The sequence below is a fragment of the Choloepus didactylus genome, chromosome 1 (genome assembly GCF_015220235.1).
Source record: "Choloepus didactylus isolate mChoDid1 chromosome 1, mChoDid1.pri, whole genome shotgun sequence".
NCBI lineage: Eukaryota > Metazoa > Chordata > Mammalia > Pilosa > Megalonychidae > Choloepus > Choloepus didactylus.
The window spans coordinates 247,516,255-247,774,222 of record NC_051307.1 but is presented as its reverse complement, the minus strand read 5'-3'; the positions used below and the strand labels follow the sequence as shown (position 1 = coordinate 247,774,222).

Genomic DNA, 257,968 nt, shown 5'->3' with positions numbered 1-257,968 from the left:
AATGTAATGATCTAGCAGCTGTCACCCTGGGACTGGGCATAATTACCTAGCAGGGTACTGATAGAAATGACTGATCACTGAAGAAGACTTGAACTAGCAGAGGAAAGATGGGCAAAAAGTAGGGGGGAAACTAGGAGAGGATTAGTGTTTATGAAAGCCAGGAAAGGAAAAAATTTCAAGAAGGTCGAATTCAAGTGGAGCCAATATAGCTGGTTGGATCATGATTAGATGCCCTCAGTAAGACATCCAATTTAGAGATATTGGGAAGCTTTTTAAATGTGCATTTTAAATTGAAACACGTTACTTATAGTAATGTGGAGATTGCTGGTGACCTTGACAAGCAGTTTCAATGGAGTGTGGTTAAGGGTGGAAGCCAGATTGGAGTGTGAGGAGAATAAATAGGAGGTGATAAAGTACAAAGTGTATATATAGAAAATTCTTGAAATGGGACAGGTGAAAAAGTGTACAGTTTCAAGGGAAAGCTTTTTCATTGCTATCTAATTACTTTAGGATTCTGAACAATTAATTTTATATTAATGCAATGGAATTTATTAATGGATTAATCTGAAAGATAATAAATAAAATGCAAAAAGATATGATACCAATTGTAAAATTTTGAAATATGCTGATACTGCATACTGTTTATCTGTATGTATATGTATATACATATGTATATATATGTGTGTATGTATATGTTGGATGTTTAAGATAGTATAAAATGTGTGCTTCCGTATGTGTTGTTTTTTAATAGCTTTATTTAGTTGTCATTCATACACCATATGATTTAAAGTATATACTGCAATGTTTTTAGTATATTCACAGAGTTGTGCAATCATTACCATCAATTTTAGAACATTTTCGTTATTCCCCATTAGCAATCATTCTCCTTTCCCTACACCCTCTTCCCCAAGGCACCCACCAATTTACTTTTTTGGAGTTGTTTCCACTTTTTGGCTATTATGAATAATGTATCTCATGATACATAAATATATTTTACTGCTTTGTTGAGGTTATAACCCACATACCATGCAATTCACCTATTTTAAGTGTACAATTAAGTGGTTTTTAGTACGTTCACAGAGTTGTGCAACCATTACCAAAATCAATTTTAGAATATTGTGCAGCTCATCACCCCCAAATAAACTGTACCCATTAGCAGTTACTCCCTATTTCTCTCTAGCCCCTTTACCTCCCCACCCCCAGTCCTAGGCAACCAGCCCTTAATTTATTTTCTGTCTTATGAATTTGCATATTCTGGACATTTCATATAGTATGTGGTCTTCTGTGACAGACTTCTTTCACTTGCTGTAATGTCTTTGAGGTTCATCCTTGTTGCAGCAGCTATCAGTACTTCCTTTCTTTTTATTGCCAATTAATATTCCATTGTTTGGATACACCACATTTTGTCATCTAGTCACCAATTGGTGGGCCTTTAGATTTTTCCACATTTTGACTATTAGAAATAATGTTCCTATTCTGTTCAGGTCTTCGCATGGGCATATGTTTCAATTCCCTTGTTTATATACCTAGGGGTAGTTGCTGGGTCATACGGTAGCTCTGTTTAACCTTTTAAAGAACTGCCAGACTGTTTTCCAATGTGGCTGCACTATTCTACATTCCCCCCAGTAGTGCATGAGGGCTTGGATTTCAGTACGTGTGCTTGTTATCCATCTTTTTTATTCTAGCCATCCTAGTGGGTGTGAAGTGGTATTGCATTGTGGGGTTTTGTTTTTGTTTTTGTTTTGAGAGGAAAAGCTATTTTGTTTTTAAATTAGGACTAACTTTAAGGCCTTAAATTCACATCACATACATTTTTCACACTGTTGCAGTTTGCTGAAACAGATGTTATGCAAAATACCAGAAATGGATTGGCTTTTATAAATTGGCAGTTACAAATTTACAGTTCTATGGCCATAAAAGTGTCCAAACTAAGGCATCAACAAGAGGATACCTTCACTGAAGAATGGCCAATGGCGTCTGGAACACCTCGGTCAGCTGGGAAAGCATGTAGTTGGCATCTGCTGGTCCTTTACTCCCGGGACCAAAATGCCATTCTTCAAAATGTCTCTGGGCTTCTGTAACTCTTAGCTTCTCTCTCTCAGCCTCTGTGTATCCTTGCTTATTCTTCCAGGGTATTTCTCTCTAAGCATCTGAGGGTCCTCTCTTAGATTCTCCAGGGCAAACTTTGGGCTTCATCTCTTAGCTTAGCATCTCCAAACATTTTACTGTCTGCATTTCTAGGTGTCTGGGTCTGTGTTGGCCCCTGAGCTCTCTTAAGGACTCCAGTAAACTAATCAAGACCCACCTTGAATGGGCAGGGTCACACCTCCATGGAAATAATCTAATCAAAAAGGTCTCACCCACAGTTAGGTGGGTCACATCTCCATGGAAACAACCTAATCAAAAGGTCCTACCCTCAATAAGTCTGTATCCATAAGATTGGATTAAAAGAACAAGGGTTCTGGGTTGTAATATGATAGTTTCAGGTATTTACTGCCAGCTATTCCAATTCATTAAAACCTAAAAAGGGTTATCTATATTGTGTGTAAAGAGCACCCACCAGAGTGATCTCTGCTCCTTTTGGAATCTCTCAGCCACTGAAACTTATTTCATTTCATTTCACATCTCCATTTTGGTCAAGAAGATGTCCTCCATCCCACGATGCCGGGTCTAGATTCCTCCCCGGGAGTCATATTCCACGTTGCCAGGGAGATTTACTCCCCTGGGTGTCAGATCCCACGTAGTGGGAAGGGCAGTGATTTCACCTGCCAAGTTGGCTTAGCTAGAGAGAGAGGGCCACATCTGAGCAACAAAGAGGCATTCGGGAGGAGGCTCTTAGGCACAATTATAGGCAGGCCTAGCCTCTCCTTTGCAATGACAGTCTTTCCAAGGGCAAGTCCCATGATAGAGGGCTCGGCACCATCAAACCACCAGTCCCCAATGTCTGAGCACATCAGCAGCTACTGAGATGAGGAAGCTCAACACCCCTGCAATCTCCCCCAGCTCCTCAGGGGAGCTCTGCATATTTTTTTCATTTTTTTTTTAATTAACTATTAACTATATCAAAAAAATTTTTTTTAAATAAAGACATACGATTAAAAAAATTTTTTTTCAAACAAACCAAAACAAGGGAATAAGAAAAAGACAACTAACCTAAAATAACTACTTTACTTCCAACATGTTCCTACTCTACCCCAAGAAAATATACAGACTATAACCCAGCAAAGGAATAAGAAAGACTGATAACCTAAGATAGCAACATTTCTGTGAACTTGTTCCCTACCATACCCACCAGAAATTATCAAACCATAGTCATTCCTGGGCATTCTCAGAATGTTAAATTTACCCACAGTAACTTATCTGTTCTTATTAGGTTATCGTTCCCCTTTCACTAATTACTCTCTATTGCTAGGACCCCTACATTCTACATTATAAACCATTTATTTTACATTTTTCAATGTTCACATTAGTGGTAGCATATAATATTTCTCTTTTTGTGCCTGGCTTATTTCACTCAGCAATATGTCTTCAAGGTTCATCCGCGTTGTCATGTTTCACGACATTGTTCCTACTGCTGCATAGTATTCCATTGTGTGTATATACCACATTTTGTTTTTCCACTCGTCTGTTGAAGGACATTTGAGTTGTTTCCATCTCTTGGCAATTGTGAATAATGCTGCTATGAACATTGGTGTGCAGATATCTGTTCGTGTCACTGCTTTCAGATCTTCCAGTATATACCGAGAAGTGCAATTGCTGGATCAAAGGGTAACTCTATATCTGCAAATGAAGAACTTTGCCTCATTTTACTCCAATGTTTTCATCCCATTTCCTTTATCATGCTTTATTTCATTGCCCCCTATAGTAGAATATTCAATATGTGTGGTGATTAAGTGCATTCTTTTCTTGTTCTTTACTTAAATGGGAATGCTTCTACTGTTTCATTATTAAATATGATGATTGCTGCAGATTTCTGGAAGATACCCTTTATTGGGTTAAGGAAGTTTCTTCTGTTGCTCCTAGCTTGTTTCTAATGTTCTTACTCGTTCTTTTTAACAAGAATATATATTAAGTTTTATTACATCATTCATTCATTCATTCCATGCTTTTTGGGGGATGTTCTGAGAAAATTTTGGTTTCTTATTCTTTTAATGCAGAGAACTAAATTAGTGAATTTTTCTAATACTGAACTAATCTTGCATCCATACTTGATAGTTATATGTTAATGTTTTAATATATCACTGTAATCAACTTGCTTGTATTTTCTTTATGAAAGTAGCATCTGTGTTGAGTGGGACTGGCTTAGATTTGTTTATTTACTTATATTAGAGAAGTTGTAGGTTTACAGAAAAATCATGCCGATAGTACCCTATACCCCCTGCACACATGCAATTTTCCCTATTATTAACATTTTGCATTAGTGTGGTACCTTTATTACAATCGATGAAACAATATTATTATAATTATGTTATTAACGATTGTCCATAGTTTGCCTTAGGGTTGACTGTTGGTGTTGTACAGTTCTATGGGGTTTTTAAATTTTTTATTCTTTTAACATATATCCAACATAAAATTTCTCTTATTTTTCTTTCAATTATACAATTCAGTGGCAATAATTACATTCACAATGTTGCACCAACATCACCACCATCTATTACCAAAACTTTTCTATCACCCCAAACAGAAATTCCATACCAATTAACCATGTACTCCTCATTCCCTACTCTCACCCAGCCCCTGTTAATCTGTATTCTACTTTCTGACTATGAGTTTGCATATTCTAATTATTGTGGTATCATAGAATATTTATCCTTTTGTGTCTGGTTTATTTCATTCAACATGATAAGCATCAGAACTTCATTCCTTTTATGGCTGATTAATATTCCATTGTATGCATATTTCACATTTTGCTTATCCATTCATCTGTTGAGGGACAATTCAGTTGCCTCCATCTTTTGACATTTTTGAATAACACCATGAACACTGATGTGCAAGTATCTGTTTGAGTCCCTGATTTCAATTCTCTTGGGTATATAGTAAGAAGTTGGGTTGCTAGGTCATATGGTAATTCTGTTCTTAACTTTCTGAGGAACCACCAAACTTCCACAGTGGTTGCACCATTTTACATTCCCAACAGTGCACAAATATTCCTATTTCTCCATATCCTCTCCAACACTTATTTTCCAATTTTTAATAGTAGCCACTCTAGTGGGTATGAAATGGTTTCTTGTGGTTTGGTTTTGATTTGCATTTCCCTAATGAATAATGATGTTGAGCATCGTTTCATGTGCCATTTGTATATCTTCTTTGGAAAAGTGGCTGTATTAGTTAGGGTTCTCTAGGGAAACAGAATCAACAAGAGATATCTATAAATATAAGATTTATAAAAGTGTCTCATGCAACTGTGGGTATGCACAAGTCGAAATTCTGTAGGGCAGGCAGCTAACTGGAAACTCCAATGAAGATGTTTGATGAACTCCTCAGGCAGTGAACTGGCAACTCCAGTGAAGATGTTTGATGAACTCCTCAGGCAGCGAACTGGCAACTTCAATGAACTTCTCAGGAAACACTTCACTGGTCAGCCAAAGAAGAAGTGAAGGTACTCTATCTGTCTCACTTGAAAGTCTTCAACTGATTGGATTAAATCCAGCTGATCACATTCTCTCATTGTGGAAGACACACCTTTAGTTGATGTAATCAGTCACAGCTGAAGCCAATTGACTGATGATTTAATAAACCAGCCTTCTGGTTTACTGACCAGCCACAAATGTCCTTGCAGTAATGGTTAGGTCAGTGCTTGCTTGACCAGACAGCTGGGTACCATCACCTGGCCAAGATGACACACGAACCTAACCATCACAGTGGCTATTTAAGTCTTTTGCTCTTTTTTTAACTGGATTGAATTATAGGATTTCTTTATATATTAAACCCTTATTGGATATGTAGTTTCCGAAAATTTCTCCCATTCTGTAGGCCCCATGCACAAGATATGACGAAGCCCTCTGAAAGTCTCACTTATCTATTTTTACTTTGTGTTGCTTGAGCTTTTGGTATAAAATCTAAGAAACCATTGCTTAACACAAGTTACTGAAGATGCTTCCCTATGCTTTCTTCTTAGAGTTTTATAGTTTTGGTTCTCATCTTTAGGCCTTTGATCCATTTTGAGTTAATATTTGTATATGGTGTGATGTGGGGGCCCACCTTCATTCTTTTGCATATGGGTATCCAGTTTTTGCAGAACAATTTATTGATGAGACTGTTTTTCACTACTGAGTGACTTGGCATACTTGTCAAACATCAGTTGACCATAGATTTCTGAACTCTCAATTTGATTCCATTGGTCTATATTTCTGTCCTTATGCCAATACCATGTTCCTCTGGTACTGTAGCTTCACAAATAAGTTTTAAAATTAGGAAGTTGAGTCCTCTAACTTTGTTCTTCTTTCACAAGATATATTTTGGATTTCTGGGGCCCTTTACCCTTCTATATGAATTTGATGATTGGCTTTTCCCTTTCTGCAAAGAAGGCTCTTGGAATTTGATTGGGATTGTGCTGAATCTTTAAATCGCTTTGGGTAGAATTGATGTCTTAACAGTATTTCTTCCAATTATGAACATGAAATGCCCTTCCATTTATTTAAGTCTTCTTTGATTTCTTTCAACAATGTTTTGTAGTTTTCCACATACAAGTCCTTTAAACCTTGGCTGAATTTACTCCTAGATATCTGACTTTTTTAGTTGTTATTGTAAATGGAATTTTTTTCTTAATTTCTTCTTCAAATTGTTCAATACTATTGTATAGAAACACCACTGATTTTTGTGTATATATCTTGTGCCCTGTTCCTTTGCTGAAGGTTTTTTTTCCACTTGTGTTATTCTTAGCTATTTGGTATCAGGATAATACTAGCCTCAAAAGTGAATTAGGGACAGACTTCTGGGAAGATGATTAGGAGTTGCCAGGCACACTTCTCTCCCAGAAAACAGCAAGGGACAGGCAGAAACTATCCAGAAAAACAGTTCTAGGGCTCCAGAGATCAGGGGTATACTGTGCAGCAATCAGTAGCGTGTGGGACAAAGAGACAGAGAAACTGCAGTGACAGATTTTGAGAAACTCCCTCAGCCCTGGCTCTGAGTACCTACCCCCCACTCGAGGAAAACAGCTTTGGGTTGTCCAGTCTGTCTGGCAGAAAGCTGCAGGCTCAGAGGGCTGCAGGTCCACTTTCCCAAGACCTGCAGTCCAGCAATGTTCCATCTTCTGTCCAGCAAATTTAGACTGCCAGGTCTCATGGTTTCAACCTGTCCAGCTAGGTGCTTCATGCCATTATTTCGACCCATGCCAGGAAGCCAGCAGAGAGCTAAGAAGAGCTTGCCTTCAGAGGGCTGAGGTGAATAGGTTGCCAAAGAGCACTCTCTGCTGGGCAGGTCAGGAAAATGCACCCTTGGGAAGTGGAATTAAAGGCTTTTTGGTGTCTACCTGACCCTCTCCTCAGGGCCCTTTGGAACTGGTGTATGCCCCCTTAGTGGGTCCCTGGCCCTGCTTGGTAATACTGACAAACCAAGTGACAAAGAACAGCATTAACACAAAGCCAATCAACAACAATATCATATATGAGAGAGAATATGACTGTCAGAGTTAACACATAAAGATAATTCTATGCCCAGATATCAGCAAAAAATTACAAGCCATACAGAGAAACAGGAATATATGGCCCAGTAAAAGGAGCAAATTAAAAAGTTGGTGGAGATACAGAATTTGGAATGAATCAAAGATTTTCAAACAAATCTCCTAAATCTATGCGAGGAGATGGCTAAAGAGATAAAGGATATAAAGATGATATTGGGTAAGCATGAAGAAGAATTTGAAATCATGAAAAGAAAAACAACATGTTATGGCAATAAAGTCATAGAGGTGAAATTTAAAATACACTAGAGGCATACAACAGTAGATTTGAAGACAAGAATAAAGGATCAGCAAGCTAGAATACAGACCATCTCTATTCAAACAGACAAAACAACAGATAAAGAAAATAATGGAAAAAAAAAAACTGAGTGGGGGGTCTCAGGGAATTGCTTGACAACATGAAGCACACAAACATATGTGTCATCAGTTTTCCAGAAGGAGAAGAGAAGGGAAAAGGGGCAGAAAGAATATTTGAGGAAATAATGATTGAAAATTTCCCAACTCTAATGAAAGATATAGATATCCATGTCCAAGATGCTCAATGTACTCCAAACCAAATAAATCTGAATAGACCTCCCCCAAGACACAAACTTAATCAGAATGTCAATTGCCAAAGATAAAGAGAGAATTCTGAAAGCAACAAGAGAAAAGGGATTCATCACATGCTAGGGAGGCCCAGTAAGATTAAGTTCTGATTCCTCATCAGAAACTATGGAGATGAGAAGGCAATGGTATGACATATTTAAGACATTGAAAGATCAGGCAAAACTGTCCTTCAAAAATGAGGAAGAGTTTAAGACATTCAAAAATGGACAGAAACTGAGAGGGTCTGTTAACAAGAGATCTTCCCTAAAAGAAATACTAAATGGAACCCTGCAGGTTGAAAGAAAAAGACAGGATAGAGAAGCTTGGGGGAGAGTTTAGAAATGAAGATTATCATTTAGTTACCTTTAACTAAAAGGGTAAAAAGAGAGACAAAGACAAGATATGACAAGTAAAAGCCAAAGGATAAAATGGTTGAAATAAGTGCTGCCTTTAAAAGTAATAACATTGAATGTTAATGGATTAAACTCCTCAATCAAAAGATATAGACTGTAGAATGGATAAAAAATGTGAGCCATCTATATGCTGTCTACAAGAAACCCACCTTAGACCCAAGGATACAAATAGGTTGAAAATGAAAGGCTGGAAAAAATTTTCCACACAAACAGTATATATATTAAAAAAAGCTGGGGTAGCTATACTAATATTGGGCAAAATAGAATTTAAATGCAAAGCTGTTATAAAAGACAAAGAAGGACATTATATATTAATAAAAGGGGCAAACCAACCAAGAAGAAGTAACAATCATAAATATATATGCACCTAATCAAGGTGCCGAAAAATACATGTGGCAAACTGGCAAAACTGAAGGGAGAAACAGACATCTCTACAATTATAGTTGAAGACTTCAATACACCACTCACATCAATAGATAGAACATCTAGACAAAGAATGATTGAGGAAAAAGATAACTTGAAAATTTGATAAATGAACTAGACCTAACAGACCTATATAAAACTATCCACCCCCTAAATGGCAAGATACACATTCTTGTCAAGTGTGCATGGGTCATTCTCCAGGATAGACCACATGTTGGGTCAAAAAATAGGTCTCAATAAATTTTAAAAGATTGAAATTATACAAAGCACTTCCTCTGATCATAATGGAAAGAAGCTGGAAATCCATAACAGGTGCAGGACTGGAAAGTTCACAAATTTATGAAGGTTAAACAACACACTCTTAAACAATCAATGGGTTAAAGAAGAAATTGCAAGAGATATCAGTAAATAGCTCAAGACAAATAAAAACAGAAACACAACATAACAAAACTTATGGGATGCAGTGACAGCAGAGCTGAGAGGGAAATTTATAAATGTAAATGCCTACTTTAAAAAGGAAGAAAGAGGTTAAATCAAAGGTCTAACTACACATCTGGAGGGAGTAGAAAAAGAAATGCAAACTAATCCCAAAGCAAAGAGAAGGAAAGAAATAGCAAAGATTAGAGCAAAAATAAATGAAATTGAGAACAAAAAAAAAAAATAGAGAAAATCAACAAAACCGAAAATCAATTATTTGAGAAGACTAAAAAAATTGAAAAACCCTTAACTAGACTGACAAGAAAAGGGGGGTGGGGAGAAGATGCAAGAAATACAATCAGAAATGAGAGGGGGTTATTACCACTGACCCCACGGAAACAAAAACAATCATACGAGCATACTATGAACAACTGTATGCCAATAAACCAGACGACTTAGATGAAATGGACAATTTTCTAGCAACACGAAAAACCTACACTGACTCTAGAAGAAATAGAAGACCTCAACCAATCATAAGTAAAGAAATTGAGACAGTCATCAAAAATCCCCCCAAAAAGAAAACCCAGGACCAGATGGCTTCACAGGAGAATTCTACCAATAATTCAAAGAAGAATTAATACCACCCCCCTCAAATGCTTCCAAAAAATTGAAGAGGAGGGAATGCTACCTAACTCATTCTATGAAGCCAACATCACCTAATATCAAATGTGCTGGTTTGGATCTATTATGTCCCCCAGAAAAGCAGTGTTCTTTAATGCAATCTTGTGGGTCCACACTTATTAGTCTTTTGAATAGGGTGGAAATTTTTGATTGAATGTTTCCATGGAGATGTGACCCATCCAACTGTAGGTGAGACCTTTTGATTAGATCATTTCCATGGAGGTGTGACCCCTGCCCATTCCAGGTGGGTCTTAATTAGATCACTGGAATCCTTTAAGAAAGCTCATGGAGAGAAGGAACTCAGAGAAGCTGAAAGAGACACTCTGGAGAGAACCTAAGATATGTAATCCAGAGTCTGCCCCTGGGAGAAGCTAAGAGCCGACACAGACCCAGATGCTTGGAGATGCTGGGAGATGCAGACAGAAGGATGTTTGGAGATGCTAAGAAATGAAGCCCAGAGTTTGCCCCAGAGAAGCTAAGAGAGGACTTCCAGATACTTAGAGAGAAATGTCCCAGGAGAACCAAGCAGAGAGCTGAGAGAAGCTAAGAAAGACAGAAGCCCAGAGCCATTTTGGAGAAAGCCATTTTAAAACCAGAATCTGGGAGCAAAGGACCAGCAGATGCCAGCCACATGCCTTCCCAGCTGACAGAGGTGTTCTGGGAGCCACTGGCCTTCCTTCAGTGAAGGTATCCTTATTATGTACACCTTTATGGCCTTAGAACTGTAAATTTCTAACCTAATAAATCCCCTTTATAAATGCCAATCCATTTCTGGTATTTTGCATTATGGAAGCATTAGCAAACCAGAATACCATGATAAAGGGCATATATGAAATACCCATAGCTAACGTTGTACTGAATGTTGAAAGACTGAAAGCTCTCCCATTGAGATCAGAAGCAAGACAAGGAAGCCCACTATCACCACTGTTCTTCAACACTGTGCTAGAAGTTCTAGCTAGTGCAATTAGGTAAGAAAAAGAAATAGAAGGCATCCAAATTGGAAAGGAAGAAGTAAAACTTTCACTATTTGCAGACAATATGATCATATATCTAGAAAGTCCTGAAAATTCTGCAACAAAATTACTAGAGCTAATAAACGAGTTCAGCAAAGTGGCAAGTAACAAGAGTAATACGCAAAAATCAGTAGTGTTTCTACACCAGTAATGAGCAATCCCAGGAGGAAATCAGGAGAAAAATTCCATTTACAATAACATCTAAAAGAAAAAATTTATACGGATAAACTTAAGCAAGGATATATAAAGGACCTCTATTCAGAAAACTACAAAACATTGCTAAAGGAAATCAAAGACCTGTATAAATGGAAGGACATTGTGTTCGTGAATTGGAAGACTACATATTGTTAAGATGTAAAGTCTACCCAAATTGGTTTACAGATTCAACACAATCCCAAACAAAATTCCAATAGCCTACATTGCAGAATTGGAAAAGCCAATTATCAAATTTATTTGGAAGGATTAAAGGGTCTGAATAGTCAAAAACATTTTGAAAAAGAACGAATTTGGAGGACTCTCACTACCTGACTTTAAAGCATATTACAAAGCTACAGCAGTAAAAACAGCAAGGGACTGGCCAAAAGACAGACATTGACCAATGGAATAGAATTGAGAGCTCAGGAATAGACCCTTAGAACTATGGTCAATTGATTTTTGACAAGGCTGCCAAGTCCACCCAATTGGGTCAGAGCAGTCTCTTCAACAAAGTGTGCTGGGAGAACTGGATATCCATATCAAAAGAATGAAAAAGGACCCCTATCTCACACCTTATACAAAAATTAGCTCAAAATGGATCAAAGACCTAAATACAAAAGCCAGAACCAAAACTCCTAGAAGAAAAGGTAGGGAAGCATCTTCAAGATCTTGTGGTAGGAGGTGGTTTCTTAGTCCTTACACCCAACGCACTAGCAATGAAAGAAAAAATAAATGGGACCTCCTCAAAATTGAAAGCTTTTGTGATTCAAAGGACTTTGTCAAGTGGGTGAAAAGCAGCCTACTCAATGGGAGACTGTATTAGGAAACCACATAGCTGATAAGGGTTTAATATCCAGGATATAGAAAGAGATCCTACAACTCAATGACAAAAAGACAAACAATGAAATTAAAAACTGGCGAAAGACTTAAATAGACATTTTTCCAAAGAGGATATATACAATGGCTAAAAAGCACATTGAAAAGATGTTCAACATCACTAGCTATTAGGGAAATGAAATCAAAACTACAATGAGATATTTCATACCTACTAGAATGGCCACTATTAAAAAAAACAGAAAACTACAAGTGTTGGAGAGGATGTGGAGAAACGGGAACACTTACTCACTGTTGATGGGAATGTACAATGATATAGCTTATCTGGAAGACAGTTTGTTTCCTCAGGAAGCTAAATATAGAACTGCCATATGATCTGGCAATCCCACTTCTAGGTATATACTCAGAAGAACTGAAGGTAGGGATGTGAATAGACATTTGCACACCAATATTCGAGGTGGCATTATTCACAGTTGTCAAAAGATGGAAACAACCAAAGTGTCCATCAACCGAAGAATGGATAAACAAAATGTGGCACATACAACAGAATATTATTCAGTCATAAAAAGTAATGAAGAACTGACACATGACAACATGGATGAAGCTTGAGGACCTTATGTTGAATGAAATAAGTCAGATATAAAAGGATAAATATTGTATGATCTCACTAATATGAACTAATTATACTAATATGAACTAAATATAATGAGCAAACTAATAGTGTTAATATCTAGAATATAGGTCATCAGAAGACGGAATGAGGGCAGAGAATGGGATGCTAATGCTTAATGTGTAATAAGTTTTTTGTAAATGTTTGGAAATGGATAAAAGTTATGGTAGCACTTTAGAGTGAGTGTAATTAACAGTGATGAAAAGTGGGTTGTGATTGTGATTGAAAGAGAAAGTTGATATTTGTGTGTGTCAATAGAAGGAAAGCTAGAGGATGAAACATGAGACTGTATAACATAGTGAACCCTCTTGGGGACGATGAGTGTGATCAATAGTACGAATATAAGAATGTTCTTTCATGAATTAGAACAAACGTATGATATTATTACAAGGTGTTAATAATAGAGTGGTTTATAGGTAAAAATATACCTAAAACAAATTCTGTGGTTTGTAATGAATAGTAATATATGAATATTCATCCATCAATTGCTAAAAAAAACCATTATGCTAAGTGAAAGAAACCAGCACAAAGTACTTCATATTGTTTGATTCCATTTCTATAAAACGTTAATATATATAAATTTATAGAGATGAAAAAAAAGTGTTCACTCTGACAGAAATAGATAAGTGGTTATGTAGAGCTCGACAAGGACAGAGGGATTGAGAAAGATGGGGTTTTTCTTTTTGAAGTAATGAAAATGTTCTAAAATTGATGGTGGTGATGAATGCACAACTCTGTGAACGTACTGAAAGCCATTGAATGTATCCTTTGTATGGATTGTATGGTATGTGAATATATCTCAATAAAATACCTTTTTGAAAAAAGTAAATTGGGAAGCTTTTTAACTTTGCTATAAAACAGTTCATGTGTTGAAGTTTTGATGGAACACACTCATCCCAAATGGTCTTTTTTAAAGGGCATATTTTGTCTTTTTAACTGTCTTTTCATTTTCCCCATGTTGTTTAGCTTTTCTACTTATTAAATCAATTTCAGTAAGTTGATATTGATATTGATACTGATATTCAGTAATTTTTTAATTCAGTTTTATTGAGATATATTCACATACCATACAATCATCCATAGTGTACAGTCAACTGTTCCCAGTACCATCATATTAGTTGTGCATTCATCACCACATTTTTGAACATTTTCCTTATACCAGAAAGAATCAGAGTAAGAATAAAAAATAAAAATAAAAAAGAACACCCAAATCATCGCCCCCATCCCCACCCTATTTTTCATTCAATTTTTGTCCCCATTTTTCTACTCATCCATCGATACAATGGATAAAGGGAGTGAAATCCACAAGGTTTTCACAATCACCCTGTCACCCTTGTAAGCTACATTGTTACACAATCGTCTTCAAGAGTCAAGGCTACTGAGTTGGAGTTTGGTAGTTTCAGGTATTTACTTCTAGCCATTCCAATACATCAAAACTTAAAAAGTGTTATCTACATGGTGCGTAAGAATGCCCACCAGAGTGACCTCTCAACTCCCTTTGAAATCTCTCAGCCACTGAAGCTTTATTTCATTTCATTTTGCATCCCTCTTTGGTCAAGAAGATGTTCTCAATCCCATGATGCCAGGTCCAGATACATCCCCTGAAGTCATATCCTGCATTTCCAGGGAGATTTACACCCCTGGGAGTCAGGTCCCACGTAGGGGGGGAGGGCAGTGAATTCACCTGCCGAGGTGGCTTAGCTGAAGAGGGAGAGGGCCACATCTGAGCAACAAAGAGGCACTCAGGGGGAGACTCTTAGGCACAATTTTAAGCAGGTTTAGCCTCTCCTTTGCAGTAACAAGCTTCATAGGGGCAAGCCCCAAGACAGAGGGCTCAGCATGTCAACCCATCAGTCTTCAGTGTTTGTGAGAACATCAGCAACAATCCAGGTGAGGAAGTCCAACACCTCTACATCCTCCCCCAGCTCCTCAGGGGGGCCCTGGATATTCAGTAATTTTTATTAATAAATTATGTCATGTTGCATATAATTTTTAAATATCATTCATAGGTTTGTCTCCCTTTTCATTCCTAATGGTATTTATGTCTTTCTTTTTTTTTTTTTTTTTTTGATCAGACTTGCCAGAGGTTTGACTACTTTATTCATCTTTTCCAATAACAGGTTTGTTTATTAATCAGTTCTATTGTTAACAATAGAAATTTACTGATTCATTAATTTTGTGGGTTTTTTAAAGCTTCTTAAATTGAATGCTTACTTCATTTGCTTTTAATCTGTCTTATTCTTTAATAAATAGATTTGCAGCTATAAAATTTCCTCTGTGGACTCTTGGCTGCATCCCATGGATTTTGATATGTGGTGTTTTCACATTGTCATTAATTTCTAAATAGATTAACCTTTATATTGTGATTTACTCTTTAGCCCCAAATTATTTAAATAGGTCTACATTTTGGGTTGTGGTTTTCTCCATCAATTAAATCTCATTTGCTTTTTATCTTTTAAATCTACCAGTTGGTCCTTTCTTATTTTCCAGTGCTGTTTTGGATTTATGTACTTGTACATATTTTTTCTATCAATTCTAGGAACCAGTAACAGGAGGGGAAAGCAGGCACATATATTCAGTGTGCCAGAAATACAACCTCATCTCCCCTGGGTGTTTTTATTTATTTTCAATGTGGGACATTCTCGATCATGTTTGTATCTAATGAGAAGACACAGAATGACACTGTACTGAAGAAAAGAGATGCCCTAAGATGGAAGTACTTAAAGAGGAGACAAATGTGATGATGAGCCCAAGTGGAGGCAATTGGCCTGTGATAAAGAAAGGGCGCTCCCTTTATTATAAGAAGAGAGGATACAGATGATGCGTCTCACCCAATGTTCCTCTTTTCCGAGCTGGACACCCTCAGTTAATGGTTGTTTTTCATGACATCTTGTTTGGTTTTCTCCTCTGTTACTTGATCCTTCATTAAAAAATGGTAACTATACAAACATAATGTTGATGAAGTCCAAACAGCACCATTCACTCCCTTTGATTTGGACACTATGCTCATTTTAGGTCGAAAATTGCTTTGCTTACATTTTATAGCAATTACTTCATGCTATTGTTTCCTCTTTATGGATTTACTTTTCATGTAACCTGTTATAAACTAGGTCTACCCCAAATTGTACTTGTATAGAGACTAGCAGCAAAAACCCACAGTCAATACTACCCAAATTGTGAGTCACTAAGTTCTGTTAATTCTGTCTCTTGAGTTTTCTCTCAAATTTAACCTCACCGCTACTCTTGCCCTCCTTTATCTATCATCAAGACTAATGTAACTGGTCTTTTTGCTTATTTCTTCTTTCTCTAGCCCTTCCTCCCTGTTGGCCCATAGAATCATCTGTTTAAAATACAGACCCAATCATGTCATGATTCCCAAATAAGAATTGAATTTCTTATAGGATAAAGTTCAAACTTATTATGGCAATCAAGATCCTTTACTACAGGGTCTTCACCTACCTTTCTGTATACTTTACTTTTTAGCTTTTGATTATCATACATATTCATTACCAGGAGCACATTTTAAAATACGGATTTACCCTAATGTAGATGGGAAAACTTTTCTTGCTTCTAGAAATTATAGTATAATCAATTCTAAACTTCAGACAGAACAAAAATACCCATAACTAACTGTGCCACAACTAACATAATGCCATGTTTTTTGATGCAATGTCGTGGGGCGGACGTATTAGTGTTGATTAGTGATTGAGTGTTTCCATGGAGATGTTACCCACCCAACTGTGACTGACGCTTTTGATTAGGGTGTGACTTCTTGATTGAATGTTTCCATGGAAATGTTGCCCTGCCCATTCCGGGTGGGTCTTGATTAGTTCACTGGAGTCCTACAAGAAGAGCTCACAAACAGAGGGACCTCAGAGCAGCTGAGAGTGACATTTTTAAAGAGGAGCTGCAGCTGAGAGAGGAAAAAAAAGCCCCAAAAGCAACCTTTTGGAGATCACCATTTTGAAACATAACTTGGGAGCAAGCAGATGCCAGCCACATGCCTTCCCAGCTAACAGAGGTTTTCCGGGTGCCAATGGCCTTTCTCCAGTGAAGTTGCCCTATTCTTGATACCTTACCTTGGACGCTTTATGGCCTTAGGACTGTAACTTTGTGATCAAATAAACCCCCTTTATAAAAGCCAATCCATTTCTGGTAATTTGCATAACAGCAGCATTAGCAAACCGGAACAGTAACATACCCATAATATCATCAAATAAAATGGGTTATGAAGTTTAAATTGACCCCAGGTTAAGTAAAGTGATGTAGTTCTGTGAATTATATAACAATGTTGTTCCTTAAGAATTTAAATTTTGTTACTGCTTTTCATTACGTTCTTAGACCAGTCACTTTTTCCTTGTCCTTGGGTTTCTCATTTACAATATAAGGACCTACTACTTTGTACAGATTAACTCCAAATTCATTAAGGCATTTAGCTAATAAGCCAACTGTCTTTTTTTAAATTCAATTTTCTTGAGATATATTCACAAACCCTACAATCATTCACAGTGTACAATCAATTTGTTCACAGTAACATTATATAGTTGTGCATTCATCACCAAAATCAATTTTTGAACATTTTCATTATCATAAAAAAGAATAGTAATAGAAATTAAAGTAAAAAAGAACACCCAAAACATCCCATACCCCCTATCCCTCCCTATTATTCATTTACATTTTGTACTCATTTTTCTACTCATCTGTCCATACACTGGATAAAGGGAGTAGGAGCCACAAGGTTTTCTACAATCACATGGTCACACTGTATAAGCTATATAGCTATACACTCATCTTCAAGAATCAAGGCTACTGGGTTTCAGTTCAATAGTTTCAAATATTTCCTTCTAGCTATTCCAATACACTAAAACTAAAAAGGGATATCTATATAATGCATAAGAATAACCTCCAGAATGACCTCTCAGCTCCATTTGAAATCTCTCAGCCACTGAAACTTCACTTTGTTTCCTTTTACTTTGCCCTTTTGGTCCAAGAAGCCTATCTCAATCCCACAATGCCAGGGCCAAGTTCATCCTGAGTCATGTCCCATGTTGCCAGGGAGATTTACACCCCCAGGAGTTATGTCCCAAGTAGTGGGGAGGGCAATGAGTTTACCTGCAGAGTTGGCTTACAGAGAGAGGCCACATCTGAGCAACAAAAGAGGTTCTCTGGGGATGATTGTTAGGCACAATTATAAGTAGGCTTAGCCTCTCATTGCAGTAACAAGCTTCATAAGGGCAAGCCCCAAGATCGAGGTCTCGGCCTTCTAAATTGATAGTCCCTAATTCTTGTGAGAATATCAGTAATTCCCCAGGTGGGGAAGTTTAATATTTCCACATTTTCCCCAGTCCCTCAGGGGCTTTGCAAATACATTTTCTTCTCTGCCCAAATTACTCTGGAATGTATCAGGGTTTCACACTAACCTGTACAAACCAACCAGATTTCACTCCCTAATCAAAGTTCAGTGTAATTATGGTGTTTGAATAAACTGACCATACAAGTTAAATTATATAGTGTGCTACAAAAAATATAGATTTTGCACCTAATAAACATCTCTTCCTTTGGTCTCACACAGAAGTTGAAATTTTACAAACACCATCAATATCATCCTTTACCCTTCAGTCTGATTTACCTTAGTCCTAACCAACTCCATTTCATTCATATCTCTAATTGAAGTCTGATCTCTTTTCTCAGCCTCTTTAACATTTGCTGTATGGGGTAATGCTGACATTCATAGCTGCCAAACTCTGGCTCTGAGTCTCAGGTGTCACACAGATACCCAAAGTTCTAGGGACCAACCAGGTTATACACAAAAAGCTCAGCAGTCACCTGTCTTTTTAACTGTTTTCTGCTTGTCCCTTCTTCCCTTTTCCCCTTCCTAATCATGAAACTTGTTATTCCCCTAAGTATGATAGGCCATTCACTATTATACTGTGCTACTTCTTTCTCATGTAAGAACATGAACCTCCTTTTGTAGGTTCTATTTCTTCTCTAATGCCATTCCCAACTCCTATTTCTCCTTAGTATTTAGCCCTGGAAGAGTTTTTTGAGATCATCTACAAAATCCAGTGATTTACTCCTAGATACAGGGGTCAAGGTATATTTTGAAAAATCATAATCAATAAAATCAATGTGCATTTTAAAGAAGTATTTCCCCAATATAATACATATTACAAGTATACAAAATTATGGTTGCTGGAGATATATAAGATGCACTGATTCTAAAAGCATAAGAGCTTTTCTCTGTTTCTCAAAGAGGAAGAGTTCCTTACCAACTCAGGAATCACTGACCCATTTTTGTCTGCCTGGAATGCTCTCTCCCAAACCCAACCTCCTACCCAACACCCATTCATTCCTTCAGGTTTCAACTTAAATGCCATTTCTTCAGGAAGGCATATATAAAAGTCCCCTTCTATACTATCTCATAGCCCTTTGTCTTGACAGAACTTACTACAATTGTAATTCTATGATTACATATGAGTTAATTTTTTTGAACGTCTGTCTCCTCCATTTGGCTAACTACGGGGGCGGAATGTGCCTGTTCTATTTACTATCATAGTGCTTGGCCCTGGAATGAATTTTATTTACCCAAACGAGTAAAGTTTAGCTTGCCAAAAAGGGACACAGATTAGAAAAGTTAAGAAACCCTGTGCTAATAATCCAAAGCCCTCATAGCAGATAACTGGGGCCCAGCGTGAGAAGAGATTTGCTCAAGACCTCCTAGCCAATGAAAGTAAATATTTGAACTCCATGTCCTGGCTCTAAGCCCAACTGTTTACTCCCTCTTGGCCCGGGACCCTTGCCTCATCATTCTCTTATCTTGGCAATCAAGGCTCATCCAACTCTAGCACCTATGTCAGAGAGCCTTTTCCTGACCCCACTCCTCTCCTGGGGCTCTCCGTTCAACCCCGGTGGATGATAACCCGTAACCTCCACATTGTCAACTCCAGCGGTCACTTCTCCGTCCCCTTCTCGTCAGTATCGTTTGATACAACTGACCACTCGGTGCTTCTCGGTGGGCGCTCAGGAATGTTTGTGGATCCGTGAACAGGTGACTCCCCAAGCACGCCCGCCACGATCGCAGCTCCCCTCGGTGGGCAGAGGGCCGGGGGCCGCCATCGAGGATGCCACGAGCCGCCTGTCAGCGATAAGGCGCGAGGTGCGAGGCCCAGGGGTCCCCCCGCGCTCTTCGCGGCCCCGCCCAGCGCAGGTCTCTCGCGGCGCTGATTGGCCGGTCGGGCACGCGGGGGACGAGGCAGAGGGGAGGCTGCCCGCGCGCCCGCCTCGTTGCCGCGGGGGCGCGCCCGCGGCACGCGGCCGGGCGAGGCCGGCTGTGAGTGACGGGCGCTCAAACCAATGGGGCGCCGTGCGCGCCGCCGCCGCCGCGCGCGCGGTTCCTGACGCCGACCCCAGCGCCGCGCCGCTGCGGCTGCGGGCGGCGAAGGCTGCACCATGGGTCGACTGTCGCGGGCCGCGGGACTCGTGCCGCTGCTGCCAGCGCTGCTGCTGCTGCTGGCCGGGGGTGAGTGCGCGCGGCCGGGGCCGAGGCCCGGGCCCGGGCGGGCCTGCGGGGCGCGCGGGCCGGAGCCTGGCAGCCCTCAGCCCCCCGCCGTCACGCGCGCAGCCCGGGGGTGTGACTGGCGTGTGGCGAGGGGTGTGAGGGGACGCGCCGCGGCGGGCTCGGCGGGGCCGGGCGGGGCGGTGGTGGCGGCTGCTGGACAGCTCCCGCGTGGCCGCCACACAAAGGGGTGAGGCGCGGCGCGGGGGCGTGTGTCACCGCTGGGCCCCCTGCGGGTCGTCCCCGATGCGCGCGCGCACACACACACACGCACGCACACACACACACACACACACCGAGACAGGACAGTGAGGACAGACGTGCCACCGTGTGTGCCTCGGGGTGTGAAGGAGGCGACTCAAGGGGTGCGGTTTGAGCCCCCAGGCCTCGGGGCTGCATGTCTGTGCGTGTGTGCGCTTGTCACGGCTGGCATCCCCTGGCGCCCGTCCCTGACATACACACAGGCACGAGAGTGGGGGTGTGACAGACTATGCCTTGGTGTGTGAAGACGACAATCTGAAGGTGGCTTCTGTTTCTGTAGGCGTGGCACAGAGGTCGTTGTGTATTTGTGTGTGCTTGGTGTGTGTGTGTGTGTGAGGTCGGGGTGTGTGTGTGTGAGTGAGAGAGAGAAACAGATGCTACCACTAGCTCTCCTGGGTCCTCTGGTCTTCCCGTTCCCACACACATGCATACACACACACACACAGATGCGGGAGAGTGAGGGTGTAGGTGTAATTGTGTGTGAATTTGGGAGAGATGTCAGTGAATGGCTCCCATCCTCATAGGTGCTGCACAAGGTTGTAGGTGTGTGTGCACCTGCATGTTTGAGAGAACCTGCTAGAAGGCTCCCATTCAGCCACCACACCAGGGTAAAGGTATGGGGGGAGGAGGGGAGCGTGCATGTGCATTAGGAGAGAAAGGGAAGCAAGTGTGCAGGGGAGAAGAACGGTCCCTGCCGGCTAGCTTCTTTTTGATGGCCATGGAAGGCTGGAGAGACAGCATTTGTAAAGGTCCTATGTGGCAGCTACACCAGAGAGAGGAATGAGGCTGACTGGTGGAGAGCAAACCTGTCACAGTGCCTGACACAAAGTTCATGGGGGAGTGGATGTTTACACATATGTGTTGTTACTGGAAAGGGGTGTTTGCATCCATGTGTGATTGTGAATGTGAAACCTAGACTGTGTTGGCCACTTTATTTGGAGCTGACAAAAAAAAAAAAGGTATAATGGGAATGGCAGTGAGAAAGTCTGTGTAGTGACAGGGACACACTGCAGCTGACATGCAAGATATGTGTGTGTGACAGAGAACTCCTGGATAAGTTGTTTCCATTCAGCAGCTGTATGAGGGCATTGGGATGTAGTTTGGGGAATGTGGGGCAAATGTGAAAAGGATGTGTCTGTGAGAGAGAAAGAGACCCCTCGAACCACTTCTGGCAGACGCAGAAATTAGGTGGGGGAGTGCTATGTGTGTGTGTGTGCAAGGTTGTGACAAACTGTGAGACAGGTCTCATGTGAGTACCACTACAAAAATTGGGCCAGGGAGAAGGGTTGTCTGCAAGGATGTGTCAAATAAGGATATGGCTAAACAGCTTCTGTATGTTGGTGACACAGCAGTGGGGAGAGTGTGTGTTTAAGGTATAATTGGTGATGCTGGAGAGAAATGCTAGAATGTGTGTGCATGCGCTTGTGCCCATTAGATAGCCTTGGGTAGCTTATAATGGACACACAGGAGCATAACATACATGCGTGTGTACACTTGAGTATATATGAGATGCTGGTTTCTAAGCAGTTCCCATGCAGTTAACCATAAAGACAGGTGCACATTGTGTGCAGATGTATGTGAGTGAAAGACATTTTCTAAAGGCCAACCGTATGGTCTCCATATGAGGGGGAGAAGCAGTCTTTGCTTGATGGTGGCCATGAGATGCTACAGGGGGCATCATTACAGGACTCATCGTGACAAATCCCTGGGAAAATGGCCAGTAGGGAAAGGGCCACTCATACTTCTCATACTTCATGTCCTGGGAAGGCTTGCTTCAGTGAGGGTTCATTTTCTCAACTGTCAGTGCAAGGATGAAGAAAGGATTTAGGTGGTGTGGACAGAAACAGTGTCCATCAGGGTTTGTCTCAGACACACACACACCTATCTATATCCTTGCATGCCTTAAATCCTCTTTGGAAGAAGGTGTGGTCCAACAAATAAATTAAATATTGATTGGTCTCCTTTTTCTTTGTGTTACAGCCACACCACGGCTGGCCAGGAAAGTCTGGGCTATACCTGCCCATATCCTTATGTGGCTAGCCCTGGGTTACTGTCAGCAGCTCCACTCCCTTGTACTCTCTCTCCCTCCTTCTTCTCTCCCATACACAGTCTTTAGGCCACACATTTATTACCCTGGTGCTTGGACAGCAGGTGTGTGTCTAGCAGTATGTCTCTTTCTCATATACCTTTGTATAAAATCCTTACAGTGACCCTCAGACACATAGTGACACATACACATAAGTGAAAAAGTTTGTGTGTAGAAGGGTGATAGTGCTAGACAATTCCTGTTACAGCTGACACTCAGGGGTATGGGGGCTGAGTGAGAGATACTGTACCAGTGTCTGGCAAGGCTTAGGGGGATCTGGATGTCAAAGCTGCAGATTAGGGGTGGGGTAAAGGTGTAGGTGACCCTGGAGATCAGAAAATGGGGCTTGGATGGGGCGCAGACTGCAGGATCTAATTTGGAAAAGTGAGATAAAACTTGGGGTTGCTGGGGGCTTGGTCTTTTCACCTCCTGAGATTTAAGCCTGCTTCATCTGCCTCTTTCTCTGAGTTTGTTTGGGGCAGATTTTCAATTATTTGAGGCTGACCCCCCAATCCCTTTCATGTACCTTTTTTTTCCTCTTCCCCTCTCTGTTGGGGGTGATGAATTAACAGAAAATTATAGGTGCTAGGAGAAAAAAAGGAAAATCAATCCCACAAAGAGTATAATTCTGAAATTTTAAGTCAGGTGGGATCTCAATTAAGGCAGATTAATTATTAGGTGTGTAAAAGTAATTATACATAGAATGGTTAGGTCTAAGCTGCTGTTGTGATGTAATCTTATGGTGGGTAAGTTTGAAAAGAAATAACCTCTCTTATTACCTAAATAATTACCCGCTGCCAAGGCCTTTGAAAATATCAAGGTCTATGTAAAGACAAAATAATCATCATAGGGAAAAATAACTTCAAGAAAATGGAACTGTTTACTGGAGAACACCAGCTTCTGTTTAGGAATGAAAAAGCCAGGAAAATACCATATTCCTTTTTTCACAGACATCTTTTCACTAAGGGTTGTCCAAATCTTTGTTAGCTCCTGCCAGACCCTTGGCTAAGGAAGACCCTGGGGAGAAGGAGAGGTGTTAGAGGGAGACTGGACTTCTCCATTTCACAGGTGGAGAAAGAGAGATGCAGAGAATGGAATAACTAACCTGACTCATGGACCTGGGAGGGAATAAGACCCAACAAATTCATCAGGCCACAGTCCTCTGCAGAGAGAGAAAATGTATTTTATCCCCTAGAGGTGAGAAATAAACAGGCCTCCCCCAGGGAGAAGCAGTTTTCTCAAAATCCAAGCCATCCTAGAGAGCCGGACCACGGTCTCGATGGCAGCAACTTCTCTCCTGCCGTGCCACAGTTCAGCTCTGAGACAGTTTTGAGGTTTTGAAGAGGCAATGCATGTTTCATCTTTCATTGGTTTTGCGGAGGCTGAAAGAGCAAGAATTGTTAAAATCATTTGGCTGTTTTCTAAAAAGGTTGAAGTAATAGGTCTCTCCCCACATGCCTGCTGGAAACTGGTGTGTATGGATAAATATCTTCACCTCGGGTCTCTCAAGGATGAGCTGCTCAGGTGCCCTGGGAACCTAGACATGATTTCTTGTTTAATTATTACAAACATCTCAAGTTCCATTGACTTTTTTCTAACTGTAATGTGTGCTTTTTTTGAGATTCAATCTTCTTGTATTTGTTTCCTTGCCAACCTCATCCCCCCAACCTTGGAGTTACCTCTTCTGCAAAAACGTAGGGCTGTTATATTAGCTGGTATCTTGTATGAAAGATAGATTACATTTTTCCAAAGACTGTAACTTCCTTGAGGGCAGAGGCTGTATCTTGTTCAACTTTGTATCTCCTAGCACCCTGCTTGGGCACGGAATAGGACCTCAGTAGTGACCCTATTTTTCAGTCTATCTGAAAGTCGAATACAAATTTTGCCTTCAATAAGACAGCTCAGCCTATTTAAGACCAAAGTTTGATTCTAACTGGCTTGGTGTTATTGGTTTGACAGTTTTATAAGACTGATTATTTAAAAATTAGAAAATAAATATTAAATAAATGTATTTTATAGATGAAATAGTTCAAACGTAGGATCCATACAGAAATATATACAAAGGGGATTCTTGGTGGTGAAAATGTTGGGAGCTGCTTTACTGACCAAGTCTTTTGCAAGAGGAGAGATTCCTGCACTCTGAACCATTCTATGATTTGGATTTACTCTTGTTAACCCTGAGCAGAGTGCTAGAACAAAAGAGGTGTTTTTTAGTCTTCAACTCTGGCTTCTTTCCTTGGTCCTTAAATCCCATGAAATATATAAGTTATCTTGGATTATCTTCCTTTATTTGTCCTTTGGAGGAAGGGTACCTAGCCCAGCAAATAATAGCTTTCCTTTCTTCAGGGAGCATATGAAGGGTGCTTATGAAGGGAGAAACCAGCTGATAACAGTTCTTCCATTAACTGGTTGTTTGACCTTGATCCCACAAGGCTTTAGTTATTTCGTCTATAAAACAAGAGAGTTGGACCAGATAATTTATTCATTTCTTTATTCAAGCATTTATTGTCTGTTGTATATCAGAGACAAGGTAACATCATGGCTTCTTGCATGCTCTTGGCCTTAGCATTACCAGATTGACTCAGACACAGGCTCACCTTGACTAAATTTTCACCACTTGGTGAGGGAGGTCCATTATAATCTAATGAGAAAAGTATAGTCACAGTAATTTGTTCAGAAGGTTGTGGTAATAGAGAGGAATGGTATCTAGCTCAGACTAGGGATCAGGGAAAGCTGCTCAGAGAATTTGAGGCTGGAGGCAGGAGTAAGAGTTAGGCGGGCAGGTAGTGGGATGGGAAAAAGATGGGGAGGAGTGAGTGTTCCAAGCAGAGGGACTAGCATGCTCAAAGATCCAGAAGGAAAAAGATGTTGTCATGTTCTGGAAGTTGCTAGTAGTTCAGTTTGTGAGAAGCATAGAATATAAGAGAGGACTAATGGGGTAATGGCTGAGAGTGCAGAGGAAGTAACAGGCTAGTGTCAGTTTAGGAAGGGCCTTCTTTGCCATGTTAAAGGATCTGGCCTGTATCGTCTTGGTGATGAGAAACCAGCAAAGGAACTAAGCAGGGGAATGACAAAACCAGATCAGCAGTTTGGAAAGATTTCTCTGAGCTTTGTTACTCCATGTGGGCCTGTGGAGCCACTGAATCCAGATCTCCAAATGATGCATACACACATTAAAGCCTGGGAAGCACTGCTCCAGAGGTCAGTGTGGAGGAGTGATGGATGCAAGGAGAAATTAGGGGATCCTAAAAAAGCCCTACTGTTCTTCCAGCTGTAAAATACTATGAATACTGTGATACTGCTGAAGGCCTCCCACGAATCTACGCACTTCTGTTCCTGTGCTCATCCCTACTCCTTTGCTTTTACTGTGAAAAGTAGGGCATTTAGGCAATGTGCTCCTCACTGTCTACCCTAGAGAATAAGAAAGTAAACAGACATTTCTGAGTGCCAGTCTGAGCTTTCCTACTGTCAGTGTCATTTCTTCCTCAGGCCTCAGTCTTCTGTTATACTGTGTCATGAGCATGGTCAGTAGAGGACTGTAAGTAATTTTGTTAGTGCATCACCTTTTAGAGATCTCACACCCTGCCCTCCTTCTCCTGTGTCCCAAGAGAGTTATAATTAGTATACTATACCATAATTACTTGTTTTCTTTCCTGTTTCTTTACTACAAACTGAACTTTTTGGGGGCAGTGACCATATCTTTCTTATTTTTGTATCTACATGGTCTTGCATCATACTTGGTCCAAATAAAGCAGTCACTAAAGACCTTTTGGTTGAATGAATGAATGAGCAAATGAATGAATGAGTGGGATTTAACCATTTAAATTCCATTTATAATTTTTCTCTGTGTATCAGTTGGCCATTTCTTTGTAACAAATCACCCCACAATTTATTGGGTTAAAATAGCGGTTCTCACCTGGATCAGAATCATCAGCATCACCTGGGTACTTATAGAACTACAGATTCTTGGGCTCCACCAGAGACCAACTTGATTCAAAACTCTAGAATTTCAGTTTGTGTTTTAACCAGCCCTTCAGGTGATTTTGATGCCAGCTTAAGTTTCAAAAGCACTGGCTTAAAACAACAACCATTTCTTTAGCTCATGATTTTGTGGGTTGGCAATGTAGGCTGGCGTCAGCTGGACTCCCTTCCTGTGGTCAGTTATTGGTCAACTTTGCTTATCTCGGATGGGCTTTCTCACATATTGAGGGCTACAGCTGGGACGACTGAGCTAACTTGGCTCTGTTCTATGTGGTCTCTCATTCTCTAGCAGGCTAGCCCGGGCTACCGTGGACAGAAGTTCTGAGAGAATAGAAACATTCAAGGCCTTCTGAGGCTTGGAAATGGCAACCTCATCACTTCTTGCATGTTCTTGGCCATAGTAACTCACAAAAGTAGCCCAGATTTAAGGTGTGGGGAATTAGACTTCATCTGTTGTTGGGAGTCACATTGCAAAGGATGTGGATTATTGGAGGTTATTAATTGGGACCATTAATGACAATCAATCTACCACAGTGCCTCAGGGAAGAACCTTAAGAAGGTAGTCTTTCTGTGTTAAGATGCATCACCTTGTCGCTTTCCCATCCATTAAGAGATGAATATTTTTCTTCCTCATAAAATGTCAAGGTTAGAAATATACCAACAAGAGTTGCTCTCAGGGTCCTCTCTGTGACAGGAAAGGGTATTTGAGTGGAAGGGGGGTGAGTCATAGGAAGGCCTGAGCTACACAGAATCCAAAATCCTTATTTCATCCTTTCCCAGGAACTAAAGGGATCTCCAAGAGAAGTAGACCCCAAATTGGCTTTCTCTGGCTTCTAAATACCTTTGGCTCTAAGAAACCACAACATATGAAGTTCCTGTTTTCCTGTTTGAGTCAGTGACACAGATACGGGTGTCAGTAGCATGGTTTCAGCTCAGTGGTCTACCTGGAAGCAAAATCTTTGACCTTGGATGTGGTGTCTAGGAGCACACTTACCAGAAAGCTTTCTTTGTGGTAGGCAGCTGTGAGCAGCCCCTCTGATCCAGTGACTGCTCCAGGGAATTGTCAGCATAGCAGTTGTGTCATATCAATATCACTTGATTCTATCTTCTCAGGATCACAGGGTGCTCTTCCTTTAGCTTATGACTTGACTTTCTAAAGTTCAAAGTTTGTCCTGTGAATTATCTTCTTGATCTCAGCACTTCCTGGAAAGAGAGACAAAGATGAAGGATTGTCAGCCCTGTTTTACAGATGGAAAAGCTGGTACACAGAGAACTTAAGAGACTTAGTTTCAGAGACTCTCAGAGTTGCAGGTGACCATCGTAATAACCCAGCTTCTGGTTAAACCCTTTGAGGCTCTGATATCAGCCTGCCTATGTATGTTTCCACCCATTCGCCCTAGTTTTTCCTTTGATGCAACATAGAATAACTCTAATCTTTATTATTCATACTGGCCTCTTATTTTAATGTGTTTGAAGACACTGGTCATTGTCTGTCTTAGAGATACTCTTTCCAAGTCTTCCCCAGTTCTTTGTTTTTTTATATGGTATAATAATACTTATATTTGTGATATAGTCTACAGTTTGTGAAGCTCTTTGTAGAGCAGTTTACACACTTGGCACAGAGATTCCTTGGTGTTGTACTCCTCACTCTGTGAGGGCTGTAGAAATTATTGTCCTTGTTTTACCAATGAGGAAACTGAGGTGGGTGGAAGTTAAGTAACTTTCCCAGAGTCACTTGGCTGGAGAAGCCAGAATATAAACCTACTTTCCTGGCCCCAAGTTCTTTCCACTAGAGTATCCTTTTCTCTCTGACCTCAAGACCTATTTGTTTTCTTTTGGAAACTTTTTAGTTTGCGTAAGTTGTCTTTCACTCTATCCCAGAATGTTGCCCTTAGGATTGGATATAGTATTCTTGTTCCAACCAGTGCATGGTTTGTAAAAACTGTCACACCTGGTATACTCACTATATTTCTGATAGAACAGTCTGAATGCTCTCATTTTTTCATTGTGTAGGCTCCTCCCAAGCGTATGTCCTACTACTTCAAAAGATGATTGTAAAGACTAAAAATCAGGTAATGTGTATAAAGCATTTAGCCCATGGCACCAGTAATTGTTAGCTCTTATTTTTATTTATAAACATCACCAAACATTTCCATGAACTACTGTCAAATCAAGTCACGTTCAGGTCAGGGGTAGAACAGGTAAGAGACTCCTGAAATTCTGAGGTGAATCTGACATTACTTTGTGGCTCCTTAGACCTTGATTTCCAGCATCATTTAATGTTAGTCTTGGAAAAGAATTTGGAGGTCATGTCCTCCAACTTTCTCATTTTTCAGCTGAGGAGACTGAGACCCAGGAGGATTAAGCCACTTTCCAGAAGACCTATAACAAGTTAGTAACGGTCATCTAATTAAGTCATTAAGATAGTAATTAAGTTTTGAAACTGGCAATTAGGGCTATATTCCTGTAATCAGATAATGAAAGTGAGAGAGGAGGAATAAAGGTCACCTTTAATTGTTGTTTGCTTGTCTATTTGTTTGTCCTGATAAATTAGAAGAGAGGATCCAAGATTCTAACCAAATAAGCCAAATTACCAGTGACCTCACATGCACATGGTTTTTGAAAGAATGTGTTCAGATGCCCTATAGCTGAAATAGAGATATGTTCTTAATACAGTTCATCACACTTAAACATAGGATAAAAGCTAGGGAATAAGGTCTGCACAGGAAGCTAGGTCCTTCAAAGCAGGGACCCCGTCTTCACTTGTGTTTGTATTCTCAGCACTTGCACAGTTGCTGGCAAATAATGGGTATTCAGTAGATGCTTTCTGAGTGAGTCACTGGCCAGTGGAATGCTGATTCCATTCGTTCCTCACTCTCTTCTGTCTGTCTCCCCAAGCCGCTGCCACAGGAAAGGCTATGCAGTTTGGCCTTTTTGAAATGAAAAGGACATCTCAGAATCTCCTTGCAGCCTCTGGGTGTTTAAGAGTGACCATCAAAGCCCCAAAAACACCCTTTGGTCCTCTGTTGTTGGAGAGATGGCTTAACCGGGTGCCTTTCCAATCCCCAGTCCTTGCCCTCTCCTGCCTCTTCTAACCTTTGGGCTTTTATTTCTGTGCAGGAGTGTCCCTGGGTGCATGTATGGCTGGGTCTGAGGAGCCTGGCCCAGAGGGCCTCACTTCCACCTCTCTGCTGGACCTTCTGCTGCCCACTGGCCTGGAACCCCTGGACTCAGAGGAGCCCAGTGAGGCCATGGGCTTAGGAGCTGGCCTAGGAGCCCCTGGCTCAGGCTTCCCCAGTGAGGAGAGTGAGGAGTCCCGGATTCTGCAGCCACCGCAGTACTTCTGGGAAGAGGAGGAGGAGCTGAATGACTCCAGCCTGGACCTGGGACCCACTGCAGGTAGCCCTTGCCCATCTTACATAAGGAGTATGTGTTAATTGCCAGCAGAGCATGAGACAGTCTAGGCAGAATGCCAAGTGACCATTTCTTTGACTGGAATCACTCCTCTCTCCTTAGTTTTTTACCATGCTGCTGTCCCCCTGCATATCAAAGCCAAGGTTCTGAGTATCTGTTAGCCCCAAAGGCCCTTTTCTCTTTAAATTAACTGCTATTTAGTGAACACTTACTCTGTACTCATATGATTAAATATAATCCTTGTAGCCTGTGAGGTAAGTAATAATGGCCCCATTTTAAACACGAGAAAACCGAAGTTTTTAGAGAGGTTAAAAACTTACCTGAGATCATACAGCTGTTAGGATGTTCAGTCATGATGCAAACCTAGGTCTTTCCAAGGCCTAGGGTTTTTTCCCCTGTGGTGCTATACTGTCTCTACTGAAGGTTCCCAAGAGGTAGGCTGATTCTGTGTCCCCCCATGGGTCTACATGATCCGCAAGCAAGGTTTTCTAATTGCCCTTCCCTCACTTATGCGCCAGAGCTGGTTTCTGGGTTTACAGAGTGTGGCTGCCTCGACAGCTAATGGACATCTGTGTCCCAAAGGAAGTTTGAGGCCCGAAGTCTGGGACTCAGAGCTGGAATGCTGCAGCCATGGGGCTGGTTACAGATGAATCAGAGTATGCTGGCAGTGCGTCTAGCCACAGCGGCTGTGCAAATGGTCTTGGCTAGCAGGATCCCAGTTTTCAGTGCTGGGCTGTTGAATTGGTGTGTGTGTGTATGGTGGTGGTGGAGGGAGGGTTTGCATAATTTCTCTGTAATTTTTCTTTTTAAAATTATATTATTTATTGGCTCTATTTTTTTCTAATTACAAAAATAATACATGACTGTAGAAAATCTGAAAAATACAAAAACAATACAAAGAAGAAAATAAAAACCACCTAAAATCTCACAACTAAAATATAATTATTATTAACATTTTGAGGTATATCCTAGTCATTTTTATATGCAAAGGGCATACTGTTTTCATTAAAGTATTTCATTAATATATTTCCATGTCGCTAAATATTCTTTAATAACCTTATTTTTAGCAATGACATAGTATTTCATAATGTGGATCATCATATGTATTAAGCCAGTTTCCTATTGTTGAATATTTAGGTTGTTTCCAGTTTTAATGCTGCTAACAAATATCCTTACACATTTTTGTACTTTTCTGATTGTTTCCTTAGGATAAATTTCTAGCAGAAAATTGCTACATCAAAAGCTGTATCAGTCAGCATCCTATGTGGAAACAGAAGACACATCCAATTAGAATAATTTATTTATAAGAAGGCTTTATTTATAAAGCAACTAATTTCCAAAGGCACGCGCAGGTCCGGGTGAACCTCAAGGGAATTCAGGGCTAGCTGCAGCTGAGCTCTTACCATCCCTGGACCTCTCACCCTCCCAAGGCCCACAGAGACAGAGGAGGGAACGAGTAAAGGAACCTGCAAGTATAGAGAGTGGTGTAGAACAGGCTCCCAGAGAGGAAGGAAACCAGGGAATAAATGCCACAGCAGCATTCATTAATATATCTATCCTCTCAGCATTGAAAAGAAATGCCACTTTTATCTTTCATTGGATAATTTTATGTACTTGTGTGCTTTTCTGGGCTTTTCCTTTTGTCTAGACTGTTGGAATTCTAGTCTAAGATAAGCACTCAGAGGGCTGAGGTCAAGAAAAAAATAGTCATGTGCCTAGGACCTTCCTTAGGATCACAGTGGAATGGCCCCAGCTTTTATTAGCTTAGATTTGTATCCCCCTCTGCCCCAGATTCATTTCCCTTTCCTTTCTCTCACTTCTTTTCTCTTCGTCTCCCACTGGCTTCTCTAGATCTTGTTAAAATAAAAATAGCTATTATTCATTGAGTGCAAGCTATGTAATTTGCAGACATTATATCTAACTATCACCCCAACCCCACAAGGTAGGTCTGTTTTCCCATCCTCGCTATACACAACTGAATGATTGTGAAGTGGGGGCACTGAGTGTCATACATGGCCAAGGGGCAAGAGGTGAAAGAAGGTGCCAGGAAGGACAGCTGCTTTTGTCCCCTCATTGCTCCTCTTCTGATTGGTCTCCTTGCCCCCCAAGGCCCTTACCTTTCCTCAGGTCAGTTGTATTCTCCATGCTATCCCCAATATGATCTTTTGGAAAAAACAAAACAAACAAAAAAATACTGATGCTACCTATTCTCTTCTTAAAAAAACAAAATAAAACTTTAATGGATTCCCAGTACCCACAGAATAAAGGCTAAACTTCTTAGTCTAGCGGAAAAGTCTCTTGACAATCTGATCCTAGCCTCCCCCTCTACACCCCCCACTGCTCCCCAACCCTGGCCTTATCTCCTACCCCTTTCCAACATGCATCTGAATAGCTTATTAGCTGATTGTCTTCCCTGCTTGGCACAGGAAGTAACTCACAGGGAAGTTAAGTGCTTTGCCCAAGGTTGCACAGCTTGTGTCTGATGGAGCTGGATCTAGAATTAAATGTCTCCTCACTAACAGTGGCTCTGGCCTATTCCATAAATCTGTGATGTCTTTACTCCTGTTCTTCCTTCCATCTGCCTGGAATGCTCTTCTGTATCCCCACTACCCAGTGAACTTATATTTATCCTTCATGACCTTGCTCTAAAAGTATAGCCTCTGAGAGGGCTTCTGCACCTTGGCCAAATGAGCAGGACCACCGCAGATGGTTATGCTGGTGATTCCTGCCCAGGAGTGCCTAGGGGCAGGCGAGTAGGGCTGAGGTCTAAATTGTGTTCCATTCCCCACTGTGGGCTGGGTGGAAGGTTGCCTTTGTGTAATTCATCTGCCTAGAGGGGACATCTCTAATGCTAGCAGTGGCCCTGAAATCAAGCTGGTAATTCCTGCTTCTCTTCTCTCCCAGCACTTCAATTAGACTATTATGACTTGACAGGGACAAGAAAACATTTAACGTATTAGGCTGACAATGAATAGGTTAATTTGTCTAGGGAGGCAGGCCAAAAAACACAGTTGTGGGTTACTTTTCATTGCTGCCTTCTGCCTCCACTTCCTAAAGTTCAGAGGCTCCCACCTAGTGGTTCTCTAGAGGGAGGTTGGTCCCTCTTGGGGTTTGCTCCTCAGATTGGATGGTATCAGAAGGAACTTGCTTGGGTGAGGAGTGTGTCTAAAGATGAGTGACTGTATTAAGTGCCATCCTAATATAGCCATTAGGGACATTAGCAACTTCATGCAGTAGTTTGGACAACTGCTGAAATCCATGCTGCAGACTGGTGCTTTCCCTGATCAGGGCCCTTTTAATAATTATAATGTCTACTCATATATTGAGCACTGTTTTTGTTTCCTTGGCTGCTCAAGAAAATGCTGTGCAATGGGTTGGCTTAAACAGTGGGAATTTATTGACTCATGGTCTGAAGCTGGGGAAAAGTCCACATCAAGGCGTCATCAAGGCAAGGCTTTCTCTCCGAAGACTGGTGTTCTGGGGCTGGTTGCTGGTGATCCTTGGTCCTTAGCTTGTCTCATGGCAAAGCACATGGTGGCATCTCCTGTTCTGTCTCTTTTCTTCCAGGTTTCACTGATGTTCAGCTTCTGGCTACTCCATCCATGGCTTTCTCTGTGTATGAATTTCATTCTGCTTTTAAAGGACTCCAATAATGGAATTAAGATCCATCCTGATTGAGGTGGGCCACTTTACAATGGGTTCACACCCACAGGAATGGATCAAATATTTTTAATCATATTTTTTATTGTGGAATATAACATAAATACATATAAGTGATAACTTTCCAAGTACAATTTAACAAGTACAGAGCAAATTTCAAAGAATGTTATGGGTTACAGTTCCATAGTTTCAGTTATTTCCTTACTGTGAGATATAACATATATGCAAAAAGGTAATAACTTTCAAAGTATGATTTAATAAGTAGTTATATAGGAAATTTCCAAAAATGCATTACAATTTAACAAGTAGCAATTGAGCAAATTTCAAAGAATGCTATGGGTTATAGTTCCACCATTTCAGTTCTTTCCTTCTAGCTATTCTAGTACCCTAGCAACTAAGAAAAAGAAAATTATATAGAATTCAATATTCATAATCCTTTGTTAAATCCCATCTGTCTGTTGCTACCCCTTCCTCTAGTTTAATCACTTTCCCAGTCTTCAGGGATGTCTAAGCAGTGACCATCCTAACTTGGTCATGTTGAAAAGGGGTGTTGACATTATGGGAAATGGGGACGCATCTGGTTGACGTTCTTGAAGAGGCTATTGCCTCTGGGTTTGGGGACTTAACTGGCATAGGGAGTTCTCTGGAGGTTTTAAGTTTCTGAAGAACAAACATAGTGACTGAAACTTTTATAGATCTCAGATAGGGACCTGGGTATTCTTTAGGGTTTGGGGGACTACTGTGGACTTGGGCTTATCATACTGTGGCCATTTGGCATACCTACCTGAAGTTTGCTTAGGAGTAACCTCCATGATAACCTCTAGACTTTATTTGAATTCTCTTAGCCTCTGAAACCTTATTTTTTTTACCTTTCTTTTCCCCCTTTTGGTCAAAAAGGCATTCTCAACCCCTCGATGCCAGGGTCAGGCTCATTCCCAGAATCTGTGTCCCACGTTGTCAGGGAGACTCATTCATCTGGGGGGTCCTGTCCCATGTTGGGGAGAGGGTGATGAATTTATTTGCAGAGTTGGGCTTAGAGAAAGTCCACATTTGAGCAACAAAAGAGGTTCTCTGGAGATAACTCCTAGGCATAATTATAGGTGGGCTTAGCCTCCCCTTCACAACCATAAGTTTCACAAGAGCAAGCCTCAAGATTGAGGGTTTGACTTATAAAGTAAGGGGTTCCTAAGTTCACATTGCATATGTTATGTCTACAATAATCCATCCATATCTCACATTATCATCACTAGTAGTACAGTCCTCATCAGTCTCCTATTTAAGCAATTCTCATGACCCAAAACATCTTGTAGCTCCTGTCACCCCTCAAGTATTTGTTCCTAGTATTTGTGTAATACTAGTAAGGTATTCATATTAATTATAGTCCCTAGTATGCAATATGTAGATTTTTCCCATATATCCTTCTGTTGTCAACTCTCTGCACTAGTGTCATACCTTAGGATTATATCATGCAAGCACCTATCTAAATTTGTGGTGATGATCTGTGGGAAACATGCCTTTAAACAACTCTTTGCAATCCTATTTGTCTTCAATACAGCTCTGATATTTATAATCCCATTAACAAACAATCATTACCCCATCCATTACCACACCTTTGAATTCACCATCATTAATATATCTGAATGTTTTAGATAATCATTCCCCCTCACCAGCTACTGTCTATCACTAGGTTCCCAATATTCTACATTATAAGACACTGATTTTATATTGTTCAGATAGTTCACAGAAGTGGTAACATACAATATCTCTCCTTTTGTGTCTGACTCATTTACTCAGCATTGTATCTTCAAGGTTCACCCATGTTGTCATATGTTCAGGACCTTGTTCCTTATTACTGCTGCATAGTATTCCATAGTATGTATATACCACATTTTGCTTATCCACTTGTCTGTTGGAGGACACTTGGATTGTTTCCATCTCTTGGCAATTGTGAACAATGCTGCTGTGAACATAGTATACAAATGTCTGTTCGTCTCACTGGTTTCAGATCAGAATTCTGAATATACACCGAGAAGTAGAATTGCCAGATCATAGGGCAATTCGATATCTAATTTTCTGAGAAACTGCTGAACTGTCTTTCTTAGTAGCTGTATCATTATACAGTCCCACCAGCAATGAATAAGAGTTCAAATTTCTCCACATCTTCTCCAGCATTTGTTTTCTGTTTGTTTAATGGTAGCCATTCTTCAATAAGAATGGCTACCATTTAAAGGAGAGATATGTATGTTAAAAGGAGAGATACCACATCTGTGAACTATCCAAACAATGTAAAATCGGTGTCTTATAATGTAGAATATTGGAAACCTAGTGATAGACAGTAGCTGGTGAAGGGGAATGATTATCTAATATGTTCAGATATGTTATTGATGGTGAATTCAAAGGTATGGTAATGGATAGGGTAATGATTGTTTGTTAATGAGATTATAAATATCAGATGGTATCTCATTGTGGTTTTGGTTTGCATTTCTCTAATAGCTAGTGAAGATGAACATTGTTTCATGTGTTTTTTTAGCCATTGTATTTCCTCTTCAGAAAAATGCCTTTTCATATCTTTTGCCCATTTTATATTTGGGCTGTTGTACTATTTTCTTTGAGTTGTAGGATTTCTTTATATATGCAAGATATCAGTCTCTTTTCAGATGCATGGTTTCCAAAATTTTTCTCCCATTGAGTTGGCTGCCTCTTCACCTTTTTGACAAATCCCTTTGAGGTACAGAAGCTTTTGATTTTGAGGAGTTCCCATTTATGTATTTTTTTTTCCATTCCTTGTGCTTTGGATGTAAGGTCTAAGAAGCGACCTCCTAATACTAGGTTTTGAAGATGTTTCCTTACATTATCTTCTAGTAGTTTTATGATACAGTGTCTTATATTGAAGTCTTTGATCCACCTTGAGTTAATTTTTGTATAGGGTGTGAGGTAGGGGTCCTTTTTCATTCTTTTTGTTATAGCTATCCAGTTCTCCCAACCCCATTTGTTGAAGAGACTGTTCTGTCTCAGTTCAGTGGATTGGGGACCTTATTAGAAATCAGTCAGCCATATATCTTGGGGTTTGTCTCCAATTTCTCAATTCGATTCCATTGATCAATTTATCTATCTTTATGCCAATACATGCTGTTTTGACTACTATAGCTTTATAGTGGGCTTCAAAGCCTGGAAGTGTAAGTCCTCCCACTTAATTCCTTTTTAGGATGTTTTTGGCAATTCGAGGCCCCTTTCCCTTCCAAATAAATTTGATAACTAGCTTTTCCAAGTCTGCAAAGTAGGTTGTTGGAATTTTGATTGGAATGCATTGAATCTGTAGATGAGTTTGGGTAGAAATGACCTCTTAACAATGTTTAGTCTTCCTATTTATGAGCATGGAATATTTTTCCACCTATTTAGGACCTTTTTTATTTCTTTTAGTAAAATTTTGTAATTTTCTGTGTAGAGGTCTTTTATGTCCTTTTTTAAGTTTATTCCTAGGTACTTGATTTTTTTTAGTTGCTATTGTGAATGGAATTTTTTTTTATTGCCTCTTCAGTTAGTGTATAGGAACATTACCAACTTATGTGCATTAGTCTTGTGTCCTGCCACTCTGTTGAATTTATTAGCTCAAGTTGCTTTGTGGTTGAATTCTCAGGATTTTTCAAATATAAGATCGTATCATCTGCAAATAATTACAGTTTTACTTCTTCCTTTCCAGTGTGGTACATTTTATATCTTTGTCTTGACGAATTGCTCTGGCTAGAACTTCTAGCACAATGTTGAATAATAGAGGTGGCAGTAAGCTTCCTTGTCTCATTCCCGATCTTAGGGGGAAGACTTTCAGCCTCTCACTGTTGAGTTTTATATTGGCTGTGGGTTTTTCATATATTCCCTTTATTATATTGAGGAAGGTTCCTGCAATTCCTACTTTTTGAAGTATTTTTATCAAAAAAAGGATGTTGAATTTTATCAGATGCTTTTTCAGCATCTATCGAGATGATCATTTGACTTTTTCCCTTTTGATTTGTTAATGTGTTGAACTACATTAATTGATTTTCTTATGTTGAACCACCCTTGCATGCCAGGAATGAACACTACTTGGTTATGGTGTATAATTCTTTTAATGTGCCTTTGGATACGATTTGCAAGTATTTTGTTTAGGATTTTTGCATCTGTATTCATTAGGGAGATTGGCCTATGGTTTTCCTTTTTTGTAGTGTCTTTATCTGGTTTTGGTATCAGAGTGACATTAGCTTCATAAAATGAGTTAGGTAATGTTCCTTTTTCTTCTATTTTTTGAAAGAGTTTGAGCAGGAATGGTGTCAATTCTTTTTGGAAAAATTCTCCTGTGAAGCCATCTGGCCCTGGGCTTTTATTTGTAGGTAAATTTTTGGTGACTGATTGGATCTCTTTGCTTGTGATTGTTTTTTTTTGAGGTCTTCTATTTCTTCTTGGGTCAGTCCGGGTTGTTCATGTGTTTCCAGGAAATTGTCCTTTTCCTCTAAATTGTCTAGCGTGTTGGCATACAGTTGTTCACAGTATCCTCTTATGATTTTTTTTTTTTTATTTCTTTGGGATCTGTAGTGATTATCCTCTTCTAATTTCTGATTCTGTTTATTTGGGTCTTCTCTCTTTTTGACTTTGTCAGTCTAGCTAAGGATCTGTCAATCTTGTTGATCTTCTCAAAGAACCAACTTTTGTTTTTTTTTTTAATTCTATTGTTTGTTGTTGTTGTTGTTCTCCAGCTCATTTATTTCTGCTTTAATCTTTGTTATTTCTTTTCGTCTACTTGCTTAGGGTTAGTTTGCTGATCATTCTCTAGCCTCTTCAGTTGTTCAGTTAGGTCTTTGGTTTTAGATCTTTCTTGTTTTTTGATATATATATTTAGAGCTATAAATTTCCCTCTCAGCATCAACTTCATTGCACCACATAGGTTTTGATATGTTGTGTTCTCATTTTCATTCATTGCTAGATATTTACCTATTTCTCTTGCAATTTCTTCTTTGACCCACTTGTTGTTTAGGAGTGTGTTGTTTAACCTCCATATATTTGTGAAAGATCTGGTTTTTTGGGTGGTTACTGATTTCTAGTTGCATTCCATTATGGTCGGAGAATGTGCTTTGAATAATTTCAGTCTTTTAAAATTTATTAAGACTTGTTTTGTGCCCCAGCATATGATCTATCCTGGAGAACATTCCATGGGCACTAGAGTAGAATGTATATCCTTGTACTTTGGGATATAACAATCTATATATTGTCTGTTGCATCTATTCATTTATCATATTGTTTAGGTTCTCAATTTCTTTATTGGTTGTCTGTCTAGTTGTTCTATCTATAGAAGAGAGTGGTGTGTTGAAATCTCCCTCTATTATTGTAGATGTGTCTATTGCTCGTTTCAGTTTAGACAATGTTTGCCTCGTACTTTGGAGCTCCTTGATTGGGTACGTAAACATTTGTGATTGTTATTTCCTCTTGGTGAATTGTCCCTTTTATTAATATGTGGTGTCCTCCTTTGTCTCTTATGACATCTTTGCATTTAAAGTCTGTTTTGTCTGGTATTAGTATAACTCCCCCTGCTTTCTTTTGGTTGCAGCTTTGTGTAGAATATTTTTTTCCATCCTTGCGCTTTCAGTCTCTTTGTGTCGTACTAGACCCTGAGTCTCTGGTAAACAGCGTATCGATGGATCATACTTTTAAATCAATTCTACTAGTCTGTGTCTTTTAATTGGAGAGTTTAACCCATTCACATTCAAAGTTATTATTGAGAAGGGAGTTCTTGAACCAGTCATCGTATCCTTTGGTTTTTAGTAGTCAGATCTATTTTGTCCCTCTCTTTCATTTTTTTTCCTATTATGTTACTCTTACTAATACTCTGTGGTTCTGTGCCCTTCTGCAGACCTCTCTCTCTTCTTTTTTTCTCAGCTGGTAGAGCTCCCTTTAGTATTTCTTGCAGGGTAGGTCTCTTGTTAACAAATTCTCTCAGCATTTGTTTTTCTTTGAAAATTTTAAACTTTCCCTCAATTTTTAAGGAGAGCTTTGCTGGAAACAGAATTCTTGGCTGGCAATTTTTCTCTTTCAGGATCTTAAGTATGTCGTACCATTGCCTTCTCGCTTCCATGGTGCCTGCTGAGTGGCCAGTACTTAGTCTTATGTGGTTTCCCTTTATGTGGTGAATCGCTTCTCTCTTGCTGCTTTCAGGACTTTCTCCTTCTCTTCAGCATTTGACAATCTGATCAGTATATGTCTTGGAGTGGGTTTATTTGGATTGATTCTATTTGGAGTTCATTGGGCATCTTTGATTTGCATATTTATGTTGTTTAGAAGGGTTGGGAAGTTTTCCCCAATTATGTCTTGAAACTCTCTTCCTAGCCCTTTACTCTTCTCTGATCCTTCTGGGACACCAGTGATCCTTATGTATGTTCACTTCTTGTTGTCTATTATTTCTCTGAGATCCATTTCAAATTTTTTTATTTTTTTAACCCTTTGTTCTTTTATGCGTTCACATTCAGTTGCCTTTTCTTTTAGTTCACTTATCCTCTCTTATGCCTCTTCAAATCTGCTATTGTGTGTCTCTAGTATATTTTTAATTTGATCAGCAGTATCTTTTATTTCCATAAGATCTGCTATTTTTTAATTTTCTTTTTCAAATTCTTCTTTATGCTCTTCTAGAGTCTTCTTGATGTGCTTTATGTCTTTAGCCATCTTGTTGAAGTTGTTTTGGAGATTTGTGTGTTCTTTAATTAATTCCTCCAAATTTTGTAACTCTTCTAGCTTTTTAATTTGTTTATTTGGCTTGTCCATGTCTTCTAGATTCTTCAAGTGCTTTATGATGCTCTGTTAGCTTCGGGGCATTTGCTTGCCTTGGTAAGTTTATTTTTGGAAATGCAGGGTTATTTGAGCATTTATATATAATTTGGCAGAGCTACAGCTTGCTGGAGTGCAGTTTCCCTACCCTACCAGGAGGTGGAGCTGTTGAACCACCTTTTACTCTCTAGCCTGTCTTCCCTGAACTTCTCCTATGCACTGGGTGGGGTCCAAACTGGGTGGGGATCCAATCAGTGTACCAGCTCACTGTGTACACTGGGGACTGCCTGCCCTTGGGGCCGTGATGTGGGCCCTGTACAGTTCGGCAAGGAATCCACTCAAGGGCACCCTCCAGCACAGACATGCCCTGTTCCCTTTCTGCCGGGTGCCTCCATACGGCGTCCTCTCCTATCCCCACTCCTTGGTGGTACACACCCCAGACTTCCGTTGGGGGAAAGTAAATGCTGCCTCCCCAGTTCTCTCACAGGCTCTGGAGGATCACCTCCCTGGCTAACTGCCAAGGTGGGTGCACCAGAGTGGAGAGCCGCTGCTCACTCCCTTGCCCGATGGCTGTTTTGCTGCTGCCAGCCCTGGGAGGCAGACCCAGCCAAACAAACTCACCCTATCCCTCAAGCCACAGTCTCTCCCTGTTTGTTCTTTCCCCCCTGATGTCCCCACCATGATACTATAGGGGTCCCTCTGTGGCTGGTCACACCCCAAAACCACAGACCCAGGCATCCTCCAGCGCTTCTCTAGTTTCATTCACGGAGGAGAAGACTGCTCCATCTCACCCACTCCACCATCTTCCCGGAAGTTTCAAATTTAAGAACATGCTTTTCTGGGGTACATACAGCTTCAAACTACCACATACACCTACCTAGTATGCACCAGGTGCCATGTTAGATGTTTTAGTGTATTATCTCATTTAATCTTCATAGAAACTTTTCAAGTAAATATAATAATTCCCACTTGACCAATGAACAAACAAAAGCTTAGGGAGTTTAGCTAATTGCCCAGCGAATACATTTAAGAACCATGATTCAAACCCAGGTTGTCTTACTCCAAAGGCTTGGCTTTTTCTATTATGTTGCCTCTCAGCTTAATGTTTTTACTAGAGACTAACAATAATGTCTTATATCATCTATAGTACTTTTCTGCATTTTTTCTTAGTTTTCTCTATGATTAGCTCACTTGAACTTCACAACAAGTCTGTGAGGTTAGCAAGGCAGCAATTATTTGTTTGACAAATGGTGAAACTGAGGCTAAGGGAGGTTAAGTATTTTGCCCAAGGTCACACAGCTTGTGCGTGGCAGAGCTGGGTCCAGCATCAATGTCTCCTGCCCAGTGATGCCTCTGGGCCTCGGCTCTTGCCATGGAAGTACATTGATGGATGCACTGGAAGGGAAACCAGTACATTTTCCTTTATAGGAGGTTGAATCTTTTTTTTTTTTTTTTTAACTTTTTGTTTTGAAATGATTTCAAACTTACAGGGCAGTTGCAACAACAATACAAACCTCATACAGAGAACTCCAACATTCCACCCCCCACCCGACCCCAAGATACCCACATGCACCAACTTTTAATGTTTTGCCACACTGGCCATATCATTATATCTTTCCATCTATCGATCTATGTATTTTCTATCTAAACATTTGAGAGTAGATCATATGCATCATGCTCTTTTCACTTATTATTTCCTCGTACATTTCCTAGGAACCAGGATGTTCACTTATGTAACCACCTTAAATACAGTTATAAAGTTCAAGAAACTTAATAAAAGCTTGACATAAAGCTTCCAGTCTATCTTCCAATTTTTTTCATATATCCCAATAATGTCAAGGTCAAGCTTTTTTAAAGGAGAGCTTCATTCTCCTGTCCCTATGTACAGAAAGTAGAAGTAGCATTTCATTATAACTAGTTCTTTTTATAAATCTCATTTCTGGTTAGTTGGGTCAAAAAGAAATAGAGCTGATGCTTTTCTTCTCCTTCTGTGGCAATGAACCTCAGGGGTCCAAAGGAAAACAGGGTGGTTTGAGTTTCTGCTTGGCCAATAATGAGTAGTGCGATCCTGAGCGAGTTACTTTTCTTTTCTTGGCTTCTTTCTCTCTTCATCTATAAAATGAGGCCATGGGAAAAATAGATTAAAGTCTTTTCCAGCTTAAAAATATTTTGATTATATGACATTTCAAATGAAAAACGTGGCCTCAACAAAGTAGGGAAGAAGAAACAGAATGTGAATTGCCATTCCGTCAGCTGGCATCAAGCTAAGTGGTGCCATTACCCTCCACTCTTTCATTTTCCAAGCTCCTTAATAAAATTTTTTTTCTGCATACAGTTGTAATTTTCCCAGGGAAAAAGCAAATTAAAGTGTTCTGTAAGAAAAGAGATAACTTCTTGGGATTGGAAAGTTATAGACACCCCCCCCCCCCAAACAGGCTCAAATAGACCAATGAAAATTAAGGGGAATTTATCACCTCAATAAATGAAAGGTCCAGGATAGATTGCGAGCTCTAGGGACGGCTGGATCCAGGTGTTCAAACGTGTCAGAAACGTGCTCTATCTTGCTCTGCTTTCCCTTGTGTTGGATTTATTGTTGCTGTGTGATGTCATGGGACTCTAGTTTCATAAGCCTTTCAGCTTTGCAACTGTAGCAGAAAGAGAGCTTTGCTTTCTCAGTACTTCCATGTAAAGTCGAAGAATGAGGGCTCATTCGTCAGGTTTGGGTCATGAGCCCATCTCTGACCCAATCACCAAGGGCAATGCAGATGCAATTCTCAGATTTTCCAGGACTGGGTCTTGAAGCCAGAGGGTAGGGCCCCAGTGTCCTGGACAAAGAAGAGGGGAGGAGTGTCCCCTAAAGGAGAATTGAGGGGCTATTAAAGACAAAGAGGGATGAGATGATGCATGGGCATAAACAACAGGGCACTTGAGTAAGGAACAGGTAACTATATTTAACTCATTCATAAAGTGCTTATAATTTATAGATCATTTTCACATGAATATTTTTATCTCTCAGCAACCCAGTGAGATCTGTAAAAGCAGGTATGATTCTTACCTCTGTTTTATAGCTGAGGAACCTGGCTTAGAAAGGTTTACAGGTTTAAGTTCCACGTTAATAAGCAGCAGAGTTGTATCTCAAATCTGAGATTTCTTCTTTAAGATCTGGAGCTCCTTATCCACAGGAAATCATTTCTTAGAGAACTTTATTATTGCCTGCAATGAATTTTGGAGAAACCAGATCATCAAAGCAGGCATCCGCTGGGATCTGGAAATTGTTTCCACACAGTGAATACTTGTTGAGATTTTATCTTTTATAGAATAATTTGACCATATGAGTCACTCCACACATATCAGCCACGTTCATTAATAGCTATGGATTGGTGATACCCAGAGAACCTGCTGAGAGAAGCATTTGAGAGAATACTTTCACCTGGACACTTAAAAAAAAAAAGGCTCCATAATTTTTGTTTTATGCTAGTAATAAATATCATTGTATGAAAATGAGAAAATGCAAATAAGTTTAAAGAAGAAAATAAAAACCACTTATGACTGGTATCCTATTACCAGAGTTAACAAATGCTAACACTTTAGGTGTATATCTTTCTGGACTTTTTTCCCACATGGGAAATATAAAAAATACGCTTTTATAATAAATGGAATTATAGTGTACATATCTTGCCATTTCACTTAGCAACATCTTTCCAAGCCAGTAAATACACATCTACAGCAGCAGTTATAGGCTGAAATGGCATTCCATTATATGGATGGGCCGTCATTTATTTACTCACTCCTGCTGTGTAAAAGCTGGATTGTTTTCAGTCTTTCCTTGTATGAATTGTGCTATGATGGAAATCCCTAGAACCAAATCATTCTGAGCATCCTTAATTGTTTCCTTAGGATACATTTCTAGAAGTAAAATTGTAGGTTCAGAATGTTTGCTTTTAAAGCTTTTCATTTGTATAGCCCTCTGGAAATGTACCAGTTTCCATTCCCATCAGAAATGGATTGTGTGCCTGTTTTCTGCACCCAATACTGGGTATTATCTTTAAATATACGTATTTGCCAAGTTAATAGTCCAAACAATTTGGTATCTTTTTGTTTAATTTACATTTTTTTGACAACTGAGGTTGACCATTAAAACATAGGTTTTAATTATACTGAAAGTTTCCTCTGTTAAACGTTTTTTAAATTACAAATGTATTTTAAATTTTGTGGGTGTCAGTTGAATAACTGGCTTGACAGTTGCCCTCGGGACAATTTTCAATGATTTGACATTAATTTGAAGAGACATTTAAAGTGTTCTTTTAAGGTCACTGGTCCTGATGTCTGATTTAATTCCACGTCCTGAACAGAGGAACTGGTAGTTCATTAATATTTCAGCTGTTGCTGAAGGACGTCCGTGAGATGCCTATTCTGAAAGGCAGACGTAAAGCCCGGTGTGACCTTGACAAATTAGGGAATTGTAGGAGGAAAAAATGCAACATGATATATTTAGGTTACAAAAGCTAGCACCATAGTGAAAAAAAAAAAAAAAAAAAAGCCTGGAGAACCTAAGTTGTCTGGAGAAAGGACTGGAACTTTATCAAAGTGACTTCCAGCTGTATCTGAGCCCAGTATCGCATCACTGTGGTGAGAAATCAGCTTAATTAATACTGTGAAAAATTACAATGATGTTACATGAGTCAAGAAATCTTACTTTACATTTTACATTAGTTAGCCTCTAGTTAGTGAATCTTGTTCAGTTCTCAACAATGCAGTCAGCAAATATTTATTGCTTACCTACTCTGTTGATTTTGTAACCACTCTTAAAACTGTGGCAAATCCAGAGTTCCATTATAATAATATCTCACCACAAATACACCTACTGTGGGCTGGGTTGTTTGGACTACTCAGAGGTGTGTAAGACATATATATATATAGTGAGCTTTAAGAGATTAACTCCCCTTAGGGAACAAAGAGTGCCTTCTTTGGGCTAGGTGCTTCACATTCATTATTCCATTTCATCTTTGTCACAGCCAAGGGAGACAGGTATTAATTAGCCTCACATCACAGAGGGGTTCTTTCCCAAGGCAAGTGGGGACCCAGATTTCCAACCCATTCCCATAGAGCTCTGAAGTTTGGCCTTGGGCTCTTAACGCCGACCACGCCAGTGATTCCAGCCCAGCTGTAAAGAGAGCAATAGTAGTCACAGAGAAGCAGATGCACTGGGGAGAGGTGATGGTACTGCTTGTTAGTTTACTTCTCTCCTATCTCAAGCAAAGTCTTGGCATTAGACTAAATGATCAGGAAGTGTCTTGAAACTACACTGACCTAAGAGATTTACTACTTTTCAACTGTGACCAGTCTAGCTTTACAACTTATGACAAGTGTCTTTCCGAGCTTCTGGACGATGTTTCCTCATGAGGAAGATGGGCTCTTTGGTCTCTCAGGACCCATATCTGTTGTAATGTCTTGAGTCTGTGGAGTTTGGAAACCTGATTTTTCTCCGTGTTCTCCAGAAGAGGTAGTTTGCATTTATAGCCACCAGGGGGTACTGCAGTTTCACAGTGCTATTCCTCAGTTTTTCAAGGAGGAAAGAGTCCCAATTCTCTAGGGCTTGAATGTACAGTGAGGGGACTGCGCTAGATGTCTTCTCAGTTTCCTCACAGTTTAGACATTCTTAAGCTCGTGCCTCTGAAGGGCCTGAGCTGGGGAGGATTTTTGTATCTCTTTAGTGCCCCAGCTCTTTTGCTGCCTTCCTGGGGACAGGAACAGACTTCCATAGAGCCAACCCTTTACTTGGCTTTAATGCTAGCTCTAATGTGTCTCCTGGACATCTCTGCTTATTCACATGTATGAAGATGTCCAGATATGGAGCTTATGTGTGGGTGGGCTGGGGGCCTTTGGAAAGCTCTGCAGGTAAGTCTCAGTCCCAGGCAGGCTTTCAGGGTTTAGCCCCAAACTAAGGGAGCTGCTTTGAGGAACCCTACTGGTCTGATTCCAGATATAGACCAACTTCCTCATATGGCATATAAAAACTGAAGCCAGTTTTTATACCTATGCTTTTTACCAACGCATTAGTATACCAACGCTTATATAAGTAAGGTGGTGGCTAAGTCTTCTGACTCCCTGGTCCTGTCACCAACAGCCTAGCTGATGTTAATAGCCATCTTAGTGGAGGATGGAAGCAGTTTAGGGAATTATGTCCCAAGATAGGCTCTCTTTGGAGGTGTAAAGACCCCAACTTTTGGAAAGAGCACCAGTTTGTGTACAGGGACTGTTTTGGTCACCTTGCCTTCTTGGGGACTCCTGCACCCTAACAGGATTCCATCCAGTGAGTGCGTTGCCATTTACCATGTTCCTGCCACCTGATCTATTGGCTACCTCACGTGCTTCTTGAGGGTTTCTGATGCACTTTTCCTTGCAACTCCCCCATTTCCATTAATGGCACATCTACTCCCACAGTCAGCCAGAGTGTTAACTCCCTCTCATTGGTCAAGATGATGCTGCCTCAGTGTCCTCTCTTGAATCTGTTCTTCTTTCATCACTTCCATTGTCTTTACCCTCACTGAATTCTCCTAAACCATTACAACGAGCCTCTTCTTTTCTCTGCTTATTTCATTCATTCCCTCCTTCATCTAATCCTTGCACATTGCTGTCAGATTAGTCTTCTAATAATACAATCTAGAATATCATGATTGTAAGAGATTTTATTGCATTTCCCAACCACCCATCTGACTCTGTTATGTAGCATTCCTGTCAAGCGGTCATCCAGCACATTTCAGTTATATTTTTATGTATTCCGTTTCTATTTTGAACCCATCTGGCTCTTATAAAGTTCTTACTTACATTGAAGAAAATATTTTTTATTCTTTTTTGCACTTGCTTTATGAGTGCAGTTGCATCTAGATTCTCTCTGAGGCTGATATTAAGAAATTTTTCTTTTGTATACTAGATCACTTCTTTTCTCAGAGGTCACTTGCCTTGCTTATTCACTCTCATGCTTTTTCATGAGGCTGGCTTTCCTCAAATATCTGGTGCATCTTGATTGTTCTTTCATGTTTATACAGGTAATATTAAATTGATCAGTATTGAAGGTTTCCCCAGCAGTTGTCATGGTCACTGTCCATCAGCAAATCTCTTCTCTTGTCATGACTGACTGTTTAGTGTGGGTAGTAGGTAGGCTTCAAACAGGATATGTGCAGGGGACAGAGGAGGGAAGGATCTAAGTTATTAAGCCTTTGCTACTCAAAGAGAATATAATTAACAAGAGTAGTATAGGTAGAATATCCTAATTTTATTCCTCTAAATATTAGAGTGGGCATTCAATGATCACTGAGATCATAGCTTCCAAATCATACTTTCTATTAGAGAAAATCCATTTTTATTTTTGCAACCATTCTTTTCAGAACCTTCTGGATTCTTATTTTAATTTAGACTGATTGCTTTCTAGGCCTGCTATGTAGATTCTATCCTGAGTTTATTTTGATAACATTCCAGGGTTAGTACCAGTGTGTTTCTTGATTTCTCATGCCTTCCTTCTTGTATTTCTTGGAGAAATTCCTTAAATAATACTCTCAGAATCTCTGGGTAGTAAATCTTTTAAGTCTTTGCATGTATTACAGTGTCTTTATTTTGTAATCATACTTGAGTGACAGTTGAGTTGGATATCAAATTCTAGGTTCATGTTTCAAATTTCTGTGTTCCATGACCTTCAAAATAAGTTTCCCTCAGAAGCTTGAATGTGGTTTTAAATTTTCTTCTTGCAGTTTAGGGTTACTAATTAGAAGCTTGATGATAATTAGATAACCTGTTTCTTGTTCCTTTGTAGGTAACCTTTTCTTTCTCAAAGAGCTTTTAGGATCTTCTCTTGCTCCTTAGAATTCTGAAATGTCATGAGAATGTGCCTAGGTGTGAGCTTTTTATCATTTACCTTGATGCTGTCAATATGAAGATTCATGATAGTCCTGGGAAATTTTCTTCTTTGGTTATTTAATTTTCTCCATTTTATTGGTTCTCTGTTCCTGGAAATCATATTAGATAGATCTTACATCTCCTGCCTTGGTCATTTATCTTTTAACATTTCTCTCTTATCTTTTGCTCTAGAGGATTTTTTTAAGAAACTTATGTTTGAAAAACTGTCAAGCTTATGGGACAGTTAAAAAAAATATAAACCCCATACAGAGAGCTCCAACATACCCCTATGCCTGCAGGTATAAAGAGCTATTGATTTTAACATTTTGCCACATTTGCCATTATCATTCTATCTCTCTACAACCGTATCCATCCATCCATCTGTCTGTCCATCAATCCATCCATCTGTCCATAGCCTATCTATTAATCCATTTTCTGAACGCTTGAGTGTGGGTTGTACACATCATGCACTTAATATTGCCATGTACATTTCCTAAGAACAAGAATATTCCCTTATGTAACCATCTTAAGTGCAATTATCAAATTCAAGAAATTTAACATTGATTTATAGCTTAAGTCTGTATTCCAGTTTTTTCATATGTCCCCAAAATACCCTTTTGGACTTTTTCTCCACTGTTAGATCCTGTCCAGGATCCTGTATTGCATTTAATTGTCATTATCTCTTTAGTTGCTCATTCTTTTCTCTTTTTAATTGTGGAAACATATTCAACCTAAACTTTCCCATCTCAGTTATTCACAAGCATACCATTCAGTGGGGTGACTTATGTTTATACCATTGCTGTACCCTCACCACCTTCTATTACTAAAAATTTTCCATCTTTCCAAACAGAAACACCCATCATGCATTTTCTGTTCCTTATGAGTTTGCATATTCTCTGATATTTTCTTTGTAATTGCCATGGGGCCTAAATTAAACATCCTATCTGTAACACTCTCATTTACTTGGATCTGTCTTAACATCAATAGTATACACTAACTGTCTTCCCATACCTGTCCACACCTTTACCTTTTTGTAGTGCTTGTCACAAATTGCAAGTTTATACATTATGAGCCCCAAACCACTGTTTTGTTTTGTTTTTTTTTACATTTTATGCATTTGCCTCTTAGATCCTGGAAGAAGTAAAAAATGGAGTTACAAACTAAAAATACAATAGTACTGATGGTTATATTTACCCATGTAGTTTCCCTCACTAGCAATCTTTATTTCTTCATGCAACTTTGATCTTTTGTTGATTATCCTTTCCTTTCAACCTGCAGAACGCTCTTTAGCATCTCCTGTAGGGCTGGTCTAATGAGGATGAACTCTCTCAGCCTTATCTGGGAATGTCTTAATCTCTCCCTCATTTTTGAGAGACAAATATAGAATTCTTGGTTGACAGTTTTTCACTTTCAGCACTTTAAATATATCATCCCATTGCTTTCTTGCCTCCATGGTTTCTAAGGAGAAATTGGCATGAAATCTTATTGTGGCTCCCTTATACGTGACACATTGCTTCTCTCTTGTGAATTTCAGAATCCTCTCTTTGTCTTTGGCCTTCAACGGTTTGATTATGATATGTCTTGGTGTGGGTGCATTTGGGTTTATCCTGTTTCGAGTTCATTGAGCATCTTTGATGTGTATGTTCATGTTTTTTGTTAAATTTGGGAAGTTCCCAGTCATTATTTCTTTGAATCATCTCTTTGCTCCTTTCTTTCTCCTTCTGGTACTCCCACAATACATATATTGGTACACTTGATGGTGTCCCACAGGTTCCTCAGGCTCAGTTCAGTTTTCTTCATTCTTTCTTCTGTTTCACTGGCTGGATGATTTCAGTAGTCTTATATTCAAGTTAACTGATGCTTTCTTCTGTCAGTTTCAATCTGTTGTTGAACCTCTCTAGGGAATTTTAAATTTCTTTTTCCATGGACTTCAGCTTCATTTTGGTTCTTTTTCATAATCTCCATCTCTCTATCAATAGTTTCTTTGTGTTCATTTGTTGTTTTCCTGATTTCCTTTAGTTCTTTGCCCGTGTTTTCCTTTAGCTCTTCAAACATATTTAGGATAATTTTTCAAAGCCTTTGTCTGGTATGTCCCAGGTTTGGTCTTCCTCACTGATGGTTTCTAATGCTTCAAACTGCTCCTTTGTCTGGGCCATCACTTCCTGTTTCTTTGTACATTTTGTAATCTTTTGTTGAAACTTGGATATTTTCCTATTTTAATGTGTTATTACTGGAATTTAGACTCTGAAGTGTCTGTTCCTTAAAACTTGTATCCAGATCATGTTATGAGAGAGCTTTTATTGAATGTCAGGAGCTAACAACAACAACAGCATCAACAAAAGAAACAAAGGGGGAAAAAAACAGAAAACACCTGTGCACATGCTCTCCTTCAAGCCTTATCCATACAGCGAATTTAGAGAATAGCTCGAGGCCAAAGTGTAGGAGCCTCCCAGATAATTTCTGCACATGAATCTGGTCTTGGGTACATGCAGGTGGCCCTAGGTACTCCCCAGTTTACACGGATATGAATGTCCCCTCATTCCTAGGAAACAGTTTCCTCATGTCTGGTCACTACAGCCAGCAATCCCTTGTCTCTGGCAGTCATTTGACTGTTCTCCCACAGCCTTCTGTAGGAGAGCTCTGTGAACCACCGTCTACATGCAGTACAAATTCTGGGGCAGTGAGTCCCCCAGGCCATTAGCAGACAGATTGGCCAGGACACATGCTCCCAGTTTGTGCACAAGTGAACCTGCTCCCCCCGGAACCAGGACCAGTGATCTGCACTGGGAACACGGCCAGCTCTATATCAAACCTGGTGAGGGGATGGCGGAGGCGTCAGCCAGGGCACCATGAAAGCCCACTGCTTTTTTTTAAAAACGTAATTTTATTGAGATATATTCACACACCATACAATCTATCCAAAGTAATACAATCAGTGACTCACAGTATCATCACATATTTGTGTATTCATCACCATGATCTAAAAATGATCACTTGCATTACTCCAGAGAAAGAAATGAAAAGAGAAGACCCCCAAAACATCCCATACCCCTTACCCCTCCCTCTTATTGATCACTAGTTTTGCCCTCTACCCAATTTTAAAACTTACAATAGTTATAGGTTAGCTAAAACAGTGTAGTATTGTCAGAGATAGATATATAGATCAGTGGAACAGAACAAAACATCCATAAGTAGAGCCACACAAACATAGGCAACTCACCTTTTTTTTTGCTAAATAGTTATATAATCATTATCAAAGATCAAGGCTATTGGATTACAGTTCAAGAACTTCAGGTATTTCCTTCTGGCTCTTCTAAAATGCTAGACACTCAAAATAAATATAATATTGATATTTCTAATGAGTCAGTATTGGCAGTCATTTGTTAAATCCAAATTTCTCAGTTAAACCTCTTCCCTCTCGTTTGATGTTTCTTTCAATCTTTGGGGATACCTGAGCAATGACCACTTTAACTTCTTCGTGTTGGAAAGGAGTGTTGACCTTACAGGGTAGAGGCATGGAACTGGTTGATTTTCGTGGAGAGACTGGTACCTCTGGGTTTTGGGGCTTATCTGGCATAGGATCAATCTGGGGGCCTTAAGTTTCTGGAAAAATAAACTTACTAAGAAAAACTTTATTTATAGAGACTTAGATAGAGCCCAGTATACTCCCTAGGGTTTTCAGGAATACTGTTGGTTGGGGCTTGGCATACTGTCCCACCATTTTTAAGTAGCCTTTTCTGGCACTTGCCCTATTACTGCCATTGTTTACCTGTTTTCTGGACCTTTGAGAAAAATGTTTCCACAAGTTGTTGCTGGTGGTTCAAAGGTTCTAAGTAGCGAGAGAGCCCTGAAGCGTCTCACTCTGCCATGATCTAGGTGGGCTATGCATTGGTGGCTTTTCGTTGACTTTTTCTTCCATTTATTTTATTGAATTTTAAAATGTCAGCAATTTGATATTTGTATTGTAGTAAAATATACATATTGTAAAATTTACCTAAAATTTAGTGCATTTACAATTTTAGCTCCAGAACATTTTCATCACCTCAAAAAGAAATCCCATACCTGTTAAGCAACTATTCCCCATTATTCCCTACAGCCCCTGGCAACCACTAATCTGCTTCTGTCTCTATGGATTTGCTTCCTCTGGATAGTTCTTGTAAAGTGGACCACACAGTATATGGCCTTTCGTGTCTGACTTCGTTCACTTAGCATGATGTTTTCAAAGTTCATTCACATTTTAGCATGTATCAGAACTTCACTCCTTTATATTACTGAATAATATTCTGTTGTATAGATAGACAACTTTTGTGTATCCATTCACCAGTGGATGGACACTTGGGTTGTTTCCACCTTTTAGCTGTTGTGAATAATGCCCCTGTGAACATTCATGTACATGATTTTTAACAATAGCATTGTAATTTCCAAGAACTTTTTCTTTTAAAAATATTGCTCTGTTAGTAGCCTGTTCTTAATTTTGGGGATACAATGTCTCCTTGAATCAATCTAAGAATACTAATTAGAATTTTAAAAATCATCTTTTGTTTCCTGAATTTTAAATGTTCCATGTCCTTGCTGATTCCACAGTTAACCTCCTCCTTAGCTCTGCTGGAAAGAGAGCTTCCCGTCTCCACTGCTAACTTCTCTTGTGTTTATTTTGACCTAGGGGTTATCTGTTCCTACAATCTCATCTGCTTTCAATTTTCCCAGAAACTTCTCTAAATTATTTTCGCTGTCATTTTGACAGTAAAAAAAAAATCTGTCATTTGACAGAAATTTTTGGAGGGTGGGAGATAAATGAGTAGGTCCCATTTTACTATCTTGCACTATTCCCGCATTTCTAAAGAGCATGTTAAAACCAACACTGATAACTGTTATTTTGAAGCAAAATGTCAGCCAAAAAAGTTACCATCTATATATAGCTTCTGATATTTTGAATGTATTTCCAAAAAAACTGGTCTTTGATTTTCCTCTGTAGTTATTCTGAAGAGGCAGTGGCCTAGGGATCATAGAATAGCCAGAAAATGGCCTGATCTCCAGGATATCTCCTAATTTCTCTGCTTCAAACTATAATTCCCAGGAGTGACAGAGAGAATCAGTATCTCCTCTGCCACTGCCACCAGTGACCCTTTAAGCCCTGGAAGACTCTAGAAATCTCTGGGCTCAATCCCTGGCCTCTCTCTATCTCTTCTTGCATTTTTCATTTCCCCTCAGGGCCTAAACTACAGAAAAAGGGCACAGTTTAGGGACAATGGTAATAATCTATGCATTTTACCTAATCCTGTGATAAGAGGATTCCCTGACCTCCTTTGGGAATTTGCCAAGAAAACCCCTGTGACAACCATTAGAAAAGGAGTAAAAGTTATAAAAAAGTAATTTACAAGAGAAAAGTAAAATGAATAACCTGTAAGCATATGAAATATGTAATAATTAGAGAAATAAAAATTATATTGATATATCAGTTTTTACTCATGGAATTGAGAAATTTAAAAAGAATAGAAACCGCTTGGTATTGGTGAGGGCATAGGAAAACAGGTGTTCGTGTTACTGCTGATGGAAGTAGCCCATCTTGCTGATGGCAAGAAGGGGATCTTAATGCCCACCAGTATGGGATTTGATTTAATTTTGTAACATTTATACAGTGAAATACTACATACATAATAAAAAGAGAAGCATGTCTATCTATGTACTAACCATTGGAAAGTGAAAATTATTATATTGTTGAATGAATTAATGCCATTGTAGTTTAAAAAAATCTATATGAATCAAAACACATACATACAAAATACAAATACATTATAAAAACAGTGGAGAAGATATACATCAAGCAGTTAACAATGGCTAACTTTGGAGGGTGAGATTATACAAAACTTTTACCTTCTACTTTATACATTCTGGCATTCATTGAATCTTAGTGACTATTTGTATGATTTGTTATCATAAAGGAAATAATGAGTAGCCTGACTGTGTTCCTCCACAGTCTGGCCCCTCCTCCTCTACAGCCTTATTTCCCACTCCTTTCCACCCTGACCAGTAGCCCAGCCACTCCACTGTTGGTTGTGAGCATCTTATGTTTTTTTGTATTATCTGCTCAGTAAATCCTGAGTCAATCAATGAATGATGAAACTAATGAATGAAATTTTCATCTCTGTCCTTAGACTATGTTTTTCCAGACTTAACTGAGAAGTCAGGTCCCATAGAAGATACAAGCCAGGCTCAAGATGTGCCAAGCCTCCCCTCTCCCCTGCCCAAGATGAATCTGGTTGAGCCTCCCTGGCATATGCCTCCTGAAGAGAAGGAAGACACAGAAGAAGAGGAAGAGGAGAGGGAGAAGGAGGATGTAGAGAAGGTGGAGGAGGAGGAGGAGGAGGAGGAAGAGGAGGAGCTGCTCCCTGTGAATGGATCCCAAGAAGAAGCCAAAACTCAAGTCCACGACTTTTCTCCCACTAGCAGCAGCCAACCTCCAGGGCCCACAAAACACAGGCCTGACGATTCTGGGGATCAGGCCTCCTCAGGTCTGGAGGTGGAAAGTAGCGTAGAGCCCAGCTCATCACTGCTCTCAGTCACCCCAAATACAGTGACCCTAGGGGATCAGGACTTCACCAGCCAGGAGGAAGGGGCCACGATGCTGCCAGCAGCAGGATTTGGGGTCGAGTTTGAGGCTCCTCAGGAAGTGGATGAGGATGCCACTGTGGGAGCAGCTGGGTTGGCTGGCAAACAAGGCGAGGTGCCATCCTCAGCATCATTCCCTCAAACAGAAGCTCCGAGTGGGGCCGAAACCCTAGATGAAGATCACCTTGACTCGAGAACCTCAGCCTCTTTCCCACTGGCCCCCCAAGACACGGAACTGACACCTTCCTCTGCTATCTTGGGGCAAGAAGACCTCACCCAGCAGCCCCAGGAAGGGCAGGCAGCTGAAGCCCAATCTAGAATACCCTGGGATTCTACTCAGGTAAAATGAAGCCATCAGTCCGCCCCTTTCTGCCTGGAGCCCAGCCATAGCAGGGCTGGCGCAGCGTGGTGAGAGGATCTGCTGGACGGAGAAGAGTTCTCACCAAGAGAACTTTGCGGGATCTCCACCTCATGGCCCAGGAATGGGTGTTCTCACCACTCTAACATGCAAAGACCCTTTGAACAGCTTGGTGCCCCTAGCCAGGTTTTCATTTGTTCATGTGCTCCTGCTGCCACCCTAGGCCTCCCCACTGCTTATGACAGCTCCTGAGAGTTGGTGCCTGACCCATGCTCCTTCCCATCCCTATCTCTACTCCCACCACCAAAAGTGCAGTTGCTCTCTGCTCTCCTCATCCCACCCTCACCCCAAGCAGTGCTCATACCCACAGACAACCAGAAGGAATGGGGTCCCAAGTTGTCACCCTCTGTGTCTGGCTCACGGGTATGTTTTCATTTGGCTACAAAATAGTAAACAAATGTTACCATTTAGACTTTAGACAGGGAAAGCATTCTGCGGTCTGGCCCCTTTGACTCAGTTCCTCACTTCCTTTGGATCATGCCTGATGTCCTCTCATTTAAGACGGTCTTTGCTTGGTCCCTGAAGACATTCGGGTTGTTGACCTTTGGTTAGATCCTTGGAATGTCACTTCCTAGAGGTTGCCAGCTCCCACCTAGTTATAACAAACCTACACCCCGGCCTTTACCTTCTAGCTTCTCAGAAGGTTTCCACCCCATGCTCCCTGCTTGATACCTTTCCTTAGGCCTTTGTAATCCCCCTTCTGTTTGTTTCATTGTACAGGTGATCTGCAAAGACTGGAGCAACCTGGCTGGAAAAAACTATATCATTCTGAACATGACAGAGAACATAGACTGTGTGAGTGCAGAGCCCAGCTGGGGACCACAAGGAAAGGCCAGAGGCAGGCAGAGTGGGGGCAAAGGGAGGGCTCTTGGGGAATGGGGAGTGAGGCCAAGGACAGTTGGATGGGATGGAAGGCTTAGCAGCAAGAGGCAGCCTAACCCATGATATGAAGCAGCATCCACCAATATAAATTTCTAAGGATGCTTTTGTTTGTTCCCCCTCCCTTTTATAATTTAAAGGAATAATTTTGTTCATGTCTGCAATGTCTTATCTCTGAGGACATTGAAATCATTTTTTTTAAAGTTGTTTTCTCCCTGTGTTTTCCTCCAGGTTGCTTTTCCGTTTGTTTTGGTCTCAGTTTTTCATAGACATGCTTTCTTTAAATGTCTGATGCTGTCTATCGTATGTATTTAAGGAGAGCTATCAAAAAGGCTGGTTGGGAGCTTTGAGCTTGCTGGTGGGGCTTGTTAACTGTGGCTTTTCAGAAGAGTAATCTGGCTGGACTGTTTCATTTGGAAATCTCTAATGTCAGCTTCTTTAGGGCTTTCCTCCTGGGGTGATTAGATTCTTTGATAAAGGGACTTAAATCCTACTGGGAGTGTAAAGGGCCTATTGCTAGTGAGCTGGGAGCCAAGGTGGAGGAAGAGGGCTGGGTTTCATAGTAAATACATATACATAAATACAATTATAAATATTCATTTGCTCCTCCTGTGTGCAGCATGAACCCCTTCCCACAGTTGTACCTGGTATCCTCTAGTTCAGAGACCCTCCTTTTATCCTCTTTGAAAAATAAATTCTCAGTCTTAAGCGATATTTGTTAGCTGTGTGGTGTTGGGGAGAGGATCTAGGTATCCAGCTGCTCTTAAACAGACTTTCAACCAGTTTTCCTGGTTTTTAGTGCCATTTACATCCCCTCTTCTAAGGGTAACAGTAATACTTATTCCAGAGCATTTTGGGAGTTCAGTAGTATAAATCTAGTTGCTTCTCAGCTTTCTTCATTGTTGGCTTAGGGTTCAGCTCTTTGGGGATTGCTAAATCAGAAGATTCCTACTCATCCATCTGCTTCCAGCATCCAATTTTTGTTGCTCTTGTTTCCTCTTCTGGTTTTGTTTTTGTCTTTGTGGTTTAAGACCTTAAAAAAATTACTTATTCTTGCTTTAGTGGGTTTGCGGGAGAAGTGAAAGTACCTGCATGGATATCTAAAAGTGGTCAGTGAGGTGGTTGTGTTTTTTTAGTATCATTATAAACTTATGGATTTTAACATCATTGATCCATTGCAGTTATGATTCTTATTGACACTCAAATACCCCATTTTCAGTGAGCGCAAGCCTCTTCATATTGGCTTCTGAAGACTTTTGACCAACCTATTAGTGTTTGATTATTCCCTTGCTTCCTGATCTAACAAGACTTTCCGGGTTCATCTTGTATAGTCCTTTTCCCTGACATGGAGTGAACATTTTTCCAAGGAGCCCTAGTTCCTTTTCTTGGAAAATGGCACAATATAGGCACTTGGGACCCTTAAATTTTTTGTGTGCATTCTTGAACAATAAAATCTAAAGTTAATATCTCTCGTCTCTTTCCAAACAACACATAGATGTCAAAATGCTTTTATTCTCCTTTCCCTGTTTTTGTCTTCTTTTATTTTTACTTAATATTTGACGTCTACCTAATTAGGCATTATTATTAATTATCAATGCTTATTTAGCTTCATCAGCATATTTATTAGTTTCTTTGCTCTCACTTCTCACATCTGCTTCCTTTCTTCTAGGTTTAACTTCCTTCTCCCTGAAATAGTCCTTTGGTGGCTCTTTATGCAAGGATCTCTAAGCTTTTACTTATCTAAAACATGTCTAATTTTCTCACATTCTTTTCTTTTCTCACTTTCTTTTAATTTTGGTATAACTTCAAACTTACAGAAAGAATAGGACAAAACTCCCACATACCATCTTCCCCCATTTGAGAGTAAGTTGAAGGCATCATTCCCCTTTACCCCTACCCTAAATACATTAATGTCTGTTTCCTCCAAACAAGAATATTCTTTTACATAACTGTGGACAATTATCAAAAATCAGGAGATTAACAGTGATAGAAAGCTATTATCTAATCTATAGTCCTTAATTAAATTTCACCAGTCATCCTGATAATGTCTTTTATAGATGTTTTTCTCCTGGTCTAGGATATAATCCAGGATCATGCATTGCATTTAGTTGTCATGTCCATTTGGTTTCCTTTAATCTGGGACAGATTAAAGTCTTTGTCTTTAATGACCTTACCTTATTAAAGAGTACAGGCCATATATTTTGTAGACTGTTCCTCAGTTTGGGTTTGTGTGATGTTTTCTCCTGATTGGATTTAGGCTACATGTTTTCGGCAGTAATACCACTTAAGTGATGCTGTGGTTTGCTCGGGACATCACATCAGAAGGCGCGTAATGTTGGTTTGTCATGTTAAAAAGTGATGCTAACTCTGATCACTTGCTTATGGTGGGATCTTCCATCTTTTCCACAGAAATATTCCCATTTTCCCATTGTCATTAATGCTTTAAGAAACTGTGTATCTTGTCCCTCATCAAACTTTTACTCATTAGTTTTAGCATCCTTTGATCATTCTTGCTTGAATCAGTTATTGTTAGGATGGTTGCAAAATGGTGATTTTCTAACTCTGTCATTCCTTCTATATTTATTATTTGGAATTCTACTGAAAGAGCTTTTCCTCTGTATGCATGTATATGTGGATTAGTATGGATTCATAGGTTATTTCATTAAATGGCTTAAAATCCATAACTGTCATTATTTATTTTGAAGCACCATTTATCCCAGATTTTAGCCAGTGGGAACCCTTTTTAAACTGACTTTTGTGTTCTTTTAACGTAGTCCCGTAAATTTTTTTAACATATCAAGAACAAATTTATTCAATAAAGATTTACTTGGGACATAAAAGAGACCATTAAACAATGCCGCATATCGTTATCTACAAATTCACTTTAAATTTTATAGCAAAATACATTATGGGGGAGAAGAGTAGCCTACATTTCCCAGCAAACTAAACATAATCACTTTTCCCCTGCTCTTTTTTCCAGCTACCTGTCTTCTTGTAGGATTGAATATAGTGATCTTAGACAATTTTATGGTTTAGAAGAGCTAAGCATCTTCAATGCCTTGATTTCTTCTAGTTCTTTTTCTTCGTTGGTATGCTGTTTTCATCCTGCTTTGGATTTTTGGTAGATGTTTCCTCAGAAGTATATCTTTTTTAAGAACCTTGAGTTATTCTTGGCTTTGATTTCATGTCATTCTGGTTGTGGCTTAGCCTTTTGAGCAAAGTTTTACCTTTTGATAAAAGAGTATTTTCCAAGTGTTTACTTTGTCTTCTTTTTGAACTTGACTTCTGCTGTTTTTCAGTTTTCCTTCAGCATTTGAACCAGTTGGTTTCTCTTATTTACTATAGAAAACAATGGATCCTTGAAGTTCAGTCTCAGTTGTCTGATTTAGACTTCTAGATCTCAGACGTGTAGTCCTTGGATGCACAGTTTTATTTTTAAGGATTCATTTGGGAAAAATCTGAGCAGTTTTCTTTCTCATCCTTTCTTTGATTCAACAACTCTGTAGCCTCAAAGGATTAGCTCCTTGTAGCTCTGTGTCAGCTTTGTTTCTGTTTCTAGGTCTTGCTGTCCCAATCCTTTGCACTGGCACATTCTTTCAGGATTTCCACTAAAGGACTGTCAGCATTTTTCTCCTCCTTGTTCTGGAGAAATTCTCTGTGCTGCACTTGGCAAAGGATCAGATCCTTGCATCTCTATAGCAAGGATTCTTTTACCTTCAAGAACTTAAAAACAATACCTCTTAATTTACTACTACTCTATCTTTCTGCTTCCTCTCCTGGATTTTCCTTGCAAGCTTCTTTCCCGTTTCCTCTTTGTGTATTACCTATGATATGTTGGGTGAAATAGGAAAAGCAGGTGAATCTCCATTGCTCTTTCTAGATCTTGAGAACCACATTCCTGGAACTGTAGCTCTGTCCGACAAGACTTTCCATGAAGTATTGTCAGTTCTTTTCTCCTTATCTTTTCTTGAAGAAGTGTTTTTTGCATTGCCCCATCATTTTTTTAATGCACATTCTTACTTTTGGGCCCAACAAGAAGTTCCAGGCTATCTTGTACTTTCCCTTCCCCAAGCCTGGAATTTACCAGCTCTCTAAGGAGCCCTTTTAATGAGGAAAATATTTGGTTCCTCTTGATGAGGAAAATATTTGGAAACCGAGTTCTGGGCTCCAGGTTTACTCGTGGCCACTTGGGGTATCATTGCTTCTAGGCCCTTTTAGAGGAAGAACTGAGAGATATATATCTGTATTTCTCTCTCTTTAAAAATGTCCATATAGATACATAACACCTGTACATGTATACACACATATGTTTTTTTTTTTAATCATCATTTTATTGAGATATATTCACATACCACGCAGTCATACAAAACAAATTGTACTTTCGATTGTTTACAGTACCATTACATAGTTGTACATTCATCACCTAAATCAATCCCTGACACCTTCATTAGCACACACACAAAAATAACAAGAATAATAATTAGAGTGAAAAAGAGCAATTGAAGTAAAAAAGAACACTGGGTACCTTTGTCTGTTTGTTTCCTTCCCCTGTTTTTCTACTCATCCATCCATAAACTAGACAAAGTGGAGTGTGGTCCTTATAGCTTTCCCAATCCCATTGTCACCCCTAATAAGCTACATTTTTATACAACTGTCTTCGAGATTCATGGGTTCTGGGTTGTAGTTTGATAGTTTCAGGTATCCACCACCAGCTACCCCAATTCTTTAGAACCTGAAAAGGGTTCTCTAAAGTGTGCGTAAGAGTGCCCACCAGAGTGACCTCTCGGCTCCTTTTGGAATCTCTCTGCCACTGAAGCTTATTTCATTTCCTTTCACATCCCCCTTTTGGTCAAGAAGATGTTCTCCGTCCCACGATGCCAGGTCTACATTCCTCCCCGGGAGTCATATTCCACGTTGCCAGGGAGATTCACTTCCCTGGGTGTCCGATCCCACGTAGGGGGGAGGGCAGTGATTTCACCTTTCAAGTTGGCTTAGCCAGAGAGAGAGGGCCACATCTGAGCAACAAAGAGGCATTCAGGAGGAGACTCTTAGGCACAAATACAGAGAGGCCTAGCCTCTCCTTTGCAGCAACCGTCTTCCCAAGGGTAAAACTTATGGTAGAGGGCTCAACCCATCAAATCACCAGTCCCCTATGTCTGTGGTCATGTTAGCAACCATGGAGGTGGGGTAGGCGAATACCCCTGCATTCTCCACAGGCTCCTCAAGGGGGCACTACATCTTTTTTTTTTTTTTCCTTGTTTGTCTTTTTTCTTTTTTTTTTTTTTTTTAACTTTCCCTTCTTTTTTAAATCAACTGTATGAAAAAAAAGTTAAGAAGAAAACAAACATACAATAAAAGAACATTTCAAAGAGACCATAACAAGGGAGTAAGAAAAAGACAACTAACCTAAGATAACTGCTTTACTTCCAACATGTTCCTACTTTACCCCAAGAAAGTTACATAATATAGCAACATTTCAGTGAACTTGTTCCTACTACATCCATCAGAAATTAACAGACCATAGTCATTTCTGGGCATCCCCAGAACGTTAAATAGCTTATCTGTTCTTCTTGGATTATTGTTCCCCCTTCCTTAATTGCTCTCTACTGCTAGTTCCCCTACATTCTACATTATAAACCATTTGTTTTACATTTTTCAAAGTTCACATTAGTGGTAGCATATAATATTTCTCTTTTTGTGCCTGGCTTATTTCGCTCAGCATTATGTCTTCAAGGTTCATCCATGTTGTCATATGTTTTACCAGATCGTTCCTTCTTACTGCCGCGTAGTATTCCATCGTGTGTATATACCACATTTTATTTATCCACTCATCTGTTGAAGGACATTTGGGTTGTTTCCATCTCTTGGCAATTGTGAATAATGCTGCTATGAACATTGGCGTGCAGATATCTGTTCGTGTCACTGCTTTCCGATCTTCCGGGTATATACCGAGAAGTGCAATCGCTGGATCGAATGGTAGCTCTATATCTAGTTTTCTAAGGAACTGCCAGACTGACTTCCAGAGTGGCTGAACCATTATACAGTCCCACCAACAATGAATAAGAGTTCCAATTTCTCCACATCCCCTCCAGCATTTGTAGTTTCCTGTTTGTTTAATGGCAGCCATTCTAACCGGTGTTAGATGGTATCTCATTGTGGTCTTAATTTGCATCTCTCTAATAGCTAGTGAAGCTGAACATTTTTTCATGTGTTTCTTGGCCATTTGTATTTCCTCTTCAGAGAACTGTCTTTTCATATCTTTTGCCCATTTTATAATTGGGCTGTCTGTACTATTGTCATTGAGTTGTAGGATTTCTTTATATATGCAAGATATCAGTCTTTTGTCAGATACATGGTTTCCAAAAATTTTTTCCCATTGAGTTGGCTGCGTCTTTACCTTTTTGAGAAATTCCTTTGAGGTGCAGAAACTTCTAGGCTTGAGGAGTTCCCATTTATCTATTTTCTCTTTTGTTGCTTGTGCTTTGGGTGTAAAGTCTAGGAAGTGGCCTCCTAATACAAGGTCTTGAAGATGTTTTCCTACATTATCTTCTAGGAGTTTAATGGTACTTTCTTTTATATTGAGATCTTTGGTCCATTTTGAGTTAATTTTTGTGTAGGGGGTGAGGTAGGGATCCTCTTTCATTCTTTTGGATATGGATATCCAACTCTCCCAGCCCCATTTGTTGAAAAGACCATTATGGCTCAGTTCGGTGACTTTGGGGGCCATAGATCTGAGGGTCTATCTCTGAATTCTCAATTCGATTCCATTGATCTATATGTCTATGTTTGTGCCAGTACCATGCTGTTTTGGCAACTGTGGCTTTATAATAAGCTTCAAAGTCAGGGAGTGTAAGTCCTCCCACTTCGTTTTTTTTTTTTAGAGTGTCTTTGGCAATTCGAGGCATCTTCCCTTTCCAAATAAATTTGATAACTAGCTTTTCCAAGTCTGCAAAGTAGGTTGTTGGAATTTTGATTGGGATTGCATTGAATCTGTAGATGAGTTTGGGTAGAATTGACATCTTAATGACATTTAGCCTTCCTATCCATGAACATGGAATATTTTTCCATCTTTTAAGGTCCCCTTCTATTTCTTTTAGTAGAGTTATGTAGTTTTCTTTGTATAGGTCTTTTACATCTTTGGTTAAGTTTATTCCTAGGTACTTGATTTTTTTAGTTGCTATTGAAAATGGTATCTTTTTCTTGAGTGTCTCTTCAGTTTGTTCATTTCTAGCATATAGAAACATTACTGACTTATGTGCATTAATCTTGTATCCCGCTACTTTGCTAAATTTGTTTATTAGCTCTAGTAGGTGTATCGTTGATTTCTCAGGGTTTTCTAGATATAAGATCATATCATCTGCAAACAATGACAGTTTTACTTCTTCTTTTCCAATTTGGATGCCTTTTATTTCTTTGTCTTGCCGGATTGCCCTGGCTAGCACTTCCAGCACAATGTTGAATAACAGTGGTGACAGCGGGCATCCTTGTCTTGTTCCTGATCTTAGAGGGAAGGCTTTCAGTCTCTCACCATTGAGTACTATGCTGGCTGTGGGTTTTTGATATATGCTCTTTATCATGTTGAGGAAGTTTCCTTCAATTCCTACCTTTTGAAGTGTTTTTATCAAAAAGGGATGTTGGATTTTGTCAAATGCTTTTTCAGCATCTATTGAGATGATCAATTGATTTTTCCCTTTCGAGTTTTTAATGTGTTGTAATACATTGATTGTTTTTCTTATGTTGAACCATCCTTGCATGCCTGGAATGAACCCCACTTGGTCATGGTGTATGATTTTTTTAATGTGTCTTTGGATTCGATTTGCAAGTATTTTGTTGAGGATTTTTGCATCTATATTCATTAGGGAGATTGGCCAGTAGTTTTCCTTTTTTGTAGCATCTTTGCCTGGTTTTGGTATTAGATTGATGTTAGCTTCATAAAATGAGTTAGGTAGTGTTCCATTTTTTTCAATGTTTTGAAAGAGTTTGAGTAAGATTGGTGTCAGTTCTTTCTGGAAAGTTTGGTAGAATTCCCCTGTGAAGCCATCTGGCCCTGGGCATTTATTTGTGGGAAGATTTTTGATGACTGATTGGATCTCTTTGCTTGTGATGGGTTGGTTGAGGTCTTCTATTTCTTCTCTGGTCAGTCTAGGTTGTTCATATGTTTCCAGGAAATTGTCCATTTCTTCTACATTATCCAGTTTGTTGCCATACAGTTGTTCATAATATCCTCTTATAATTTTTTTAATTTCTTCAGGGTCTGCAGTTATGTCACCTTTTTCATTCATTATTTTGTTTATATGGGTCTTCTCTCTTTTTGATTTTGTCAGTCTAGCTAGGGGCTTGTCAATCTTGTTGATCTTCTCAAAGAACCAACTTTTGGTGATATTTATCCTCTCTATTGTTTTTTTGTTCTCTATGTCATTTATTTCTGCTTTAATCCTTGTTATTTCTTTTCTTGTACTTGGTTTAGGATTGGTTTGCTGTTCATTTTCTAGCTTCTTCAGTTGATCCATTAGATCTTTGATTTTGGCTCTTTCTTCCTTTTTAATATATGCGTTTAGTGCTATAAATTTCCCCCTTAGCACTGCTTTTGCTGCATCCCATAGGTTTTGGTATGTTGTGTTCTCATTTTCATTCGTCTCTATATATTTAGCAATTTCTCTTGCTATTTCTTCTTTAACCCACTGATTGTTTAGGAGTGTGTTGTTTAACCTCCAGGTATTTGTGAATTTTCTAAGTCTCTGATGGTTATTGACTTCTAATTGTATTCCATTGTGGTCAGAGAATGTGCTTTGAATAATTTCAATCTTTTTAAATTTATTGAGGCTTGTTTTATGTCCCAGCATATGATCTATTCTGGAGAAAGTTCCGTGAGCACTAGAAAAGTATGTGTATCCTGGTGATTTGGGATGTAATGTCCTGTAGATGTCTGTTAAATCTAATTCATTTATCAGATTGTTTAGGTTTTCAATTTCCTTATTGGTCTTCTGTCTGGTTGATCTATCTATAGGAGAGAGTGATGTGTTGAAGTCTCCCACAATTATTGTGGAAACATCAATTGCTTCCTTTAGTTTTGCCAGTGTTTCTCTCATGTATTTTGTGGCACCTTGATTGGGTGCATAGACATTTACGATTGTTATTTCTTCTTGCTGAATTGCCCCTTTTATTAGTATGTAGTGGCCTTCTTTGTCTCTCAAAACATCCCTGCATTTGAAGTCTATTTTATCTGAGATTAATATTGCTACACCTGCTTTCTTTTGGCTGTAGCTTGCATGAAATATTTTTTTCCATCCTTTCACTTTCAGTTTCTTTGTGTCCCTGTGTCTAAGATGAGTCTCTTGTATGCAACATATTGATGGTTCATTTTTTTTGATCCATTCTGCGAATCTATATCTTTTAATTGGGGAGTTTAATCCATTTACATTCAACGTTAAAACCGTGAAGGCATTTCTTGAATCGGCCATCTTATCCTTTGGATTATGTTTACCATATTTTTCCCTCTCTCTATTAATATCCTTTATTGTACCCATACCGAATCTCTTTAGTACTGAACCTTTCTCCAAGTCTCTCTGTCCTGTCTTTGTTTCTCTGTCTGTAGGGCTCCCTTTTGTATCTCCAGTAGGGCAGGTCTCTTGTTAGCAAATTCTCTCAGCATTTCTTTGTCTGTGAAAAATTTAAGCTCTCCCTCAAATTTGAAGGAGAGCTTTGCTGGATAAAGTATTCTTGGCTGGAAATTCCTCTCACTCAGAATTTTAAATATATCGTGCCACTGCCTTCTTGCCTCCATGGTGGCTGCTGAGTAGTCACTACTTAGTCTTATGCTGTTTCCTTTGTATGTGGTGAATTGCTTTTCTCTTGCTGCTTTCAGAACTTGCTCCTTCTCTTCTATGTTTGACAGTGTGATCAGTATATGTCTCGGAGTGGGTTTTTTTGGATTTATTCTATTTGGAGTTCTCTGAGCATTTATGATTTGTGTATTTATGTTGTTTAGAAGATTTGGGAAGTTTTCCCCAACAATTTCTTTGAATACTCTTCCTAGACCTTTACCCTTTTCTTCCCCTTCTGGGACACCAATGAGTCTTATATTCGGACGTTTCATATTATCTATCATATCCCTGAGGTCCATTTCGAGTTTTTCAATTTTTTTCCCCATTCTTTCTTTTATGCTTTCATTTTCCATTCTGTCATCTTCCAGGTCACTGATTCGTTGTTCAACTTCCTCTAGTCTTGTACTATGAGTGTCCAGAATCTTTTTAATTTGGTCAACAGTTTCTTTAATTTCCATAAGATCATCCATTTTTTTATTTAGTCTTGCAATGTCTTCTTTATGCTCTTCTAGGGTCTTCTTGATTTCCTTCATATCCCGTACTATGGTCTCATTGTTCATCTTTAGTTCTTTGAGTAGCTGCTCTAGGTGCTGTGTCTCTTCTGGTCTTTTGATTTGGGTGCTTGGGGTTGGGTTATCCATATCGTCTGGTTTTTTTCATATGCTTTATAATTTTCTGTTGTTTTTGGCCTCGTGGCATTTGTTGAACTTGATAGGGTTCTTTTAGGGTTTGTAGACCTATTGAAGTCCTTATCTCTAATTTATCAGATCTACAGCTTCGTGGAGTACACTTTCTCTAACTAACCAGCAGGTTGCGTCCACGAGCCACCTGTTCTCCACAAGCCAGCTCTCCCCTGCTTAGCCTTTTTGGTGAGTGGGGGAGTGAGTCTTGTGGGGCCCAATTGGTGTACCAAGCTTGCGTGTGTAGTTGGTGTTGCCTGCCCTGTATGTGGGGCGTGTTTCTGGGCAGTCGGGGAGGGGGGGGTGGCCCTAACAATCAAATCTCCCTGATGATCCTAGAGTTTTAAAGCTGCTGCAATAGTCTAATCCTTCAGTTCAGTCCTGCCACAGTTTGTCTCTGCCACTGACCCACAAGTCTTTGGTATTGGCGTATGGCTCCTGAGACTTGCAAGTGGGCCCCTCTTCCAGGCTGTGCACCCCGGGTCCTCTGTTGAGGGATGACTGTGCTATGTCACAGGTGAGTGCCGTCCCCCCAGGGCAGTTCTGGGCTGCTGGGCTGTGTAGGGAGGCTCCCAGTCTGCTCAAATGATGGCTGTATGGGGCTTTGTTAATTCACACTGCTCCACCTTCCCAGCTCTGGGACATTCAGCTGAGGTTGCAGGGAAGGCTAATGTCCACGCCCAGTTTTGTGGTGTGTGCCTGTTATTTGAAGCACTTCCGTCACACTGGGTTGTCTGTGGCAGCTCTGGGCTATGGGGCTGGCGATGGGCAGGAGTGTTTCCTGTCCACCAGGATGGTGGCTGTGAGCAGACACCCCCCTTTTCTTGGGAAGTTGTGTTGTTTAGTGAATTTTCTCAGCCACTGGATTATTGCCTTTTGTCTCAGAGCTCTCTTAGTTCTGCTCTTGACTTGACGTGCCCAAATTGCAATTCTTTGAAGCTTTCTGTATTGAGCTTCTTAGAGTAATTGTTTTAGAAAAAGAAAAAAGGATTTAAAAAAAAAAAAAAAAAAAAAACGGCCCTCCTCAGAGATCTAATGGGTTATTGAAATGCTAATAGACAAAGCAACCAGGGCCATTAAGGAAAGGTGCACAGGGCAGAGAGATCAGCTTTGCTTCGGGATTTGCATATGCGCCTCAAGGCCTGAGCTCCGCCCTTCCCCTTTCTGTGTTCACCAGAACTCCAAAAATCCTCTGCTTTTATTTTGGAGTTTTCCGTGTTGTTTTTTTTCTATGCCTGTCTCCTCTCTGCTGGGCTGGCTGCTCTCAGAGTCTCTGGTGTCTGGTCTCAGTCTATCTATGGTTGGAGTTTGAATCAGTAGAATGAGTTTTCTATAAGAGCAGCCACTGCAGTTCTCCCTTCTCCTTCCCGGAGCTGACAGCCCCTCCTCCCCCGGGACTGAGCCTGGCAGGGAGGGGCGCGAGTCCCCTGGCCGCAAAAACTTACAGATTTCGCTGATCTCAGCAGTTCCATGTTTTCATGAGTGTTGTATGAAGTATGCCCAAAGACAGGTTGCTCTGTGGTGTCCAGTCCACGCAGTTCCTGGCTTTTTACCTACTTTCCTGGAGGAGTAACTAAAACTTACAGCTCACCAGTCTCACACATATGTTTTTGTAAGTGTGTGCATGCACATATTTAAAACTATGAGTTCACACTGATATTTCCAGTTTCAGTGTGCCACCATTTGGGTTCTTCAAGCCTTCCTGTATTCCACATTTGTAACGTCTTTTTCCTAGTATCCTCAATATATCCTCAATATATTTCCTCATTTGTTTAATTCTACAGTACACCAAAAGTAGTTGAAAACTGTTAACCCTTACAGCTGCCAAAAAACTAACCTGCAAAGTAAACTTAAATATTTGTCTGAAGTTCTTTTTACTTCTTTATCTTCAGACTGTTCAGAAGTTATTTCATTTCTCTTTTCCCCTTTTGGTGTAGTTATGTTATATGTTTCAAATATAGTTAGGTTTATTTGTTTCTGTTTGTATTCAATTTTAGGGTTCTTTCCTCCATCCTCATTGATTTAAAAAAAAAAAAAACATTTTGTTTTAAAATACTTCCAAACTTACAGTACAGTTAAAAACTAATACAAACCCCAACATACTCCCCCCACCAGATATCAAGATCCACCAATTTTAACGTTTTGCCACATTTACCATATCATTCTATCAGTCCATCTGTTTATCAATCTATTTCTCCTTCTCTTATCTGTCTGTCTTCCTGCCTATCAGTCAATTTTCTGAACACTTGAAAATGTGTTCTTGAACATTTAATACTGCCATGTACATTTCCTGAGAACAAGGGTATTCACTTATATAACCACCTTAAGTGCGGTTATCAAGTTCAAGAAATTTAACATTAATATAAAGCTTACAGTCTATATTCTAATTTTTTCATATGTCCCAATAATGTCCTTTGGGTGTTTTCCCCTCTCTTGTTAGATCCCATCCAGGATCCTGTATTGCATTTAATTGTCATTGTCTCTTTAGTTGCTGTTATTTTTTTTTTAATTGTGGGAACATATATACAACGTAAGTTCTCCCATCTCCTCCATTCCCAAGCACACAATACAGTGGAATAATTCATAATGTTGCAGGGCCCTCACCGCCTTCCATTGCTAAAACTTTGCCATCTCCCCAAACAGAAAACCTACATACATTATGTATTCATTTCCTATTCCTCCTGTCCCCTGACCCTGGCAACCTGTACTCTAATTTCTGTCTCTATGAGCTTGCATATTCTCAGATATTTTCTTTGTAGTCACTATGGGGCTTAAATTTAACATCCTAAATCTGTAACAGTCCCATTTGCTTTGATACCATCATAACATCAATAGTATACACAAACTATCTTCCTATACCTATCCATACCCCCACCTTTACGTGGTTCTTGTCACTAATTACATGTTTATACGTTAAGAGTCCAAAACCACTGATATATCATTACCTTTTATGCATTTTAGATCCTGTGGGAAGTTTAAAGTGGACTTAGACAAACCAAAAAATACAATAGAACTGACATTTATATTTACCCATGTCGTTTTCCTCACCAGATATCTTTATTTCTTTACGCAGCTTTGATCTTTTGTCTATTTCTTTCCTTTCAACCTGCAGAACTCTCTTTACCATCTCCTGTAGTGCCAGTGTAGTGGTGACAAACTCTCTCAGCTTTGTCTGGGAACGTCGTAATGTCTCCCTCATTTTTTGAAAGACAGTTTTGCCAGATACAGAATTCTTGGTAGGCAGGTTTTTTGTTGTTGTTTTTTGTTTTTGCTTTCAGCACTTGAAATATGTATTCCGACTTCCTTCTTGCCTCCATTGCTTCCGATGAGACATTGGCATTTAATCTTATTGAGGCTCCCTTGTAGATAACATGTTGCTTCTCTCTTGTAGCTTTGGCATTCAGGTTTGATTATGATATGTCTTGATGTAGGTCCATTTGGGTTTATCCTTTTTGGAGTTCATTGAGTATCTTAGATGTGTATATTCATGCCTTTTGCTACATTTGGGAGGTTTTTGGCCATTACTTTTTTGAATATTCTCTCTGTCCCTTTTCTCTTTCTTCTCCTTCTGGGACCCCAACAACATGTATATTGGTACACTTGATGCAGTCCTACAGGTTCCTCAGGCTCTGTTTACTTTTCCTCATTCTTTCTTCTTTCTGCTTTTCAGGCTGAATGGTTTCAATAGTCTTATCTTCAAGTTCTCAGATTCTTTCTTCTGACAGGTCCAATCTGCTGTTGAATACTTCCAGGGAATTTTAAATTTGCCTTAATGTGGTATTCATTTCTATTTGGTTCCTTTTTACAATTTTCATCTCTATATTGATATTTTCTCTTTATGTTTATCTCTTGTTTTCTTGATTTCCTTTAATTCTTTCTGCATGTTTTCCTTTTATCTCCTTAAGTTTATTTATGACCATTTTTTAAATTAAATTCAGTTTTATTGAGATATTCACACACCATACAGTCATCCATGGTGTACAATCAGCTGCTCACAGTACTGTCATATAGTTGTGCATTCATCACCCCAATCTATTTTTGAACAGTTACCTTATACCAGAAAGAATCAGAATAATAATAGAAAAAAATAAAAGTAAAAAAAGAACACCTAGATCATCCCCTCCATCCCGCCCTATTTTTCATTTAGCTTTTGTCCCCTTGTTTCTTCTCATTCATCCATACACTGGATAAAGGAAGTGTGATCCACAAGGCTTTCACAATCACACTGTTGCCCCTTGTAAGCTACTTTGTTATACAATTGTCTTCAAGAGTCCAGGCTACTGGGTTGGAGTTTGATAGTTTCAGGTATTTACTTCTAGCTGTTCTAATACATTAAGACCTAAAAAGTATTATCTATATAGTGCATAAGAATTTCCACCAGAGTAACCTCTTGACTCCATTTGAAATCTTTCAGCCACTGAAACTTTATTTTGTTTCATTTTGCATCACCCTTTTGATCAAGATGTTCTCAATCCCATGATGCCAGGTCCAGATTCACCCCCGGGAGTCATATCCTGCGTTGCCAGATATGAGTTCACCTGCCGAGGTGGCGTAGCTAGAGAGAGAGGGCCACATCTGAGCAACAAAGAGGCACTCAGGGGGAGACTCTTAGGCATAATTATATGCAGGTTTAGCCTCTCCTTTGCAGTAACAAGCTTCGTAAGAGCAAGTCCCATGATAGAGGGCTCAGCACATCAAACTGCCAGTCCTCAATGTTTGTGAGAATATCAGCAACAGTCCAAGTGAGGAAGTTCAACACTTCTGCATTTTCCCTCAGCTCCTCAGGGGGGCCCTGCATATATATTTTTATTCTCTGCCCAAATTACTTTGGGATGTGTTAGGACCATTTTTTAAAAGCTTTTTTCTGGTATGCCCCAGGCCTGGCCCTTGTCACTGACGGTTTGTCATGCTTTCATCTTCTCCTTTGCCTGGGCCATCAGTACCTGTTGGTTTGTAGGTTTTGTTACCTTTTGTTGAAACTTGGACATTTTGATATTTTAATGTGTTATCACTGGAATTTAGACTTTGAGGAGTCTGTTCCTTAAGCTTGTTATGAGAGAGCTTTTCTTGAATGCCGGTAACTAACAAAAAACTAACAAAAAAAAGGAAACAAATAAAACACCTTTCTCAGTCTTTGCAGATTTACCTGTGGAGTGCTCTCCTTTAGGCCTTATCCATATAATGAGTTTAGAGAATAGCTTGAGGCCAAAGTGTAGGGGACTCCCTGGTCCTTTCTCGCTGTTTTGTCTTGGGCACGCACATGTGGCTCTAGGAATTCCCCCATTTACACAGATACAAATGTCCCCCTTCCCCAGGAAACAGTTTTCTCACAGTCCCAGGCAGTGTACTCTATGTCCTATAGCCAGCAATTCCTTGCCCCAGGCAGCACGACTTGACTGCTGTCCCACAGTGTACTGTAGGGGAGCTCTGTGAGCCATCTTCCTCACACAGGGCAAGTTCTGGGATGGTGAGCCTTTCAGGGAACTACCACACAGACTGGAGCAGACACACAAGCTCCTAGTATGTGCATGAGGGTTACTCGGCTCCCTTGGGAACCAGGACCAAGGCTCCACACTGAGAGCACAAGCCGACTCCAGGCCTAGCTGCTGAGGGGTTTGGGGAGGGGCAGCAGGGCGCCAGAAGAGCCCACTGCTTTCAGAAATCAGCAGGTGAAAGTATAATTCCTTCTTTTCTTTCTTACAGAAAAAGTAGCATACTATTTATACTTTTTTGCCTTTTACTTTTTTTCCACTTAATATATTTTGGAAATCCCTTTATATTGATTTTTGGAGACCATTTTTACAACTGAATAATACTCCATTATTTGTGCGTACCATAGTTTATTCAACTTGTCTTCTTCATGTGGACATTTTAGTGGTTTCCAATATTTTGCAGTTTTTAAAACTGATGCAGTAATAAATTTTGTGTAGATGTATTTTTGTATTGTTGGAGAGGTATCTTCGGAGTAAATTCTAAGAAGTGGAATTGCATATGCAGTTTTGTTAGATATTGCCAAATTCCCATTTCTCTTGCATACTTTTTAGAAATTTGTTGGGCCGTATTTTTCTATCTTCAATGTCTCTCAACAACCATTTTATGTTTTCCATCTCTTTAAAATCTCAATGATGCATTCTGGGTGATTCCCTAGTGCTGTCTTCCAAAATAATAACTCTGTTTGCTTGTGTCTAATGTTCTGTTGAACCCATCCATTGAGTTTTTAATATAGATAACTATGTTTTATATTTTTAGACTTTCTACTGGTTCCAAATCTGCCCCTTCTTTTTTCATGCTGTTCTCTTCTTTCATTAAGGCTTCTATTCCTTCTTGTATCTCTTTAATTATTTTAAACTTATTTATTTTATGATCTCTTTCAGATTGTTTTAGTAATACCACATCTCAGGATATCAATTCTCTTTGCTTGTTGCATTTGCAACTTATTCCCTCATATAAGTTCACAATTTATTATTGTGATCTCATCTGTTGAAAGAATTATTACAGTATAGTTTCAGGGGATTTTCAGGAGTTCCAAATAGTTTTAAACTGCACATTCGGACTGTACATCCAGGTGAAGTACAAGCCTGGGTTTTCAGTTTTTCTTAGGTAACTTTTTTTTTCCTCCTATCCATGGACATGAGCAGATGGCAAACTTCTTTACAACTCCTCCAGTTGAGTGGGAAGTTTTTGTAGGCCCCAATTCACTGAAAGGGCTGTTCTGTGAGGCTTCAGGCACTATTCTGGGAACTCTATTCTAGTTCCCCCCTCATGTGGCCCAAGAGCACATTTCCTGGCCTCCATATAAGCATTTAAACCCAAGTCTCTATCTAGCTCCTGGGTCCTGTATCTGAGTTCTGAACCCCCAGGAACTGCTGCAGTTTTAGTCCTGCTTACTCTTCCAGCTTTTAGTTCCTCCTGTTTCTATCTGTGTCTTCTCCGAGCTCGAGCTTAGCCATGTTTTTAGAATCTCTTTATTGTTTTGTTATATTTAACCAGAATTTTCATGTGCTTGTAGCAAGGTGGGAGAGGGGGTTATTCAGATCAGCTCCATCTGCTGTTACCAGAAGTTAAAACGGTCTGAGTTATCCCTTCCTGTTTGCCATAAGAACTATCCCAGAAGCTCTGAGGAGTTGCATGTAACTGTAGAGCCTCTGAAATGGAGCACTCAGATGGTAGCAGTGGCGCTGGAGCCCTAGGGTGGGAGAAACAGTGTGATGTGCTGGAGGGATCACGTGCCCAGGAGTCAGCAGGGGAGGCCTTTAACACCCACCAGCTCTGCACTCGGGCACTTGCTTCACTTAGAAAAGGTTTAATGGACATAATATACATCTGGAAGATGCACAGATCATAAGCATACAGCTCATTAGACTGTTACAAACTGACCACACCCATGTAAGCATCACCCACACGAATACACAAAACATGATCACCACCTCCCTCCACACACCCTTCTCACACTCCCTTCCTGACACTAGTCCCCTGGGGGAACCATTTGGTTGACTTGTAACACCATAAATTAATTTTGCATGATTTTGACCTTTATATAAATGGAATCTTTCAGTATGTAATATTTTGTGTCTGGCTTTTTATTCACTCAGCATTCCATTTGTGATTCATCTGTATTGTTGTGTGTAGTTGACAGTTGTTCATTCTCATGCAATATAGTATTCTACTTGTTCATCCCTTTGTTGAGGGGCATTTGCATAGTTTCCAGTTTCAGGCTCTTGTGAATATGCTGCTGTGGACATTCTTGAACATGTCGTTTGGAGAGCCTAGGGATACATTTCTGATGGGTAGATGCCTAGGAACAGGATCGCTGGGTCACAGTGTAGACTTACATATTCAGCCTCAGTATATGGAGCCCAACAATCTTCCACATGTTTGTACCACTTTATACTCCCGTCAGCAATGTGGGGGAGTTCTGGGGCTTCCATATCTTTGCCAACCCTTGGTATTATCCATCCTTTTCATTCATTTGCACCGTTTTGGAAAGTAGATAGTGGTACCAGTTTGTGGTTTGAATTTGCGTTTCCCTGATGACTGATGAAGTAGAGCACCTTTTCTTGTGTGTTTTGACCATTTGGACATCCTCTTTGTGAAGTGCCTTTTCAAGTCGTTTGCCCACTTATCTGTTGGGTTATCTTTTTCTTATTGATTTCTATTATTTACATGTTCTGGATACACGAATATATTGGATATATTGTAAATATCTTCTCCTGCTCTATGGGTTGCTTTTTCTCTTTCTTAATGGCATCTTATGAACAGAAGTTCTCCTTTTTTAACTTCATAATAATATAGTCCAGTTTATAGATTTTTTTCCTTTATGGTTAGTGTTTTTTGGGCCCTATTTAGAAAACTTTGCCTACTCCAAGGTCATGAAGATAGCTTCTGTGCATACTTTTAAAAGCTTTAGATCTACAGTCCACCTGGAAATGATTTTAATAGGTGATGTGAGGTACACTTTTTTTTCCATTGGGATATCCAGTTGTCCCAGCACCACTTATTGAATAAGTACTTTATTTTTGATCCACACAGTAAGGCTAGGGTGTTTTAGGACCATTGCCCACATTTTCAAATGAGGAAAGTGAGGCTCAGAGAGGGGCAGTATTTTGTTCAAGGTCACAGAGCTGGTAAATAGAACCAGGATTCGAACCCAGATTGATTTGATTTCAAAGCCAGGGCTGCCCCTGCCTCCATCACTGCAACTCCATTTTCCCATGTGTAAAACAAATGGTACAAAACACATAGCCATATACTCCCTGCCAGGTCTGACATTATGGGCCTGTGGGCGTGTTGACCCAGGAGAATGCAGGGAATGCATGCATGGTGCAGCCAGGGCTGTAGGATGGGGACAGGTGCTTCCTGTGGCAGGATCTGCTTCTTTTGTCAGCTGGGTCACAGTGCACCCACCCTGGCTCAGGCAGGTGTGGGCTACACATACAGACACACAATCAGTCAAGAAGGTAAGAACCATTTCAGAAACTGGGCTTTCCTAGCTGCTGTGTGCCTGTCTCCAGGTACCAGCCATCTCCCAAATTTAGAACTGAGTTTGGCTTTCTTTTAGGCCAGTGAGTGCCAAGGCTTGAGCTTGGCACTTGTCATGGTAACAAGGAATCAAGACTCAGCACTTTAATTGCCCTAGTGCCCTCAGGTTGGCATGAGAACTAGGGGACAGCTCATTAGCTTCACTGTAGCAGAAAAGAGATTAGGAGTGGCAGGAGACCCTCCAGGGGTGGTTGGTGAAAAGCTGTGCCTCTTGGGCAGCCTAGCTCAGTCCCTAGCAGGGTACCCAAAGAGAGCTGAGCAGCTGGGAGAACAGTGGCCAGCTGGGGGCTTTGGAGGCCTGGAGCAGGCAGTTCATTATTTCACATGTATAGGAGGGATACAGCTCTTAGAGAAGAGCCAGGGGGTGAGAAGGTGCCCTGGGGCCAAAGGAAGTTCTCTTCTTAGACGGGGCTAGTTAGGGGCAATTATGAGCCAGGAGGCAGAGTCCTGGCCTCCATCGCCAGTCTGAGCTCCTGCCGCTCTCCAAGTTCATGTCAAGTGCCGAGTACTTGTTTTCTGTTTTTAAATTTTGTAATTACATATACACACCCCACCCCAAATCTAAACAGTACAACAGAGCATCGAATCAAAATGTATTCTTACACTCCTCCTCCTCCTCCCTGTCGCTCTTCCCAGGTTTAACTGTTTTTAAGCATCTGTTTTCAGTTCTTCGGGTCACCACCACCACCACAAGAGTACTTCAGTGTCTTCCTGGACTTAGCAGTTTTGGGCATTATCTATGCAACGAGATGAGGGATGAGCGTGGCTGTACTTCCCACCTCGTTTCCTGAGTCTTGGCAGTTACACTGATACATTCATCTTTAGTCAGTTATCCACTCTCCTCCCCTCCCCTTATATTTACCCCAGCTACACACACTTGAACACCCAGGCACGATCAGCTGCTGTTCTCTAGTACTTCACTCTCTACATACTCAGTTCCTTGGGTTGTGGCTGTCTGTGGGTGTATCTCTGAGGCAGGCTCCATGCTTTCCTCACGGCCAGAGGCCAGGGCATGAAGGAGCTCCTGGATGCCTGAAGTGAACAAATGAATGTGTGTGTTCTTGGTGTTACCTCTCCTGCCTTCCCACCCAATGGCCCATCACAGACAGAGGCCATGCTCCCGTCCCCTCAGGTGGTCACCACAGCTTACCACACAGCCTTTCTTCGGGGCTCGCGAGATCACCTTTCCAAACTTTTGGCTGTTGGGCTGAGGATGGAGTGGAAGGCTAGGCCTACAGGCAGAGGGGGTCTCAGCAGAGCCTCTATCCTTCACTGAGGACATGGGTGGAGGGCTCTCCTTCTGTCCTTGTAGGAGATGTTCCGACAGCACCGCGGGCTGCAGCTCCTGGCCCTGGTCGAGGAGGTGCTGCCCCGCCATGGCAACAGCCGCCACGGGGACTGGCACATCTCACTGAGCAAGCCCAGCGAAAAGGAGCAGCATCTTCTAATGACCTTGGTGGGCGAGCAGGGTGAGCGAGGGCAGCAGATGGGAGGGGGCGAGATGGTGTCTTCTGGAGAGAGGGCCTGGGAAGGCAGCACTAAACCCACAGGTGTATCCCAAGGCCACACGAGGTCAACTTCAGAGCCATGGGAAAATGCAAGACAAAAAGGGCTTTTGAACTTGGAACTCTAGAATAGCAGGATAAGCTACTGATTGGATGCCCTAGTCCAGAATTCAAGGAGTTCTGACAAGTTGGGTTCTAGAGAAGATGAGGGTGTGAATCAGCTATTGGGAATAGGAGTAAGAGTGGGTACGTGTGGTTTCAACAGTCCTGAGATGATCTGGGCATTGTACACTGTGCATGGGTGGGAGGGTAGGGGTGTGTTCAAAAGGAAGCCCCGGGGGGTTGTAGCAGTGATCATCTAGTATGATACCTGTCCTACTGCACCATAGGCATTCACTAAATGTTTACTGGTAAACCAGCTCAATGGAAAGTATGGGAGAGAGTGGGAGTAGCTGGAGCATGTGGATCTGTGTGGAACTAGGAGCTGGGAAGTGAGGCTAAGGAAGCTCAGGCCAGAAGCTGTCCGAGAGCCTGTGAGGGAGAGCCTCAGTGGCCGAGGCTGTGTTGATAATGGTGTCTTCTCCCCTCCCCTCCCCAGGGGTGGTGCCCACTCAAGATGTGCTTTCCATGCTGGGTGACATCCGCAGGAGTCTGGTGGAGGTAAGAGCTCAGGGCCAGTTACTGCTGACACTCCCCCTCCCCATTCCTTACAGCAGTGGAAGCAGGGCTGGCCTCTCCCTGTGGTTCACAGGAGCGAAGGACAGACTCTTGCTCTCGGCATGCTCCAGGTTTAGGGAACAAAGACACAGCTCCAGTGGGAAGATTGAGCCTGTGGACATTAGTGACAGAGCACACACTTGGTACAGTCAGGGACTGGAGAGGGGCCCAGCAGTGGTGAGAGGAGGGTGGACAGGGTAGGACTCAAAGAGGAGGTGATTTGAGGGCGATTTTGATGGTTAAAAGGGAATTTTCTGGTGAAACACCATGTTTCACCAAGGGGATTGTGCAGAAAACCTGTAGTGGTGGAAGAGTGTGAGAAACACAGCTGCAGGGCTTCAGAGAGAGCAGGAGGCATGGAAGTGCCTCATAAACCACCAGCCAACCACTCTGACTGGAGATCACTAGTATTCATCCACCCAGAGGCCCCATGGGGCTGGAAGTGGCGGGCCCAGGGGCTGGGAACCGGCCCTGCTATCTTGAGGTGTCCTGACCCAGGGGTGATCTGCAGCGGCCTGGCCAGTCCTGAGACCCCTGGGCCAAGGAGAGAGCCTGGCCTCTGCTCCTGGGCTGCTGCCTCCATGCAGGGCGGGACAGAGACAGTGGCCTGCGGGGAAGTGCAGTTCCCCTGCTCCTCATACCACATGCCTTGAAGCACCTCAGTCCCCTTCTGACTGTACAATGCTGAGGACAGCCACCATCTCTACAGGGCTACTTTCACCAACTGAAAGCTCATACCCTGCTATCAGTCCTCTTCAGGCCTGAGGGCTCTGCTGTATTTGAAGGCAAAGACTGGCTACGTGTAATCTTGGGCCCCTGCTTCCTTATCTATTACATGCAAGGGTGAGAGGTTCTTGTTTTCCTTTTGGAAACACTGAGTGTGTACCAGTGTGCCAGACTGCACTCTCACTTAGTCCTCATTCGCATCCAGCGAGGTTGAGAGGATCCAGTAAACTGCCCCACCGATACTGGTGGAAACCCCATTTAAGATGAGAGTTGGAGCCACAGGGCTTAGGTGACCTGCCCAAGAGGGCACAGTTAGTAAGTGGTAGAGCCAGAATTTGACCCTCCATGTTGTACTGACCGGATGGCCACTGAGGGCCTTTCCAGTTCTGCAGTTCTGGGTTTAGGAACACTGCGGGCGCTGGGGAAACTTGGGCTGGCTTTGCCCTGTCTTTCACAGAGGCAGCTCAGTATTCATGCTGGGAAGTGAGATGAGGGCGCTTCCTTCTAACTGGTCAAAAGTCCTGCTGGGTCCTTGGAGGTATTAGTGGGGGAATTTAGCAACTACATCAGTGGGCGAATCTAGCAAGAGAAAATGTCCCTTGATGACTTAAGAAAATAAAGTACTGGCACTGTACAGGGTGAGTCACAGAGCCCTGGAAGAGCTGAACAGCCAGCCGTGGAAAGGACCCCAGGCAGCCTGAGGTCTCTGCATGGGAGCCAGGAGAGGCAGTCCTCACCCCGCACCTCTGCCAGCCTCATCAAGCCTCACCCTCCTTGCTGCCCTCTGCCTGAGGTTCTGATCTGTGAGAGAGAAGCTCTGCCTGGCCCAGGGGGGCACAGCAGCCCCCCGGCCACAGGAGGCAGGCCCCATGAGGGCAGCTCCATCCAGACCAGGCAGGTGGGGAGGGGTGCTGGGCAGCTCCAGTGGGAAAAGGAGGTTGCCGGGAGGCTGGGGTGGCCCCTGATGCACCCTCCCCTGGAATATGAGGCAGAGAGGCCCCCGAGGGCCCAAATGATGCTGAGCACTCCTTCCCCAGCTGTGTTCCAGGGGCCTGATGCCATGGGTATGTGGGTGCTGGGTACGTGGAGAGGGACCACACTGCCCTTTTTCTCCTTTGTCTATTTTTTTCACCACTGGTTGGAGTGGGGCTCTGGGCCCCATGGAAGCCAGCCTCAGAAGGGGGTTAGGGTTGGCGCAGAAGCTGTGGTAGGACTGGGAGGGTGGCTGGAAATAGGCGTATGGGAGTAGGGAGGCTCCAAGCTGCCCTCAGGCTAACAGGATGGGCCAGGGCAGAGAGAGCTCTGCTGGGCACAGGTCCAGACTGCCAAAGGAAGCCCATGGCACCCAGGACCACAGCAGAAGCTCCCACACCCCCACACCCCCACAGATCGGCATCCAGAACTACTCCACCACCAGCAGCTGCCAGGCACGGCCCAGCCAGGTGCGCAGCGACTACGGGACGCTCTTCGTGGTGCTGGTGGTCATTGGTGCCATCTGTGTCGTCATCATCGTGCTCGGTCTGCTGTACAACTGCTGGCAGCGCCGGCTGCCCAAGCTCAAACATGTGGTGAGCATGGGGGCAGGTGGCAGCAGGGCCCGGGCCGAGTGGGTGCCCGTGGAGCAGAGTGCCCAGTAAACTCATGGGGTCTCTGAGGTGTGCTTCCTCCTCCATCAGACGGGGTGGAAATAATGGTCCTTGGCTCACGAGACCCATGGCCACAGTGGAGGCTGAGCTGCTTGTATAGGGCTTGGCACCCAGGAGCTGCACCTCTCTGTGGGCACTAGCCCCAGGGTAGGAACTGGAGGTGCTGCAGGGGGAGAATGGGGTGCTGGGTCACCCAGAGCTGTGGGCACAGGGCAGCAGGAACAGCATTTCCTGGTGGCACCAGTGCCAACTCGGGGTAGGGGAGGCCTGCAGGGTCTACACTCATCTGGATGCCCCACCAGAGATAGGTGCTTTGGTGGGAGCAGGGCCAGGCCCTGGGAAAGGGGCTCCAGAGCCTGGGAGGGAGGGAGTGGAGTCGGCTCTGCTGATACAGCACAACTTTGCCCACCTTTGGAGGAGCCCCAGTCAGCTCACAGGTTTTTGAGTCTCCTTCTCCTGTATAAAATGGGGCTGTTGGGAGGGATCACACGATGTCAGGAAGGCAAAGGGCGATTAGAATTGAGAAAGGAATAAACTGTGGGAACAGAAGAGACGGGATCCCTGGCCTTCATCGTCTAGGTATTTACAGGGTAGGAAAGGAAAAATAAGTGATTCCTTCGGGGTTAGAAGGCTAGGGAAGAGGGGAACCGAGACAGTGTGGGGGCAGGGAAAGGGGCAGGGGCATGGGGGCGTTGGCCGCCCGCGCGCTCGCCCATTGGCCCCCTCCCACCCGTCCACAGTCGCACGGCGAGGAGCTGCGCTTCGTGGAGAACGGCTGCCACGACAACCCCACGCTGGACGTGGCCAGCGACAGCCAGTCGGAGATGCAGGAGAAGCAGCCCAGCCTGAACGGCGGCGGGGCCGTCAATGGCCCAGGAGGCTGGAGCGCGCTCATGGGGGGCAAGCGGGACCCCGAGGACTCGGACGTGTTCGAGGAGGACACGCACCTGTGACGTGCCCCCGGTCTGGACACGGCAGAGCGGGTCGCGAGGGCTCAAACCTCAGTCGGCCGGCGGGTCCTCGTTCGCTGTGGCCCCTGTGGCCGTTCCTGCGCGGCCGCGCGTAGCTGTGCGCGGGGCGCGAGAAGGGCGAACCCCGCTGTCGTCCCGCGCCTCCCCTGCCCTCTCGGGTTGCCCCGGGTCGCCACGCCGCAGACTGGCCGTCGATGCAGGGACTTGTCAGCTTCCCACCAACTTTACAAAGCAGTTCGCACAGCTCCCCCTCCCCACTCCCACCCCGAGGCCCTGAGCATTTGAGCCCGGGTCTCAGGCATCGCCCTTAGGTCCCCGTTGAGGCGAGGCCGAGGCCGGTGGCATCTTCCCGGCCCCCGCTCAGCGCAGCCTGCCCTGGGACGGGACCCAGCTTTCCCGGCCCCACCGAACCCCGACTCTGCGGCCAAGGCCTGGTGCAGCCGCCTCGTCTGTTCCCCGCCTGCTTGGCTCAGAGCACGGGCGGCGGGCGCCTCCTGCGCACCGGGACTCCCATTAAACCCGTCTGGGAGGTGAAGCTGAGCCCAGTCTGTCCCGCCTGCCGGACTCGTTCTTCCTGGGTTGGGGTGTCTGTGGTGGGGGCAGGGGTCTGCCAGAGGAGGTAGATGTGGCGCGAACTCCCTCTTGCGGAGCAAAGGGACGGGGAAGCCCTTGCTCTAAAGAGGTGGGGGTGGGGGCGGCGCCTCGGCAAAGGAAGTGCTCGTTTTTGAGTCGGGTCTGGGCCGAATTTGCGGGGAGCTGGGGTCGCGGTTCGCTGTCAGGCCGCGGGGCTTGGTGATTCGGACGCCGAGAGGGTCCGGGCCGACGGGGGATCGGTCCTCCTGGCGCCAGGCGCCGCTGCGGAGCGACACTCGGGACGGGGCGGGCCCGGTGGGGGCGGAGTCGGGCAGGCCCGCGTGTGTTTACATCCGGCCGGGACGCGCCGCCGTCGCTGCCTGAGGTCGTTCAGCTTCAGGTCAGAGCTTTTCGCATCATGGACACCAGCGATCTCTTCGCCAGCTGCAGAAAGGGGGATGTGGGTCGAGTGCGGTAAGAAGCCCCGTAGTCCGGGCCGCGGGTTGGGGGTGGGCGAGTGGGAATCCTTCCGAGCACCTCTGGCCCGCCGCCTGGCCGGGGGAGGCTGCTGGACGGCCTTGGGGAAGGCGGGCGCCGGCGCCCCCAAGGGGACCACCCGTCCACAGCGCCTGGAGCGCAGACCCCCAGGGGTCGCGGCAGCCTTCCCGATGGGCGCGCGCAGGGGAGGTGGCGTGGGGGGTGATTGACACCCGGTGGTCGGGGAGGGCTTCCCGGAGGAGAGAATTGCTACGCGAAGACCCGAAGGAGAAGTTGGCGAAGAGGAGGGAGGGGCTTCTCGGGGCGAGCAGGGCCCGGATATCGGCGTCCTGGGGCTGCAGAGCTGGGCCTTTTTTCTGACGCGCGCTTGACCTGGAGCTGGGGACGTAGAATCGGCCTGCGGTTCTCAAGGCTTCAGACACTCCTAAGTGCCGCTAAAGCAAGTCTGGCGCAGAGATTGCCATCTCATTGGGCCAGATGAGGGGGCAGGTGCCCATTGGGATCTGGATCTGGGGTACCTCTCTTCCTTGGCCATCCTCGTCGGCCTCCTTTTTGCCTTCTTTTCTCCTTCTCTGGCCCTGACCACCGCTTTCAAATTCCCCTGGGCTAGTCCCAGGCTTCCTGTGCTCTCTCCCTCCCCTGGACTCCCTGGGCCCATTCCCAGCATCAGATGCCACACAAGAGTTGATGACCCCACTCCCACCCCCCAAAGCTAAATGCAACTTAGAGCCCTCCTAGGTCTAACTTGTACATCCTGGACAGCTCCTCTGGGCCACCCCCACCTGGTGCTGACATTCATGTCCAGATTGAAATTCTCACCCTCCCGTAGACCTGTTTCTCTTGGGTCCACATCTCAGCGATGGCTCTCTCAGCATCCATGCTGACTTCTCTCTCACCTCCCACTGTCAGGGCTCATGAGTTTTACCTTCTAAAAATCTGTCTACTTCTCTCCACATTCTTCTTCCACCCTGGTCTACACCACCTCGAGGCCTGCAGCAACCTCCTCTCTGAGTTCTCTCCAAAATAGAGACCTATGACTTCTCTTCTCTCTCTCCCCAACTCCTCTCCAGGTCTCAGCCTCTTCAGCTGTGGGGCCTGGCCTCTGCCCCTCCAGCCTCTCATTCCTGTCACCTACTATTGATGCTCTCTGTGTCTGCTTTTTGCTTCCCTACCTTCATACCCTGGTCTGTACTTGTCCCTCTGTCTGGCATGCCTTTCTTGCTCTGGTCTGCCTGCTTCGTCTGCCCTCACCCAGGGGAGGCTTCCCCCAGCCAAAAGGGATGTTTCCCCTCTTTCCCCATTCCTTGGGTCTCCTTTCCCAGACTATGACCCGGTCTTGACCTGGACTTTGACGTCCTCCCTGCCCAGGTACTTGCTGGAGCAACGAGATGTGGAGGTGAATGTGCGGGACAAGTGGGACAGCACACCTTTGTGAGTGCCAGCGGGGGGTGGTCAGGGAAGGCTGGGGGGACAGCACTCCTCTGTGAGTGCTGGGTGGGTGGGATGATCAGAGTGGGCTAGGGGGTGACCCTTTAGTGCTGACCACTGCCTCCCTACCTCTCCTTCCCTCTCTCAGATACTATGCCTGCCTGTGTGGGCATGAGGAGCTGGTACTCTACCTTCTGGCCAATGGTGAGAGGAGGGGCTCAGGGACAGTGTGTGTGTGTGTGTGCGTGTGCGTGTGAGTGCGTGCGCATGTATGCATGCATGCAATCAAAGGCATATGTACACATTGGCAGATACCCAGGAGCTCCCTTCACCCCCCCCCCACCCACACACATCCATTCACCAAGTACAGCTCTACCTTCAGCTCCGCTTTTAACCTGTTCTCTCCTCTGTCTACTTCCCCATCTCCACTGCCACCACCTAGGCCAAGCTAGCAGCATCTCTCTCCTGGCAGTGCCAACCTCCTCATTGGTCTCCCGGCTTCCCCTCTTGCCCCACCTAGAGTCTGTTCTCCATATTGCAACCAGGTTGATCTTCACACAACGAATCTGCTATGCTTAAAATTCTCCACTGACTTCCCATGACATTTGGAATAAACCTAGAATGCCTTCCCAGGCCTATGAGGTCCTACCTGATCTGTCCCCGCCTCTCTGGCCTCGTCTCCTACCTCTCCCATGTGCTCACTCATCCCAGCCACACTGGCCATTCTGTTGCACCAGCGCTCCAGGCTTGCTCCAGCCTCTGAGTCTTTGCACTTGCTGTTCTTTCTGCTTGACCACCCACTCCCCAGATCTCTGCATGGCTGACCCCATCCATTCAGGTCTTTGCTTACTGTCCTCACCACAGAGTGGCCTTCTGTGATCTCCCTCTGTAGAGCTGTCACCACTCTCACCTTCTGCTTTGCTGTATTTTCCTTAATAACATCTGGTTTATTACCTGATGTTGTTAACCTGTTCATCATCTTTCTTCCCCACTAGAATGTAAATTCTGTGGGTTTGGGGACCTGCCTCTTTTGTTCATAGCTGTGTCCCAGTGCCTAGCCCAGAGCCAGCCACAGAACTTGTTCTCGACTTTGTAATGTGTGTGAATTAATGTGTGCATACAGGAGTGTAGGATGCGTTTGTGTTTCTGGGCCCTGGTAGGGAGGATGCTGGGGTCACAGTGGGCCCAGGGTAATTTGGGATGGGGTCTCCAGAGCTACAGGCCCCATGTGAGTGGAGGTGGGGAGAAGGAGCAGGGACACTAGGATTTCCCCAGGCCCTCGGGCACATGGTCTCTGGCTCACCCCAGTCCGAGAGCAGCCACCCCTCAACCCCCTCTAGACTTTTCCCAGACTCATTGTGCTCAGGCCCAGGGCACTGCTTGACTGTGAGCCCTGCCGCCCCTCAGGAGCCCGCTGTGAGGCCAACACCTTTGACGGTGAGCGCTGCCTCTATGGGGCGCTGAGCGACCCCATTCGTCGGGCGCTCCGTGACTACAAGCAGGTCACGGCCTCCTGCAGAAGGCGGGATTACTACGACGACTTCCTGCAGCGGTGAGAGGGCGTGGGGCCTGGAGGGGCCAGGGCAGGTCTGTTCCCACTGGGTTTCCTATGGGGTACAGTGCCTGCACCAGGTTGAGGGCCCTCTCCTGAATGGACAGACCGCGGGAGCAGCCCTGCTGAGCACGCTCTCCTTTCTCCCCAGGCTCCTGGAGCAGGGCAGCCATAGTGATGTGGTATTCGTCGTGCACGGGAAGCCCTTTAGGGCGCACCGCTGTGTCTTGGGTGCACGCAGCCCCTACTTTGCCAACATGCTGGACACCAAATGGAAGGGCAAAAGTGTCGTGGTCCTCAGGCACCCACTGGTGCGTCCTCCAGGGTGACAGGAGGAGTCCCGGGCTGAGCTCATGTTGGGTGGCTTCCTTCTAACCTTCCTTCCGGCTGTCTGTCTGCCCACAGATCAACCCCGTCGCCTTCGGCGCCTTGCTGCAGTACCTGTACACAGGTGACCCTTTGGGCCCGGGCTGGGGACTAGGGAAGGGGCTGCACTTTTAGCCAGAAGCAGACCTGGGAGTGGCCTCTGAGGGTGGAGCCATCCAGGCCCAGAAGCCTCAATATCCATCTTAACGTGGGGTGGTTCCAGAAGCTTCTTGGGTTGGGTTGTGAGACTACGGGCTGGTATCCCAGGCACCCAGTTTACTCAGAAAGAGCTTGTCCCACCCACAAACCAAGTCTCCTCCCGTTTGCTCCTGGGGCCAGAGGCTTTTCTTGACAGGGAAACTAAAGCAGCAAGGAGTCCCAGGGGTCCCAACTCTGCCTCCTGTGTCTGACAGCAGAGGGCCACCCCCCCACCCCCCAGGCCCTGACCACCTGCCCTGCACCCAGGCCGCCTGGACGTCGGTGTGGAACATGTCAGCGACTGCGAGCGCCTGGCCAAGCAGTGCCAGCTGTGGAGCCTGCTCAGCGACCTCGAGGCCAAGTGTGAGAAGGTTTCCGAGTTCGGTGGGTGCAAGGTTGGGGGCCCGGGGCGTGGGTGGGAACTTGCAGTGCCATCCTGGCCCCCGCAGCTGCACGTCCCTCCCTGCAGTGGCCTCCAAGCCTGGCACGTGTGTGAAGGTGCTGACCATCGAGCCGCCCCCGGCCGACCCCCGCCTCCGGGAGGACCTGGCGTTGCTGGCCGACTGCGCCCTGCCGCCTGAGCTCCGTGTGAGTGCGGTCAGGCTGGGCTGTCCCTCGGGAAGGGGCCGGGCATGGGAAGTGCCCCACACACTTAGACTCAATTCTTATCACTTCCTTTAAATGAAACCAGTTGTTTATTTTTCTTGTTGCTTATTTATTTTGTACTTAATCTGAAAATAGGGCTCTTGGCCTGGGGCTGGCCACTGTCCTCACTCCTGCCCACTCTGATGGAGGCTCTCCCTCTCCCCAGGGCGATCTTGGGGAGCTGCCGTTCCCATGCCCTGACGGCTTCAACAGCTGCCCTGACATCTGCTTCCGCGTGGCTAACTGCAGCTTCCTCTGCCACAAGGTGCCCACCCCCCACCCCCACCCCCTGCCCTGAGCCCTGCATTGGCTCCTCCAGGGACAGGGCTTGGCCCTTGCACCCCCTGAGCCTGGCCTCCCTCAGGCCTTCTTCTGTGGCCGCAGTGACTACTTCCGGGCCCTGCTGGATGACCACTTCCGGGAGAACGAGGAGCTAGAGGCCTCGGGGGGCCTCCCGGCCATCACCCTGCACGGCATCTCCCCTGACATCTTCACCCACGTGCTCTACTACGTGTACAGTGACCACACAGAGGTGGGGCGCTTGGAGGGGGCTGTCTGTGCTGGGTTGGGGGACAGGGAGGATAGCAGTCTGGATGGGACACGCAGGACACCCAGCCCCTGTAATGTGGGCTCAAGGGAATGCCATGTGGGGGCCTGTGGAAACTCCTGACTAGCTCCATGAGGCTGGAGAGGGAGGTTGTAGGACCCATTTGGGTTTTTCCTTGAGGCAAAGGAGGCCTTGGCAGGTCCAGATCAGGAGCAAGTGAGAAAACCCATGTCCTGAGCACTTGACACTTGGGGAGCATTCCCCACCCTGCCTGGGAGTAATGTCAGGCCTCTGGGGTCCCCAAGCTCCCCAGCTGGAGTGGTGAGCAGGGACAGTAACCCTGAAAAGCCCCCATCCCACAGGACTCCTGCCTCTGGGCTGGGCAGATCCCTGGGTTTGTGTTCTCGTGTCACCTCTCATCCTTCTTTCCATTTCTTTTTCCCTCTGGCCCAGGGCCACGGAGGGGCAGCCACTGAGAGTGCTGAGGGCTTGCTCAGCTGGGGTGGGTGTGTGAGAAGGCCATGCTGCTGTAACAAAGAGCTCTGAAAATATAGTGGCTTAAGGAAGAGAGAAATTTGCCTCTCCTTCATTTCTGAGATGAGTGCCCCAGGCAGTGGTTTGCTAGGGAGCCTGGCTGTGCCCCCATCTTGTTGCCCTGCCATGCCCCAGGGCAGGGTCAGCAAACTTTTTCTGTCTAGAGCCAGATGGTAAATATCTTCGGCTTTGTGGGCCACATGGTCTCTGCCACAACCACTCAACTCTGCCCCTGTAGTGCTGAAACAGCCGTAGACAGAAATGAGGGAGTGCAGCTGTGTTCCAATAAAACTTTCTTTACAATGTCAGGTGGAAGACAATGCCCTAGGGTGGTGGCCTCCTTGCCCACCCCCGGACTGGGTCACAGACAGGCTCACATTCTGGGAGGAGGAGGAAGAGGGAAACAGGGCAAGCAGTTTCCTTTTTCATAAGCAATACGGAAGTTGCACAGCCCGCTTTAATGTTCTACTGGAGAGAGCTCAGTCAGTGGCCTAACTTACCAACAAGAAAGGAGACATGGTCTCTGGCTGGGCAGCTGTGGCTCAGCTCCCTCTCTGTCCCTGAAGAGAGAAGGGGAGAGTGCATGTTGGTGGAAAACCTTTCACTCACCTCCTCCAGCCTGGCCCTGTTCCTGATGGCCTGAGCTCCTCCCTGTGCCAGCCTCTTCCTGGCTCCCCATCCCTCCTGCCTCCTTTCACCCTGTCCATTTCTCCTGCAGGGCAGTCCTGCCCCCCCAGGGCCCACCTTTATGTATGCAGACACCCCCTGAAGGAGCTTTGCCACCCTCAGGGGCACCTGGAGAGACAAGGTGGTGCCATGGCTTAGAGCCAGGACTTGGGGCAAACTTGGCTCGACTCGGGTTAGCTCCACACGAGCTGTGCAGTTCTTGGCAAGTTACCCATGCGGTGCTTCGGTTTCCCCTTCTAGAAAGTGAGGGTGACAAACAGTTCTTGCCCCACTGGGCCCCGTGCAGATTAAGGAGTCAAGCAGCACCTGCTGCAGGGGGTAAGCGGTGTGTGTCAGCCTCAAGCGGCGGCAACAGTTCTGCAGTTATCTGGCCTGCACCCAGTGCCCTCCAGAGCCTGGGCTGAGGCTGGGAAATTAGTTTTTCTCCACTCAGGACACAAGTGTTGGTACAGCTCTAAATCCCCACAGCCTGAAAGTGTCAGAACTCGGGTCTGTGTGATTTCAGAGCTGGGGCTCCTGTTTCCCAGGGCTTCCATATGACATAGTACCGCAAACTGGGTCGTTTAAAACAACAGGAATTTGCCCTATTACGATCCTGGAGGCCAGGAGTCTAAGATCAAGGTGTTGGCTCCCTCTGAAACCTGAAGGGGAGAGCCCTTCTTTGCGTCTTCGAGCTCCTGGAGGGACCTGGCCTCCCGTGGCCTCCCTTGGCTTGGTGCCGTAGCACTCCAGCTCTGCCTCCGTCATCACACAACCTTCTTCCTCATTCTACCTCCTCTCGCCGTCTTATAAGGACCCCAATCAGAGTGGAATAAAGGCCCACCATGCATGACCTTATTCTAACTCCACCCATTCCATTCAGGATGATTCTCTGTCCAAATAAGGTTGCATTCTGAGGTCCCGGGGGTTGGAATCTCAGCCTGTCTTTTCCGGGGGACAATGCAGCCCATAACAAGCTCTGTCCTCTGCTGAGGGCCTGGGAAGCCCTTCCAGTCCTCACTGCCCCTCGCGGGTCTTCCTGTAGGAGACCAGTTGGGGCCCTGGCTGGCATGGCAGGTGAGCTCTGCGCCTTCTCTAGGACCCTGCCCTCCCTTGAGCAGGTGCCAGCCTCGGCTGCCAGGCACCTGGGGGGCCCAGGTGACCTGTGGGTGCCCTCACCCCTTCTCTCCCTGCAGCTGCCCCCTGAGGTGGCCTACGACGTGCTGTGTGTGGCCGACATGTACCTGCTGCCGGGCCTGAAGCGGCTCTGTGGCCGCAGCCTGGCCCAGCTGCTGGACGAGGACAGCGTGGTGGGCGTGTGGCGCGTGGCCAAGCTCTTCCGCCTGGCGCGGCTTGAAGACCAGTGCACTGAGTACATGGCCAAGGTCATCGAGAAGGTGGGGCCACCAGGTACCGGGCGGGGCTGGGGCCTGGTGTGTATGTGGGGAGCAGAGTGGGCGCTGACCCCGCCTGCCCCGCAGCTGGTGGAGCGCGAGGACTTCACCGAGGCCGTGAAGGAGGAGGCGGCAGCCGTGGCAGCCCGGCAGGAGACGGACTCCATCCCTCTGGTAGACGACATCCGCTTCCACGTGGCCAGCACTGTGCAGACCTACAGCGCCATCGAGGAGGCGCAGCAGCGGCTGCGGGCGCTCGAGGACCTGCTTCTGTCCATTGGCCTGGACTGCTGAGGCTGCCCCTGCCCGCAGCCGGGTGGGGTGCTCCGCTGTGTGTGCAGCTCTCCTTCCTGCTCCTTGCACACTTGTAGTGGGCAGGGCTCCGTGTGTGGCTGGAAGGCCTGTGGGGTAGGACTGGGGGAGCACCTGGGGCAGCCCCCTCCCCCACAGCACAAAATAGCCTCGAGCCTCTGGGGCTGGGCATCACTCAGGGATGGGGGTGGGCTTTGGTGTCTTGGTGCCTCTCTCCCCTGCAGCCCTCCTCCCGGGGGGCCTGGTTGGGGGCCTCCCAGCCCTGGTCCCACCTGCCTTTCCCCTCTGGGCCTGGCTTCTCACAGGCACAGAGCAGGCCAGGAAGGGGCAGGTGGGCATCTGTGTGTGACAATAAAGCTTGAATTCACTGTGGGGAGCCTGAGCCTTTGTCCTGGGGCTTCCTGGAGGTGTGAGGGGCAAGGGAAAGAGCTCCCCAGTTGGAGCAGTGGCCTTTTCCACTGGCCTTCCCCTGAGCTTCAGGACAGCACCTGGAGACCAACGAGGGCCTTGGTAGGGGCTTGTCCCGGGCCTGTTCTTGCCTTGCAGTCATGGTGGTGCCTGTGGGGGAGGCAGCCCCTCCTCTCCTAGGGTCACCCCACCGGGGTTGTGACTCACCTCAGGGGCACAGCTCCTCTCTTGGGCACCACTTGGCGAAGTCAGACTGACCCACACCTGGTTCACGATGCCCCGGGAGGGTAAGATGAGACCCCCTGGGAGACTCTGGGGCACGGTGGCACAGCAGCCCAGAGGCTGTCTTCCCTTCTTAGCTACATATTTCTAGCACTTACTTTAAGGCACCTGCTGCACACAGAAGGCTATTCATGTTATTCGTGATACCATAAAGATGCGGTGTCACTTAATTCTCACCACCCACCTTTTCACAGGTTCAGGGATGGAGGCTTTGCCATATCCAGGGCAGCCTCTGGACAAGGCAAGAGAGGAGTGAGTGGCAGGCGGGTAAAAGTCCAGGTCCCATCTTCTGACAGCTCCCAGCCCTCCCACAGCGAGATCTCCAGAGGAGCGTCGACGGCCAGAATGACAAGCCCAAATGGACCCTGCTGCCTGCCGCTGACCCTGACCGCAGCCTGGCACAACCCTCCTTGGCCACTGACTCTGGAGGAGCTCATCCCAGGAGAGAGGCTGAGGATCTCCCCTTGGCCCAGGGCCTGCCTCCCAGGGGACTGTGGTGTCATTAGGGGATGCCCACTACAGCGTCTCTGGGCTCTGTTTCGCCCTGGGAACTGCACGGTTAAAACCAGCCACACAGCCCAGCCCAGGGGAAAAGGAGCATTTCACTCATACTTCTAATATCAGTAGGCCTGCCCTGTAATTATTTCTCTGTTCTTTATGCAGTTTTCCTGTTGTTGGCCAGCTCTCCAGCCAGCTCTCCAGAACTTCTTGGGTCTCGTCTTTCCCTCCCCCATTATTCTATCTGTCTTGCTCTTCCATGTTTGCTGTGGTGGTGGGGGGTAGCTGTAAGGTCCTGAGTGACTGGTTGGAACCAGCAAGCCAGGAGTCAGGAAGGGAGTGGGGAGGTGTTCTAGTTTGCTAATGTGCCAGAATGCAAAACACCAGAAATGGATTGGCTTTCATAAAGGGGGTTATTTGGTTACAAAGTTACACTCTTTAGGCCATAAAGTGTCCAAGATAAGGTATCAATAATTGGGTACCTTCACTGGAGGATGGTCAATGGCGTCCAAAAAACCTCTGTTAGCTGGGAAGGCACGTGGCTGGTGTCTGCTCCAAAGTTCTGGTTTCAAAAGGGCTTTTTCCCAGGACGTTCCTCTCTAGGCTGCAGTTCCTCAAAAATGTCACTCTCAGTTGCTCTTGGGATGTTTGTCCTCTTGTAGCTTCTCTGGAGCAAGAATGTGTTTTCAACGGCTGCCTTCAAACTGTCTCTCATCTGCAGCTACTCTAGGCTTCTGTGCATTCTTCAATGTGTCCCTCTTGGCTGTAGCAAGCTTGCTCCTGTCTGAGCTTATATAGTGCTCTAGTAAACTCATCAAGACCCATGCTGAATGGGTAGGGCCACACCTCCATGGAAATTATCCAATCAAAGTTATCACCCACAGTTGGGTGGGGCGCATTTCCATGGAAACAACCTAATCCAAATGTTCCAACTTAATCCCCACTAATATGTCTGCCCCCACAAGATTGAATCAAAGAACATGGTTTTTTGGGGGGGACATAATACACACAAACTGGTACATTCCACCCCCTGGACCCCAGAAAAACATCTTTCCATACACAAAATACATTCATCCCATCACAATATCACAGAAACTTAAATCATTTCACTAACAATAGTTAAGTACAAGATCCCATCAAAATCAATTACAGGTGTAGTCAGTCCTAAGGCATAATTCTCCTTTAGCTGTGGATCTGTGAAACTTAGAACAAGTTATGTGCTTCCAATATACAAAAAAGGGGCATTCATAGGATAAACATTCCCATTGCCATAAGGAGAAACAAAGGAAAACAGGGTTTAAGGGACCAAAACAGTTCCTAAAACCTGCAGGACAAACTCCATTAAATTTCAAAGTCTGAGTGTCATTCACGAAACAGCCTTGTAACCTTGGGGCTTGAGAGAGCGGGAGTCTAACCCTTCCTTTGTGGCAGCCCTTTTCTCTCCAAATGCTGCGGTGAGTGCTCCAACATATCCACACACTGGGGCGACCACCTTCTCGGCCCCACCCTCCTCAAACATCGGGGCAGCTCCCGGATTCCCTTCCATCTCTGGGGCACACGCTCAACGCCTTCAGAACAGTGGGGTGGCATCCAGGCTCTCCCCAGTACCCTGGGAATGTGCTCCACCCTTCCTGAGGCCTGGGGTGGCAGGACATTTCCTGAACATCGAGGTAGAAGGCCCACGCTCGACCTCCGGGGCAAACTCACTTACCCTTTCTATGTGTGTGGGCCACTCCACTCTCCCAGCCTGAGACCTCTTGACTCCAGACCTCAACCTCCATGGCTCTGTCCTTGAAATTTTTCCTACCACTTGTTCCTTGTCTGTCTCCTCCAGTCCTGACCTGCAGCGGCTCTGTCTGTAAAGAGCTCACAAAAATTCTGTTGGCTTTGCATGACGCATACAGGGGTTGAAGCCATCAGACAATAGGACTTTCCACAAATCCTTTCTGCTTAACTTCTCCAATCTTGGCTTGTACTGAAATGGTAACTGGGTTCCATATTTGGTTACATCCTCATGTTGGGCTGTAGCTTCTGGCGTTTCACCCCCAGGAAGCCCAGAGTTTTTCAGGCCATCAGCTTCTGGTTTCTGTGAACAGAGTTCATTTCTCAGCTTATCTCTGTCCTCTCACATTTACTATAAGCTGCAAGGAGAAGCCAGGCTACTACTTTTATACTCTGCTTGGAGATCTCATCAGCTAAATAGTCCAGGTTGCCTCTTTCAAATTCTGCCTTCCATTTGACACCAGGACTCAATTTTGCCAAATTCTCTGCCACTTTAAAACAAGGATCGCCTTTCTTCCAGTTCACAACAACAGATTCATCATTTCTGCTCAACGCTTCAACAAAAGTGTCTTTAAAATCCGTATTTCTACCAACAGTCTCTTCAAAGCAGTCTAGGCCTTTTCCATCAAGCTCCTCACAATTCTTCCAGAATCTTCCCCTTATCCATTTAAAAAGCTGTTCCAACTTGTTTGGTATTTGCAAACTCAGCAGCACCCCACTTGCGGTACCAAAATCTGTTCTAGTTTGCTAATGCTGCAGAATGCAAAACACCAGAGATGGATTGGCTTTTATAAAGGGGGTTTATTTGGTTACACAGTTACAGTCTTTAGGCCATAAAGTGTCCAAGGTAACACATCAACAATCGGGTACCTTCACTGGAGGATGGCCAATGGTGTCCGGAAAACCTCTGTTACCTGGGAAGGCACATGGCTGGCATCTGCTCCAAAGTTCTGGTTTCAAAATGGCTTTCTCCCAGGATGTTCCTCTCTAGGCCTCAGCTCCTCTTCAAAATGTTACTCTCAGTTGTTCTTGCGGCATTTGTCCTCTCTTAGCTTCTCTGGAGCAAGAGTCTGCTTTCAATGACCATCTTCAGACTGTCTCTCATCTTCAGCTCCTCTCTCGGCTCCTGGGCGTATTTCAGAGCAAGCTCACTCCTTCTGTCTGAGCTTATACAGTGCTCTAGTAAACTAAACAAGGCCCATGCTGAATGGGCGGGGCCACACCTCCATGGAAATTATCCAGTCAGAGTTATCACCTATAGTTGGGTGGGGTGCATTTCCATGGAAACAATCAAGGAATCATAATCCAATCAACACTAAAATGTCTGCTCACAGAAGATTGCATCAAAGATAGTGGTGTTTTGGGGGACATAATACATTCAAACTGGCACAGGGGGCAATCAGTAAACTAGACAGGTGGGAGGGGTCCCTGAAGTAGGTTGTAAGGGGACCTTGACACTTGCCAAACAGGCAAAGGCAGGGCCTGCCAGGCTGGGTACGCAGCTTGTGCAGAAGGCCCTGGGAGACAGAAGCTGCTGCAGCTGGGACGGGAGGGGTCCACAAGGCCAGGTGTGGAGCTGGAACTCTGGGTTCCCACCTTGGCCAGGCCTCTTGTACCTGGTTGCTGCTCCGCCTTGGCTTATCCACCTGTAAAATGGGGATGTCTATGATAGAACCTCCCTCCCTCACTCAGAGTACGAAAGAGATGTCATTTGTGAAGGTGTGGGCAGAGGATGCTGGGGTCGGTCCTGTGGTCAATGTCCAGCCAGGAGGGGGTTGAAGCAGGCAGAGGACAGGATCTGACTTGCATTTTTGCAAGTTCACTCTGGCTGTTGTGGGGTGTGCAGACAGGAAGGGTCGGGCTGAGAGGAATGGCCTGAGAGCAGGTCCCACCTCAGATCACACACCAACTCTGGGGGGCCAAGGTGGGTCAGAGAGATATAAATTTTTTTTTCTTAATTTTCATTACTGTACATTTCTCTTGTTAAAATTTTTATTTATTAGAAAAGCTGTGGGTTTACAGAACAATCTACCTAAGATACAGGATTCTCATATACCACCCTATTATTAACACCTTGCATTGGTTATAACTGATGGAAGCACATTTTTATAATTGTACTATTAACTATAGTCCATGGTTTAACTTACAGTTCACTATTTGTGTTGTGCCGTTCCATGGATTTTTAAAAAAATTTTATTCTAGTACCATATGTATATAACCTAACTTTTTCCCTTTTAACCACATTAAAATATACAATTCAGTGCTGTTAATTATGTTCACAGTGTTGTGCTATCATCACCACCATCCATTACCAAAACATTTCCATCACTCCAAAAGAAACTCTGTACATTTTAAACCTTAACTCGCTATTCCCAACCCCCTCCTGTCCCCCGTTAACCTATATTCTAGATTTTGAGTCTATGGGTTTACTTTAATTATTTCATATCAGTGAGATCATACAATATTTGTTCTTTTGTGTCTGGCTTATTTCACTCAACATAATGTCTTCAAGGTTCATCTATGTTGTCACATGAATCAGAACTTAATTTCTTTTTACGAACGAATAAGATTCCATTTGGTGTATATACTACATTTTGTTGATTTCATTCATTGGTTGATAGACACTTGAGCTGCTTCCATCTTTTGGCAATTGTGAATAATGCTGCTATGAACATCATTTTGCAAATATGGTTTCAGGTCCCTCTTTCAATTCTTTTGGGCATGTACCTAAAAGTGGAATTTTTCCTCGGACATGTGGTAGTTCTATACTTAACTTTCTGAGGAACCACCAAACTGTCTTCCACAGTGGCTGCACCATTTTACATTCCCACCAGCAGTGAGTGAGTGCTCCTATTTCTCCACATCCTCTTTTACACCTGTAATCCACCACCCCCCTTTTTTTAAATAGTAGTCATTCTAGTAGGTGTGAAATGGTTTCTCACTGGGGTTTTGATTTGCTAATGGCTAATGATGTTGAGCACCTTTGGATGTGCCTTTTGACCATTTGTATATCCTTTTTTGGGGAAATGTCTATTCAAGTCTTCTGCCCATAGTTTACTTGGGTCGTCTGTTGTTGAGTTGAAAGATTTCTTTATATGTGCATTTCTTTTAATATGCATTAGGAAAAAGTGAACTAGTACACCAAACCCTCGTTTTATACAGATGCTATTTGAAACCATGAAAATTTCTGCTTACAACAGATTTTAACACAAGTAAGGGTGTTTAAGGACAAATACTTCAGAATTGGTATTTTAGGGATTCACTGCTGAAATACAAAAAATTGTTGTCTTCCCACTGGAAGGAGAGTTACAGCCCCATAAATGCCGTCCCCCAGGAGCGGGGCCAAGGTGGGGAGGGGCATTCCCCAACCACACAGTTCTGCATTTTCACAGCAACTTTGAAGTCCAAGGTAGAGTCACCAGGGAGATGAGGAAATGCTTTATGTACCAGTGTTGCCTATAAACAGGAAACCTCACAACCAGCTTCAGCAAGCAGTATGTGGGGAAGGAAATGGTAGGAAATAGACGTCATGGGTCTTCCCATAGTCATAAGGATGGTCAGGGAGGCAGTGTAACCAAGAGAATGCAGAGGCATGTGAAATGGTGCAGCCTCTGTCACCCATTAGCCCAGCAAAAGAGGAGAGGAAAAATCCTGAGCGTCAGGCGACTTGGAGGGGAGATGGTGATGGTGGTGGTAGTGGTGGTGGTGGTGGGGGGCAGTCTGTTTCTGTTGAGTTTCTATAATGAGGTCAGACTACTTTTAGAATTAAAAAGTACATCGATCCCTCATGTAAGAATTTTAATTCATTCCTGCCTCGAAGTGCAAACATTGTTAAATGAAAAAATATTTCCATTGGTTTTAGCAGAAAAAATTATATACATTCTCTATTCTGACTGAGGATACTCCCCAATTTTTCACAGAAAGAAAAATAGATCAATTGCATGATGAGAAGATAAACAACAGTTGAAAGGAAATTAATACAGTTTTGTCCATACAATGTAAAGTGATGAAGGTGTGTTGCACCCACTGAAAAGGAAAAGGGGCAAGAGAATAGGTGGTGGGTGGGTGGTGGCAGGGAGGGTGTGAGGTCACTTTTAAAGAAGCATTCTTTTATTATTATTATTATTGCAGTTTTACTGAGATATATTCACACGCCATACAAACCATCCGAAGTATATAATCACTGGCTCACAGTATCACCACATAGTTCTGCACACAACCCCATGATCAATTTTAGAACATTTTCATTGCTCTAGAAAAAAAATAGAAATAAAAAGAAAACCCAAATTTTCCCACACCTCTTATAGGTGTGTACTTCTTTCTCGACTATTTTCTTCAGTTTTTCAACCTCCTGGGGAATTAGGGTTTTCTTGCACTCAAACATCACTTAAAACCAAAGTTATAACACAACAAAATACCTCTAGGGCAAAATGAAGGCTAAACATGAGAGTGTGTCAAAATGAGTGGAAATCGCCCACGGTGCAGCAGAATGAGGTGTCTTGAAAGACATCTCACGCAGCTTCATCCAAAGAGGATGTGCAGTTCCAATTTGTTTCACACGGTTTTGTTGGGGAAATAGGGGAGTGCGTCTTTGTCTGAAACCAAATTGTCAAAATATCACTATTTGTAGGGAGTAGTTGTTTAGTGTGGTTTGGCTGAAAAGGTTTTATACTGAAATAAAGAACTGTCTGAAAAATAATTTTTCAAGTGCTTAATGCCAAAAAAGAATCTGACCAGGGCTGAGATTAGGGTGAAGCAAAATTTGAGAAGATGCAAAAAAAGACAATAATCAAGATAAATAATATGTTAATGCAATATTTTAAAGATAAAAATTAATGCAAATAATCCATAAAGAACTATGATCTTACTCAAACTGTAACAATAACCTAACCTTGCCCAAATCCAAATCCTAATCTAATGATAACCCTAACCTAACCATAACCCAAACTAATCGTAACCCTAACCTAATGCTAATCCTAGCCTAACTGTAACTCTAACCCTAATGTAATCTTAACCCTAATCTAACACCACCCTAACCATAACCATAACCTAACCCTAACCCAAACTCTACCCTAACCTAGCCCTAACCTAACCATAAGCCCTAACCCTAACCTAACCCTAACCAGAGCCTAACTATAAACCTAATTCCAATCCAACCCTAACCCTACATTAACAGTGACCCAAATCCTAACCCTAACTAACCCTAACCCTAACTTAACCTGAACATAACCATAACCCTAACCCTACCCTAGCACTAGCCCACATCACTCATGGGTGAGGCACTAGTGAGGGTGGTCCAGTCCACAGCTCCCCGATAGCTGGTTTAATCCCCGCATAACCAGGCACTGGCCTGGCCTCTGAGTGCCAGCCCTTCTCTGATTTTATCTGATCGTTTTTTTCCTTTACTGTTTTCCCTGGCCTTGATCTTCTGTCTTCCCATTTGACCACATCCCAGGCACTTTGGGTAAACGGTGTACAGTCCTCTGTGAGCAAGGCGAGGAACACATGGGAGTTCTCTCACTCAGCTGGGCTGGCGGCTGCACACTGCAGTCACATCTCCACACCACGGAATCTTGGAACTGGGACATTTGCTGTAGCCTGACCGATGGAAGGGCTGGAACCTTCCCCCTGAAGGAGGTGACACCCCTTCTTTCTTAGTGTGTGTGCACATGCCTGGGTGCTGCCAGAACGAGGCAGGTTTTATTTGGGACCTCTGGTGGGGTGTGTCTATAATAGGCATCAGAGGCAGGGACTTGGAAGGAAGTGGTTTCAGGGTCCTCAGGACTTGGTGATTCTACCTCGGAGCCCAGAAGCTATTTGCAGGCAATGAGGAGTCCCTTCTGGGGTGTTAGGATAGGGTTAGGGGGCACTAGCCTTCTGCACCCCGGGGCTTTATTGTTCTGCCTCCCTTCTTTTTGGGGCAGCTGGGGGGGTGAAGCGGGTCCTGGGCTCGAACTCAGCCTCTTGTACTGCCTTCAGCAAATCACTCCACCCTTGGGGCCTCAGTTTACCTACAGTCTGAATGGGAGCAGCAGCACCAAATACCCAAAGCCAGTATGAAAATTCAACAAGGTGCTCCAAGGAAGCTTCCAGTGGTAAAGGGAGGGGCTTGATCCAGGCAAATTTCCCGGGCCTTCCTGGAAAGCATAACACAGGCAATGCGGGCATATTATGCAACCTTTTCTTACCCGTGGAGTTTTGGGAGATGCACATGTGTTCTCTTCTCTCCCAGTTCCTCAGCCCTCAAACCACATTTTGTTGATTTTACTTTGCAGTGGTTCTTGGTTCAAAGTCTGCTTCTCTGTTCCCACTCCCTGCTGGGCTTCCCCAGGCTCGTTCCTGCCCAACCCCCCCACCCCCAGCCTCAGCTCTGTCTTCCCGGCAGGTGTCTGAACCAACCCTTGGTGATGGCCTGCATTGCAGACATTAGTTCCTGCACCAGATCAGTTTCTCCAGACAAATAGAACCACCAGGGTATGTGTGTGTGTGTATATATATATATATATATATATATATATGTATATAACATATATAGAGAGATTTATTTTAAGGAATTGGCTCATGCGATTGTGGGGGCTGGCAAGTCTGAAACCCATAGGGCAGGCAGCAGGCTGGAAACTCAGGCAGAGTTTTTTATGCCGCAGTCTTGAGGCAGACTTTCTTCTTCTCCAGGAACCTCCGTTTTGGCTCTTAAGGCCTCAAACTGATTGGATGAGGCCTGCCCATCTTACAGAAGGTAATCACCTTTATTTAAAGTCACCTGATGGCAGATGCTAAGAAATATCTCCATAGTAACAAACTAGGCCAGCGTTTCACCAGACAACCAGATGCTAGCGCCTAGTCAAGCCAAGCTGACATGTAAAATTGACCATCACAGTTCTGGTGACAGAACCTGCTGGTTGTTCCCATATCCATCCTCCCCTTCAGTTTTAGCTGGCACACAGCTTGTTTCCCAGCCTCCCTTGCATTTGGGTGTGGCTGTGCAATCAGGTTTTAGATGTGAGCGGAAATGTTGGGTATGATTCTGGTTTATTCCTGTGAAAGAAGCATGCTTGCCCTTTTTCCTCTCCTCCCTTCCTGATGACTGGGATGACGAAGTTGTGGTGGGAGCTGCAGCAGCCGTCTTAGACCATGAGACAGAAGACAAACAAGATTGCAGAGCAATGAGAGAGAGAGAGCCCGGGACATTGGAAGATGGGAGGAGAAACAGTGTGGAGGCAACACTTCCCCTACCAGCTTCCATTTTGGTCATGGTTATGTCTGTCTACCGTAAAGCCACAGTCTTGACAGGTGGCTGCTATCTGACGGCTACAGTTCTCTGTGTTCCAGTGACAACTTTGCACCCAGACCCCTTCAGGGCTGGGAGGGTAAAAGCTCCACACTGTTGCTAGTCCCAGAGTGTGACACACTGTTCTGGTTTGCTAATGCTACCATCATGCAAAATATCAGAAATGGATTGGCTTTTATAAAGGGGGTTTATTTGGTTACAAATTTACAGTCTGAAGGCCACAAAAATGTCCAAATTAAGGCATCAACATAAGTATACCCTCAGCAAAGGAAGGCCAATGGCATCTGGAACACCTCTGTCAGCTGGGAAGGCACGTAGCTGGCGTCTTCTTCCTTTGCTCCCGGGTTGTGTTTCAAAATGACTTTCTCCCAGGATGTTTCTATCTAGGTATCTGGGGGTGTTCTCTTAGTTTCTCCCAGGCAAACGCTGGAGTAGCAAAAGTCTACTTTCAATAGCTGTCTCCAAAATGTCTCTCTTGGTTGCAGCTGTTCTGGGCCTGTGTGGCTCTTTTTAAAGTAACCAATCAAGACCCACACTGAATGGGTGGGGTCACATCTCCATGGAAATAATCTATTCAGAGTTATTACCCACAGTTGGGTGGGTCATATCTCCATGGAAACAACCTAATCCAAATGTTCCAACCTAATCAACACTAATACATCTGCCTGCACAAGACTGCACCAAAGAACATGGTGTTTGGGGGGACATGATACACCCAAACCCTCACACGTACCATTCCCGATTGGTTCCATAACCCTCCCCAGGTAAATAGCCTATTTACCAAACTATCCTCGGGTAACTTTAAAACAAAAAAAAGTTTTTTTCCTGAGATTTCCAGGAGACATCTCGAGGGGGGAACGCAAGGTGCCATCTGTGGTTGGAAAAGGAACTTGCCCACCCAGCTGCACACAGGTGTTCCTTTGCATCTGTATGTGACCATGTGAGTAGGGGACAATGAGGACAATTAGGGAACAATTAAGACCACATTGTTGGCTTGGGTGACCTGGTTGGGAGGACAGTAGGAGGAGGGAGGAGGAAGCCAAGGAAAAAGGGAAAACCAAACAAAACTGTCAGCATTAAAGAGACATGTGGGTGACATGATGTTTATGTATGTATGTAAAATTATATCTATGGGTAGTGTACAGAGGAATCAAATTAAAAATGTGATAAGGAAGTAAACTCTGATCGGATCACATCCCTCCCCCGTGTGACTCCCCAGCCCACCCCACCCCGTGGTGTCCCCAGCCTCCACCACCTCCCCTTCCCCTGTCACCTGGCACCTGTCACAGTTTCCTAACAAAGCCCAGACTCTCTGGTCCCCTCTGCCTAGGACACCCGTTCCTTCTTGCTGCTACATGCCATCATGGCCTCTTTTGGAGGCTCCCTGGAAGACAGTCCTCGGGCCCCAAGAGTGGATCTGAGCCCACCTGGCGAGTGCCTACCGCTTGTCAGGCATGGGGTGGGCTTTGCAAATGGACTCATCGGCTCCATCCTCACCCAGTCCCAGAAGCTGCTCTTCTCTGCAGCAAGTCGTTCATACCAAGGGCAAGCTCCTCCATCCTAGTCTGACTCTCCTCTGGACCCCCAGCTGCGCTCAATTCATTGCAGTTTGCAGAGGAGGAAACTGAAGCTCAGAGTGGCAGGCTCAGGTGCCCAAGATCCCATAGCTAGTGGGGCAGGATTCGAATCCCGGTCTCTGGCTCCAAGGCCCTGGGCTCCTTCCTCCCCAGCCCAGGCTGTCCCCCTAAGAGGGAGGGCAAGGTGAGAATTTGGTTCAGGCACAGACGTTTGGAGGTTAGTCATTCCCATCTCGGCAGATGCTGTGCTCAGACGCATGCTGCTTCAACTCCCAGCTGCCATGGGCCCCAGACAGGGCCAGCACCCTCAGGCCTCCCAGCTGGGGAGATGGCCTCGCCCAACTCCCAGAATATGGCCACAGATGGCCACTGCTCACCCTCTATTTACGCACCTCATTAAACACCCTCTTCCCTGGTACCTCCTGGCTTCCCTGCCTCCCAAACAGGAAAAGGGCAAACTGGGCAGCATTCCAAATGCATTCATTCCTCACTCCCCTATTCATTCATTCGTAATTCACTCATTCATTTGCTCATCCATTCATCACTCGTTCATTATTCATTCATCCCTAACTCATTCATTCATTACTGATTTATCCACCACTTCATTCAATTCCGAATTCATTCATTCCCTGCTCACTTACCCATTAACTCATTCCTTACTCATTTATTCATTCATTTGCTCATTCATTCATTCATTACTCATTCACTCACTCCTTCATCCACTACTCACTGGTTCACTCATACATTAATGCTCACTCACCCATTCTTCACTCATTTATGCATTCATCTGTTCAATCATTCATTACTCATTCATTCACTTATTCACTCACTCGTCCATTACTCACCCACTCATTCACTCACTCATTCATTCATCAACCAAATCTTTACCAGGCACCTGAGGGGAACCAACCAGGGATCTAGACACTGGGCACACATCCTGCTGGAGCTTATGTTCAAATGGAAGGAGACAGATAGTAACCAAATGTACAAACAAAATCTGCAGCATGCCAGACAGCAATAAACATGCTAGAGAAAAATAAGACAGGGCAGGGTCCAAGGCGGGTGTGATAATTTCAGATAAGGTGGTCAGGAAAAGCTTTGCTGAAAAGTGACGTCTGGGCAAAGACCTGAGAGGAGGTGAGGGAGCACGGCCGGCAAGTAAATGGACAGTGAGGAGGCTGGAGCCAAGTGAACACGGGCAAGGGCAGGGAGGTCACGGGTCCAGGGCCCAAAGGCCTGGGAAAGGGCTTTGGTCTTTATTTAAATGAGATGGGAGCCATGGAAGGTTTTAAGCAGAGAGGGGACGTAGTCTGACTCCTTTGTTGACAGCACGTTTCAGCAGCTGTGTGGAAACCCAGTGCAGGGGAGCCAGACAAGAAAGAGGGTGCTGTCCCAGAAGCCGTTGTCATTATCCAGATGAGAGATGGTGGTAACAGCTGTGGGGCCAGAGAGAAATGACCTGTCTCTGGGTATATCCTGAAGGTAGAGCTGCTGGGCTCTGCGGATGGATGGCTGTGGGTGTGAGACAAGACACGGTCCGAAGATGGTGTCTGGGGTTATCGGGCTGAGCAGGGGGGAAGATGGGGCTCCATGTACTGAGATGGGAGAGGCTAAGGGGGGCAGACTTGGGGAGTGGGTATTTGGGGACATGTTAGATACCCACGCAGGACTGTGGAGGAAAGGGTCAGCTACAGAGCCTAGAGCTGGGGGTGGCCTGGGCTGCAGGGGCAAATGTTCATTTTTACCTGGCGGTGAAAAGTGCATCGTGGGGTAGAGGCAGGGATGACTCTGGCTACCCCTGAGTATGCAAGAGAGAAAATGAAGTTCACACTCAGCCATCTGGGCCCTGGAAGGACCACCTGAGTCAACATCAGGTGACTGGCACGGGGTCATCCTGGACTCTCCATCCTGCCTGGCAAAAGGACCTGTTGCTCTCTCTGCAGGGCACGCTGTAGTCCCGGATCAGGGGCCCCGTAAGACAGGCAAAGACAGATGGCATTCAGAAAACTTCTGGTTTATTCGGATTAGCTGTAGCATACACTGGTTCCTTTAATAGTTCTAAACGGATACACGCGTTCCCCACTAGCAGTATGTATGGAAGTGGCTGAGCTGTGGTGGCGATTACAAACAGGTAAACTGCGTGGAAAATCATCGTGATCTTCGTGGGCTTATGTTAGTAATTGGTGAGAGTGAACCAAAAGAGAGTGTGAGAGCCACACAGTGCCTGGAAAAGAGGTGTTGGGTGGGACCAGGGGGGTTCCCGTGGCATTCTTTAGTGTTTGCATGGTGGGTCCCAGTGCCATCTGAAGGCTGGGAGGGAGCTGGGATTGCTCACTGCTGGAAGGGCAGAGGTAGCCCTCTCTTCCCCACCTCCATCATCCCTGCAAAGGAAGAGGGCCTTGGGACTCCCAAGGGGCACCAGGTGGGAGCTCCCCTGGCTGCAGGTATGGAAGCCATTTTTGGCTGAGCTAGCGTGGAGTCAGAATGAATGGGGAAGGGTCTCATCCATGCCAGGGTTCCAGCGAATGCCCCAATTAGTTGTGTCCTTCACCCAGGCAGAGTTTGCAGGAGCTCCTCCCTGGCTGTGCCTTCCTTTCCACTTCTCGGGGCCAAGCCCTCCCAACTCCAAATCCTGTACCCAGCTCAGGCTCTACTCTAAAGCTGGGCGTGTCCCCGAGATCAAACATAATTTCCAGACACATCTGAAGACCCCCTACTCCTGCACCATCTCCCTTCTCAGCAGGTGGGCGTGCTCTTCCAGATCAGGTAAGATAGTCCCCGATTTCAAACAATGTTCTTTTTTAATCTAGGCAGTTCTTTAATCAGACAAGTCAAGGAGACTGAATGGGTCATGTGTCTCTGTGAGAGCTTCCGTGCAAATAAATTCATGTATCTGAAAGTGTCCTTGGTCAGACCTCATCCCTGATATTTAATTTGGGAAATGGCATCGTCATAACATGCTACAGGGAGAGGCAGCGGGCAGGGAAGGAGGAGGGGTTGGGCAGGTTCATTAGCTGACCTGTGATATCACAGCTCGGGGCACAGATCTAAGCTCTGGGGAGCTCGGATTTGCAGATGTAGTTTCTGCAGTTTTTCGCTGAGAAGTGGAAACGATGCTGCCCAGCTGCACGGGGCCCCATCAGGCAGGTGGAGACTGATCTCTCTCAACACCTTTTTTCTTCTCCCAAGAGACGCCAAAGAAATAAGTGGAAACTGCCCTGCGTAGGGTTCGGGGTCGTTAGCACCCTAAACATCTGCCTTGCTCACTGTTGGGGATCTGGGGGGAGCTCAGCCTCTCTTTGGGGCAGGATCCAGGAGAACTCCCACCCGTGGACCCCCAGGGCCCAGTCTCCTTCACCTTGGGGGCTCCGGGCCTCTCCATGGTGAACAGCTCTTGGGCCAGCGAGGGAAAGGAGAACGAGGGGCTCCCCTCCCTGGAGACTCAGAATAAGCCCTGAGAATTACAAGGCGTGAGAGACTGGGCAGCTCTTCCTGCTGCTGGGGATGCAGGTGGGGATTTTCAGTCCAAGCCCCCATTCCTGGCCTCGGTGCTCAGAGGGGGCCCTGTTGCGGGCTTGCAGCCTCCGTTTGTGGCCCCGGGACCCTCCGATTGCACCATCCATGCGGAATAAGTTCCCTGCGGCTGTGCTGGTCTAAAAACCAACAGGGAGGAAGCTGGTGGCAGGCAGCACCTACCCCCAGGACCCAGTGACCCCACCCAGAGGCCTAATTGCCACCAATCAGCTTCATGAGGTAAAAGGAACCCCTATCGGGAGAGTGCCAGCTTCCCCATTCCCGGCTGGCCACCCCCTTTTTATTGCTGGCCCTAAATACAGGTGGAGGGCAGGGCAGAGGGCGAGGTTTGCACCTGAGAGAAGCAGGCCAGACTGTGCCGGAACTCAGGAGTGCCACCCTCTCCACCTCGGTGGGCTGCTGTGGGTGGGGACAGGGTGACCAGCCCTGGCCTGTGGCCTCCGTGGGCCTTGCCTCTGCTCAGTCACAGGCCCTGGCTCTGCAGGCTCTGCAGGCTCCTTGGGCTGGGCAGGCCCAGGTTGCACAGGTCAGGGCCTGGGATGGGGCCCCTCCAGCCCATGCAGCCCTGCTCACCGCCGGAAGCTTCCTGCCAGACGATGCCCAACCCCAGGCTCCCCTGTCTGGGGCTGTGGCTTATCAACCTGAGCACGGGGGTCCTCACCACCCAACCCAGAGGACCATCCCAGGCGTTCTGACTATGCCCAGCCGCAAAGGGGCCTGGGACCCCCCCCCCCCCCCCCACCAAGAACCCGTTAGGGCTGCAGCGCTGAGCTGGGCTTGTGATGGACACCGGGCAGCGGGCAACAAAACTGCCTTCTTGCCTCAAGTTCCTTCGAGCCCCCCTGGCTCCCACCCAAATAGTGTATGCTTTAGAATATACATTATATATATTAAACATTTCATCTTCAATACAATTTTTCTTTTAGTAGAGTGTCCAGTAAAAGTTGCTAAGGAAAGGCACCCTCTTTGAATATACGCGGGAGGCAGCCGGCAACCCACGTGCCGCCCTGACAGAGAAGGAAAGGGTGAGGGCGGGAGGGAGAAATGAAGGTTTCCTGCTTGATTGGTTCTCCTTTTAGGCTAAGTCTTGCCCCCACCGCAGAGGAAGTGACAAGGGTCAGGGGTGGCTGCCCATTTGGAGGAAATGGTGGATACTTTCTAGGGCCCCTGAGGGGCCCGGGGATCTGCCCAGAGTTCTTAGGTTCCAAGGAGACCCCAGCCACCTGGTGACACGGGCAGAGAAGGGTCCCCCAGGAGTGGCTGGTGGGAGGTGGGAGGTGGGGTGGGGATGGGTGGGGGTGGCAGGTGGATAACGATCTATAATATCAGGAGAGGGGACGCCTCAAGTTATTGCAGTCTGGCACCTCAAGGAACCTCAGGAATTCCTGGAAACCTCTGTGGGAGCTGGTAGAGGCGGGGCAGAGGCTTTGCTTTTGTTAAGGGGGCATTTCGGCATATTGCCTCTCTTGAAAATTGCCGGTGACCCTTCTTCATTTTTGCACAGAGCATCTACTCCTCAAGGTAGAGCCACTGGCTCATGGCCTAGTGTGTGTGACATTAATGTCTTTTCTTTTTTAAAGCAAATTGTGCTAGGGACCTCTCCAATTTGAGATTTCTTTTTTTTTTTTTTTGCAAGCCACATCTTCTGCCCTTCCTCTGCCCACTTCCTCCAGACTGTGAAATGGCAGCCAGGCCTGTGAATTCAGGGTGGGGACCCAGCTCCTGCCGCAGCTGTCCTTTGAGAGACCCACATGCTTATTTCACGAAAGACAGAGTTGGCTACTTCGGGAAGCTCTTTGTGGAGAACGTGGTAGGCACCTTCGTAGATCTGCAATGTGGAAACACATACAGGCCGTCAGGGGCAGCAGGAAGCTGACGGGGGAGGGAGGGAGGGTGCGCCCTACAGTGTCCTCTGTCCCCTGGACTCTGTCCCTACTCCCGGAGGACCTGCTGGTGGCTTCGAGTCCTGTGCTCCGGGGACCTCTGGACCATATGGTGGTTCGCATACATCAAATCAGTCCCACACGCTGTAGTATCTCCTTGGCCCCACATCCGTCTCCAGCTCTTGAAACCTCTTCTGTGCCTCCATTTCAGCCAACCTGCTCCCAAGGGCTGATTTTCATTCCCTGTCTTTACTGCCTTGCTTTCCATTTAGTTCTCAATTCACCCCTATCTGACATTGGCTCCCACCAACCCTCAGACCCCATTCTCCTCAAGGTCGTCAATGACCTTCAGCTTGCCATATCCAGCGGATGCCTTTTTGCCCTCGATATCTTTTGACTTCTCGGCATCGTTCAAACGAACTGAACGATCTCATCCTTCAGGAACATTTTCCTCTAGTGGTTTCCAGGGCTTTATACATCCCTTCTCTGCCTCCTCCTTCACCAGCCTTCTCAGCTAGGCTGGGTGTTACTCAATTATTCCTAAAATCTCAGGGCATGCAATCAGGGAACAAGCTTGTAAACAAGCTGGCTTCTCCGGACCACATCAGCCCAAGTGAGCTTTCTCCGTGGCCAGAAGCACCAGCTCTGCCCTCCCTTCTGTTGACACCAGCCAGATCCCTTATGGCTCTAACCCAAGGTTTTTCTGTAGGACACCTTGACCTACCTGTGAACGCTGGAAACACGTCCACCAACCTCTGCAAATTGGGGTGGCCTCGGGGCTTGCCTCGGTCCCGCCTCTCTTCTCTCTCTCCCCATTAATCTCACCCGGTCTCATGGCTTTAAAAACATTGATGAGCTGATGACTCTTGAATTTGTATCTCCAGCCAGACCTCCTTTCCGAACTCTAATGTGTGGTTCCAACAGACTACCTGACACTTCCATTTGAATTTCTAATGGACATCTCCACATTTCTAATAGATATCTCCAAGAGGTCTCTCCAATTGGAGCTCAATTACTCCTAAAATCTCTTTTTCTCTAAGTGTTACCCATCTCAGAGTACACCACCAGAAGCCTCAAACCTAGGAGCCATCCTTACTCACTCACTCCCCTTTTATCTCACTCCCTGTGGCCAAGCTCGCTTCCAGCCCTGCTACCCATCCTGTCAGCTCTTCCCTGTGCCTTCGTGGCCACAGCCCTAAGCTGAGGCGCCATCTTTCTTTGGCAATTGGCAGTATATCCTTCCACCTGGCCTCCTCCTTCCACTCCTGGCTGGTGGGATGCTTTAAAACTGAAATTGCATCATGTCACCCCCTGGCTCAAAATCCTTGGTGGCTTCTCATTGTCCTAAGAACAAAATCCCAGCTTCTCATGACCCAAGGCTGGGATGGTGAGTTCCTGCACCCAATCCCCTAACCCTACGGTGTATCACTCTGTCCTCTGGCCAGTTCACTCCCACTGCACTGGCATCCTTCGGAATGCTTGCATACACCGAGATCCTTCTAACCTGGGGGTCTCCGCCCCTGCTCTTTCCTCTGTCTAGAATGTTCTTCGCTAGCTGTTTCCACCATCAGACCTCAGACTTGCCTGTCCAATCTAAAGTAAGCTTTACCCTTCTTCTGCTCCTGCTACCGCAGCACCCTGCTTAATTTCCTCCAGGGCACAAATCATTTGGTTACCCCCATCACTTATTTGTTTATCTGCTCATTGTCTCTTTACCCCACCAGGATATGGGCCCCATGGGAGAATGGAGGCTTGTTCACGGGGGTTGGCACAAAGTACGTGCCCAGTAAACATTTGTTGAATTAAATAATCAATGAATGGGTGCCTGTGTGACTGAATAAAAGAATGATCTTAGTGGACTACTTTAGTAGGGCCAATGGGGTTCCCTGCCAGCGCAGGGTGAGATCTGCGCAATCCTTTCACACCAAAATGTGAAGCGTCCCATTGTATTTTTACGCTCTCCAGCATTAAGGAAGTTGACTTTTCTTTTTCCAGATTTATTTATTTTTTTTTACTTCTTTTTATCCATCCCTGAATCTATACCTGGCAGCTGGTGTGGGTCAAAGTCTGCAATTTGATAAAGATGGGAGGGAAGCACGTGGCAATTTATCGAGATGTGTGGGAAAGGGCACTGAGCTTGGAGTTAGATCTGGCCATCATTTGGGAAGTGTGGGCTTGTAAGTGCGTCACCTACTCTCTTTTTAACCCAGTAAAATCAATGGTATCAACCCAGGGCCTTCATATATCGCTGCGTGGGAATGTGGCGGCCCAATCTGTGTGTGCCAATCCCAGAGACACGGATGTGAGTGGCATCCCTGACCCACTGACCACAAAGGGCCATTTTAAGGGTCAACTATCACCTGCCTAGTACACAGCCTGTGCACAGAGAAGAATCCACACCCCACCCCACCCCTACACCATTTGACCCATTTGGGAGTCCTTCCTAGTTCAATCAGACAAACTAAGTGGGCCCTTTAGACCCTCAAATGACATGTCCATCTCGGGAACCTCTCTGGTTTAGTCCGTTGGTGTCTTCTGCACCTCCTATGCCACATAACAAAGCACGGGTGCTGCCTCTGGGTCCCTCCCTCTGCAGGACCCAGCTCTTGCAAAGCTTCCCTTGCAGATTCAGATGCCGCTAAGTGCCCCCAGCACCTCGTGCCCAGAGGTCCCCCTCGCCCAAGCCGGCTGGGGGTGGAGAATGCCAATCGGCAGTAAAGCTGGAGGCTCCTCTCCCAACCACAACAAAGCTGAAAACAACCTCCTGGGAGATTGTCTTTACTCAAGGCCCGGGTGCAGACTCTTTTTCCTGACCCTAAAGTCTCCTGGTCCTTCTTTCCTTCTTCCCTTCAAGCTCATTCATGCAGAATGATCGGCTAATGACTTGTGTGTGTTCTTAGAATGAAGATGCTTTGTCATCCCACTATCTATTTTCCAGTGGGCTGGGCTGGCCCCTATCCCGAGCTGCCTGGGTGGGGAGCACTGGAGTCTGGGCAGGTGCACCCCAAGGGACCCGCCCTCTCTCCTCCCTCGGGGCAGGCTCACCTTGAGGGTCTTGTCCTGGCTCTTGGCTGACTCCATGAGCAGGTAGGCCCCTTTGCTGTCGCACAGGCGGTCGGCGGAGCCCTGAAGCAGCAGGAAGGGCAGCGTCAGCTTGGGGAGGGCCCGCTCCACCCGCGAGACGGCGTTGAGCAGCTGGATGCTGAAGCACACCTTCAGCCCGGCCCGGCAGATCAGGGGATCCGTGTTGTAGTTGTCCACCTGGAAGGGAGTGGGGAGGGGGGCGGTGTCGGTCAGTTCATGGGTGGAGAGGGCATTGTTCTGTTTCCTGTTAGCTTTGCAAACTGTTCTGGCCTGAAAAAGAACCGATTCCATTCAAGCCAGCTCCGTCTGGGGGAGAGGTAGGGGGTGGTTACTGAGTCAGGAGCCCGTGCAAGGGAGCACGTTAGATTCAGGCCTATTGGTTTTCCTTTATTATTTTTTTTTAATTTTTTAAATTCAATTTCATTGAGATATATTCACCTACCATGCACTAATACAAAGTGTACATTCAATTGTTCACAGTACCATTATATAGTTGTGCGTTCAACACCAAAATTAATTTTGGAACATTTTCATTACCACACACACAAAAGTAATAAGAATAAAAATTAAAGTGAAAAATAACAATTAAAGTAAAAAAGAACACTGGGTGCCTTTTTTTTTTTCTTTTTGTTTTTGCCCCTGTTTTTCTACTCATCCGTCAATACACTGGACAAAGGGGAGTGTGGTCCACATGGCTTTCCCAATCACATTGTCACCCCTCATAAGCTGCATTTTTATACAATCATCTTCAAGATTCAAGGGTTCTGTGTTGTAGTTTGATAGTTTCAGGCATTTACTGCTAGCCATTCAAATTCATTCGAACCTAAAAAGGGTTGTCTATATTGTGCGTAAGAGTGCCCACCAGAGTGATCTCTCGGCTCCTTTTGGAATCTCTTCTTGATTATTATTATTATTTTTTAACTTTCTATTTTGACATAATTTTAAACCTGCAGGACAGTTGAAAAAATAATCCCAAATGCATATGGAGGATTCCAACATATGCCCCCCGAGGCGGAAGGGAGCCGGGTGTCATTCCCCCCAACAAGGTGATAGGGGATTCTCTAAGAGCAAAAGTCTTGGGATCTGTCAGCAGGAGAGAAGCCCCCAACCCCATTAGGTACGAGACCTGGGGAAGGAAGCCTGCCTGGCCCCCTGAGTGGGGGAGAAGATGACATGCCTGAAGGCCTGAGCTTGGGGTGCGGGGACTTGGGGAAGGAGGCCTGCGGGGTGAGGGGACTTTGGTGGAGAATGCAGGCCCTGGGCGACATGGTAGCAGGGTGGGGGAGAAAGCAAGTCAGTGCCTGCCCTTTATGTTGAGTGATAGGGTGGTGAGGTCATCCCACAGGGCTCCCTGAAGACTCAAGAGAGCCAGCACCAGACAGGCTGGAGACCCTGGGCTGCCACCCCCAACTGAAAGCTCAAAACCCTACTCTTCCCCTAGTCCCTCTTATCTCCTTCAATAGCAGGGAGCAAGGGGGAGAAGATGAGCTCGAGGTTCTCAGTGGTCCCACCGGGCTTTTCGACACCCAGGGTCCTGATCGGCCTCGAGATCTGCCGATGGGGCAGATAACAGTAGGAAGGAGGGAGTTGGCCCCACCTTCCCAACTCCTTGGGCCTCAGTTTCTTCATCTGCAGAATGGGATGCCAACAGGATCCTCCTCCCAGGATCCTGGATGTGCTGTATAAGTTGATCTGTGCACCACGTGAGGACTGGCTGTTGCTATCATTATTATTTTTATTACTATTATTTGATAGCCATGGTCCATAGCAGTGAATGAAACAAAATAAAAGCTGCTCATATTTGTGTCCCCGCCATGGTCAGCCCTTTTAATAACCTGGATCTGCACCCGTTTTGGTACAGATCCCTCCAGGCTTGATGCTATGCATTTCACATACATCCAACAAGGGAGAAAATGTTAAACCATAATCTGTGCTTTTTTATGTAAACAGCATCATCTTGTTCACTTTATCTGGATCAAAAAAGGTTCTGAAGCTGTTTTGGTGTTTGGGGTGTTAACCCCAATGTAGTGTGTTTCCTTGGGTGGGTGGTTGGGGGTGGTGTGGGGGAGGGGTGCACAGTGATCTGCCCTGAGTAAGGGGGACCAAGCTGGGAGCCCCCAAATCTCTTTGGCAGGGCACTGACTGAGGGGCTGTGTAAGGGGCCAGGATGAAGGGTGGGTTTTGGCCATGGTGGGCTCTGGGCACTGGGTCTCAGGCTGGAGAAGCCTGTGTGCCCCTCCGACAGGGAGTCAGCTGCCCTGGCCGTGCAGGGGCTGCGTCCATCTGTCCCTCTCCAAGATGGCCCCAGAGGCTGCCTTCCCTCCTCAGCCAACCATCAATCTGCTCACGGCTCAGAAGGAGGACCAGCCTTCTGTGCATTACTCTGGCACCCATCCTCCTCTCCCTGGCCCATCTCTGGCTCCTGGTTTCTCATCTCTATGGAGACAGTCCAGGGAACCACTGACCTGAGATGGGGCATCAGCACCCCAGAGTCTGGGCGAGAAGTTTTTAGAAATCTCTCAGACCCAAGAGGGCAAAGGTCAGGCCACAATGCCCCTTTGCTCACTTCCTCCTTCTTGCCGGGGATGTCAGTTGGTTTTGAGCTTGGCTGGAGACGTGCCACGTGGTGCCGGGGCTGGCTGAGGACAAGCAGCGAATGGACAGCTGGGAGGAACGTGCACCCGGCCGGCCGCCCATGAGGCTGGAGGGTGGGGGGTAGGGTGTCCATGTGCTCCACTCTGACTTCTCCAAGGGCAGCAGCTAAAGCTCCCTCTTCTGTTACCTCCCCCATGGGCCTCTGGCATTCCTGATCCCAGCCGAGAGAGGACAGGCTGTCCTGGGCTCACCTCCTGGATCCCTTCCCGTACTGGGGACTGAGTACTGCAAAGCAGGCCATTTGTGGAAAGCCACAAGAGACGGATTAGCCATTTCCTGCAGCTGAGCTGGCCTGAATTCTGCAGGGCTCAGCCATCTGTTTGGGTGGTGCCCAGAGCCGGCGCAAGAGCTGAGGCTGCAGGGGGAGCCTGTTCAGGCTCCGCTCGAGAAAGCTGTGGTGTCCACGAAAGAGCACTGGACTTGGAGTCGGCTGAGTTCTGACACTAACAAATAAAACAATAACAAATGCAGCACCTTTTACTGGATTCTACACTCTGGGCCCGGCTCGGTGCCAGGACTTTAAATACAGGATCACATTTTCATTTTTTTATTTTGTTAAGAGTTTGTTTTATTAATCTCCTAGGTATAAATTATTTTACATTGTTGAAATATTTAGACCATCTTGCCTTTTTTTAAAAAGAAACTATTTTACTGTTGTAACATGTACAACAAAACATCCCCCATTTAAGCACCTTTCAGGTATACAATTTGGTGGTTTTAATTATATTGACAATGTTGTGCCATCCTCACCACCATCCATCACCAAAGCCTTTTCATCACTCCAAACAGAAACTCTGCATCCATTAAGCAATAACTTCCCATTCCCTAACTCCTTCCCAGCCCCTGGTAATCTCTAATCTATTTTCTGACTCTATGAATTTGCACGTTCTAAGTATTTCACGTGAGTAAGTAAAAATATATTTGTCCTTTTCTGTCTGGCTTATTTCACTTCACATGACGTCTTCAAGCTTCATCCATATTGTCACATGTATCAGAACTTCATTCATTTTTACGGCTGAATAATATTCCACAATGCAGATAGGACATGTTTTGTTGATCCATTTATCTGCTGTTAGACATGGAGTTGCTTCCACCTTTTGTGGATAATGCTGCTATGAACGTTGGCCTTCAGGTATCTCTGTGAGTCCTGTTTTCAATTCTTTTGGATAGATACTATAGGGCCTCATTTAACAACAAAAATAAAAATAGCTATCATTTCTGAGTTCTTCCTACGTGCTTGGCACTAAGTGTTTCCCATGTAATAATTCATTTAACCTTCATAAGCACCTTGTACTATCACCTCTGTTTTACAGATGAGAAAACAAAGGCATAACCTGCCTAATTTCCGTTCTTCCCAATAGAAACCTCAGTTTTCAGCTGGTCACGACCTCCCTGGAAGGAAGACTACATTTCCCACCATCCCTTGCAGTTAGGTGAGGCCACGTGACCAGGTTCTGGCCAATGGGAAGTGAGCAGCGTGACTGCGTGCACCAAAAGAGGGAACCCCCTTCCTCTTTACTTTGCCTGGTGGCTGGGACCCTGACGGTGGGACTATGTGGACAAGGGCGACCCCTGGAAAGGGCTGAGTGGCCAGTGGGCGTCTCTGACACAGAGAAGTCACAGTCCAGAAAAGTTAGTGCCTGTCCAGTTGTTCTGGATCTTAGTCCCAACAGCCTGAGCTGTGTGTCCTCTGGCGGATGGCGCCCTGCTCAGGGCTGCAGTCTGGAGTCTGTCCACTCCCAGCGGGGTGCGTGACACCTGGGTGAGGGGACTCCCCCCGCCGCTGTGGCAGGGCCTTGGTGGTGTGTCACAAGGACTCCCGGGGAGGTTAGAGTCTGTTAGACCACACCCTCACCCCACCCCCACCCCTTCCCGCTTTCAGGATGCACCCCCTTCTCGCGCTTTCTTGGGGCTGACCTGACCCGTCCATGCACGAAGGTCCCTCTGGGAGTCTGCTCTCTGGTTCAATTGCTCTGACAGCCCAAGTGGCTTCCTGATGTCACGTCATTTTCCACCTCTTGATTAAGTGGGTCCTGTTTACACAATGGCCGGTTGTGGGCCGGTGGTGCCAGATGTATGGGGGAAAGGGCAGGCCCCTTAAATGCACGTAGCCTAGCTGTAGGTGAAGGGGCAGAGGGGAACTGAACCAGCCCCGGGGGAAGAGGAGGGACCTGGAGCAGAGCTTCGGCCTCCTTGCTGCTCAGTGCCCTGCCAGGTGGGGAAACCGAGGCTCAGGGGTGCCAAGTACTCCCCTTACAGTGGCCTTGGTTTGTGCAAGCATAAGATCTAAATACATCCAAAGTCCTCTTTGCAGGCAGAGCTCCAGAATGTGGCCTGCAGCCACAGGGCACTGGTCAGCAAAACAAGCCCTTTAAAAATCAGAGACCAAAAGGCCAACTCCAAAGGCCACATGTCATGTGATTCCATTTAGATAACATTCTTGAAATGACAGAATCATAGGAATGGAGAACAGATTAGTGGGAGAGGGGTGGGAAGTGGGATTCTTGTGATGGAATTGTGGTGTCCTCACGGTGTCACATCTTAGCTCCATGTGACTTGACTTTGGAGGGCACCTCTGTGGCTGAGACTTGAAACCTTTTTTCCTTAAAAGACTTGAAATCTTGGGGTGAGTAATACCCACCCTGACATTTCCCAGCTACGTGAGCTGGGTGAGTGCTCCTCTCCTGGACTCAGTTTGCTGAGCTGCGAAATGGGGATGATGCACAGTATAAGTGGCTCCAAGGATGTTGGTGAGATTACGGAGTTGCCAGCAGTGCCAAGCCCTGTTTGGCCCCTGTTCCTGTTTGCTAAAGCTGCTGGAATGCAAAATACCAGAAATGGATTGGCTTTTATAAAGGGGGTTTACTAGGTCACAAATCCACAGTTCCAAGGCCACAAAAGTGTCCAAACCAAGGCATCAACAAGAGGATACCTTCACTGAAGAAAGGCCAATGGCATCTGGGGGTTCCTCTGTCACATGGGAAGGCACATGGTGATGTCTGCCTTCTCTCCAGGGCTCTGCTTTCAAAATGGCTTTCTCCAAAATGTCTCTGGGTGTTTTCTAAGTGTCTCTGCTATCTTCAAAATGTCTCTGCCTTTTATTCTCTCATAGAGGACACCAATAAACTAATTAAGACCCACCTTGAATGGGCGGGGTCATATCTCCATGGAAACAACCTAATCAACCCACAAGTCTGCCCCCACGAGAATGGATTAAAAGAACATGGTCTTTCCTGGGGTACTTAATAGATTCAAACTGGCACAGCCCCAATGCAGCTTCCACGGTGGGGGTGCTACATCCGAGCCCCTCTGTTCTAGAGGCATCACCAGCTCAGATGCCCCAAGCCATGGGACCTTGGGTACAGCCCCATCCCTTCCCGAACCTTATTGTGTTTTAGCTTTTACCAGCTGTGACTCTTTTCCTGGCCTCCAGTGTGGTTGGTGTTTTTTTCTTAGCTCTCTGTTGGTATCGTCCCTGTTTTCTGAGGGCCCTCGGCAAGTTTGAACTTGACAGCCTGTAACATGCCGAGTGGAGCTTCTGAATTTCGTACACGGTGTCTCTCTGTGGGAAGGAACTTTGCACTAAAGCACATTAAATACAGCTGCAATCCACAGCTGGGAGTTTTCTTAAACTCTTGGTGGAGCAGAATCCGACAGTTGAATCTCTTGACCTATTTTTTTTTTCCCAATCTGTTCCATGATGACAGGCAATATTACATTTTTAAATTAGAATAATATTAAAAATAGCTAATACATTGAGTCCTTAACTGTGTCCCAGGCCCTGCATTAACTGCTTTACTTATATCTGCTCATTTCGATCCTCACAGGGACCCCATGGTGTCAGGACTATTACAAGTATTGCCATTCTACACAGGAGGACTGAGGACCAGAGAGGTTAGGCGGCTCAGCCAAGGTCACAGAGCAAGTAAGGGGCAGAGTTGGGATAAGAACTTGGGCAGTCTGGCTCCACCACCATATTCTCAATCACCCACCATGCTCTGTTGTCCTAAGAAGACAAAGTCAAGGTTAGCTAGCCAGGAATGATGGAGGTGGCAGGGGGCACTACCCAGAAAGGAATTGGTCCTTGGGCAGGAACATAAATATCTGTGCCGGGCAGATGGTGAAGTGGCTTGTCCCCAGAGGTTGCCACCCTTCCCAGTCTTCCAAAGGACAGGACAGGGTCCTGTTCAGCACAGACAGGTGTGTTCCCTCCCCACATGATGTTGTTTCTCACTTCATGGAAAAACACAGCCCAGCAGGCTTCCCTTCTGGAAGTTTCCTCTCTCACGCTTACAGACGCCGGGTCTCCCCGCCCCTCCTTCCAGCCACTCTCTTCCCTTTTCCTGTGGAAACCCCACCCTTCCATCTGGGCTTTAGAGCCTCCTTCCTCCATTGCTTAGACCTCTCTTAATCCATCCATTTCCCCAATCATAGAGAACACAGATTGCCTCCTCTGGCATACTGGAGATGCACAACAGCTCTACCAAAAGTGAGCTCTGTGAAATCCAGAAACCCACGGAACCCTTAATAACGAACTAGCAGGTCTTTGCAGAGACAACCTCTTTGATTCCCGTCTTTGGAACAGGAGGAGCCGTGATTTACGGCAGAAAGAGCTGGGTGAGAGAAAATCCTCTCCTCTGCGTGGTGGCTGCCTCCCACCCCGCTCTTAGTCTAATTAGTCTCGCCTCAGGGCTCAGCTCAGACTTCTCTGCTCCAGGGAGATTGCAGACTAGAAGTACTGCTTCTCCTGGTTCACCAAGCTTCTCTTGGCCCAGCCTTCATCTGGTTTGCAATCTGATGCATGCTGTGACAGCGGACCGCCTGGGCTCTTGTCAGTCCTGTTCTTTGTTAAATCCCATTGCCTGGGGTGGACCCAGGCACACAGGAGGCCCTCAGTAAACACTGGCTGAATGAATGAATGAGTGACCCATTCTCTACCCCAGCCTGGAAGCCACACAGCTGGGCCAAGGGGCTGCTGCCACTTCATTTCAGAAAAAGGTCCCTAGTTACTTCATGCAACGAAAAATTATGGAGCATGGAATTGGAAAAGCCCCCAAAGGTCGGCTCTTTGGAGCTAGTTGGCATTGCTTTCCTTTGTGCTTCGTCATGCCGTGTTGTTGTGAATGCCAGCCTCACGGAATGTTCTAGATGCAAATAAGAATTCACTGTAGAAAGTGGCCTGAGGCAGAGCTGAGCTGCAGACTCAGGTCTTTTGGCTGTAAAGCCCCATACTCTCTCCACCGAGCTCCTGGCCTCTTTTCCTTTTGTGGAACACGATTGTTGATCCTCCTTTCTCCCCCTTTTGATGGTGACTCCTGGAAGGCAGGGGGCAGGGTGCTTCATCAGCTGTCCCAGCCTCAAGCTCAGAGCCTGCCCCGGAGTTGGGGTGCAACTAAAGTTTGTTTACTTGCTGCAGTGCCTGTGGGATGACAGTGCCAAGATAAGGGCCTCGCCTGACTCGGCAGAAAGTCCCACCCCAGCTTGGTCAACCGGAGGAAGTGATCTGCAGAAGGAAACCCTGTTTACCAGGCTTTAAGTCCGTGACTCTGACCTCCCATTCCCCTCTGCTGGCCAGAGTGGGTCCCCAGTCTCGGTGGCTCAAATTCCTGAGTCAGTCAAGAACCATTGAGAAATAAGGCCATTGCTTTAGCATCTCCCCTGTCTAACGTGGCAGTTTCATTTCAGGTAGAAATAATATCAATCAGATGAGCCTCCATTTATAAGTTGCCATTTAATCCAGGGTGTGTAATTACTTCTTGCTATTGAAGTTTGAACTCCTGGACATCCTCATGTCTGTTTTTATGAGCAGTAAGCTGGACTGGGCACGGGCAGGGCACGATACTGTGCACTTGGGCCCGGTCATTTTGCACATACCTGGTATGAGGCCCTGGGGGCGTTGTTTTGGAGGGGTTTTCACAACCAGAAATGACGCAAAAAGTCAGGTTCCCACGTTCACTTGGAGCAAAGGGTCCACGAAGTGTGACACCGGATGCAGAAAGAGCTTCCAAGTGGCCATGGGGAGAAGGGAAAAAAGCAGCTGCCGCATTCTCCAACCAACCAGGCTGACCATGGCCCACCTTCTCCCAGGTCCAGGGATGGAGGAAAGAGTAAAAAGAATGAAAAAGAATTCCAAGAAGATTGCAGGACTGCTGTCATAATGGTTGCCAAAAAAATGGCAAAATCAAGCAGTCTCAAGTCTTGAAATCAAAAGTTGGTGGCGACTGGGGTAATTTCGGTACGGACTGAAGAGAGGACAATGGCCGGGACTTATTTTTACTGTTCTTCAGTGTGATAATGGTGTGGGGGCTAGATGGAGAATGGCCTTAGTCTGTGTCCCTGCTCTTAGGCAACACGTGCTGAAATACTCCGGAGTTAAGGGGTCACGGTGCCTGGAACCTACTTTCAAACAGTTCATCCAGAACAATCTATCTACATTGCTATTTTTATATATAAGCATAGATAAAAAAAATTGGTGAATCTAGGGTAAGTGTAAATGGGTGTTCATTGAACTACCATTTCAGCTTCTCTGCAGATTCGAGTGTTCATAATTAAAATTGGAAGCAAAAGTTGGTGGTCGACTTTGATCTCTCTTTGCCCCTAAATCTCAGCTTTTGTGTTCTTTGCCAGTAGGAGCCGAACCCTCCCTTGGGCAGGCTTGGGGGAAGAAAGAGCCTGTGGTCAGCGTCCCTGTTTCGTGTCATCCTTTATGCCAACTCTTGGCAAACTGGTCACATCTCGAAACTTGGCTGCAAACGGGGGTCCAATCTTACCTCCAGGGACTGTTGTGAGCTTTTCCCCTAGGTGAGCCCAGCTGAAACATGCATGTCTTTTTGCCCTCGATTGACAAGGCCCCGGCCACTCAGGGGTACTTGGGAGAGAAGATGAGCTGGGCCTGCCCTCATTTTGCCTTGTTTCTTGCTGACAGTTGCTACTTCCCTGACAAGCTCCCCACAGAGTCACTGGCTTTGCCACTGAAGTTGAAAGCAGCCACCTTCTCTGGCTCCTTCTCCCCGAAGTCAGCGGCAGGAGGGAGGGCTGTGAGCAGGAAACATCCAAAAGGGAGGTGGGGATGGCATCCACAGACCCCATAAGTGTAGGGAGTAAAAGCAGCACGGATCTATTCAAAACCCACCCTCGATTCCCACCCCCAGCCTCCCCCATACAGAGCTGGACATGCCAGGAGATGCCTTTTATTATCATTATTATTTTTTTTTAGGCATTGGTACATTTTTAGCTGCTTCAAATACACAAGTCCTCTATGAATGATGGAGGTTGCAAAATCAAATTGGCCGATCAAACCACGCTCACTGAGGAGCTAATAACCCGTTCTTGCAAGGGACTTCCGTGGGCGGTTGTGTCCTGGGGAATGGAGTGGGAGGCCGAGCTCTAACTTTAGCTGTGGTTACCGTCAGCCAAAGGCCCGAATGTGGCCAGGCTTCCAAATGCCCAGCGGGAGCCTTCCGAGGCACACTCCGGGGGCTTGAGGCGGGATGTGGCTTCCTGGGGGGGCCCCTGGCTGCCCGGTGCTGTGGGTGACAGGGAATATGCCCCCCTAATTCAAGAGGCTGGACTCCTGGGTCGGGGTCAGGGAGTGGTACCAACCCACAGGCATGCAAGAAAGCAAAGTTAGCTACTCCTCACTGCCCCCTCGGGAGCACAGGATGGCCATATGGTCTACCCGTCGTGAATATAAACTAGCCAGGATGTGCTTGGAGGGCGTCCCAGGCTATTTATAGAGAATGGAGAGTTGGTTCTAGAAGAAAATCGCCTCAGTATGTAAACAGTGGATGTACATGGTGTACTCAGAATCGTGGCGTTGTTTTCTTGACTGCTGCCCCATTTGCGGGGCCAGCCCAAGGGCTGGGCTTGGATGGAAAGCCATGCCTGTGGTGTTTGAAGACTTGAAGTGCTTATCCATCATTTGAGGGTAAAAGGAGACCTCCAGCAATCTCTCTTCTTTGCCTCTTCCCGCAGTGCCCTCAGCGGGGAAAACCATTTAGAATCACGTTTCATCACATTCCGAAAAACCCATTGTTGTGGGGGACAGAAACACTAATACATGACTATTCTTATGTCCTGATTGGGGATCCTATATGCATAGACAAATACTAATAATTTTAAAATGCCGGAGTAGCGACTTCTTTATTCCGAGGGATTTAATACCAAGAGCCCTTGACTTGGAGTTGAGAGAAAAGAGTTTGAAATTCTTACTTAGGAGCTGTGTGTCCTTAGGCAAGTGACTTGCCCTCTCTGGGCCCAAGCTTTCCGGGCTGCAAAACGCTGGTCAGAAGAGCAACTTTCCAGAGCTATGGGGAGCCAGAGGGCTGTGAAGGCTGGCACAGAAGAGGGCGCTACTAACCCATATACTGGATCTGGTTGGGACAACTGAAAGCCTCTTTCTGCCCCACGCAGGCAGTCTGTGGGGTGGCAGCTGCAAAGCGATGCCAGTAAAGGGTGTGGTGTGAGGTGGGTGTGTGGACACTTGCCACACATACAGCAAACCCCAAACAAACATCCTGCTTTTGACAGTCCAATGACGGAGCCAACCCGCTGCCCCAGAGACAGACTTCCACCAAATCTTCCTTCCCATCCTACCTGCAACATCTTCCCTCCCCTAGCCCAGACCATCTTTCCTTCGTGGTCGTGCTTCAAGGAAGCTCGTTAGGCAAACGTTCTTTTTCTTCTTGAGGCTTTTAGAGCTGCAGGGCTCCGTGGGAAATATCTTAGCTAAAGATGTGTCTGGAGACGTCCTGATGTGAGATCCCGGAGGTGTCTCTTCTGAACACGTTCTCCCCACCAAGCATTGCTATTTTTAAAGCTGGACAGACTGTTGCAAGGGAAACTCAGGCTGGCAAAGGGGCAGGGGGGCTAACTGTCCTTGCAAAGAAACGCATGGACACTCTTGCTCCTTATCGATCCCAACTGGGCTCCTGCTTCCAGCTGACCATCCCCCTTTTTTCATCCGTTTCTTCCCAGCAGGGACATTTATTAGCGTTTCTGAATAATCACACTGTCTACCTGGATAGCCAGAAACCTGGTAAGTGACGCCATGTGGGGAGGCAGGTGGGGGTGGAGCAGGGAGCAGGCGAAGCCGCCTGCTTGCACGGTCGCCCCAGACTCGTACATTTTGTGTAAGGCCTTCTGGAATTTTCCATCATGCCAAAAATGAGAGGAAAGCCCTGAGATTGGATACTTTTAAACAAAGAGGGCTTGGAATCATTTTAGGCTCTCTCATACATACGAGCAGAAAGGAGGAACGGGGGCATGGATTTTTGGACCAAACTGGATTCAAATCCCAGCTGCTCCTTACTAATTGGGTAGCCTTGGACCAGTGTTATTTAACCTCCATTAGCCTGTTTCTGCTCCTGTGAAATGGGGTTAGTGGTGATATCATTCAAGCCAGGATTAAATGAAACAGCCCACGTTTATCTTTCTGGGTCTTGAAGTTGTGCCTTTTTCAGTGCACAAAACTGCCTTTTGGAGTTAAAAACTTTTCTTTTTTTCCTTTACCAAATATCATTTTCAAAAGGCCAGGACTGACCCGCTGGCTCTGTGGGTCAAATCTGGCCCTAAAATGGGGGTTTGGGAGGTGCTATGGGTGTTTTAAGTTAAATTAAATTTAATGCTTTAATTGAACAGGACTGTCTTGGGCAGATCTAGCAAGTCTCCTTCCTACATGCTGACACTGAGATGCTCTTTCTTCAAAGACTCAGGGGTGGTGGTGTGGGGTGGTGCTATGGGAGGCCCACTTTTATAACAAAGCCAGAGGCTGGCCACTGAAATCCCAAGGAAACCAGAGAAAGTTGCTGGAATGCTGGAGAACCCCACTGCATTTCCTAGGGTTCTTAGGGAGCCAGCGATTAAGTGATTTCAGACACCTAAGGCGAAAGGGGAAACTGAGGCAAGAGAGCAGCAAAAGGATTTGCTTAATCCCGACGATAATCTCAGTAGTTTTCAGGTGTCTGGTGTTGCTTTCTGTCAACTGGCAAACCCATAAGAGGCTCCTGACCCTACACAGAGAGGGGGGGACCAGGGACCAAATCCAGGTGGATGACATGTGAACCCCAGACACGTCCTCTCACCTTGCTGAGCGTCACCTGGCTCATCTGTAAAATGGGGCCCTTAAGATCTCCCGCACAAGGCTGTCATGAATGCCGAAAGGGCACCCAGCACCCGGCCTGGCCCAGCGCAGGGGAAGGTGCATGAAGGAAGGGCTGGTTTTTAGAAGGACCCCCATTAGCTCAATGGGAAGTGGGGTGCTTTCCTGAGCAGCATTTGAATGGACCAACCATGACCCATGGGATGTTGGGCTTTGCTCGAACCCAGCATTTCAGGCACACGGTCGACCTTGACCTTGACCTTCTGTCCATGCTCACCCTGGTGGCTGGTCCCAGAGGCAGTGATGTCGACTGGACGGCACAACTCCTCAGCTACTCACTCCTCAAGCCGCCTTACCTCTTTTTTCTGAGCTTCCTTTGGTTGCTTTGCTTTTATAGAAGGCAGAGCAGCTCTGCTTTGGGGGTGTGACATGCTCTTGGGAGACGGGGTTTATGAGGAGCTTTATGATCAATCATCTGCTGCCCTCTACACTCTGGTGGAACGAACCCAACTTTTGCTGTTCTCCAAACATGCTATAATCTCTTCACACCCTATCCTCACCTGTGCCACTTCTTCCACTTGGCGCCATTTTCCTCCCATGGATGTAGGATATATTCCTGGCCTGAGTCTGTTCTCCCTTCCTCTGCTACCACTTTCCCACCAAGATATGAGTGGGTTTGTCCCCTCCCTTTTCTTGGTTTCTGAGTAGACCAAACAACCCAGGCCTGGACAAGGATCCAATAGGAATCAACCCTGAGACTTTTGCTGGAAAGAGTTCTTTCTTTCCACTGGGCTGGCTCAGGTAAAACTACTGGTGGCCATCTTTGCCTCCCCTTGGGGAAAGCCTGGCTGGGAATGCAGCCAATAACAGGAGAAATGAGAGACAGGTCCTGAACAACGTTTTTGAGCTCCTGGAGCCAGCCATGCCTGAAACCTTTAGTTACGCTCACCAATAAATTCACGGTTCTTTTTGTTTATACTACTTCGACTTAGACTGCTGTCACTTGGAACCAAAATAGACCACACACACTCCCATCTGGTCAGCTCCTTTGCATGTTTAGGGCACAGCTCAAACATCACTCACACTCCTCGTCATCTGCCCGGTCCTGAAGCCAGGTGATGTTGGATGCATCTTCATATCCCCATCACTTAACCGAAACTGGGATTTCCCACAGGGGCCTTTGGCTTTCACTCTCTCACCAGCCCGAAAGTTCCCCCAGACTTTCAGAAAGATTCTCACCTCTGTCTTATTCCGAGAGATCACGCTGGAATCGATCGGCCCCAAGGACATATTTGGCAGGACGAAGTTGAGCACTTTTGCAACAAGGACCTAGCCGGGGAGAGGAAAATGCGAGCAGTGAGTGTGAGTGGAATCCACACCCGGCTCTTCCCAAGTGACAGTTTACAGCAAATTAAGGAAAATGACACCCAAGCTGAACATCAGCCAGGTTCATTTCCAGAGACTGATTACTCAAGACCGAACACCCAACAACTCTTTATTCTGATTCAGAGAGGCACTAACTAGTCCTGGCTCGGATCCACCGTGGGTGAGCTGGCGATAGGCAGCCCTCCGTGGTTGGCAGCAGCCAAGGCAGGTCTATTTTTGTCTGCTCTGGATTCTGTGTGGTTGCCCTCCGGTGATCACTCATTGGTTGTAATTGTGAATTATTTGCAGGAGCTGCCTGGGCCAATGCTCTGGTGCACAAGTCATTTCTCAAGGGCTGCTAAAAATACACCGCAGGAGCAGAAACCCCTAGATCACCTGAGGGAAGTAGGATGGCTCGAAAGTTTTGCTCTGATCAGAATCTCTTTAGCAATTTGATTTCTCTCAAAGGCAACAAAAACCATCGCCAGGCTGAGTGTGTGGCAGAAGGAAAGAGACTCGCATTTGCTCTGTCCCCTTGTGAGCTTGCACAAGGAATCTCAACATCTGTAAAATGGATACTCCCAGAGGACCACCGAGAAGGTTTGATTAGACCATTACACACAGTAGGTGCTTAAATTCTGTTCGTTGAGTTTGAACCCCATTCAGATGTGAACACCCCCTTCACTCATCGTCTCTCTTTCTGGATCTTGTGTTTACCCAGGAAAAGAGAGAACCCAGATCTCACACTTCTGCCTCCAGAAAGAGGCTGTTTTCATCTCTGGAATGTGCACAGACACTTGCGGACAGAAGATGCTATTTCAAAAGTGAGCTGTGAAACGCTGGACTTAGAATGCCCTCGAAGGTAGCAGTGGGTTCTTGGTGTGTGTCAAGGACACAAGTTCCACAGCTTAAAGAACTATATCCTGTCGGTACCCCGGACACTCACATTTTTGGTGTTTCGGGCACGGTATTCAGTGCTCTGTCTTTTAGTCTTTATGAAAGTCCTGCGAGGTGGGTCTTTATCCTCATTTAATGGACAAGAAAGTGGAGGCCCAGAAACACACTCAAGAGATAGGGCAGCAGACCTGAGTCTGAGGGCACTGTTTCCTTTTATATTACCCTGTCTGTATTTATTCTCTGTCTTTCCTCTCTTTCTCTGTAGGAATGCAACTGGGCATTCGAGCCTTCCCTATATATGATCAAAACCAGCAGCCCCTGCTATTCTCCATAGTGACACTGAAGCTGTACTTGCCCCAACCTCCTTTTAGCTTCAAAGCTATAAAGGGCTCTATTTTCTACACCTGCACAAGCAGGAATGGGACATAGCCATCACAACGGGTTCTCAGACCACCGGGGCTCAGGCAGAGACCAAAATGGGCTTTGTCACTAAAGGAATCCACGTACTGAACCTCATCTGTGACTCAGGTCTTTAACTCCTGACTCTTCATATGCTAATAATCAGTGACTCCTTTTGAGTCCAAGGAGGCCCACTCCCCTGCCTCTAAGAATCTCATAGGTCCTTACAGCTCAACCTTGGAGTCCAGACGAAGAAAGCTTATTTGTGCCGACTCACAGCTGCCAACAAGCCAGGCACTAGTCCAAGCCCTGGACATAGAGATATAAGGAAATTCAACTTTGAGCCTTGCTTTGAGTCCATCCACACTGCCTAAAGCCTCATGAGGCGGACAGGATATGTTGGAAACATTCAAGAGTCGAATGGCATCTTGGACCAGCTCTAAAGACAAGCCCAAGAAGGGAAGGGCTCAGAATTCTAGGGCCTCTCACAGAGGCTTTGGGGACTTTTAGACATGCATGAAATATCTGTGAACTCTGGGGACTGAGAACTACCCCGAGAGCCTAAATTCAGGAGTTGGGTCCTGGGCTTTCAAAGCCTAAAAAAATAAGACACAAGAAAATTCCCACCAGCCAATGGTTTCCACTCAGGTCCTAGAATACAAAGGAGAGTGGACTTTCCAGGAACGGATCTGTCTTCTCAGGCCATTATTAGGGCAACATTGTTAGGAGAAAAAAAAAAATCTTAGTATATATTCCAAAGTTACGAGGAACTGATCTCCAGATTTCCTGCTGTTTCCCATGACTCTTGCCACTGCTTCTGGAATCAACACGAGGCCGACTCAGTTATCCGACCACACTCAGGAATTATGCTGGGCAACAGGACAGCATACAGATGTCAGGCTCCCAGACGCTGTGACCCATGCCACCTGCCTTGTCCTCTCGAGGACCCGGAGGCTTTCCTGCAAGCTGGCTTCCTGCCTATCACCCTGATTTGACATCCAAGAGTCAGAAAGAGGCTTGGGGACAGAACACCTTGGGACTCACTCCAACACCGCAAGGAAAGAGAGCCCACATGCTTTCTTCTGAGCCAACCATCAGTTTGCCCTTTTGCCAACGATTGATTTTTTTGGAGTCCCCATTACCTGATTCCACGGGGACCCAGGCACCAGGGTCGGTCGATCGTCATGACTGGTCATTTGGGGAGTGACATACTTACCTGCGTCCTTGAATCTACATTTCTGCGGCCGGTACCTCCTTAAACCAAAATGTTTAGCACCAAAAAGTGCCAGGGCCTCTACATCCAGGGCTACCGAGAAGTTGCTGACAGTTTAGGCTGCCTGCCGGCCTCAACTGGGATCAGAAAAGGCAATGCTTGGGAGCCAACCTGCTTTCCTCTGATGTCTGAGGGGTGGGGAGGGGGCAGGGGAAGAGGGATTTGCAGAGGAATCTCCCTCCAGGAGAGAATTATAGGGAAAGACTTGTTCTGTCCCCTCATCAAGGCAGCCAGCTTTCCTTTCTCCATTGACACAGGAACATTCTGCAGCTAAAGGAAGCTTTTAAGGGAACAGGTTCACAGGAAAAATGAAAGAGGAGAAGTATGTTCTTTGCAAAATGAATAATGCAAGGAATGGTCCCTGGAGGGAAGTAAAGAATTAGTGGCGGCTGACTACCTCCCCACCCCCTTCCAGGTACGAAAAGCCACGTTCCAGGTAAAGGCTCTGTCACCTCCAGCTGCCAAGCAGGAGGAGATGTGGCAAGAATGTATCATGCTTGGGACTGGAGGTGGAAGGTGGGTGGGCCGATGGATGCGTCCGGCCATGGACTCCCTGCAACAGGGGCTCCCACCGCAGATCTTCTCCCTCCTCCAAGGGAGCTAGACCAGTAGGCTCCAGATGAGCAAATGTGGCTAAAAGGACTAATGCAGAGTCATAGAACTCCAGTAGCTGATGGTGCAGTTGAAGATACTGGTGTCATAGCAACAAGAACCAGTTGTTCAATGACAAATGTATAGGAGGCATCACATCCCTGCAGGACTGCAATGTGCAGGAATGCAATGTGCAGGGAATGCATTATTTTTTTCAATGTCTTTAGGATGTCACCAAGAGCACAGAAGGGCCTTCACATGGTGCGGTAGCTTGGAGCTGTTACGTACCCAGAAAAGGTCATGTTCTTTTAGTCCATTCCTGTGGGTACAGACCTGTTGTGGGTGAGACCTTTTGATTAGGTTGTTTCAATTGAGATGTGACCCAGCCCATTCAAGGTGGGTCTTACTCCCCTTACTGGAGTCCATTTTTAGAGGATAAAATAAATACATACAGAAAGAGAAGTTCAGAGAAGCACCCAGAGAAATTTAACAAAAAAGCCACAGATGGAGAAGCCAGAGGCGAAGCCACAAAACCCGGGAGAGAAGGACAAGCAGATGTCACCATGTGCCTTGCTATCTGACAGAGAAGCCCAAGCTCGCCAGCAGCCTTTCTTCAGAGAAGGTATCATCCTTTGATGCCTTAGTCTGGACATTTTCATGGCCTCAGAGCTGTAAATTGTAGGTTAATAAATCCCCATTGTTAGAAGCCAGTACATTTCTGGTGTTCTGCATTTCATCAGTGTTAGGAAAGCAAAAAGAGATGATTACTTGAAGGCTGGGGTATAAGTTAACACCAACAAGTGTGCAAGGAGAGGGAAGAGGCAAAGCAGCCAGAGGAGGAGGAAACCAGGAAGGAGATTTCTTAAGTACAGGGATTCATTTGACATGACCATTGTTTCCTTGTCTTCCCAGACAGCACTTCATTTGTAAGGTCCTCCTCCTTAAATCCAGGTAGTGTATTGGGAGGCAGAATGCTCTTCTCTCTTCCATCCCTCCCAGCACTTGTATGTACCTTACAACCATCGAGGGAGCTTCTAGAACACCGTTCCCCAGGCCCACCTTGAGAGGGTCTCATTTAATTGGCCTGAAGTGATAGCCTGCCACCAGTATCATTTTTTTTTTCCAAGCTCCCAGGTGATTCCACTGCAAAGCAGGTTCTAGAACCACTGGTCTGTGAGCAGGGAAAGCATCCCTGACTCGTGCTAGATGGAACCGAAGGTATGGGTGACACTGCTGGGCAAGATGCTTCAGACACTTTGTTTTTAAGGAGTCATGATGAGGAATGTTTGGACATCCCTGACTGCCAGCTCTTTCTCTAAACCTGCCGGCTAAGCTCCAAACCAAATTCCCCACATGACTCAAATGGACAGAGGTCAGTCATTTGATGACAATAATGTGGTGGCTTAAAAAGGAACATTAGGTGCTGAACCTCCTCCCCAAAGACCCAAGAGACCGAAGAGAGCTATGAAGCAGGGGCTGGATGCTTTGAACAGTTGCAGAAGACCTTCTCCCTGCTACTTATCATTTTATTTATTTATTTTTGTATGGTTTGATTATTTCATCAGCATGACATAGAGTGGAGGAAGAAAGAGTGGGATTGGAAAAGAAAGAACTAAGCAGAGAAAGTGGGGTCATCAAGGCAACAAAGGAAGGCAAGAAGGAGATTGGGAAGGGGGTCTGTGGGGTCACGTTTGATAAGGAGGGAAACAGTCCTGGAAAGCCCCTCACCCCAGAAAGAGCATGTCTGTCAAGGTTGACCAGATGGCTGGTCATCTGGTCATTGCCTGGTAATGACCCCCCTCAGCCTCCACCATTAGCCAGGAGGGGCCCCCTACAAATTTACAAAAGGAAGAAGAAGGCAACCTCCGTTGGCGGAAAGAGGGAGGGAAGCAGCTCACCCATGAAGGAAGTGGCATCTTAGAGACTACCGTCCTCATCGCCCTGTCGATCGACTCATGCAAGCTCTTCGGAGGATCCTGCGGGAGTGTGGAAAGAGCCCCAAATCCAGCTCAGACAGGCCACCCTTGTGGTGAAACTCCCACCCTCACTGTGGCCACAGCAGGCTAAATCAGATTCGTGCAACCAAAGAGTTCCCAACAATGTCGACTCAACAGGGACCAGGTCTTGTCATTTGAGGATAATCTGGGGGTCAAGATATATGAATGAACACGTAGTTCACTGGACGTGATGTTGGAAGAGGCAGGTAGCAAAGCAAGTTTTCAAGCAAGGCAAACTTGGATTCAAATCCTGGTTCTGAATCTTTAAGAAAGTTTATGAATCTTGGTTTTACCATCTATAGACTGGGGATAATACAACCCATCTCCAAGGATTTCTGGAACCCTAATTCCTAATTTCTACAGAGCTCATCTCTTTCTCCCTCTCTGGCTTCTGCCCCTGAGAAGAAGTTCAAGAAACATTTGCCAGCTGACTGATGCGTGAACAAATGAAAATGTCAATCAGAGTCGAGACATCAGGCAAAGAACATGACCTGTGGCTTTGTAACAAAGGAAAGTGGTACCAGCCAGAGCCCCAAATTATTTCACCCACAAAGAGGACAACTCTCCCACATGTGAACCCAAGACACTGATAGGAAAGAGATGTGGATTCGGCATACACTTGCCATACACTCACAGAGTTCCTTCAATTATTGGAAGCTTCTAACCCTCAAGTACTATACAGATGCAGTACTGTTCACAAGTGCCTTTATTGATTGGAAAGGTTTAATGGCTCTCTCAGATCATTTTTAAGCGTCTGCCAGTGAAAGACTTGACATGAGAAAGGTAATTACAATTGCTGCCTTCCAAAGTGATTTCAGCAAGTCAACCCTTGCCACAGAGAACAGGACTTTGTGCCTTCCGGGGGAGGCGTGATGGGATGGCCACATCAGTGACGTATTGAGGACCCTCGGGGCCACGCCAGATTTTCTTGGGAGGGAAAGTAATGCTTTAAGGCAGGCACGAAATAGGAAGAGCCTGCAGTCCTTTTTCCATGAAGTGTCTTGGAAGTATAGGACTCTAGGGCTGGGATGTCTTGTTCACTGCTCCATCCCCAGTGCTTGGAAGGTGCCAGATCCAGAAAAGGGAGTCACCAAAGATGTGCTGAATAAATAAATAAACAAGTGCATGAGACTTGTTGGGAAGACAAATTCTGCTTGGAATCTTAAGACGTCCCAAGTATCAAGTGTCTGAACACCTGGTTATTAAACAGCGGGCACCTGTAGGCTAGAGGTAAATTAGCTCTGCACGGCTCAGCGTTGCTGCCAAATGTGCTAGTTCATGATCACAGCTAAGTCTCCAGGCTCCTGTGTCTAAATTTATCTGAAGCTGGAAAGAGTCACACCCCTGCCCCGTTTCCTCCCTTCTCATCCCTCAGGGCCTTCTGGATTTCTGGTGATTAAAACAAGCCAGTAACAGTCAGATGGGAAATGGGGTAAAGTTAAGGGAGATCATCTCCGTCATGTTTCAGGGTGAAAGGGAGCACCCCGCCGTGCTAACTGGCCTGAGCTGGTGCACCAGGTTTCTTGAGCAAGGCAATAGGCCTGATTTCCTAGTCTGTAAATTGGGATTAAATGTTTCTCTACTTGCAGGGTGGAGACGGAAGGAGACAATGTGTGTCATGCAACCAAACCGAGCGCTTCTCCCAGGGAGAAGGCCACTCCCTTCTCCCACTCTGCCCTCCCAGAATCTTCTGGAAAAGAATAACATTCAAGCAGCCAAGATTTAACCTAGCATGTTGCATTTTTGTTTCTCAATTTCTGCTGCTGTGATTTGCTTTGTGGAACCACATTCCTAGCACAGACAGTGTTTGGGGAGCCAAAAGCCTCTGTCCTCCTTTCCTTTTCTCCAGGGTAGACATATCCCAGCTCATTAGAAACAGAGATCATCCATATAAGAACCAGACAGGAGGAAGATTTAGGTGAGTGGGAAGGACTTTGGCTGGGGGAAGGGAGTATATATGATCATTTTCCACTTTCCTGACTGTACTCGAAGGCTTGGAGACCTTATGGTGCCTACTTGAGGAATTGGGGGATTGCCCTACTATGTACCCCATGCCATACAGCCAACCATCGGGCAGTCTGATGAACGGAGCCCTGGACGAGAAGTCACGAGATAAGGATTTGACCTTCTGCTCGGCCAGTACATGACTTAGGGAGGTCCCTCCCCATCTCTACATGGGCTCTTTCATCCATAAAGCAGAAGGCAAGAGGCAATCTCTAAGAATCTTTCTATCTTTGAGGCTTCCAGGTGTGACCGATTGGCTTACCCAAAGTTCGATCAGCAGGGAACCTTCTTTATCTAAACCAAGTTTTCCCCAGACACTGGAACACTGAGAGGTCCTGATCAGCAACGAGTTCAAGATACATCGCTAAGCAAAATGACAAAACCAAACCTGCCCCCCACACCCCAAAGACCAACCAAGCAACCAAAACACAACGTGCATAGAGCATCTCCCATTCATGTGAAAAAGAGGAACAGAAGGCAGACAAGCGTCTAGATTGTCTGTCGATGCAAAAACGATGTCTGGAAGGATATTCAAGAGGCTGGCTGCCCACTTCCCACCTCTATCACCCCACCCAACTGGCAAAGGGAACTTTTCACTGTATATCCTTTTTCACCTTTCGAATTTTGAACCTAATAAATGTATTATTTTTAAAAAATTAAATTAAAAAGTTTTAAAAAGGTGGCAAGACTCTTTCAGGAAGGTTGTCAGGCCAGACTAGAAAATCTGTGGAGGATAATCAAAAAGTCCAGGGGACAGGTTGGGCCAGTGAATTTTAGACTCTGTCAGTCAACATTGCCAAAGATTCACGAGCAGCAACAGATTTCAGGGTGGGGAAGATGTATTCTCGGAGGTCTGAGGGCAAGGGGAAACCCAATTTGTCTTGGTTAATAAGGTGAGACCGATGTTCCCTCTGGGACAGCCGGCTTCTGCTTTGACAAGGTGATCTATTAGCACGAGGCTAATAGATCACGATGATCAGCAATGATCACTGTGATCTATTAGATCACCGTGACGAGGTCACAGTGGTGGTCTTGACCGGAAGTAACCCCTTCACCAGTCAGCGCAGAGCTGGGCGGGGGTGGGGTGGGGTTCTGGGAGGAAACCTTGGTGGCCCTGCCTCCAGGCCCAGCTGCTGTCACACACACCCCTCCCCCCACTTTATCTGAAAGGTCCCAGGATCCCTGGCTTTTCTTCTAAGGGAAAACATCCACTGCAGAAAACATCATTTCCTTCTACAAGGAAACATTCCAGGTGGAGAGTGGATTCAAATCCTCACACAGGTTTCATCCTGGGAGGCTCTCGTGCTCTCCCATCCTTCTCAGCTTTCCCATCGTAACGAGCAAGCAGGGCATGGCCTGTTCCTAGGGTGATGCGAAGAGCTAAGTGAGGCTCAGTGAGAAAGCACAGCAAGTCCTGGCACTCACTGAACTTTCTAAATGTCTGTAAACCAAAGCCCATTGAACACAGAGGTGGCTCCCCTTTCCACTTCGGATCCTGATCTTATTTATTCTACTTAGATAAGAACCCTGGAATTATTTGGCTTTGCATTATGTCATCACAGTCATTATGGGAGAAGTGAAGTAAGCCACCCTCCCTCTTGCACACTTAACTGATTAAGAAGTAGCCAAACCCATGACTTTTCTAATAAATGAAATTTTTAAAAAATCAGTAAAACAGACATTCAAAAAAAGAAGTAATCTGTCCATGTAAGAGACCCTTACTATTTTCATGACCAGGGCAGGGTGGATCTGGGATTCTACTGCTGCCTGTACATCACCCCGAAAATTACTGAGAGTAAACTGACTTCTTTAAGTACGGTGCTTATCTTTAAAGTGGAGATAAACTCAAAGGAGCGAGCCCTCTCTCTTCTTCAGCCTGTTAAATAAACAATCGTGCTCCAGTTAAACTCTCAGATAATTGAGCCCTGGCAATTCCAGATTTCTCTTTGGCCCAGCCCCTCCCCATTTCAAGTGGATGAGATTTTCTGATTCTAACTGAAAGCCTGGGAAACAGGACCCTCTCTTGGGAGACATGGATCATGTCTCTGGTTATGGGCAGTTATTTTAGGACATTTTTATAAGATGTCATTCCTGATACTGTGCTCCCCAGTGAGGAGAATCTTGGAGGCATTAAGCAGATACCACTGTTCAAATGGTCCCACTGTCACTTGGCGTGAGGCCACCATGTCCTGCCTCCTTCAAGAGGCCCAAGAGTGGGCTCAGGGGGCAGCGGTACCCGTTAAACCCACTGGCCAGCATCAGGGTGAGGGTAAGCGCTCTGTGGGGACACCACGAGTTGGGGGGGGGTCCTTCGCCCTCCCTCGGGGTTTTGTGTCTGTTTTAAACCTAAACCTAATACCCCTCAAAAAACAGGTCTATTTCAATAACCCATCAATAACTCACCTTCACCATCCAGCATCCTTGCTAAGGCTACAGCTCCCTTATCAGGGAGAGAAAGTACTGTTTTCTATTGCTAGCTGTTACTTGTGGGCTCATCTGTCTTGTTAAATAAAGTAGCTGAAAGCCCCAGCACCAAAACTGTGTTCCATCCACATGTGCCATTGTGTAACATAATAACCAGAAAAACAAAATGATGAATCCAGCAGAACTGGAGGTGAAAGTGCTTGGGAAGGAGCAGTGTTACAAAGTTACAATGAATACAGACTATGTTGCAATTATGAAAAAAGTGGCCTGTTGGAAATATTATCTTGAGGACCTACCTAGAATTCATTCTATTCATTCTTTTTTTTTCCCCTGAAGTTGGCAAATATTTGATGAAAAACAGCTCAAGCCTTGCATTTGACTTGCTCCCAAAGGATACTTACCCAGATTAACAGCACGTGGAAACTTTATTCCTTTTTAAACCCAGCTATTAAAGCCCTCACAAACAGGAAGTCATTTTCTTTTGTCTTTGGCAAAAAGAAAAACAAACAAAAATATCCTCCACCCAAAAAAACCTGCATGTGACTTGAGAAATTTTAGAACCCCAGTGGCAACAATATTTGAGATTTGTCCCGATTGTACATAATACAATAGCGCTTGAAGTCAAGGAAAGGACATTGGCCCCTTTTCCCCAAATTCTGGCTGTAAATGGATGCTCAGTGGCCCAAGGAACCTGCAGGAGTTTCCCAAAACCAGAAGTCCTTTTACCTTGAAAGTTGTCGCCGACTCAGGATTGGCGAGAACCAAAGGTGAAATTAGAATCATGCCCGAGAAGTAGCTTGGCCTCTCTGCAGCCGTGAGGATAGCAATGGCTCCTCCCTGCAAAAAAGCAGAACAGGCAAGAGTTGCTGCGTTCTGTCAAAACCACGGCATGAATGTTTCATGAATGTGATTAAGAGGATCCTCTCAACCTGCACTTCTGGCCAAGAGCCCCAAACATCACCTTGGAATGGAAACCATCAAGTGTAGGGTAAACTCGATCCGCAATTATTTTATTACAAATGTTTTTTTTCTCTCTCTGGGTTTTCCAAGAGCAAGCATTGCAGAAGGATATAAATAAGGTTCCTGCTTATGGGCAGCAAGTTAAATAATAATACATTCCTGCTTCGTTGCAAACCCCAAAGTGGCAGCCCCCCAATTCATCCATTGTCAGTCTTAATGCGATTTGTTTTTGTTATATTATGTATTTTTAATTTTTGTAATCTGATTATAAAAACAGATTGCTGTACTTTGGCCTGGTTCAGTAAAGAGCCCAGAAATTTAAGTTCCAATGAAAATACCTGGTGAATTTGGATGATGCTGATGTTGGAAGGCAAATTAAACCAAGAGTTGAAATCTCAAATGCGTCTCAAATGCTTACCGGGGTGCCAGGCAGGTGACAGAAATGAAAGAAGGGGACCAGGCCATGATTAAACAGATCTGGCATCTCGTACGTCCATGCAAAGGCCCCCAGGCTTTCAAATTCAAGTAGTTACAAATACTGTCAGCCAACCAGCTTTTTGGTACACCACGCCCGGGGGCTGCCGGTTTGAGGGCCTCCAGATTTAAACATTACACTTGGTTGATTCTGAGAGTTTTTTTTTAAAAATACATTGAAAAGGTGAAAAGGATTTTGAGCCACTTTTAGGGAATTGTTTCCACAAGGGATCCTTTGTCCTCACTTCCCATTGATACTGAAGAATTCTGAAACAATTCTGAAACAATTCTGGCACATTTTGGGACATCTTGCTAACTGGGATACCTGCCCCCCTCTCTGTGAAGTGTCCCTTAAGGGTCCAGAAGTGCCCTCTTAGCCTCCCTAGGAAATAGCCCTGAGGGCCCAAAGGGGTTCCGGGAAAAGAAAAAAAAAAAAAAAAAAGAAAGAAAGAAAAAAAGATCACTTTCCCAATATGCCCGCGTGGCACACTGGATAAGGACCTGCTGGCAACCTCCCTGGCTTCTTGAGCCCTGGGGAGGAATAAACAGCCCTGCTCTAAACCCTCTCTGGCTCTGTCTCTAGGGCTCTAAACCTGGTCTGTTTCCTAAGCACTAAATTGCCTGGGAACTCCCCCAAAAAGGGGCACCAACAGAGAGGACCCAGGTGGGCAATGAGCGGTGGGGTGGGGAGACAGGGCTCCCCTTCTCCAACACGGAGGCCCACCTCGGTTTTGAACCGGGTCTTCTGTAGTCCACTTACCATGGAGTGGCCCAGGAGAAAGATGGGGAGCCCGGGGTGGTCTTTCTCCATGAGATCCACATGCTGTAATGCATCCCTGATGAAAACATGGAAGTCAGAGACCACCATCCTTTCCCCTTCACTCTGTCCATGGCCAACTGGGAGGGAAAGAAAGACAAGAGAGGATGTCAGAATAACCAGGATGGTGATCCTCACCCCTGCTCAGGGGTTTCCAACCACTCCTGAGAGTTGGGATTTTTCTCTCCATTTTACAGATGAGGAAATTGGGAGCACAGAGTGGTTAAGGCACTTGTCCGAGGTCACACAGCTCGGAAGCCGTCAGCCAGGATGTATATACTGCAAAGCCAGGATACCTTCCTGGCAGCAGTCTCCAAGGAAGAAAGAAATGGCAAGCGCAGAGAGAGCCTCGGCGTGCCTGATTTTCTGCAAACTGGCAAGGAGTAAGACTAACAAGGCCTGGAATTTTCCTTGGTTCTCCCAGTTCCTTGAACCTCATGGTCGTGTTTCAGTATTAACGTTTCACCAGGAACAGGGCTGCATTCTGTCAACCCCACTTTACAGCTTTAGGTGAATGTGACAAACATAATAAAACAAAATAAAAAGTAAAATATAACATGGCACGACATAAAGTATAACAATATAAAATAGTCAAGTGTGCTTGCTAGAAATTGTCTCAGTTGCGATAAAACTAGGTCACCTTCTGTCCCTCTTGGATTTTTTCTTTTAATATGTCACATATCTGTGCTGTTCATTTCCCCTTTGTTAATTTTGTAGCGCCCCTCTGTTTTTTCCCTCTTTGAAGCGCCTCAGTCGCTATAGAAACAGGGAGCTGGCTGTTGCTTCCATATGTTGGCTGAAAGCAGCCTGTGTGATGGTTTGAAAACTACAAAAAGAAAGAGCTTGCAGAGAACTGGGGACCACACAGCAAGAGCTCCCCTGCCCAGAACCTTCCCTGCCGAGGTCTTGAAGCGTTACTCGCTAAGCTTCAAGCCACCTCGGGAAGGAAGCTATTACAATAATAACGTTCAATTTATAGATAAAAAGGGTATAGGCTGGTCATGGCCAGGAACTGATTGGCTGCCAGCACCCCAGACTCTGAGACTCTCTTTCTGATCACAAACTCCTATGTTTCCAGCTGTCCTGCCCCTCCTGACTGCCACCCCCCAAGACCGGAGCCCCCGATGCTCGCCTGTTGTCCCAGCCAACTGGCTCACTTCAACAACTCTCTGACAACCCTACCCACTTGCAGCACCCCTTGGTGGCAGCTTCGATTCCCTTGCTCCTTGGACTTTTTTTTAAAATGCAATTTTATTGAGATATAATCACATAACATACAATCATTCAAAGTGTACAATCAGTTGTTCACAGTATCTTCATATAGTTATGCATTCATCACCACAATCAAACTTTGGACATTTTCATTACTCCAAAAAATAAAATAAAAATTAAAATAAAAAAAATAACATACCAAACACCACATTCCCCTCCTCCCCCCATTGTTCATTTACTTGTTTTTAATACAGTTTAATTGAGATATATTCACACACCCTATAGTCTCCCACAGTGTACAGTCAGTCACAGCACCATCATACAGTGGTGTGTTCATCACCAGAATCAATTTTGAACCTCTTCCTTACTTCAAAATAAAAATAAAAGCAAAAAAGAACACGCAAAACTTTCCATCCCACCCTATTCTTGTTCTAATTTTTGTCCCCGCTTTTCTACTCATCTGTCCATACACTGGATAAAGGGAGTGAGAGCCACAAGGTTTTCACAGTCACATGGTCACACTATGCAATCTACATAGTTACACAATCATCTTCAAGAATTAAGGTAATTGGGTTGCAGTTCGACAGCTTCAGGTATTTCCCTCTAGCCATTCCGACACACTAAAAACTAAAAAGTGGTATCTATATAGCACATAAAAATACCCTCCAGAGTGACCTCTTACTCCATTTGAAATCTCTCAGCCACTGAAACCTTATTTTGCTTCATCTCTCTTCCCCCTTTTGGTCAAGAAGATCCTGTCAATCCCACAGTGCTGGGTCCAGGCTCATCCTCAGGAGTCATGTCCTGCATTGCCAGGGGGATTCACACCCCTGGGAGTCACGTCCCATGTAGCCGGGAGGGAGGACAGTGAGTTCACCTGCTGAGTGCCACCCCTTGCACTTTTGACCTTGAACCTTGGACAACCCCATGAGTTGTCCCTTTCCATCGGATTCCCCGAGGGTTGGGCGAACATGAACATCTAAGCCGGACAATGATGGGGTCAGCTGGTGACCCATCACCTCTTCACACATACTTGGTTCCCAAACAGGTCCCCCCATTCCAGCATCTCTTTCCAAAATATCTCCATTCTCCCAAAGCTTGTAAACCTACCTGTTGACACTAAGTGGATGATGCCAACTTTTCTTTTTATTGGAAATATGGGAAGCACCCATTACAACCCTCTTCAATCTCCCCCCCTACCTCTAAAGCATCCTTAAGCCACAGCCTCTGCTTTTTGGTTTCATTTTCAGATTTTTTTTTTACAGTTTCCTTTTTATCAAGGTCAACTTTTCCTGATTCAACCACTCCTGGCCCAGCTCTTTCCTTCCACTCTCATCCTCTCTATTAGCTTTATCTCTCCCTTATTAATACATGCAAAGCCCACTCTGGGGTAGAAGTTCTCCATCCTCCAGCCTTCCCACTGTCTTCTTTCTGCCTTTCCCCTTACTCTTTATTTAAATTCTTATTTTATTTTATTATTTTTCTAAAAATTTCATTGCAGTAGCATACATCTAGCATAACATTTTAACCATTTTTAAGTGTATACAATTCAGTGCATCAGTTACAATCACAATGTTGTGCTCCCATCACCACCATCCATTACAAAATCTTTTCCAACAATCTGAACAGAAACTCTGTAGCCATTAAGCAATAACTCCCCATTCCCCCCGGCCCCTGGTAACCTCTAATCTACTTTCTGTCCCTATGGATTTATTTATTATAGATATTTCATATACGTGGGATTATGCAATAGTTGTCCTTTTGTATCTGGAGAGTTTCATTAGCATAATGTTTTCATGCCATGTTGTGGCATGTGTCAGGGTTTCATTCCTTTTTATGGTTAGGTAATATTCCCTTGTATGGATAGACCATGCTTTATTTATCCATCCATCTGTCGATGGTCACTTGGGGTGTTTCCACTTTTTGCTTCTCTGAATAATGCTGCTGTGAACACTGGTGTGCAAGTATTTGTCTGAGTCTCTGCTTTCAATTCTTTTGGGTATATACCTGGAGTGGAATTTGCCAGGCTCCCCTTACTCTTTAAAGAGAGTTCCATGATCACTGCCCTTCATCACCCTTTCCTCATCCCCCATTCTCTCCCTAACCTGGTTTTAACCCCTAACCCCATCCTGCTTAGCTATTGGCCACATCTAATGGCCCATTCTCCATCTTCTTCTTCTTCTAGCACACTTTCTTACATTGTAATGTGGCTCCCATGGAAATGGACTTCCCTGCTTCTCTTCCTACCTCTCTAACTGCAGACTTCTTCTGCATTCATTCATTCATTCATTTTAATTTTAGAAATTGCATTTTGAAAACACTTCATTCACATGGTTCAAAAATGAAAGTGGTATAAAAGGTGTATATTAAGAAGTCCTTTTCCCACGTCCATTCCTGCCTGTGCCATTTTCCCATCTCCCCCTAAGTTCTTCTCTTAGCATCTCATATCTCCTTCTAGTGCTTCTTTATAAGCAAATGCAACCATATATCTTTAATTTTACCCCTTTCTTAAACACAAAGTCAAGTACAATGTATCCTGATCTGCATCTTGCTTTTTTCACTTGACAATATGTTCCACAGACAATATGTTTTAACATCTGAAATACGGCTCCCCCCAGTTCCTTTTAGCTCCAACTTTTTACTATGAAAATTTTCAAACACATGAAAATACTGAAACAATACTACAATAAACACATGTATACCTACTGTCTTTACTCAACAATCTACTATTTGCTTTATAAATATACACATTCATAAATATAAAAATGGCTGACTCATTTATAAGTAATTTGTAAATTTCAGTAACTGGCAAAACTGGGTTCTTTGTTCTATTCTTGTACCCTTTCTGTAAACTTGAAATTCTTTCCAACTAAACAGTTTTTAAAAAGTAAGTTATAGGAGGTGGGGCAAGATGGTGGAGTGGTGAGGAGCAGAATTTCGTCTCTCCCCTAGAGCACCTGGCAATTACCCAAGAACTATATGAAACAGTGTTTTCGGGGTCTCCAGTAACCAGTCACACATTGGACACAAGTTTGGAATTGGAGGAAAAGCTGAGATTGCAGCGAACATTGTAAGTTTCCCGGACCAGGGGTCTGGCGCCCCTCCCCACCCAGACCTCACAGACTGTCTTGCTGCCAGCTCCCTGAAAGAGGGGGAAAAAAAAAACCAAAAAACAGCAATCTGCTGAGGGCAAGAGGGGAGGCTCAACCCAGCCTCAACTGCAGAATTAATTAACAAATTAATTAACTAACTTTGGGAGCTGGGGTGCTAAAGAAGGGCTGGGCTCCGAGAAGTGGGGGCACGTAAAAGCAGGCACCCATTCCCAGACTCCAAACAAGCCATTTTTTTTTCCCTTACATTTTGTCCCTTCTGGCTTCTCACTGATCCCTTATCTTTTTGCATTTCAATAGCCCCCGGCAGGGGTGGAACTGAAGCTGTTGGAGAGTAATTATCAGACAATAGCCCAAAGCATATCTTTAAATGCTCTATTCTGACACTGACAAAACTTCCAGGCTGGGGAAAGACTTTTAAAAGAGACTCTTTTTTTTTTTTTATTTTTTCTTTTTGTTTATTTCTTTTCTACTTTTTTTTTTTTGTAAATCTAAAAGTAATATATGTGGTTATTTTCTATCGGAAAGCCCAGGTTGAGAGACTAGGCTGGGATTGGGGGGAGACAGAGTACCCACAGTGTCTTTGAGTTCTGTATTCACTACTGAAGGCCTCCACCCCCGTCTTTAATTGGCAACTCAGGCTGACCAAGGAATCTACCTGGAGAGGCCCCAAAGAGGAGAGGGGAGAAGGGAATAGTGCCCCTGAGAGACAACTGGAGGTCTGAGGATTGGGAGAGTGGAGGGAGGTCCAGTTCAACTGGCAGTCCTCCTGGGAATTCAGACCCCAGGGGCTGGAATTCAGATTCTGGCTTCAGTCAGCCACGCCCCTGACAGGATCAGAGTCACCAGGAGAACTAAAGTCTACATACCTCGTTACACTGGTGGGGGAGCTGCAGGCTGGCCAGCGCCACCTGCTGGACAGGAGAGGAAAAAGCACCAATTCTAAAGGCCTCATAGGAGGGTCTCATTCTCAGGAAAACTCCATACCCTCCCAATGAGACCTGGGCCTCACTAGACTGGGAAAATCTGACTAGGGTCGACCATATTTGAGGAGACCCACTCACAAAAAGGTTACATAGAGGCAGAGCAAGAAACAGAAAAAGCAAGAGGGGAAAAATTCTGATCAACTAAATAGAACCTAAGTTAGAGGTCTTGAATAAGTTGAACTGAATAACAGAGGCCAGAGAACAAAGCCAACCAACAAGAAAACCACGAGGTAAAAGACAGAAAACAAGCTCCAAAATAAACTAATCAAGAAAATCAGATGCCTAGACAACTTAAGATAACAAGCCATACCAGGAAAAACGAAAGCATGGACCAGCCAAAGGAACAAACTAATAGCTCAGCTGAGACACAGGAGTGGAGGCAACTAATGCTAAATAAATTTGATGAAATGAAGGAAGATATAGCAAAAGAGCTGAAGGATATAAAGAAGACACTGGCTGACCATAAAGAAGAATTCATAAACTTAAAAAAACAAATGGCAGAACTCATGGGAATGAAGGCCACAATGGAGGAGATGAAAAACACAATGGAGGGACACAACAGTAGATTTGAACAGGCAGAAGAAAGGATCAGTGAACTGGAAGACAGGTCACTCGAATTCATACACACAAAAGAACAGATGGTGAAAAAAATGGAAAAATATGAGCAGGGTCTTAGAGAGCTGAGTGACAACATGAAACGTACAAATATACGTGTTATGGGTATCCCAGAAGGAGAAGAGAGGAAAAAAGGGGCAGAAAGAGTAACAGAAGACATATTCATTGAAAATTTCCCAACTCTTATAAAAGACAGAAAATTAGAGATTCAAGAAGTACAATGTACCCCAAATAGAATAGATCCCAATAGACCTACTCCAAGACACTTACTGGTCAGATTGTCCAATGTCAAAGACAGAGAGGATTCTGAAAGCAGCAAGAGAAAAGCAATCCATCACATACAAGGGAAGGTCAATAAGACTATGTACAGATTTCTCTGCAGAAACCATGGAGGCAAGAAGACAGTGGCATGATATATTTAAGATACTGAAAGAGAAAAACTGCCAACCAAGAATTCTATATCCAGCAAAACTTTCCTTCAAAAATGAGGGAGAGATTAAAACATTTTCAGAAAAACAGACACTGAGAGAGTTTGTGAATAAGAGACTGGCACTACAAGAAATACTAAAGGGAGTGCTACAGGCTGATAGGAAAAGACAGGAGAGAGAGAGTTGGAGAAGAGTGCAGAAATGAAGATTATCAGGAAAGGTAAAAGGAGAGGAAAAAATAAGATATGACATATAAATTCCAAAAAACAAAATGGTAGTAGAAAGTACTGCCCTTACAGTAATAACACTAAACGTAAATGGATTAAACTCCCCAATAAAAAGACACAGACTAGCAGAATGGATTAAAAAACAGGACCCATCTATATGCTGTCTACAAGAAACTCACTTTAGACACAAGGACAAACATAGACTGAAAGTGAAAGGTTGGAAAAAGATATTTCATGCAAACAACAACCAGAAAAAAGCGGGAGTAGCTATATGAATATCAGACAAGTTAGACTTCAAAAGTGAAACAATTAAAAGAGACAAAGAAGGACACTATATATTAATAAAAGGGTCAATTCATCAAGAAAACATAACAGTCATAAATATTTATGCACCAAGCCAGAATGCCCCAAAATTCATGAGGCAAACACTGCAATCACTGAAAGGAGAAATAGATACCTCTACAATAATAGTTGGAGACTTCAATACACCACTCTCATCAATGGATAGAACATCTAGACAGAGGATCACTAATGAAACAGAGATGTTGAATTGTATGATAAATGAATTAGACTTGACAGACATTTATAGAACACTACATCCAACAACAGCAGGATACACTTTTTTCTCAAGTGCTCATGGAACATTCTCTAGGATAGACCACATGTTGGGTCACAAAGCAAGTCTCAACAAATTTAAAAATATTGATATTATACAAAACACTTTCTCAGACCACAATGGAATGAAGTTGGAAATAAACAAAAGGCAGAAGGTCATAAAATTCACAAACATATGGAGGCTAAACAACACCCTCTTAGAAAACCAGTGGGTAAAGGAAGAAATTACAAGAGAAATTAGTAAATACCTCGAGGCAAATGACAATGAAAACACAACTTATCAAAACTTATGGGATGCAGCAAAGGCGGTGATGAGAGGGAAATTTATTGCCCTAAATGCCTATATTAAAAGAGAAGAGAGAGCAAAAATTGAAGAGTTAACTGCTCACCTGGAGGAATTAGAGAAAGAACAGGAAACTAACCCCAGAGCAAGCAGAAGGGAAGAAATAACAAAGATTAGAGCAGAAATAAATGCAATTGAGAACAGGAAAACAATAGAGAGAATCAACAAAACCAGAAGTTGGTTCTTTGAGAAAATCAATAAAATCGATGGACCACTGGCTAGGCTAACAAAAAAAAAGAGAGAGCAGATGCAAATAAATGCAATCAGAAATGGGAAAGGAAATATAACTACTGACCCTGCAGAAATTAAGGAGATAATGAGAAGATACTATAAGCAACTATATGTTAATAAACTAGATAACTTAGATGAAATGGACAACTTCCTAGAAAAGCATAAACAATCAACATTAACTCAAGAAGAAATAGATGACCTCAACAAACCAATCACAAGTAAAGAGATTGAGTCAGTCATCAAAAAGCTCCCAAAAAGGAAAAGCCCAGGACCAAATGGTTTCACATGTGAATTCTACCAAGCATTCAAGAATGAATTAGTACCACTCCAGCTCAATCTCTTCAAAAAAATTGAAGAAGACGGAAAGCTACCTAACTCTTTCTATGAAGCCATCATCACCCTAATACCAAAACAAGGCAAAGACACTACAAAAACAGAAAATTATAGACCAATTTCTTTAATGAATATAGACACAAAAATCCTCAACAAAATACTCGGAAATCGAATCCAGCAGCACATTAAAAGAATTATACACCACGACCAGGTGGGATTTATTCCAGGTATGCAAGGCTGGTTCAACACAAGAAAATCAATTAATGTAATACACCACATCAATAAATCAAAGCAGAAGAGCCCCATGATCATCTCGATTGATGCAGAAAAGGCATTTGACAAAATTCAACATCCTTTCCTGATGAAAACACTTCAAAGGATAGGAATAGAAGGGAACTTTTTCAATATGATAAAGGCAATATATGAAAAACCCACAGCTAACGTCACACTCAATGGGGAGAGACTGAAAGCTTTTCCTCTGAGATCAGGAACAAGACAGGGATGCCCACGATCACCATTGTTATTCAACATTGTGCTGGAAGTTCTAGCTAGAGCAATTAGGCAAGAAAAAGAAATAAAAGGCATCCAAATTGGAGAGGAAGAAGTAAAACTTTCACTATTTGCAGATGACATGATTCTATATGTAGGAAATCCAGAAAAATCTACAGCAAAGCTACTAGAACTAGTCAATGAATACAGCAAAGTGGCAGGCTACAAGATCAACATGCAAAAATCTGTAGTGTTCCTATACACAAGTAATGTGCAACAGGAGGAGGAAATCAAGAAAAAAATCCCATTTACAATAGCAACCAAAAGAATCAAGTATTTAGGAATAAACTTAACCAAGGACACAAAAGACCTTTACATAGAAAACTATAAGAAACTGCTAAAAGAAATTGAACAAGACCTGAAAAAATGGAAGAACATACCATGTTCATGGATTGGAAGACTAAATATAGTTAAGATGGCAATTTTACCTAAACTGATTTACAGATTCAATGCAATACCAATTCAAATCCCAACAACTTACTTTACAGAAATAGAAAAACCAATAACTAAATTTATTTGGAAGGGTAAGGTGCCCCGAATAGCCTAAAATGTCTTGAGAAAGAGGAATGAAGTGGGAGGTCTCACACTACCTGACTTTGAAGCATATTACAAAGCTACAGTGCTCAAAACAGCATGGTACTGGCATAAGGACAGATATACTGATCAATGGAATCGAATTGAGTGTTCAGAAGTAGACCCTTACATCTATGGACAACTGATCTTTGATAAGGCAGTGAAGCCGAAGCAACTGGGAAAGAGCAGCCTGTTCAATAAATGGTGTTTGGAGAACTGGATATCCATTTCCAAAAGAATGAAAGAGGATGTCCATCTCACACCTTATACCAAAATTAACTCAAAATGGATCAAAGACCTAAACATTAGCACCAAGACCATAAAACTCTTAGAAGAAAATGTAGGGCAATATCTTAAAGATCTTGTGAAAGGAGGTGGTTTCTTAGACCTCACACCCAAGGCACGAGCAACCAAAGAACAAATAGACAAATGGGATCTCCTCAAAATTAAACACTTTTGTACATCAAAGGACTTTGTCAGAAAAGTCAAAAGGCAACCTACACAATGGGAGATGATATTTGGAAACCACATATCAGATAAGGGTTTAATATCCCGAATATATAAAGGAATCCTGCATCTCAATAACAGAAAGACAAATAATCCAATTAAAAAATGGGCAAAAGACATGAACAGACATTTTTCTGAAGAGGAAGTACAAATGGCTCAAAAGCATATGAAAAAATGCTCAACTTCACTGGCTATTAAGGAAATGCAAATCAAAACCACAATGAGATATCGTCTCACACCTACCAGAATGGCCATTATCCAAAAAAACAGAAAATGACAAGTGCTGGAGAGGATGTAGAGAAAGAGGCACACTTATTCATTGTTGGTGGGAATGTAGAATGGTGCAACCACTCTGGAAGACAGTGTGGAGGTTCCTCAGGAAGCTAAGTACAGATTTGCCATATGACCCAGCTATTCCATTGCTGGGTATATACTCAGAGGAACTGAAACTTAAGACACAGACAGACATTTGTAAACCAATGTTTATTGCAGCATTATTCACAATTGCCAAGAGATGGAAACAGCCCAAATGTCCATCAAAGGACGAGTGGATAAACAAACTGTGGTATATACACATGATGGAATATTATGCAGCTGTAAGACAGAACAAAGACATGGACCATGTAACAATGTGGATGAACCTTGAGGACATTATGTTGAGTGAAGTTAGCCAGAAACAAAAGGACAGATTCTGTATGGTCTCACTAATATGAACAGACATTAATGAACAAACTTTGGGAGTTAAAAGATGACAAGACAGGTGACCAGGAGATAGATAGAGGGTAGAGATCAGCCATTTGATGCTGAAGGATTACAGAATGTTTAGGACTGATTGCATAGATCCAGAAATAGATAGCATAATACTGTGTGATGGTAGCACGGTATTGTAAATACACTGAACAAAGACGTCTGCGAGTAAAGCTGAAAGAGGTGGGATAGGAGAATGTATGACACCAGAGGTAAAGATAGATGATAAAGACTGGGACTGTATAACGTGGCAAAAACTGTAGTGACCAATGACTGTTACTAAATATACAAATATGGAAATGTTTTTGCATGTGGGAAAGCAAATGAATGTCAACCATGTAGAAATTTGAAAAAGGGGATGGTATTCAGGAAAAAACATAATCAAAGCAAACTGGAGTCTATGGTCAACAGTAATATACCTCCATTAAATGTAACAAAGGCAATATGCCAATGCTAAATGTATATGAGAGGAGGATATAGGGGAGTAATATGGGATTCTTGGTAGTGGTGTTATTTGCTGTCCTTAGTAGTATATTGGATTGTATGACATGTTATTTTTCTTTTTATCATTTTTTCTTATTGCTAAAAAAAAAAAAAAAAAAAAAAAAAAAATTTCTTGTGGTAATCAGTATGTTCAAGTGCTGATTGTGGTGATAAATGTACAACTTTATGATGATACCATGAACAACTGATTGTACACTGTGGATAAATGTATGGTATGTGAATATAACTCTATAAAATTGTAGGAAAATATATATATATAGGAGTTAGTGTTGGAGAAAACATGGTGAGAGGGATGATGCCTCACCAATATGGACTAACTACAATGTGTAAACTCAGAATTGAATCTTAGAACATAGCCTAACGTGGACACAATAATTGTAATAGTCTCTAGATTGTAAGCTCTTACAGCAGTTAACTCTATCCCTGAATTGTAAGGCCTATCTCTAAACTTTGAGATGCTGATCCCTTAGTGTATAACCTGATTGGTCTCTGGAACAATGCATATCTCTGAGACACCTGAAACTCAGAGTTAGAGCTCGGCAGATATGAATGTCAGTATTAGTGCATACAGCCACTGTCAAAAAAAAAAAAAAAGCTGAAAAAGAGCCCAGACTTCAATTAGTGATATGAATGAAGCAGGTCTGGTTAAGACCAGGGCAAGCCAGGCCAAAGGGTAAAGGTTGAAACTGATTCTGTTTTAAAACTTCAACTTTCATATGAGACCAAGGGAATAGATATCTATTTGGTACAGGATCTAAATTTTCTAAACGGTGCAACTCTACAGTCGATTTGTTCAAACACCGCAATTGCATGGAACTTTGAATAGGAAGTGAGATACGGTAGGTTAGTATAGGCTGGAGTGAAATAGTGACACATCCCAGAGTAATTTGGGCAGATAATAAAAAATATATTTACAGCCTCCCCCTCCCCAGCCCCGAGGATCTGGGGGAAGGTGCGGATGTGTTGGACATCCTCACCTGGACTGGTGTTGATGTTGTCACAAACATTGGGACTGGCGGTTTGATGTGCTGAGCCCTCGATCATGGGACTTGCCCTTATGAAGCTCATTACCACAAAGGAGAGTCTAAACTTGCATGTAATGGTGCCTAAGAGTCTCCCCCTGAGTACCTCTTTGTTGCTCAGATGTGGCCCTCTCTCTCTCTAACTGAGCCATCTCGACAGGTGAACTCGCTGCCCTCCCCCCTACATGGGACCCGACTCCCAGGAGTGTAAATTTCTCCGGCAACGCAGAGCATGACTCCCGGGGATGAATGTGGACCCGGCATCGTGGGACTGAGTGTATCTTCTTGACCAAAAGGGGGATGCAAAATGAGATGAAATAGTTTCAGTGGCTGAGAGATTCCAAATGGAGTCGAGAGGTCACTCTGGTGGACATTCTTATGCACTATATAGACAACACCTCTTAGGCTTTAATGTATTGGAATAGCTAGAAGTAAATACCTGAAACTACCAAACTCCAACCCAGCTGTCTGGACTCCTGAAGACAATTATATAATAATGTAGATTACAAGGGGTGACAGTGTGATTGTGAAGACCTTGTGGATCACACCCCCTTTATCTAGTGTATGGATGAGTGGAGGAATGGGGATAAAAACTAAAGGACAAATGGGGTGGGATGGGGGGATGATTTGGGTGTTCTTTTTTCACTTTTATTTTTTTATTCTTGTTCTGGTTCTTTCTGATGTAAGGAAAATGTTCAGAGATAGACTGTGGTGATGAACGCATAACTATGTTATCATACTGTGGACAGTGGATTGTATATCATGGATGATTGTATGGTGTGTGAATGTATTTCAATAAAACTGAATTTAATAAAAAAAAAAAGTAAGTTATAACTCTCATGACACTTTATCCTAAACACTTCAGTGTGTGTCTCCTAAGAAAATGACATTTTCCTCAAAACTGCAATACCACTTTCACGTCTAAGAGAATAAACCAGTTTCCTAATATCATCTAATACTCAGTCCAAAATTCAAATTTCCTAATTGTCTCCAAGTACTTTATAGCTGGCTTTGTAGAAGCAGGACACAAAAGTTCATACAGTGCATTTAGTTATTAGAATTCTTTAGTCTCTTTTAATTTAGAACATTCCCTTCAGTTTCATTTTTAAGGAGACCAGGCCAATAAAATGTCTTACATTCTGGCTCTGTTTTGCCTCTTCCAACCCCAGGGTGTTATTTAGCTTGTTTCTGTGTTCCCATTGATTGCTTGCTAGGCACTTCTTTGCTTTTCGGCACAAGTGTCCCAGGCTCACCTTACACCTTCCCTGCCCCAGACCTGGAATTAAGCCCTTCTCCAAGGAGCCTGGGAATGTTGTTTAGAAATCAATATTTAAATCTTGGGAGTCCTTAGTGCCAGTGGGGTGCCGCTGCTCCTATGCCCTTCCAATAGGCAGAGTGAGGAAACTTATTTTTTTTTAAAAAAATCACCCTCAAGGCAGGTGCAGTTTTTTTCCTTTCCGTTCCATATCGCCAAAGCACTTTGTGTCTCCATCAGATGTTGAGTTGAATTAGAGTCCTCTCCATCTATGCTCTGGCATCTCCATCCCCCCTGAGACTGAGGCTCCTACAGCCAGGGTGAAAACAACTCTGATCGGTGGGTAGAGACTTACCCCTGGGCTGAGGAGATTCTAAGGCTGAGTCTGGCTGGACTTGGCAGAGAAGAGTGCTGGGAGTGATTAGTGATGCCTGCCCGGGACACGGGTGGAGTTTCTCACGGGTTCTCCTGGCCCATATTGGCCCGGGCTGGCCTCGAGAGCAAGGATGGTATTTTATTCATCTGTATATTCCTCAGGGCTCCCTGCATGGAGGGTAGGTGCTTGATAACTGTTTGCGCAAATGGGTTGAATGCAACGTTTCTGTAATAACCACTAGCCAAAGAGATTCAAGTCTACCACTGCAGCCACTGCTGATAATTTCCTTTTCCATCGTGTACACTGAGTCTACTGAGCAGTAGTTTTGCACATGCAATTAAAATTCTTCTTTTCCTTCTATTTCTTTTTTTTTTTTTTTAGAAAGAACCTGCTCCACAGACCTCAGTACAATATATTTTTAGTGTTGTTTACCCCGATTCCTTTAACATTGTATTTCACACAAAGCAAACACTTAATAATTATTTGTTGACTGGTTAAACCATCCCAGTCTCCTTGTCTCAGAAAAAACACTTCTACCTGAAAATAACTTTCCTAGCTACTACCATGTGCGAAAAATGAGATTCCTGGGAAGGATCCAGAAAGCTGATGTTCCTGGTAATTCCATCTCCCCTTTCTCAGAGAACCAGATCGACTTGGCATTCATGTTCTTACAAAAGCTGGGAAAATACAGCCTCTTCCTTAAAAGGAGATGAAGCATGATAAAGCAGTAATAACAACACCTGATATTTTAGGAAGAGTTCATAGTTTGCAAAGCCCTCTTCCTGGAGTTAATTTCCTTTCATCCCCATGGCTCTGTGAGTTAGGGATTCTTTCCCTCATTTTCTAGCTGAGAAAACTGACCATGAGAGACGCTCGATGGCTGTTCTCAGCCTTCCAGTTGGTTAGAGGATGGGCAGGGGCTTGTGCAGCCCTTTGACTCCAAAGCCACCTTCTTACCACCATGGGCAAAGAATAGGCAAAAGACGGGCAGCTGAGCGGGACACCTGGAGGCTGAAGGAGTGAAAAGCCAAGCCCTTCCTGATAGGATAGAGAACCTGCTGTGCAAACACGGCCCTGGGACCACAGGCCCGTGCCCAGAAGCCACTCACACCTGAGGTGAGTCTGGGGAGTAACGGGGCTGGGCAGCTCCCACTGAGAAAAACTCACAGTTGCCATATGGCGTGGCTCTTCCGCGAGTCTGCAGACGTGGGCAAATAAAGGGGCCACAGGGGAGTGTCTTTTTGGAGCTTTCACAGATATCAGGGAATAGGGTACGAAGGGACCGTAGGACTGGGCAGGGATGGGCACTGGACAACCACAGCAAACGGCAGCCAACATTCACCAAAAAACTTGTTATCTACAAGCGTCCGTGCTCAAAGATGTTCTCCGCGGGCATGCTCCTTGTGCATGCACGTATGTTTCACCAAAGTGAAAAAATGAGGCTCTGGAGGCTGAGTGGATGGCCTTGAGAAAATGTTGTGTGGGGAGAGATAGGAAGAGTGGTGAGGTCCCAGGGAAGGTAGGGACCAGAAGAGGGGGCATTTCAGGCATCGGGGACAGCACTGACAGAGGTCCTGGAGTGGGAGGAGCATGGCCTTGGGCAAGCCGATGAGGCCACCCTTCCGAGTGATCTTGGGGGCCGAGGAAGGTTTAGGCCCAAGAGTGACATCTGCATTTTTGAAAATTTGCCTTCCTTATCACTTTCTCCTCAACCATGGGCAGTCTTGTCAAAAGCTTTGTCCACCAGCTCTATCTAGGGCTGCCGGATTGGAAGGACCTCACGGTGGCCATTGCTGAGGCTACCAGGAGTTAGAAGGTGAGAGCTTTGCCTCGGAGAGAGAGCTGCAGAATGTGGAGGCGGCACTTGGGGGTGGGTGGGTGATGAGATGTCATGTCAGAGAAGATCCGAAACAAGGCCCCAGCTGCCAAGAAAACCTTCCCCTAGCCTATCTCTAACCACTAAACACATATAACAGAGGAGAGTGGTCCTATACAAAGTCTGGAGAAGGCTAGCTTTCAGCTCTGCAGACTCCAGGCAACACTGGCTTCTTTCCTTGCAGATGAGGAAACTGCAAGGAAGTCAAGAAGTCAAGGACCCTGCATGTAGCCTTAGCGCAGTGGAGCTAGAATCTGATCCAGGGAAATCTAATTCCCAGAGTCATCTACTCAACCCCATGGTCCATAGCTGCCTCTATGCTTTTCTGTTTTTTCTTCCCAGATGTGGACCAGATATTGCTTGTATAATCAAGGAAAAGATGCAGCAAGTATTACTTACAAGGCAGACAAATGAATCCAAATGTTGAAATCAGCCTGGTTCTTTCCATCATGAGTTTCTCTATCTTCTGAAAGATGAATCTGTCAACCAGGCAAGTCTAGAATGGCAGACAGTTTCCACAAGACACCTTCCCTGCAAAAGCATCCCCTGCCACCTTCTCTGCTGAGGAGGTCTGCACTGGGTGCCCATAGCTTCATTTTTCTCACTCCTGACTGGGTTACCTTTCGCAATCAGAGCTTGCTCCTCATTTCTCACATCCGCTTCTTTGGAGGTGCCACTAGGGCTGCATTATCCTCACTCTCTAAGGTGGCCACCTCCCAATAGGTGGCTGTTCCAGTTTGCTAATGCTGCCAGAATGCAAAACACCAGAAAAGGATTGGCTTTTATAAAAGGGGGTTTATTTGGTTACACAGTTACAGTCTTAAGGCCATAAAGTGTCCAAGGTAAGGCATCGACAACCAGGTACCTTCACTGGAGGATGGCCAATGGCGTCCAGAAAACCTCTGTTAGCTGGGAAGGCACGTGGCTGGCATCTGCTCCAGAGTTCTGGTTTCAAAAGCGCTTTCTCCCAGGACATTCCTCTCTAGGCTGCATCTCCTCAAAAATGTCACTCTCAGTTGCTCTGGCAGCATTTGTCCTCTCTTAGCTTCTCCGGAGCAAAAGCCTGCTTTCAAAGGCCATCTCTAAAATGTCTTTGTAAGCTTCAGCTCTGATCTCGGCATTCTTCAAAATGTCCCTCTTGGCTGTAGCAAGCTCGCTCCTTCTGTCTGAGCTTATATAGTGCTCTAGTAAACTAATCAAAGCTCATGCTGAATGGGAGGGGCCACACCTCCATGGAAATCATCCAATGAAAGATCTCACCCACAGTTGAGTGATCACATCTCCACGGGAACATCCAATCAAAAGTCTCCAATCAACACCAATACGTTTCCTGCTCACACAAGACTACATCAAAGATAATGGCGTTTGGGGGGGCATAAAACATCCAAACCAGCACAGTGGACTTTTAGGATTCACTCACCCAATCAGAGAAACAACTCTATCAGAAGATGGAAAAACTAGTTTTGGGAAAAGGACTCTTGTCTCTGTTTTGTCCCAACTCAACACCACTCGCATGGAGAGATTCAAAGAGCAATGAGCTCTTCAATAGGCTGGTGAAGTTGTCCATGCCAGCCTGACAAATACCTCCTTTCCTGATATTCAGGGGAACCTTCTTCCCTGGTTTGTGCAGACAGTGAGAGGAGATGGACAGGGCTGGGATGGAGCGGAGGGTCTGGAGCTGCCCTCAGTTTCCCCTGGAGCATCGACCTTTTAAGAGGACAGAACCCTTCCCCCTTCCTCCATCACAATTATGACATTGACCTTGAATTCCTGGCCCACCCACAGGAGGCTTAGGAAACACCAGAAGAGAGGACTATTGCAAAACATGAGATTAAGGCCAGTGGGACAGACGGTTGCAGGGAAGCCTCTGGCCTTGAGAAACACATGACTGGACAGAGCAGGAGCCAAAACAAAGTGTGGGAGTTGTGGCTCACTGAAGCCCAAAGGAAGAATGAAAACCACTAGTGCATGAGCAAGAGTGTAGAAGAAACCATTGCTTTAGAAGCTGGAAGGAAGACCTGATTTGGTCCCACCTTTTAGTCTTAAGACGAGCAAGTCACAAACTCATGTATATGGCAGGTGGGTGAGAAACTGGGACACCACTTTGGAAAACAACTTGGCATCTTGTAAGGTTGAACTTCTATACTCAACAACCCAGAGATTCCACCCCAAGGCTTATGCCCAAGAGAAATTCTTGTACATGTGCACCAGGAGAGAGGCAGAAGTCTATGCATAGTGGCCCTGCCATTATAGGAAAAAAAAAAAGCAGGGACAAAGGTCTGTTGTGCTGGTATGGATGTATTATGGCCCCCCAAAACACCATTATCTTTGATGCAATCTTGTGGAGGTGGACGTATTAGTGGTGATTAGGTTGGAACCTATTGATTGAGTGTTTCCATGGAGATGTGACTCAATCAACTGTGGACAAGACCTTTGATTGGATAGTTTCCATGACGGTGTCACCCCACCCATTCAGGGTGTGTCTTAATTAAATCACTGGAGCTATATAAAACAGCTGACAAACAGAAGGAACACAGAACAATTGAGAGTGACATTTTGAAGAGGAGCTGCAGCTAAGAGAGGATAAAATGCCCCAAGAGCAACATTTTGGAGAAGGCCATTTTGAAATGCAACCTGGGAGAAAGTGGATGCCAGCCATGTGCCTTCCGAGCTAACAGAGGTTTCTGGACGCCAATGGCCATTCTCCTGTGAAGGTACCCAATTGCTGATGCCTTACCTTGGACACTTTATGGCCTTCAGACTGTAACTGTATAACCAAATAACCCCCTTTATAAAAGCCAGTCCATTTCTGGTGTTTTGCAAAACAGCGGCATTAGCAAACTGGAACATCCATCAACTGGAGAATGGATGCATTGTAGCAAAACAGATTACTATATAGCAGTGAAAAATGAATAAACTAAAATGACATGCAGCAATGTGGATGAATTTTAGAAACAAACTATAAAATGAAAAAGCATGTCATCAGAGGTTACAATCAGTAGGATGCCATTCGAAAATGCTAACAAACAAGCAAAACCAAACATTGTATTTTTAGAGATCCATACCTACGTGTCAAAAATATGAAATAAAAAAGCAATGACATGAACACACAAAATTCAAGCTAGTGCCTACCTCCAGGCCCTTCCTCTTTTTGAGCCTCAGTTTTCCTTTCTGTAAAATGGGGAGATGGCTCCACATCTCAGAGGGTTGTTAGGGAAAAAAATGAAACAGTAGAATACACCTGGCATATAACAGGTCTTGAAACAAGGCTAGTTTCCATCTCCTCTGTTCCACCCCCTTCTCTTATATAGTTTCAGAGGAGAAATTTCATGAGTTCATAAATTATCTTGGTGTTCAGCATTCTTCATGATCAGAGCTCCTTCTGCACCTACATTCCTCATATTTAAAAGCATTTTCTCTTTCTTGGTCTGCAGCCTCCCTTATAGAGAAGCCTTAAATTACCTTTCAGCTCAGTTTCCTTCAAACTAAAAATTCCCAGGTTTCACAGTAACAGACCATTTTTTCCTCCCAAAGCATTCAGTTGGATCTCTTGTGTCCTCCAGTGGATTACAGAAGCTCCCAAATCATGCTATTATAGACGTTTGAAGCTTAGACTTGGTGAAACAGAATAAAAATACAGACACAAGTTTATCTTCTGTGGAAACTGTACTTAATGCGACTTCTGAAAAATGGGGATGACTGCACATGGTAAAGCTAAGCGCTTTAAGAAGAAATGCAAGTGTGACTGTGTGACTGTGAAAACCTTGTGGCTCACACTCCCTTTATCCAGTGTATGGACAGATGAGTGGGAAAACGGGGACAAAAATTAGACAAAGAATAGGGTGGGATGAAGGGGATGGATAGATTTAGGTGTTCTTTTTTGCTTTTATTTTTATTTTGGACTAAGGAAAAGGTTCAAAACTTGATTGTGGTGACGAACACACAGCTGTATGACAATGCCGTGAATGACTGTACACTGTGGATGACTGTAGGGTGTGTGAATGTATCTCAATAAAACTGTATTAAAAAAAGTAAATGAACAATGGGGGAGGAAGGGATTGTGATGTTTTAGATATTCTTTATTTTAATTTTCATTTATTTTTTGGAGTAATGAAAATGTTCCAAGTTTGTGGTGATGAAAGCACAACTATATGATGATACTGCGAACTGATTGTATACGTTGAATGACTGTATGTTATGTGATTATATCTCAATAAAACTGCATTAAAAAGAGAAGAAACGTAGATTCATTATTCCGGAAAGTGAGATATTGTATTTTTAATTATTTAAGAAATGGACCTTTCAGAAAGTCACGAATATGCAAGCAACTAAAAACATCTGAAGTCGGGATCCCAGAGCTTTCAGAAATGGCAGAAGGTGGGTCAGCATTTCCCCAACCACAGAGAGAAAATGGATCTGGTCATAGAGAAAACACAGAGATGGAGAATGCTCGTCTTACACTCCAGAGTCCAGGCTTCCCTCAAACAAAGGGAAGAGCTTTCTCATTTATGCCTGTCAGGGAACCTGAAACATTTGTTCAATTAATGAATGGATGAACGAACAAACACCAATGCCAACTCAATGTCAGTCAAAATGTTATAGACCCAAAGAAAAGAAACTCATTTATTAAGCACCTGTTGTATACCTGGACTTTGGACTCAGTTCCTCCATGCTCTACAATAATCTAATGATAATAAAAACCAATCCAAACCAATCCAAACTGGGAGGTGGGAGTTGCCAACCCAATTTAAAGATGAGGAGATGAAGTTCAGAGAACTGACGGAAAGGCAGGACAGAGTTGCAGGCTGGAGGTCTTTCCTGCCAGCCCCACTGCTGTGGGAACATGGGCAAACGACTGCCTCTCCCACAGGCAATGCAGGATAATGACACAAAGTCCCCTGCCGTAGGGTATCAGAATGTGAGTGTGGGTGGCAGGGGGGTCAGCATAGAGGGTGGCAGGCACACAGTAGGCACTCAATAAATGCTCACCACCATTAAGGCAGGGGCTGGGATCCAAAGAAGGCCCTGCGATCTCTGCGCCGGACCCCAAAGCCAGAGATGTGGGAGGCTGGACCACCTGTCTGCCCAGGCCATTTTCAACTCCAGGACATTCCCACAAAAGTCCTGGATAAGGCAATATGATAAGGTGATATGCTCTCCTGTTTCTTAATGCAACATTATGCTCCACTTCCTTTGGGAAGTATGAACATATGGCACACGGGAATGAGATGCCAATAAGTAAGAATAATGTCAGAAGTGCTCCGTGTTTCCTGGAAGGTGGGAAAGGGATCTAGATTTTTCCGCCAAGCAAACTCCTTGAGCAAATGCAGGAGCAAGCCATACCCCAGGAGGCCTTGTTTCCTGGATCATGTCAGAGGGTGGGGGGTTCCATACGATAATGGGGGAGTGGGGGAGGCTGGGTCCCACTCAGTCCTGGTGAGCACAGAATGACAGACAAGGCAAAAAGAGGCCTTCAGCGGAGGCCACCTGTCAGGATCCGAGACGACCTGCTGGCCTGAGCCCCCGAACCTTCCCAGCCCTGCCCATGAGGATGCTAGAGACTGGACATCTGGACTCTCTGCAGCTCTTCCTGCACACACAGACAGACGGAGCATTGTCCTGCGGCTGCCGGTCCAGCCCCATGCAGGAGGGACCATTCTGGAATATTCTGGGCAGGTGGGGGGGTGGCCTGGCTTCGGTCAAGAAGGCACATAAAGCAGGCACAGTTTCCCTTATGCCATCAGTCCGTGTGACTTGAGGCTAAAGGGGTGGCATCCAATTGGCACTGTCTGATACAACAGCCAACAGCCACGCTGGGATTACGTATACATAAAACTAAGTTTTTAATTATAAAATACGGAAAATTCAGTTCTTCAGTCTCACTGGCCACCTTTCAGGTATTCAACAGCCATGCACGGTCGGTGGCCACTCGACTGGATGGTGCAGAGAGCAAACATGTCCATCAATGCACAAAGCTCCATTGGATGGCGCTGAAAGTGCTTTCTTTTCAGGACATGCCATATGGAATGAGGACAAATGCCTGTGTTCATTTGCCAACATTTTAAATAATACATGCCGTGTCTCTTCTCTGATTCTAGAAGTAATATGTGGTCAAGGTAGCTATCCGGGAAAAAATAGAAAAGCACCGGGGTAGCGGCTGAGTGTGGGGTTAAGAGGGTGGGCTCTGGAATGAGGCTTCCTTGGGTCGGATTCTGGCTCCACCTCTGTCAGCCCCTCCTGCAGGGTTCCTGACTTCTTTGGGCCCTGGTTTCCTTGTCTGCAAAGTGGGGATAATGAGAATGTCTCTCCTGGAGCTGTCGGTAAGAGTAACTGAGATAATGAACACAAAGTACTTAGGACAAAGCCAGGTATAGAGGAAATCATTGGTAAATATTAGTAATGGAAAGATAAAAGGAAATCAAAACCACTCCTGCCTTTGCCAACCAGAAATACATATTACTGAAGTTCTGTCTTGTTTGCCAACACAAATGGATCGGGAAGGACTTCTAAGATACATTGTTGAGAGAAAAAAATCCCAAATTGCTGAATGACGCCTACTTATCTAACCATTTGCATTTTTAAAAACCCACAGAACAACAGCATTTGCTGTGGGTTTATATATAATATGTATCAAAGCCTAGAGAAAGTTCTTGAAGGATCCATTCCCAACTGGTCGTGGCTGTAGCCTCAAGTAGGGCTTTGGGGCGGGGAGCAGGGTCTGGAATTTCGATGGTGATTCTTAAACAGGATGAGACTCTACTTTTCAAAATTTCTTGGGCAGGGGGTTCCTAAGAGCCTGCGCCATCATCATAGGTCATGCAAAAAGCGTTAGCTGCCTTGAACTCTTTCTTTTGGCTTTCAAGGCCCTGGAGACCCTTTCTTTCTTTCATCCTCTGTTCCGGCTTGCTAAAGCTGCCAGAATACAAAATGCCAGAAATGGATTGGCTTCTACAATGGGGGTTTATTAGTTCACCAATTTGCAGTTCAAAGGCCATGAAAATGTCCCAATTAAGGCATCAATAGGAAGATACCTTCTCTGAAGAAAGGCTGATGGCATTTGGGGTTCCTCTGTCACATGGGAAGGCACATGCCTGGAGTCTGCTGGGCCTCTCCCAGTTTAGCTTCTGGTTTCTGTGGCTTTCTCCAAAATGTCTCTGGGCTTCTGTTTCTCTCAGCATCTCTTGGCTCTCTGCTTGTTTCTCCCGAGATGTTTCTGTCTAAGCTGCTCTCCTAGCTTCTTTCGGCTCCTGTGGGTCCTCCTTGCTTCTCCCGGGGATAAACTCTGGAATACATATTTTAGCTTCCTCCAAAATGTCTCTCTCAGCTTCTCTGAGCTCTCTTTCCATGAGCTCTCTTAAGGACTCCAGTAAAGGATTAAGTCCCACCTTGAATTGGGTGGGTCACAATTCCATGAAAACAACCTAGTAAAAAGTTCTTACCCAAACAGTTCTGCCCCTACAAAAGTGGATTAAAAGAACATACTCTTTTATGGCGTACATAACAGATTCAAACCAGCATGTCTGCCATGCATGCATTTGTTAAGCACCTGCTGGATGCTGGCCGCTATCTAGATGCAGTGTGGACAGAGATTCACAAAACAGGGCCGCGGTCCCCAGGGGACAGACACACACACCATGTGTGGGAGGGACACCACCTCTGAGTCCTGGGGCCAAGCAAGTGATTTAACCCGTGAAGCAAGTCGGGCAGGGACAGCAGTGATTTGGACCACTGAGGCCTTGCTGTTGAAATGCCAGCCGACAGATACCAGGCAGGGGCGTAGGTCCCAAACACGGAACTTTCTTGTTCTCCATCGTACGAAATGCGCCCCAGAGGGAAACACTTCTGGACTTGGCATCTTGAGACAAGCAAAGTGGGGTCAAGTGAGTGTGACTTTGAATGCTGTGTGGTTCAGCGAGACTACACACTCACTCCCCCCAGCTCTGAAATGCTTCCTGAGGAGGGGAAGTGGCTGCAGTCCAGTCAACTCGCCGGGTAGAGGGCAGACCTCCGGCTGGGCCTCTGGGACGCCCCCCTGCCCCAGATGCTTCCTTGGTGGGACTCAAGGACATGGTTTTCTCAAGCTCTCTCTGGCCCAGCTGTGGTCCTCCCGGGCAGGACAAAGCCGCCTGGGGCAAACTTCACTCCGTCCACTCTCAGGAAGGAAGCTAATGCCAGGAAATGTACAACCTGCACCCTTACAAGGGGCAGAGTGGGCAAAAACTCAGCTCTTCAATGAGGCAAGGCCTTTTTCCGGGCTGCCACAGAAAATTATGACAAGCAGGTCATTTTCAATTTAGTCAACATTTCCTAAATACTTTTGCTAGGTACTGAGGTCTTAGAGTTGATTTTTAACTGAACATCTATAACACATGCAAATCTATCCCACATGGTTGACATAATCCATGCTTGTGATTTATACTGACCGCAGTGGGATAAATAAAAATTCACGTAGCTATTTCTCAGTGTAGAGTGTTGACGGTGATTTCTGGATTTTTTGCTATTATAAGTGAACACCTTTTTGCAGGTGTACCTGCAATTCTTAGGACAAAGTTCTAGATCAAAGGATGGGAGTTTTTTTGCCACTCTTAGGTTGCATAACCAAAAATGATTTCTAAAAGGACTGTGCTAACTTTCATTGTCACTGGTGTTCTGGTTTGCCAATGCTGCCATTATGCAAAATACCAGAAATGGATTGGCTTTTATAAAGGGGGTTTATTTGGTTACACAGTTACAGTCTTTAGGCCATAAAATGTCCACAGTAACACATCAGCAATTGGGTACCTTCACTGGAGGATGGCCAATGGCGTCCGGAAAACCTCTGTTAGCTGGGAAGGCACGTGGGTGGCATCTGCTCCAGAGTTTTGGTTTCAGAATGTCTTTCTCCCAGGATGTTCCTCTCTAGGCTTCAGCTTCTCTCCAAAATGTCACTCTCAGTTGCTCTTGGGGCATTTATCCTCTCTTAGCTTCTCCGGAGCAAAAGTCTGGTTTCAAAAGCTGTATCCAAAATGTCTCTGTAAACTGCAGCTCCTCTCTCTGCTCCTGTGCATTCTTCAAAGCGTCCCTCTTGGCTGTAGCTCTGAGATTCTTCTGTTTGTGAACACTGTTATAAGATTCCAGTGAACTAATTAAGGCCCACACTGAATGGGCGGGGCCACACCATTAAAGAATATGGCTTGCTCTGGGGGACATAATATATACAAACCAGCACACTGGCCAAGCATGGGCATTTGAGTTTCACCACATCCCTGCCAGCATAGGGAGTTGCCAATTGAAAAGGTCTTTATTTGTAGAGTAGGCCACAAAACCTGCCTTCTTTCCATTAGGGTACTCGGTTTCCAGATTAAAACAGATTATTCGTCTGATTTGCAGCATATGCAGCTCAGATCTTATGCCCCAACACCCCCCCCCCCCCCCGCCGCCCTTTTTTTAAGGTAACCATTTTTCTACTTTTGGTCGGGAGAGAGCATTAGAATATATAGATGTGACCTTAACAATGAGTTTTCAATTAATCCAGGTGTTTGGGCCACCTGGTTTGGAAACCCTAACTGCAAGCAGCACCCGTGAGACTTCTGGATTCGTATCAAATGTGCCCAAAATTATTCTGACAGAAAACCAGCCCATCGGCCGCCTCCAGGCCACGCCCCCGTGATCACGTTTCAGCAGTTCCCCTGCGATCCTTTCAATCTTTCACCTCCATGCTTTATTTGAACACGGATTCTCACATTTCCTTCCCACTTCAGGCTACAGCTTGATCGTCTCTTTTAAAATTTGGATATCACAGTCTCAAGTCTGGTTTTCCAGCGAAGGTGCGGATTTGTTCTCCGTGCTCCTATTACAGCCAAGAGCAGAAACGGCACCACCGTTGCCTCCATTTACCAAAGCACAAGGAAATAAGACCCTTGACAAATCAAAACAGAAGGAAATGCATCTTTAAGATAAAAGGCCACACAAACACACACCCAGTAAAGCATGTTTGGCCATTCACCGACACGTTCCACCAACCTGAAAAATGTCCTTATTCAGTGCCCAAGTGGACGGTGTGGAAGGAAAAACACAGGGCAGGGGGACTTGAAGAGGCAATTTGGTCCACAGGTTAGACAGGACTGCACACTGCCCACACGCTGGCTGTGACCCCCTGTCCCCACGCTAGGCTAAGGGTGGTGATCAGCAAGCTCTGCTTCTCTGCCTCACTCTCCCTTTAAAAAAAACACGAAAACATGCACATGGCAAAAAGTCCAAGATCACAGCTTGTTGGCCTGGAAAACAGTTTGTTTTCCTCAACAAAAGCCGTTTCCTGTTCTTCTGTTTGCCAGTGGGTCCCAGTTTCCATCCCTGGATGCTGGGTTCAACATGTTTTCATCTCCCCAGCTCCCACTGTGGGGCGAGTTACCTTCCACCTACGAAAACCAGCCTCACTTGGTAGTTCCCTGAACCATGCACGCATGAACCCCATTTTATAAAAGAAGGTAAAGGCAGAAATTAATTTCTTACTAATTGACGACAGCTTGAAAAAAGGTAAAAAGATGCCAGGATTCAGCATATGGGCTAGGAAAACACATTCCTGCTCATATTTTTCTTTTTAATTCTTCCTTTTTTTTTTTTTAAGCTGTTAGGGCATGCTTTATAATGTAACCAACTAAAAGGCTGCAAACAGTGCGGCACTTTCAAAGTAATGCATTCTCAGGATTTCATGTTTAGAGGATTTATTTGAAAACATCCTACTCTCCGCTGTATAAATAAGAGGAAACAGCGTGACAAACAGTGTCATCACTACAGTTCTTGGCATCCAGCAAGAAGATCTTCATTTTGTATCATGCTCTAGGATGATAATTTGGATACTGGAGGACAGAGGGAGTTCGGCTCTGGGAAATTTTAGCAACACACCCCCAGGTGTCACACCCAGGGTTGAAATCCTCCTTTTCCTTTTCTCTTTTGTAAAATGATGGGGGCTCTGGGCAATTCTGCATTTGCCAGAATCCTTCAGAAATGCCAGCCCTTTCACCCAGATCTTTCTGATGAAAGTCGCATCTAACAGAAAGTGCCTCTGGCTTATAAACAAGCAACAGCTGTGGGGAGGGGCACACGATTCGCCACCAGAAACTTCCAGGATATGATGAGATCAAGGAATCAAAAGTCTGGAACAAAATAACAGGATGCTTGGTGGATTCCAAATAATGCTCAAGGCAAGTTGCAGAGCTCCATGAGATCAGCTATCCCAAGCATTTTTTAAACTTCTGGAAAATGTTCTCATATACAATAATCTACAAAAGGGATAGTCGACAATATGCCAAATGACATAAGTTACTGACCCAAACTGGATTTTACAGAATTCACTTAATTTGAAACTACTTTCTTCATGTAGTTCAGATCATGGTTTTGGGGTTGAACTGTGGAACCCACCAAAAAAAGACACGATCAAGCCCTAAATCCCGTTCTACGCATGTGACCTTTTTGGAAATAGGATCTTTGAAGATGTAATTAGTTAAGATGGGCACAAACTGGTTGAAAGAGGATCCTCATCCAATATGACTTGTGACCTCATAAAAAGGGGAGAATTTGACATAGATAGACAGAAGGAGAAGAAAACTCCGTTTTTGACAACTGAGGCAGAGAACTCCCCACATCTCCAGAAGCCGGGAAAGAGGCGTGCAGACTTCTCCCTTCCAGACTTCAGAGGGAGCTCCACCCTGCCAACACCCTCATTTTGGATTTCTGGCCTCCGGAACTGTGAGACAATGAATGAGTTTGTGGTATTTTTTTATGGCAGCCCTAGGAACTAAGACAACCACTCTTTTTGTTAGAAAATAGATGAAAGAAATAGCATTTTGACTCATGTATTTGCTTCTATTCTAAAAACCCCTTGACTGGCAGAGTTTCTAGAACCAACACAGGCTCTGGCGTCCTATCTGGATTCAAATGTGGCTGTTACGTTTTAGCTGTGTGACCTAGGGCCCACTATGACCCTCGGTTTTCTCCTTAGTTAAAACAGGGATAATTATATTAATTATATTTCCCTAGTGGGTTGCTGAGAAAGCAGGTAAAAGCACTTGGCATGTAACTGGTGCCCAATAAATGTTGGTCTTCTTTCTCCCATCCTTTGTGCTTTGGGTTGCAGGCAGTAACGCCAAGAAGGAGAAAGTCTATTTTAAGAAACTGGAGTCCCAGGGTAGTCTTTGTCCATCTCCCATAATGCAGGCTTGCCCTACTCAGACCAAAGAAGACTTTTCCAAAGGCTGCACCCTGAGCCAGTCCCAGCGTGGGGAGACTTGTCCCGGCTGCTTGTCCTTGCAAGCAGGAGCAGACAGCACTGGGGAGGAGACTGTAGAGCTCAACTACTCGAATCAGGGTGGGCCATCTTCATCCAAGATGAGGGGAGCCCTTATAAGCAGAAGAATTTGGATGCAGTGAGGAGCAGAAGACAGGCAGAGAGAGGGACAGCCAAGTGATGGGGGCAGAGATGGACTACCGGCAAGCCACCACCAAAGTGCAACAGGTTCCGGAGAAAGCCTGATCCTTGGCAACTCCTTGGTGTTGGAGCTCCAGCCTCCAAAATGGTGAGGCAATACATTCCCATTGTTTAAGCCAAACCTGTCTCTGGTTTTTGTTACAGCAGCCCTGGCAAACGAGCACAACAGCTGAACCCCCTCTGCCTGCGGGAGGGATGGCTGTGCCGGAAGCTTCTCTCCCTCTCTCTGGTGCTCCTTCTTTGCCTCTCCTACTAGCAGAAATGGGACGCTCTCTTGGCCGTCTCTTCATTCTCCTGTCCTTCAATGGGGCTCTTTGGAAGGTGTGGAGATCTGGCTTGGGGCTCAGGAGAAGGAAAAGCACCCATACCTCCCTCCCCTGCCTCTGTTCTCACCTCCTCACAGAGGTGCCAGACATGGCGCACGCTGAGCCGCCCACCCAGGCTGTTCCCAAAAGATTCCACTCTTGTCCATGTCCTGGGGCCTGACACGTGATCTTGCTCTGTCTGGAGCCCTCCTCCTCACCTCGCCACTCTTGGAACACCTGCTCATCTTGTCCCTCTTCTGGGAAACCTCCCCCGATTCACCCCGTGTACCCAGAGCTCACCACTCTGGTGTTATCATAGAATGGCACGTTAATGTCTCCGCATGAGGGAACAACTGTTGCCTGGGCAGAATGTGCTCCCATTAGAGGCAACATGGCTCTTGCGTCTGTGTATCTCCGGCATCTGGAAAGCAGACTCCCAAGCATCAGAGAACTCATGAGAGCCAGAGACTGTGGTTTAGTGGGTCACAGAACGAGATGCTTCCCCCAGGTCAACTCATAAGCTCCTTGAACCTTTGAACGCTGGGTCTCAGGCTCAGCCCAGCCCAGCCCCAAATGGGGGAGCCACAAATTGTTTCCATCAGGTGGCTGTCTGGAGACTCATGAGATCAAATCTCAGCTTCCCTTGAGACAGGGGCTTCCACCTAACACCTATTTGAGTCCTTTATCCACCATCTCAAGTGATAACCCTCAGGAATTTAAATGAGGCTGTGTGTTCACATCACAGCCTAAGACAGGGTGCCACAAGAACCCCGAGTCTCCATGAGCCAGTGGTGTTATCACGTCATGGGGGGTGGGGGCAGGGTCTCCTGCCAGAGCAGGATTTGGCTGCAACCCCAGGCACTCAGGGACCCAACCCTGAAAACGGGCCAGACAGTCGCAGATGTGCTCCTTTCTCAAGCCCACTTAGGATTTTCTGCAGGAAGGGACCACCCTGTCAAAGACATCAAACGGAATACAGAGTAATTTACAAGAAGATTTCGGCAAGTGTTCGCTGAAATGACAACACTTAAAAGTACTTTTAAACAAAATGTGAGACAACTGGCAATTATACTTTATAGATCTCACTAGGACACTAGGGGAGGACTGTTTGGACTTTCTATTATTTCTGGAAAGGCGTCACGCCTTGTGTTTCCTTGGGTTGGTTTTCTCTAGACAGCATGAAGAGGCACCTGCCATTCAAAGGAACACCCCAAATGAATTCCTGATCTTCTGAACTCCAGGTTGAAGAAAATAAATCTGGTGGCATCTTTCCTTGTTCAATAACTCCCCAGGAGAACACCCAACACCTCGACACAGCACACAAAGCCTTCACAAGCCTCCCCTCACCTGTGTCTCAGCCCAAAATCTTCCACAAAGGATGTGCAGTTCCTTCTACGCATCTCACTGTCAGGTGACTCAGTCCTTTTGCAATGGTTAATTCTCTGCTTGAAAAGTTACCCTTCTCTGCTGATCACAAAAACTCCTACTCAACCTTCAAAACCCCTTGCGGACATCACCTCCTCTGTGCAGACTTGCCTTCCCCTCTGCCCCTTCTGCAGGTTGCTGTTCCTTTGTGTCTGCATCTACAGCACCTGACCACACATTTTCTAAACTCACTGCAGCCTGTCCGTGGCTATTTATTGAGATGCCTGTGCTCTGGTGCAAATTCACAGGTATTCCTGATAGGACCAGAAACCAAATATTCTGCATTAATTTAAATTGCCAACTCTTCTGTTTATTTATAAGTTACCACCTTGATTTCTGGCTCTAAAAACATCACTCTGGAGCCTCCCTATGACCCTGAAATAAAGAACATTTCCACCAGTCTTTGGCAAGTGTGGTACCTGAACAAAAGTGCTGGCTTTCCGAATCAATACTCTTTACTCATTAAACAGGACCAGAGCAAAAGTTCCCATGCTTTCCTGCTCTAACACCTTTAACATGTATCAATTCAGCTGCAAGTCTGTTTTGAAAGGAAAACTGCATGATGTTCTCCTCTATTCCTTTAATTCCAATCCTCCTTAATTTCAAATTCTACTTATCTTCCATTTAGCCAGTTATTTATCAAGCACTTCTCTACACCAGGCTCTGTGTTTGGTAGGGGGCTTCAGAAGTGGACGAGGCCAGCAAAGCCCGAGCTGTCATCTGCACAGAGCATCTCTCCTTCTAAGGGGCTGCCAATGTTCAACCCAGAGAGGCAGGTAAAATGTAGAGAACATCTAGACGTGGGCAGGAGGTGAAATAAGCCAGGGAGTGGGGAAGGAATGCATGTGTGTGTACAGGGCAAGGGGTACAATTCAAGCATGGTGGTGAGAGATCACACTGACTAAAGATGTGGAGGAGGGGATGGGGGCACCGTTCAGCTACATGGGGAAGGGGGCTCTCAGCAAAGAGATAGCAGGTGTGGGGGCTTGGGGAACCCAAGTGAGGAACACAGAAGAGGCCACAGACTGTAGCTAAGGGAGCAAGCGGACAGGGATGGGAGAGAAGGCAGACAGGGGCAGGGTCCAGATCACATGGACCATTGTCGGCTTTCACCCCAGGAAGGTGGGAGCCATAGAAGGTCATTGAGCAGAGGAGGGACGAGGCCTGACTTGGGTTTTAATAAGATAGACCATTAGGGCCAGGGTGGAGGTAAGGGTAGAGAAGCCACCCTAGGTTCAGTTTGCCTCCTGGTGGGGTTCATGACACTGCTCTCTTCTGGGTGAGCCATGCAGAAGCCATCCGAGTGACCAGAAGACCGCCAAAAGTTGTCTGGGACACTGACTAGGAACCAAGACACACTATTCTGCCCCCAACTTGCTGGATGGCCTCGTGCAAGACACTTCCTCTCCCTGGGCCACGAAGTCTTCGTCTGTGCAATTAAGGAGTCAGTCTCCAGATCAACTACCAACCAGCTTTGAAATACTGTGCTCTCATTTCCTAATTTCAGAAACCACTTGAGAATAAACCAAACAAATGAACAGAGGGCAGTGCAGGAATGAGGAAGACGTCATCCTTGGGAAGGAAACAGAGAATGTCCCCAAGATCTGGTGCAGGCTGCCTTCTAAGTGCCACCTGGGGAACATCTGTCCATTCTGTTGGCAGAACCACTAGTGTCAGTCACTTCCACTTACACGCATTTGCACACACATGTACACACAAGCACATGCATGCACACAAGCTCAAAGGACTGAAGGGCAGTGGTTGTCTCTGGGTTATTTTAATTTTTTTTGAACTTTTCTGTCTTTTCCAAAATTTCTGCAATGAACTGGTATTTTGTCATTGGGGAAAAAAATAAAGGCTTTTTTTGTTTGTTTGTTTTAAACCACACTTGTACATATGTACAGATAAACAAAGCATGAAACAAAATCACCAGCTCTGCAATCAGCCTCCAATCATATCTGCTCTTGGGAAATGATTGTAATTGGAGTTAGTGCATCCATGCTTCAATGTGCCAGAGACTCATCTAGGTGATGAGGATAAGAAAATGGAAGAGCCGAGTGTGTGTCTGTGTGTATGTGTGTGTGTGTGTGTGTGTGTGTATGTGTGGTACGGGGGGTGTGGTAAGAAAATAATGGCAGCCAGCATAAAGAGGGCTTCTGATGGCCTGGCTTAGAGCCAACAAGGCCATTCCCTAATTGCATCAAGACATCCCAGCGATTAGGAAAAAGCCAAGGATCAGAACAGCTCCAAGAAATGTTTTTTTCATTATATACTGCCTTCTTGGGCGTCTCTGAAACACACCCAAATGCTCTACCCTGGTCAGTGGGCAGTCTGCAAAATGGGCTGCAGTTCCCTTCCCTTCTGTGGCCACACCCTTCGCCACATGAGGCTGCAGCTCCCCACAGCCAGGCTCGAATCTGGGCTCGTGACTCGATGTGACCGGCGGAAGGCAGTGAAAGTGAGGCTGTGTCACTTCTGAACCCAGCCTCAAAGGCCCTGTGGCTTCTGCTTGGACTCTTGAAACCCTGCTGGGACCACGTGAATCAACAAGCCCAGGGTAACCTGTTGAATGATTGGATACTTCTCTGTTGCCCCAGTCACTCTAGCCAGCGGACAGATAATCCCCGGACACAGAGCTGCCTCGCTGATCTGCAACTGTATGATGTGGTCCAGAAAAACAGGCCATCTGATATCAGACTGCAGCAGTTTGTATATATTATGTCCCCCAGAAAAAGCCATGTTGTTTGATGCAATCTTGTGGGAGCAGGCATATTAGTGGGGATTAAGTTAGAACATTTGGATTGGGTTGTTTTCATGGAGATATGACCCACCCAACTGTAGGTGATAACTCTGATTAGATAATTTCCATGGAGACATGGCCCTGCCCATTCAGCGTGGGCCTTGATTAGTTTACTAGAGCACTATATAAGCTCAGACAGAAGGAGCAAGCTTGCTACAGCCAAGAGGGACACTTTGAAGAATGCACAGAAGCCTAGAGAGTAGCTGCAGATGAGAGACAGTTTGAAGATGGCCCTTAAAAGCAGACTCTTGCTCCAGAGAAAACAAGAGAGGACAAACACACCAAGAGCAACTAAGAGTGACATTTTTTAGGAACTGCAGCCTAGAGAGGAATGTCCTGGGAGAAAGCCATTTTGAAACCAGAACTCCAGAGCAGACGCTGGCCACGTGCCTTCCCAGCTAACAGAGGTTTTCCAGACGCCATTGGCCATCCTCCAGTGAAGGTACTGATTGTTGATGTGTTACCTTGGACACTTTATGGCCTTAAGACTGTAACTGTTTAACCAAATAAACCCTCTTTATAAAAGCTAATCCGTTTCTGGTGTTTTGCATTCCGGCAGCGTTAGCAAACTAGAACACAGACTAACTCACCGACTCACAGGATCATGAGCTGAATCAATGGCCATGGTCTTAAGTCACTGAGTTTGGGGGTCGTTTGTTATGTAGCAGTAGCTAACTGATAACCATCACGAGTGTACGCTGGAGAGAAAACCTTGGCTTAATTTAAACCATCCCTCAGAGAAGTTTCTTTGAAAGCATGAGGCTCTGGCCAAGAGAATCATTCTGCTATAATGGAAGTCAGGGAGTGTCTGATTCAAAGTGAGCCCTTTCCAAGCTCAAGCACTGTGGTAGGTAAAGAGCTGTAAATAATACTTAATCGACGAGCTTTGCATATATTGATTTTTAAATTGTTATTGATTTTTAAATTCCCAAATACTCAAACACAGCCTCAATCTTCTCTCTGATTCGCTGACCTCCATCACTTTGGTCTATACTTTCCCAGATCTTTATCTCTCGCTCACATTCCTAGATTTGTACCTCAGTATAATTTTGACTTACGGTCTACTTTCTTCCCCTCCTCCCCCATTTAACATGTCATGGAGACCATTCCACATCCCAGCTTGTAGCTCTAGCTCCTTCTTTTTAACTGCAGTCAGGCATCAACAAGGAGTAGTATCTGATGATTTCTCTGTTGATGGGCATGTGGGTAGTTTCTTGCTATAACAAGGTTTGTCTCTTTCTGCACATGAGCCTCCAGTAGGGGAGAAGCAGAGAAGTGGGCTCCCCCAGCCACTTCAAGTGGGCATATTAAAGGGAAAACAACGGCAGATGGAGACTTTCCAAGATCCATGGACCAGTGAACCAATTCTTCCTATAAAACTAGCTGGGCTTCCCTTTGCCCAATATTTTCTGTCTCTTTCACCTCCCACCGCTCAGGCTCTCCCTATTCTCTCTCTCCACAGCCTTAAGTATACAAAACATGTGACTCATCGAATAGAGTTTCATCTTTCCTGCCTTGGTCTAAAAAGCACGTGTGCCAAAATTGCTATATTTTTCTAAGGGAAGAAAACAATTATCCCCAATATACTTGCTCTTGTTTGTTGTGCCTTTGAGTTTTTTTCCCCCTGAGTCAAGGGTCCTTCATTGAAAAATAAAAGAGTTTCTACTATTGCATTATAGAAGAAATATCAGATTCTTATGTGAAGAGAAATATAAGAGGAAGCATTACAAAAATGGGAGAAGCAGTCTTCAAGGGGGTAAATACAAAAAAGTCTGAAAAGAGGAAGAAGGAAAAAAAAAAAAAAACAACCCAAAGTAACAGACAAGCAAAGAACTACAGTGAAAACACATTCCACCCCGTGTTTTTAATAGCTTGTCACATAATAAATCTTCTGTTTCCTGTCTGGATAAGTGTTCTGGACAACTGAGGGTTTCAGATAGTGTAGGTGAATTCCCTTCCATTTCCGAAGGAGAAGATGCTGAGGATGGTGTGATCTTTTCCTGATGATGCTGGGTCACCGATAAAGTAATTTTTTTTAATCCTCTCTCCGAACCCAGTGAGGCAGGAGGCTTACAACCCCTGTATAAAATGGCCCTAGACAGTGGGATTTTCCCTGTTGGCACGGCTCTTTGTTTTCTGCAGTCACATTTCTCCAGACTACCAGCATTTGTTGAAAACACAGCACGTGTCAATCAGCTGCTGTGCTGGGTGAGTTGGTAGACGTTGCTTCATCGAATCACCATGTGACGTCCTTGGGTTTGAGTTTTGCTCTGCCACGGGGTAGCTGTGCCCAAAGGCTTTGGCTCTCTGGCCTTTGCGTCTTCATTTGGAACAGTGGCATTAAAGAGGCTGGCACTTAGGACCCAGGGAAGAAGTTCCTTTTGCTGATTTCATCAGGATCCCATGGCCCCCTGGGATACACTGGTTGTCTCCCACACTGATACCGCCTCCAACACCCATCCCCACTAGATGGGTTTCTGTGTCCATTTCCTGCTCCGGCTGCTGAGGCAAAATGGAGAGCCACTGCCAGCCAGCACCAGCCCTGTTTTGTCGCAGGTGGTGGTCCCACCGGCCACCTCCCAGCCTGCGGGAATCCTGGCATCCCGGGAACTTCGCAGCTATTTCCATAGCTGCAGGTGCTGTTTCCCTAGACTTCTGCCTCCCCAACTGCACACGCATTTTGTTTTGGTTACTTCTGGTTGGTGGCAGTGTCAGCGGCCGGGGGCTGACATCTGAACTCCAGGGAGGAGGGCAGGTTCTCCCTGCTTTCCCAGGCTCTGCTCTCACTCTGTGTGCCAGTTTGGATATATTATGTACCCCAGAAAATGCCATGATCTTTTAATCCAATCTTGTAGGGGCAGCTATATTAGTGTCGATTAGGTTGGAACATTTGGGTTAGGTTGTTTCCATGGAGATGTGATCCACCCAACTGTAGGTGATAACTCTGGATAATTTCCAAGGAGGTGTGGCCCCACCCATTCAGCATGAGCCTTGATTAGTTTACTAGAGCACTATATAAGCTCAGACAGAAGGAGCTTGCTGCTGTAGCCAATAGAGACACTTTGAAGAATGCACAGGAGCTGAGAGTGAAGCTGGAACACAACCCAGGATCAGCAGATGCCAGCCACGTGCCTCCCCAGCTAACAGAGGGTTATCTAGACACCAATGGCCTTTCTCCAGGGAAGGTTTACTTGTGTTGAAGCCTTCATTTGGACATTTTCATGGCCTTCAGACTGTAACTCTGTAACCAAATAAACCCGCTTTGTAAAAGGCAATCTATTTCTGGTGTTCTGCATAATGGCAGCATTAGCAAACTAGAACCTTCTGCTTCTGAGTTTGCTTCTCCCACCTGTCTTTTCCTTTGTGAACTCAGCCCCCAGCCTGCAAGCAGCCTCCATGGCTGACCTCGGAGTCCTGGGACTGGTCAGGCACCACTGCTCAAGTTGACAGTAAGTTCACTCCAGGTTCACTCCAAGTTCTGCAAATCCCCTTCAGAGAAAGGAGGGCTTAGGTTAAGTGAGAAAAGCTCTCCCTTTTACGGAATTGGTTATACTCTGTCACCCCCACAGCCTTAATGACAAAATAAGGAGAAATTAAAATATATATATATATATATATATATATATATATATATAGCTCCATACCATCAGGAAAGTAATTGAACTACAGTAACAACAGACAAGATGGAATTTAACAAAGGATTATGAATACTGAATCTTTGTATAATTTTCTTTTCCTTAGTTGCTAGGGTATTAGAATAGTTAGAAGGAAAGAATTGAAATGGTGGAACTGTAACCCATAGCATCCTTTGAAATTTGTTCTATAGCTACTTGTTAAATTGTAATGTGAAAGATATACGTTTTTGTATATATGTTAGATTTCACAATAAAGAAATAACTGAAACTATGGTACTATAACTTATAATAACTTTGGAAATTTCCTATATATCTACTTGTTAAATCACACTTTGAAACATATTACCTTTTTGAATATATATTTCATAATAAGGAAATAACTGAAACTCTGGAATTGTAACCTACAATATTCATTGAAATTTGCTCTCCAACACTAGTTAAATTCCTAATGGAAAGTTATCACTTTCATATATATATGTTATATCCTACAATAAAAAATATGATAAAAAATAAAATAAAAGCTCCATACCAACATGCTACAGTATGGCAAGAAATCTTTCAGGAGAAGTTTGCTTCACTTCTCCTTCAGTTTTCTCAATTATAAAATTTTTAAAGAATTTTAAAACTTCTTGCTGAGGGCTATTCAGAGACTTAGAAATATTATATATCATGAGCCTCAAACCCTTTACATATATGAACACAATCCTCACAGCAGCCCTCCATTTTACAGAGGGGAAAACTGAGGCACAGAGAGGTTTAAGGGTCGGGCAAATCCCCTTCAGAGAAGGGAGGGCTTAGATTAAGTGAGAAAAGCTGTCCATTTTAGGGAATTGGTCGTATTCTGTCACCCTCACAGCTTTAAAGGCAAAATAAGGAGAAATTATTTTGTAGGGGCAGACCTCAGGTTGTTTTTCCAAGGAGGGACCCAAACCATGGTGGCTATTTTCAGCTCTCTACAGGGGTGTGCCAGTTTGGATGTAGTATGGCCCCCAAAGCGCTGAGTTCTTTGATGCAATCTTGTGGGGGCAGGTGTATTAGTGTTGATTAAGGTTGGAATCTTTGGATTAGGTTGTTTCCATGGAGATGTGCCCCACCCAACTGCGGGTGATAACTCTGATTAGATAATTTCCATGGAGGTGTGGCCCCGCCCATTCAGCACGGGCCTTGATTGGTTTACTAGAGCACTATATAAGCTCAGACAGAAGGAGATCAGAGCTGCAACTTACAGAGACATTTCAAAGATGGCCATTGAAGGCCAATGCTGACATTTTGGAGAATGCCATTTTGAAACGCAACCTGGGAGCAAGCGGACGCCAGCCACGTGCCTTTCTAGCTAACACAGGTATTCTGGATGCCATTCGCCATCCTCCAGTGAAGGTGCCCTATTGTTGATGACTTATCCTGGACACTTTATGGCCTTAAGACTGTAACTCTGTAACCAAATAAACCCCCTTAATAAAAGCCAATCCATTTCTGGTGTTTTGCAAGATGGCAGCATTAGCAAACCAGAGCAAGGGGGGAAGCAGGAATTCTGGAGAAGTGGTCCTACAGAGTCAGGGCAGATGGGAGAAAATGGGAGATGAAGGCTGGCACGATTCTCTTAGAGCTGGAATTTGCTCTGTGCCTTTGGCCCGGGAAGTGAGGGACAGTGCATGTGCTTCATCATGCACTTTCAACCGATTTGTCACTCTCTTCCCCCAAAATGCTCCCAGCCAGCCTCCTCACACACCCTCCCACTCAGCAGCTGAGGAGACCAAACCGAGGAGGGAAGAGAGAGGGGAATGGCAAAATGAGAAGGATTTTTTTTTTTTGGTAGGCATCTTGGAAGATGTATTTTTAAATGTGTGTACTCATGTTCACGGACCCACATCATTTAGCTGTAACATGCCCTAGGCTATTTGCACATTCTGTCTTAAAAATTCACCTTGAGCACAAGCGACAGGCTGTGTAGGAGGAACACAATATTTTGCTAAGATTGTGGCGTGTATGTTTTTTTGTTTGTTTGCTTGTGTGTGTGTGTGTGTTGGTTTCTCCAAATCATTAAACACCGATATACTAGTTTGCACAGTCACCCCAGCCACGGTATCTAGGGGGGGCCACACTCAAAAAAGACCCTCTCAGACTGAGGTGGGGGGCAGGGGGCTGCCCTTTTAGCCAACACACACTTGTCTAAACCCAGGGATGCCCCAGAAGTTGCTCAATCTTGGACAGAAAAGGAGAAGATAAAACTGTAATTCAAACAATTTCACTTCTCATTAGCCACCATGACCTGGAAATCAGGGAGAAGTCAAAGTCAAAATTGGGTTCACATTGGCCAGATGCAGAGTTCTCTGTGAAAGGGGGAAGGGGCTGTTTAAGAAAAGAAAAAGGTTTCCATCCTTGCTGGTAGTTTTGGAGAGGCTAGACTAGAATGTCACTCTGCCCCGCCCGTCTTCCGGGGTCTCAGCCCCCTTCCCCGCCATTCCGTCGCAGTTATTTCCCGCATGTGGGAGGGACACGGAATGCCAGGTGAATGTCAAAGGATATTGTTATGAGAAAGGAAAAGCAGAGATACCTGCTTCTGAGTGTGTGCACGTGGGAAGGCATTTGATGCCGTGTTCGGTCCCGAGGGGCAGGCCACGTGTTGTTGGCATGAGTCAGCCTGGCCGGGAACACTGGCGGATTTGAATGGATGTCTCACTGTTGCTTTGAACCCCCAGAACTGAGGGGACCCAAGCTTGGGGCCCCAGAAAATGCCTCAAACTTTCTGCTGCCCCCCAAACCTCATTCACAGGAGTCAGAGGTGCCCAACCTTCGGTCCCAGGGACCACTTTTGCAATTTTTTTTATGCTGACTCACCTTTTAAAAGAAATCAATGTATTTATCAAAGAAACGTTCTGTCACTAGTAATCATGGAAAACCAGTCACCTCCCATAAGCAGAGAGTAACTGGCGGATACTGCTATCTGCCTACCCAGTGTTCACTCTCTCCCTCTCCTAAGTAACTTAAACCTGGTTTATTTAGATTGGCAATATGCCGAGCTAAAGCACTGTGTCTCCCAGCTTCTCCTGTAATCAGGTATGACCGTGTAACTAAGTTTTAGTCACTGAGATTAAATGAGGAAGTTGATAGAAGGAACTGCCAGAGGGGCTTTCTTTTTTTTTTTTTTTTTTTTTTTAATTAAATTCAGTTTTATTGAAATACATTCACACACCATATAATCATCCATGATATACAATCCACTGTTCACAGTATGATAACATAGTTATGCGTTCATCACCACAGTCTATCTCTGAACATTTTCCTTACATCAGAAAGAACCAGAACAAGAATAAAAAATAAAAGTGAAAAAAACACCCAAATCATCCCCCCATCCCACCCCATTTGTCCTTTAGTTTTTATCCCCATTCCTCCACTCATCCATACACTAGATAAAGGGGGTGTGATCCACAAGGTCTTCACAATCACACTGTCACCCCTTGTAATCTACATTATTATATAATTGTCTTCAGGAGTCCAGACTGCTGGGTTGGAGTTTGGTAGTTTCAGGTATTTACTTCTAGCTATTCCAATACATTAAAGCCTAAAAGGTGTTATCTATATAGTGCATAAGAATGTCCACCAGAGTGACCTCTCGACTCCATTTGGAATCTCTCAGCCACTGAAACTGTTTTGTCTCATTTTGCATCCCCCTTTTGGTCAAGAAGATACTCTCAGTCCCACGATGCCGGGTCCACATTCATCCCCGGGAGTCATAGTCTGCGTTGCCAGGGAGATTTACAACCCTGGGAGTTGGGTCCCACGTAGGGGGGAGGGCAGCGAGTTCACCTGTCGAGATGGCTCAGTTAGAGAGAGAGAGGGCCACATCTGAGCAACAAAGAGGTACTCAGGGGGAGACTCTTAGGCACCATTACATACAACTTTAGACTTTCCTTTGTGGTAATGAGCTTCATAAGGGCAAGTCCCATGCTTGAGGGCTCAGCACATCAAACTGCCAGTCCTAATGTTTGTGACAACATACACTAGGGGATCAGCATCTTAAAGTTTAGAGATAGGCCTTACAATTCAGGGATAGAGTTAACTGCTGTAAGAGCTTACAATCTAGGGACTATTACAATTATTGTGTCCACGTTAGGCTATGTTCTAAGATTCAATTCTGAGTTTACATATTGTAGTTAGTCCATATTAGTGAGGCATTATCCCTCTCACCATGTTTTCAGAGGGGCTTTCTTAAAAGGAAGACAGGTATTGTTTCTGATGTCTGAAGTATGGATGTGATGTGATGGTGGGAGCCCCAGCAGCCATATTGGGCCATGAGGGAGACTTGAGGATGGACACTCTAAGGGTGGTAGAGCACACAGAAGAAAGCCAGTGTTCTGGTTTGCTAATGCTGCCATTATGCAAAATACCAGAAATGGATTGGCTTCTATTAAGGGGGGTTATTTGGTTACAAAGTTACAGTCTATGGCCAGGCAAACGTCCAAACAACAGCATCAACAGTAGGGTACCTTCACTGAAGAACACCGATGGCATCTGGAACACCTCTGTTAGCTGTGAAGGCACATGGCTGGCATCTGCTTGCTCCTGGGTTGCATTTCAAAATGGCATTCGCCAAAATGCCTCTCTAAGCTGCAGCTGCCCGGAGGTCCTTCTGTTTGCGAGCTTTTATAGGGCTTTAGTAAACTACTCAAGGCCCTCATTAAATGGGGGAGGGGGGCACACCTCCAGGGAAATAGTCTAGTCAAAGGTATTATCCACAGTTAGGTGGGTCACATCTCCATGGAACACTCAATCAGAAGGTTCCAACACAATACGTCTGCCCCTACAAGACTGTATTAAAGAATATGGCTTTTTGGGGGACATAATACATCCAAACCGGCAGATCCGGTTTCTTGATAACACAATGGAGCCATCATTCCATAGCCTGAACCATCTCTAGAGTATTTTTTGGTGAGAGAGAAATAAATTTTTTTCTTGTTTAAACCATGTTACAACCGGTCTCTACTTCTAGCAGCCAAACTCGATTCTTAACTGATAAAGAAGTCATAAAATAAATGCACAGCATTTGAAATAAAGAGTGATTGCCTATGTACTATCTAAAATCACCTGGGGTTCCACCCTTTGAGAAATGCTGGCCTAGGTTACAGCAGGTGGGCACTAGGTCTTTTCCAGGAAAACCGCCAAGTCAACAACTAGATGCAGACTACATTTTTCCCCAGTGCTTTATGCCCCTCCCTGTACTCATGCCCTTTGCCACATGACATTGCAGTTCCTCCCCCCAGATGAGGAACAGGTTTCCCCACCCTGTTAATGGACTTGGTCATGTGACTTGCTTTGGCCCACAAAATACAGGCAACAGCGATGAGCGCTGAGCCTAGGTTTAAAAAGCATCACATGGTTTCATTGTCCTTTTGTCTCCTCTCAGTACCATGAAAAGAACATAATTTGGCTAGTCCACTGGCACAAAGCAGGATGAGGGATGTGTGGAGAGAACTGGATCAAACCTAGGGCTGGAGCTAAGCCCAGCCAACCCCAGCCTAGAGCATCTGTTTTAAGCTGATGAGTTTTGGGGTGCTTTGTTATGTGACATTATTTGGCAATCGCTGACTGATTCACAAATATTGATTGTTACAGTTTGCTAGAAACTGTGGTAGGCATTGGGATATGTATGCTTCTTTATTCAAAGACCTGGTTTCTGCCCTCAGTGAGTTTACATTTGAGCTTCGGAACTTCAGTTTTAGGGATCACTGAAGTTGGCTGGATGCCCAGTTGCAAGCTAGCAGTTATTGTCTTATAGTTTGCCAGAGGACCTGAGCCCTCCAGAGAAAGAAACTCATGGGACAGCTAAGGAAATTGTGACTGTGTCATGAAGCTCGAGGGACATGCTAATGAGAGAACACACCTCGACCCCAACTAAGATAGATACAAATCAAAGTGCAGGATCACCCCGGACTCAGCTGTGCTTAGCAAGTGTTATTGACACCTTGTAAACAGAGAGCTGGCCAATTTTCACTTTTACTATAGGAAAGGGACTCACGTTTGCTCACATTTGTTGAGCCCTTACCATATGTGAAGGTACTTTGTGTATGTTATCCCATCAAATCTGGATGACAGCTACATGAAGTCTTTTATTCCTATTTTGCAGACTGAGACTCATGGGGTCCCCCAGGATCTGGCTCCCTGTTGCCTCTGGCCTCATCTCCACCCCTTTCTCCTTCTCTCACTCTACCCCCAGCCTCCTGGCTGTTCCCCTAATGAGCCAGGCACACTTCTACCCCAGGGCCTTTGCATGGAACAACTCCTCCCCCAAACACCTGTGTGGCTCTCACCCTCACCTCCCTTAGGTCTTTGCTCAAATGCCACTTTCTATCTGCTTATTTAGAATGGCAATCCCCCTCCCCCATCTCACCTGACATACCCTGACCCTCCCCTGTTTTATTTTTCTCCATGGCACTTTTCATCATGAGACATGCTCTACAGTCAATCATTTCTGCTGACTGCCTGTATCTCCACAAGAGCAGGGCGTTTCATTTTAACTCTTTTGTTCCAGCTGTATCTCCTGCGCCTCTGGCAGGTGCTCAGTAAGTGAAAGCATGAATGAAGGAATCAATGAATGAATCTAGAGACTTGAAGGAACATGCAAAAAAGTCAACAGCAAGAAGTTCGCTGAGCTAGACCTAAAGCCAGGTTTACTTGGCCCCCCTAGAGCAACCTCACGCTGTCTCGTGTAATTAGACATGTAGCCAGCCTTTTTCTTCCAGTGCATCCCATTGTCAGGTCTGAAAAGCAAAGCGTCAATCTCTTTTCTTAGCAATTCTGCTGTACCGCGTGAGGAGGATGGGAAAAGTCATCTACAATTTTCTTTTCTCTCTTGCTCTTTAAAAAGGCCTTTCAAAAGTCAGATACATTTTACAGCAAAACGGGAAAACCAGTTGATTTATCACATCAATGACAAGCTGCTAATGGGGGGGAAACATCATTCTTGAAAATGTGCAGAAAGGCACAAGCTAGAGGTTGTAAACGTTATCCTTGCAGGTAAGGATGATTTAGGAGGTTCCTGGCAGCTATTTCTAACAGATTGCATCGTTGTAAACCAACTCCCTGATCTGGTGACTCTGGCAGCTAAAATGCACAGGAAGAAGGTAATTGCCCGGTTCTGCTTGGCTCCCACACTGCTCACGGCTGTGCAACAGAAGCTCACAGCAATTTGCCTGGTACACAGTAGGTGCTCAATGAAGGTTAGTTCAGCTCCCTTTCGAGTCATGGGTTTGAGAAGGATTTTTGCCATCCCCTAAGGTTTTCTAGAAATCTGTCTACACATGTTCTCATGATACCCTGGCACCTTTGCAGGTGCATGTCCTGCTTGGAAACCGCGGTCCAGGGCAAGCAAGAGAGCCTTGAGTTCATGGAATTGGCACCACCTTATAGAGATGCTCCGAGCACTTGGTCCTTGGCTCAGCTTGAAAGAACAAGGAGAGACCTGGGGCCCAACCAGGAGCCCACGCCTGCTTGGGAACAGCCCACGCTTCCCTCCCTCCCTCTCCACCCGAGGCCTTCGGAATCTGTCCCTTTGGCCTTCCCATGAAAGCCAAGGCTGATTCTTCTCCTTTCTGGGTAAGAGAGAAAGTTTCCACTGAATAAACCCTCTAAGCGGTTTTCCTGATCTGGTGACATCTGGCAAAACAACTGGGGCGAGAAATCATTATTATCACGGCACTGAAATGATCAAGTGCTCCTCCTTAACGCCGGGGAAAGGAGCAGCTGGCCTCCATCCTCTCACGCTGACCGTCCTGCTTGGACGGCTTGGTCTGCTGTGTTGGAGACAAGCAACAAGAGGAACCGCAGAGAGGGCTGTGTGGTGAACAGGCAAGCTTTCAACTGAACAACCAGCTCGTTGGAGGGGCGGAGTCACTCGGCGCCAGGCGGGTATCGGATGCTGAGATGTGCCGGCTTCTATTTTACACATGCATTGCTCGGATGAGGGAATCGAAGCTCCGAATGTAAAGGGACTTGTCCCAGCCACATGGTGGCAAATGGCGAGGCCAGGCCCTAGACCCGAGTCATCCTCCATTGGGCAGAGAGAGCCGTGTAACAAGAGGCCCTGGGCAGAGCTCGATCTGACAGCTGCAAACTGCTAGCCTCTCCAGGACTGGCAGGAGGCAGTTACCTCCAGGGCACGTGGTGCTGTCTCTCTCTGATTGTGTGAGGTGCAGTGGAATGGGGGGAAACCATGCATCTACCCCTGACTCGGTCTCTACTGCTTGGCTGGGTTCAGGTACCACCTTGGAAAGCTGGAGCCTTGGCAACAGGCACACGGTGGGGGAGCTGGCACTGCATCCCCTGACAGAACACACAGGGTGAGCTATTTCTGGAGCTGTATGGGCCCTTCCGTCCTCTCTTGGGGTGGGATGTCCATGGGGCAGGAACCCCAGGCTTCCAAGCCAGGCCCCTCTGAGGCACAGCCCTGCAAAGGGCCATCACTGGTCAGACAGAGGCTGCAGCGGTTTCCCAAAAGTTAAAATCACAGCAAGGGCGAAGAGTATGGGGATTTGAATCTTACTCTGCTGCCCCATGGCTGGGCAGCCTTGGGCAAGTTACTTGACGTATCTGAGCTGGCTTCCCCAACGAGGGCACCTGGCTCGTCGTATTGCTATATGGATTCAGTGGGGATGATCCTTGAAAAGAAAAAATGTCTGGCCCACAAACTAAGTATTTGCCCAGATGGAGAAAAAGGCTACTTGATTTTCTTTAAACAGGGCTCTTCCTCAGGTCCAAACATGATAGACACACAAAAGCGATGCACGAACCTGAACTTGGGTAAACCGAGAGAAAGTGTCATTTCTGCCAACTGCCTCGCAAGTTGGCAAACATTCACTGAGCACCTATTATGTGCTGGCTACCGGGCGGGTTGCAGACATTGACAAGTCTTGGTCGGTCGCTGGTTCCAGAGCACTTAACAGTTTAGGAGGGGGGGAGAGGGAACAGTGGGGGGTCGGGGGGGGATGCACACACACCAGACTGTTCCGAGGCTGACTGTGCTGAGAGGGGACCCAGGGTGGGTTTGCTGGGTAGGGCAGACAACCGGGCCACCCAGCAACCCTGCTTCTTCCAGGGTTTCCTTAGAGCTGCGTTGTAGGGTTTGGTGGTTTGGTTTAGGGTGGGGGGAGAGATGCTGCAAGGGACTGAGGGGGTGTCATCATTTTGCAGACTAGGAAAGGGAGGCACAGAGAATTTGGGCCACACAGCTAGTCCCCGGCAGAGCTGGGATGAGAACACAGGCAGTTGCACTCGGAGCTCTCTGCCAGCTCCTGGGGCTGTCGGGGTCCCCACGGGTTCTGTTGGCTCACTCCACCTGCCTGGACCATCTGCTCTCAGGGCCACTGGCTTGCCTGGCCGTAACGAGCAGAGATCTTCATTCTGGACATGTCCAGGCAGGCACCAAATATGTGTGACACCCCCGGGGCACTTGCCAGTGAGATCCAACTGCATCTGAGCAGCCCATGCCCGGAAGGTTTGGGATCTCGGGCTGCCTTTTAATTTTTCCTTCAACTACTAACAAGAGAGAGATCCAGATAAACCGAGAGTGCAGCTTAATGCAGTTGGAATTTGGAACTCTGATCCTGGCTCATCCATTTGCTTTACCTGCCTTGGAAGCAACCTGCAGAAAATGAAGTGAAATCCTAGGTGGGAAAACCCTTGGACAGGGTGGCATGAAAATGCAATAAGTTATTTATTGTTTCCAAGTCAGCAATGTATAAATTTTACAAAAATGCTGCTGGAGAGGCGTTATGCAGCCCCTCGTCTGCCCTCACCAGGAGCTTTCTCTGGTTTGAGGACAAACCCCACTGGGACAGCTCTGTCCTGGCTCCCCACAGTGGTGAACCTCCAGGGGTGGGGGAGGAGGCGTTTTTGCAGCCGGCCCCGCAGAGTTGACAGCATCTCGGATTGCAGCCTGTTTATTTTTAGCCTTCGGTGGGCCAGCCACTTCCTGGTCACATGCCTTTGGAGCTTCCACTTCAGGGAGGCTTGGGCTCACAAAATAGCCATCGTGCCTGCCTTTCCCGGCCAGCTAGCAGGTGGCCTTCGCTGCTCCCTTACGGCATTTGGAGGTGGGTACTGCAGAGTGACCCCTCCAAGTGACATGTTTGAATGGGATCAAGTCCCCACCCTACCTGTTTCAACGTTCCTTTGAGCAGCTCCCTTTTCTGCAACCAGAGCTATCTGGGATGGTCATTTTAAAAGGTGAGAAGCAGCAATTGTCAAGCCTGATCCTGGAAGCTGCTATTCGCCAGGGACCTAGAAAACCTTTCCCCTGTAAAACTTTCTCTGCTTCTTTGTTGTGACCCAGAGCTTTGCCAGTGAGCAAAATAAATGATAGCAATTATAATGGGCTATTTTTGCATCGATTATATATATGCACATAGATGCATTTACGAGGTCCCCCGCTGTCCCGGTCCCTTCCTAAACCCTTGACAAATGTCAACTCATGTGGTTCTCGCAGGAGCTCTCTGCTGAAGTGCCGCTGTCCCCATCTCCATTTCACAGGGAGGAAACTGAGGCAGCAAGGGTTCAGGCCCCCACTCGAGTCTTAGAGCCGGGTAAATGGAGGAGGTGGGATTTGCAGCCAGGCGATCGGCTCCAGAATCCCACCCCTTCCCCATCCCTCGGCGGCCCGTGGACTTCAGCATGTGCTAGAAGTCCTGGAAGAGACCACATGCCACACTAATTGGGAACAGACGGACGATCCACTCAGCTTGAATGCCTTCAGGGGAAATAGTCAGAATTTGTGGACAGGAAAAAAAATCCAAGTTAATTGTTACCAAACAAGGCCTTGCAGATTGTTTAAATATAGCAGGTGTCTGGTGTGTGAAGAGGAGACAAGTGTGTTCCAGTGCTGCGTGCCCATGTGTGGCCAGAGAAAGGTGTGCAAGGAGCCAGAGGGCTCCGGAGGAAGGCACAGGGTCTCCAAAGCAGATTTTTAATACGCCAGGGAGGGCGTCTGCCCCCAGACCAAAATTACAGGCGGCAATGGGGGTTAAGTTGAAGACCTGGACCTTGTCTTCAAGGAGCTACCGAGCCTATTTCAACAAACGTCATTACATCCTCCCCTTGGGAACCAGCCGTGTGCTATGGATACAGAAAAAAAATAAAAAATAAACTATAAAAGGACATGATTTCCAATGCTCTAGGAGCCAAGAGTCTAGCAAGGGAAGTGAATGCATGAACGGATAATTAAATATACTCAGTGTGCAGAGTGCTATCCTAAAGTGAGTGAAAATTGCTGCAGGAGCATGGAGGAGGAAGTGAAGGAGAGGGAAAGCTGCTGAGAGATGTGAGTGGGGCTCAGGCTAAGACCTAAAATTCAGGGGGCAGTTGACCAGCACAGATGAGTTCCTAGAACCTGGGCCCGGGGCATTATGGGGTGGCCTGGGCCTCTGGGGGTCTGCAGCTTAGCCGTGAGCATGTCCATTGGTCTTCAAAGTGCCCTCCTGCATCTGCATAAAGCCCTGTGTTCTGAGGAGGGGCTAGATGCCAACTGGGCTCCCCGAATCCCTTGGCGATTGCAGAGACTAGAAGCTGCTTGACGATGGTAATGAGAAAGCGAGGAGTTGATTAAACTGACAGCAGCTAAACCCCTACCTGGTACCCTGATCCCAGTTGTCTGGGGAGGCTAAATTGGAAGTGGGATGAGGAGAAGGTGACACTCGGCATCAGAATCTGTTCCTTTTCTTGGTCATCTCAAACTCCATCTCTATTCAGACATCAAATCAACACCAGGGAGAAGGCTCCAGGCTTCTTCCTTTCTCTCCATGCTTCTCTTCAGCCACACGGTGACCATGTCCTAGCCACGTGGCATGAGGCTAGGGTCTGTTGCTTCTCCCAAGCTCAGCTTTGGGACTTTGCAACAGAGGCACAGGGTGCCCTATCTCCTGTCTCTGTTTTGCCCAGGAAGTCCCAGTTATATTTCAAGTCTCAGCTCAAATGCTGCCTTCTCTATAGACTCCTGGTACCCTCCTCTTGCTCCTGCCCATATGGGGAGTTAATTTTCCCTCCCTCCAAGCTCTCTCATGTGCTCACCCATGCTTCTCTCCCAGGGCACGGCTGTCCCCCCACCCCAATATTGTGAATCTCTGGTCCCCACATAGGGCCTCTTGGGTGGGCACTCAAGGCCTGTTTGCTGAGGTTAATGGGATACCTCGCCCAGGATGGTTGTCCTACCCTCTCTTCCCAGTGACCACAGCTGGGGGAAGAGCCAGAGATGCAAAGACTGGCCTCTGACATAATAAAGAGGGGATGTGAAGAAAGAATACACTTTCCTTTATGTACACTTGGACAGAGAGCAAACTCCTTGGAAACGGTCTTGCTCTATAAAGTCAAGTTTTCCCTGATGGCCTAAGGGAAAGACATTTGTGTCTCATTCTCAGGATAAGTAACCTGGGAGGGCAAAGAATGAGGCTTTGGGGGACAGAGATGGTCAGTGGAAGGATCCCAGCTGGGCTCTTATAAACTCCTTGTCTGGAGAATGGGCATAGAAATGTCTAGGTCAAAGTGTTCAGGGAGCATGATGTATCCAACCTACTCCCAAATAGAAATCATAGATAGCTAAGTAGATAAATAGATAAGGAGCCAGATGGATGGATGGATGATTGGATGGATAGGTGGATGGGTGGATGGGTGGATGGGTAGATGGATGGATGGACAGATGGATAGTTGGATGGATGGATGGTTGGATAGATGGGTGGATGGATGGATGGGTGGAGAGATGGAGGAATGGACGGGTTGATGGATGGGTGGGTGGATGGATGGATGGATGGATGGATGGGTGGATGGATGTGTGGATGGGTGGGCGGGTGGATGGATGGATGGATGGATGGGTGGATGGGTAGATGGATGGATGGATGGGTGGGTGGGTGAACGCGTGGATGGATGGATGGGTAGATGGATGGATGGATGGGTGGGTGGATGGATGGATGGATGGATGGATGGGTAGATGGATGGATGGATGGGTGGGTGGGTGGATGGATGGATGGATGGATGGGTAGATGGATGGATGGATGGGTGGGTGGGTGGATGGATGAATAGATGGGTAGATGGATGGATGGACAGGTGGGTGGATGAACGGGTGGATGGATGGATGGTTGAATGGATGGACAGGTGTATGGATGGATGGATAGATGGGTGGATGGATGGATAGATGGATAGATGGATGGGTGGATGGGGGGATGCATGGATAGACTGTAGATAGATAAGTAAATAAAGAGATGGATAGATAAATGGATCATAGAATGACATAGAAGATGTGGCAAAATGTTAAAAAAGTTGGTGGATCTGGGTCAGGGTTGGGGGTATGCTGGAGTTCTCTGAGTTTTGTGGGGTTTTTTTGCTTTTTGTTTTTGTTTTTTTTTGTTGTTTTTTTTTCAACTGTCCTGTACATTTGAAATTATTTCAAATAAAAAGTTTTTTTAAAAGTCTAGGCAATTGATTTGTTCTGTGGAATAAATAAGATAAAGGATGGCACCTGCCTGGGAGACTCTCAGCCCCAAATTAAGTGCCCAAAATGGTACTTATTGTTGCCTCTGTGGTTGAGAATAAGGTATGTGTTTGGGGGTGCCCATAAGCTCCCCTCAGCTGTAACAGTAACCATATCTACTAGTATCAAGACCAAATGGGGCAACATTCAAAAAGCTCTTTGCATGGACAATCAAGCGTTCGGTAACTATTAATAAATATTAATTTAAAACAAATATTATCTTGCCCTGCAAAAATTCTTATAAATACTTTGTGAGGTAAGTAATCTGACATCCACCTTTTAAATTTGCAAACCACAATTGTTAATACGAAGCTGTGCCTGGTGGCAAATTCAGGTTTTTCTAAGACCAATAAGCTCTCACCCTATCATAGCCAGTGTTTATGGAGTAGAGAGTGAGAGCCTGGCAGTAAGCTAAGTGCTCCACACAGAATATCTCGTTTAATCCTCCTGCTAACCCTATGAGATAGGTAGAGATTTTTATTATCCTCTTGCTGCAGATGAAAGGTTCAGAGAGGTCAGGTCACCTGCCCAGGGCCACACAGCTAGTAAGTAGCTGGGCTGACTGGAGCCTATTCTGTTTTTGTTCTACTTCCAGTTATAACCCATGCATACATTATAATTAGGTACATCTTTTCGCAGTTCCTGAATCACAGCAAATAGCACTCATGGTGTTGAGAAGAGTATCCTTCCCCAGAATTATTCAATCTTTCTTTTTTATTTAACACAGCATCACATATAAGTAATTTGACTTTTTTCTCCTCTAAGCAATGACTCATTTAAACACTTCAGAAATGGCTTCTTCTACAGCCATAGAGTGATATCTGTTTTCTTCTTACCAGAAACTCTTAAATATTTTCATCTTGGGAGCCAGATGAATAATTTGGAATAAATAAACACTCCCTTGTGGTGAATTTCTTTTGAAGGACAACCAGGTGGCAAATTATCGAACCGCGCACCAGCACCGAAAGCAGAAAAGATGGCACTGGATTTCCAGAAGCATCCACTTGGCTTTCAAAGCCCCAACACTAATTCATGATTCAGGATTCAGCCTGCACACTTGCTCCAGCCCTCAAAAGAGCTACAAGTTTGTGTCACTTCAACTAAGCTGAGTAAACAATGTGCCTGATTCAGGCGTGAATAACTCAGCATTCACGTGGTGGTGGCTTCCGCAGCAATCACTTTTTACATTTCTCTAAAGACAAAATCAACAGTGGGTAAAAGAACCAGACATCATCAAAACAAAGCCGTCACGTGCCGACAAAGAGGCTGCCTCTGCAGCATGAATGTCCCACAAGAAGGGTCACGCCACAGGCTGAATTGTTCTCAGATTAAAATAAACTGGGAAGTGTGAACGACATTCTGCTGAAAAGGTGGAAGTTGTCTATTTAATCTGAGGGAACTAGAAAAAAAAGGTTTCTATTCTCAAAGACAGGGTCCAATCTGTGGTGAAGGAAAAAGGAGTCTGTGGGTTGGCAGAGAGGCAGTGTGGACAGTTACTGTGAACCTACTAAGTGCCCAGCAGGTTCTCCAAGCAGCTACTGCATTCATTTAATGCTCATCAGGTAGATACATGACTCAGAGTTACAGGAGGGGAAACTGACACTCAGTGAAGTTTAGTAACTTATCCAAGGCCATGGTGGCATGCCCTCTATGAAGACTCCCAGTTACCACTCTTTCAGGTGTAATTGGCTCCCTCCTTCCTCTAACCCCACTCCATGCACTCTTCTATCAGAGCCCTTGGAATAAGCCCCTCCATTAATTTTCTTTGAAAGCACCTCTGTTTCCTTCATTGTATTGGGGTTCTTTGAGGCAGCAACTAATTCTGTGTCTTTTCCATATTCCCACAGCCTGTACAGAACCAGCACATAGTAGCTTCTCATACCATAATGGTCGAGTCTTTTTATTCCAAATATTGGGTGTATATTTCCAATTTTATCCATATTACACTTTATTTAAAGCAAATTCTACACAAAAGAATACACGGTGACTCTGATACCCTTCTCTCCTCAGAATTTGTCAAATCAATCTCTTTCCCTACTTTCTTAAGTCTTGGAGAGAGCTTTGATTCTAGAGTCGTTTCCCAACTGACTGCGCCATCTTGATCTCTTGGTCAGCAAAATGGGAACCATCTCTATGAAGCAGGACCATGCCCATAAGAAAAGCATTTAAGAAGTTAGAAGAAAGTAGCTTTGTTGGTTCATTTTGGAGCATCCTGGAAGAGTTTTGCTATAATTAATGCCAAACTATGTGACATAAATCTTTGTGACAAAAGGCCTTTGTGTGGGTTATTTTCTTTCAAATATAAATTCTTAGTTTGCTAAAAAAAAAAACAATACCTCCTGGTTAGGAAATATTTAACCTTCTCAAAGCCTTATATTCCTTATGTTCTTCATCATTATTATCATCACCGAAATCATCACAATCACCATTTTCACCATCACCATCATCATCACCACCACCATCGTCATCACCATCACCATCACCGTCTATCGGCACTTGTCACGGATCCTAAATTTATATAACTATACACAAAAATCCTGCAAAATCTCACTATCTACTCATTTTATAGACGAGGCAACGGAGGTTCATAGAGATTAAGAAATTTGCCCAGGTTTACATAAGCAATAAGCGTCAAGGGCAGAGTTATATTCTTGCCCGTCTGGTTCCAAAGACTGTGTACAACTTACTAATCCATGGCCAACCATGAAGTTCTCTACTTCATGGATCATGGCAAGAATCAAATAATTAAAAACACATTTTAGATAGGGCCTTAGATTGCAAGATTCTCAAGGGCAGGAACACTGTCTTATCCCTCTAACCAGCCCATAGTAGGAGCATGTGGGAGACACTCAATAAATGATTGATAATTAAGAAATTAGAGTACATTATTAGGGCCTTTGGGGGACTCTGTTCCTTAAGACAGAAAATGTTTCCAGCAGAAATTTCAAAGCCCCTCATTTTAACACCAGGAACAGAACAAAGACCAGCAATTTGTGAATTTACAGTTTTGGAATGATGCTTATGACACTATCCAATTTAGCTATTGAGAAATAGAATTCAGACAATTTTTGGTGTGTGTCTTCAGCAAGTAACTGAAATGTGGTCTAATGCCATTGATAATAAAAACTAACAGTTGGGTACATGCTGTATATCAGACCTTTTGATAAAAAGAACTCCATATAAATGGCTACTTAATCCTCCTGAAAACCTTAAGACCCAGAAATTTTAATACCCCCTTTTTACAGATGAGGGAACTGAGGTGCAGATATGTTCAAGCAACTGGTCCAAGGATATAAGAGGACATGATTACCAACACGTTTATGCCAATAAATTTGACAACTTAGACGAAATGGACAAACTCCTTGAAAAATACAACTTAATAGGACTGACACGAAAAGAAAAAGAAAACTGGAGTAGTCCTATATATGTTAAATTGAATTTACAATTAAAATCCTTCCTACAAAGAATCCTGCAGGACTTGATGGTTTCACTGGAAAATTCTAACCAATAGTTAAGAAAAAATAGTACTAATCTTACACAAACTCTTTCAGAGAATAGAATAAGAAGGAGCACTTCCCAATTCATTTTACAAGGCCAGCATATCCCTGGTACCAGAACCTGAGAAGGACATATAAAAAAAGAAGTGCTGTAGACCCAGGCCCCCCAAGCTAGTTGTGGTCAAGTCAGGATTTGAACCCAAGTCCAATGTTCAACCATCAGCCCACAGTGCCACTTGTCATGTTACCCATTTTCTGCACACCTGGCAGGTCCCCATTTTGGGGATGTGTAATGACTATTGGGGTCATAGAAATGAAATGTTTCTATTTTACTCCTGACATCCAGGATTACTAAATAAGGGAACACTTTCCCAGCAGCGGCTCCATCCACTTTCACTCCCTCTTCTCTCTTTGGCACATATTTGCTCCATCTGGACTGAAACCCCCCTTCCCCTCTTCTTCCTCTTCTAGCTCCCTGTCCTATTTACCCCACCCCTGTTCCAGCCCAGGGTTAGGCTTTCCTGGCTCCCAGAGCTCACCTCTTTCAGAGAACCTAGCACATGACTTGTGTGTTTGCCATAATGCAGTGATTCTCAGACTAAGAATCGCCTGGAAGCCTTGTTAAACACAATTGGCTGGTCCCATCTCTGGTTCGGTAGGTCTGGGACAGAACCTGAGAATGTGCATTTCTAACGAGTTCCCAGGTAATGCTGATGCTGCCAGTTTGCTCTGGAACCATCAGTTGAGAACCACCACCAGGGCGAGTTCCTTAGATGTAGAGATGGTTCCTTTCTTCTCAGCACATAGTCATCGATAAGTAAAAAAAAATCTGCTAAGAGGAATCAGATTATCTCCAAGCACAGCCTTCTTCCAAGTCAATTTTTAAGTATTTCCCTCCTCCTTCCCATTCCCAACAAAAACCAGTGTTTCAAAGGTTCAAGTAATCTGCATCAACTAAATACTGACCTAGGTGCCTTCATATACATTTGTTCCTTTAACCCATACTGATATCCCATGAAGGGGGTATGATGGTTAATTTCACATGTCAAGTTGGCTAGGTCAAGGTGTCCAGTTGTTTGATCACCCACTGGCTTGCTTGTTCATGTGAGAGTATTTCAAGATGGGATCTGCATCTACAATCAGTTGATTGCATCTGCAATCAACAGAGGAGCTTGCCCTCAGCAATATGTGTGTGTGTGTGGGGGGTCTCCTCATCCAATCTGCTACAGATCTTAAAAGACAGAAGTGAGAATTTTAGAGGTCCAAAGAAGAGTTTCTGCCTCAACTTCAGCATTGGCTCTTGTCGGAATTTCCAATCAGCCAGCTTCCCCTGGGGGATTTGGACAAAGAACCCCAGTAGCAACTTTATTGGAATTTCCAGCCTGATGCCTGCCCTGTAGAGTTCGGGCTTCCCAGCCCACAGTCATGTGAGCCAATTCCTCATAATAAATCTCTTAATATATGTGTATATGTGAGTATGTATATATATACAGTCCTGTTTCTGTGGAGAACCTTGACTAATAGGGAATAATATACTTCCTGGGTCTCAGATGGAAGAAGGTGAGGCCCAGGGGGACCAAATACCTGCTGGGGCCACAGCTAGTGAGGGGGCATCTGCTGGAACCTCTAGGGGCTGCTGAGAGGATTGAATGTGTTTCGCGGAAGGGCTCAGCCCAGTGTTTAACAAGTGCCGCAGGCCCCACGAATGTACACTGTCACAACCCAGCCGCGCCAGCCCTCCCCCATGCCAGCCTTCCATTATAATGACAAATAAGCGCCCCTCTTCATATTGCTCAGGCCTTCCCAGTTCACAAAACACTTTCACGGCTACCAGCCGTGAAAATTGTAGAACGGGAAGGCACTTGCTAAATTATTCAGCCCGGTAGTTTTTGAAAAAGTTTTTTATAAAATAAGAGAATCCTTTACTCAAATGAAATCTGCAGAAAAAGTGCTGAGCGGTTCCTACCTAAGGTGGCAAAAGGATGTGGAACACTTGGTACAGGTGGCCCCGTTTGGGCAGCCCCGAGGCAACCCCCTGGGGCTCTCCAGGACCCAGGCTTGGCTCCTCCCACCTGGCTCAGGCCTCTTCACTGTTCAAAAAGAACTAAGATGTCAACTGGGAGCATGACCGGTCTGAGGGCAAAGGCAAGCTGGGAGGTGAATACTTGAGCAGGTTCCCACCAGGCAGCCTCGAAAGAGAGAGCAGTGAATATATAAGAGTTACGTAAGAACATATAAGAATTATAGGGCAATCCACAGCAGGCAGGGCTTGCACCAGCCCATGTTGAGGTGCAGGAATATATCCAAAGCACATGAAAAGGGGCTCAACATCATTAGCCAATAGGGAAATGCCAATCCAAACCACAATGAGATACCATTTTACACCCATTAGGATGGCTGCTATTTAAAAAAAAAAAGCAAAAACAGAAAATAACCAGTGTTGGAGAGATGTGGAGAAACAGAAACACTCATTCATTGCTGGTGGGAATGTAAAATGGGGCAGTTTGGCGGTTCCTCAGAAAGTTCTCCATGTATTTTTAAAAGTTTAAGCACTGTCTGAGGTAGAATACAGGATTTCCAACGACGGTTTTGCAACATCCTAGGACGCGTCCACTTATTGTCACAGTTACCATCTCCTGTTATCCCAAGGGGTAACTGAACAGTCTAAAGAAAAACCCTGCTTGCATTTGAATTCTGTTTAACGAAAGCAGATGTGTAGATCCACTCAGGGCGGTGGACGTTAGGAGAAGGGATGGGCGTCGGAGAGAACCTGAGCTTGGCAGAAGGAGCCCAGCTCTCTTGAACTGGACTCTCCCCGGTTTCTGTGGGGTTTGGTGTCTCCAAATCACATCGACGTGTCACCATGTGCTGCCAGTCTCAAGGCACCTGGACTTAGCAATTCTCTAGAGTTCCTCGAAAAGCAAAAGAGGTGTCGTGGGAGGGAGAAAGCAAGCCTGAGTTCACCCAACAGTAGGACCCACACCAAGCACTCTTCAAACTTCCGTCATTTGTTTCTTGTGGCAGCCCCAGCAGGAGTTGGCAGCCCTGTTTTATCAGGAAAGCATGGCTTTTTGTATACCCTGGCTTTCCAGATTCCACTTCAACTGACGTTTATTGGGCATGTAATAAACCCCAGGTGTTGTTCTCAGCTTGTTATTCGTTATCTCAGTGGGTCTCAAAGTGGGGTTCCAGGACCAGCGGCCTCAGCCTCACTGGGGAACCCATCAGAGATGCAGATTCCCAGGCCCTGCTGCAGACCAGTCGAATCGGGAGCTCTGGGCGTGGGGCCCAGCCACTTTCTGTTGCCAACGGTGCAAGCTGGAGTTTGAGAACCTCTGCTCTATCTCATCTTACCCACGACCACATTGCAATGTCATGGTGATTATTCTCATTTTACAGATGGACAAACTGAGGCTCTTCTTCAAGATGGGGGCAAATGACAAAGTAAACCCCAATCAGAGAATTATAGCAAAAATGGTAGGCTTAGGTATGCTTAACTGTGAATACAAAAGGCAGAGGAGGGGGAAGAGGGGGGGAAGGGAGAGAGGAAGGGAAGGGGACAGCAAAGACCTGGCAATCCATTCTCCTGCACCTTATACATTTGCAGCAAGTTCACTGTCACCCTCGCCATTAGGCCCCATAAACTCTTGAAGCATTAAAGGGCAACCCACTCAATTATTTTTCACGCTCGTATTTTCTGAGGCAGGAAAAAGTGTGAATACATTTTCAAACACTTCAAGCAAAAACATATTTCTGTAACTGATGGTGACCTATTTTGGAATATATCCAGCGAGGGACCTTGACTCAAATCTGTCTCCCTATATGGCAAACACACATGTCAAATCTTTCTAAAAAAATTTTCCTGAATTTCCTAAATAGTCGTCTTCTGACTGAGTAGGGCCTATCCCCAACCCAACAAAGAGAATCATGTGTAACTGCCACCCACAGACATTCCCTCAAAACTTTCGCTTCTCACGTCCCCTAGCTGAGTTAAAAAAAAAAAAAAATTTCTCCCTTTTACACTTTCCCTCAAATATTTGCAGATAATTAATTCACTGTTAATCAGCTGAGGATGGTTCCTTTATACTTTGTAAATAAAGAGAAAGCGTCTCTGGCCTCGGCTAACCTATTTTTAAAACCATGCCATGTTACAAAGTTAGATGCTGCTCAGCCGGGTAGGGTGAGGTCTCTAAAAAGGATTCTGGCTGCGACAGTTTTAATGACCATTCTCTGGGATGAAATGGGCTTTAGCTTCCTGATGTTTCTCACCCCAGATGTCCTCCCCATCTCCTCCCACTCGTCCAACCCCATCTCTCCTGGTCAAATTACCCGGCGGCTCTGCTAGCACGGAAGGGCCGAGGAGTTTCCAATGAGTCACCGTGAGCAGCTGGGGAACTGGAGAACCGAGTGAACACAAGCCCCGGTTTCCTTGAGCACTATATTTAGAATGTCACAGAAAATCCCATCTTCTGCTGTTTCCACCTGCTCACCCTTCACATTGGGCCTGTCCCCATCTCCCTCCGTCATGCATTCCAGAAGTCTCCGGATGGTCCTCCCTGCTTCCTGGCTGGAGTGCTCCTCCCCAACCCGACCCTGCCACCCTCCTGCTCAAGCTTCTCCACAATATCCTACAGGACGAGTTGCAGACCCCAGAGCTGTGCATGCTGGGGGGCTTGGCTTCCCTTCGGGCCTGGCCTGCTCCCGAAGAACCTTTAGGGTCTGGCGAAATGGGGTTGGGTCAGGACTTCTACCAGAATAGAACATGAACATATGGGTATTTTGAATCAGGTGAAAAGCAATCTCAACATTTTTGCCTGTTTTGCCTCCTCTGCCTGGTACGGTGGTTCCTGAGCTTGGCTACACTTTCAGAATCACCCGGAGAGCTTTTAAAAACCCCAATGCCCACGCCACCCCGAAGACCTGTGAAATCAGAGTGTATGTAGGCGAGCGCTGGGGCACTGGTATTTTTCAGATCTCCCCAGGCAATTTCAGTGATGAGCTGAGATTGAGAACCGTGGCTCTAGAGTGATCGCTTGTCTCTCTTCACGTCTTGCTTCTTGGCAAGCCCCTATCTACCCTATGGGAGCCAGCCGTCCCCCCAGCCCTCCAGACAGAGGAGGGCTCTGCAGCTCTGAGGTCTCCATCTCCCCTGCTTCGGCACCTCCAGCCACAGGTTCCTGGGGTGCCTCGTCACTCCTCTCCTCAAGCATCATTTCCATCACTTCAAAGCTCCCCTCGACAGCTCCTTGCCCTCTTGGCCAAGACCCAAAGTTCCAACAGCCGCCCGGCCATATCCTCTCCACCATCACAAGCTCTAATATTCTCTGGCTAACTTGGAATACTTTGATGTGGCCGTTCTACTATAAATACTTAAAATACACCCGGTCAGATCTGTTTTTGGATCATAGACTCCTCCATTCATTCAACACAGTGGTGACGCCTTTCCTCTCTGCTCAGGCCTGGGCTATGCGTGGGAGATGAGGTGGTTGCAGGGGGGTCAAGAGGAGAGTCGAACACACGACACAAATAAGGCACGGTCTTTGCCAGGTGTTAGTTCCCTAGACGGTAAATGAATCATTACCACACAGGAGGACAAATACCATAACAAAGCTATGCACCTAAAGAGGGGCTGCTTAAGTTTTTCTGGGGAAGACAGCTCACTCTATGATTAGGATGCTAGTTAGTGCCTGTGTGCATTAGGGATTGGACTGCGTCCCCCACAGAGGGTTTGCTCAAATTCTAACCCCCTGTTGTGTGAATACGAACTTATTTCTCAATAGGACCTTTGAAGGTGTTCTTAATTATTATGAGACCAAACCGGATAAGGATGGGTCTGTGATGGTTGGTTCATGTGTCAACTCGGCCAGGTGATGGTACCCAGCTGTCTGGTCAAGCAAGCACTGGCCTAACTGTTACTTCGAGGACATCTGGCTGGTTTATTAAATCATCAGTCAACTGACTACACTTATGACGGATTATGTCAACAAATGGTATGTTTTCTACAATGAGAGAATTCATTCAGCTGGATTTGATCCAATCAGTTGAAGACTTCTAAGTGAGACTTCACTTCTTCTTCAGCTGATCAGCGAAGCGTTTCCTGAGGAGTTCATCGAAGTTGCCAGTTTGCTGCCTGAGGAGTTCATCAAGCATCTTCATTGGAGTTTCCAGTTTGCTGCCTGCCCTATGGAATTTGGACTTGTGCCTACCCACAGTTCGTGAGACACTTTTATAAATCTTATATTTATAGATATCTCTTGCTGATTCTGTTTCCCTAGAGAACCCTAACTAATACAGGGCCCAATTCCAATATGACTGGTGTTCATATAAGTAGAGGAAATCTGCACATAAACACAGAGAGAGAGAGAGAGAAAGAGAGAGAGAGAGAGAGAGAGAGAGAGAGAGAGAGAGAGAGAGAGAGAGAGAGAGAGAGAGAGAGGCGGCCAAGTGACAGTGGCAGAGATTGAGTGATAACATCATAAGCCAAGGAGCTGCATGGATGTTGGATGGCTGGCCACAGAAGTCAGGGGAAAGACACAGACTGGATTCTCCACCTTAAGAGGAAGCACAGCCCTGCCAACACTTTGATTTTGGACTTTGAGTCTTCACAGCCATGAGACAAGAAATTTCTGTTATTTCAGCCAATGATTCCAAGGTACTTTGTTACAGCAGTGCTGGCAAACTAAGACAATGTGCAATTACGAACTGTAATTGATACTTATTGATGAGGCTAATAGTAGCCTTCACAGAAAAACTTTATGAAAGAAAGGTAACACTGGGAGTTAGCTGTGTTATAATCCCCCAAAATGCAGAAAGTAGAAATGGTTGACAAATGCTCTCTTAAATAATAAACCTTGTTCCCGGAAGTGTGGTGTGACTGAGGCTGGGTTGGCTATTGGCAACATCCATTCTCTGCTTCTTTCTTGCTAACAGAACCCTGTTTTGTTTGGGTCAGCAATTGTCCAGTTAAAAAGCTGCATTTCTCTGCCTCCTTTGCAGCTAGGCGCAGCCAGCCATGTGATGCAATACAATGAGATGGAGTTGGGGTCTGCTAGGGATTGCTAAAAAAGAATTTTTTTTTTTCTTTATTTCTCTCTCTTTCTTTCTTTTATTTTATTGTGGTAACATGAAATTTGCTACTTTGCCATTCTTAAGTGTACAGTTCAGTGGCATCAATTACAATTACAATGTTGTGTTACCATCACCTCCCATTACCAAGACTTTTTCATGACCCCAAAAAGAAATTCTGTACCCATTAAGCAATGACTTCCCATTCTCCCACCCTTCTGGCCCCTGGGAGACTCTACTCTACTTTCTGTCTTTATAAATTTGCGTATTCTAGCTATTCATATAATAGTGAGATTTGACAATATTTGTCCTTTTGTATCTGGCTTATTTCACTCAACCCGATGTCTTTAGGGTTCATCTGTGTTGTAGCATAAATCAAAACCTCATTCTTTTTTTCAGTGAAGTAGTATTCCAGGGTATGGCTAGACCACATTTTGTTTATCCATTCATCAACTGATGGACACTTGGGTGGTTTCCACCTTTTGGTTATTATAAATAATGCCGCTATGAACACTGACGTCCAAGTATCTGTTTGAGTATATATCTAGAAGTGGGATTGCCGGGTCATATGGTAATTTTATGTTTAAGCCCTCTGAGGCATGTCCAAACTGTTTGCCACAATGGCTGCACCATTTTACCTTTCACCAACAATGCACAAGGCTTCCAATTTCTCTGCATCGTCGCCAACACTGGTTACGGTTTGCTTCCCGGATAGGAGCCCAGCTCCTTCCTCCTTGTCGCTTCCCTCTTCTCTCCCCTGCTTAGAAGGTGAGCTGGTGCCCATGGGATTGAAAGCCACATGCCAGGAAAGAAGAGCTGAGCAAAAGTACAGAAAGGGCCTTGGGCACTGATGATGTTATGGCATTCTTGCACCTTCTCCAGACATCATATGACACAGGAGAAAAATAAACCTCTATTTGTTAAGCTACTAGAGTCGGGTTTCTGGTACATGCTGCCAAACCACTCCCCTACTGAGATGTGTGCTTTGGTGGAATGAGAATGGACTTTGGAATCTTCAGACTTGGTTAGAATCCTTGGCTATATGGCCTCAGATTCCTCAACTATAAAATGGGGATAATAATATTGTTATGAGGAATTACAGATAAGTACAAAAAGGGACTGGCATGCAAATAGCACTCAATAATTGGTGGGAATCATAATTCTCATTGCTGGCGAGCTATTTATACCTGGAAGCCAGATGCTCACCAGATACAGTTCTAAGATTCAACTACAAAACAAAGTTAAATTAGATACTTATTGAACACCACTCTGCACAAGCTGGTCTACCAGACATGCTAAGAAAAAGAGTTGGACTGCCATAGTGTCTCGAGATTTCTGTCTTAGCAATTGAAATCTTGTAATCTATTGGAGCAATGAGACCCATGGTATTAAAATCAGTCAATGTCAGATTTATCTGCATTATAGAAACCAGCAATAAAGCCACTTTCAGTAGCTCTTTTACTTTGTAAAGCATTTCGATAGCTATTGTTCCATTTTGCCTTCACAGCAGCCTCTGAAGGCCTGGAGAGCTGATACAGCTTGTCCTGGAGAAGCAAAGCCAGGACCAGAACCCAGTCCTCCTGACTCCCAGCCTCAGGCTTGCTGGCCCCACTCAGTGGGACCCCCTGAGAAGGTGTCCACCCATGGATCAGGCCAACAATATGGCCCAGTTGAGGAGGCTTATGGGTGAGATCAAGAATGGCATAAGTGACTAAGTGCTTTGCTAGCACCAGGAAACCAAGAATTGGAAATACAGCCTTCACAGAGGCTTTCTGTATGGTCAGTAGCAGAATCACCACTCACTGTCAAATAGGTCAGCGGGGCCCTTTAGACGCTAGGAGTCAGCCACGCTTTGGCACCCAGCACAGCAGGTGGTCTACATTATGGTTCAAAGGGTTCCTAGAGGAGGGGGCAGGATGCTGGGCACTTTATATGAATCCTGTCACCACAATCTTTTACCATATTACAGTCTTACATTGCCAGTTTGGTAGATGAGAACAATAAAGCGTGGAATGGTTACATCTCCAAGATCATGCAGCTTGGAATCCGAGTTGAGCGGGGATTTCAATTCAGAAGTGTTTGAGTCTGCGCTGTTTTGCTCTCTGGGGTGTAAGGTTCCAGCAGCATGCCTCTGCAAATACGCAGAGAGGATAACTTCTGCAGGGTAACAAGGTGACTAAAGACAGATGAGGTTTGGGCTGGTCCTGGTGAAGCTACAGCCCCTTTAGCAGCTTTGTCCGGTCCCGTGAGTTAAATCCTTCATGTACCTCCAATTGGCAAACAATATCCTGATGTCTTTCCAAGGTTTACTTTACTTAAATGTAAGAGCTATGTTGAAAAGGGTGAAGACTGTGTTTGTCTCTGTACACATTCATGCATGGATACGTCATTGTGTGTGTATGTGAGGAGAGCACTAGGAGGAGATCAGAACTTTAGAATCACTGGTCCTGGGTTCAAATCCTTCCTTCACTTACTAACACACTTATCAGCAAGAGGGAAATAAAGCAAAGATCACTAGAAAACAATATCCCGTGTCTCCAGCCAGCACAAAACCCACCACAATGGCAACCCACTCAGTTTCTCCTACTAAGGAAGCCACGATCCTTTTCATCTGTAGACAGCCAAAGTCACGCCCACATCCAAATGGATTCATTTCTTGAATAAAACACCCCCTTAGGCATTTGCCAGAGAGAGTTCTTCCAATGAGTCATTGTAAGAAACTGATAAATCAAGGAACTCGAGACAGGAAAGCACAAACAACCAATTTTTCACTATATTTAGAATGTCACAGAGAGTTATGTTTCTGGAAACATTCAAAGGTGGGTTGTTTCTTTTTCTCTTTTACTCGAAGCGCCTTTTTCTTGTGTTTCAAAACGCTATAGTCAGGCAAAACAAATAAGGTACATTTACTTAATCCCATAGATTTGGCCAAAGTTTTCTGATAAGATGGGGGTTGATGCCAAGACAGAAAATACTCAAATATTTGGAGGCAGTTTAGCATTTCTATGGTATAAATAGTCTTTTCTTTTAGGATTTCCCTATATTTTTTCAGGTAGAACCTAATGATCACGATTGCAACAAATATGACTGAAGACACAATAGAAAAATAAAATCACACCTATCTCCAGCCTTTACACAGCATGGAAAGTACCAAATTTAATGACACAGTCCCCATAGTTTAAACCAGGATAATCCTTGAATATTATTTCTCAAACAGTCTCACAAATGTTCCTGGAACAGTTTACAAAGCACTGAAGAACATCACAACCATAATGGGAAATAATTTAGTCAATATTCTCAATTACAGAGATGCTTGCACAGCACAGAGCTGGCTTTAAAAGGGCTCTTGGTGTATGCAAACCAAATTTGCAGTTCTGTGCTTACAAGCTTTTTATCCCCTGCCTTAGCTTCTCTCTGTACAAACACAGCTTTCCCTCCCCTTTACCAGGACTCCCAGCCCCCATCACCGCTCCCCTGCCCCTCTTTTCAGCATCATCATTTAATTATCTATTTTCAAGTGAAATAAAACAGAAGCAACATTTCTGGATCTGAGCCAGGATGATGGAATTATATGCTGTGGCTGTGGAGAAATCACCATTTTTCAGTCACCAGGAACTCTTCTTTTAAAGACCAACAGGCAAAGAGAGATCTAAATTGGGAGCCTTGCCAGCCATGGAAGATGTCACAAAGATGATGCAGAAACTACATACTGACTTATGCCATGGGCACTGCATTTTGATGGCTACGATGGAGTTGGTTATGTGACAAAGAATCAAATGGAATTTTCCACTCGGTCTGAGGATGTATGTGTGTGTGCATGTGTGTGTATGCATATATATGTGTGAATGTGTGTGTTTGTGTGGGCATGTATGTATGTGTGTATGTGTAGGTATTGTGTATGTGTATGTATGTATGTATATGTCATGTGTATGTGTGCACATGTGTATATGTGTATGTATTGTATTTGTACGCATGTGTGTATGTGTGCATACATGTATATATGTGTATATATTGTGTATTTGTATGCATGTATGTATATATGTATGTGTATATGTGTGTATGTGTGTGTATGTATGTATGTGTGTATGTGTAGGTACTGTGTATGTGTATGCATGTATGTATATGTGTGTATGTGTGCACATGTGTATATGTGTATGTATTGTATTTGTATGCATGTGTGTGCATGCATGTATATATGTGTATATATTGTGTATTTGTATGCATGTATGTATATATGTATGTGTATATGTGTATGTGTATGTATGTATGTGTGTGTGTATATCTGTATGTGCATGTGTGTCTGAATGAACTGTGTGTGCTCGGTGTTTTCTGGCGACTGATGTGGCTTTTCGAGACTTCTACTATTCTGGCTTGAAATGCTATGTAAAACTTGTACAGTTAAACTAGGGCTTAATTTGCACTTGAACTGACTACACCACATCCATCTGAAGTCCCTTGGGAGAAAACCAGGGCCTATTTTGTACCGAAAGTGCTTTATAAATGTAAGAGATTATTACTTGACCCCAGGGGATGTTCTTATATAAACATATTCTGACTTCATTCTTTTCAGTTGAGGTTTCTAATCAGCCTGTGCTCAGTCCCAGACTCAACAGAAACTGCTGGTTGGAACTATTTTTTTTGTTTCCATAATTACATTTTTTTTTTTTTTTACTTAGGAACATCCGTTTGAAACATCTTCTCCCAGTTTCACTGCAGGAATCGGAACAGAATGATTGAGAAGGAAGAAGGGTGGAAGTGAGACGGGCTACGGAGGACAATCTCTGCACTGTCAGACCCCGGGCAGCAGCTGGGACCCGACGCGCACACACGGCGACCTCCTCGTGGTACTCACCATGGTCGTGGGCAAACACCAGCAGGCCCAGTCCTATCAGCATCTGAGCCAGTTCTTCGTAGCGGCCGCAGTGCTCCCCGGCTCCGTGGGACACAAACATGAGGGCCCTGGGTGGGGTGAGAAGGGGCAGCCGGTCAGGAAACGGACAGACCACGGGGGCTGCAGTGATGTCAGGACAGCTGAGCTTTCAGAGCTCTGTGAATAAGTTAGAAATGAAATTACAGTCTAAATCCTTTATTAAACAGCAGGGGCTTGGTGTGGAAATATTGGGCTTCGATAAAAAGGAATGAAGTTCTGATTCATGCTGCAACATGGGTGAACCTTGAAGACATCAGGTTGAGTGAAAGAAGCCAGACACAAAGGGACAAATATTGTCTGATTATACTTAAATGAGACAGGCAAATCCATAGAGAGAGAAAGTAGATTAGAGGTTACTAGGGGCTGGGGATGGGGCTGGGGAGTCATTGCTTAATGGGTGCAGAGTTCCTATTTGAGGTGATAAAAAAGTTTTGGTAATGGACAGTGATGATGATAATACAATACTGTGAAGGTAATTAACACCACTGAATAGTACACTTAAAATGGCTAAAAAGGTAAATTTTATGTATATTATACCACTATCTACATATATAAATGTGTGTGTATATATGTACATATATGCATGTATGTGTGTATATGTATATAGGTATGTGTGCATATATGTATATATGTGCATGTATGTGAATATATGTATATGAGTCTGTGTGTATATATGTATATGTATTTGTGTGTGATGTGTCTTGTGTATATGTATATTTTTGTGTGCATATAGTATATATGTAAGTGTATGTATATGTATGTGTGTGATTATATGTATATGTATGCATGTGTGTATATATGAATATGCATTTGTGTTATGTGTGATTGTGTGGTGTATGTCATGTGTGTGATGTATATGTGTGTGATGTATATGTGTGTGCTATGAGTGTGCTGTGTGTGTAATGTGCGATGTGTGTGTGATGTACATGATGTGATGTGTGACGTGTGATGTGTGTGATGTGTGTGATGTGTGCGTGAGGTGTCTGTGTGTGTGTCTGGCTTCAGAGTCATACAGAACGGATGGAAACCAAGTCCTGGCTCCACCTGTGAGCTCTCAGGCAAAATACCTGGTCTTCTGAAGCCTCATTTCTTCACCTGTAAGAGTAATGCTGATACCATCTCCCTGCCAGGTGGCTGTGAGGATCACATGAGCCAATGTGTGCCAAAACACTGGGCAGAGTGCGGGAAACTGGCACTCCTGCCCTCAGCCATGGCTGCCTCTAGGGTGGCACAGCGGGTGGCCCAGGCCTGAGCCAATCAGGGCATCCCATTTGCCTCGGCCACAGCAATTGGCTCAGGGACAGGCATGTGACCCAAGCCAAACCAAATGCATCCAATCAGAGCTGATCCCCAGGAGAAGGCATTTTCAACCTCCTGCCAGACTTGAGGCTGAGGGCGGCTGGAGTTGTCTCCGCCATCTTGCCAGGAGGATGACTCGACCCACAGAAGAGGGACAAGCAAAGCCAAGTGACGGAGGGACACCAAGCCCTCCCTCACGGTGGTGGTGCAACCCCGAATCCAGCTGGACCTGAAGCCAAATCCCCCTCCCTCTCCCTGTATTTTGCTGAGGGCGGTTGGGTTTTCTGTCACTTGCAATCAGAAAGCTCCAAACCAACATATGGCCCTTCCCATTTTTGTGTGGGCTATTTTACCTCTATATTCATTCTTCTACAGGCTACTGGAATTTGTATTATGCATGTGCTTTTTAATCCCTTCCCCCTCCTTCCCCATCTGACACACTTCCTTCCTTCAAGACCCAGTCTTCAGGTTCCCCTTCTCTGAGATGACTTTCCAGACTTTTAAAAGTCAAGTTGGCCTCTTCTCTCCTCTGGGCTTCTATAGCACTCTGCAAATACTTCTGTTACATCAGGTGCTACAACTCTTTCTATTTCCACCACTGGTTTCCCACCTTCCCGGGGGGAACAGGCAAAGACTTCCCCCTCACTTCTGCTTTAGTGACCAGCACTAAATGGGCCTCAGGGGTTGGAAGCTGAGCTCAGCAAGTCACACCAGAAGTTAGGAACATGCCAAATCAGAGTGTGTCACTGCTCGAATTCAAGGTCACCCACAGGCTGCCGCTGCGTTCAGAATGGAAGCCAGGAACACGATGGGGACGGCAAGACCATGTGTGTCCTTGGACCCCCTCTTCCGGATTGCTGTCCCCTAGACTTCTCAAAGTCAGCTCCTCATACAGACACGAGGACAAGTATGACTTCTAGAGGAAAGGCCTCTCCAACCAGCCCATCCTCATTTCACTCGAGCCCTTCTGCGTTGCAAAGGCCCTTCCCACGCACAGCTCCAAGCCACCTTTTTTCCTTTCCTTATATGCATCACAGTTGGTCATTAATTTGTCTATTTTCTTGCTTACTCGTTTCCTGGCTTTCCCCCTGACTTTGGGGTGGGGTGGTGGGTTCAGTTCTATCAGAACAGGAGCCTCAGCCACCTTGTCCCCAGCAGGACCCCCAAAGCTGTGTCTCCAGCCTTGAGTATTGGATGAATCAACACCCCATTCCAAAGCCTGGGTGCTTTCTACAATCCTCTCCACCACACTGCGTAAAGACGCAATGGGCCCACGTGTGGCTCACCTCGCTACTTATTTTATTCTTCAAGTGATGCTCAAAGGTATAGCACTAGTCTAACTTTCAAAATCACCTTTCACAGCTGGCCTCCATGCCCTTTTCCTGAAAATACAAGAAAAAATATCTCATACTCTGTTCATCGGTCTATGGGATGTCCGACCTCCAATGGTTGGTCAGTCATCAATTTGAGCAAGCAACGCCTCCTGAGTTTTTTGTGGTTGGCTGATGGGGTTTGTTTTCTGTATCTCCCTCAGCTCTGGAGGGGCATGCTGGGAACCTTTACATAGCCAGCATCTCCCACCTTCAAAAGAGGTTACACTTCCAGAAGGGATGTCTCGTGTATTTTTAAATCCCTTGGAGACGTGGCAGCTGCTGTGTTCATTCAGCCTACAGCTAATGCAAACTGACAAATGATCAAGCTGGACAGTAGAGTCAGCTGGCCTCTCCTCATGAGCAGGGGTCCACCCAGGAGAGGAGGACCTCCTCGGGTTTTCATTTGGTGTCCAAGAGAATAGTCACCATGCCTGGAATCCACAGCTAACAGAATCCACCCCAGTCCCCATGTCAATAGGCAAAAAAATATGGGCCCTCTTCCTCCATGGAAATTTCTTCACATTCTAAATATGGGTCTCCATCTCAGCCACACATTGGAATCACCCAGAGAGCTTTCAAAATGCTGATGCCTGAGCCCCAACCCCAGAGATGCTGATTCCGTGGGGTTGGGTGCAGCCTGGGCATCCAGAATTGTAAAAGCTCCCAGGCAATTCTCACATACAGTGAAGGTGGCGAGGCATCTGCTCTGATCACAGTTTGCAGCTCTGGCAGTCAGCGGTGCTGCTAGATGGAACTTGACAGAGTGGGGAGCCTATGGCCATTCTGGCGTGGAAATGTACAGCCACTTTGGAGCCATTCATCTCCCTGGGGGATATACTGGGCAAAGCATGGGTTTTAGCCATACAGCCTTCTAGAGCTTTCCACCATCATTCCTTTGGAGGTGGAGCAGACTAACCTGACCATCCCATTGCAAGTAGGGCCAATGGGCACCTGCCCTGCCCGAACCCAGAGCCACACACTGACACTGGCCCCATTCTGATCTTAAGCTTCTGCAGTGCTAAGTGGGTTTCTCCTTAGCTCCTAGATTCGCATCTTACATACACCCTAATTCTGATATCTCCACATATCATATTCTGATATCTTGTTCCCTAGACCCTGAGTCTTGGTTTTGTATAATCTGTCTGGCAAAGTGAAAATCACATCCCATCAGCCCTTTGCTCAAAACCTTTCCAAGACTTCCTATTGCAGCAGAAAGTCTGCCTGCCTCCGCTATAACCTCCCCTCCTCCCCTTTCCTTGCTAACCACACAGCATGGTGGCCTCCTTTCTGGCGCCGGGTGTGCCGGCAAATGTCTAACTACGGTGGGGAGGGGGGAGCCCCAAAGTGTAAATGGCTTCATCATGATGGACGGAATGCAGTGTTGAGAAGAGATGCATTCAGTTGGCTGAGCTGGCCTGAGCACACTGCTAGCAAATACGTCTCACCTCAGTGCCTTTGCACCTGCTGAGACTTCTGGAGATGCCCTTCTACCCCCTTCCCCCTATTTATGTGCCACTTGGGTCTCAGGCTCCAAGAAGACTTTCTTGCCCACTCAGTTGAAACAGTCTCTTCAGCACCTGCCATGACCTAAAATTCTTATTTATCCCTTGACGTGCTTACTTTTGTCTCCCTTATCTGGAATGTTCCATGAGGACTGGGTTCTGGTCTGTCTCATTCAACTATGACAAACTCAGCTGAGAAAAATACTGGCAAACTGTAGGAGCTTAACAAGGATCGGCTGACCAACCAGCTTACCCCTCCATCAGGTCTGGTGGCCTCGATTCCCATGCCCAGTGCAGTCCCCCAGGCCTGGAGCCTACCCCCAGACTCAAATCCGGTGGCAGGTGCCTCCCAGACAGCAGCCTGAAGCTGCCTTTCGAGCACAGCTGGCACCTGGGTTTTCCATTGCTTTGCTCCACTCCTGCTGTAGGCAGAGCCGCTATGTTTGTTGCCCCAGCCTGTAGCCTGTCCTGCCCACACCTCTTCTCCTCAGCCCCCTGCCCCACCTCCAGGACCCAGCCTCTCCGTTTCTCTGCCATGCTGCCTCGTATATATCCAGCCATATCCTGGGATGCATGTCTTTAGGTTTTGTCTCCTTGGGAAAAGGGAAAGCCCCCAGCTCAACACTTTCTGTTGGGACTTCCACATTCACCACTGGAAACTGGTCACCCCTAGGAAACTTCTCCTTTGAGGTTTTGCAAAATGTGGTGATTATTTTTCTGCCCAGAAAACATCCAGGAACCAAGCAGTTGTGTAAATAAACACTACCATGACCGGAAAGCATGAACAGAAAGCAAACTGTGAAGCCAGAACAGCAGGGTCTGATTCCCAATGTTATCACATGTGACCCTGGGCAAGTCACCCGACAGCTCGGATCCTCCATTTCCACAGGGTTAAAAAAGAAATGACGCCGTCTCTACTGCACGGCAGGCTCATCCAGCAATCTGCACCTTCCTTCAACTAAGGTAGTCCAGAAGTATCAGCTGAGAGCTTATTACATGCCAGGTCCCAAGAACACAGAGATGAACAAACACCATTGTCCCTGTCTCCAGCAGCTTGCAGACTAGTGGGAAGGATGGACATTCAACAAAGAACGCTGGTGTGAACATGTATTTTGGAAAGTGTCATGAGCACCAAGGGAGAGATCAATGGGGCACGCTTGCCATGAGCATGGATGAGAGCTGTTGGGCACGGCAGGCACTGCAAGAAGGCCACTGTTTCTAGAACACTGCACCGGAGGGAGGATGGGGTTCATGGACGTGTGCAAGCAGCCAGCCGCTGCAGAGCCCCAGAAACTGCAGGGAGGAGCTGGGGGTTTTGTCTAAGCAGAGAGAAGCCTCAGGATGGAGAGCAGGGTGAGGGGCTGGCCTGACCAAGCTTTGCAAAGATCGCCGGGGCTTCTGTGGAGAGGGCAGCAGAGAGGACAAGAGAGGATGTCCGTCTGGTAGCTGACAAGCTGACACGGGTGGGCCTTTAGCAGGTGGCAGGGACCATGATGCCCGCCTTCCCTTCTTGACGTTCTGCCATCTCGACAGAGAACGGCAGCGGAAGCTCAGTGAAGCCATTTATGCAGACGAGGCAATTCCCGCAGCGGCAAAAATTAGGTCGCAGAAGGGGCTGGCGAAGACCTTTTTTTCCTGGATCTTCCTTAAGGGCTGCAGCTACTTGGGAGCCCCTCGTTCTGGGAGAAGATGACTGTCAGAGGGAGGCCCGGCCCTGAGAGCAGATGGCCCGCCTGGCAGCCAGCACAGGGAGGTGGGCTGGCTCCAAAGATGGCATGTGCAGCCCTGGAGATGAACGAGCCGCAGAGTTTCTCCGGATTTATAAGCCGGGGTCGGTTTATTTATCCACGCTTTCATTTGATGAAGTGGATTTTCCCCTTCTTCGGAAAATCAATCCCCCCTTTATTCCTTTGTTCAGTCATTGTTTAAGAGGCAACCTCTCTGGGTCTCAGTTTTCTCGCCTGTAAAGTGGGCATAATCACACCCCCACTGAGCACTGACAGGTTACAGGAGAAAATGTGTGGAAAGCACTTCAGGCCTCGCCTGGCACAGAAAAAGTGCTCCATTAACCATTCACTGGGAAACCGTTTTCTCCAGCGGCACAGATGGGTTCACAGTGGAGTGGAAGGGGAGAAAGAGAGAGCTGTGCTTGCAGTCTGGAGGCCTGAGTTTAAGCTCCAGCCAGCCCCAGAGCTGGCTCCTGGATCTCCATGGGCTTTGGTTTCTTTCATGCTTCTTCACAGGGGGGTTTGAGATGCCCAGCCTTCCAGACTCCCAGCTTGCTCCTTGGATGATGAGGGATCCATTCGCAAAAAGGGCCACAGCCACGTTCTCACTGATCACTGCCCATAACCAGTGTAGGCATGCACAGGGATGCTTGGAAAGATGTGTGGGAAATCCTGCAGCAGCCATTGCTGCCTTTAAAGGTAGAGACCAGCTGTGAAATGAAAGCAGTTTACCTCCAACAGCCAAGTGCCACCTGTTCCCTGCTGGCATTTGCACTTGGCTCTCACAGCTTCTGTCTGTGCCCCCAGAAAGTGGGGCTAGTGGTGCCTCCCTCTCAAAGCTGGTCAGAGAATTAGACAGGTTAACAGCTGTAAAGCTGCTGGCACAGCCTGGCATTGAGTAGACCCCAATCCAGCGTGAGCCTCTGTTGGGGACTGAATCATGTCCCCACCTCCACAAGGACATGTTTAAGCCCTAGCCCCCAGTCCCAGGGGATTGACCCCATCTGTAAACAAGACCTTTGACGATGTGATCGGTTGAGCTGTGCCCAAACGGAATGAGGATGGGCCTTGATCCAATATGGCGGAGGTCCTTCTAACCAAAGGAAATGGATGCAGAGGTCCAGATCCAAAGAGGCAGATTGCTCGCCACGTGACAGAGGTTTGCCGGAAAGCCACCACCAGAATGCTACAGACTTTGGAGAAAGCCTGGCCTGCTGAGACCTCGATTTTGGATTTCCAGCCCCCTCAAACTGTAAGTCAACACATTCACATTGTTTAAGCCAACCAGCATATGGTGTTTGCTAGAGCAGCCCTGGTTTAGGTGAGGGGACGTCCTCCATGGTCACTGGCTCTGTGACCCTTATCATGACCTCAAATGAATGGGGATGGAAGGGAGCCCCTGTCTCTTCCGGGGGACGAAGCATTATCAGTTCTGTCCTATTTCCAAAACATCCCACTCACTTAACTGGGACTCCCATTTTATCATCACCATTTTACATTCACCAAAGTATCGACTGCCAAATTTCATGACTTTAAAGAATTCGCACAGCACATCTGTGATGGGGCCCGGGTGTGGGATTAGGAGGGGTGAGCTGGAGCCCCTTCCCACAAGGAAAGCAGGAGATGAAGGGCTCTGCTGGAATCCAAATTTAACTCCCTACCCCCTCCCCACCCGGAAAGTTCCAGAAGGACTTCAATTCCTCTGCATCTCTGGCTTGGCTCCCACAGCATGAACAGCGCACGGGGGAGACGAAAATAGAACGAGACATGTTAAAGGGGTTTAAAATTTCATAGAGGGAGCCAGAAATAAGCTTCTCATTTGTAAAACAGATCAATAGTGCCTATCTCGGAGGGGCTTTGTGAGGACCGATTGAGAGAATTTATGGAAAATAACCCAGCCTGGCACTTTGGTGCAGAATTAGTGGTTAAATAATAGCCAGCCTCAAAGGCATCATGTTGAGCAAAAGAAGCCAGACACAAAACGGCAAATAGCGTATGATCTCACTTGGATGAAATAATTAGAATTTATAAATTCATAGAGTCAGAAATTAGAATTCGAGGTACCAGGGGGTGGGGAGGGGTGGGGGCAGGGAATAGGGAGTCTTAACTTAATGGGTACAGAGCATCTGTTTGGGGTGATGGAAAAGTTTTGGTGATGGATGGTGGGGATGGTAGCACAATGTTGTGAATGTAATTAACACCCCTAAATTGTACACCTGAAAGTGGTTTAAAAAGGAAATTTTAGGCTGTATATCTGTTATCAGAATAAACATTTTTTTAAATCATAAAAAAATAATACTAGCTAGTACTACCAGCTAACACTTACTTTAGCCAGATATTGATTGTGACAGTTAGGTTCATGTGTCACCTTGGCCAGGTGATGGTACCCAGGTGTCTGGTCAAGTAAGCACTGACCTAAATGCTACTGCAAGGACATTTGTGGCTGGTTAATAAACCAGAAGGCTGGTTTATTAAATCATCAGTCAATCGATTGCATCTGTGACTGATTGCATCAACGAAGGGCGTGTCTTCCGCAATGAGATAATTCAATCAGCTGGATTTAATCCAATCAGTTGAAGACTTTTAAGGGAGAAAGAGACAGAACCTTCTTTTCTTCTTTGACTAGCCAGCAAAGCGTTTCCTGAGGAGTTCATCAAACACCTTCATCAGAGTTGCCAGTTCGCTGCCTGCCCTATGGAACTTGGACTCGTGCATCCCCACGTTGTGTGAGACACTTTTATAAATCTTATATTTACAGATATCTCTTGTTGGTTCTGTTTCCCTAGAGAATCCTAACTAATACACTGGTCTCACTGTGTTAGGCATAACTCATTTAATCTTCACAAGAACCTCATGAACTGGGTACTCTTATTTCCCCCATTTTACAGGTGAGAAAAATGAGGTCCGGAGAGGTCAAATAGCTTGCCTGAGATCACACAGCTAGAAGGCGACAAGAGCAGAATTTGAACCCAGCCAGTCCGTTTCTGACATCTGCACACACTCTCTAGCTAAAAAGTGACAGGATGATGCCAGGTAATTGTGTCACAGTGTATGGTCAGATCATTCCCCAAAGACCCCCCTCACCCTGACCAGTGTAGCTCTCTGGTCTCCTGCCCCAGCCCCCCATTTCTCCCACCCTCTGCACCGATCACCAAGAAGGGCATTTTGTTACTCCACCTTACTTCTGTCCAGGGTGCCTTGATTTGTCTTATGATTGACTCTCTGCCCAAAGCCCAGCTCAACATCTGCCCCTCTCCAACCCCCAAAGCCCTTCCCAGCTTCCCCAGACTGAGTTGCTCTTTCCTGTGGTCCTATGTGTTCTGGTTTGGATGTATTATGTCCCCTAAAACACCATGTTTTTTGATGCAATCTTGTGGGGGCTGTTGTATTCATGTTGATTAGGCTGGAACCTTTGGATTTGGTTGTTCCCACGGAGATGTGACCCATCCAACTGTGGGTAATACCTTGGATAAGATAATTTCCATGGAGGCATGGCCCTGCCCATTCAGCGTGAGTCTTGGTTAGTTTACAGGAGGCCCATAAGATCTCAGAAAGGAGAAGCTCACTGCCACAGCTTACAGAAACGTTTTGCAGAAAGCGATTTTGAAACGCAACCTTGGAGCACACAGACGCCAGCCACGTGCCTTCCCAGCTAACAGAGGTTTTCCAGAAGGCATCCGTATTCTGTAGGGAAGGTACCCTACTGTTGATGCCTTTGTTTGAACATCTGCATGGCCATAAGACTGTAACTTTGTAACGAAATAAACCCCCTTTATAAAAGCCAATCCATTTCTGGTGTTTTGCAAAATGGCAGCATCAACAAATCAGAACAGGCACAGTTCCACTGCCCTCAAGGAGTTGCAGTGGAAACAATTTCTTTGATCTCCCTATTATCCCAATAACACACACCTTGCCCCGAAGCTTCTCAGCACCCCCAGACTGATACCTGGAATTCTAAGTCAGCGCCCCCCAACTCAGCCCTACACCCCAGCTGGCCTGCCCACTTCCTACTGTGACCTTGTCTAGGGGCCTGAAATCTTTCTCCCCTACATCCTCCCCCTACCCACTTCTTACCTCCGGCTCCACACATACAAAGGAGAATGCTCTCTGCTTTGATGCTGACCCCAGGGTGTGCCTGGGCCACAGGTGGGTGAGATTCTGGGTCCCTCGTGCCACCCCTGCTTCCTCTCCCCAATGGAGACCACTGCTGAGGTCCCAGCATCCCTCAGGCCACCTGCTCCAAGTGCAAGCTTAGGATACGGCAAAACCAGGCTGGTCTCCCACTTCCTGTCCACAGTGCACATACCCACCCATACCCAAATGCTCATGCACCAGAAGAGAGGTGAAAGCGAAAGCCAATGAGATTTACTCCCACATTTCCTGTGTTTTAACCTTTACTTTTATTATTTTTCTTTTAATTTTATTGTGATAATTTTTTTCTTGCTGTGTTCACCATTTTTAAGTGGACAATTCAGTGGCATTTATCACATTCCCAATGTTGTGCTACCTTCACCACCATCCATTACCCAAACTTTTCCAACACCCCAGAGACTCTGCACCCATTAAGCAGTAACTCTCCATTCCCACCTACCCCCAGCCCCTGCTAACCTCCAATCTACTTTCTGTCTCTAAGAATTTGCCTGTTCTAGATGTTTTGTAGAAGTGGAATCATACAATATTTGTCCATTTGTGTCTGGCTTATTTCACTTACAAGCTTTACCTTTTATTATGAGCTTTCTTTGGCATCATAATCCCAGAAGACTGAAAACTCTCCCTATACACACCACCTGCCCCAGGCACCAGGAAGCCACCCTTTTCCTCCCTCCTTCTCCCTTTTTTTTTTTTTTTTAACCTATCTTTGAGAAGACTCTGCAGCCTCCAGGGCAACCACTGCCCAGCCACAGTTCAAATTTCACTTCCTGATTATTCCACACTGTTTCAATTGGCTATTTCTGTATTTATACTGGAAGTTTCTGTGCATTCTTAGCTCCCTTAAAATGCAAAAGGGAAGAAATTCTTATTTATTGTGGTAGGTACTTTACATATGTTAGGCTGTTGAATAAGCTTCTTGGTTTTACCATCCCCAGCCTCCTCCCAGGACCAGGAAGACACTCAAATACCAGTGTGGGCAATTTATCCCAATCGTGAACTCTTGAGGCCAGGTATTCCTTCCTTACCTTTCATGCAAATTCTTTTTGCTGTACCTGGCTCCATTCACTTTTGTTCTATCCCTCAGTGGAAAGGAGTACAGGTCCCTTTCCTTTAATATGCATTGTGTCAGCTCCTGCAAGCCACTCATCAGTTAGAAGTTATATCTTTCTCTATATACTTATAGGGAGAGATTTTATCTATCCGGCTTTAAGAAACTTTTGTTAAATCAACTCCATTCACTTCATTTTTCTCATACAGACCAATATGAGGGCAGAAAAATATTGCTGAGTGGAAAGGGATTAGAGGAAGCTTGGAGGAATGGAAAAGAGGCAAGCTTTGAAAATCACCCCTACCTGGCTGGAAGTCCTACCTTTGCTATCTGAGAAGGACACTCAGACTCACGTGCCTTATTTGTAGAACAGGAGGTGCTCTGAAGACGGAATGAAGAGTAAATGTTCTTGAAATGGCCAGCTCTGCACCCACCACACAATATGTGTTTGATAAATGCCAATCCCCTTCTCTTGGCCTTATCCCTTTATGTGCATGGCAGAATTTTATAAACCAAGTCATTTGACAATACGCAAAGGGATTCTTGCAAGTTGAAAAACCATTACCTGGAAGGTCATTTCCTGGTTTTCTGGTCTAAGTATTTGGGTTTTTTATACATCAGGCTCACATCCGTGCCCAAAACTGACTGGGCACAACCCCGCCCAGTGTCCATGACGTGAAATATCTTCACTTGAGAGCAATGATTTTGATTGTCAGCCTACCTAAGTCTAAAGGAATTTTTCATTCCCCTTTGGCTGTGGGCCAGATGGAGCCCTTCCCGGCTCCAACATGCCAAATACAAAGGCTCCGATGACAGAAATAAAGCAATCAGAGTGGAAGCAGGCACGGGGCAAAGTGACAACCCCCCACAACACCCCCTGGCTCTTGCCTGGCTTAGCAGCAACCGCAGACAAATTCAGGACTTTGTTGGGAACCCACATCCTAACCAGAGAAGAATCAAGCTTGGCAGAATTGCATAAATGTGAAGGTTAAAAAGGCACTCAGCATAACTCCTAATGAACCAAAGATATTAAAACATTAGAAAAATGGGTTTTATATATATGTATGGTATATGTATATATATATATGTAATAAAATAAATATAATTTTATTTTTTAAATTATAACAACATATTTTGAATGCCTATGTGTCAGGTATGGACTAAATATTCCAAAGGCACTCTCTTATCTCCCCAACTGGACAAGCTATGGATCCCCGTGGAATCTTTTCCAGGATCAGTTCACTCCTTCTTCATAAGCACCCATTCTTATTTCATAGAAGTCAAGACTTCTTGAATCTGGTTAGGAGGTCTTTGAAAATTTCTAAAACTTCTTGTAGTAATGACATTTCTTAAAAATTTCTCTGACTCCTTGGAAGGATCTCCTTCTTTGGGCCACTGTGTTTCTCTGATTTCTGGTGCTGTTTTGTCATTTGTGCATCCTTTCAGAAGAAGGTCAAGGTTTATCCAGTATTAGAAATTGAGGAAGTGATTATGAGGGTACCCACACAAATCTTTCAGCCCAGATGAAAGTGAAATTTGATTACAAATTAAATCAAGGAGGAGGAGTAATTAATGTGCCGGGTGAATTTATTAAATTTAAAAAGCATGACACCAAGCTTTCATATATATAATATTAAAAAAAAATCACACACCCACTAACCCACGCATAAATTATGTATGTTTTAAAAAGGAATATGTGTTGTTGTAGAAAAATAGAAAACTACAGACAAGCATACAGGAAAAAAAAATCCCTCCATGCATCTCATTGCCCAGCGATAACCATTTTTAATATTCTGATCTATTTCCTTCTGGTTTTCCCTCTCCATATACATTAAAATTCATTTGCAACTATTTGTAATTAAATTATAAATTTATAATTTCCACATATAATTGTAATTATAATTCTAGTTGGTAATTATGATCACCTTGGATGTCAGCATAAGTTTTGGATCTTGTGTTTAATTCCTTAACATTGTACCATGAACATCTTCCCATGGGAATAGCACCACCACCTGCTTCCAGAGTTGCTGTGAGGGTGAATGGAGAGGACATCTGAGAAAGCACCCAACACAGTGCCCAGCACCAGGGAGATATACAGGAATGAAACGGCGAGATGACAAACATATGGCACGTGAGCCATTATCTCCCACTACTGAACTCAGAGCAGACATTACTAATCAATCACAGCTTCTTTTCTGCTGAACCCAGGAAGAAGCCTCCGAGCCTTTTTTAGCACTATGCCCTAGACAGCTACATTTTATATTCCTGCAGAAGGTAATGGCTTTGAAAATACTGGCTGCGAGTAGTTTCATAGTTTCAGTTCACAATTTCCCTGCCAGGGCTAATGTCAACACTACTTAGAGCACAATAGACCATTCCTTCCTGACCATCAAGCCTCTAGCATATAATGAATCTGCAGTCAGAGCTTTTATATTTAGCTTGGGCCTTTACTGAAAAGCACAGTGGTGCTAATGTATTAGAATTGCCAAAATCAGGGTCTGGCTTCAAAACCTCTAGCTAGATATCCAGCAGAGGGGAAATTTCCCTGCTGCATGGTTAGTTACAGGGTAGAATTTAGTTTGGGAGCAGTTTGTCTTGAACCCTGAACCAGAAAGAACATTATCATACAACCTGGAAAACAAGAATGACTTGAAGTCAATGGTGTCCCCGATAAGTGTTACAAGATGTCTAGAATCGTCCACTCCTCTAAGCACTGAACCTTAGCAAAGCTCTCCCAGTAAAGAATAATTAAATTCCAAAGTGGGCCTCCCCTGAAGTTATTCAACGAGAAAATTACCAGCCACAGCCAAGATGTATTTCCTTATAAATGTACAAAAGCAAATCCAGCCCAGAACAGAGGGGGTTAGACAGTTTGATGCATTTTAACACCTAATTTATCATGCGGCTAACATCTCTCTTTTGGCACTTATTGCATTCCCCCTCCAAGCCACAGAATTCCTGACTTATCAGGCCTGCTGAGCCAAGAGTTTCTGGAAGGCAGATGCCCTCCCTTGTGAGAGGACTGCGATCAATTGGTCGACCCACAGCCAAAGACCGTAGAATAGACGCATAGATGAGTAAGATGCCACAAAGTCACCAGGCGCAGGTGGGCACACACATCACCGTGGCTGAGTGACTGCATCAACATCAGTCCTCAACCCCATCACCCTTCTCCTTGGTTTTCTGCGGACGGCGTGTCAGTTTCCAGAACATTCCTCCCCGGCTCTCTGCTAGCCTCCTCTTTGCTGGCTACTCTCACTCCTCCATTCCCTGTGGGTGTCCCCAAGATGACCTGAGCCAGGGCTCAGCCTAGGGACAGCAGGATGAGGCCAAGGCTCTTCTTCAACCCACAGTCACAAGAGAACTATGCCTTCTACAGAATATTGCCTCTTGACCCTCTCAGGACTTAAGTTAGTCCTTGCTTTGCATATAACCTATATTCTGAGACAGAAGGCCTCTGAAAATGGAAGTGCAGGGCAAAAAGATTGAGATCTAGCACAACCCTTTCATTATGGCTATCTGTAATTCCTTACTAAGATGCCTAAGATTTTATGTATCCTGAATATCACTAAAATATTCCAGATTAGAAAAAGAACATACAATAAAAATTCTTTGTATAGCACAGGAGAGCCTTCCAATGTGTTTCCAACCCACCTCTCCAGCCTTATCCCCATCCTAAACTCCAGTTACACCTAAGTCAGCATTGCCCAGATTGGCAAGACTTGAGCTATTTTCTCATTGTGAAATCGGTCATGTATATGTAAGAAGTACAATTTATCTGTACAGGTTAAATAATCATAATAAAGTGGAGAGCTGGCTGTGTACCCACCACCCAGCTGAAGCAGGACAACATCCCCGATATCTCAGAAGCAGAGGGAACCACTTATGCCAACTTCTGTGATAATCGCCTCCTTTTGCTTTTCTTTATAATTTAACCACCTATGTACATAGGTAAATGACAATGTGTCTCATTTTGCCTGTGTTGGAAACGTTATGTAAATAGACTCATCCCAGTGTTTTTTTCTGGGTCTTGTTTCTTGTGTTTAATATGCCTTGGGAATGCACCCATTGATGTGTACAACCATACAGTATTCCACTGTATGGATTTGTTTATTTATCCTCCTGTTGATGAAAACAACTGTTACAAGCGATGCTGCTATGGACATTCTGTGTATGGCCCCTGGTGTTCATGGGCAAAAGTAGAATCACTAGATCAAGTATAAACATATTCAACTTTACCAGGAAATGACAAATGGTTTTCCAAAGAGGTTGGAAAAATTTACATTCCAACCTACAGTGGATGAGCATTCCTTTGCCCCAAATCCTCACCAACATTTGGTAATGTCAGACTTTCTAATATTTGCCAATCAAATGGGTGTGAAAGAGAATCTCACTGTGGTTTTAATTCCCATTTCCCTGATTATCAACGAGACTGAGCACCATGTTGTGCATTTATGAGCCCTCTGGGCCATGCTGTTTTGCACTACTGTTCTAGTTTGCTAATGCTGCCAGGATGCAAAACACCAGAAATGGATCAGCTTTTACAACGGGGGTTTATTTAGTTACAAAGTTACAGTCTTAAGACCATAAAATGTTCAAGGTAAGTCATCAATAATTGGGTACCTTCACTGGAGGATGGCCAATGGTGTCCAGAAGACCTCTGTTAGCTGGGAAGGCACGTGGCTGGTGTCTGCTCCAAAGTTGTGATTTCAAAATGGCTTTCTCCCAGGAAGTTCCCCTCTAGGCTGCAGCTCCTCTTCAAAATGTCACTCTCAGTTGCTCTTGGGATGTTTTTCCTCTCTTAGCTCCTCCAGAGCAAAAGTCTGCTTTCAACAGCCGTCTTCAAACTGTCTCTCATCTGCAGCTACTCTCTCAGCTTCTGTGCATTCTTTAAAGTGTCCCTCTTGGCTGTGTCAACTTGCTCCTTCTGTCTGATTTTATATAGTGCTCCAGTAATTTAATTCAGACCCACCCTGAATGCGTGAGCCAACACCTCCATGGAAATTATCCAATCAGAGTCATCACCCACAATTGGGTGGGTTGCGTCTCCATGGAAACACTCAAAGAATTACAGTCTAATCAACACTGATACGTCTGCCCACACAAGATTACATCAAAGATAACGGCATTTTGGGGGACATAATACATTCAAACCGGCACAACCACTGTGATCATGTACCTCCTGGGCTTGTGGCCTGGAGTATCCTTTCCATCCTCTCTGCCTGGTGAGCTCCTACACATTCTGCAATACCCAGTTCAAATGGGGCATTCTGGGTGAAATGGTCCTTCCCTCTGGTTCCCACAGCCCTGGGCTTAGCTGCTTCACAGTTGCTACAGATCCTGATCACCCTGAGCTGGAATGACCTGTTTCCTTTCGTTTCTGCAGACAGATGACAGTCCCCCCAGGCAGGGAGAGCCCCTTATTTTTCTTCATTTCCATTGTCAGAACAACATCTGGCCCAGAGTAGCTGCTCACTGTGTTTGTTGATAGATTGCATCAGGTTTAGGGATAAACTTACTCTTTCCAACAGAGAATAGTTTGGGTTTAGGTGGGAACTTAACCCAAAGGCAACAAACTAACAGGTGTGCTTCTGCTCCTCCAGGCAGCTAAGAATTGTAGCTAGCAAAAAATCCTTCCAAATATACTTCCCCTCCTCGAAGCTCAGCTCAGCATCCCATATTGCTCACCAGGCACCCGGTCAGCTATCAGAGAAGCAGCTTCTACTTAAATTTAGAATTCAGGATAATATTTCAGAGTCAAGTTCTGATGTGGGCAAGGCCTTGGCGTATTTCCCAAAGCATCTCTTCCCTTAAAACAAAATACGTCTACTTGTCTAGATGTATTGCAGCCCCAGGAAAGAGGTCAGGAGGTGCCTACGATTCCAACTGTGACCCAGCATGGGTAAGCAGAAGTGCAAGTCACCAGCCTGAACCCCCATCCTGACTCAGCCCTTGGTTTCTTCGTTAAACAGATAGTTGTCAAGTGATCTGTCTGAGCTAGACATGGTTCAGGCTCTGGGGACACATCTGAACTAGACAAAGTCCCTACCCTTGCAGAACTTCTAGTCTATCATGGGAGCCAGAATAATTAACAAACGTGTACGTGCCAGGTCATGCTGGAGAAAAATGGAGAAAAATGCATCAGGTTCAGAGGACGGGGGGGGATATTCTGCTCCATCCTTCACAACACAGAATTGCCTCCTACAATCCTGGAGCTTAAGAGTTTGGTCAAAGTGAACTTCACTAAATTAAGTGCACATCACATTGCTTCCAATAAAATGCAAAAAAAAAAGGACCAAACCGAAGAGATCCACTAAGGCGATTAGCAGTCCTAGTGGCAGAACTGCAATCACAAGCAAAACTGAAACCCCGGTTTCCTCAGTTAGGTTTAATTAGCCTCTCCCACATTATTCCTTCCTCCCCATAATCTCCTAGAGGTGCAGAAAATATGTCAGTTCCAGGGAAGTGAGACAGATAATTGCTTCACAAAAAAACTAGGTTAGAAATGTATACAGAAAAGATGATTCCTCCAACATCAGCCTCAAAATAATCTCATGTGCTTCGGGGAAAGGCAACCTCCAGGAATGATTTATTTTTTAATCGCCAAGCAGTTCTGTGTTGTAAAAGGCCACGAGATGAAGGCCCTTTATTAACATGCGTAATCTCTTCAGGGGCCTCCTCTGGGCCAGCCACAGCCCCGGCCGTCTTGGAAAAGGTTCCTATGCCAAAGGGTTCCTTGGAGGCCAGCATGCAGATCAATATTTGGAACTGGTCTTTGGGGAAATCACTAATGGCCTGTGGAAGGCACATGGTGTGACTTTTAGGATAACCCATTAATGAAGAGCATCACAGCTGTCCCCAGGACTCCGGAAAAGGAAAACCAAGGGACCAGAATTTGGTATGATCAGCTTTGCTTATGTGACAGACCTCCAAGCTCTCTTTTAAGATGCTTTTTTACTGCACGGCGGGAAAGCCTGTAGTTGGCTCTTGTTCAGAAGGATGGGGAGCCCATCTCCAGGCCACCTGAGGATGGAGGGAGGAGGGATTTGGCTCCAGCTGCTCCCCGAAGTCTCACAGGCGCCAACTGGGCTCACAGAAGACCCACAGCCCATGCACCCGAGGCGGATGACATCTGGGATGCTGTCACTGTCCAGGAGTGGTCCACGGGAAAAGACAACAGCACATTTGTCTCTGTGATACATTTTGAATCAAGGGGTACATATATATCAGTGCAAGAAAAAATCAAAGAGAGCCAGACTATTGGTCCCTTAAAGGGATGTTAGAAAATCCTCAACCTGTAAAAGTTCTATGGTTGGGGGTGCTCAAAGTGATTAAGGAGAATCGGTGACACAGCATTAAATAACATTAAAACGCACAAGGAGAAAGTGATTTATTGCCTGCTTGGACCCCATTCAATCCTCTGAGTATGTAAGAAAGTCTCAGTGTGGGGCTGGTACGTCTTAAAGCCTCTAGAACACTAGCTTATTTCCTTTTTCAGGACACACAGAGAGAGAAGGCCCCAGTTCAGGGCTTTTTGGCAAGTCCCAGTGTAGAACTGGAGCCTAGCACTGTGGTTTTGTTTTCTCCTTGTGGTCATCTTCTATTTGTGGCACCTGATACTGGTTTTCCATTTCCCGTATTAGAATAAAGTTTCCTTTTGCAACCGAGTTCAAGTGAAAGAGAAAGCAAGCCAAGTGAAAGAAAACGAGGAAGAAATAACACTACATCAAAAGAGCTGCAGAAAAAATCACAAGGGTGGAAGGTGAACCCATGAGGTTTGGGAGAAGTTGATCTAAAATCTTCTGTGATGCCAACAAGACCCTCACTCATGGATGGTCCACCAGGCCCTTAACTCATCCCCAGCTTTTTCCCTGCATCCACCAGAAAGCATCTGAAAAACACACAGGCAGAGAATAGAGATAGCTGAGGGAAACCAGCAAGAGAAACTTCTGGAATGAGAGGTGGGCAGTTAGGTGGCGATCTTCCCATATGGTCTCAGTGGGCCGGGGTAGGGGCTGAGAAGCAAGAAAGGAGAGAGCCAGAACGAGCAACGAGCAGGGAGAGCACTGGATGGTGAGTCTGCAGCCAGAATTCAAGGCCTGAGCCTGTCACTGAAGGGTAGACACACATCCAGACCCAGCTCAAGTGTCACCTCCTCTCAAAGCTGCCCCAGCAGAGACAGCTGACACTGCCAACACCGCACTTGTCAGGCCCACCTACCATGTTCCCTTATTTGCCTGCCATTGGCCATATAGATCTTTACGAGTGAATGAAGGATTCAAGCCGCTCTCTGCCTCAGTTTCCCCGTCTGTAAAGGGATTGCACTGGACCTCCTCCAGGGTCCTTTCCAACTTCTCAGTCTTTGAATGCTAACAATAGTTATCCTGGGGTGGTCAGCTATCTTATCTTTCTACTTCTGTGCAATTTCCTAATGTTTTATAATGAATGTATTCATGCACCCACACACACAGAGATAGAGCATATTTTATTTATGATGATGAAATAAAACAAATCAAGATGAGCAAATGGGGGAAGAGTCAATTCTGATCAGGAGAAATAGCAACTGTTGGGCCAGGAGGATGCAGGTGAGGTTCCTTGGGGGCTCAGAGAGATGGAAGTGGGGTTGCCTGTGCAGACTCTTATAGCTCCAGGAAAATATTCCCGGCTCCTTTACATAATAAACACAAGTCAAGGGCGCGGCCACCAACAAACAGCCGCAGACTCTGCTGGGAGAAGGCAGTGTGAATTTTCCTGAAGCATCCTCCCCTCACAGAACCAAAAGGAGATCTTGGAGAGAGGACAAGTTCTCTGTGGACATGGGGATATAATTTAGATTCTTTTTAAAGGCTCTGAAGGGAGGGGGGCTGGATTTTTAAAAAGACAGCTGCAAGGTGATTTTGGAGCCGGATTAAACAGGAAACCACAGTCAGAAATAACAGTTTCTCTAGTCCGAGACGTGGCTCCCCGACCTTCTTATAAGACCGTGCTAGGATCCGTCTTATGTAACATGATTTTTTTTTTCCTGGAAGGAGAACAGTGTGAATTTTCCAAGGCTGCAGATGGCTCTAAGTTCTTCTGGGTGCTGAAATGCCAAGCGGATGGCAATAGACAATCAGGAATTTATTGAGAATGCAGGAGAGGTGAGAGGAGTGTAAAGTGATGAATTTTAGGGAAAGGATCACAATTATGAGGCCTCTGGACTCCCTTAGCCTGAAAAGTCAGCCTGCTGCCAGCAACAAGCAGGCTGGGGTTGCACACGTGTGGTGGCGGGAGAAGCATGCAACTCAGCTCACACCGCAGACCTGTCATTTCTGACCAGGTGGCCTCCTCAAAGCCACACCTCCTTCCCCAGCCTCAGTCTTCTCATCTGTAAAGTGGAGTCACTGCGCCTGCCTCCCAGGCTGGTTGGGAGCATTCAATAACATTTGTGTGCCCAGCTGGTATATTTGCACATGCATGTTTCATGGGAGCAGAACTGGGTGTTGGCGAAGGACTAGTGCTTCTTTTAAAGCCCACCGATTTGGGCTTTAAAGGCATGTGATTTGGGCACATCTGTGTGGCTCTCCAAGACCCAGTTTTTACAGCAGTTAAATAGCAAGAATGATGATAACCACCTCACAGGTGAGGTGAGATTCATGGAAGAAAAGTCAAAAAAGCATCGAAGCAAGGTATCAGGCACAGGCTTGTGTCTTAATGAAGACTCATTTCCTTGCCCTTTCCCAAGGTAATACGGGGCTTACATAGAAATTGGTCACAAAAGAATTTCAAGAAAGACCTATGTATATTCAAGGAAGCCCGGCCACCCTGCAGATCTTTGAGGTAGAGCCATGAGGATCAGCCAGGCTGTCTCCCCAACTCTTGGCTGGTGAGTGAGATGAAGCTGGGCACTGCCCATCTTTGACCTGGTTTGTTGGGTCTTGAATGCACTGAATGACAAAGCAGCATATGCACAAGGGTCCCCTCCTCCAGCCCCTCCAGGCAAAGCCCTTGGTCCAGCCCCCACGAGAGCCCTGGCACTGTGAGCCCTTGGAAGGCAGGGATCGTGGCGTCTCCTGATAAGCTCAAACCTGTCACAAGATCAACAGATGACCAGGGTGGAGTCAACACCATCAGAAGCACGTGGGCTATAAGTAGAGGAGAGGAGCTAAGCCCATGCAGCAGATGAGCTCACTGCCCTCCCCCCGATGTGGGACATGACTCCCAGGGGTGTAAATCTCCCTGGCAATGCAGGATATGATTCCCGGGGATGAGCCTGAACCTGGCATCATGGAATTGAGAAAGCCTTCTGGACCAAAATAAAGTTTCAGTGGCTGAGAGATTTCAAATGGAGTCGAGATCTGGAGGGCATTCTTATGTGCTATATAGGTATCCCTTTTTAGGTTTTAGTGTATTGGAATAGCTAGAAGTAAGTGCCTGAAACTGTCAAACTGCAACCCAGAAGCCTTCATTCTTGAAGACGATTGTGTAACTATGTAGCTTACACTGTGTGACAGACAGTGTGATTGTGAAAACCCTGTGGATCACCCTCCCTTTATCCAGTGTATAGATGGATGAGTAGAAAAATGGGGACGAAAACTAAATGAAAAAATAGGGTGGGGGGATGGAATGATTTGGGTGATCTTTTTTACTTTTATTTTTTATTCTTCTTTTTATTCTTTCTGGTATAAGGAAAATGTTCAAAAATTGATTGAGGTGATGAATGTACAACTATATGATGGTACCGTGAACAGTTGATTGTACACCACGGATGATTGCATGGTAGGTGAATATATCTCAATAAAACTGATTTTTTAAAATAAATTTTATATTTGAAAGTGGTTAAAAGTGAAATTTTAGGCTGTGTGTAAGTTATCACAATAAAAATTTTTAAAAACTAAAAAAAAAAAAAGTAGAGGAGACTGGTGAGACCCCAAACAATGCCACCCGTGCAGACTCCAACTTCATCTCCCACTACTCTCCATTGTCAGCCTCTGCTTTACTCACCCGCCCTCTCTGCAGCTCCTTTGCTTAGGCTGTGGGAAACACCAGGTTTGCTTTTCCCCCTTCTCACTCATGCTCCTAGATATCTGTCCTGGCCCGGTTTGAGATTCAATTCAAATATCACAGTCCAATCACTCACCACCCACACTCCTCCATCATTCAGAGGCAGCTGGCTAAAAACATCAGAATAGAAAGGGGGTTGAGATGCTCAGGCATGGACTTTTCTCACATAAACCGAAATCCATTGGTAGCCAGCCTCGAGGTTGATTCAACCGTTTCATGTTGCCATTAAGGACCCAGATTTCTCCATCCTTCTCCTCTACCCTCTGTGGCACTCCTCTTTCATCCTTAGGCATATTATCCCATGATTGCAAGACGGTTGCTGCAGCTCCAAGCATTATGACAACAGTCAAAGGCAAGAACTGGGGACAGGGACAACTAGGGTAGAGAGAGAAACCTTCTCTTCATCCTGCTCTCTCTTGCCTTTTAACAGGGAGCCGAAATCTGTTCTGGGGTTCTCCAGAAACTACTCCTATGTCTCATTAGCCATAACTGGGTCCCCTAGCTAGCCCTAGCTGCAAAGAATGCTGGGAAAGAGAAATGGGAGGGCCATATTGGATTAAGACCAATCATGAGCCATCCCCCTGGGGACAAAAGTCAGCAAGCAAGAGGGAGTGGGAGGTTATGTTACAGAGAAGGCAACTACTGTGACTGCACAATACCTTTACTCTTTGTAAAGACAGGGATTATCCAGGACACTCCCTTTTGTATCTACTGCTCCCTTTGGGCCAGATGGCCAACAGAGCTTGCTGAGACTGGCTAGTCTTGCACACAAGACATCAAGGCAAAGGATAAACCCAGAACAACTTCAGCCAGGCCAGGACATCCACCATGAAACCACAGGGAAGCAACAATGTGAAAAAACAAGGTCTTCGTCCAAGTTTTGAAATTCAGCCATATGAAGCCTTGGAAGATTTTCCCAGTTGCTTTGTAAAACTAAACTGTACCTCATGACTATCCTCCCTTGCTCTCTGACTCTAGGATGGTTCCCACACAGCCTACACGATAAGGCCTAAATTCCTTAGCATGTCAAATATGGCCATGCAAATCTAGGCTCCCAAACCTGCCATTCCAAACTCATCTTCTGCCATGCACTTTAGACTCCAGTTTCAAAAGAATCCCTGTTGTTTCCAGAATATCATATACCCTTTTGCATCTCCATGCTAGTGCCAAAATGTTCCTACTACCCAAAATATCCTCTTCAACTTTTCTCTGAAACGCCAACACAGAATTCATGACCCTTACATGCAAGCTCCCACAGTGCTTGTCACTGCTCTCCAATAAATGTGCAGGGACATCTGCATGCTTCAAAGACCAAAATGGAGCTGCTTCATTTCTGTATCTCCAAATTGGGATGAGGCCTGGTGCAGACAACGTGTTCAGAAAAGAGGTCGTCCGTTTAAGTGTCCATGCTAAAACTGGCCCTGAGTCTCCATGTTCCATTCTTGTCCAATACAGAGCTGAATTTACATTTGGAGCTCAGTTAATACATGTTGAATCATCTCTCCACATCTGAAAAGGAAGCAGACCTCCTCTCCAGATTCTGGTGTCCACACTGACTTCTTGGTTAAAATGGAAAGCATTGTCTGCTGTAATGTGCTCCCACTCATAAATGCATTTTCACCTGCACAATTTTACTTCTAAATTAAATTGGCTAAAACACAGCCATCCAATATCTCAAGGGATTGCCTGCAGAAAATATTCTAATCCTAGATGTTACTAACTCCTTAAACAATATTTCTGAATTTAAGCACTCCATTCCCCATATAACATGTCAACCCCTCTATCCATACTAAATGGCATGTTTCTAGTCTTTTCCTAGAAAACCATGCCCAATCTTCGTGCTCTGAGTATGCAGAAATTCATTCATTCATTCAACAAACATGTATAGATCCCTTATTTTGTGCCAGGCAAGAAACTCTACGCCAGGCAAGCACTCTACACAAAACATGACTTCTCCCCTGGAGGAGCTTCTAGGTTGTTCCATAACCATGAGATGAAAACTATCCCAGAGTCATATAAAATGCAAAACTCTCTGTGAACTTGCTGGACTCTGGAAGGCTCAAGAGATGGCACTTTGCCTAATGTTACTCAGAGGCAGAGGCAGAAATAAAATTTCAACCCTGGTTTCCCAACTCCTAGCACAGAGCTCCTTTCCCTAAATGGGAGAGTTCAAACGGTCACAAAATAAACTCCTCCCCTATCCCTGCACTTTGGACACGTCCTTACACACTGACCCTGTGCTGCCTCTCCAGTGGGACATCAGCAAATGTGACACATGCAGAGACTTGAAGGGGACTTGCATGTTGGGGCTTGCTCTCTTGTTGCTCTTGAAAGGTTGCCCCTGTGAGAACAAGTCTGCACTAGACTGATAAAGACTGAGATGCCACATGAAGAAGAACTGAGGTGTTCCTGCCCAGTGCCAAAGATGGGTGTGAAGCCATCCCCAAACACCAAGCCCTTAGCTGCCTGGCCGCTCCCCACAGATCCAGTGGTTGTCCACAGGTGCCCGAAGCAACCTAGCCAAGTTCAGCAGAAGAACCGCCTAGCCCAGCCCAAACTTCCAACCCACACAATCATGAGCTAAATAAATAGTTATCAGTGGTTGCCAGAAGGCAGTAGATTACTGACACTCCCCCAGTCTACCCTGCCCACTCGAGATACAGTAAATGACAGGATGGCACTTGTACTAGCAGTCACATTTCTTGGAGCATGAACATTTCCACACAACTGTCACCGGGACCAAAAGAGAAACATATGCCCAAGACCGGAATAACTTGAGACCACTGAAATTGGACTGGATGCTTTTCCTAAGATATGTTTGAACTGATTCTCAGCCATACAAGCTGAGTGTTGTCCAGCTCTCTTTCCAGTCAAGAGCCTTAGCGCAAAATGCTGAGGTTTTACGTAAGATACAAGAAAAACATCTCATTACCCTAACTCCGTGGTATCTCAAAAAGAATTTCACCATCAACTGTTTTCTCATGGCCTTCCTGTTTTGTTGACATTGCAAAGCATCCAGAATCTGTGGAAGTTTATAAGGAAGTCTGATATCTCATTGAAATGGAATGGATTCTTCTCTGTTTTTTTCTTATATTGTGGTATCATTCATATGTATGTATATGTAGCGTAAAATCTCCCATTTTAACCATTTTTAAGCATACAATTCAGTGGCATTAATGACATTCAAAAGGTTCTACCATGAAATGAAACTCATTTTTAACAGTTAAAAAACAATGATAACCTGAAGACTAGAAAAAGCATGCAACCTAACATTACTGGTGGGGAGCAGCAAAAGTAGAATTTACGCTATTACTACTTTCACCCCCAGTCTTATGTGACTGATGTTTGCCATGAAGTTGGGGGAAGTATGAAGCAATAGCAGGTGACACCCGACATATGGTCCCCAGAACCTACAAGACCGACAGTGGAGGTCACCCAAGAGGTCAGATTGAATCCTAAGAGCTCCCTGTTACATTTCACTTTTTCCAGGCACTGTCCTTGGCACTTATAGCACATTCCTAAAACCTCCCTCTGGGAAAGGTGCCCTTCTTCCCCATTTTGAAGATGAGACCCTGGTGCAGGACCAGTTGGGGTGGTTTGGAGCTATATGTACCCCAGGCCAACATGCTCTTAAATTTAATCCATTCTTTACTTAACCCACTGTAAGCAGGACTTTTTGATGAGGTGACTTCAGTTAAGATGTGACCCAGCCCAAACAGGATGGGTCTTAATCCTATTTCTGGAGACCTTTATAAGCAGAATGAAATTCAGATGTAGGGAAAGAAAGCCACAGGAAGCAAGAAGCTGAACCTCAAAGGAACCCAGAAGAGAAGGCAGAGACCAGGAGACGCCGTCTTGTGCCTGACCATGGGACAAGCTAAAGACCAAGGATCACCAGCAGCCAGCCCCGGAACACCAGTTTTCGGGAAGAAAGCATCGCCTTGATGGCACCTTGATTTGGACTTTCTTTTAGTCTCAAAACTGTGAACAAATACATTCCCATTGTTTAAGCCAAACCACTGCCTGGGATCCCCAGAGCCTACAAGTCCAACAGTGGTGGCTGCCCAAGAGGTCAGGCTAAATCTAAAGAGCTCCTCATTGCATCTCATTTTTTCCAGACACTGTATCCTCGGCACTTATGCACATCCTTACGACCCCTCTCCGGGAAAGGTGCTCTTCTTCCCCATTTTGAAGATGAGACCCTGACGCACAGACTGGTGAACTAACCAGCCACAGTCAAGTAACTTACCCCTGGCCGCATGCCTACTAAGTGTTGCCTGGGGTTTGGACCCAGGACCTAGATTCTTCTCCTTGTACCATCCTGCTTTTGCTTCCCAGACAGACAAGTTTTTCCCTGAAACACATCTCATGCAGCTCGACCATGCAGGATAAACAGAGTCCAATTTCTCCACTGCCTAAGACAACAGTTTCCTAACTAGAGGTCTTTCACCTCTCGTCCAAAAAGTCCTGAGAAGAGACCAGATTTGACAAGGAGAGGGTCATCTGAGGTGTTGGAACACATATGCAGTTTTCTTATTTCCTTTGATCTCTTTCTCTGTTCATGCTTTTTTCCACCTTCCCTCCTCTTTATTTGGGGGTCCCCTTCCCTGTCCCCTGCCAACCTTCCTTTCCCCAGTCCTGGAAGTATTACTTCCCTAAAGGTCTCCTGGGCTTCTTGTCCTCTTGCAATGAACTCCCGTCCTCCTGTGCTATCTCCTGGGTCCCTATAAGTCTCCGGCAGTCTTTTCTGAAGACCCGCTCTCCCTACTACAGCTTCATCGGGAACCATGTAGAGGCTCACACATTTCTCACCATGGAAACGGGCACCCCCTGGAATAGAGACGTGGTCAGCTAGCTCCTGGATGGGTAGAGGGAATTGCTGCACCGAGAGCTCTCCAAGCCCTCACCCAAACTGGGCATTTGCTCAGATCCCTACTGGGCAGAAATAACTTGAGGTTCAAACCCAAAAGAAGAAGGTATGGGAGCAACTCCTGAGACACAAAGCAGAGCAGAAGAGATGAGGGGTCAGGAGACTGCCGTTCCAGCCCACACTAACCCACCCACTATGCCATCTGAAGAGTTCACTTTCGTTTCATCTCATCTCCTATTATTTCATCTTCTAAGGTGATGAGATTGGGGTGGTGCTTGGCTTCCATGATCACCCCCATTTGGAGAATCTGGTGGAGTCTATGATCCAGTCCCCTCTCCAGAAAAGACTTATGTACCCACCATGTGTAAAGGTACACAAACTCCCAAGGCCTTAAAGTTATCCACAAACCTTCTGGAAGTCCCCAAGCTCAGGGAGAGCTGGTGATCTCCAAGAATACCTTATGCTCAAGTCTGAGTTCCTCAACCACAAGAAAAATAGCTCTGCCAACAAAATGCTCACATGTTCATTTTCTCTTGTTGTAGCAGAGTCTTTCGTTCAACCAACGGTTGTTAAGCTCCTACTGGGGGCTGGGGGCTAATTCTCGGCATCAAGCACAGAATACGTGTCCAAAGAGACAAAATATCAGAGGTTTCCATTTTGGTTGGGAGAAGCTTCTCACCATCTCAGTCATCTGACCCTTTCTCTGGACCATTCATTCCCAACACCTGCTCTCTGGAAGTAGCAAAAGGAGACAAAAGGTGGTTTCTCCCAGGGAACACACACTTTAAAGGCAAACAGGTATTATTTCACAAAGTAAACTGTTACCATTCTGATCTCTATTAATCCTGCCCCTCTTGGAATCTTCTAAATATTTCTATTTTTGAAAACTTGTTGAAGGTAAGGGAGGCCAAATTTCCTTTAACCCTAATGTCAACCAAGGATATATTTTTACAAAGCCTCTTCCTTTCTCTCTGTCCTAACTTCCACCCTTCCTTCTTCCCGACTTTTCCCTTCTCCCCTTCCTTCCTTTCCCTTTTCCATTTTTCTTCTTTCTATCCTCCTTTCCCTTCCCCATTTCCTCCCTCTCTCCTTTCCCTCCTTCCTTCCTTCCTTCCAGAATAGAATGTTGATAGAGCTGTGATTCCATAATAACGGCTCATCTGAACTTTTCCAAGCAAGGTGACACATGCCTTTTAATTCCAGCGCACAGGAGGAGTTGTTGAAAGCCAAGAGTACAAACACATGGTCAGCACTAGCCCAGGAGAGAGGCGTGCTAAAATATGTCTGAGGATGTTAAATCAGGGGCAGCTGCAGATGAAGTGATGTGAGTTCACGGCTCTCCTTGCAGCACCCCAAGCTACATAAACCCCCTGTTGTGGCTTATCAGGCTCCCAAATACATCAAGAACAATGCCACCCACCATCAGTAGCCCCACCCCCAACCCCTCATGAACAAGACTGTGTGAAATGAAAAGAGCCTCCTCCAACAAGAACCTTGGATGACCCTAAAATATGGGACAAGGGTCGTTTTGTAATCTCAGCTGTAAAAATTTGCACTGCTAAAGCCCATTTCCTCCGTTTATACAATAACCAATGGTTTAGTTTGCATTCCTGGACAAAGAGCATCTGGAATGAAGATCTAAACCTAAGAGGTGATGATGACGATAAATAGACAATGGTGGACAACAGTGGCTATTCAAGAAGCAGCTTGTTTTGCTATTTTTTTTTTCCTTAGTGTCTACTGGAAAACAAAGCTGGATTTGTAGCTGCAGAACATTCTTATAGCAACTGGAAGAAATTATCCCTTAACGAAGCTGCTGGAAAAATCAACTGCAAGAATAGCAGCCAGTCTTTGCTCTTGTCATCAAAAGATCTCAGCTATTCGAGGACTTTAAAAAAAAAAAAAAAAAAAAAAAGGCCCTGAAGAGACGCCCTATTTAAAAATAAGGCAAGCGGTTTGCTGTGCTATAACAAAGGCATATGCATCAGAAGGAGAAACAACAGTTTCATACTAGAGAGGGAAACTTTTGGAGATAATTAAAATAGCGAAAAGAAAATAGAGGTGCTATAGAAAGTTGGTAATCTGGTTATTGCTATAAAATGCACCATAAGCTCCATTTTCTATGTGCAGAATTCAAGAAACAGTGGAGATAAGTCAAAGGTGCTTAATGTTTGATTGCTCATTGTGGGAAGACAACACAAAACATGACTTCTTTCTTACATTTGTGAAAGGACGTGTCATTAATATTTTCTTAATGACACTGGAGGTGAAATTTGGTTTGCTTGGCCACCCCGGGCTATGAGAACCCGTCCTCTCATCCTCCATTTCTCCTACCAGATCATTCCAGGGCTGCTGGAGTGAACTGTCCAAAAGCATTTGGTGACTGTACATGTACTCACTGGGCAAGAGTAACCCCTACAGCTTCTGAGCAGAGGACATGAATCAAAAGGTATCAGCTGCAAAGGACAAACTCAAGTCCCTTTTAGGATGGCACCAGCTCCTACCCCAGTCACGGAGACACCTGGGAGTCACCCATTCCCTCCCTCCACTAAGCAACAATCATGAAGCCTGGTTAGAGCTACTTTTCCCACGCGGAGGCTCAGCCCTCTTCACCTCTGACCTAGATTCCTGCAAGCTCCAACCTGCGGCTGGGTGTCTAAATGCAAACGTGACTACACCACTTCTGCTTAAAACCTGTCCAGGGCTCCCCACCCCGTAAAGATTCAAGTTCCAGCCCCATAGCTCGGCCAGCAGAAATCCCCCTAGGTCCTGGTCCCCACCCACCTGTCTAGCTTCAATCCTTGCCCCTTTCTGTCTCAGGCTTGAAGCTCCAGTAATACCACCTTATTTGGAGATACTAAGCTCGCCATGCCGCTTCATGCTTTCCTGCCTCAGTTTCCCTGCACCTGACATGCAGGTTGAATACTGCACAAGTGTGCTGGCCAAAAGGGTCAGTAGGAGCAGTGGAAAGCCAGTGCATGCTCTGCTCACCCTGGGGCTGTGTCTACCTGGAGGGGCGTAGGGGAAGTATTTCCCAAATTTGCTCAAAGGCTCTGTCTCCAGGTACTTGCCACATTCTATTAAAATGAGTGATGCATTTGTCTACTCCCCCTTCCTTCCTCAAACAAAGTGGTCTTTGCAACCGTCACCCCACCTTGATGCCTAATACAATGCCTGGCCAATAAAGACTTCTATAAAGAAGTGTTTGCTGAACTGACTTGCTGAATATGACAAACCCTGAGTGAGGAGGGCAAGAACCCTCCCAGAAGTGATTCTGCCCAGCCTGTCTTATTCCAGAGGCTCTGGGGAACCCAAGAGCTCTCTCAGCTCCTTGAAATCAGGGGACGATCCAAGGGACGGAGCTGGAGAAGAGAAAACGAGGTTGACCCACCATTGGTGGAGAAAAAGGAATGGGATGCAAAACGGCTCCTTTTAGGGCTACTTATAGTCGACCCTGGGGATGTATCCTCCAGTAAAGGCATCCCCCCAAATCACCAAAAACAATGCAGCAAGCTAGAGTTTGGGGACACCAAGTCACACAAGTGGCAGGAGTTAGAAGGAGAAGAGGTCAGAGGCTGTAGGACGTGACATCCCTCCACACTCCTTTATATTTACTCAAAGATGAGAAGCAGAACCTGCAGGACTGCTGCCCCAAACACTGAACCTTACACAGGCAGAGGAAAAGAAAGGCTCCACAAAAGTGTTTTGCAACCTGATTTAAAAACCTAAGGTGGGGGGGTGGAGAATAGGAAAAACAAAACAAAACAAAACACCACTCTGATCTTTTAGAACAAAATTTCAAAAGTCCGTGGGGAGAGAAATGATGTGCATTCAGATGGTGACTATTCTTTCCCTGGTGGCCTGGATACAGTCGGCTGGGAGGAGGCCTTATCTTTTGGAGCCACGGGGGCCACGCCAGTGAGGATGGCTGATGCAACGGAGGACGTTATGAAGGCGGGAGGGAAGGAGAATGTTTTGTACCATTTAAATATATCCCAGCTTCCGGGGAATTGCTTCTTCTCCAGGTAAATTTGCATACGGTGGGAGGAAGTGTCCTAGGATGGCACTGCCCACAACTCCAGACACACAGAGAGCCAAGGCTTCTGGGAGAAAGGGTTCAATGTGACCTAAGAGAGGGCAGGTTGGAGATGGGGTAAAGTTGGCTGAGCCCCATTCCGGGGAATTAGGCAAGGAGAAACAGGAGCAGGGAGCCTTGGCTTATAGACTCAAAATCCACAGACTCCAGACTATGGCTCTGAGAAACGGGGAGCCTGAGTTCCGGAAGGTCTTTGCAAATGTGGCGGGAAACAAAATGCTAAATAAACTTTAAAAGACGTGATGGCCAGGTGCATTGGAAAGCAGGGATTCTCAAGGAAGAGTAGTAAGGCTCGCCTCCCCAGGGGCGTGCATCAAGATATCTGAAAGTGGAACCAACAACCACACTTGGGAATAGCTCATTCGATATGCCAATTATCGCCAAAATATATGCTACAGGAAGGAAAGCTTCGCAGCTTTTCATAGTCGAAGGGGCTACGCAGAAGATGAAGTGGAAAAAAAGCATGAAGGAAGTTTAAGCTTCAGAGAAAGATGAAAAACCCTGATTTATTTATTCAACACAGCCCTACTTAGCATGTACTCCACATCAGATCTAGCTAATCATCAGAGGAATATAATATATACACTGTGAATATGAACGAAACGTCTGATAGGGGTCAAAGCTGTATAATCATATAATTACGGCATGCTCTCCAGCCTTCCTGATCAAATATTGTTCTGAGTATGGTTAAGTAGTATTCAGAAGTTAGTTTAAATGGACCTCGGGGTCCACTTGGTGGACCGAATAGGAAGAGGGTAGCTCAATATTGCAAAAGTGATTAATACCACAGAATCGTATACTCGAAAGTGGTTGAAATGAGAAATTTTATGTTCTATATATGTTACCCACAATAAAAAATTTTTAAAATGATTAGGACGAGGATTTTGCTACTGCTGAAAATATGTATGCAAGACGGAGGTGTCCTCTACCTGTCTTTTCTATAATTATGCTGTATTTTTTTGACCTTCTATGAGAGAGACGCTGAGCTTCTTTGCATTTCCCTGTGAATAAAATGTGGATGTTAAGAAAAAAGGAGGGGGGTTGCTAAATATCACTCAAGAACACAAGTGCAACCCTGAACCTCCCAGCTCAGGAGCCCACGAAGCAATTCAATCCCCCCCATCAGCCAATCTTTACTACCCTGTGGGCCTCATCAGAAGCTGAAGAACCAGGATTGAAAATTCCAAGAGACTGAATCTGGATAAGCCAGCCTGGGGTGTCATAAGATTTTTTTTCACAGTGGGCTCATATCACTAATCTATTTCCCCCTTTTAATACACAATGAGCAAATGATTAGGGAGACCACTATTCTATTCCTCTTTACCATAGGGAGTGAACTTTACCCTAACCAAAATGTGGCATGCATGGTAAGGTTCAGAGTCAAAGTCAGAGGGCTCCAGACCAAATGCAGCTACTAGCGATCTGGTTATCTCGAGCAAGATACTTTGTAACTTGGACCTCTATTTCCTCATCTGTAAAATGGGAATACTAGTTACAATAATAATAGCAATGCTTGCCTCACAGGTTGATGTGAAGATTCAATGAGCTCATGTGCGCCCAGGTCTAGCTTAAACACCTAGAACATACTACCAGACCCTAAAACACATGACACAATTAATAGGAGATAGTTCTGGAATACCTTAAGTGTAACAGTTAATCTTACCTTGCATTACACTATGGGGGCATGAATTTGCCTTGGCACTGCCACATGTAGGTTTAAAATCTCTGGCTCATGATTATTAAATACTGAGCCCCTGGCCTCCTGTGTTACACACGGCATCGGGTTTGGATGCACAAATTGCAACGATTCTCCCAAGAAATGCTTTCTTCTTTCTCAGCGTCCAGTCTGAAGAGGTTGGCATTTACAAAACATGCAATCCGTTTGGATAAAACAGGTTAAGCCGGTTTAGCAGGGTAAGGCTGGCACCTGCAAATCCCTGTTGCTCTGGACCACCTGCAGAGCTAGACTTGGAGCCTGCAGGTTCTGGGAGAGGGGGTGGGCCCTAGGAGCAGGAGGCCTGACTCCTGTGCTAGCATTACTGGTGCCCCAGGTGGGAAGGACAAAGCATGCACATGGCAACTGGTTGACCAGAAAGCCCACAGGAGCCAGTGCCAATTAATAGAGGGCAGGCAGTGTCTCCATCTGTACGTGTGGGCCCCATGGGACCCCACGGGATGGGGCAGCTTCTGGGAACCCAGGAAAGAGCAAAGAGTAGCAAGGTGGAGACAGGGTGAGGTTTGACCGATGTTTTCCCCAAAGAGGTAGAGCAGATATGGAAGGTTCAGGCTCCACTTCTTTTCCTCCCTCTCTTCTCTCCCCTTACTGAGAGGAGGCACGGTGACAAGACGACAAAGGAAGACCCTGCAGTGGTTAGAGGGAAAGCGCCTGGAGGACACTCCCTGGAGGAGATATCCTGGGGCCAGGGGGATCCTGAGGCTCATCCCCTTTTCCTAGAAACAGGTAGAATGTTGTTCTCAGGAAATAAAGTTGAAGCCCAGTTGCAGAAGCATTTGTGGATCATGCTAGGGAGCCAGAGAAGGTAGGCCTGCCAGGGAGCTAGACTCAGTTGTGAAAACATAGAAATCCCTCCATCCAGTTGGCACCAACCTCTGCCCTGAAGCCCCTGCCCCCACCACCTCCCTACCATTCTGGCTGCCATGACCCTCCCTCCAGGACCCCCTACACTTCCCCAAGAGCTAGCAACCACAGAGTTAACCTCTATCACTTCAGGGGGCCTCCGGGACACTGCTCCCTTCTGATTGGTCAGTGCTGGAATGTCTGAAATGTTTGAAAGCTTGCAGGGGTGGGGGTGGAGTTGGCCAGGAGGGACACCAACCCCAAAGGGGAGTTTTGTTTCAATCCTCGTGCCCTTACCTTTTTTCCAGACCCATATTTCCCTCTTCCAACTCCTAGGGCCCCACTATTTCAACCTTTCACTCCCCTTCTTATCCCCACCGGCATCCACCACCAGGTAGAAGCTAACTTCCAAGAAGCAGCTCCATTGAAACAGGAGTTGAGTTGCCATCTCTAACTAGAGAGAAAACAAAGCAGCAGAGAGGGCTCCCTGCAACGCAACTTCAGCGTGGAGATTGTGAAAAACATCCACAGCCAAGCAAAGGCCAGCCAACTCGGCCATTCCTCACCCACTCAGCCACCATCCTTCCCCAGTCTGCCCACCCCATCCCCCACCACTTTAATTCATTGTGCTCAAACTAGGACAACCTCACCACTCAAAGCTCTGAAGTCTGAAACTCAGACACTAGAAACTTCTACTTTCAAATCTTTATCCCCTTTATGTGTATTGATCAAATAGCTCTCCATATACCACTAATCTGTTAGAAATTAAAACAAGAATATGCAATTCTCCAGCCAGTTAAGTCAGAGTGGGGAATTAATGATTAATTAGCATTATAATGCTTGACAACTCTCTCTCCTTTTCCTTGTTTCCCTCCCTTCTTCCTTCCCTTTCTCTGACACCCACACATACACAGCACCCATACTCTCCTCTAGAGGAAATCTTGCCAGAACTGGTAAGAAATATAGTCAGCCTATTACCCATTTGGGGAAGACACCAGGGAGAAAGCAGCAGCCAGTTTGCACAGCTGCCTCGAGGCTGTGATTTTAAGCCCGAACTGCTTTACAAGTCCATCTCTCTGGGGGACCAGTAGATGGTCTCTAATGTTCAGCCACCTAGGTTATACACACCTTGTTCAGGATACAGGAGAAATTTTATAGATGTTATTTTGTATGTGTTTAGAGTTAGGCAATTGCCGAAACATAAAGGGAGACAGAAGTCACAAGATGCCATGTCCCCTGGGAGCCGAGGCCTAGGAAACAGGTAAATTGTCCATGGGACAGGAAATTATCACTTGTCACTAGGACAACTGGTTAACACAAACAATTTTCTCTCCCTGAACACCACAAACAAGCAGATGTTTTCCCTGTTTCGAATAAGAGGAGAGAAACAGCTGTCTAGTGGCCTGTCGTCCCCACGCTTATTTCTAAGAAGACAGATCCTCAATGGAAAACGTAAAAAAGTAAATCGAGCTGGCAAGAAATTTGAAGGAAATACCCAGACCCCTTTCTTCCTGGTTCCACATGTACGTCATCATCTGAAGCTCACAATCAAACAGGAAAAGAGAGCAAAGGCTAAAAAATACATTACTTTGGTTTTCTTAACCCATCACATAGTTTTCTTTTGCTGTTGGCTTTGATTTTAAGAGAATGCCCGTACAACAGGAAAGCAACTCAAGCAAAAATAAAATAATAGAGTCATGTGGAATTTTTGCAAATTGCCATACGGTAGACGCAATATCCTAGTTGTAATAACGAAAATAGAACTCCTGGTTCTTAACTAAAAAAAGAAAGAAAATTATAAAGGGTAAGTTTCAGCGTCGTTAACCCTGCTGTGCTCAGTTTTAAAATGGTCATATGGAAAGTGGGTCCAGGAGATGGCCCGTGGAGAAACTGGGTACCAGCCTTCCGTGAGCGTCTGAGTCAGCAGTGTGGGAAACACTTACTTGGGGGCGCCCTTGGGTTTCCAGTACTTGCAGAAGAGATACTGTCCATCTGCGTTGACCAGGTGAGGTAAGTCCTGATAAGGTACGTTCTGTGGGGTCCGCCTGGGAGAACTTTCCTCCGGCATTCTGAAACGATCTTCAAATCCTTCAGAGAAAGGAGGGCATATTTCAAAGTCAGGATCGCAGCAAAAACACATCCAGAGAAGGGAGGGGAGCCTTGTTCAGAGTCATTAACATTAAAAAAAAAAAAGTTAAAAAAAAAATCCACTCCGTTTCCAAGATTGAAGAAATACCTACATTTCTTGCAAACCACTCCAAAAATGAAAAATCCCGTTTGTTCTTAAGAAAATGCTCACTTTATTTTTTTAAGTGCCTCATCACAGTTCCCCCCCTTCCCATCTGTGTTTATTTTAAATCATTTCAGGAAACTTAATCTTAAAGACTATTTTAGCTGTAATCAAGGGGAAATTATAGTCAGTTCCACCGGGACAAAGACCCAGCTGCAAGACCCATCTTAAAATCTCCAAGGAACGGTTGCAGGGGGGCACAATAATGAGGTGACATACTCCGATTATCTCTGGTGTCTGAAATTCCAAAGATAAGATGACAAACCTGTTTCCATCATGTCCCGGGTTTTGCATTCCAGAAGGGCGACAGCCTGGAGGCTCAGAGCCAAGCAAATAAGGGCTGGTCCCTCATCTCAGGGTAGACTTCAAACAGATCCTGAGTCCCTCTCCTCACCCCCCAGCCCTGCCCTGTCCCCCGGATCATGCCTTTAGGGCTTTGGGAGCGTTGAGCCCGGGCAAACTGCTTGCAGTTCTCAGTGACAGCCTCTCCGGGGCTCCCCGGGGAGGGGGAACAGGCGCCTGAGATTCTCCACTACTAGTTCATTTCATCACTTTCCCCAAACAAATCGCTGGAGGGGCTTGGAGAAGGGTGGGGCTCGGGAGCCCGGCACCCACGGCCCGGGAAACTGGGGATCTCGCACCGCGCACACCGAGCCAACTCGCGCACACAAAAATGCGGGTCGCACAGGCAAAGTCACCCCCCGAGGGGGTGACAAACTTCGCTCGCTGCCAGTCTCTGACAGCAAAGGGAAGGGAGCTCTGCGGCTGTCGTCGGAAATGCCACAAGGAAAACCAGGAGACTTCGCCCGGGTGTCCCTGCACCAGAGGGGCGGTGGGGACTGGAGACACAGAGTTGATGGGAACAAGTTGATTTGGGGGCTGGTACGAGGGAGCTGGGGAGGTCGCGCGATTGCACGAACACACACACACACACACACACACACAAGGATGCGCGGGGAGCCCACGCCGAGCGTGCCAAGGACCCCCAATGCTGCTCTCCACCCTGGGCGGCGGGCACTCGTGGGCTGGGGCGAGGACCGGGAGGCAGTTACCGGGGCCACGAGCGCTGCTGTCCGCGTTCCCCGAGCGCCGCGCGGTCCTAGTCTGCGGCGGGCTAGGGCCGGGCCGAGCTGCGCGCCGCCGGCTCCGCGGCGATAGGGCGCGGCGTCTGCGCCGCCACTTTATCCCCGGGCCGGGCTCCGCGGCAGGGGCGGGCGGCCCGAGGTGGGTGGGGACGCGCGGGACCCGGCGGCCTGGGGGCGGTGCGGGGAGGCGGCGCCCAGGGGCCCACGTGTGCCCCGCGCCGGGCCTCGCGGGCAGCCGCGCCCCGGGGTGGCCGCGCGGGGAAAGCCACGGGGCTCTCCCTGCACGGAGCTGGGCTCTCCCGAGCCTTAGCGCGGGAGGACACACCGCACGCACGCACACGCGCGCGCACAGAGCACCCCCCCCTCACACCCCGACACACAGATACCACAAGCACGCAGACACACACACATAGGTATATGCATACACAGACACATACAGACACCATATGCATACACAAAAACACACACAGGCACCGACATCACATGCACACAAACGTACACAGAGACACACAAACACACAGACACGCATAGTCATACAGACACAGGGAGACATATACAGACACACAAACACAGAATCACACAGACCCACAGGCTGGGGGCAGGAGAGCAAATTCACAGGAGATAGGGTAGAGGGTCAAATGCATGGCTACAAATGCCTTGTCCCTCTACCCCTGCACCCCCAGCAGCCTTCCCTGTGCCACAGGATCCAGGCATCCCCACAACCTCCAGTGCATCCCCTCAGTCAGGGGGGAAGGGCTGAACACGGTCTGGGACAAGTGGTGCTACAGGTTGGGGGTGGGGGTATAGGGACAAGCACTGGACTGACATCTGCCATCTCCTCCTCCTCTTGCCGTATGAGCCTCAGTCGCCTCACCTGCACCACGTGAGTGGCAGGACCTGTGTCCCGGAAGAGTATGAGAAATGTCCCCTGCTCACGTTGACCTCAGCAGGCCTTCCAGCCTTTCTTTCTTTCCTCCGCAAATGACTGGCACGACAGTAGCCCTGAAAAAAAAGGCCATCCTCCAGAAACTGGTGTCTCAGTGTTGCATTATCTGTGTTCACTAGCTATAGAGTCTGTAATCTAACTTAGGAAATGGAATCCATAGCCTTTGAGAAAGAGCTTGGGTTGTAGGCGTTGCCGAGAGGCTTGACCTCAAGGAGGTCACGAGGCCCAAGAGAAGGAATGACTCAATGACTTGTTCATCAGGGGCACCTCCTCTAGGACGTCCACGCAGGGGAGGCTTAGGGGCAGCAGTCTCAGAGACAAGGAGCTGGGGGACTTGCCTTGAAACTGAGTGTACCCACTAGAATGGCTAGTATTTTAGGAAAAAAGAAAAAGAAAGAAAGAAAAAGAAAAAGGAAATTAAGAGGGGCTGGCAAGGGTGCAGAGAAATCGAACCCTTTGTCCATTGTTGGTGGGAATGTAAAATGGTGCAGTCGTTGGGGAAAACCGTGTGCGGTTCCTCGAAAAGTTAAACAGAATTATCATATGACCTGGCAATCCCACTTCTAGGTATATGTCTAACAGATTAAAAAGAAGGAACTCAGACAGATATTTGCACACCAATGCTCATAGTGGCATTATTTACAATAGAGAAAAGGTGGAAGTGTCCATCAACAGATGAATGGATCAACAAAATGAGGTCTGGCCATACAATGGAATATTACTCAGCCTTAAAAAAGAATGAAGAGCTGTTACATGCTACAACGTGGATGAACCTTGAACACATCATGTTGAGCGTGATCTAATTACATAGAGAAAGCCCTGAGGATCCCTCGGAGCCCTGCTTCCTCTTTAACTCCCGCTTGGGTTTCCTCTTGAAATCCTTTTGAAATTTGAAATCCTACTATTCTGCAGCTAGAGCAGCAGAAATGCAACATGCCAGAAATGGGTTGGCTTTTACAAAGGGGGTTTAATTAGCTTACAATTTTATAATACTAAGGCCATGAAAATGTCCAAATTAAGACATGAACAAAAAGATGCCTTCTCTGAAGAAAAGCTGCTAGCATCCAAGTTTCCTCTGTTGCATGGGAGGACACATGGCAATATCTGCTGGTCCTTCTCTCCTAGGCATTTTTCTCTCTTAGCTCCTGTTCTCTCTTAGCATCTCCGTGGCATTTCTCTCTCCAAACGTCTCTGCCTTTTATTTCTCATAAAGAGCTCCAGTAAAGGATTAAGACCCACCTTGAATTGGGTGGGTCACATCCCAATTGAAACAACCTAATCAAAATGTTCCACCCACAATATGTCTGCACCCACAAGAATGGATTAAAAGAACATGGTGTTTTCTGGGGTACGTAACAGTTCCAAACCAGCACACCCACCAAGGCGGCTGACCCAGATAGCCAATCAATCATTACGTTTGACCCAATACAAAATAAAGCCCGCCTGCCTTAAACCCCACCCCATAAGACAGACAAACCCTCATCCAATCAACAGCAGCCAAACTTAACTTCTCTTTCATGTCTATAAAAATCCCTCACCATCCCTAAAAACTCAAAGTTGCTTCCATTTTTGCAAATATCCAGCATCCTTGCTGCAGCAAAACTTCTAGTGTCCCAAATAAAATGCTGTAATCTGCAAGCTTGACACCGAGTTGTCTTTTGGCAAGTTTGGAGGTTCCACTGAGATATAGAGGATACCCTCTGGGGCTGTGGGTACAGGCCAAGTGAGGTGCCCAAAACAGAGACCCTGCACTCCCCTGAAACCCCTTCCTATGTCTGAACTGTGCAACGTGCATCTAGTTCAATTGCCTTTTATCCAGGACTTCAGTGTAGGTAACTTTGGTTTGGGTTTGGATTTGATGTTGTCATCAGGCCTTCCATTTGGTTTCATTTAATTTCTCCCTCCAGCTCTCTAAATTTCTGTCTTTCTTGGAGACACAGGGTTTGGGACTCAGGGAGGCCCAGTAAGCCAACTCCCAACCTTGGTCACACAGGGAGCAGTTTGCCAGTCCTCACTCCTGTGCAGTGAGCCCCCTTTTCTACCCATGACACTGCCTGTGTTCAGTTCCAAACGCAAGTCTGGAACTTCCACTCACTGGGGATCCTGCCAAGCTCAGAGTGGTACCCCAGAGGCTGAGCCAAAGAGACGTTTCATCTGACCACAGCATAATCGGGTCTTCTTGCTCTGAATCTCCCTTTCCCCCTCCCGCTAATACTCCTGTTTCTTATATATATTCACACTATGGACCTGCTACTTGTGGCTTCCTGTTCGTGGGTGGATCTGACGAAGGAGATTATCTTTGTAGCGACCACTTTGAGAAACCCTTTATAGGAACAAAATTGTGCACTTGAGAGGCACCTTAAAAAAAAGAAGTATCCAAGATTGGTACTTGGAGGCTGCTAGAGGACAATCTGCCTCCATGGTAGCTTAACTTAAAGATTTACTAGAAAAAGAAAAGGCCAAAAACAAATAAAAAGGGGAAGGAAGGATTTGGGTTTTCTTTTTTCTTTTTATTTCTTATCTGGAGTAATGAAAATGTTCTAAAATTGATCGTGGGGTTGTATGCACAACTATGTGGTTGTATACTTCAGATGGTTTTTATGGTGTGTGAACATATCACAATAAGACTGCATTTAAAAAAGGCAGGGGAGGAACTCCAAACCAAATCTTTAGCTCCCCTAGCTTCCCTGCCCCCAGCCCTGCCCTAACCAGTTCCTCTTGACCCCCTGAGGGAAAATGATCTAGTCCAAGGCTTCTTTAAAGATTAAGCCTTCAGAATGAAATCATGAAGCGTGCAACTAGGTGAGTGAACCTTGAGGACATTCTGTTGCATGAGATAAGCTAGAAACGAAAGGGCAAATGTTGTAACTTCTCACTAATATAAACTAACTGTAATGGGCAAACGCTAAGAATTGAATTTGAGAGCACAGGTTATCAGGGGAATACTCATTGTAAAGGTTCCTAGATTATAAACTCTTACAGTAGCCACATCTATTCCTGAGTTCTAACTGTTATTTCTAAATTCTGAGATGCATTTAACCTGGTCAGTTCCTGGAACTTAGGTACCTGTGTGATACTTGAGACTCAGAGTTAGAGTACTGCAGCTCTGAAAGTCAGCATTACTCCATACGGGAACTGCTAAAGAAGTTGAATAAGATATCAGACTCCAAATAGAGATATGAATGAAACAGACTTGGTTAAGACCAAGGTAATTTAGAATACAGGGTAAAGGATGATACTGACTATGATTTAAAACATCAGCTTCTGTGTGAGAACAAAGGAAGATGTTTATTTGGTACAAAATTTAAATTTTCTGTAGCACAATATCTAATTTATCTAATTTTACTTAAACAACATAATTACAAAGAATCTAGAATAGGGAAGGAGATCCTGTTATTCTGTTCAGGTTAATGTAATACTCTGATACATTCCAGAGTATTTGGGGTATTTGCAAAGTCCCCTTGAGGGACTGGGGGAAAATGTGGAAATATTGAACTTCCCCATCTGAAGAACTCAAGCATTAGGGACTCCCAATTTAATAAGTCAAGCATTCGATCTTGGGACTTGCCCTTATAAAGCTTGTTACTGCAAAGGAGATGCTAAGCCTACTCATAATTGTGCCTAAGAGTCACCCCCATAGAACCTCTTTGTGCTCAGATGTGGCCTCTCTCTCTAAGCTGACTCTGCAGGTAAACTCACTGCCCTCCCCCCTACATGGGACATGACTCTCAGGGCTGTAAGTCTCCCCGGCAACTTGAGACATGACTCCCAGGGATGAGCCTGGACCCAGCATCGTGGGATTGAGAAAGACTTCTTGACCAAAAAAGGGAAAAGAAATGGAACAAAATAAAGTTTCAGTGGCTAAGAGATTTCAATAAAGTTGAGAGGTCATTCTGGAGGTTATTCTTATGCATTATATAGATATCCCTTTTTAGTTTCTAGTGTATTAGAACAGCTAGAAGGAAATACCTGAAACTGTTGAACTATAATCCAGTAGCCTTGATTCTTGATGATGATTATATAACTAAATAGCTTTTATGAGATGACTGTTTGATTGTGAAAACCTTGTGACTGGCACTCCCTTCATCCAGTGTATGGGCAGATGAATAACAAAACAAAGACAAGAAAGATTAAGACTTCAGCTGAAACTGGCTGCCCATTAGGGCAGAACGTAAACACTTAAACTTTGGACCTGAACTGAATTAAGAGCTATAATTAAATATTACCCCAAGTAAGACTAGCAAATATTTATGAAAGAATTTTGAAATCTTTTGGGTGCATATGAGCCAAGGTCACCTGATCTATTTCCTCTTGTACTCATGTTGGTCAGAACTTCAGATGCTGAATCCTGGACGGCAAAAGTTTGTTGGGCTGACCCAGACAGGGCCCTACAGGGTTTCTCTTTCCACAATAAATCTGAGGGTCCAATAGGGCAAAGCTTCTATGAAATTACATGTCAGAGTAAAGAAAATCTTAAAACTCTTCTCCATAAATATTGATGATAAAGCTTTAGCCCTCATAATAAATAAATAACCTCAACTTGTCTGCCAAGAACAAAAAGTCTGATAAAAATACAAGTGTGGGGCAAGGAGAGAAAGCCAGCTCTTTCATAGAAACTAGGGAGTTTTGTATTTCTGTGTTTCTGTGTTTTTATGTCTGACATATGGCTGAAAATTTTTAAATTGAAGCTATAAGCTCTCTATTTGTGTCTGTATGTTTGATGTATCTTTTCCTAACTTTGTGTGGTATAACCAAATTAGCATATAAAATGCCTTAAAAGAACTCTGTTCAAATTGGGTTAAAGATAAATAAGTGCTTATATATATGTTAATATTCCTGAAGTCCCAGGAATTAAGGAAACCAAACTTCTGTACTTCCAAAGTAAAAAAGATCATTTGTAGAACTAAACCCAAATGTTTTAAAAATTTAAGCACATGTGATCTTAAGGTAAACCTTTGGCAACCAGGACTAGTTTAATATTGTTAGTTAAATAAAAACATCAAAGTCTTCTCAGTTATCAATGTTAAGTTCAATGCGAACATATAATTTTATTCTACCGGGGTATGTTCTTCCAAAATTTATACAGGTTTACTGATCAAATAAGCTAGCATTATATCTACTAGATGTTTAAAATGATGAAAAATGTAAATTTGGTTTTAACCACATTGAATTATCATCTGACAAATTTTATTTCAAAAGTTGTGTTTTATAGGCTGTCGGCTTGAAGACAATTCCCAAGATCGTTCCGGAAACATAAGTATGTAAGGTATGCAGGATGCATTTTTGTTAAGGGAAAAAGCAAATCGACTGCTTGTTGCAGAATAAGAAACAGGATAGTGAATGGAAATAGAAAGTTTTGTAGAAGATTTGCAGAAATGAATCTTATTTGTCATGGTCAACACTGGTTAAGATTTGATAGATTTATTTATAAGATTATTTTTAAGAGCTTTCACATTAAATAGTATGTTCATGCAAAACTAGAATTTGGTTTTCTCTTTGTTAATATGATGAAATTTTCTTGGAATATTGGTCTGCTCTTAGTAAGAGGTGGTAAAAAGTTTTTCTTAACCATCTGAGTAACTTGCCTAGACAGCAAACAGTCTGTGTCTTTTTATGGTGCTTTATATTGACCTTATCACCCTATACTGTTTAAGAGAACATGTCTTCCCACTTTTAAAAGAACTAGGTTTTATTTCCCTTTTTTTTCTTTTCTCTCTCTCTCTCTTTTCTTTTTTTTTTTTTTTTTTTTTTTTTTTTTTTTTTACAATCATGTTACCTCCTATATTTATTTTTACAATCTTTTCTTGTCACGTTGACTGAATAGGTAGCCATCTATTGTTTATCCATGACCTGTGATCCTATTTGGCCAAGTGCTCAAACCTCCTGATAATGTTTGACATTCTGCCTTCTTGAAATCAAACCCTAGATATCTTTTTTTATTTAAAACCTTCTTGGAGATTTTCCAGAGGGCCTCTGAAAAATCACAAATGATTTATTCTTTCATCTTATAAAAAGAGATGCTAGAAATAGGTTTGTATTTGATATGTAATGAGTTGCATGGGAAGTGTTGTCAAATTGAAAGGGATTTTCTAACCTGTAGTTAAATTTATATGGGCAAAATGTTATTAATATAAATGCTTTAGAAATTATATAGAATGTTTCCTAGAGATTTGTCAATATCCTCACTGTCCATGATATGTCCAGATATTGATCTGACTGATATTAGATAACAATAGGGCGTTATTGGTGATAATTTTCGTAATCCTTAAAAAATGTTACCTGCCACGGAAACAGCCAGATTTCCTCATCAATAACATTGTTTTACGCTAATGCGTCCCTGAAAGTGTTTGCAATCAGCTACAGGTCAGAGCTTCATCTTCAATAAAAAGGGGCTTTAATTTGAGAAGCAAAATGAATATATGAATCATTTTCTACCTGTCAATCACATAACCCTGGTAAGACTGTGAAGGTGGGACAGGGCCATATCCTCTACCACACTTTGAACATCTTCAAATGGACTTTATGCTGCTACCCTCTTCTATGGGACAGGAATATGTCCTTGCTGCCATGTGTCTATTTTCTGGATAGAGAGAGGCTTTTCTTTGTCACAAGGCTACCGCCCTCACAGTAGCTAAAAAAAACTATTAGACTTTGTTCACCACACCTGAGAAATTTCTGTTATTCTCTCAAGCCAAGAGGCTCCCAATTTACTGGAGCTATAATCAAGGAACTTTGCAAGGTCAACCCAAAGCGTCACTGTCCCTACCATCCTCAGTTGTCAGGAATGGTAGAAAGAACAAATGTATCTTAAAACTTTTATTACCCAAATTATTTAAATCCCTGTTGTTCTAGTTTGCTAATGCTGCTGGAATGTAAAACACCAGAAATGGATCGGCTTTTATAAAAGGGGGTTTATTTGGTTACACAGTTACAGTCTTAAGGCTATAAAGTGTCCAACAATCGGGTACCTTCACTGGAGGATGGCCAATGGTGTCCGGAAAACCTCTGTTAGCTGAGAAGGCACATGGCCGGCGTCTGCTCCAAGTTCTGGTTTCAAAATGGCTTTCTCCCAGGATGTTCCTCTCTAGGCTTCAACTTCTCAAAAATGTCACTCTCAGTTGCTCTTGAGGCGTTTGTCCTCTCCTAGCTTCTCCGGAGCTAAAGTCTGCTTTCAAAGGCCATCTGCAAAATGTCTCTGTAAGCTCCAGCTCCTCTCTCAGTTCCAGTGTGTTCTTCAAAGTGTCCCTTTTGGCTGTAGCTCCTTTTCAAAATGTCACTCTCAGCTGCACTGAGTTCCTTCTGTTTTCCAGCTCATTTATATGGCTCCAGTGATTTAATTTAGACCCACCCTGAATGGGTGGGATAACACCTCCATGGAAATTATCCAGTCAGTCATCACCCACAGTTGGGTGGGGTGCATCTCCACGAAAACACTCAGAGAATTACAATCTAATCAACACCTACATGTCTGCCCACACAAGACTGCAGCAAAGATAATGGTGTTTGGGGGGACATAATACATTCAAACCGGCACACCTGTCATTCTCATTTCAGCCCCTGTGTCTTTCTCTACTTGGCCTTGCATTCTTCCCTTGGCCATCAGGAAAACACCAGCTAACCTCCTATGAGATCATAATGGGAAGACCCATGAGGCTAATTTTTTCTCCTGTTTTACTGGACTCTGACCTATTACAATGTAAAATTGTTAATTATCATAAGGGACTAATTGCATATACCCAGGCCCACCGTTCATGATCTAGACTACCTTTCCTAAGTGAGATTCTTCTACAGCGAACTCTGCTAATGAACCCTTCTGGGTATACCAGATCAACCAAAGACAGCTTTAGAACCTAGATGGAAAGGGCCTTACCAAGTCAAACTGACCACCATTATGGCAATAAAACTATAGGGAATTGACCCCTGGCTCCACCTGTCACAACTAAAATGGGCTAAAATTGACACAAGGATTCCAGAAGCAGGCGGTCTCTGATGTAGACAGCTTTCGCACAAGACATCAGAACAGGTAGATGACACCAAGATCATGGATCAAGACCCGCCTGAATTTCCTTAATCTTATTCCCTGTCTCTTCCTTTTTGCCATCAGTCCCAAGGTTCTATTTTTCATTCTATACCCCTTACAATGCCCAAACTCCATCTCCAATATTGGAGATTCTCTTTCGGTTGGCTTCTAGGGACGTGAGGATTTTGGCTCAGAGGTGTCCTAATAGGGGCACTTATTATCCTCTTAAGTGTTATATTCATAATAGCCCTCATTTGGTCTGATCTATCAACTATTAAATGCTACTATGCAGTCACCATGTAGGGAATGACTAAAAGGGGGAAAATTGATAAAATTATAGAGAGAAATCCCCAGGGAACCTTCAGAGGCAAAACAAAACAAAAACCCATGCACTACTTCTTCTTTGAACTCCCTCTTGAGTTTCCTCTTTGTCTTTTGAAATTTTAAATCTCCACTGAGGCAGCTCACCTAGATAGCTAATTAAGCCCTTAGTCCATTATGTTTGATAAGAAATAAAACCTCCTCATAAGATGGACAAACCCTCATTCTATCAACAGGAGTCAAGCTAACTTCTTTTTTATGTCTATAAAAATTCCTTGTCAGTCCTAGAAGCTCAAAGCCACGTTCAGTTTTGCTGGTGACTTGGCTTCCTTGCTTCAGTGAAATTTCTGGTGTCCCAGATAAAATGCTATAATCTGCAAACTTGACTCCGATTTGTCTTTTGACAGGTGAAATAAGTCAGACTCAAAGGGCCAGGTATTGTATGATTCCACTTATAGGAAATAACTAGAATATGCAAATACATAGAGACAGAAAGTAGAGAATAGATTACCAGGGGTTGGGGGCCATGGGGAATGAGGAGTTAATGCATAATGAATGTAGGGTTTCTGTTTGGAGTGATGGCAAAGTCCTGGTAATGGATGGTGGTGAGGGTAGCGCAACACTTGATGTGATTTATCTCACCAAACTAAGCTTGGAATGGTTGACATGGGAAAGTTTATGTTGCATATATGTTCCACAATTTAAAAAAGAGAGAGACTAAAGAGACAATGACAATTAGATGCAACACATGATCCTGGATTGGATCTAATAATAGATGAAAAAAGACTCAAAAGGATATTAGAACAAATGAAAAAATGGAATACAGACTGAAAACTTTATATCAATGTTAAAGTTCTAGAACTTAATAACTGTACTAAGGTGTTTATAGAAATGGATATCCTTGTTCTTAGGAAAGGTATATGGAAGTATTACATTTTCAAAGAGAATGGTGTATACAACCTTCTTGCAAATGTTTAGAAAATTGATAGAGAGAAGGATTGAAAATAGATGGTCTGATATATAGAATGATACTGCAAATGTGCCCCCCAAAATGTTAAAATTGGTGGATCTGGGTATGTGCATTTGGGGTGGGGGTATGTTGTTTTTGCAACTGTAAGTTTGAAATTATGTCAAAATAAAATGTTTTAAGAAAAACAAAATAAAAATTCTGGGTCTGCCAAGCACACTTTATTTACTTGGATTATGACTTGCTGAAAGCGGTGTGTTTGCAGCCATGGTTTCAAATTTTCCCAGTTTCAGCATTTCATGATTTTAAATGCACAGTCTGAAAGTTTGAGGAGATACTCCAATGGAGTTTTCCATGGAACCTCAGGGGAAATGGGGTTTGAGAGCTTGAAGAATTCCTTCTAGCTTGGTTACCAACATAGAAGAGAACATGAGGTCTTGCCAGCAGGCCAGGAAGCTGGGAATTAAGGGACTGGAGTTTTGTCATTCCATATCTTGTTTTTTTACAATTAAACTTTTAATTTTGAGATAATCATAGATTCAACTGCAGTACTAAGAAATAATAGAGTGTGGTCCCAGGCATCCCAGTGGTAACAACTTGCAAAACTGCAGTACAATCCTACAAGGATATGAAATTGATACAGATCTTTTCCACCACCTCAAGCATCCCTCATGCTCCCTTTTTATAGCCATACCCACTTCTCTCCTACCCCCACGACCCCTGAAAACCACTAATTTGTCCTCCACTTCTGTAATTTTGTCATTTCAAGTATCTTATATCAATGGAATCATACAGTATGTAAACTTCTAGGATTCTTTTTTTTTCACTCAACATAATTTTGGGGAAATTCACCCAGAATGTTGTGTGTATGAATAGTTTGATCTTTTTTATTGCTGAGTAGTATTCCATGCTATGGATAAACCACTGTTTATTTAAACGGTCATCTATTGAAAGTCATCTGGGTTGTTTCCAGTTTGGGGCTATGATGCAAAAATCTGCTTAAACGTTTGTGTTGTGTTTTTCCTGTATGAACGTTGTCTTCATTTCTTTGGGATAAATGCCCAAGAGTGTAATTGCTGGGTCATATGGAAATTGCATTTTTATTTTCTTTTTTTAAGAGACTGCCAAAATGTTTTCCAAAGTGGCTGTACCGTTTTACACTCTCACCACCAAACTATGAGTAATCCAGTTTCTCTCCTTCTTCCTAGCATTTGGTAGTTGCTATTTTTCCCTTTAGCCATTCTGATAGGTATGTGCAAATGTCTCATAGTGATTTTTATTTGTATTTGCCTAATGGCTAATGATGTTGAATATCTTTTCATGTGCTTATTTGCCATCTGTATATCCTATTTGGTGAAATGTCTCTTTCTGTCTTTTGTTCCACTTGGCTGTTTACTGTTGAGGTTTGAGAGTTCTTTGTATATCCTAGCTAGACCTTTGTCATTGTTGGGATTGAATCAGGTACCCCACAGAAGACACGTTCAAGTCTTAACCTGTGTTCCTGTGGCTGTAAGCCCATTTGTAAATAGGACCTTTGAAGATACTATTAGTTAGGGTGTGAACTCATTTGTGAATAGGATCTTTGGAGATCCCACTTAGATGAGGCCACATTGAATTGGGGGGACCTTCATCCATTTCTTCATTCTTTCTCATAAGGAAAGAAATCTAGACAGAGAACACAGATGACTGAGCAGGAGAAGGAGAAGACAGAAGAGAAACCATGGGATGTGGGGGCAGAGTTGCAAGACAAGGAACCCTAAGGATGGACTGCGGGAGAAAGCATGGTCTGTCGAGAACTTGATGTTGGACTTCTAACCTCCAAAACCATGAGCCAAAAAATCCCATTGTTTAAGTGGTGTTTGTCATCAAAGCCCTGGAAAACTAAGACATTCTATATTTGATTTACAAATAGTTTCTCCCATTATCTAGCCTGCCTTTTCATCCTTTTCACAGGGTCTTTTGCAATGCAAATTTTAAAAATTTTCTTGAGGTACAATTTGTCAATGCTTCCTTTTACAAATCATGCTTCTGGTATCAAGTCTAAGAACCCTTTGCCTAACCCAGGATCTGAAGATTTTCTCTTATTTTTTTTTTTTTAAATGTTATAGTTTTACACTTTACATTTCAGTCTGTAATCTGCTTTGAGTTAATTTTTGTATAAAGAGTGACATTTAGATGGAAGTTCCTTTGTTTGTCTATGGGTATCCAATTGGTCCAGTATCATTTGTTGAAAAGACTGTCTTTCCTCCATTGTGTTGCTTTTGCAGCTTTGTCAAAAATCAGTTGGGCATGTTTGCATGGGTCTATTTCTGGGTTCTCTATTCTGTTACATTGATCTTTCACTTTATCCACCCACCAATACCACACAATCTTGATTCCTGTAGTTATATTGTATGTCTTAAAATCAGATAGACTGATTGCTCCCACTTTACTTTTCTTTTACAAAATTGTTTTAGGGATTCTTGTTCCTTTGTCTTTCCATATAAAGATTAGAATAATCTTACCTGCACCTACAAAAAAGTCTTGCTGGGATTTTGATAGGAATTGCATTAAACATGTGTAGCAATTTGTGAAGAATTGACATTTTAGTATGTTGAGCTTTCTAACCCATGAACACTACATGACTCACCATTTATTTAGATCTTCTTTGATTTCCTTCACCCAGTGTTGCTGTGTAGTTTTTGGCATATAAGTCCCATACATATTTTGTCAGATTTGTGCCTTTCACTCTTTTTTAGTAACTATAAATAATATGCATTTTTAATTTCAGTTTCCACATGTTCATTTCTACCATATAAATATAACTGATTTTTGTATGTTTATCTTGTATCCAGCAACCTTGGTGAATTCACTTATTAGATATAGGAGTTTTTTTTGTTTGTTTGTTTTGTTTTTTGATTCCTTAGGATTTCTTACCTAGATCAGCATCATGTGAAATGACTCTCTTGTAGACAACATAGAATTTGGTTATGATTTTAAACCATATTGCCATTTCTGTCTTTCAGTTGGTGTATTTAAACCATTTACATTTAATATAAGTATTGATATGTTAGAGCTTAAGGCTGCCATTTAAATTTTTGTGTTCTGTTCCCTCTGTTTTTCATTGTTCTGTTTCCTTTTCCTTGCCTTCTTTTGGGTTACTTGAACAGGAATTTTCTAGTATTCTATTTTGACTTGTCTATAGTGTTTTTAAGGGTATCTCTTTGAGCAGATTTTGTAGTGGTTGCTCTAGTTATTACATTATACGTAATATATCACAGTTTACTGACATCAGCATTTTATCAGTTCTAGTGAAATATATAGACTTCATCTCCTCTTACTATTTCTTTACCCCACCTTACATACTGTAATTGTCTTTTTTAAAAATTCAATTTTATTGAGATATATTCACATACCATGCAGTCATACAAAGTGTACATTCAATTGTTCACAGTGCCATTATATAGTTGTGCGTTCATCACCAAAATTAATTGTCTTAAATATTTCCTCTTCTTACATTGAGAACCATATGACAGTGTTAAAATTTTTGTTTCAAGCATCAAATATAATTTAGAAAGTTCAACAAGAAGAGAAAAATGAATTGTATTTTCCCATATTTTTGCTTACTGTGTTCTTTCTTCCATCCTGATACTCCAAGCTTTCTTTTACTTTTTCCTTTCTGTTCAGAGAATTTCCTTTAGCTATTCTTTGAGGGCAAGTCTGCTGGCAAAAATTCTCTTAGTTTTCCTTCATCTGAGAATATCTCACATTTCCCTTCATTCCTGAATGATTCTTTCATTGGATGTAGGATTCTTGGTTAATGGTTCTTTTCTTTAAGACATGAAAAATGTTGTGCTACTTCCATCCAACCTCTATGGCTTCATGAGAAGTCCACTGTCACTTTAATTGTTTTTCCCCTTTAGGTAAGATGTCATTTCTCTCTCACTGCTATCAAGATTTTATTTTTCTGTTTAATTTTCAGAAGTTTGACTATGACATGTCTTCATATGGATTTCTTTAGGTTTATACCATTTTGGGTTTGCTCAGCTTCTTGAATCTGTAGGTTTCTGTCATGACACATTGGGGATATTTTCAGCCATTGTATTTTCAAGTGCTTTTTCAGCTGCACCCTCAATTCTCCTCACCTTTGGGGATCTGATAGCAAGAATGTTAGATGTTTTGTTATAGTCCCACAGGTCCCTAAGACTATGTTAATTTTTTCTGCCTCTTTTCTTTCTGCTGTTGAGATTGGGTATTTTCTATTGTTTGCTTACTCTTTCTTCTGTCCCCTCCATTCTGCCATTGAGCCCATCTACTGAACATTTTATTTCAATTATTGTGTTTTTAGATCTACAATTTCTATTTGATTCTTCATTATATTTTCTATTGCTTCAAGGCAACTTTCAATTTTTCATCTTTTTAAGGCACGTTCATGATTGCTTGTTGAAGCATCTTCGTCCTGGTTGCTTTAATGTCTCCGTTCTTTGTGTTGGCATCTAATGATTGATTGCCTTTTTTCATTCAGTTTGAGATCTTTCTGGTTCTTGATAAGATTAGTTATTTTTTTGAAACCTGGACATTTTTGTATTGTGTTATGAGACTCTGGATTTTATTTTAACCTTCTGTTTTAGCTGACATTCTCTGACACTGCTCTTGCAGGGGGAGGGAGAGATGCTGCCTGGTTAGTTCCAGGTGAAGACAGAAGTCCAGATTTCCCACTCAGCTTTTGCTGGTGTGGATTTAGTTGGGGTTACAGTTTTTTCCTTTGATATTTGGCTTATGTGGAGCAGTTACTGTCTAAAAGTGTTCTGTCTTGCCAAACTGCCCGTTTCCTGGCTAGAGATAGTAGGCTTCTGTTGGGTAATATTTTGTTGTTGTCTGTTGACATTTCTGGGTTTCTGGCTTCTGCAGATCAAGTCTAGGATATGAGGTAAAACAAAAACCTGGGGAAATCACTATTGTGTTACTCCTTGGGCCCCAAGTTCCCCATATAGTCTGCCTTCTTCTTTCTGCCTTTCAGAGTCTTCTTTCTTAAATTTGTTTAATATGTAATGTCCAGAATTTTTTAGTTGTACTCAGTGGGAGGAACAGCAAAAAGTACATCTACTCCATCTTCCCAGATGTGAAAGTCTACATCTGGTTTTTTACTTCATTGGAGAACTCATCAGGCTACCAGGTCCCTGCCTGTCCATGTGCCCATAGAGACCCTGGAGTCTCCAATTTCTCTAGAATAGGATTATTACAGATAATAATGATCTTCAAGAATAGTGCTGGTCAACAAGATCTAGCCTTACCGTCTAGGATGAAAAGGCAGGGCAGCAATTAAAGTAAAAATGGCACCTTTCTGCACAATTACCATAATCCCACTTGCCAACCAAGGGTTTCTCTTATTAGCAATTTTAATATGTACAAATTAACTACTACAGCTTTGTTGCAATCACAGGAATTTCGGTTGTTGTACACTTAATTGTAAATCACTCCTGTTGGAAGAAAAGTGGTTGGGAATAGAAATGATACTTAAAGTGAATGATATAGAAGAAGTAAGAAATTACACAGTGAAATTTAGGGGAAAATAAAGTTGAACAAAAGTAACTAAGCCTCAGAATTATGCTCCACTAACCAGCTGTGTAACTTCCTGGTGACTTACTTTACCTCCCTGACCCCTCCTTTTCACTGAAACTGAGTACTCACCACCAGGGATGTCTTGGTTTGCCAGAGCTGCTATGACAAATACTACTAACGGGTTGGCTTAACAACTGGAATTGCTTGTCTCAGAGTTTGAAGGCTGAAAGTACAAAACCATGGTGTTGGCATTCTCCTCAAAGTTGGTAGCATCCTGGTGCTGGCTCGCCACAAGCCTTGGGGACACTTTGCTTGCACCTGTGCCTCCTGTCACATGACAATCTCTCCCTCCTTGGGTCTTCTCTTCCAGTTTCTGCTGACTTCTAGCTTCTGGTTCCTCTGTGACTTTCTCTCACTCCTGACTTCCAGTTTCTTCTCATTATAAGGACTCCAGTAAAATGGATTAAGACCCATCCTGATTCAATTGGCTGAACTAATAAGACTATCTTCAAAAGATCCTATTTACAAATAATTCACACCTGCAGGAATGTGGAATAAGGTTGAGAACATGCCTTTCATTGGGGTACATAATTCAGTCTACCATTGGAGTTTGGCCAGGGTCAACTGGGATAGTGTATAGTGTGTTCAACATGGTGCCTGGTGGGTAGTCAGCTTTCATTAAATCAGGCATGGCAGCTTAGTGGCCCCAAGTCAAATTGAAACAAGAAAATGTATTTTTTATCTGATGTTTTTCCAAACGTGAATTGTAGAAAATAGAGATCTCATATGCAAATCCAGATTTCCAGCTTCTCTGGAAGAGCAGAGGAATGGGGTCATGCTGGGCTAGTGATTTTAGACTTGTTGAGCACCTGGATTTGTGGGTCTGGAGCTCAAGAGAAATGACAGACTGTAGAGAGAGATGTGGGAGGTGGCCCAGAAATGGGAGAAGATATGCTCACCCCTGGAGAGTGGGCAGATAGAGGTTGTAACTTAGAAGCCTACAAACTACATCCCATCAGCAGTAGGTTTAGTTTGGCCTGCGCAGTGCTTTAAAAACATTTTAATTAGCAGCCAACATTTAAAACTCAGGAAATATCACATGATAATGCTGATGATAATAATGATGGCAACAGTGGGTCACATTTCCATATAGCAGCAGTCTGCCCTGAACATTAGAGGAGGCTTCCCTCTTTGGGTGGTACATACATCAGCGCATCTACCCACCCCTTTGGTGTCCCCTCTTCCAAAAGAGCTAAAGCTCAGATTTCTGGTTGGTTTTAGTGAGTGGCGCATCCCTGAAATGAGGAATATTCATAGCACTTGTAGTGGTGCGGGAGTGATCGAATTTGTTCAGGACTTTTTCTTCTCTGTGGAACAGCCAAGTGGAGAAAACTGATGGGCAGCAGGAGATAACAGTATGAGACTCAGGATGGAGACAAAGGTTCGGAAGTCATCAGCCCTGGATGATCATTGACGTCATGAGAATGGATTAGATTGCTTGAGGGATGCAGACTGGAAGAAGTGACCTAGGAGAAGTCCTCATGAGGAGAAGAAGAAAAAGGAGGAGGAGGAGACGAGTTTGCAAAGCTCGTGGAGACAGAGGAAGAAGACGTGTGTTCCTGTTTGCTAATGCTGCCATCATGCAAAGTGCCAGAAATGGATTGGCTTTTATAAAAGGAGTTTATTTGGTTATACAGTTACAGTCTTAAGGCCATAAATTGTACAAGGTAACGCATCAGCAATCGCGTACCTTCACTGGAGGATGGCCACTGGCGTCCAGAAAACTTCTGTTAGTGGGAAGGCACTTGGCTGCTGTCTGCTTGCTCCCAGGCTGCGTATCAAAATGGCATTCTCCAAAATGTTGCTCTTGGAGCGTTTTGTCCTCTCTTAGCTGCAGCTCCTCTTCAATATGTCACTCTTAGTTGCTCTGAGGTCCCTCTGTTTGTGAGCTTTTTATAGGCAGGGCTAAATCTCCATGGAAACATTCAATCAAGAGGCCACACCCTAATCAAAGGTGTCCCTCACAGTTGGGTGAGTCACATCTCCATGGAAACACTCAATCAGAAGATTCCAACCTAATCAACACTAATACAATGGCCCCCACAAGATTGCATTAAAGAATATGGCTTTTTCTGGAGACATAATGTATACAAACCAGCACAACGTGGAAGGTGTCATTTCCCAGACTTAAAGGTACAGCATGCTCCAAGAAGAAAGGAATGGCCAACAGAGTCTAATGCTGTCCAGAAGTCTCTTAAGGATTGAGAAGTGTCCCATGGATTTAATGACAAGAAGGTCATTTGTGACCTTGGAGAAAACTCAGTTCATGGGTCAATCATCGGAGACCCCAGCCTTAACTGAGTGGAAAATAAGAGAAGACAGCAAGAGTAGATGACTCTTTCATATTTTCTGTGAGAAGATAGTATCGAGTACAGAGGTGAGGTCTATGGACTTTGGAGCCAGACAGTCTGAATTCAAACCCCAGCTCTGCTGACCTTTTTTTTTTATTGAAATATTTTGTCCATCTGTTTTACTTATTTTTTTCTTTAAACTTTTTGTTTTGAAATAATTTCAAACTCACAGGACAGTTGCAAAAATGATACAAAACCCATACAGGGACTGCCAAAATACCTCCCTCCCCCAGATACACAGATCCAGCAATTTTAACATTTTGCAACATTTGCCGTATCATTTTTTCTATCTTTCTATCAGTCCATCTCTGTCTATCAATTTACTGAAAATTTGAGAGTAGGCTGTATACATCATGTTCCATGAACACATAATACTTTTGTGAACATTTCCTAAGAACAAGGATATTCACTTATGTAACCATCATAAGTACATTTATCAAGTTCAAGAACTTCAACATTGATATAAAGTTTACAGTCTTTATTCCAATCTTTTCATGCATTCCAATAATGGCCCTTTCAGCCTTTTCTCCTCCATTCTTAGATCCCATCTGGGACCATGTAGTGCATTTAATTGTCATCATCTCTTTAGTTGCTCTTTATTTTTTTTTTTTAATTGTGGAAACATGCATACAACATAAACTTCCCATCTCAACCACTCCCAAGCATATCTTCAGTGGGATTAATCACACTCAGAATATTGCAGTAGTTTACCACCTTCCATTACCGGAACTTTCCTGTCACCCTAAACACAAAATCTACACCCATTTTGCATTAACTCTACATTCTCCCTGACCCCCTATCCATGGTAACCTGTACTCTAATTTCTGTCTCTATGAGTTTGCATATTTTTTGATATCTTCTTTGTGGTTACCTTGGGTCTTAAATTTAGCATCCTAAATGTTTAACAATCTTGTTTGGTTTGATGCCAATTTGGTTTCAATGGCATACATAAACTATGATCCTATACCCCTCCTTCCCCCCACCTTTATAT

At 44.7% G+C, this 257,968-nt stretch overlaps 3 protein-coding genes across 16 annotated transcripts; 2 read left to right on the top strand and 1 right to left on the bottom strand.

Annotated features, from left to right (window-relative positions):
• Window positions 1-20,294: 20,294 nt before the first annotated feature.
• PODXL2 (podocalyxin like 2) lies at window positions 20,295-82,131 on the top strand. The gene is made up of 8 exons (XM_037803326.1): window positions 20,295-20,431; window positions 29,916-30,194; window positions 54,704-55,497; window positions 56,296-56,370; window positions 77,310-77,466; window positions 78,101-78,162; window positions 80,334-80,513; window positions 81,332-82,131. The coding sequence occupies exons 1-8, from the start codon at window positions 20,362-20,364 to the stop codon at window positions 81,542-81,544; spliced, it is 1,830 nt and encodes a 609-aa protein (XP_037659254.1). The 5' UTR covers window positions 20,295-20,361; the 3' UTR covers window positions 81,545-82,131.
• A 288-nt stretch (window positions 82,132-82,419) lies between these two features.
• ABTB1 (ankyrin repeat and BTB domain containing 1) lies at window positions 82,420-90,647 on the top strand. Of its 10 annotated transcripts, none has more exons than XM_037803290.1 (12): window positions 82,456-82,609; window positions 84,002-84,064; window positions 84,210-84,265; window positions 85,469-85,613; window positions 85,765-85,924; window positions 86,019-86,064; window positions 86,445-86,540; window positions 86,647-86,765; window positions 86,989-87,087; window positions 87,187-87,354; window positions 89,766-89,966; window positions 90,051-90,647. In XM_037803290.1, exons 1-12 carry the CDS (start codon window positions 82,554-82,556, stop codon window positions 90,255-90,257), a joined length of 1,416 nt encoding a protein of 471 aa, XP_037659218.1. In that variant the 5' UTR covers window positions 82,456-82,553; the 3' UTR covers window positions 90,258-90,647. The 10 variants fall into 10 exon arrangements, with proteins under 10 accessions (XP_037659241.1, XP_037659182.1, XP_037659218.1 ...); XM_037803272.1 differs by having other exon boundaries at window positions 82,457-82,609; window positions 86,445-86,561; XM_037803306.1 differs by having other exon boundaries at window positions 82,464-82,609; window positions 84,002-84,029; window positions 86,445-86,561.
• Window positions 90,648-104,108: 13,461 nt separating this feature from the next.
• MGLL (monoglyceride lipase) lies at window positions 104,109-238,904 on the bottom strand. 5 transcript variants are annotated; one of them, XM_037803219.1, is made up of 9 exons: window positions 238,739-238,902; window positions 237,340-237,484; window positions 201,631-201,737; window positions 136,510-136,646; window positions 135,042-135,152; window positions 129,789-129,866; window positions 124,605-124,694; window positions 110,573-110,788; window positions 104,109-107,472 (listed from the first exon to the last, which is right to left on the bottom strand). In XM_037803219.1, the coding sequence occupies exons 2-9, from the start codon at window positions 237,462-237,464 to the stop codon at window positions 107,347-107,349; spliced, it is 990 nt and encodes a 329-aa protein (XP_037659147.1). In that variant the 5' UTR covers window positions 237,465-237,484; window positions 238,739-238,902; the 3' UTR covers window positions 104,109-107,346. The 5 variants fall into 5 exon arrangements, with proteins under 5 accessions (XP_037659147.1, XP_037659137.1, XP_037659159.1 ...); XM_037803209.1 differs by lacking the exon at window positions 238,739-238,902 and adding an exon at window positions 237,952-238,098; XM_037803231.1 differs by lacking the exon at window positions 201,631-201,737 and having other exon boundaries at window positions 238,739-238,904.
• Between the last annotated feature and the right edge of the window lie 19,064 nt (window positions 238,905-257,968).

Bases quoted from the DNA above. Each gene is read 5' to 3' on its own strand.
- PODXL2 (XM_037803326.1), top strand. From the start codon at position 20,362: ATGGGTCGACTGTCGCGGGCCGCGGGACTCGTGCCGCTGCTGCCAGCG. The intron at 20,432-29,915 runs GTGAGTGCGCGC...ATTTCTGTGCAG, and splicing joins GCTGCTGCTGCTGGCCGGGG to GAGTGTCCCTGGGTGCATGT. The intron at 55,498-56,295 runs GTAAAATGAAGC...TTCATTGTACAG, and splicing joins TACCCTGGGATTCTACTCAG to GTGATCTGCAAAGACTGGAG.
- ABTB1 (XM_037803252.1), top strand. The intron at 86,065-86,418 runs GTGACCCTTTGG...CCCACCCCCCAG, and splicing joins GCTGCAGTACCTGTACACAG to GCCCTGACCACCTGCCCTGC. The intron at 86,766-86,988 runs GTGAGTGCGGTC...CCCTCTCCCCAG, and splicing joins CCCTGCCGCCTGAGCTCCGT to GGCGATCTTGGGGAGCTGCC.
- MGLL (XM_037803209.1), bottom strand. The intron at 129,867-135,041 runs GTAAAAGGACTT...ACACTCCCGCAG, and splicing joins AGTCGGCGACAACTTTCAAG to GATCCTCCGAAGAGCTTGCA. The intron at 107,473-110,572 runs GTGAGCCTGCCC...TCCACATTGCAG, and splicing joins GCCAGGACAAGACCCTCAAG to ATCTACGAAGGTGCCTACCA.